At 48.0% G+C, this 234871-nt stretch overlaps 2 protein-coding genes, 3 long non-coding RNA genes and 1 other non-coding gene across 8 annotated transcripts; 2 read left to right on the top strand and 4 right to left on the bottom strand.

Annotated features, from left to right (window-relative positions):
• Positions 1–3838: 3838 nt before the first annotated feature.
• CRTAM (cytotoxic and regulatory T cell molecule) lies at positions 3839–31479 on the bottom strand. The gene is made up of 10 exons (XM_047072203.1): positions 31373–31479; positions 23360–23506; positions 20215–20367; positions 17815–17958; positions 16723–16884; positions 12357–12437; positions 10295–10378; positions 8639–8785; positions 6331–6417; positions 3839–4656 (listed from the first exon to the last, which is right to left on the bottom strand). Exons 1-10 carry the CDS (start codon positions 31437–31439, stop codon positions 4526–4528), a joined length of 1203 nt encoding a protein of 400 aa, XP_046928159.1. The 5' UTR covers positions 31440–31479; the 3' UTR covers positions 3839–4525.
• LOC124506533 (U6 spliceosomal RNA) lies at positions 21983–22091 on the top strand. Its single transcript, XR_006960792.1, has one exon. It is a non-coding gene; the product is annotated as a U6 spliceosomal RNA (small nuclear RNA).
• A 10045-nt stretch (positions 31480–41524) lies between the features above and the next one.
• On the bottom strand, positions 41525–181740 carry UBASH3B (ubiquitin associated and SH3 domain containing B). 2 transcript variants are annotated; one of them, XM_047071215.1, is made up of 14 exons: positions 181251–181740; positions 78747–78800; positions 77770–77956; positions 76268–76466; positions 72739–72908; positions 66750–66958; positions 62538–62670; positions 61227–61347; positions 60469–60591; positions 59160–59252; positions 57412–57556; positions 49749–49855; positions 47967–48076; positions 41525–46248 (listed from the first exon to the last, which is right to left on the bottom strand). In XM_047071215.1, the coding sequence occupies exons 1-14, from the start codon at positions 181409–181411 to the stop codon at positions 46111–46113; spliced, it is 1950 nt and encodes a 649-aa protein (XP_046927171.1). In that variant the 5' UTR covers positions 181412–181740; the 3' UTR covers positions 41525–46110. The 2 variants fall into 2 exon arrangements, with proteins under 2 accessions (XP_046927171.1, XP_046927172.1); XM_047071216.1 differs by having other exon boundaries at positions 78743–78800; positions 181251–181387.
• Positions 96960–100226, bottom strand: LOC124505309 (uncharacterized). The gene is made up of 3 exons (XR_006960612.1): positions 99799–100226; positions 99036–99187; positions 96960–97768 (listed from the first exon to the last, which is right to left on the bottom strand). It is a non-coding gene; the product is annotated as an uncharacterized LOC124505309 (long non-coding RNA).
• Positions 104034–106968, top strand: LOC124505308 (uncharacterized). Of its 2 annotated transcripts, none has more exons than XR_006960610.1 (3): positions 104034–104104; positions 104567–106773; positions 106875–106968. It is a non-coding gene; the product is annotated as an uncharacterized LOC124505308 (long non-coding RNA). The 2 variants fall into 2 exon arrangements; XR_006960611.1 differs by lacking the exon at positions 104034–104104 and having other exon boundaries at positions 104133–104786; positions 106681–106773.
• A 2674-nt stretch (positions 181741–184414) lies between the features above and the next one.
• LOC124505310 (uncharacterized) lies at positions 184415–193005 on the bottom strand. The gene is made up of 3 exons (XR_006960613.1): positions 192610–193005; positions 189436–189954; positions 184415–185413 (listed from the first exon to the last, which is right to left on the bottom strand). It is a non-coding gene; the product is annotated as an uncharacterized LOC124505310 (long non-coding RNA).
• Between the last annotated feature and the right edge of the window lie 41866 nt (positions 193006–234871).

Here is a 234871-nt window from a genome sequence, read left to right as displayed (position 1 = left end):
ATCAGTTGTGTGGTCTTTGATGACCGCGGAAACCTTTCTGGGCCTCAGAAAGCTATTCTGAGGCCTCGTCTATCGTACAAAAGAAAGCTCTAGATCAGTGTTTTCCCAAATCGTGTTACTTACACTAACGTTTCGAAAAACAGTTGTTTTGTACATCAAAAGATGCTCCATTTTGGAGCTGAAAGTAATTTAAAATCCAGTTCACCTTGGGGCGCCTGGGAGGCTCAGTCGGTTGAGCGGCCGACTTCGGCTCAGGTCATGATCTCGAGGTCTGTGAGTTCGAGTCCCGCGTCGGGCTCTGTGCTGGCAGCTCAGAGCCTGGAGCCTGTTTCGGATTCTGTGTCTCCCTCTCTCTGACCCTCCGCCATTCATGTTCTGTCTCTCTCTGTCTCAAATAAACGTTAAAAAAAATCTTTTTTTTAAATAAAAAAAAAATCCAGTTCACCTGGTTAAAATAACACTATGGGGCTTTCTATCTCGAGAAGTTCTGAAATATTTAGCAGCTAAACAAAATCATCAAAGAGTCCCTGTCATTTTGTTCCTTTTCTAAATTGGCATCCTCACCACGTTGGCTCAGATTCCTTGATGGGCTCACAATGGCCGTAGCCATTCCAAGCATCACTCACAGTTAAGACAACGTTTGGGGGTGAAGAAGATCCTTTCATTCTGAGCATCTCTTTTTATCATTAAGAAACAGCTTTCCCAGAAGCCCGCTAGGAGCTTCCAGATAAGTCCCAATGGCCAGCCTTGTTTTATGTATCCAAGTAGAAACTGACCACCAACAAGGGGAATGGGACCGTGACTGGTTCGGACCAATCATAAATTTCTCTTTTTGGCTGGGGGTGAGTTTCACCTACCCCAAAGCACAGGACTACATAATAATGTGGGGTAGGTACTGGAACAAAATCACAGATCCGTTAGTAAGGAGGAAGACTTTGGCAAAAGGTCACTGGATGGGCAACCATCATGAATTGCTCTAGATGGTTAAGTTTGAGCTTTGCTGGGTTAAATAAAACTTAAGAGATTCCTTTATGAGAAGGCTTGTCAGAGCCTTTGCTATGCTAATAGGCATCACCTCTGTGGGGGAGTTAAAGTGTTTGGCTTTTTTTTTTTTTTAAGTTTGAGAGAAAGAGAGTGTGCGCACATGTGTGTGAGCGGGAGAGGGGCAGAGAGAGAGAGAGAGAGAGAGAATTCCAAGCAGGCTTCACACTGTCAATGCAGAGCCCAACGTGGCTTGCAAGCTTTGAGATCATGACCTGAGCTGAAACCAAGAGTCAGGTGCTTAACCAACTGAGCCACCCCAGCGCCCCGTGTTCAGCATTTTTCAAACTTATTTGAGCCCAGAAATCTTTAATTTTCCTGTCTTCCCTCTGCTATTTGCCAAATCTGAATTAAGAAACTTCCCTTGAGCTAGGCAGTGTACAGATTGGATGCTCTTTGTCCACAGAATGTGTTTGGCCTTTGTGTTGGGGTGTAGCTGTACATCTAGGACTAGATGTCTCATAAGGTCCCTCTGCTTCCAGAATATAATGTTTTGAAATATTATTCCTAGTTCAGCTTTAATGATAGTACATCTTCTTTAGCTATGCTTTGGAAAATTCTGGTTTATGCTACAACAGGGCACCTTCCCCTACTGGCATCACTCAGGGAGCTTTAAAAACTTGCAAATCCCGGGGTGCCTGGGTGGCTCAGTCGGTTGAACATCCGACTTCAGCTCAGGTCACGATCTCACGGTTCGTGAGTTCGAGCCCCGCGTCGGGCTCTGTGCTGACAGCTCAGAGCCTGGAGCCTGCTGCAGATTCTGTGTCTCCCTCTTTCTCTGACCCTCCCCTGCTCATGCTCTCTCTCTGTCTCAAAAATAAATAAATGTTAAAAAAAAAATAAAAAAGAAACCAAAACTTGCAAATCCCAAAGCTCTGTCTTTGGGATTGCCGTGACCAGTCTTTGAGGACAAACCTGGGAGTCCCTGTTTTACGAAATCCTCTCAGGTGATTCTGACGATTGGCGAAGTCTGCTTACCTCTGCTCTGCATGGTGCTGTAATGTTGGCACCTTAGTTTGGTCTCTTGCTTCAAAGGCACCAGGGCAATAGAAACAGTCCCAGCCACCTTAGCACCAAGAGGGAATCCAGATCATGGAGGAGTTGAAGGGGTGGGTCCGGGGTTTCTGGGGGTTGCTCATGGCCACTGCGGGTCTCCCAGCGTGCTCACAGGCAGCAGGCGTGACCTTTCCACCAGTTGTCTTCAATTTGGTCTTGGAACTGGCGTGGGCAGCTGTAAATAAATGCCCTTTGGCTTTTGCTGCCCACTCTTAAAAAACAAAACTGTGTGTAAGTGGACCTGGGAAGTTCAAACCAATGTTGTTCAAGGGTCAACTGTATGCATACTTTCTCATATATTTCCTAGCTCTGTCTACTGAGATGACTTGAGAACGATGATAGCCCCAAAGCAATGAGTACACCTTGCCCCTATGTTTTGGCTTCTACATATCCCTTTCCACTGAAAGGAACCAGGGATCCTTGGAGAAATGTCTCCTTACAGGGCTGAGGCAGGAAAAGTTTAAGATGAGCGTGGAATATTTTGTACCAGAAAGGAAGAAAGTGCTCACAGGCTGAGGATGAGAAGGACACAAAAGCCTGTTTTCACAATTTGATCACCCAGTTAGCAAGACATTAATTTGAGGGTAACATTATAACCCAGTGAATGAGAGACTAGTAACAGATTGTGACTCCTTGGATAACAGGAAACTGTGAGTCCATACAGATATAAATAAATGAGTGGCTTGGAAGGGGATGAGGAATAGGTATCTACATATTTTTAAAGCATCTCTGCACAAAATATTAGTTTACATGGGAGGAAAGAGTAACTTTGCAGTGGGGAGGTCTGGCTGACACCGCCTTAATCAAGTGATCAAAGTAAACATCATCAATAAAGGGGTGAATAAAATGCAGCAAGAGAAACAAAACCTCACTTCTGTGACAGTCCTGTCAGAGTTTCATAACCTGAAGCTAATCACGAAAAAAACAATCAGACAAAGGCAAACTGAGGGATAGTTTGCAAAATAAACTAGCCCACAATCTTCGAAAGTATCTCAAAACATCACGAACGTGAAGGAAAGATTGAGGAACTGTTCTAAACTTGAACGAGACTAAAATGAAACAAGTGGTTCTCAACTGGATCCTCTGGACAATTGGAGAGACTTGAGTCTGAAGACTGTTAGTAGAAATCCATCAGTGTTAATTTTGTGATTTTTGTCAGTTACCTTGTAGTTACAGGGGAACTGTCCTTGCTTATAAGATATATACACGCAAGTGTTTGGGGTGTGGTAGGCAGCATGTCAACTGACTCTCTCAAATGGTTCAGAAAGAAAAATGCTGTTTTATTTTTACACCTTTCAGTAATTTTATCATTCTTAAAAATTTTTTGGGGGGGGCTCCTGTACGGTTCAGTCAGAGGGCATGCACCTCTTAATCTCGAGGTCATGGATTTGAGCCCCACGTTGGGTGAACAGATTACTTAATTTTTCTTTTTTATCAAGAAAAAAAACCCCACAGCTGTACCTGGTTCTGTAACAAATTATAAACTCATAATATGAGTGTGTGTGATAGGGTGGGGAGATATTATTTTAGAATTAGTTTATTCAGGTCCAAATAATGAGAAATGTCATAAGTGAATGCTTATTCAGCGTTTGCTATATCTTAAATAAACTGATGGGGGGGTGGGGAAGACATGTCCCTTTCCCATGGTAAAATAAAAGGAGGAAATACAACTTGGACCACAACCACTAGAAAAACATTCAGCTTTTTATTAAATAATTTTTTAAAGCATTAATTAGGTCATAGTAAGTTAAATTCGTTGTTGTTGTTGTTGTTGTTGTTGTTGTTGTTTTGGTACATGTTTTTGTAATGAAATGTCCTGGTGAAAACTTGGCCAGATCCGCTCTTGTGATTTAGCAAGAAAACCTTCGAAAATCGAATCTTTGGGCCCGCCTTGAACTAAAGCTACATCTTCTTAAAGCCCTTCTTGAAAGTAAGCTCCTAGGATTGGAGACCTTCTTTAGGTCCTTTCCATCCCAAAGTTTGTATTTGGCGATCAGAAGGAAAGATTTATAAAAAAAAAAAAAAAAAAAAATTTTTTTTAAAGTAGTTCTGCTCAAGCCCAGCATCTAAAAACTCCTTTTCCCTTCATGGTAAGATGCTAGCTGGCCCAATCAACCCTGATCTCCAAGACTTAAGAGTCTCCTCCTTCTCTGAAGTAGTGTCAGGCATGATAGGTTTTTTCTCTTCTTTTTTCTTTGCTTTTCCTCTTCTCTTTTTTTTTGTTTTTAAACTATGAAGCTTTGTGTCCATGGTCTGGTCCTCATTTCGCAGCCCTGAATCCAGGGCAGTGTGCCACGGGAGGCTACCATGTTACATTGCACTCAAAGTATATTTTTTCTTGTGACCATAATTATGCTCCTTCCCATAGGCTGCTCCACTGTGAGGCCTGCAGCTGCACCGAAATCGATATTTGCTGTTGCAAAGAACGTTACACGATGCTCTCTGGTATATGAGCGGGCTCTCCTTTGAATTTCGAACTCCGTGAATCGTCCTTCCGCTTTGTTTTTGCTTCAGAGTACAACCGTGTGATGTAGTTCATGTAGCTCTTCGAGTGGAAAGCTGAAAGAAAAGCAGGTCGAAGATGAAAATTCCTTTTGAACAACAGTGCACCCGTTCGTTTGGGACACGTTGACTGCACGTGGTCTTGTTAGGTCCATAGGTTAATGTCTTAAACATCAAATCAGAAATCGATGGATGCATATCCTATAAATGGTCTGAATGCATTGCCAGAGTCTGATTTTTAAAAAGTCTTACGTAAACAATACGCTAACCAACCTGAAATAAAATATGTAGACATTTCTGCTGTAAAACCCAACAAATAAAAACGCACGTTGCATTTGGCAAATTTTATACTGAAAGTCACAGGGCTTACGGGAAACAGGACCACTCAAAGCCCTGTACACAGAGGCTGGAGACAGCTCCAGAGGATGCTTTTTAAGTGAGCAAAAACAGTGAAGTTGAAATGTCAGGTCTGAGGGAGCCAAGGGAAGGAGGATGGACGTAGAGGTTGGAGCCCAGGGGGAAGTAGCACCTCCCACCTCTGTGGCAAGCCCCTGGGATTGGACCTTTCTGGGGAGGGAGCCCTGAGTGAAAGTACTCATTTTCTTAAGTTGAGATGCAAAAGGCTTTCCTGAGCTCAGGGCATTTTTTTCTCCTGCTAAAAGTTACAATTCAACACCCACTGTTCTAGTGCCCCTCACTTGGGAAAACTGGCATAGGAAACAATCCAACTTACGCCTCATACTGACGTTATTCTCCTGCTTGCAGGTCGAGTACACAGACATTGACGTTATAGAAACACATGCGATACAACAGACTTTCTGCACCTTACACACACTTCCCCTCACACCCCCAGTTCTCACAGTCTGCCCTCTTGTTCCCCTCTCCCAGCCAGTCAGTGATTCTTCCCACCTCACACCCTACTGGGTCAAAGCAAAAAAAGGGCAGAGGTGTTGTGAAAGACCAGCTTCCTACAAAAACCTCAATAAAACCATTAGAAACTAGCAGCAAAGCTCTTCTGCATGTCTTGCAACTCTTGGCAGGGGGAGGAAGTTAATTTGCATGGAGGAAACAAAACGGTTGGAAGGTATAAGATTCTTTACCGTAGCGCTGGTTGCTGTCTACTGGATTTTTGTCACACACACACACACACACACACACACACACACACACACACACAATCTCCTTTTAGACCCTTCCTTTCACTCTTTGGAAACATATTTTGCTTGGGAAACTGCAATGGAGTGCTCCAAAGGCCCCCAAACATTTCTGCTTGAATCAGTTAAGCCTTGTGTTCATTTATTCAACACACATTTGTCAAACACTCCATTCGCATCAGGCCCTGTGTTAGAATCTGAGGACACACTGAGATCAACCCAGCTGTTCACCACCCAAAGGAGTACTGTGGTGGCTAAATCAACACATCAAAAATGACCAGTTGGTGCGGGAAGTGCTGGACTGTTAAGGTGTCTGTGAGATACCCCTCAGCACAAGAGGGACATACAGTCTACGGGTGTGTCTGGGTGTGACAGTTAGGACACAGAGGTGGCTTCCCAAAGGAACTTAATGGTCTCTACTTTTCATTTTGGAAGATGCACTTATGTGCTACACAAGACGATTTAGGTGATTGACTTTCTAGTGGTAAAAATCAGACTTGGCGTTTCACCCTCCTCCTTCAAGACAACAAATTAATGAAGCTCATTTTTCAAGTTTTAGGTCATGTAGGTGACTCACTTTGGTCCTTTTTCTCTTGGGATGATGTTTCTTCATTATTTGACCTCGATTTGTAACTTTCCAGCGTGTGTTCTGAAATTTCATTCTCTGCAAGAAAAGAAAACTGTGTTGTTAGTTTCTGATGTCACACATCACCTATGTGTAGAAATGTATTTTGAATAAGATGATCCTTCTGTCTACACAATAGTGGATTTACCCCTGCCCCTCCCATACATCATGCCCTCGTTCATTTAGAGAATTGTTTTTGTTCTTTGCTATGATTCCTGCAGGCACTGTGCTAGGCAGTGTAAGAGTTGTGGAAATCAAATGACCACAGATTAGAATCAAGTATTGTTCTTTCAGATGGAACGATTCCAGGAGGCCTTAACGAACCATGGGGGTGAAGCATTAACGGGGGGACTTTGCAACCATACGATAACATTTGCCTGTTGCGCAGGTACAGCCGAAAAGCCAGACTTTGTCTCTAGGTCTAATTATGATGAACGTTGGTCCAGCTGAATATATAGAGAGAGTGACATCAAACCGGAAGTTGTACTTTTAAGAGGGTAAGAGAGGTAGTGTATTTTGCCTTGGGACATAATGAGTTCTCTGCTACTGGGGATGTTGGAGCCATATGTCGCTAAATGATCCTGGGCCAGCAACGCCGTAATGCAAGTCATGTGTAATTTTATAAATTTTCTAATGGCCATGTTGAAAAAGCAAAAAGAAGTAGGTAAAATGAATAATTATTAACAATTTATATTTTATTTACCTAGTAGATCTAATATGTTATTATTAGACATGTATTTGTGTGTGTGTTGAGTTTTCTTTTTTTTTTTTTAACTTTCTTTTAATGTTTATTTATTTTTGAGAGAGAGAGAGAGACAGAGTGTGAGCAGGCAAGGGGTAGAGAGAAAGGGATACATAGAATCTGAAGCAGGCTCCAGGCTCTGAGCTGTCAGCACAGAGCCCGACACGGGGCTCAAACTCACGAACTGTCAGATCATGACCTGAGCCAAAGTCGGACGCTTAACCAACTGAGCCACCCACCCAGGCGCCCCTGTGTTGGGTTTTCAAAGTGGGGTGTATATTTTATCCTTGCAGCACATCTCGAAAGCAACTGGCAACATTTGAAGTGCTCAATAGCTATGTTGTGTCTACTCTGTTGGGCAACACAGGTCTAAATAATCACTCAGAATTAAAGAGGGGATATCACCCTGGTACACATTTATAGAAGGAATTGAGTAGATAGTTACTCTGGATAACTTCTGAAGTCCTTCCAGCCCTGATATGTGTTGAATCTATGCATTTCAATAGGCTGAATTATATATATATTACATGCTGGCTGAATTATATATATATTACATATATACATAATATATATAATAATCTTTATGTAATACTATTATATATGATACTATTATACTATTCTATATGATACTTTTATAATATTGTATGAACTATTATAGTATATATAATACTATTATAATAGCATATATAATACTATTATAATGTTATATATATATATTTTTTCCCCCCATTGATAACTTTTAAACCAGAATGCTTAGCAAAAATTACTAACATATTATGGTTGAGGGAGGCTGACTGCATTATTTCAAAGTAAGAACACAACTGGGACACCTGGGTGGCTCAGTCCGTTAAGCATCTGACTTTGGCTCAGGTCATGATCTCGCGGTTCGTGGGTTTCGAGCCCCGCATCGAGCTCTGTGCTGACAGCTCGGGGCCGGAGCCTGCTTCGGATTCCGTGTCTCCCTCTCTCTCTGCCCCCGCCCCTCTTGCGTGCATGCTCCCTCACGCACTCTCTCTTTCTCTCAAAAATAAACAAGCATTAAAAAAAATTTTTTTTTGAAACAAAAACAAAGTGAGAGCACAACCAAGACAGTATACATTCAACCTTTGATTGACCGTCCCTAGAATATGAACTCCTTGAGAGCAGGGGTCTTGTTGACAGAGGTATCCCCAGTGCCTGGAACCGCGCCTGGCGCATGATAGGTACTCCATGAATAGAGTGCATGAATGAATGCGTTTTCCGCCTGGCATCCTTTTGCGAATGGCAGCTTTTATAATTTAATGTCAATCCCCGGAGCTACTCTATTTTCTCTTGGATATACGCTCTTTGATTAGAGCCCCTGGAGATTGCACATCCTGTGTTTACTACGAAACAGACCATGGCGTATTTGCGTGACAACACTTCCCAAACAGATGGCTGAAGTATCTAACAGAAAAGCTTTAAGTTGGCAGAATTTCCTTTTGGCTAGCCAACCGTTTCTGCATCTTGCAGCCCCCCACAAGCTCCCTCGCCGCTCACCTTTTTTCCATATCACGTGTGCTTTCCGAAGCTTCATTATGAAGAGCTGGACGATGATGAAGAGTATGAAGATGAGAAAGGAGACCAGGGTGAGCAGCAGAATGCCATTTTTCCTCCTTATCACCCCCACATACTGAAGATTTGTTTCTGTAAGGCAAATGAGAGGAATTCAGCTCAAGGTCGGTTTGCTTCCGTCCCTGAGGAATTTGCAGGCTGCTTCCCAAATGTCAGATAGGCGGATAGGCCACTCAGACAAAAAGACGGAGGACTTTAACCTGAAGAGAAAGAGATTCATATTATTTATTCTCCAGAAACAAGCCAACAGGCGGACAAACAAGGCCATTCTGTGAGGTGACTGGAAAAACGCTCTCCTGTGCCGTAGGTAGTGAAGCTGTGATTTTTCATTTCTAGAGAACGCAGGCAAGAATATTGACTTAGATTAGAGTCGGGGATTTAAGTGAGCTGTAAGAAATGAGTTTTTTTAGCAACATGTGGTTAAGCAGCAAGAGAGGTCGTTAAGGAGTGTGAAAAGCTATGCAAATGCAGCGAACGTTCATGAATGTTGGCTTGGTTAAAGGTGGTCCTCCATGAAGGCATTTGGAGATCAACGAGGTGAGGTCTTGAAGATCTTTCTAAACCTCACACTCAGATTCGGCTGGCTCTGATTTTGCCCAAATGTCCTGCCCCCTCTAACAACAAGCAGTTAAGGAGCACCAGCTACGTGTGGAGCTGCTTGGAGCTCATTAGACACAATCTCTGTGCTTTAGGGCATAGTTCTCTCTCTGTAGAAACAAATTAATAAAACAGAAGTCAGAGTGCGCTTTATGGGAGGTTTGAGGGTCCTGTTCTGCCCCGTAGACTGTGGGAGCCGCAGAGGTCTTGTGAACACAGGTGTGAAGCATGCAGAGGGGTGTTTCGATAATAGAGTCTTAAAAATGATCACAACTCCAGCGAGTCACAAGACTTTGTGCAGGAGACGATGAGAGTCTGGACCAGGGAGGTGGCAGTGATAGACAAAAATCTGGAAGGAAAGACTCAAAAATCCTTGGAGACGGACTGATTTTGTGTGTGTGTGTGTGTGTGTGTGTGTGTGTGTGTGTGTACACACGCAGGAGTGAAGGATGACACCAAGGTGTGGGGCTTGTGTGATGGTTTGGACAAGGTGATTTTATGGGAAAAGATGCTGTTCGGTTTTTAGTGATGTTGAGTTTGAAGAGATGGCAGAAAATCCAGCCAAGGGATATGTAGGAGGTGGAATGCAATAGGGATTCATTCTCCAGAGAATGTTCTGGAAGCATAGGTATGGAAACCTTCTGCGTAGTGGCAATAGGAACAATCCTGGGGAGGGGTAAACCCTTTAAGAATTAAGGGAGGAATCAAGAATAGAGAAGTAAAGTCAGAAGTATATCCACATATAAGAAGCCAGAGGAGGAAGGGAGGTTAGCTCATGGACACAGAGAAGGACTGATTAGCAAAGAGTGACAGGACCAGGCAGAGTATGTCAGGGAAGCCAGGGAGACCCTAAGTCAAGGAACAAGGGAGGGATTAACCAATAAAAAGGTCAAGGAAAGTAGGGACAGAAAAAGGCCATTGGATTTATTGGTTCAGAGGTTAAAATGTCAAGTGTTTATTCTAAATGCTGTAGGGGACACTTACCAGTGGTTAAGTCAGGATCTTGAGCGGTTTGGTTTTTCTCTTCCTTGTCAATCTCTGTTGTATTAGAATCTTCCACTACTGCAACTAAGTTAAAAGAAGTTAAGACATGATATATACATCTGACTCTCTGTGAATAGCGTGTATATACACATACTAATCCCCAAACAGCAAAGCATCTTTGGGAACCAAATTAAGTAGTCCGACTTAAAAACAAACAAACAAAACAAACAAAACACAAGACTATTTCTGAACTACTGACGTTTCCCAAAAATAGTTGCAAATGGCCAGGCTCATTTTGCCTTATTTTTTAAAGATACATGTTTACCGAACACTGTGCTAAGCCTGAAACTGAGCATTTGGTATGTTTCTCACAGCAGCTCTGAACAGAGGCTTAGAGAAGCTAAGTAAATTGTCACGCAGCAAAGAAGTGACAGAGCCTATCCCGAAACTCAGAATGCAAAATTTAAACCGTTCTTTTATACTTCCCACCTGAACCAGGCCTGTGAGCGAGAAGGTCTTTAGAAAGGTGCAAGATAACAACAGAACACTGAAGGGTGACATCCCGAGCTTTATGGAAGGATAAGCTAGCAGCCTGGAAAGCAATGATTTTTATGTTGAAAAATAGGCTCCCTTGTCATTCAAACCTGTACTGGCCTCTCCCCCTTAGAAGCAGGGTGTTCTGTGATGGTTTTGCTAGGTGAGAGAAGTCATAGAAATAAGAGATCTCTTCTGATTTTGTTGCTCGTCCTGCCTATTCCCACCTTCCCGCCTCCCCCTCCCAACCTAGTCTCTTGCTTTTTTAGCCCATTGCACAGCGCCACTGTGTGGATCCCACGGGAAATGAGACCACCCATTCTACTGAAAATGGCTATTATTAACTGTAATACAATCATAGGAATTGAAAGCTGAAAGGAAATTTAGAAACCATATTAAATCTTCGGTTCTATATGAAAAAGCAGAGCAGAAAATTGGGTTGTTTAGTAACTCCGTAAGCCAATTTAAAGACAAGTCGATTCTAAACACGTTTAAAAAAATTGGATTATTAAAGCAAGTGATGTGACTGCTCCACTTCAGGTTATTTTCAATTTCCATCGCCCTTCAAAAAACCGTACGGTACATATTGCTTCTATCGGTGTTTAGAAACCCCAAACATTGACTTTTTAAATATTATTCCAGATAAAAGTTGTAGAAAAATACAATCTGATACTCAACCATGAACATACATGCTAATGATACGAAAACATTTATCCCATCAAATGAAATTATTAGAGACACACTATTTGAAATAGGAAGAGGACACGTAGGAATTTCTGCCCTTTCTGGCTGAGGCTGTTTTGCTCAAAACATCATAACAAATGAATGTATTCATACACGTATATATTCGCACTGCGTTTTCTGAGTACCTCCTAGTGCCAGATACTACGCTAGTAAAATACAAAGATAAACACGTGATTATTCCCCACAGTTAACCCCCCAATGGGTTCACTGCCTAAAAAATTGGTTATAATTCATTCAGGCTTTTTAAATTCTGCGTTTAGGGTTCAATCCTGTCATCAAAAACTATCTGAGTTCTTGGCAACCAAGTAACTGAGGTGTTTTCAAAGGTGATTTTGTTCTTCTGTGACGAAGAGCAGCAAATCTCCAGATCCTGTTCCTTTGCCCTTTGCTGAAATCAAGTCTTTATTTTGTGTTTAATCTGTTCTGGATGAGAAAACAATGAAACGAGTCTCTCCATAAATGAATACAACCTTGCCCTTTACCATAGAGGAAATTCAAAGGTCACTATTGCGTGTGTGTGTGTGTGTGTGTGTGTGTGTGTGTGTGTGTGTGTGTGTTTATCAAGCAACATAGCACTGAATTTACAAGGCATTAGTGACCCTAACACCCCCCCCCCACTAAGGGAACATTCTACCACAAAGCTGGAACCAGCAGAGGGGGTCCTGCATAGTCTTATTAAAATTTTTTAAAAATCTGAAAATTGAGAATTGGAAAAGTGACCTTCCCGAGGAGGCATGATTTTTTTTTTTTTTTTGGTCTTAAGTTTTAATGGGTTGACACTTACCAGTGCTAGTGGGCTGCTGAGGGTCTGCAGACGATGGAGAGTTTTTCTCCAGGGCATCTGAAGCTGTCTCTCGATCAGTAACTAGGAAAGGGGAAAAACAGAATTCTGCAACCACGGAGAGCAGTTTTACCCACATTGTGCTCAGTACAGTAGGTTGGAGAATGTATTTGGCTGCTACCTGCTCGTGGAGGTTTTTGCAGAAACCTCAGCGCTACGTATTCTGCAGCTCTTGCTCTGGTTTTTGAATCTGTATCCTGCTGGCTGCCCATCTGCTAAGCTGCCTGGCTTAGAAGTGCAGCGTGCTGGACTTGGAGTGGTACATTTGGCAATAATAGGCAGAGGGTATTTGCTGTCTTTCTCTCTCTTTCCATCTACCTGCCTGCCCCTCTGTCTGTCTGTCTATGCATTCACCTATCTCCCTCCTTATTTATTAGTTAGGTGGCCTTGGAGTCAGTCACGGAGTGGGTCGAATTCCAATGCTGTTGACTTGGCTTGTGCTGAGTGAGTTTGAGCAAGATGCCTAATCTCCTGAACGCTCAATTTTTTCTTACCTGTAAAATGGAAATGCTAAGCTTTGCCCTTGGGAGGTTTTCTTGTGTCCGTGTACGTGTACGTGAGAATTAATGAGTTCATTCATACAACACGTTCAGCCCAATGCTTTGCTGTTTATAAAACATAATGCTTACAGTATAACATAAAACAATGTTTAGGGATGTCTCCAGACATTCAGTGTAGCGCGGATTTGACCCCTGAGCAGTCCTGCAACCAGTGGGTGTATAGGAAAGGTGCCTGAAATTTTATAAATAGGGATACGTGACGGGTAGGTCATGTCTTTTTGGAATCTGTGAGTGCTTCTCAGCTTTTTATTTAATGGCTTTGAACGTTTCTTTTCTTAAACATGTAAAACTTTTGGAAACGATACAAATGCCAGAGTTGAATGAGAGAGCTCTGAGAAGAGGAAGAACCACCACTAAGGAAACAATAGAGAAACAGTAATTTAGACTGTCAGGCTAAGATGAACTCTGTGACCACAAAGATGTCAGGGAACATTGAAAAGACAGCTGCTAGCAATGAAAGGAGAGAAAAAGCTTGAAAGCTAGTAGGATGGCAATCCTGGAGGCAAATTATAAGACGAGTATATGGGAAATATTGGGGGCACATAGAAAAATTATCAAGAATGATCAAGATCTTCTGGAATAAGGTGTATGATACTGTGTGGATTCAGGTAATTATATATTTTTGTACAGAACAGGAGATATACACACACCCATGAGTTTGTATTTACTTTGATTTGTTCTCCCAGTCAACAAGCTAGTGAGTAGATTCAGTTAGACCAAATGTTATTTTGATTAAATGGGTACTGGTGCTTTATGATTTCTGTCCCTGCTTGGTTAGAATGTTATAGACTTGTGCTGTTCAATACAGCACACACGGGCTACACTATTTAAGTTTAAATTAATAAAAGTTGATATTAAAAATTTACTCAGTTGCCCCGGCCACATTTCCGTTTTGAAAAACCTGTATCCACCCCTGTGAGCTTGACAGCTTCTAAATACTAAGACTCCGATGAAATCAGTGACGATATTAATGAATGGGATTTTGATGCCGAAATGTGTCAACATTTGAAAGTTCTGTATAAATCAATATGTTGATATTTTCCAAATGACCAAGGCACGATGCTACAAATCATGCCTGGCTAAAAGATTTATCCAAAGTGCAAATCCGTTCAAAGAATTTAATGTAACAAGGGCATGAAAAGTTCATTGATAGGGTTCCAGAGTCCACATAGCAATGAACCTTTAAGAAGTCACCTCTTGTTGAGTTTTAGTATAGTATCAAAGAAGAATATGCACAATTATCTGAAAAGTTATTAATATCATCTTCCCTTTCCCAACTACATATTTGTGGGAGGCTGTATTTTTGTATATATTTCAAGCAAAACAACATACCGCAAGAGAATAAATGCTGAAATTATGAGAACCTAATTCTATGAAAGCAGATACCAAAGAGATTTTCAAGATGAAAAACAATGGCATTTTCCTCGCTAACATTTTGGCGTTGCAAAATACAGGGTTGTTTTTTTTTTTTTTTATACAAGTGTGTCATTTCTATGTATATGTAGTGGATTCATTTTTTAAATAAGTCAACTTTTTTTAGTTTTAATTTCTAATGCGTAAGTATGGACAGGTGCGATTCACATAAGTAAAAATTCTTTGGGGTCCTCAAATATTTGTAGGAGTGTCGAGGGTTCCTGCAATCGGTGAGTGTGAGAACTGTCGCTCAAGTTTTTTGTTTTTATCTCACCTCCAGATAAGTAACAGGAAATCAAGATTCCCCATTGGGAATACTAAAAAGATGAAGTAAATCATTGTGAAGGTGGCCTGATCTATTCCTGTCCTGTTTTCCTTCTCCAAGCATTGCGTTGTGAGTTTTTCAAAGGAAGACGTTACTCATTCCAGTACCTGCCCCCTCTCTAGATATGGTGCTTGCCTGATGTTCATTTTCTCAAGTCCTACCATGCAGTGTGGGGATGAAGGGGGTCAGAATCCTTACTTGTAAAATTATTTTATCTTATTTTATTAAAAAATGTTTTTTTAATGTTTATTTTTGAGAGAGAGAGAGAGCGAGAGAGAGAGAGAGCGCACAAGCAGGAAAGGGGCAGAGAGAGAGAGGGAGACACAGAATCCAAAGCAGACTCCAGGCTCTGAACTGTCAGCACAGAGCCTGACGCAGGACTCGAACACACAGATTGCAAGATCGTGACCTGAGCTGAAGTCCGAGGCTTAACGGACTGAGCCACCCAGACGTCCCCTTGTAAGTGTGTTTTAAAGCATTCACACTAATCCACCTTGTAAAACTCATGGGATGAACAAAATGGGTGTAGTATCTGTACGTCCAAGTATCTGTAGCTTGCCACAGGGGAAAGTCATAAACACATGGAAGCCACCAACTGCTGATACTGGAATTACTCTTTGAATACTTAATGAAAATCTGGCAGTGGGGGCTAAACAGTCGACAGTTAGGTCATAAATAAAAGTCAAGTCGTATCCCATTACTGTTAGAAGCATTGGATGGCTAGGATTTTGAGTCGTAGAGAACTACGGCCATAATGGAAGAGAAAGAAACTGTGATTTCCCCTCAAGAGTAAATTTTTGTAGGTGGCCCGAACAATAGCTGAAGAAGTCAACATAGATTTTTTTTTCGACATGGTTGGTTCTCTTATTTAAGACTCTGAATGACTTTCAGAAGCAGCCCCCAATCCCCCCCCCCCCCCCCGCGCATGCGCTGTGCTCCACTGGAGGGGGAGGAGTCATCAGGAGGTAGGAATGTTTGCGTCAGATTATAGTACCCAGCCGTGTCTGCGGGGGCTTAAGTCTTCTAAATGCAGCTTCCTCAAGACTTGCTACTTTTGGTTTGACGAGAAAGTGACTGGTGGAAAACTTGTGGTAGTGAGGGGGGGACCTGTTAGCCACAGCAGCGGCACCCCCGCCCCCCACGGGGCAGCATGGCAGTTTTCCCACCATGGTGTTCTCCTTCACCAGCGCCTTTCATTAGCAGTAATTTCCCAAAGAGCTTTTTCAGCAAACGTGTCCTCATCCAACAGCTTCCTCCTTCCCTAGTGTGAGTGGATCCTTGTACTTCAGAAATTCTTCTGACACTGAGAGGTACTTTATGCAATAATGAAGGTCAGAGTCTTGTGATTCATGCTACCTCTTACTAGATACTTCTTGACTCAAAAATTTTCTAGAGGTTTGAAATCACTTTTTTTTTTTTTTTTTTTTTTTTTGCATTTAATGAAGGAATCATTCTGGAAAAATGGAGGCGACTCCTCTTCACAGTTACGATGTGACGTTTCGTTTGTTATTTGTTCTGCTCGGAATGTTAACCTGGTTGAACTAAAATCCGCAGAACGGTCATAACAAAAGAAATCTAAAGAGTAACCATGACTTAGTTTGACTGAGTGTTTTATACTAACGTAAAATGGTATGGACAAGTTTAGATTTATTTCAACGGCAATTATCTCCTTTTGGGTATGATTCAGATAACCTCTTCAAAATCATGAGTGCAATCAAACGATTCAAGGCCAAGTTATGTCAGCGGTCATTATCAAAAAGCAGGCATGATGCTGTTTGCATATGGCGCTCTGCTAGGCTTTCTGCACAACTGGGGTTCCCAGCGTTGGGACGGTCGCATTCTGACGCCCAGCTGGAGAAATTGCAGTCATTAAGGGAATCTGCTGTTAAGGAGAGCTTTGTTGACTGCGATCTCACTCTGAAGGACTTTTCCCATTCCATTTAATTTTGTTCAATAGTGTACTATGAAGGTAAATTGAAAATGATTAAAAGCAATCATTCATCCCTCTTACCCATATCTTCAAATCGGAATGGTGCCACCAGCTTTCTTCCTTGTAGACCTTTGTGTCGGATAATGCAGTCCACTGTTGAGTTTTTGCTGTACGTGTGGACTCTGAAGATGCTGCTACTGTTACATTTCTTCCCATCGGTTTCAAACTCATGGTGGGTTTCACCTATGGAGCGAGTTAAAGAGGTGTTTGAAGTTGTGGCTACTTAATACCATTGGGTGGTTTGGTTCCCTCAGAGACCAATGGCCTTGACCTCTTGGCAAAGCTGCTAGACTTCTAACCTCATTCTGACTTCAGCCAACTCCCTTGTACCTACGTGGCCCTAGTCGCAGAGGGGAGCAGGTGAATAACAGTGAATAGGTTTCTGTAAACACATCACTACTGGGGGAAAAAAAATCCAAAGCTTATCGTGGTCACAACAAGGGCAGCCCGATGTTGTCAAACACAAAGACCCACGACTTTACTCAGTTTGGACGAATGAGGCAAATTAATGGAGAGGTCTTGGAATGATGTAGAATTGGCATTGGGATGAATCTCTCTATGATTAAGTAAAATTGAATGTAACCTGTGTTACAACGTACACAAACCGTAAACAGGTCCCAAGTGTGACAGTTTGTTATCCTGCTTAGTCAATTGAACGCTGCTTCAATCTAATCAAAGTTCAGATTCTTTGGTACCATATGATATTTTTATCTGTCACTGAGGGTACTGCGCTTTATAAGTGTTCCAATATACAAGCATTGTGGCAAATGTATTTTCAATTTTGTGTCTGCTACACAAGTCATGCTGAGGTAATAGCTGTTTTCCTGCTTTATGAAATTCTGTTGAATTTTAAGAAGCCATAATAAAGACTCTATTTTAGGTTTCTACTTTGTTTTAAGCACAAACAGGCAATCATATTATTTGTGATAGGTTTTCAAGATGAAGGCATAGTATCGATTGGTTATAAAGATAATTTGGAAAAGAACTGATGGATTAATGAATGTTGTTTTCTGGCACTTGGTGCCACCAGAGGGCGCCAGAGGATTTAAAACTTCCTTGGAAATGTAAGTAGGAAGGAAAACAAAGGAGGAAAGAACCATCTCCCCTACTTACCGTAGAGCTCTATGTCATTCCCTAAAATCCAAGTTATCTGCGGAGGGGGCTTACTTCTCACGGTGGAGCATTTAAGCGTAACGTGTTCTTTTCCATTTTGCATTCTGGTAACTGAAGCTTCCAGGATTGGTGTGGAAGGAGTTGCTGGAAGAAAATTGTTTTTTTTCATGCTTAATTAGCTGGTCTACGTATCCCAGTAAAGCACGGAGTCTGATCATCTGTAGGGATGATTGTAGCGTATGGTCTCAATAATGGGATTTTTTTTTTTTTTTTTTTTTGCTCGACCTTTTCCAGAATACTGTTAAAGGGCTTTTATGTACTTGTAACGCTACCTTGGCTGTAGTCACATTGTTTGTTACCCAGTGTATGATTAGTCCCTGAAAATCCCCAATGTTTCAACAGCAATTTTTGCCTTTGACAAATGACTGTATTTGATTAGTGACATGAAAGGAGTTGGTTTATGGCTGTTTCCGTTCTAAACTTTCATGAGTGTATGATTCACGCCAAGGTAAGTTAGTTCCGTCCCCTCCTTACATCAAAAGGTGCATTTCTTTCTTTCTTTCTTTCTTTCTTTCTTTCTTTCTTTCTTTCTTTCTTTCTTTCTTTTTTTTAAATTTTTTTTTTAACATTTATTTATTTTTGAGACAGAGAGAGACAGAGCATGAACGGGGCAGGGTCAGAGAGAGGGAGACACAGAATCTGAAACAGGCTCCAGGCTCTGAGCAGTCAGCACAGAGCCCGACGAGGGGCTCGAACTCACGGACTGCGAGATCGTGACCTGAGCTGAAGTCGGCCGCTTAACCGACTGAGCCACCCAGGCGCCCCAAAAGGTGCATTTCTTTTATAAAGGACCCATTTGTCCTCTTTCTTCCTACTCCTGTCTTGGGAATGGAATTCACCCTTGAACAGTGTGGGCATTAGGGGCACTGACACCTCCCTCAACAACTGTGCAGTCAAAAATCTCTGTATAACTTTTGACTCCCCCCAAACTTAACTAAAAGCCTGCTGTTGATGGGAAGCCTTACTGATAACATGAACAACTGGTTAGCACGTTTTTGTATGTTCTATGTATTTTATAGTGTATTCTTACAGTAAAATAAGCTGGAGAAAAGAAACTGTGAAGAAAATCATAAGGAAGAGAAAATACATTTATAGGACTGGACTGTATTTATTGACAAAAATCCACGCGTAAGTGGACCGGCACAATTCAAGCCTGTGTGGTCCAAGGGGCAAGTGTGATTTTTAGTTAGGCTAACTTCTTCCTCTTTCCCGTTCTACTTCACACTTTGGTCCAGAACCCTACTCTTTCGCATTTATTTGCTGATTTGTCTGCCATCGAAACATGGTAAAGTCAGCCCCGAGCATGCAGCATTGGATGCCGGCAGTACACATATGAAAAAATTAGCTATTTGAGGAGCTCATAGTCCGGTGATAGACTCAGCCCCTAAACTGTCGGTTGAAAGATCATGTGTTAAGTGCAGCGAGAGAGGTACGCGTGGAGAGTTCTAAGACCCCAGAAGAGCACACAATCAGCGTGAGCCAGAGTGCCACGAGGGGTGGCCAGTAAGGTGGGTGAGTCACATTGGTTCTTAAAACCCGAAGGGAGCCATTCCTTCCCAGATACTTCGTTACCCCGCAGGCACCACGCTGTATTAATTCAACCGAAGTCTAAGAATTAAGAAATCCACTTGTGGGATATGTGGAATTATGCCACTTAGAGATCGACAGAAAGCAGTGTTTCGAATTGATCTGTTCCATCACAAAAATCGGAAGAGTAAAGACAGTAAGACTCAGGCTGAACACAGCTGACCGTCCACAGAACTGGGCAGGTCCTGGGCGATCTGGACGCTGTTACTTCCTATCCTCGTCTCCCAACCCACCTCTCACTGGCAGAGAGGGACTGGTTTGGGCAGAGGATGCGAGCCGTTGCCCAGTGCAGTCACCTCTGAATTCATCCCATCTTCGGCTATGCAGTCGTAAGGTTCTACTTTTTTTTTTTTTTTTTTTTTTTTTACACACTGCTTTGCCTGTCTAAACTAGCGTGCCAACTCCTGGCGGGCACGGATTGTGTCTAATCCCTCGTTGATTCCCAGGAGCTTAGTACAGTGCCTGGCACACAGTCGTGGCTCATCAAATATTAATTCTCCTTCCTTTTAATTTCCCCAGAGAGGAAACTTCGCTGAATTCAGAGACACGTTTCACAAAGTCACATTTTAATCTAGAGCTCGCCGGTCAACATGTTCCTTTCTGCTTCCTTTCGACAAAGGATGGCAGAGGTCCCCTGGGAAATGCCTTGCTACAGGCGCTGTTTCTAAACTCAGATGTTAAGCGTAAGCATGATGTGTCCTGTTCAGAGGCCCGTCGCTCCCCTGCTGGGTGTGCTGGCTGTCAACCACCTACCTGTCACGATCACTTTTACTTCCTTTGTTCTCACGGAGCTGCCGTATCGTAAACACTTGTACACACCTTCATCTTGCTGGCTGACGTTAAGCACGCGGATGGAGAGCTGATGGGCGGAGTGATGCAGAAGCTGGTATTTGGGATTTTTTAAAGCTGGACCAGAAGGCAAAGGAACTGTTAGGAAGCAAACTAGCAGATGAATACAGACTCTCTGCCCATTGGTTCTTCACAGGAAGGGCTTTTGAATTGCACACGTGGACGGAGCAAATGTCACATCTTTGATTGAGCTGCCTTCCAAGTTTCTGGTGTTACCAGCTCGATGCCTCTCAACAGCTCCACGTTCGTTTAGGAAACAAAATATTTTGCTACTGGGATCTGTGAGATAAACCGGTCGCTTTATTTGCACGTGTATGAAATTAACTGACATTAACCCTGTGCTGGTGAAGGGTTCAGGCTGCAGGAGGATTACATCCCCCCCTCCCCCCCCTTTTTTTTTTTACATTATGAAAAATGCCCCAAAGTAATTCCCTCCTTGAAATCTGATTGATTTGAGGCTGTCTTGTCACAAAGGATGTGAAGAATGGAAGATCAGTGCACGGCTAGTCATTACGCCAGTTGGCTGCTTTTTCTCTTTATGTCTTTTAAGGGCTTTATTTTTGAGTAATCTCTACACACAACGTGGGGCTCGAGCTCATAACCCGGGATCGAGAGCTGCATGCTTCATCAACTGGGCCAGCCAGGCGCCCCTTTTGTTTTTAATTTTTTAGAAGTTGGTTATTATTTGAAGCTTCCTAAAGATTTTAGCAAGTGGTTTTTGTTTTTATTTTTGTTCTGTTTGGTTTGATTCTATGTTGACCTGGGATGTCTATCTCAGACCATAGGTCCCTTAGCAAATCAGAGGCTCCTGAAATGAGTGGTCTTGTCTTCCTTCCCTTCCTTTTCCTTCTTCTCCACCGCCTCCCCCCCCCCTTACTCTCCCTGCTTTCTTTCTAGATTTGTAACACAAACAAACCTAAAATAGTTGTGTTTTGAATGGCTGCCCAAGGAAGGTTGTCTCGCATCTGAAATAATGGTTGTATGTCCTGGGACACTGCTGTGACCCGGGCTAGAACCCCTGAATTCTCAGCCTCAGCACTGTTGACTTCTGAGTCCATAATTCCTTGTTGTGGGGGCCCTCCTGTACATTATAAGATGTTTAGCAACAACCCGGGCCTTTCTACTCACTAGATGCCAGTGCCCCTGCCTGTCCCCAATTACAACAACCAGAATTCTTTCCAGACATTGCCCTATGTCCCCTGGAAGGCAAGAATGACCCCCCAGTTGAGCATCACCGAGTTCAATCAAGGTACTCTGCTAGAAACTTGGGAGTGCCCATCTTATCCTGGTTTGCCAAAAACCAAGCCAAAACCAGAGAAAGCGTGATTTAATGGCAATTATCTCTACCCAAAGTTTTTCTCTCAAAACTTTTAACAACCAATATCTACTTTATTGGAATCTACTATTGATAGTTGATTTAGTTTGAAATATGTGGTTATTTTACATTGAACATAGCAACATTTAAAGATTTTTTTTAATGTTTATTTTTGAGAGAGAGAGAGGGAGGAGACCGCATGAGTGGGGAAGGGGCAGAGAGAGAGGGAGACACAGAATCCGAACCAGGCTCCAGGCTCTGAGCTGTCAGCACAGAGCCCGACGCGGGGCTCAAACTCCTGTACTGTGAGGTCATGATCTGAGCCAAAGTCCGATGCTTAACCAACTGAGCCACGCAGGCGCCCCGAACACAGCGATATTTAAAAAATGTTTCATAGCTACAGAGAAGAATAGCATGGCCCCTGTGCAAGGATGACCTGCAAATTCGTGAAGCGTTCCATATTTTTCTGGGTGTTGTATGGAAACCAATTTGACAATAAATTTCATATTTAAAAAAATTTTTTTAAAAATGTTTCATAGCATATTAAGTTTTTTAGGGGCTCTGCTTTTACAAGGCAGAATGCAATTTGCTGTTTTGGAGACTTTTCCAAGTATTTGGCAGCTGAGAATATTAAATGGAGACATGCAGTGGTCTCATTATCTAGGGGAGGGTTTAGTAAAATTATGCCCAAAGAGATGAACTAAATAGACTTTTAAGAACACCTTTCCTTGGGGCACCTGGGTGGCTCGGTTTGTGAAGCCTCTGACTCTTGATTTCAGCTCAAGTCATGATCTCACAGTTGGTGAGTTCGAGCCCCGAGTGGGGCTCTGCGCTGACAGTGTGGAGCCTGCTTGGGATTCTCTCTCTCCCTCTCTCTCTCTCTCTGCCCCTCCCCTGCTTGCTGGCTTTCTCTCTCTCTCTCTCTCTCTCTCTCAAAATGAAAAAATAAACGTAAAAAAATCCCTTTCCTTAAGAAAAAACAACATTGTGACTGTGTGGTGATGGATGTTAATTAGATTTACTGTGGCAATTGCTCCGAAATATATACATAATACTAGATCATTGTACACATCAATACAGGGTGACATGTCCACTATATCTCAATAAAACTGGGCGGGGGAGGGGGTTGCGGGGAAGAATCCCCTTCCATCTCAGGCATCCAGGGCTCATTGTGTGCTTGTGAAAAGGAGGAATGACTGTCCTCCTTTCCGAAGCGGCATGTCCTGTCAGTTGCTCGGCGACCTTGCTTTTGTGCTGAGGCCAGCAGAAGAGGAGATATTGGGAAGGGAGTTTTGTGATGTGACTTTGAGCTGCTCAGATGGAAAACGAAGCAGCTGGCTCCAGACGGGGGGCGGCGGTGTTAGCTGCCGGGGGACAAAGGGCCTCTAGTCAGTCTCCTGCCTGCCTGTCATGGCGCTGCTGAGAGTGAAAAAGCGAGGTGGGGGTAAGGTGCGGGCATGGAAACGTGCTTTGTAATTTGAGCCCCCTTTACCAATCATTCTGGGGGGGTTTCCATTTCAGACTTCCTGTCAAAAAAAGCAGCCGTGTGTAAAATGATAGGCTGCTGGGTGTGATCCCCGCGTAATCGTAGGTGGGCCAAGCCCGTCGTTGGGGTGACTCATGCTGGTTTCTATCCCACACCAGCTTGTCTGTCTGGAAAATCCCTCAGGTTGCGATCTGGTGGCGATTGTTTTTTGTTTGTTTGTTTGTTTGTTTTTTGTTTTTTTCACTTACCAGGATGCTCATTGAAAAAAATGGTGAACCCTGATGGGGCCAGCCACTGCAGGGATGTGGTCTTCCCGTGAGAAACGACACACTTGAGAGTGAGCGTCTGGCCTTCCTCCACGGTGACTGTTTCTGTGTGGTTGGTCAGAAAGGCTTCTGCAGAGGAAGAGAAGTGGAGACAGTCAGGCTGGCAATGGGGCAAGGCGCTCCCAAGCTGAGGCAGGGTCAACGCAACCTCCTCCTCAGCACAACCTCCTTCGTTCATTCAGTCATTCGTTAACGTACTTCTTTTTTTTTTTTCAATAAACATTTTGAAAATTTTTTATTTATTTATTTTGAGAGAGAGAGAGCAAGCGGGGTTGGGGCAGAGAGCGAGAATCCCAAGCAGGCTCCACGCTGTCTGCGCAGAGCCCGATGTGGGGCTCGATCTCACAGACCGTGAGATCGTGATCTGAGCCGAAATCAAGAGTCGGTCGCTCAACCAACTGAGCCACCCGGGCCCCTCTCATTACATACTTCTTATAGAAACAAAACGTAAGTCAGTACAAAGGAGACAGCACTGTAGGTAGCGACAGTAGGATGTCTCCTGAAGGGGTGCGATTCTGATAGGAAATAAAGGAAAACGTTGAACAACATCTATCGGGCGCCTGCTCTCTCGTAGCCCAGAAACTCAGCCAGGCCACGTCAAACCTATATTTAATTTAACTTTCGAAATAATCCTATAAAGAGCGCGTTACTTCGCTGGCTCTACAGATGAGGGAGTAGAGGCTGATGGTCACACAGGTCCTGGAGCTGGGATCTGGACCCATGTCTGTGGTCTTCCAAGTCCACGGTCATGTAACTAGGTCAGACTGTCTCAATGATGAGACCAGAAAACTCAGCCTCTCTGGCCTCCGTTTATGAAGCAAGCTCCTTCTGGCTTGAAGTATAAGCAGCGTGTCTGGAATTCTAAGCGGCGCTCTTGTGAATTAGGGAGCTGCCCTTCACAGGAGCAGGGAGGCCCCACCTGCAAAAGAGCTGCTGTGCCAGAGGAATGATGTTCTAAGATCTCTTCCAATTTAATTTTCCACAGCAGCACTTTCTCCAGGCAAACACGAGAGACTAGTTTCCCGAATCACAGCCCCCAGAGAATGGTAAACAATTGGTCGTAAACAGCTGCAAATGTATCTTCCCAAAAAAGGAAGTTGATAAAAAAAAATTATAATAATAAATTGGATTTACTGCTGATTTGGCTGCCATCCGTTCTTCAAGTTTTAAATTAAAAAAAAATTTTTTTTTTTTGTTTTTAAGGAGAAGACAATTGTTATCAATGAAAGTACAAAACACTTCCGTAAACAGAAGAATACCGTGGGGTTATAAATTATGAATAGCAAATGTAATGAGTTTTACTCCATCATCTGAAACCTTAAAAAAAAAAAAGAGGGAAAGGAAAAAAGGAGTTTATTTCCTTGTGATAAATTTCAAGTATTAGGAAAAGTGCTTTGGAGAGCCCTGGGAATTAATTGGTGCAGACTTTTTAGTTTGTTCCATTTCTAGGTCATTAATTTCCATCTGGCCCCTGGCAATAATAACCCAGAATTGTTGTATTGCATTTGTATTGACTTCCATGGGAAAAAAGTTTGCTTGCGTTCTAATGGAAAAATACCCATATCATCAGTCAATACTATAATGAACAATGAAGAGTCAATAAAAAGATACTGTGTTTTCCTAAGAGCGTTGAAGCATAAGCCCTGAATTCTGCTTAGGTTGGGTCATTTGGAAATATTTTCATCTATAAAATCAACCCATGATTGAGTAATAGGGATAATATTAGTAGAGATGCTTTGAAATGACAATGGAACTAAGTAAGGTGAAGCAACTTCTGAGCCAAGAAATTGAATCTGAAACTGTCTACCTTCTATCGCTCCCATAATCATTCCATTATGATTCTCGCTTTACTTTCTAGTTCTTGTGTTAGCCTGCTTCCCACAGGTTGAAGTTTCTAGAGGGCAGTGACTATGTCATATTTCTCTAAAATTCATTCCTTACAGAAGCTATCACAGTGTGAGCTTGAAAAGTAATGGTTTAATGCCAGCTTTCATGATGGCACCATAATGCCGGCGATGGGCAGATGTCTTTGGTCTCCTGTTGTTAGTAAGAATACTGAGAGACAGGAGGGAAGGCACTACGTTGAATCAACGATAGAATAAAAGACCGCTGTTAAGCAACATGCCCTGATTTCATCCTTCAGGCCAGAAATTGATACTTGGAAGTTTTGCCCAAGTTCTTACCTTTCGGTAAAGTGATGGTCTAGACAGGAAGCCTGTATTTGGGGAAATAGAAGCAGTGATATGTATCGGCAGCCTGTTTGTGAATGAATGGCTTCCATTTTAAAGATATCTTTTTCTCGAGATGCATGCTTTTGAGTGAAATTGCGTTATTTGATAATTACAATGTAAAAAATTATAATGAGGGGCGCCTGGGTAGCTCAATCAGTTAAGCGTCCGACTCTTGGTTTCAGCTCAGGTCATGATCTCACGGTTCGTGGGTTCAATCCCCGCGTTGGGCTCCACGCTGTCATCCCTGCTTGGGATTCTCTCTCTCTCTCTCTCTCCTCTCTCCTCTCTCCTCTCTCCTCTCTCCTCTCTCTCTGCCCCTCACCCCCACCCCACATACTCTCTCTCTCTCTAAATAAATAAATACATTAAAAAAATTGTAATGAAATACAGTACGACTTCTTAGCATATGCTATAAAGAATTGTATCTCCTAAGATCGGTTTACTCCTGTTGAGAATGTAATATCGGCCAACTGACCTACCACAACTATAAATGCCTGGGTTTCAGATGGAAAGGGCTGCGTTGGAGACATAGGCTGTTTTTGTGACTCTGCTCCAAGCCTTGCCTTTAGCTTGACCAGCTCATTTCTCTTGCAGTGTTACCATGTGGGACCCCTTGTTTGGTTTTGAGACAGGAAGTCTTTGTAGAAAGGAAGAATGGCTCCAGTGAGAAGCCACAGGCCCACACTGCTTCAGCTGCGGTGCTTAAAAATACTGTTCACTGTGTCAAGGGCCCGCTGAAGGGTAGAAGAGGAAGACACCTGTACCTGACTTTGCATGGGACGCCTTCTAAGGGAAAGTTCCCCAGGATTCTCTCATTGCCACTGCACGCTGAGGGGGAACTCTTCTTTTACATTTTCTTTTTCATCTAAGTTTTGGAGTCCAACTTTCACCTTCTTTGTCAGAGGGATGGGGTGTGGGTTACCTTCTTTGTTCACCACTTCCTCCCCTGTAGGCTCTAAACATGTCTATGCTTGTGCACCCTTCCTTGGCCTTTCTTATGTAGATCCGGAGGGCTGCGTCCCCTTCCTAGTGCTCCCCAGCTGGGCCTCAGGGTTCCAGTCTGCAGGTTAGCGCGCGACACGGCTCCACAGATACCGGGGAGCAAAGCTTGGCAGTGAATGGCTGTGGAGTTTCTCCTGGGAGGTCACCGCTTACTGTTAGTAGGTCGTGTCTACTGAGTGGATTATTGACTTCTGACCAGATCCATCCATCCATGTAAGGCCACGTGTTACGAGGCTGCTAGTTGACTCTGGGCTCATAGATCGGGACTGGTTTGCATATGGAAGTAGAACCTGTGACCTTCACCATCGTCTCCACCCCCAACCTCACGAACTAATTGTCCTATCAGTGGAATGGCCACACGCCAAAGCCTATGTGACCGGCCCTCAGGCAAAAGGGCGAGCATCAGTGACCACCACCTACGCAGGCATCCACGGAGAAGACCTGTGCAGTGCCTAAGATTCCTTGATGTCCCCCCGAGATTTTGGGAGTTGCCATGTCTGCTCTCCCCTTTACTAGGGGCTATCATGTAGATGGAAGAACGAATAAGATGTTCTTTCTTGTTCTTACCTTAGTAGCCCAGTTATTGTGTGCGGCACATTTTAAAACTCCAGAACCGAGCACGTCTGTCCTGCAGGGACCCAGACTCATCACGCCCCACTGGAAATCATCATCTCTCGCGTCCCCCTATGCTCCAGACGCGTCTTACACAGATACGCCACCTGCTCTGTCCCAGCGCTTGCTTGTGTTAACTAATGTCGTCGCCAGCCACTGCCAGGTTCAGGGTCAAGAAGATACTTTACCTTCATGCTGTTCTGTCATCCTGGATACATTTCTTATCCCCTCCAGGACTCAACTCAGATTATCCGGCTTTTGTCGAACCTGCCTAATTAGTCTTTAGCCTCCTCCTTCCTCACAATGACCTGCCCTCTCCTCCAAGACCCTCAAAGGTTCTGAATGGCCTCCTGTTATAGCACTTGGCACATTCCTTTATAGTTATTTAGTTACAAGTATGTCTCTGTGTGTAGATTACAGACTTCTCGTGAAAAGGTTGTTTGCCATTCATTCATTTTACAGTCCCAGGGCCTTACACAAAGTAAGATTTTAAGTATTAGCTGAGTCAGTGGCTAAAAAGATGAAGAAATGTATATATTCATGACTAAACACTATAATAGGATATAAGCTCAGCTCTGTTATTGTTATGTTGCATAGAAAAGCTTGAGTTAAATTAACACCAGAGACACAGAATGAATTGTCTCAAATCAGAGCCCTATTTACATGACTATTATGCGGTAGTAGACACAAAAGTGCTTCAGTTTAGATCGTTATGAAAAATGCTTACTATCATTTTTTTGAGATAGAATCAACAGAGAAAGTTACGAGGGTGACAATGAATCTGGCTCGGCCCAAATTAAATTATTTCCAATATGGCTTTCTTTTCTTTTTTTTTTAAACGTTTATTTATTATTGAGAGACAGACACAGAGCATGAGCAGGAGAGGGGTAGAGACAGGGGGAGACACAGAATCCGAAACAGGCTCCACGCTCTGAGCTGTCAGCACAGAGCCCAACGCGGGGCTCGAACTCACAAACTGCAAGATCATGACCTGAGCCGAAGTCGGTCACTCAACCGGCTGAGCCACAGGCGCCCCTCCAATATGGCTTTCAAGAAGACCTCTCAAAGTATCAACACACTTGGGAATTACCAACAGGCGTATCAACAGAACCTTATATTTGCAACTGTTCTTTGTTTCCTATATCCTACCCTCCACTAAAGACCAGAATAGCGGGAGTCTCATCATCCACAGTGTAGGTGAATGGGATGAATTTTGAAAAATCGTTCGTTCTTGAACTGCGTTTTGCCCATCCTAAAGGCTCTTTATGTGAGTGGTAGCCTTGAGAAGAGGGAGGCTCTGAGATTATGGGACTTTTCTTGTCTATAATTCTTGGCGGCCTTAGTTAGAAGTTGCCCTGGTGGAAGCAGGTGCAGTGATCTTCCCATAGTTCATAGCTAAAAACAGCCTGCAGTGTCCAGTGTTGCCAGAATTGATGATTTGCTGCCTTTTTTTTTGCCAACAGGAAAGCAACACGACCAGCCCCTTTCCTATTTGGGACTCTGATGGGCCTGAGCCAGGTGAGGTCAGAGGGGACAGTTTGTGCTTAATACCATTAAGTCTAGATGCCTTCTGGGTGGCCCTTTGGGTGAGTTTCCAGGTTGGGATTTTTCAATTACACATCTTCCAAACTGTATAGATCAGTGCCTATCAAACTTTTGATCTACATTAGGAAGCACTTTCTATCACAGCCTGGTAGAAAGACACACACACACACACACACACACACACACACACACACACACTAAATGTTTCATTAGATAATACATAAGTGCTGTGTAAGCTGATTGACTCCCTGTGAAAACTTAGGTAGGTTATCTAACTTCTTTTAAACTCTCTATTCTCATGTAAATTAGGGATATTAAATGTTTGTTTTTGGGAGAAGGGAAGTAGGGGAGGGGCAGAGAAAGGGGAACAGAGGATCTAAAGCAGGCTCTGCGCTGACAGGCCGAGGGCAGCGAGCGTGATGTGGGGCTCGAACTCATGAACTGCAAGATCATGACCTGAGCCGAAGTCAGAGGCTCAACAGACTAAGCCACCCAGGTGCCCCAGGGATATTAATACCTCAGTATCTTTGCTAGGATTAGATGTAACTGATAAAAGTGCCCAACACTGTATACAATGAATAGCTTTTTCTACCGTCTTTATAAATAGTATTTGAATAATTTACATTCTAAAAAAGTTGTCTCAGGTTTACCTTAAGACGTGATTATTACTGCCTTTAAAAACTTTTTTTGGGGGCGCCTGGGTGGCTCAGTCGGTTAAGCGGCCGACTTCAGCTCAGGTCACGATCTCGCGGTCCATGAGTTCGAGCCCCACGTCGGGCTCTGGGCTGATGGCTCAGAGCCTGGAGCCTGCTTCCGATTCTGTGTCTCCCTCTCTCTCTGCCCCTCCCCCGTTCATGCTCTGTCTCTCTCTGTCCCAAAAATAAATAAACATTAAAAAAAAAATTAAAATAAAAAAAATAAAAAAAAATAAAAAATAAAAACTTTTTTTGTATGGTACTTTTCTGAGGCAATAACTTGAATCCTCAAAAAATTAAGGTCTCTTAAAGGCTTCAAACTTTGGAATAATTGAAAAAACATTCTAATTTTATCTATCTAAATGTACTTCTCCTGAATGTATGAGCTGTTCTTTAAGCCATTTATTGAAGAAACTAATATTATTACCAATATTGAATTCATATTATGTGCCTCAGGGTAGAGGGACCAAAAAAGAAAGCACTTCATTTAATTGTATAAAGTAGGAAATTGAAGGACTATGTAAAATGGGAAATCGAGTTTTTTAAAATAATGTCATTCAGATGCAGTTGTATCGTGAATGTAGATTTAGGACAGGTGCATTACCTGAAATATAACTACAGTTCAGCTCAACATTTGCGAACAAACACAGCCAGCAATACACTTCTGCATAGCTTCTTTTGCAAGAATTTGGTCCAACTTGCAATCAGAGATTTAAAGACACCTATATCCTGCCTCCCGTTTGAGCAGGCTAAAAAGGTAGCAATATGTTTAATTTTCATATTGCTACATTAGAATTAAGTAAGCATCAAAAATCAAAATGGGAAATTATAATAAAATGTAGACCATAATAGGGGCACCTGGGTGGCTCAATCGGTTAAGTGCCCGACTTCCGCTCAGGTCATGATCTCGCCGTCAGTGAGTTCCAACCCTGTGTCAGGCTTTGTACTGACAGCTCGGAGCCTGGAGCCTGCTTCGAATTCTGTGTCTCCCTCTCTCTCTGCCCCTCCCCCACTCATGCTCTGTCTCTCTCAAAAATAAAAACATAAAAAAATTAAAAGGTAAAGTATAACTGACTCCAAAAATAAGCAGGAACTTTTCATGAGGCTCATTAATATCTCGGAACTAATTAAGAGTTGTATAGCTAGCCTTTGGCATTTTCAAAGTGCTTTCACATTTGAAATTTGATCCTTGTAAAAATGTGAGTTGGTTGGCCCAGCATTTTTAATCATTCTTCGTTTCAAGATACAGAAATTGAATTTTCTTTTATTAAATGTTTATTTATTTTTGAGAGAGAGCGCGCGAGCATGGGAGGGGCAGAGAGGGAGGGAGACACAGAATCCGAAGCAGGCTCCAGGCTCTGAGCTGTCAGCACAGAGCGCCACGCGGGACTTGAACCCACGGACCGCGAGATCATGACGAGCCAAAGTCAGACACTTAGCGGACTGAGCCTCCCAGGCGCCCCCAGAAATTGAGTTTTTAGAGAAATTATCTGGCTAAGGCTTATTCAGTGAGGAAGTTTTTAAAATCCAAAACTGATGCCCTTTCAACTGGCCGACCCTTACAACACAGAGCCTAAGGAGCCTGTTTGTTACATTTTGCCGTAACACAGATCCCACAGAGACACATGCTACAGTGACCCTTTTCCATCCCGGTTAGCAACTGAACAACAGGTGAAATAAAGCAGTAACATCCCTCCCTGTGAGATCTTGGTGTACCTTGGAAAGCATTAACATATTTACCTGGGTTGCCTTCTGTGGTAGGTCCGCTGTGAACGCAGCTGACTGATGGGTAGATTTGGTAACATACCAGGTCAACTGAGTGGCATAAAAAATGAGCTCTAAGGGCTTACCTTGTAAGGGGAAGCAAGCCAGCAAGCTGCAAAGTCTCCACCACATACTGTGCCGTGCTGTTGTCATACTTCGTCAACTTCCTCTAGATTCTGAAATAAATGGAGCAGAGTGGTTTCTTTTGAAGGGGGAGAGGCAGGAGCTTTGTGACCTCACGTGTCTCACCGCCCCCATCGGCTCTGGAAGCCCCCTCTTAGTTCGCTGCCCCCAAAATACCTCCAGGTGGAACATTTAGGGGGCCACATGTGTCATCGCGATCGCGGAGAGGTGTGAGTGATGTGTTGGTGGCACAGATCACTCTGCCACACGTGGGAAGTACTGGTAAATCTACTAGTTGTGAGGCTTTTTGGGGGAGGAGGGGTGGGAGAGAGATTAAAATTTCCCCATGTAGTGACGTAATCTTATTTTTACTTTTCTAGTGTATTGACGGTGATAGACGATTTATTTTATTTGTTTTTATTTATTTATTTTAATTTACATCCAAGTGAGTTAGCATCTAGTGCAACAGTGATTTCAGGAGTAGATTCCTTAATGCCCCTCCCCCCTTTAGCCCATCCCCCCCTCCCACCACCCCTCCAGGAACCCTCTGTCTGTTCTCCATGCTGAGCCTTTGTGAATATTTTGTTTCTAATTCTGACAATAATGTATAATGGTTTTCAGGGGCTAGAATTCAGTCACGTTATTTGATCATTTAAAAAATCTTCATCCATCCATCCATCCATCTCTGCATCTATCCAGCCATCTATCTAGTATGTATTGTTCCAAGATATCACATATAAAAGATAAATTCCTTGCTTTCAAGGAGAATATGATCTCGTAGGGGGTGACAACTGGCAAATGAACTATTTTGGTATTGAACTGTCATTAATTGGGCAAATTGAGATACGTTATTTCATTTTTTCCAGGACACACAGCAAAGTGCTTATGGTCAGACATATGGTTCGAAAATAGTCTAGTCTGCAATGTTTGACAAATTATAAAGGAAATAATATTTTCTGGTTTTAATTAAAATGAGTCTTGATGGGATGCCTGGCTGGTTCAGTTGACAGAATATGCGACTCTTGATCTTGGGGTCATGAGTTCAAGCCCCACGTTGGGTGTAGAAATTACTTTAAAAAATAATAAAATTTAAAACCAACAAACTTGAGTGCTGCTATTCTGTAAATGTGTTGATACTTTGGGGAGGGAAAATTCTATCCACCGAAAATGTTTTTCTTTTTTTTTTTTTTTTTTCAACGTTTATTTATTTTTGGGACAGAGAGAGACAGAGCATGAACGGGGGAGGGGCAGAGAGAGGGAGACACAGAATCGGAAACAGGCTCCAGGCTCTGAGCCATCAGCCCAGAGCCCGACGCGGGGCTCGAACTCGTGGACCGCGAGATCGTGACCTGGCTGAAGTCGGACGCTTAACCGACTGCGCCACCCAGGCGCCCCCGAAAATGTTTTTCAAATATTTAACCTATTTTAACGGGTAGAAACAGATTGAAAAGAGGAGAGAAAATTGAATTTTCTTGTAGGGCGTAACATGATATAATGGGATGTTTCTCGAATTGCATGATGATAAAAATGCCTTGGGCCTCTAGCCAAAAAAGGCAGTTTGCTAGGGTCAGCCCCAGACCGATTAAGTCAGATTCTCACTTGAATCAGGAGCTACCTGTGTGTTTAACAAGCTCTCCAGGGTATCGTAAGTCAAGTTTGAGCAACACTGACAGTGTTCTGGAACAGAAATCAAGACATGTGGGAGCTAGCCTTCACCCTGCTACTAGCCGGTGTGGCTAGGGTCCTAGACGATTCTCCATAAATTGCTTGTTGACTATATTGACATATATTGACTTGCTTATGGAAGCAGGGAATGGATAGGTTGCATTGTACCATTTTTTATTTTATTCTTTTTTAAAATTTTATAGGGAGTACGAGCGGTGGAGAGGAGCAGAGGGAAAGTTGGCAGGCTCTGTGCTCAGCACAGAACCCAGTGCAGGGCTCGATCGCACGACCCTGGGATCACGACCTGAGCTGAAATCAAGAGTTGGACGCTCAACGGACTGAGCCACCCCGGTGCCCCTTATTATACCGTTTTTAAAATAGAGAATTAAGGAGTTTGCTAGACGGGACAGTCAGTGGCAGAGCTGAGAAGACAAACCAAGACTTAAGTCTTTGGTCTGATTTTTATTTTTTTCCCACATGAAATTCTCTCCAGCTACTTCCAGTTTTTGTATTTAAGGCTGTGTGGTGTCTGAGCATCTGATTTTCCTGTTGCTGCCATGCCCTTGCTTTAGGGTGATGCCTTATTTTTATACCCTGTCTCCTACCCCCTTAAGAAAGCCCAAGGAAGATGTGTAAGGCTCTCTGTGGGCCTCCCATGGGAGGTGTGAATTGCTTATGGTTAGTTTCTCACATTTTCACCTGGAAGAGTGCTGTTCCTTACAGGATTTTCTAACCCTTCCTGTCAAAGCACAGAGGGAAAGAAGTTTACTTCCCGTCTCGTGTCACATGGGCCATCATGGAACCAGCATCATGTTTGGACCTAGATACTGATTGTCCAGACCACGAACACATCGTCTAACATGAATGTGTGAGGAGGGCCAAAACCACTTTTACAGGAAACAGAAGTAAAAATGTCATCCTGGGACGTTTCATTTTAAGCCAGTGGAAAAAAAAAATCATGGTCCAGCTCTGAATTAAATTCAGGTAGAATTAATCACTCTGAAGGGTCACTCTGCTCTCTTTCCCAGGGGTGGTTTTCTGTAGTTTTCTCTGTTGGGTAAAAATGTATGGAAACATGGGTGAAAACAGAATGAACATAGGACTCAGGTGACCAGAGAATAAAATATCCTGACATTGAAACTAAAATTACAGTGTAGTCCAAAATATACTCATGCACTGCATTGAAGGCCATTCACACCCTGGCCCCAATCTACCTTTCAACCCCCTTTTCTACCCTGGCCCAAAATATACTCCTAGAAAATTCTTGCTGTATTTCAGGCACACAATACATTTTTTTGTAGTCGTAGTCTTTTTTATTTTTTTATAATGTTTTTGAGGATACTAGCTTTTTTTATTTATTTATTTATTTATTTATTTATTTAGAGAGAGAAAACACCAGTGGGGGAGGGGCAGAGAGAAGGAGACAGAGGACCAGAAGTAGGCTGACAGTGGAGAGCCTGATGTGGGGCTCGAAGTCCCAAACTGTGAGATCATGCCCTGAGCTGAGGTCAGACGCTTAACCAACGGAGTCACCCAGATGCCCCTTTGTAGTCGTAGTCTTACTGGGTCAGAGTTCATACTGCCCTCTCTGCCAAAAATCGCCTTTGTTCTCTGGGGAGATTCTGGTTATCTTCCGAGGCTCAGATCAAATCAGGGAGGAGTAGTGATAGCGATTAAGAACATGGATTCTGGAGCCAAAGCCTCAGTTTCCTCACCTGTGAAATGGGTATAATGACAGCACCCACTCATATGGTTGCTGTAAGAATTAAATTAATGTATGTAGTGCCTGGCACATACTTAGCCATTATCCTCGGTACTCCTAGAAAGAAGTCACCTCTCCGCTTTTCTTTGCCCCATAAGAGCTTTTCTTTTTCTTTGTTCTTATACTGGTTTTTATCGTGACTTGCATTATGTGTCTTTGAATACGCCTCTGTCTCCTTTGGTGGACTCCAAGCTTCCCGAAAACAGGGTTTGTTTCTCTCTACCTTGGTGTCCCTGAGGCCTGCTGGCACGGGTCCTTTCCCAGCAAAAAATGTTTTTAAAAATAGCCTTCTTGGGGCACCTGGGTGGCTCGGTTGGTTAAGCATCCGACTCTCGATTTCAGCTCAGGTCGTGATCTCACGATTCGTGGGATCGATCCCATGTTGGGCTCTGCACTGACCATGGAGCCTGCTTGAGAGTCTCTCTCCCCCTCTCTGCCCCTCCCCCACCCATGCCCTCTTTCTCTCTCAAAAAATAACCAATAAAAATAATAAAAATAGTTTTGAGGTGTAATTGACATAAGGAACAGTATGTATTTGAGGTGTACAATTTGATAAATGTTCACGTGTGTATATGCCCGGTCAAGATAGCGAACATCCCCATTACACCTACAAGTTTCCTCCTGCGTGTTGTAACCCGCTCCCCTGTCCCCCCCCCCATCACCTCCCACCTTGAAGCCGCCACAGATCTGCTTTCTGTCTCCATCAATTAGTTTTAATTTTCTAGAAGTTACATAAATGAAATCATACAGTGTGCACTTCCTTTTATCTTCTTTTGCTCGGCATATTTTGAGGTTCATCTGTGATGTTAGTGTGTGTTGAGGGTTCATTCATTCTAGGGCTGAGAAGTGGCTCATTCTATAAATGTACCATGGTTTGTTTCCCTGTTCACCTGTAGCTAGATTTCAGGGTTGTTTGCCATAGTAGAGGGTTTTTTTTTTGTTTTTATTTTTAAATTATTTTAAAGTTTATTTATCTTGAGAGAAGGGAGAGAACAAGCAGAGAAGGGGCAGAGAGAGAGAGGGAGACAGAGAATCCCTAGCAGCCTCCGTACCGCCAGCACAGAGCCCAATTTGGGGCTCAAACTCACGAACCGCGACATCATGACCAAGCCGAAGCCAGGAGTTGGATGCTTGACCGACTGAGCCCCCCCAGGTGCCCCTATCATGGTGTAGTTTTTAAATAATTATTTAGAGTCACCCCAGAACTGATTCAATGTAATAGACAAAGAGAACCTAGTATATTCCCATATTTGCTTTTCACGATCTCATTCCGACCAAAAAGTTCAAGTTAGTTAAATTAAGTGCTGGTCCTCAGTTGGCACTTGGGGTGTATACTCTGACGTGCCCCCCAGATTCTCCCTTGATCCCCCAGCAGCTGAAGGGATGGGACACGCCAGCTGGGTCTGGGAATTGCTCTCGGTGGGATAGACCCATCTCACCCAACATCCTCCCTCCAGCACGGGGCACTCAGGAAGGGACTTAGCGGTTCTGTCCTCTTTGTCCCAAGACGGAGCCGCTCCGAAGGGAAACATTCTAGCTCCCGACCTGTCTTCAGGATCCGGATCTGGAGAGGCCTTTGTCGTCCCTGTGTTTCACTCCAGTATCTTGCTTTGCTCCATCTTGCTTCCTTCACAAGTGTCCTCCCCAAAAGCATCTCCCATAAACCTGTGCGCACAAATCTCCTTCTCAACACCTGACCTGGGGAACCTGACCCCACGACAGCACTTGAAATAAATTGTCAAATGAGGGAGCGAATGAAAGGATAGACTCTCCATCTGAGATGTTCTTTTTGCTCTCAAACCTCAAAGGATGTTTGACTTCTCATTCTTCTGGAGCATTAAGGGAGACCCCGCTTTATTTTTTTTAATGTTTGTTTATTTTTGAGAGAGCAGGGGAGGGGCAGAGAGAGGGGGACAGAGGATCCAAAGTGGGCTCTGTACTGACGGGCTGACAGCAGCGAGCCTGATGCGGGGCTCGAACTCACCATCCGTGAGATGATGACCTAAGCTGAAGTTGGATGCTCAACCGACGGAGCCACCTGGGCGCCCCTAGGAGACCTTGCTTTAAATTGCACTGTGGGCGATGATGAGTGTATCTTTTTCACCCACCGGTGTGACATCTAACTTGTCACAGACCTTGACACACGTCACCATAGTCCAGCAGTCTGAGGTTTAAAATGGTCCGTGGGGGCAGTGCCGGAAGGCAGGCCGGTGACCCTGAGTGACACACAGTTGTGGTTTGCTCGGTTCTTTCCACCCCCTCGCCACCCCCACTTCACCCTGCAGCCCACAGGGGGTTCAGCAGAAGGTGGCTCTGGTGGCTGCTTAGCCGGGTGGAAGGAAAAGACGAGGTTGGAGTGCGGTGGTCATGGGGTGACCTGTTATCTGTACTCTGATGGGACAGGGTCTGCTGGCCACCTTGCGTGTGGGAGGCCTTGCAACTGACAGCCAGCGGGTCATTTTGATCTTCATTTAATGAAATCCTCCTACTGTGTTCCAGCACTAATAGGAAGTCACATTTCAGGGGGTGGGGGCGTGGGGACAGATTTTAGAGAAACAGACATCTTCTCTTTCCTGCCATCGCCTTGGTCAACGTCGGTTGTCAGAGGGAGGGGGAAAAAAAAAACTGAAAAGGGAGACATTGATGAAGTGCGTGAAAGGTGGCCTGCTTAAAGGGTCAGAAGCGAGACGGGATTTCCCCACGTGTAGAAGCCACCGGGCTTTTTGTTGCAATTAACAGAGGGCCTAAACTTTCTTGACATTTCACAGCTGCTGGGAGGAACCCATGGCCTTTCCCAAGGTCAAGGCCAGAAGTGGCCTCACCTGCGTTTCCCAGCAGATGCCTTGGGTGGGTAGTTCACACCTAAGTGGGGAGTCTACAGCTCTGTTGTAGACACGCAGGGTAGCTGCGGAGTTTCTCGAGTTGGGCAGCAGCCGTTGTAGTTGAGAGAAGGCTTTCATAGCAGCAGCAGAGCTTAGTGGGATGGGGTGGGGGTGGGGTAGGAGGCAGGCGGACAGACCTGGACTGTCACCTGGGCCCCGTCACTAGTGGCTTTGGAGCCCTGAATAACGTACTTGCTTCTTGGCATCAGTTTCCTCATCTGTAAAATGGGGAGAATTATAGCATAAGGTGACTGTGTGGTATGACTCAGAGACGGTATCCCAAGTGCCTAGCACAGAGGCCCATAAAAGATCTTCCATCGGTCTGGAGACTGCAGGGGGCTGGGGCTATATTCCATGCCCCCAGGAACCACCGGAGGTTAGATGCAGCTGCAAAAGGAGGGAGTCTGCCAAGCCTTTGTTCTAAAGACTTCTGCCTAGAATTGAATCACGTGGATCATTTCTGGAAACACACACACAAAACCCAAGTAAGAGTTGATTTCACAAGGAAACTGTGGTTTGGGGGAATGCACCACCGAACAGCCGGTGTGCCAGCTTTGGGCCTCAGCTCACATCTCTCTCCCGGGACAAAGGAGTTCCCTGGGGGTCCTTGGTCCCACAAATGAGGGGATTGAATGAGAGCAGTGGTTCCCAAACGGTACTTCGAAGAAACTGCGTATCTGCTAGGTGCCTCCGGGCCGGGCAATATGTTCCTTAAAGTTTCTTTACAAAAACGTTTTAAGCGATTAGTCCAGGCTTCGGAACCAGGTTGACTTGGCTCGAATGTCAGCTCTAACGTGTACTAGCCATGGGACTTTGGGTGAGTTACCGCACCTACGACTCCGTTTCCTCCTCTGTAAACTGGAAATAACAGAAGATTGAAGAACGCTTATGTCTGGTCAGTACTTAGAAAAGTGTTAGGTACACATAACCACTCAACAAATGCTATCATTTTGCCAGCCTCTGAACACCACTAATCCATTAATTTGTTATGCCCGGTAAACTAGTTTCTGGGCTGGATTCCTTGGGCTTCGAATCAAACCCGAAGATTTCACCGTGGTCTACGACAGGGGTTGGCGAACTTTTCCTATAAAGCACCGAGCAGCCTTAGGCTGTAAGCGAATGAGCATTGGCTGTGTGCCAATAAACTTTATTGATAGGCCCTGGAATTTGGATTTTATGTAATTAGCATGGGTCATGAAATAATATTTCTCTTTTGATTTTTTTTTAAGTTTATTTCTTTTGAGAGAGAGAGAGAGAGAGAGAGAGAATCCCAAGCAGGCTGCATGCTGTTAGCAGAGCCCAGTATGGGGCTCGATCTCTCGAACCATGAGATCATGACCTGAGCCTAAATGAAGAGTTGGACGCTTACCTGACTGAGCCGCCCCCCCCCCAAGGGGCCTCTCATTTGATGCTTTTTAACCACTTAAACTTATAAAAACATTCTTGTTTCTCCCTACTTTCTGCCACGCTTACTAAGTTTTAAAGCTCTCTGACCCCTTGTGTTCTCACCCAGCTAACTCCTTTTCACTTGGGGGCATCTGCGATCCCTCTGCCTTCCTGGAGCCTCCTCAGTTAGCTCTTGACCCTGACCAGCTTCTACTCAGCCTTAGCCGGGAGTTTCATTGCCAGCTTGCTGGGGGACCCCATACGTGACCTTATGTGACGTATGCCTTGCCCCGCATCCCTCCCGGAGTTACTGTCGTATAACGCAGTTTTCCTCTTAGACAACATCGATCAACGTCTGTAATTATCTTGTTTATGTATTCATGGTCTCTCTGCTCCATAAGAGCAGGGATCTTGCTGTATTTGCTACTGTAGCACCAGCCGGCCACCCTGCGAAGAACGTAGCATCTAATCAATATGGTGGAACGATGAATGAACCTCTGGCCCCAGTGTCTTCGTTTCTTTCACACAGTGAGTTAATAATGCCTGATTTCCTTACCTTGTAAAATTATGAGGCTCCAATGCCAACGTGTTTGTTTTTAAGACTATAAAGGGTGACACAAAAAAGGAAGGTGGTAAACCATTAAGGCAGCCTCTTCGTCAAACTCCGGAATTCAACCAACACACCCCCTTGCACCATTCTGACCGCAGAAGCCAATTTACGGGGATAACAGTAACGTGAGACTGGTATGCATGAGGCTACTTATAGTCCTTGCCCCTGATATTTTCCACAGATATGAAAACGGCTACATGTGTGATTTTACTCTTGGCTTTAGCAAAAGCAATTGTTTATTTATTAGCAAGTAGTGTCTTCTTCTTAGCATGTCCTATTAGGCTTTTAATTTACTTACCTAATTTTTTTAATGTTTATTTTTGAAAGAGAGTGAGTGTGAATGGGGGAGGAGGAGAGAGACAGAGAGAGAGAGAGAATCTGAAATAGGATCCAGGCCCTGAGCTGTCAGCACAGATCCCGATGCAGGGCTCGAACTCGTGGACTGTGAGATCATGACCTAAGCCCAAGTCAGATGCTTAACCGACTGAGCCCCCCAGGCGCCCCTAGGCTTTTCATACTCATTATCCCATTTCATACAACCATGCCGTAAAAACTTATGTGCCCATTTCGCAGGGGCAAACAGTCCAAGGGATCTAGCAAGCAGCTAAGCCAGGATAGCAATAACCCAGCTCTGACCCCAGAATGAGGGCTTCCTCTGTGGTACAGCATGTCGTTCTTCTCCAGTGATAGGCTGTGTTGATTCTCCTTCTCAATGTACGACTGGCACCCGGTGATCTACCTAAGCCTGTTTCTTTTCATGGTCAGGAGCAAGCCATCTGGGTTTTACAGGTTGATTTCTGGCAAAATGAAGTATTCTGTTTCTTCAGGAGGAAGACTGTTTTTTAGTCTTTAAAGAAAAAAAAAAGACATTTCGTTGATTGCAGCTTAAATCCAGAGCATACGGATTCATTCTCTCTGGATGTGCAGGCAGCCTTTCCTTCCATCACAAGAGGACAAAATGAGTTAGGGCGTCTGTCAAGCAGAGAGTGACCGAGGACGAGCCACAAGGCTAAACACACCCGGTCTTTTGTCCGATAGCAGCAGGAGCTGCTGTTTCCTCGGGCAGTAAACCGTGTCAGGGGAGTGGCTGGCTGTGTCCGTGAAAATCTGTGTTTGCGTCGGAGTATAAATTGGTACACGTGGCTTGTTCTGCATCAGCTTAATATATCCGTACCTCAAAAATGGGCTCTATTACGGCTTTGGGGAGTGTGGAACCTAGCTTGAGCTGGATTTTCCCTCTGTCTTACCAAATTCCTTTTTTATGTTTATTTATTTTGTGTGTGTGTGTGTGTGTGTGTGAGAGAGAGAGAGAGAGAGAGAGAGAGGGAGAGAGAGAATCCCAAGGAGGCTCCACGCTATCAATGCAGAGCCTGACACAGGGCTTGAACTCCTGAACTATGAGATCATGACCTGGGATGAAATCAAGAGTCGGATGCTTAACTGACTGAGCCACTCAGGCGCCCCTCATTTACCCAAATTCTTAGTCTGTGGATCATTCCTGGAGCACTTACGTCCTCAAAGTGAGCAGGGGTGAGGGGTGAAGGCTCACCTGTGGGCAGTGGGAGCATTTTGGAGCTTGTTTTCTCACTCCTGGGTGTCCCCTCTCCAGCCTGGGTGACTCGGAGAGCAGCCTCACCAGAGGGGACAAGAGAGACCCACAGTGCTGCTCGAGCGTCATCCCTCCATTTCCATCAGCAGCAAACGCCCCTCTGGCCCTCTGAGTGAGGGACCACACTCTTAATGGACATTGATGAAATAGGAATGACCACAGCAGCATCGAAAGACATGAAGGAAGAGAGACCACTCAGAATTTAATAGGAGATGGCTCTGGATTGACTGAGGACACAGCTCCTCTTTATTAAATCATCTATGAACCACTTCAACGGAGATGCTCGTGGAATGGAATGATCTAATTACACAGTATCCAGAGGAAGAACACACAGCCAGGAGAGCACGGAGGCCACAGGTCGTTTACAAGGAACTTGGCGATACAATTTGGTGCGGGTTTCCTTTTTTATAATTACAGACCTTTTTCTTCAAATAAATACACCCGGATCACATTGAATAAAAACCAAACCAAACCCCCAGAAACCAAAAAAAAAAAACAAAAACAAAAACAAAAAAACCGCACACGATACAATAGCCTTATAAATGAGAATGAAACGGATACACCTCCAGAAACAGCAGGTTGAGAATGGTCTATGCAGAACCAGAATGCTTTGGGATGGTGTTCCCATCTTGAGTGACAATCAGAGAAAAGAACCAGCACACATTTCCCATTATACGATTGTATCCTGTACAAAGTCTAAGAATAGTTCAAGACAGCTATAAAATTCTGATTTTTGTGGGGGCCGTGGCAGCTAAGTGGTTTTGTGTAACACATTTCTAAGAGCTGATTGTGTATTAAGTCTGACTACTTACTATTATTTTAAGCTTACATAGACTGAACACAACATTATATGTATTTAAAGATCACGTTATTTCCTCTGTGTTTCACAGCAGTTCTTTCCTTCCCTTGAATTTTCTTTCTAGCTAGTTACCTTTCCTAGGAAAAGTCATAATGGTGAAGTGTTAAAGAGAAGTAAACCCAATTTGAATCCTACGTTGAAACAGGAAAAGCATCTGCCATCACCGAACAAGATATCCGCCCCCCGCCATCACCTTTGTAAAGTGAATATTAACCTACGTAGATGTTAAATAGCTCTTTTCCCTACCCTCCAAGGCCAGGCTCATCATCCCTCCTGGCAAGGCACCCGGACTAAGCTAGCACCTCTCAGTTCTCATACGTGCAGGACTACAATTTAAATGCAAATAACCCTGTGCCTCATTATCTGAGAAGTTCGTGCAGACACAGTACAGTTGTGACTTTGCCTGTGAAAATAAAAGGAGGTTCATCTGTATTCGAACACACACATTACTTAGAGTAGATTCCAAAGAGCAATTCATCACTGATCTCAAATTAAACACTGGAGTTGCGGAGTGCCTAGGTTACGGAGGAATGCCTTCCTTTTTGCTACACAGGAGACGCTTTCCTACAAAGGCAAGGAGATAGGAACTTCTCTGACCATCGCTCTTCAGTGAGTACCCAGTGACACTGGGTAACTGGCCTTTAATAGGAACACAGCTAGTTGAGTGGAAAAGATACATTTATGGTAACGCTAAGCACAGCTGGATGACGATGTATATGCCTCCAAATACCACTGACGGGAAAATGACCACATCAGCTTGAAATGCGGGAAAATTATCCACAGTGATTTAGCAAACTGACCTCACTCCAGAAGATAGTATTTTTTGTTTTTTTATGTTTATTTTTTGCAAAATCATCTTCTAAATATAAGGTTATTCTAAAATAATTCTTTGGTTAAAGTATACTTCAAATAAAAAGTAGAAACTCCTCCAAGCCTTCCACTACAGGGTGAAAAATACCCCCCTCTTTTAGCCATCAGATGGCCATTTAATCAGCCATTCAGATTCTATGAATCTAAATGTAATGGAAAACACTGTATTCTAACTCCACACTGGGGTAAAGCTCCTAGCTACCGACGCAGCGATGGAGAAGAGGGCCTGGGAAAGTAAGACTCCCAGCTTGTGCATTAAAATGTGCCAATTATTCTAGTCCACAAGGAATAGACGTGGCATGTTAAAATCACCGAAACCCAAGTCCCATCTATGAATAATCCTGGGGCATTAGCCGGTTGATGTGGCACAGTAGGGCAAGCAGCAAACTGTTGCAGAGTTTCAGTCCCAGATTAAATCCTTCAGTTAATTTCATCTCTGTTCATTTCAGGTAACTTTCTACATTAAAAAAAAAAAATCCTCTCTACCAGAAACATTTGATTCTTCCTCTCTTGCATGTCCGTCCTTCCTTCCTTCCTTCCTTCCTTCCTTCCTTCCTTCCTTCCTTCTCTCTCCTCCCTTCCAGGTTTTGTTCTTAATAAATATCAGCCTCAGATCCAAAAGAACCACGCTGAACTTCAGGTTGTAATATCAACCTAGGATTTGTGGATGAAAATGAAATCATGTAATATACTTGTGCATTCCTCTTACTACACATAGATTCAACATGATTTTCAGAGAACTTCTCAGTTGGGAGTCCGAGTTTAGTTTTTTAAACAGGTATATGTGAAAAGAGAATTTAATAGGAATTCCAACCATTCAGACCATTTTGATAAGCAATCTAGAGGATTCAAGCAGAGGAATAAACTCTCTAATTCAGGGTTTTCCACCTAAATTATTCAGTAAGTGATTTCAGATCTGTGCCTCCTGCCCACGTAGATGACAGCCTAAGACTCCGTCCATATTGTGCTAAGGACAATAGATTGTTGCCCAGCTAACCTGGCCTGTCAGGTCATCTAGGACCAAGGCAGCCAAGAGCGAGGGAGGGCATGGCCTATTCTAAACTTTGTTCAGTTCAAGTACAGACCCTGCCGAGAACACACCGCTAAAGCTTTCAAGGAAATCGGACGTGAAGTGTTCAAGCATTATTCTGAGCGTTGGAAGTCCATGAAAATTTGTGGAGAATCTAATAAATGTGACAGATCTGGTTAAACAGTGGATTCATTTCATGACAGATAAAAGAACGAACAGCAGTGATGTTACATCGGCTGTAACGTGATTTTTCTCTTAAAGCCTTTTAAGAGAAAGGAGTATTTCCCCCATTATAAGGTTAAAACTTTTCTATTACTCAATGGTATCCGCCCAGAGTACTTTTATACCCAGTAGCGGGATCAGTGTTTGTGCAGTGCTGGAAGAAATCAAGATTGTTTCTTAAAACGTAGAATTCATGACCTATGTGTCCAAGTGACTTAAAAAGAAAGAAAAACCAACTGTAAGCCTCTTGCTGATTAACATACATAGCCAGCATCCTTTTACTTCTTTTTAGGAATCCTCAAATGCCAGTTTCAAACAGGAGCATAGATCTATTTTTACATACTGGGTTTTACGTCTATTTGGGTTTTGAAGCTTATTCAAGTGCTACAACGTCTATTGATTTGTTTTGCACTAATGTTTCCTTTAAACGTCTGGGACTTTTGCACACATATTCTATCTAGTGAACTACACTGTACCAGACCATTGTCTGTTGCCAACAGTCAGCTAGTCACACAATTAAATACACATTGATAACTGACGTTTTGGTTTGATTGTCATTTATTTTTCTTTTAAATAGACTCCCTCTGAATTTGGGAAGCAAGGTATGAGGAGAAACCACAGGATATGGCTCTCCCACCTTTTCTTAAGTAGCCCTACCTACATATTTTAAGTTATAGAAAAACACACAAACGAATAAAAACGACAGCACAAACAGCGATCGTGACTGTCATCCTTTAAATTAGTTCCCTGACTTCAATATACTTCCCTGGTATAACCGACCCATTGGTGGATGTTCTGCTATGTTTGACAGGTACCCTAAGTGTACAATGACCTGACCCTTGGAATGGTTTGTAAAGATGTCCATATTGCACAAGAATGAGCTGCTTGCTGACTCAAATAATGTATCAAATGTACATGCTTTCAAATCGTCGACATCCTTAACCAGTTACCACAGTCTAGACTCTATGGGCAAAGACAAGCAAATCATGGCCGTTTGGAAGTGCTGTGACATGGAAAATTCCAGGTGACTTTATATTTTGCAAGTTCTTTGCTCCTACAGCTGAATACTTCACACGTTTACCTTCCTCCTGAGTCTCCAAAAGTGCTTTGTCTCCCATTTCACAGACAGAAGCAAGGGGGAAGGGCTGTAGCAAAAAGCCGTAGCCAGCTGTTCTAGAGACAATGTGGTGGTACCGGGGTGGATGTGAGTCCTCAAGCAGGCGTCTTGAGCCAGCAGCACTGGTGGGTGGGTCACGTTGAGGGTAGAATTTGATGGGGAATCTAAGAATAACTCTGCAGGGGCATGTTTTCTAAGAACGGTCAAAGAATTCTTCAGCTTGGCTTTGCCTAACTGGAACATGGAGTTAAAAAGAAAATCCCATCACCAAAATGGCAGCTCAGTGTCCCTCCAGTTGGATTCTGGACTTACTCCCTCATCCTGAACCTTTCCTTAGTGCGAGCTGACCGCTCCCTTTGGGAGCGCTCTAACTCCTTGGCCATGCGTAGAAGGAAGGAAGAAACCCATCCTTTGCCGTAGCAGCTGCCTCGATTTGTGAAGACAATTCTCGAAAGCCTGGTTAGCTAGGTAAGCATCCAGAGAGAATGAATTTTATCCCTGAATCAAGTCTTTTTCTCCTTCACACAGTCTCATCATGAGAGCTTTAAAGCGTGAAAGGAAATATGCTAAATTATTCTGAGCTGTCCACTGAGAAGGTGGTGCAGACTTTCCCACTGTTACTAAACACACAGAAAGACCCTTCTCCCAAAGGCTTGCTGAAGCCTTTCCATCTCATTCACTGGTGTGGCTTATTCCTGTAGCAAGGTCTCTCTCCAGTTAAAGCCCCCAGTTGGTCCATGGGTAAGAGGAAGGATAGGCGGGTCTGTCAGCTGCCATATTCCAGTTTCTCCCAGTTCTTCACAGGAACAAAACCCCAGGTATGGGATCTGAAGTCAGAGTAGTAAAGATAGGGAAGAATAGAAAACAGAGGTTTAATGCTTTAACTTTTACCTAGACACAAAGATCTTCAGGTGGCCCATGAGAATAAAGAGTATTCACTGGGGCGCCTGGGTGGTTCAGTCCGTTAAGCATCTGACTTCGGCTCAGGTCATGATCTCACAGTCCGTGAGCTCGAGCCCTGCATTGGGCTCTGTGCCGACAGCTCAGAGCCTGGAGCCTGCTTCGGATTCTGTGTCTTCCCCTCTCTTTGACCCTCCCCCCGTTCATGTTCTGTCGCTGTCTCAAAAATAAGCAAACATTAAAAAAATATATATTCACAGGCATTAATAGGGGCTCGGTAGACCTGCGTCTCTTCGAAGAGTCAATAAAGACAAATGAGATGGACAAAGCTGACAAATTAGAGGGAAGAGTATTTACACTGCAAGGGGATTCATCGGAAGGCTTTATTAAATGGTGAGCTCCCTAGTGTAATTAAGTAATTGTTTATAGATTGCTTCTTGATTGTGTGGGAGGAAAGAGGGCAATAATGCAGAAAGCTGAGGTGCTCAGAGTTGATTCTTAATTGCAAATCAAGCTAAAAATGCAGCTTGGACATTTCAGAAATAATATTTGGGCAATGAGAGAGTGGATGCTATTTTTAAAAATATTTCACCCAGTTTTGTCCTTTTTTTTTTTTTTTTTTTTTTTTGGCATGGGCACCTATAACATTCAAAGCGGGAGCTGTGCCATTCCTAAATTCAGCTCGAAACGTATTTTTGCGTGTCACCAGAGCTGCAGTTACACACAAAAGCAAAAATCTCTGCCCTCAAGCAGCTTACGGAGTCACGGGGAGACGTGGACGCATAAATAAGCTTTTAAAAACGGAGAAGAAGAATCGCAATTGAGTTTGGGTCAGGTTCTCCGGGGGCAGATACAGGAAGCACGTAAGTCAGCCTGGAGGGAAGCGTGTGGGAGGGCGACTGACAGGAAAGCCTCTTGCACAGGCATGAGAAGGAAGAAGCCAGATGTGTTGGTCAGTCTCATGGGTTTTGTCTTGTGGCCTTGTTCCTGGTTTGCCCAACAGCCCGATCGTTTAAAAAAAAAAAAAAAAAAAAATTTTTTTTTTTTTTTTTTTAACATTTATTTATTTTTGAGAGACAGAGCACAAGTAGGGGACGGGCAGAGAGAGGAGACACAGAATCCGAAGCAGGCTCCAGGCTCCGAGCTGACAGCACAGAGCCCGACGTGGGGCTCGAACTCACGGACCGTGAGATCATGACCTGAGCCGAAGTCAGACGCTTAACCGACCGAGCCACCCAGGCGCCCCCAGCCTGATCGTTTTAAATCACTGCTTGCTTTGGCCTACCTGCCAGGCCCTCTCTTCTGGCTGAGGCTTCAGATGGTCCGTGTTGGTCCACTCCCCCCTCTTCATCCAATCCATGGCCCCCCGAGGGAAATCCAGACAGTCTGCTGGTAATTCTTAGCTCCTTTCTAAATGTGCACTCTTAGCAACTAAAACCAGCTCAAACACATCTCTCTTCCACAAGGCCTCATAAAGTGCCTTACACAGAGCACCACTCAGGACATCTTGGTCGAGTGAATCAATATGTGCGTATTCCCGGCTCAGGATAAACTCGTGCTGCAAACAACTTAGCTACCGGCCAGTCATCGAACTGCTCTGAGACTACTTGGCACCACAGGCCTCCGAAATGTAAGTGTGAATTACCTTTCGGACCATTTGTACAAAGTCCTTGGAGTTCTGGGGTGACAGACCCTGGAGCTGGCAGGTACATGCTTCAAGGGAAGACGCGTGAGCCACAATCAGGATGTTATTTCCTGGAGAAGAGGAAAAAAAAAAAAAAGGCAAGGGACTGGGAAGACCATTCCTATAAAGACCTATGTTAACTCCATAAATACTGGAAGACGAATGTTCCAGGGAGGGACAAACATTCTCAAGAATGAGACAATTTGGCTACGCGATTGTTAAGGCAGCCTAACATCATTAAAAAACAAACAAACCAACCCTTTTAATCTTAAAATAACTGTAGATGCACAGGAGGTTATAATTATGTATATATACAATATATAAATATTTACAATATATTAAGTTATATAATGTATATACATATATATGATTATATATGTATGACCTCTATACTGTGTAACGTGTACATACACAAACATATATTGTGTGTGTGTATCGTATATATACTGTATACTAAACTGTATACTATATACACACACACATACGCACACCAAGGAGGTCCCATATTCCGGTCATCCAGCCTCCTCCAGTGGGAACATCTTGCCTAGCTATGGTACCCTAGCTCAATCAGGACGTGGATGCTGATACAACCTACTCGGTTTATTTCGGTTCCACCAGGTTTAACCAACGATCTCCTGTGTAACTCTTCGTAACCTCCACAATCAAGGTACAAATTATCCTGTGTCTGTAGGGCTCTCTGCCACTTCTAATAACAATTCTCAATGTCACCACTATAGAATTGGGTGAGCACTTCATACCTTGTGGCTGATAGAATATGCTGATGAGTATCTTTACAGTGGGTGCATAGGAGTAGTAATGAAGTGAGTGGTTTATCAATGTTTAAAAAATTTTTATTTTTGAGAGACAGAGGGAGACACACACACAGAACCTGAAGCAGGCTCCAGGCTCTGAGCTGTCAGCACAGAGCCCGACACTGGGCTCGAGCTCATGAACCGTGAAATCATGACCTGAGCCGAAGTCAGACGCTTAACCGACTGAGCCACCCAGGCGCCCCGAAGATAAGTAACTTAAAAAGGAATGGTAATGCGCAGACGCTTTTGTAATCCTTTTTTATCTAAAAATTTAGAGTGAATTGTCTTATGTATCGCTTAATATTTGAGTTCAGTGTTTATAAGACTCAATAGGGAACATACTGGAATCTTCCAGAACACTACTTTTGGTCAGTGCTAGCAGTGACCGTGTATTGGCGAAGGTGTGTTTGTGTGTGGGTACCTGTGCCCCTGGATCAACTTATAGGCAAAATAGTGTTATGCAGAATTGTAAACTATTTCATACAGTAACTAAGTCTGGTGTATTCCTATGGAATATCTGCCATTTTAGCTACTCAAGAGAGAATATTAAAATTTAACGTGAAAGTATCTACATGAAAGTCTAGAACTACTTTTCTTTCTTATTAAGCAAGTTAGAATATCTTGAATAGCTTATTAACCAGGATGGAGAAATGATCACATATTTAACATTTGTTTATTTATTTGAGAGAGAGCACAAGTGGGGAAGGGGGAGAGGGAGGGAGGGAGGGAGGGAGAGAGAGAGAGAGAGAGAGAATCTCAAGCAGGCTCTGCACTGTCAGCACAGAGCCCGACGCGCAGGGCCTGAACTCACAAAACCGTGAGATCGTGACCTGAGCTGAAATCAAGAGTTGGACGCTTAACCAGCTGAGCCACTCAGGCGCCCCTAAATGATCACATTTTTAAATATGGAGTCCAAAATAATACCACCTACCTTTACTTTTACATTCACTTATTATTTCTTTTGTTACTTGGAAACTTCTACTAATATAAGTGTCATAGGATTCTGAAACCACTAATTTGCCGACTGGAATGTGAGGTCTGTAATAGAAAAATGAACAAAGGCAATGAAAACATTTTGATCCCAAGACAAAGCAACTGATATTATTCTAAACTTTTTCTTTCAAGACCTTTCTGGAGTTCCATGTTTCTGTTCACCCATTTCCCTAGAAAGGATGGACGTATAGGGAAGAGTATTTCCACTACATGGAAGTGGGGTCCAAACGTACACAATGCACAGAAATAAAGGCTGTGCATGTGTGGTGTTAGAGTGACCGGCTGCAAAATGAAACATTTTTCATTTGCAGATATCACTTGCAGGATAATTCATAAGCAGTTTGACTAATCTTACCATCAGTGCTAGGTCACATTGCTAACGGGAAGCAGAGGTTAGATTGATTTCTTTCTTTCTTTCCTTCCTCCCCTTTCTTTTCTTTCTCTCCTTCCTTCCTTCCCTTCCCTTTCCTTCCAACATGTTAACTGTTCTTTTCTTTTTCTTTCATGTTTTATTTATTTATTTTCTGAGAGAGAAAGAGAATGAGCAGGGGCGGGGCGGAGAGAGGACAGAGACAGAGAATCCCAAGCTGGTTCTTGGCTGTTAGTGCAGAGCCTGAGGCGGGGCTCGACCTCACCAACTGTGAGGTCATTACCTGAGCGGAAAACCCAGAGTCGGATGCTTAACCGACCGAGCCACCCAGGCGCCCCCCTCTCTTTCTCTCTTTAGATCACCGGAGATTTCCTAAGCCTCTCTTCTGTAGCCTTACCCATGAGAAGCTGTAAGGATAGGTTTTATTTATTTTTACATTGTTTCCAGCTTTATTGGGATAGAATTGACACTTACCGTCATGAAAGTTTAAGGTGTAAAAGTGTTGATCGGATACCCTTACATACTACAAGACGATTTCCACCGTAGTGTTGCCTAGCACTTTCGTCACGTCACATAATCAGTTTCCTTTTTGTGGTGAGAACATTTATGTTCGACCATCTTGGCAACTTTCAAGTATGTAATACAATATTATCAACTACAATCCCCACAGTGTGCATTAGATCCCCAGAACTTATCAACTAGAAGTTTGTACACTTTGGCCGACATCTCCCCATCCCTGCCCCCGCTCCCGTTTCTACCACATTCTTACTCCTGTTTCTTGGAGTTTGGCTTTTTAGATTCCATAAACGAGTGATATCATGCGCAGATACCTCTTTGAGATCCTGTATTCATTTCCTTTGAATATTTGCCCAGAAGTGGGATTGCAGGATCCTACGGGAGTTCTATCTTTAATTTTTTAAGGAATCTCCATATTGTTTCCCATAGTGGCTACGCTGACCTACATGTTCACCAACACTCAACTGCTCTTTTCTTTTTGATGACAGCCATTCTGACAGGTGTGAGGTGGTATCTCATTGTGGTTTTAAATTGCATTTCCCTACTGGAGAGTGTGATGCTAAGTGAAATAAGTCATACAGAGAAGGACAGATTCCATATGTTTTCACTCCTATGTGGATCCTGAGAAACTTAACAGAAGACCATGGGGGAGGGGAGGAAAAAAAATGGTTAGAGAGGGAGGGAGCCAAAACATAAGAGACTCCTAAAAACTGAGAACAAACTGAGGGTTTATGGGGGGTGGGAGGGAGGGGTGGGTGGGTGATGGGTATTGAGGGCACCTGTTGGGATGAGCACTGGGTGTTGTATGGAAACCAATTGGACAATAAGTTTCATAATAAAAATTGCATTTCCCTGACCACATGATATTGAGCATCTTTTCATGTACTTGTTAGCCATTTGTATGTCATTTTTGGAAAAATATTGGTGAAGTTCTGCCCATTTTTAATCAGATTTTTTTTTTTGGTACCAGTTCTTCATATGTTTTAGATATTAACCCCTTATCAGAGGTAGGATTTGTACATATGCTCTCCTATTGTGCAGGTTGCTTTTTCATTTTTTAAATTCTTTTGCTTTGCAGGAGCTTCTTAGTTTGATGTAGTCTCACTTATAAATTTTGGCGACTGTTACTTGTGCTTTTCGTGTCCCATCCAAAAAATTGTTGCCAAGAGCAATGTCAAGGAGCTTTTTCCCTATGTTTCCTTCTGGAGGTTTTATGGTTTCAGTCGTTACGTTTTAAGTCTTTAATCCATTTTGAGTTAATTTTTGTGACTGCTGTGTCTGCAGGCTGTTATACTATTTTCCCAACACCATTTATTGAAGAGACTATCCTTTCCTCACTGAGTATCCTCGGCTTCTTTATCAAATGTTAGTTGAATGTATTGGAGGGTTTATTTCTAGGCTATCAATTCTTTTCCATTGGTCTGTGCCTATTTTCATGCCAGTACCATACTGTTTGGATTACTATAGCTTTGTAGTATAATTTGAAGTCAGGAAGTGTGATGCTTCCAGGTTTGCTGTTTTTTGTTGGGTTTACTTTGGCTATTTACGATCTTTTGTGGTCTCATACAAATTTTAGGATTGTTTTTTCGATTTCTGTGGAAAACACCGTTGGGATTTTGATAGGGATTGCATTTAATCTATAGATGGCTTTGGGTAGAATGGACATTTTAATATTATTAATTCTTCTGGTCCATGAATATGGGATATCTTTCTATTTGTGTCCTCAGTTTCTTTCATTAGTCTTGCAGATTTCGGTATACAGATCTTTCACCTCTTTCGTTGAATTGATTTCTAAGTATTTTATTGTGTTTGATGCTATTGTGAATGGGATTGCTTTATTTCTCCTTTAGGTGTGTTGTTGTTAGTGCATAGAAACACAAATGATTTCTGTACGTTGATTTTGTATCCTGCAACTTTACTGAGTTTGTTGACTAGCTCTGACAGCCTTATGGTAGTCTTTAGGATTTTCTATATATAAAATCATATGATCTGCAAACAAAGACATGGATGCCTTTTATTTCTTTTTCTTACCTGATTGCTTTGGATAGGCTTTTTCAGTACTTTGTTGAATATGAGTGGTAAGAATTGGCCTTGTTCTGACGTTAGAGGAAAAGCTTTCAGTCTTTTGCCATTGAGTTTGATGTTAGCTGCAGGCTGGTTGTATATGGCCTTTATTATGTGGAGGTGTATTCCTTCTACACCCAATTTGTTGAGCATTTTTATTATGAAGGGATGGTATATTTTGTTAAATGATTTTTCTTCCTGAGGTGAACATACAATTTTACCTTTCATTCTATGTAGTGTATCCTATATTGATTTTTGTATGTTGGACCATCCTAGCATCTGAGGGATAAATCCCACTTGGTAATGCTGGCCTTGTAAAATGAGCTGGGGAGTTGAAAGGATAGGTTTTGCAAGCAGCTATTAGGTCCATTGGGTCTGTGAGCTTATAAAATCTTCACCAGTCTTTTCTTTCTTATTTTGAACACAGACTGTCCACCTGGAACTGGGAAAAGCTCGGGGAACACAGAGACAAAGAGAAACCGAGTTTCTGTGCTTGAGGAGCCCTCAGTGTGTGGTCGGGGTGAACCGGCTGTCGATGTAAATGGTAATTATGACGCATTGTACGAAGCCATATAAGGGGATGATCAATGCAGGGCCCTCCCATCTTGGTGACCCTGCATGTCTTCAATCCCGGCCACTTCTGCCGCTCCCCTCTCCGTTTACTACTTAGGGTTGCTAGCCTAGGAGATGTGTATCTTGTTTTTGAGTACAACTGTGTCATATTTTCTGTCTTATTTTGTCTTTCACTGTTGGTGTTTAGTGGAGGGTTGATGGAGGTGGTAGTGAGTTATCAAAGTGAATTTGCGTGGCATCTTGATCAGAATACATTACTGCTACCACTGCAAAGGTTTACTAAAATACTCCCACGTGTCAGGCTCTGTACAAAGTGCCTTACTTGCATTCATTGAGTATAGCCCTCCCAGCGACCCTTTGGCAAATCCCGTTCATGGTTGACAAGACAGGCTCAGAAAGTTTAGAGATGAGTTGCCTATACTTAACATCGTTAGCAACTCTTAGGACCTGGATTTGAACCTGGGTCTGAGATTAATACTGGTAAACTTATCCTCCATTTTGGATGGCTTCTGAAAGTGCCTCCCTTCCCTCACCCCCCGAAGGTTGCCCTTCTGTGCACTTGGGTTTACTGTCCAGAGAGGAAGGATGCTATTCCATTTGAAGGAAACCTGCCCGCATCGAAATCCCATTCCCTCAGCAGGCATACTTCTCCTAGGAAACAACCTTCTGTGTCTCACCATACCCTGGGGATAGGGGGAGACATGAATCACCACTTTTAGGGACGCACCCCATTGTTCTGAGCAAGCTCTTTCTTCCATCATCACCTCTCATCTAGTTCCGTGGTCTTCCGGGAGCCCCAGACAGTGACAAAAGGCCACTTTGTGTGGTCTAGGAAGTCCTTTCTTTCCATGGTGAGATCACATTGTAATGTGGGAGATTTGTGGAAGTAAAGAGCAGGTAGATGCTGGGATCGAGTTCCTCCTGGCTAATTGCCGCCTTTGTCTGTTCTTGCCTTGAAGTTGAACCCATGAAAGGCTTACCACGTTTGAACTAGTTCTGATGGGGGTAGGACAGAGTCCACGCTTCCTCACCCCTGTCTACAAGCACGCGCCATGCCTCCAGCCACAACCGCAGGACTCATGGACTCCACTCAGAGTCAGGTAGGCCTCCAACCACCAGCTAGACCTGGAACCCAGGGAACCGGGTACTCGGGTAGCCTTCCTGGAATAGTATTCTTCCCAGTACGCACTCTGTTCCACACTTTGATCTAGGCTATAGGGTGGACTTCTGCCTTGAGCCCCACACCAAAGTATGATTCGTTGCCCCTCTAACACTCCAGACTCATGCCCCATCCACACCTAGTCAGAGCCCTATTCTGAAGCCCTACCCAACTGGTGTATATTTTATTTTTTCTGCCTTGGTCCTTCTGGCCCAGCTCCCTAAGACTGGGGCTGCTTTTCACACCCAGCCCCCAGGCTCAGTCTTGGTGCCTGTGGATGATGCTTGGATATTAGTCACCAGGCTGGTTTTCCTTAACCTGTTTCTGTCCCACCTCCCTCCTGTTCCAGAGTGACGGGGCTCTTTCTCTTTCACTGGTGCCTTCTTGACTGATAATACCCTATCCATCCTTGCCCCTCTGCCCACCACATTTATTCAATCATTTAGGCATCACTATGTGCTTTAAAAGGCCTGCTCGCTTGGCATAATTAATTTCAGAGGGAATTTAGAGGCCATGCCTCTCACTTGCTTTACTGTTGACTTTTACAGAGTTAGAGGCTTCATCTCTTTCTCTCCCCCCTCATATACAAAAATGATCGGATGGAATTCTGATTTTCTGTAGGGGAAAAGAAAATCTGGAATAAGGATCACGTCCTGGCCCCCAAGGTGGTGTGTGGGTCTGCGTGTGCATTGCAAGGCTCAGACAGGGTGATTCTGGAAACTCTGTAAAATCAGCTTGGGAGGAACTGCAGGATGCATTTAAGGGGAAACCCAAGACATAGACTTGCCCCAGGATGGCCTGGGAGGTGCTGCGTGGTGAGTGAGGAAAATCATTTCACCAATGTTGGCAATCACTCACCCTCTTTCCAGCCCGGAGGGATGAGGGCTGTTGGACAACAATTTATTGCATTTCCCCCAAAGGACAGAAAAACAGTTGCCACAGGGTAGATAGGACAAACTGTGAAGTACAGTTCAGCCTTGAGCAATACAGGTTTGAACTGCATGCGTTCACTCATACGCATGGAATTTTTTTTTTTTTAAGTAAATACAGTACTGTCCCTTTATTTTCTTTGATTTTCTTAACATTGTCTTTTGTCTTCCTTAGAACATACAAAATATGTGTTAATTAACTATTTATGTTACCAGTAAGGCTTCCAGTCAACAGTACGGTGTGAGTAGTTGAGTTTTGGGGAGATCAAAAGTTCTACGTGGATTTGACTGTGTGGGGGTCAGCTCCCCCACCCCCTGTGTTGTTTCAGGGTCAACTGCCTATTGGTAGGGGATCTGATGGATTTCATTGTATTTTTGAGGAATGCTAATTCCTTTAAGCAAGTAGCACTTATTAATTAACTTAGGGGGTAACCTGAAGTTTCATTTACAGAAGAGGAAAATGAATATGGAAAAAAGGCATTTTCTCCTATCTTGGCCAGAAGCTCACATTGCTTCATTTGTGGTTGGGGTAGGTATTTGAAATGAAATGTCAAGGGACACCACAAGGAGGACATTTCTGCTTCAGTTGGTCACTTGCTTCCAATTCTGCCTTACGAAACATGAACTTAATTCCCCACCACGATGATCGTGAATATCCCTTTCTCAGGGACATTTTACAAAATGCCTGAGTGGCGTTTTGATAGTTAATTGTTTACATGTGGATTATTCGTTTGTGATCAATCTGCAAACATTTCTTTTTACTCCCCGCACAGACTGGTCTAATGGCAAGAAGCAACGAACTAGGAATGGGGAAGACGGTAAAGCAGGTTATACAGTTCCTGACATGCAGAAAATGATCAATAGAGGTTAGTTGTTGTAATCATTGTTAGGTGTGGCCACTTAAACATATGACTTTAGGCAAGCTGCTGGGACTCTCTTATAGATTAGAGTGGCTTGCCTACACTCTGGGGTTCCAGCAATAGTAAATGAAGATAAAGACAATTAGAAAATGCTTTGAAAGAGGACAATCCAAGGCAAGACCTTGTGATTTCCCTTATCACCCAACAAGCTTCTGGAACCACATCATCACTAGCCGGTGCATAATCCTGGAGTGCAAAGTGGTTTTATTATTCCCTGAAAGAGATATAATAAAGTCAGGAAAGTCCAATGTGTGGGGCTTTCCTGAATATAAGGGAACTATATATATATACATATATGTATATATTATATATCATATATATGTATATATATGTGTATATATACATATATATGATATATATGGATATATACACCATACATATGTATCTATATATATATATATATATATACACACATATATATACATATATACATATATATGTATATATATGGTGTATATAGATACATATATATGATATGAATATCATATATATGTATATATACAGCATATATATGTATCTATATATACACACATATATATACATATATACATATATATGTATATACATATATATGTATATATGGTGTATATATATAGATACATATATATGATATGAACAACATATATATATATGTTATATGTATAACCTTAAATATAAAGGGATGCTGGCTTTCTCCAGTTGTGGTTTTTCAAAATCAGAACTTGACTTCCACCAATATGGACAACTGCCGACAGGCTACATCTAGTCCTTCCTCTTCGTGGTTAGCCTGGCGTAGAAAAGTGCTTCCGCGGGGCGCCTGGGTGGCGCAGTCGGTTGAGCGTCCGACTTCAGCCAGGTCACGATCTCGCGGTCCGTGAGTTCGAGCCCCACGTCAGGCTCTGGGCTGATGGCTCAGAGCCTGGAGCCTGTTTCCGACTCTGTGTCTCCCTCTCTCTCTGCCCCTCCCCCGTTCATGCTCTGTCTCTCTCTGTCCCACAAATAAATAAACGTTGAAAAAAAAATTAAAAAAAAAAAAAAAAAAGAAAAGTGCTTCCGCATCGACTCTGGGAAGTAGCAGCGCGGAGGGTTACCTGTAGGTTGTATCAACACTCAGGTTGGCTGCAGCTAACTCTGATGGAGGTATCCACGCAGGTAAGGTGTTCCCAGCAACCCATTTTGTCCACTCAAATAAGCCAGGCTCTACACGGATCTTCAAGTGATTTTCTTGTTGTAAACCTTAGAGGTAAAATAAAATGAAGATGAAGGCAATACCACTGTGTTCTCAGTGGAGAAGTAAATCAGAGGCCAAGTTGTTATAAAACTTCGGGTAAATCTGTTCTCTTTTACCCGTTGCTCTACACGGCTATAAGAAGGTGGAAAGCATGTGGGTTTGGACAAGGGTTTTTAATTTCCATGTGTGACAGACATTCGAGTTTAATACTCTGGCCACACCAACAGGATGTATGCTGGCTTTAAGTGGTCTCTGACTTAAGGAAAAGAACACAAGTCCTTCCCCCATATAATGTATACACTTCTGTGACTACAATTCCTTTTTCTAAGGTAAGTCCCAAGGTTGCCTTACTAAGGAACTTAAGGGGTGCCTGGGTGGCTCATGGCTTGAGCATCCGACTCTTGATTTTGGCTCAGGTCATGATTCCAGGGTTGTGGGATCGAGCCCTGTGACTAGCCTGCTTAAGATTCTCTCCTTCTCTCTCCCCGACTCTCTCTCTCTCAAAAACAAACAAACAAAATTTCAGAAAGTCTCTTAGCAACCACTACTCTACAATAGCTTACACTGTATTTGAATATCATGTAAGTTACTCATTTTCTCTACCAGAAAATCCAATGTTGAATATTTGCAAGTGCCAGTGCACAAGTCTTGTGTTTTTTCAAAGGGTAATTACCCACAGAGTGGGACTGGTCCCTTTTCAACATTCTTTGTATTGCCTTTTGCCCAGTTTTTCCGTGCAAATTTAGTACATACGGTATTTTAATACACACATGCATTCTGGTTTACTTAAGGAAGTCTCAAAGATAGTGTAAATTCTTCATTGGCTTGGCTATTTCTGGCTCTTTTGTTTTTTTGGTATAAGTGAGTAGTTCCCCTCTGTTTCTACTACTCTTCCTTCCCGTGAAATGAGAATGGAGATCCCTGTAACTCAAGCACCCCGAGATTTTCGGGTGAAAGTTGTGTATCTTTAGTTAATTGGATGACTTTAAAAGTACCATTGCTATAAAGAAACAAGGATGATTAAGATTTGTAGACACTTAGGAGCATCGTTGCTACTATAAACGAGAAGCAACCAGAGCGGAGTGGGAGGAAATGATTTCACTGTTTCACTGCAAAAAAGGGATCACTCTGTAGGCTCCAAATTATTGCTAGACAATGATATTCTACAAGGCTACCGTTCATCCAAGAGGGCTTTGCATTTTCAAGAGAAAAATTGTTTATCCTTTCATCTTATTTAGGCCACCAGAGTATGATTTGGGGACTCTTTGCAAAGACCTCTTCCATAGGAATCCTGGCTAAAAATTCCAAAAATTTTTAAGTTTTTCTTTTCTTTGAGAGGAAAAGTACAAGTGAGAGAGAGGCAGGGAGCGAGAGGCACCGAATCCGAAGCAGGCTCTGAGCTGTCCGCACAGGGCTCGAACCCACAAACTGGGAGATCATGGCCTGAGCCAAAGTCAGATGCTTAACCGACTGAGCCACCCAGGCGCCCCTAAAAATTCCCAATGTGAAGCTCTCAATTGGCTCATGTCCCATGAGTCCAGGGTAATTTGGGTGTGGGGCTGCCTAGAGGCAGAAGGGTGGAGTTAGTCGACCTTTGTCGAGTCTAACCTTTCAAGATGTTGTACGCAGTCTGAACACAACGCAGAGATGGGGAGCAGTAGACGTGGTCGATAATGGTGTTGCTCTCTAGTAAGGCTTCACCTGCAAAGGAAGGCAGACCGTTTGGTGGATTCACTCAGCCTCAGCTGGACCTCCGTGTGGGAGGGGGTGGCGGGCAGAGCCTGCGAACCCCTTTTTCAGCGGGGGCTCACACAGAGCCGGCAGTATCAGCCTCGTTTCTGGCCCATCCCCTCATCTGTGTTCCCATGAAAGAGCCCCAGTGGAAGACCCCCCGCCTCGTCTTTTTCTCTGCTTCTCTCTGGTGCTAACGAGCAGCAACTTACCCATCTAGGAGAGACCCCGAAACCTGACCGTGCTCTGATTTGCCACTTGTGATGTAAGCGAGATGGCTTCTATTGTGACCGTTAGGTCTTGTTTCACACTTATCCCGTGCTGAACAAGATCTTAACCTGTCATCGTCTTATTAGAGAACAGAGGTAGATCCCAACACCTGCTGCTTCCACACTTCCTCACAGAATACGCTTCTTTTCTCTACTGGATAAAGTCTAGATGCCTTAATATGGGGGGCAAGGTCTTCCGTAAACTTGTCTTTATCCGCGTCACCAACCTTCTCTCCTGTGTGGCTCACAAGCCATGTTCTAGAAAACGAGAGCTTTTTCCTAAGTATTTTCGATATTATTTCTCACCTCTCGGGAACACACTTCCCACCTTCCCGCTCTTTCTCTACCCAGCTGACTTCCCTTCTCTTTGTGTGTGTGTGTTTTAATGCTCCCATATTACTCTGTACGCAGTTCTATTCCTGACGATACCAGACTGTACAAGTTTGTTCCCCTGAGGGCGGGGACTCTGCTTGCGTCCCCGGCACCTAGCAAAGGACCTCGCCCCAAGTGATCAGTGAATATGTTAAATGATTGAACAGGACAAGGCTGCTGTCTCTGCCTGGCAGGTATGGAACAGACCTGCAAAGAACGGACCGTCTTCAAAGGATCAGTTGGCCTGTCTACATCCAGCCACTCCAGGATTCTCCTCCCCTGCGCAGTAGATGCTGACCTTGCCCCATCACTGGGCCACACAGCCCTCAAGGGGTCACACCTGCTTCACTTTGGTAAACCGGCCTAGCGCCCAGCACAGTGTCCTGAACTTAATGGTTATGTAATAAATCCCTTCTGAATTGGAGAAATACACTACTTGTAGGAAAGTTGGAGGAAGCCCTGGGAAGTGTCCTGGCCTGCCCACTGGAACCAGTCTTTGGAAGGAGCAGCCAGGAGAGGCTGTGCAATCACCCCAGGACACTCACCCACCAGTCTTGCTTGCATACATCCAAACACGGTGATCGGAGCATCTTTCTCATAGTCCCGGAAACCACCACTCCGCTGAGGTAAGCTATGAGGCATGTTCAGGTTGGTGCGTATGTAGCGGCCTGGAAAGAAAAGAAAAAAATCAGACAAAAGACGACTTTCTGTTTTCCTCAGGACTTCTGTTGCTGATCCCGACAGCCCTCCACTTCCATTCCTTGTTTGGCCAAAGACACCGAATTGAACTTTCTAGAAACTGTTGAGGCTGACGCTTTTTCTGTGGTAGAGTCTTGGAATCCACCCCTCCGTTCTACTGACAGAAAACTACCTCTTGCCACGTCTGTGTGAAAGTAACAACCATACACTGTAAGGCAGGAGAATTCTGTGCTACGCCGGCCTCTTTCTCTTAGACACGTCACTCAAAGGGAACTGGAACCAAAATGAGCCAGGGTGATTTAATGGAGGGAATTCTGGCCACAGAATCAGGACACCTGTCTCTGCCTCCGCCAAATGACCACGGGCGAGACATTTGTTTCTTTGGTCCTTGGTGTCCCAGTTTATGGAATAGGGGACAAGAACACTTACCTCTTCGCTAACACTCAAGACGATCGGGAAGGACTTAGATTGTAACACATTCTAGGCATTTCCTATATAGCACGGGAACCAGGAAGGACTCCCGTCTAGACGAATGTAGCTTGACTGTGCCCCCTAGAGGCCATAAAGGGTACGCCGATGCTAAGCAGGCCAACGCAGCACTCACCTTTGGCATCAAAGCACTGGGATAGCCAGTACTTCCCAAACACAACATCCATCCTCTCACCGTGCCGACACACAAAGAGGCATCTCTTCTGAGGGCCAGGCTGGCTATTGACCCTCAGGGGCTGCAGAGCAAGAAAGGCCATTAGTAGGTAACACAGTGGGGGCAGGAAGACACCTCCTACAGACCTCACAAGTTAGTTTGAGGCTCAGATGAGATGAATGGCACGCGTTCTGCAAAATCAGAAGGGCTGTGAAAATTGCCTCACCGTTGCGGTTGCCGTGTGGGACTAGCATTTGGCCGGTAGGGGAACGGGCAGACCGCTTGGGCTACCGCTCAGAGGTACACCCAGCCAGTACGTGCCTCTAGTCATCTAGCCCCCCTCTACAGGGATACTTCATCAACTTCAGAGGGCGAGGACTGTTAATCACAACAGTGCCTGCCTCCCCTCTAACACATGGTGGGTAGACCGAATGGACGGTCTCCTCCAGCAACGAGGTTCTTCTCTGGCTATTCTAATCGTACTTTTGTCTCTCTCGTCTGGCCACACGCGCGTTGGTGTTCCCGCAAATGGTTCAGGGAGGTCAGCGGTGACGAAATAGGCCAGTCTAGTCAAAGGCGTGTCCAAATGACCTTGGGTTCTGGGAGGGCTGGGTGGATCCTTCCACATGTTTCTATATTCCTTCCTTCTGATGGCCAGCTATTCCCCGTTTGCTTCGTGTGGTCACCTTCACGTGGGCTGGTACTTTACACGTGCTGCCCGTTAGTTGCCCCGACAGGGTTAATAGGCGGGATAATGGCATGATCTTTCCTGTTTCTTCTGCTCGTCCCTAATTCAGGCCCTGGGCTCCAGCCAATGTGATCTAGTCTCTTGATCCTCCACTTGCCTTTGCCTCTCTTGTTCCAAACGATCCCCACCCCTACGTTCTCCATTTTGCAACATGTCTGGCATCTGTTGAGCACTCAGACATACATACAGGTGCCAGGCACTGTGCCGAGGGCCTTATTTTGTTTTTAATCTCACGATGGCCTATGAAACAGAACTATTACGACTTTACAGGTAACATGTCCTTCCCTCTGTAGAACCTCTTCCTCTGCCAGCCTAGACCCAGATGCCAGTAGGTGCGATCAGTACCACCCACCCGACTCTCCCTGGCCTTAAATTCTGTGCGTCTTTTGTAAAATTGTGCGTCGTCGCCCCCAAGAGACCTAGGACCCTTGGGGGCACCAAGGGCAAGCCCTCACACTCCGCAAAGACGTGCTCAGTGAATCCTGAAGTAGAGTCGAGGATGCGGCCCCGATGGTCAGCCTTACCTGCGTGGGTTGGCAGATGATAGTCAGGGGAGCCGTCTCCCCCGGGCCCTGGTCCTCATACTGCCGTCTGTCCACCACACCATCGCCAAATGAGAGGGCGTTCGAAGACGCCGTGTTCAAGATGGAGTGAGAACTGTAGGGGAAGATGAGGACGCCGTTAACTGTTTGGGCCAGGAGTCATTAGCACGTCACCCTTGGGCTCAAGGGGAGCGTGGGAATTCGCGGGAAACACGCCCAGGGCGACGGGTGGGAAAGCCGAGGAGGCGACACCCCCTTTCGGGAGGGGAACAGCTTCTTCTCTACTTAGGTCTTGCAGTGGCTAAACTAGGGGAAGATGGATTTCTGTACTTGGAACAGATGTGTTCATCTCTCTGGGTAGGGATGGGGCCCTGATTTCGTGCCAATCAGGATGCCACCGCCGCGGCTGGCGCCGAAGGCATGTTAAAGAATAATGAGTTTTCAATTTTGTGCCATTGTTTCCAGCTATTTTTCTGGCTCCAAAGAAGAAAACAATTCCCGTTGCCTTTAATCTTTTTCCATGGCGATTTCCATCCGAACTGACAAACGAGAGGGAGGATTTGTACTGTCTCCACCAATGTGCCTGTGGGTCTTAACTGAGGAGGAAACCCGATGGCCATCATCCTCTCTTCCACCTTCTTCGGTGGCCCCACCCCTCTCCCCAACTCAGTAACACCTCCGACACGATGATTAAACACAGAATTCTTTCGGAGGAAGCCGTTCTCGCCAGATGGATGGAGCCGGGGGCCCAAGAGCTCTCATCTCTGGGTTTTACACCGTAGCTACAGAAGCCCCAAAGAGGCCTCGCTGACAGCGAGGCAGCAGATTGTGCCGTGTTTGAGTTACTGTGATTAGTAAGTCCTCCAAAAGGCTTTACCTAATAAACACTGCAATTCAACTACGGTCGCAAGGCGAATCCAGTGAACATCTCTTTCTGCCTCACTGAGCGGTGTTCAAGGGAGAGCATTTGCATTTGAGATTTCTCGCTTCTTTGCAGCTAGGGTAGCCGTATGTTTCAATCTGCTCAAACCCGAGTCCTGGTCTGTACCTGTTGACCTACTCTGTTCGGGAATATTTCATTTTAACACAGCAGTATTCTTCGAATTTCATTTTGGAAAAGCCCTTTTTATAGTCAGCGATGCAACAAAGCTAACTGGCTGTTAGGAAAACAGTTGTTTTTTTTTTTAAGGCTCTTAAGAATTTTAGGATCCCCTTCCAGTCTCTTTTTTTTTTTGACTGTAAATAGACTCCTCCTACTGACAAAGGCTTCAGAAGCCTCACACCCTGCAAAAGTGGCCTTTCAGCCCTAGTGCATATCAGAATCGCCAGGAGAGCTTTAAAAAAAAATACACGGCTGGGCCCGACTTGTCACAGATTGTGATTCAGCAGATCTGGGCGCGGAGGGGGTTGGGGGTGGGGGACGGGGGGGGTGGCGGGAAGCTGTCATCTAACAAAGCTGCATCAGCAAGTGTGATGTGCAGCCTGAGAGACCAACTGGAAAAATTAAGCAACTGTAGACCAAGAAAATCTAGTGCCATTCACAGTCGGAGAGACAGGCTGTTCTCCTTTGCAAACATCACAGTTAAAGAAAATTTGGTTTCGCTGTCTGATTCATCAAAGCTTCGGGGCCTGAAGTGTCTGGATAGACAGAATCGGCTTGACGTCCTGCTTGTACACGTCCCTTAATTTCTTTATTACAGCTGTGAAGACACTGGCAGAGTCCCTCCTCTCTCTCTCTCTCTCTCTCCTCTTCAGCTCGGTTGGCAAGGAAAATGCCAACCTTCTTCTCAACTGTCACTGTAATCAAAGGACCGGGCTCACTTTGAGACAGTCTGGTGCTGTCACTTCCATTAAGACAACAGTCAGATGCTTTGTGCTGAGAGATTGCGTAGGGAGGAAGCTGGGCCTGATACCCAGGACATCTTCTCAAGGACCAGGGCCGGGTGCTGGCACTTTCCCAGACACAGCAGTCCTGTGCGTAAGCCCGGAAGGACCGGCCAGCCCCCACCCATAATTCAAAGGACACAGTGGGGCTTCACCAACTGACAAGTATTGAGAGACACTCAGAACCAGGCGAGATGCCCTAATCAGGGTGGCAGGAAAAGATTTCCTCAGGGGCCACCCGGGTGGCTCGGTCGAGCGGCGGACTTCCGCTCGGGTCATGATCTCGCGGTTTGGGAGTTCGAGCCCCACATCGGGCTCGCTGTCAGCGCAGAGCCCGCTTCAGAGCCTCTGTCTTCCTCTCTCTCTCTCTCTCTGCCCCTCTCCTACTCACACTCTCTCTCAAAAATAAATGTTAAAAAATAGATAAAAAATACTTTCTTATGAGTGACTTCAAACTGAGAAGAACCGGGCAGAAAGGGCGATGAAAGGTCACTCCTTGTGGCCTGAGTCCCCTCTGCGACCTGCCATCGGGTCAGCCAGGTCACTGAAGGAGCATCTCCTGTGGCTGTACCTCCTCAAGGCTAACTTTAGTTGGGGGAGAGAGAAGATCCGTCTTATCAGGAGCCTCCTTACATCATTTCTGCTTCTGGAGTTAAATAGGAAAGTACAGTTCTTCTATAGGATCACCTCGGGAAGAGACATTTGATTGGACAAGCATGCAAGAGAGGACTGGAAAACACGAGGTAGAAAAATCAGAAAGCTAACAGCTTTTTAGGTTCAGTGCTATTACGGGTGTGGCACTTATCCGTGTAAAGCTAAGTCCTTCACTGTGGTCTTTATAACGCTCCTGTGAGGTAAATGCAATTATCCTCCCCACCTTATAGAGTAACAGACGGGGGCTCAGAGAGGTGATGTAACTTGGCCAAGGTCACACAGCTTTTAAGTGGGAGTGTTAAGATTTGAACCCAAGACTAGCGGCCTAAAAACTCAAATTCTTGATTACGGGGTCCTAACAGCTAACACTAGCCTTTCCCCACTCTCAGCAGCACTGGCTGCGGAAGCTGACCGTTTCAGATACGGTTCCAGGGCAGTATCATCGGTAGGGACCTCTCCAGAGAATAGGAGGTGGCACGCAAACGTCCTGTGGTCCGTGGACCCGTGTTTCCGCCTGAGCTCTAATTTGGACAGCAGTGGGTCTGGAAACAGTACTCTGGAATGGGTCAGCAGGCCTTCTCCCAACTACTCTGCTCCAACTTCTAGCCCGACTTTTTTTTTTTTTAAAACAAAAGGTCTGAGAGCTGTGCATCATATCATTTTAGTGTTCAGTGTATCCACAGATAATATGCTTCACTCGTTTTTCTAAGGGATAAAACGGTGACTTTGGAAACACAACGTAGATGTTCAGAAGCCTTTCTGAGAACGCAAATGTTTGGGGAACACGAGGCAGCTTTGACCTTCCGACTGTGCCCCGAAAAGCTGGATGTTCATGGGCGGGGGGGTGGCGGGGGGTGGACCAAAAGGAAGCGGAAGGAATTGCTGGGTAGGGGGTTGTTAAGGAGGAAGGTGTTCTCTCCCATCTTTGGGTTTGTGGTTTGCCTGCTTGCTGCTGAGTGGGGGGAGAGAACCTTTTCTTTTCTCCCTCCGGGCAACGCACTCCCTGAAAGTGCCCCTCTCGCCTTCTCTTCCACGGCGGTAATAACAATGTTAGACGCACCACGCAGCTGGTGCTCAGAGCTTCCGGCTCTCAGCCACGTTGGCACAGAACAAGAGAGAGGAAAAACAAATCAGCATGCGCACCCTGGCGAGACGCCTGCATGTGCTAGGGAAGGGCTGGCTGGCTTTGAGCGTCTCCGATTAAGAAAGAGAAGGTGCCTCCTGTGCCCGTTTCATCTGCCGAGGCAAAGCTGGCCCTACAGCACGGTCCACGCTGACCGTGCGACCAGTTTGGGGGCAAACCAGTCGTGAGGGATGGGTGGAAAGTTCCCACTCTAGAGGACACTGGGGGCACCGCGTGTCTTTTTACGGTTCTGGCAGTTGCCCATTTCTTTAGACGGTCTCTCTCTAGGTGCTCATGCGCCACGTCGGAGGACTCGCTCAAGGCCACCTAGCAAGCGAGGGGCAGTTAGGTCTCCTGACCCTTGCAAAGCCTTCCACTGCCGGTCTGGCTGGCTTATTGGGAACCTGCCCAGCGGTTCTGGGGAGTCAGAACCAACAGCTTTCCTCCCATCTCCTAAGCCCGTTTCCCCACCACCTGCCCACAGCCCGTGGTGATCTCCCAAAGCAGCAGGTGAAGGACGTGAGTCTGCTTACCCGTGAAATATCCAGGTGCTGCATTCGTCGGCCTTGGTGATGTAATTCTCCGGCAACAGTCCGGAGCAGCCCGTGGTTAAGGACGTGCCGTAGATCCAGCCCTCGCTGGTGCTGGTCTGCTCCATCGGAGACATGAAGACGAAATCCCCAGGGACCAGCTCTAGCTCGTCGTCATTCTGTGGGGTGTACGGGTAGATCACCTGGAGCGTCTGAGAGAGGAGGAGAGGGAGGAGTGAGGCCCAGTCTGAGCGCCCCCGGGGCACGTCTGCGTGTCCCGCTTCCAGATGCGGACGTTGCAGGCGTCCCTGGGGTCTGCAGGCTCTGAGTAGATTTGCACTCCGATCCGAAAGCATGTCTCCCCCCCCCCCCCCCAGGGTATTGTAGATGTGTGCCTGGTCCTGCTGGATGGTTCCAGACTTCCCTTCAGGCAGGCCTTTCTTCCTTTCAGGATGCAAGATAGTTTTCTGAAATTTATCTGAAAGCCCATAGGCGCGCTATTAAGCTGCTATACAAATGGGGTTGGACCTATCTCCCCTTCTCCATCTGCGGTAGGCACCCTAATAGACACCTGAAACCCCACTCGTGGAAAGCCAGTCTTCCGTATGGGGGTTACAGACGGTCTGGGTGCAGACACTCTCCTGTAGGAAGGCTTTGGGACCGACGCATTTCCCCTTATAAGTCACTCTGGGGCTTAAACAAGGCAGTCTCTGCCTTCAAGGAGCTTTCTTTAAACCTACATTAAAAAAAAATTTTTTTTTAATGTCTATTTTTGAGGGGGAGGGGAAGGGGCAGAGAGGCAGAGGGAGACACAGACTCCTAAAGCAGGCTCCAGGCTCCCAGCAGTCGGCACAGAGCCCGACGCGGGGCTCGAACTCCCAAACCCTGAGATCATGACCTGAGCCGAAGTCCGATGCTTAACCAACTGAGCCACCCAGGTGCCCCTAAACCCACGTTTTCGACAAAGACCTTGAAAGAAAAATATCTTTCACAGCCATCAGCGTATACAGTACGTCTGTGTAACCAGCTTTCACCGGCAACCAGATGGAAACCACGTGTCTCTTCTCTGGGCTCATAAAGGGCCTTCAGAGCCAACCAGAGGCCATACTGCTTGGCTGACGCACTTGATGTTTTGCGTCCTTTCCCGGTAGACACAAACAGCATGGGCACGAAGATATTTTGGAAAAACATCTTCCTGATTTCTCATTAACAGCAAGGGTCCTCGATTGTAAGGAAGACATTTCTCTCCTATTTATCTCACATGGGACACTGAGATGGAGATCCTTTAACAGACTTTCCCGAAGTTCCAAAGTCATTACTGGCAGGCTAACCATTCTGCTTCCACCTTCAGGCTGTTAACTTGGGCCTCAGTTTTCTCATCGGTAACCTAATGCCTGGATTATAACAGTTAATGAGACCATCTAAGGAAACTCTTTAGGACGGAGCCTGTATCCAGAAGGCGCATCATTATGTCTATTGAACCAGGACACCTGATCTCCCTTCTCGCCTGACCCCCCCCCCCCCCCCCCGGACTGTGTGCTCGTGAGCTAATCAGCTGTGTGTCTGCCAAGGTGACACATCGGAACATGTTTCATGGAACTTCCTTCTGGAAGTCTCTAAGGAAAGGCACTGGCAAAAAGGTGATTTTTTTTTTCCTCAGAGAATGCAAATAAAAATGCACAGGACTCCGTGGTACCACTGGATTCTGATTTTCCTTTCGCTCGGGGCCCCCGTTTCTTTCCCTATTTCTTTTCCAGTATCTTTCAGCTCCAGATCGTTGCCCCTGGTGGCCTCCCGCTCCTTCCCCTGTCCTCTGCCACGTTCGTGCTCAAACCACCATTTCCAAACTAGCCAGGGAGGTAGTTTCTGCTTCGTTGTGAAAACAGCTTGCGGAAAGAAAAGAAAAACTCTCTTAAGCTAGGTATGCGATGATCCACCAAAAGGAACACTCCTTTTCCCGGAACAGGGTGGAGAGAGGCACCGAGTCATGGGGGAACAAGTCGAAACTTCTGTCTCTTAGATCCTCAAGCATAGCACAGTTTTGACTAATTAATTATGCCTTTGGCCCAGAAGTGTCTTTCCTTCGAGAAACTCAAAGTGACTTCAGAACACTCGTTCCCCCTATCACTTGGCGGGGGCAGGGTGAGTATTCTGTCTCCAGGTTACCTCCAAGGAAATCGAGGCACAGCAAAGGAGCATAGGAGACCATGTGTCCTAGGACCTTGTGTCCTAGACCTTGTGTCCTAGGGTAGTTAGGCAACAAGGAGCTTCGATTTATTGAATAAGCAATACGATAATTAAGATATTGCAGCAAATCTAAAATTATAACTCGTGCCCATGTCCCCACAGCCCATTCAAAAGCTCGTGCAAAAAGCCTACGTTTGAGAGATACCAGGAGACATGCCTAGTTTTGCACTACATTATACTCTTTTTCAAGTTTTTTTTTAAGCTTCTTTGTTTTGAGAGAGACACAGCACGAGCGGGGGAGGAGCAGAGGGAATCCCAGGCAGGCTCTGTGCCATCAGCGCAGAGCCTGACGCAGGGCTCGAACCCACGAACCGTGAGATTAAGACCTGAGCCGAAGCCAAGAGTTGGACGCTTAACCCAACAAGCCACCCAGGCGCCCCTATACTCTTTTATGTTTACCACTGACCTGCAAGAGTTGTGGGGTCTATCTCGAGTTTGTTCCTCCCCTCGTGCAGGGCAGCTGCAACCCTACGTGGGGTAGGAGCCTAACATCCTTGCCTTCGAAGCTCTTTATGCTCCTAGCACAGCAGGAGCTGCAACACTTCTGTCTTGCACCCACCCGGGGCTACATATTACGGCCCTTCTATCATCTTCTTTTGTAGCCTGCACGACAGCAGCAGTCCAGCAAAATACTATTGCCGTTGTCCGCAGGAGACAACGTAGGACGGGAGCGTTCTAAATTTTTTTTTTTTTTTTTCAACGTTTATTTATTTTTGGGACAGAGAGAGACAGAGCATGAACGGGGGAGGGGCAGAGAGAGAGGGAGACACAGAATCGGAAACAGGCTCCAGGTTCTGAGCCATCAGCCCAGAGCCCGACGCGGGGCTCGAACTCACGGACCGCGAGATCGTGACCTGGCTGAAGTCGGACGCTTAACCGACTGCGCCACCCAGGCGCCCCGGACGGGAGTGTTCTAGAAGCTGTGAAAGTGAACCTAACAACTGCTGAAGGGATGGAGCCAGGGTCTGGAGCCACGTGTGCTTTTTTGTCCTTCCTCAGATTTCTGTCGCTCGGCATATAAACCGGGCACGGCCCAACGCAGTCCCTAACACGGAAAACTACGCGAAGCACAGGCAGGCATTTGCAGGTCGGAATCAAAGGGAGAACCAGCAGAGGGAGGAGACCTAGGAGTTCTCCCAAGCATGGCTTGCTGCGTGCTCTTGTCCAAACCACTTTCCTTCTCTAGACCTCTGTTGCCTCAGTGGAACCGTGAACGGTCCTGGGGACAGAAGGCAGGCAAGAAAAGGTATGCAGGGGGGGGCTCAGGGAAAGCCAAATGACCTCAGAGAGAGAGAGAGAGAAAGAGCTGTATCAGAAGGAACAGTAATAAATGAGCTTTTACAAATCAGAGATAAAAGCGGCCAAGTTATTTTTAGAAAATAATTCGTGTGGGCGCTTGCTGCCTCTTTCCCTCCGTGCCAAGTGCGCAGAATGTGGGTCAGGCAGAAAAGCAATTACCCTTTGATTTAACTGGAGGGCAGTGTTGATTAGAAGATATTCCTGGTAAAATTCCATTGCCACCTTCCCTCTCTGAGAAAGGTGACTTCTCACAGCCCATCTGCATGCAACCCTTGACTTCCTTTTTCTTTGTCCTTGTGAGGAGTCCGGTCAGCCACACCTCTCTCGTTATATTTAGGGCTCATCCTGAGCAATTCCAGGAGATGTCAGAATTCTTAAGCAAGATCAAGCCCCGTCTCCTTGGTGTGTCTTTCCAGAAACTTCCATCAAATGACTTGGAAGGAGGGCAGGACATTCTTGTCAGCGGGGCCAGACAAAGCTGCATGTCCCTGATGCTCGCAGGCCCCGTGCCCTGGCCCGGACCTCTGGTTCATGGGTCAGCTCTTCTCAACATTCCAAGACAGTGGTGAGATCAGCTGGTCTAGACCCTGAGATTTCATTCAACTGTGTTTCATATTTTACAAGAGGGTAGGAGGATGGTTCAGTCAGCTGAGCGGCCGACTCTTGATTTTGGCTCAGGTCATGATTTCACGGTCGTGGGATTGAGCCCCACGTTGGGCTTCTCTCTCCCTCTGCCCCCACCCCCACCCCTGCTCACACATGTGCGCTCTCTTTCAAAACAAATAAACTTAAAAAAGCCAACAGAGATATTAAGAGGCTAGATAACCTGCCAAAAATATCAGCCCTTTTACTGTTGAGAAACTGGAAGCAAATTTGATTTCATAAATGTATTTACACTAGATGACAAGTTTCTCATTAAACTGTGTGGTCTTTTTTTTTTTTTTTTTTTCCAGATGGGCTGCTTGTTTTTATTGGTCAGAATCCCTGGGTTCTGGCTTCAGCTCTGGTCCTAAATTGCTAATTAGCTATGGACCAGCCACTTGCCACTCTCTTTGTCTCAGCTTTTCCTTAAAACAAAGGGCAATATTACTCTTCAGAGTAGCATAGGCTTGTCTTGGAAATCACTATCGATTCCCTCAAAAGGGAAATTATGCCTAGGATTATGCCAACCTTCCCACGTGCACTGGGAATCAGTGGTCCCACTCAGGCCTCCCAGGGGATGCACGTAATTGTCACAACATGTCGCCTCTGTTTTTTATTTCATGTATCTGCTCTCTCTCCCCTGCTGGACTCAAACTCCTTGAGGACAGGACCACATTTAAAAATTCTAGTATATTTCTGGGAATGCAAGCTGGTGCAGCCACTCTGGAAAACAGTATGGAGGTTCCTCAAAAAAACTAAAAATATAACTACCCTACGACCCAGCAATTGCACTACTAGGCATTTATCCAAGGGATACAGGTGTGCTGTTTCGAAGGGACACATGCACCCCCATGTTTATAGCAGCACTATCAACAATAGCCAAAGTATGGAAAGAGCCCAAATGTCCGTCGATGGATGAATGGATAAAGAAGATGTGGGATATATACACAATGGAGTATTACTCGGCAATCCAAAAGAATGAAATCTTGCCATTTGCAACTACGTGGATGGAACTGGAGGGTATTATGCTAAATGAAATTAGAGAAAGACAAAAATCCTATGACTTCACTCATATGAGGACTTTAAGAGACAAAACAGATGAACATAAGGGAAGGGAAACTAACGTAATAGAAAAACAGGGAGGGGGACAAAACAGAAGAGACTCATAAATATGGAGAACAAACTGAGGGTTACGGGAGGGGTTGTGGGAGGGGAGATGGGCTAAAAGGGTAAGAGGCACTAAGGAATCTACTCCTGAAATCACTGTTGCACTGTATGCTAATTTGGATGTAAATTAAAAAAAATAAAATTAATAAAAAATAAAATTCTAGTATGTTCCATGGTAACTTACATAGATACTTAGCAAGTATCTGTTAATTATGTGTTCAGATATATATATATATATATATTTGTATTTCTGTGTCCTCCTTACCTAAGATCTGGATGAGGTCTTCTATTAACTCCATGAATTTATAGAATTAAAATCTTTTCCAACATACTTTTCTACTCTCCCTTTTCACTTCTGTATCATTCCAGTAAGGTTGGCAGGGCAGACAGGACAACGGGGCTATTACACAGATGAGTCACTTGTGTGACTGCAAGTTCACACAACTTGAGGAGGAGGGCTGCAAGTTCAGAACTTCCCAAGGAAGCAGGCCGAGCCCGGAGGAAATTGTGGTCCGGTGCTCACTCCACTGCTTTCCTTTGGTCCCCATCTCCCTGTAGCAGGGAGCTGCCCGTGCTCCCGGTTCTGGCCGCACCCCCTGTGCCTCCGGTAGGGTCAGGAGCCACAGTGAGACATTACCTCATGGTTGGCAAACCGGATATCTCGCGAGAATATGGTAGCCACCCAGTCACAGCCGAGTTTGACATCGATGTTCTGGGCTAGTTTCTCCAGGGTGGGTAAGTGGCTAGCTTGGAAGTGGTAAGCCAGGGTTACGTGCAGCTGCTTCTTGTGAGGTTCCACGTGTACTTCTGGAAACAAAGGAAGGGAACCGTTATTGGAACGTGGTCAGCAGAGCAACGGTGGAGGCTCCAGGAAGAACACGGAAGGATTGCCCCCATAAACCCCGCCTCCCAAATGACAAAGGAGGGCGTCCTGTGGCCGGACAAGAGCTGCTGCTGTCCTTCACAGCAGCGGAATAAGGGGACAGGCAGGTGCAACAGATCGCGAACAGCCTACAGTTCGAGAGGGAAAGGGTCACACCTGGCTCCCGACAAGGGAAGCGGAGAGGTCATTGGGTCGGCTTTGCCTCCTAGTAACACACGGAGGATCACCAGCCCGAGGAGACCGTGACCTCAAAGGATGAGCTAATTCACGCCAAAGCAGAGATCCTGCGACGGCGTGCGGGCCAGGGCCGGATCACCGTCGTTTTGAAATCGCATCTCTTGGCTTCTGGGCGGCTCCGACAGAGGAGCCAGGGGAAAAGATGGAATATTTTCAAGGTCCAAGACAGGGTTTTCCAGGGTTTAAAACAGAATGATTCTCTGTTGTGGGGGCTGCCCCGTGCACTGTGGGGTCTGTGGCCACATCCCTGGCCCCTACCCACTAGATTCCGGTAGTACAACCTCAGAAGTTAGTTGTGGCAACCAAAAACGACTCCAGACACGGCCACGTGTGCCCCGGGGGATAAAATCTCCCCGACTGAAGCCACTGCTTTAAAGTATACAACGGACTGGTGGGGTGCCTGGGTGACGCGGTTAAACGTCCGACTCTCGATTTCGGCTCAGGTCGTCATCTCACGGTTCGTGAGTTCTAGCCCTGCATCGGGCTCTGTGCGGATAGCGTGGAGCCTGCTTGGGATTCTGTCTCTCCTCTTCTCTGCCCCTCCCCTGCTTGTGCTTTCTCTCTCTCTCAAAATACATAAGTAAACTTAAAAAAAAAAATATACAGACTGTGCTTCTAAGACACTGTAAGAAACAAAACAAAACGGTGAATTATGTTTCTCTTTTGTACATCTTTACATGGGGGAGATCCATCTACTGTCCAAGCTAGAACAGCGCAGAAGATACAACCAAAGGGAAGGTAGGGAATTTGCAAAGGTAGGGAATTAAGGGGCTTGTTCATGTCCCAGGGAGACAGATGTAGCAGTTGGATATTTTTCTGTTACACTACATCGTATTTTTTTTTTGGTGTAAGCCCCATGAGGCAAGGTTTTCTGTGTCCTGTGCTCAGCACGTGATATAGGCTTTTAGTATTCGGTCAATGATCGAACATACATGCATGGTGAATCTCCTTAAGCCACCCAGGACGGAGGAGGACAAGAAATCTACTTGCTGACGGACTCTGGGTCTGCAGAAAAGTCTAGAATATCGAGGCATAGGTTCTAGGGCCAAGACAGGATGGCCAACCATCCACATAAGGAGGCAAGAAGCTGGACCAGCTACCCAGGGCAGCGCCACCCGGTTCTCCCGGTCACCACCAGGGGGCCGCACAGGGGCAGAGATCGAGCGGCCAAGTTCTTAGAGAGCGTGGCCACAGATACTGGAGAAGAGCTGGCCCTCCCCTTGCCTACAAGGAAAGCAAGCAAGGGCCTCGCAGCCTCTCACTCATTATGCGCCTTAAGAGTCTGGCACAGTCCTGGCTGAGACCCGCTTTACACATTTGTGAAGGATTTGAGTTTTGTGGCCACACCACCAGTTTTGGGTCTTGTGGGAGTTTTAGTGGTTTTGGTAATAGCTACTGTGGGATGAAAAAGAGTCATTTTCCTGAAGTGGAGGGATAGGAACAGGAAACAATTTGCCTCTCTATTATGTCATTTCTCTGAAATATTAAGCCATGAAATGGCAGGCCCCAGTGAAGTCAGAAAGCAGAGCCTGGTCCCGGGAGAAGAAGGGGTGCCTGGGGAGGGGCTCTAAGGAGCCCCCCTCCCTAAGTAGAAGAGGTATCTTAAGGGTCAGAGCTCCTCTGAGAGGGGAGACCTCCCTGCAATCCTGCTCGGTGACGCTGAGCCTTCGCTACACTCTTTCTAGAATCCTGAGCCCTAACGGGGGCTTTTCTGGTAAAGAAAACTAAGCAAAATGGCAGGTGAGTTATAGGTCAGAGGTTCGGAGACCAAGGGGCAAAGCAGGGGTTTTACTCAGGTCTCTCCCGTCTCCATCCCTCCTTGAAAGGGGCAGGGTGCGGGGGGTGCTGGCCAACTCTGGGCCTCCTCCAGTTTGCATGCGATGCTCAGATTCAGCTGTACCGCTCACGCCCAGCTCTGCTCTGCTGGGGGCGGGGGGCGGGGGGGGGTCCACACAGGCCTCTGCACACACTTTGTTCCTTCCTGCCTGCAGGGCCCTTTCTCCACTGTAGGGATCCACATCGCCCAGCCCAGCATGCATTTCCTTTTTTGCGAAGGGGGAGCCACTGCATCCTATGATGGCCTTTCTCTTCTCAGAGCTCTCTCTGAGCACAGGTACTTGAACCTGTATCTCGGGCCTGGAGAAACCACTTGTTACGTTGCTTTCTTCACAGATGAACGCATCGCGGTCCCTAAGAAATACCCACTGATGGTGATTTCTCAAGGGAGCCAGCAGAAACTGCCCCCTGCCAACTCTTCCCCCCGCGACCCCACTGTCTGTCTGTCCCACTGCAGGTAAGGCTCACCTTGACCTAAGTGAGCTTGTCTGTACCTATAGGCAGACCGGAAAGCTCTGGCAACTTCTCCCACTTGTCCCCTCTCCGTGCTTCCTGCCTCTAAGTCAACACATATGCTGAGCATCTTTTAAGCTAATTCCTTTGGTGGGAAATCTCAGCTGGCTTGAACTAAGACCGGCCGTGGAAAGAGCAAGAAACAGTTTGAAGGGGTGACATTTCTGGACAGACTGTTGAAGCTTCGGGACCCCTCTAATGGGTTTCGGGGAGTTGCGGGACACGGGCCCGGTGGATCTATTTTCTGACACTAAGTGGCTCCACTCTATTCTCTGTGCTGTGCTACCCCGCCCAGCACAGCCCTGGGTCCTCACGGAGTGAGCTGTGAGACCCCGACAGAGGCCTTCATGGCAGGGAGGCTGGCAGGGAAGGAAGGCTCGTTAACTCTGAACTAGAGAGAGACAGTGGTGCTACAGAGGATGCGCTTACGGCTTCAGTGTGCAGCAGTGAGTTGTGAGCCTTCAACTTGGCTGTTGAGGGTCGACGCTGGACATTCTCCCAGGAGGCTTAGCAGAACAGTAGTTTGCTATTTTTAAGAGGGAGCCCACAGGTGCTGCAGGAAAGGGCTGTGCTCCGCGCATCCCTGCAGGGCCCTCCACCTGCCGGCCCCAGCCCAGCCGTCCATAACTTCCGATCCCTTTCCTTCCCCATTTTTGATGAACGGGACCCACGCCTGGCCTGGCAGCTGTCAGCTCACCGGTTTTGGACGCAGCCTCCGCGGCAAAGTCCGCGGCAAACTTCTTGAGGACCTCCGCGCTGTCTTCCTTCACGAAGAGGCCAATGAAGTTAGAGGAGGTATAGAGCTCCAGGGGCAGCGGGGCCGAGAACTTGCACTTCCAGCGACTGACCGTGGTCTGGAGGGCTTCCCCCAGGGCGTCCACCTTGCTGTCCTCACACTGGCAGGGGAAAACAAAACGCTCCATTCAGAGGGGGGCGGAGGTCTACCGCTACTGAACATTTGACATCCTCTGCCCGGGGCTGGAGGCCGAGGACGCCATCCCTAAACCCTCGCTTCTGTCTGTGAGGACGGAGGAGAACTGCAGGCTCCCAGTTATCCGGACGTGGGCCGTCTAACTGGTAAATTCAGCTGGGGCCATGGGACCGACGCTTGCCTCCCGCCCTGCCCTGCTGTGCCCCTGGGCGCAGCCTGGTCCAGCCGGAAGGAAGAATGGGGGAATGTGCCCAGAGAAAACGGCATCTCAGGGTAAAGGATGTGCTTTCCCCTGCTCTCACATCATCTGTGACTTTTCTGTTCTCCTTGGATGATCAGAAGTTGACTCGGCTGCCAGTCTCCCGCTAGGTCAGAGAGCTGTGATATCATCTCCCCACCCTCTTGGAGCACTGGGGGAAAAATGAGTGTCTCTAACGTTCGGAATGCTTTTGAGAAAGATCCTGGAATGACTGGGAGGAAGTGATAATCATTATAATTCTCAGAGGGAACGGTAAGAAAGAAGGTGTGAGGAACACGGTTTTGTTTTGTTTTGTTTGTCTTAAAGAGGCAGAGGCAATCTGGAAAAAAAATACTTCAAAATAGTTTTTGAAAATGTTGTCTAAAAGTGCTACCATTCTGCCTCATCTCGAATACACCTGGATAAGCCAATTCTGCTCTATCTCCACAGGGAACTAAAGTAGATGAAAAGTATTTATATTTATTACACGGAGGGGGATTTAATTTAGTCATTAAGTAAGCTCTGTGATAGCTAGGATTATGGAGGTTAGGTAACTATGGCGGGTCACAGGTATCTTTGCTGTCTCTAGAAAGATCTGGTGAGACAAAACTCGTGGCCAGAGGGTCTATGAGGCTAAAGTCCCCTCCCGTGTCTGTAGAGCACATTTCTTGTTCCTAGCTCCCTAATTTCTACTCTTACCCGTGGACCAGGGTGGAAATGCTTTAGTTTCGGTGTTGGGGCCGCCCGTCCAGGTCCTGACTCAGTGGGTCAGGCTTGTCCCTAGAGTCCCGAGGAACAGCAATCATCATGATGGTGCATCCGACCCGGGGTGCTCCTGGGCCCCGGCAGATGGGACCTTACTCATTCCTTAACGGTCCATCCAAGCCCAGGAGCCCGTGACTCTTTCGGCCAGCTCCCCGAGGCTGCTGACTCTGACTCCAGGTCCCAAGGCGCTGGCTGGGGTGTGGCAGCCAGGCTCCCCGGGCAGGGGCTGAGGGGCTGGGGGGCCGGGGCAGGGTCTGCGGCTCACCATGAAGAACTGGCAGAGGGTGATGTGGGGGAAGATGTTGTGGGCTTTGTTCTTCCCGCAGATCTGCTTCGACTGTTGCCAAAAGTCGGAGAGCTTCTGTGCTAAGGGGCCGGTGGGTCGGAGGTAGAGGACGTACTCCCGGGGCAGGGGGTCATCCAGGAAGGGGTCGCCGACGTGGGAGAACAACCTGCCAGAGAGGAGGGAGCCAAGCAGGACCCGCTTGAGAACAATGGAAGGGAAGGAAGACCCGAAAGGGACAGATCCACCCTCCAAAGGCTCCATACCCCAGGCACTGTAAGGGGATGGGTTTTCGTTTTTGTGCTTTAAAAATCCATCCTGGGGCACCTGGGTGGCTCAGTCGGTTAAGCCTCCGACTTCGGCTCAGGTCGTGATCTCACAGCTCATGAGTTCAAGCCCTGCATCGGGCCCTGTGCTGACAGCTCAGAGCCTGGAGCCCGCTTCGGATTCTGTGTCTCCCTCTCTCTCTGCCCCTCCCCCACTCATGCTCTGTCTCTGTCTCTCTCTCTCTCTCTCTCAAACATTAAAAAAAAAAAAAATCCATGCCTACGATTAAACCCACATGCCTCCAGACAGGAGCATAGGGACCTGCCCTGGGCAGTGATGTCCCGCAAGGTGTTTTTGTTTTGTTTTGTTTTGTTGAAATCGATTCACCCAGCACCCACGCACCTAAGGTGTATCTTTGAGTGAAGTCGGGGGACAGATACCGTGCTAGGGGCTGTATCTTGGAAATGCTTTGAATTTCTTTAAACAGCTTTAAGGAGAAGCACACCCTGGAACCAAGACCCAGGAGGCCATGAGCTTGATAACCCTGTCGCATGTCACATGGCTTGTCACACGGTCTTTTGCCCCCCACCCCCCACCCAGTCCGTTAGAGAAAGGCTGCACATCCCTGCTCAACCACGTGCACTTAGAGTTAATTATATGCTATTTTCTCTATTTATTTATTTCATACCAACCAGTCACATGCTGCCTGAACACTTCTCCCTCCTGTGGATGCCAAGGCTTTTTGTCTGGAAGAAGAAATCAAATTTCTATTGTTAGTATTTTTAGCCTCCTATCAGCCTTTCTCACTGCTGTGGCGACAGTGTGAAGGAGACGACATCAGAGCCTCCTCAATGGCGTGTGGGGGTGGGGGTGAGACCAGACACCTGCAGCAAGGGCGCCCCCTCCCCCCAAGGGTCCTAGCGAGGCATATGGAAATTAGGACTTGTAATTAATTTCCATGTAATTAGCACTGGATTTGCATGCGGCCCGACAGCCATGCAGTCTATTTTCAGCAGTTTCCACATTAGAATTTTATTTTTGCTTCCCTAAAGGTTGCCTGTCTTGGTCCGTCCTCCTTCCTTTTCACCCACTCTCATTGACCCAGATCCCCGGCCGAGCAGTTTTGTGTTTGCAGCCCCTTGGCAAACAAAGCGTGTTAGAAGCTGATGCCCACAAGGATGTTTGCTTTGGTCCAGTTCAGTGACCCCTCCCACCCATCTCCAGCCACCACCCACAGCCTCAGGCTAGATCTGTAATCTCCCCGCTATTTTAGACGCCTCTGGGGACAAAAGACAGGTGAAGAGTGTGGCCCGGAGCTCTGCCTCCATCACTCCCCCTGCTGGAGTCAAAACTCTATTACTGGACGGGGCGGTGTCACAGGAAGGTGACCGCGGTGAGGCCCTTGGGCACAAGCACGCGAGTAAGAGTGTCTCAAATCTCAGGTCTCTGAGAGCCAGCCACTTCTGGCTTTGTCACCAGCTTTGCCGTGCATCCATTCGTTCCGCATTCATGCTTCCGTGTGCTCGAGAAATACTTCCTGAAGTGCAACTATTTTGTCAGCACTGTGCTAAGCTCCAGGAATACGGTGACAAACAAGACTTCTACGGTCCCCACCCTCATGGAGATTTGGGTGGAGCGGGCATGAAAACCTTGATAATTAACACAGATAATAAAACACAGATAATAAAAACACAGATAATTACACTGGTGGTGAGTGCAATGAAGGGAAAGCATGGGGAGCCATAAGAACATAGGATGGGAACACCGAACTTGGGCTGGTCAAGGGGTCAGGGAAGGCTTCACTGAGGAGGTGACATTTTGAGTGGGATCCAAATAGTGTAGACTCCCCTGGGCAGGGGTGGGTGGGTGGGGAGGTTGTGGTGACGGCCACTTAGCATATCTGCTCCATAGGTGTGCACCTAACTAAGGGGCCTTGAACTCTCATCTGACCCCACGGAGTTGATCAATAAATGGCCGTTCCCATCCCTTGTAGTCTACAGATCCCGGTTCTTTGGAAAAGGGAGCGGAAGGGAATTTTAGCTTTAGTTGATACTCTCCAAACACCCTTCTTCCAACTGGCCACTAAAGCCAGCTTCTCTGTCCATCTCCTGGGCCCTCTGTGAAGCAACCAGAAGGGCTGGTGCTGTGAATCACAGGGGTCAGCCTGGAAGGACCTTCAGATCATCTGTGAGTGAGCCCAACTTCTTCACTTTACCCCGGGGGATCTCAGGTGAGGGCTCAAAGCAGCCTGTCCCTACCATTGGCTCTGTAGCTCGGTTCCACAGCCCAAAGATCAATTTAATACCTTCTCCCGTATGAAATGCTGAGCATAAACACCATATGATCAGGATTAAGACATCTACACAGCTAAGTAGAACAGCATTACAGAAGCAAGCCAGACAGACCCCTCTGAACCCCTCAGAACAAAAGCTGGTACAGAAAAGGCTGGAAACACAGGGACCACCTCCCTCCCCCCCCCCCCACACACACACTTGCCCCAGACCTTAAGGTGCTTAATTGCTGCCATGTTGCCCACTTATTAGAGGCACACATCGTATGCTTTTTTTTTTTTTTGGATGCAGAACCCACATACCCACGAAAGAATGCAAATCATGGTCTTTTAGGTTAGAATCTCTGAGGAATTAAATTCACCAAAAAAAGACCCATTGTTTCAAAAAACCGGGGAAGGAAAAACTCATTTGTGATACAATGTCCTATTTATATAAAGGATCCAATTTCTTTCTTTCTTTCTTTCTTTCTTTCTTTCTTTCTTCTTTTCTTTTCTTTTTTTTTTTACAGGCCCTTCCCCCAGTGAAATATATCTGACTGAAATTTAATTCATTTTTCCTTAAGCACCAGGAGTATCATCTGGAAATGAGAGATCTAATTAAGTTATGGTCCCCATAACTCAAAAGACAGGTTTTGGAGAGGGCTCAAAGATATAATTGAGAAAGATAATGAAAGGTTTGGGTGACAAGGCTCTGATGAAAGGTTAAGAAAACCCAAATCTTTCTGAAGAAGACAGGTCTGAGAAATCTTCAATTTTATGGAAGCTTCTTGTATCTGATGTACCTTCTCTAGCAAGGGCCAAAGTAAAATAAGCTTTGGGGCACCTGGGTGGCTCAGTCGGTTAAGCGGCCGACTTCGGCTCAGGTCATGATCTCACGGTCCGTGAGTTCAAGCCCCGCGTCGGGCTCTGTGCTGACAGCTCGGAGCCTGGAGCCTGTTTCAGATTCTGTGTCTCCCTCTCTCTGACCCTCCCCCGTTCATGCTCTGTCTCTCTCTGTCTCAAAAATAAATAAACGTTAAAAAAAAAATAAAAAAAAATAATAAGCTTTGGCTAGAGCACAAAGGGCTCACGTTAGACACCAGAAAGAACTTTCTGGGGGGCGCCTGGGTGGCTCAGTTGGTTAAGCATCTGACTTCGGCTCAGGTCATGATCTTGCTGTTCATGAGTTCGAGCCGCGTGCCTGTGCTGACAGTTCAGAGCCTGGAGCCTGCCTCAGATTCTGTGTCTCCCTCTCTCTCTCTGGCCCTCCCTCGCTTGCACTGTCTCTCTCTCTCTCAAAAATAAATAAACATTAAAAAGAAAAACTTTCTGGAAGGAAGGTGTTGTGAAAGTGAGGTGCTCTGTTTTTTTTGTTGTTGGTGTGGGGGGAGGGTAGAGAAAGTTTCTAGAAAGCCATTACTGATCTGAAACAGAGGAATGGATTCTCTGGGCAGCGGGAGTAAAAGCACCACTTCCCTAGGGTCACAAGCCACAGGCAGGGCTCTGCTGCTCCTTCACGCACTACCAGGCTGACAATGGTTTGGGTTGTGTTCCCAGAACTCTGCCCACAGAACAGACGGAACATGGGCAGTGGCACAGCACATCTCCCCGCTCCACCCTGCTGTACAAAGACTGTTGCTATAGAGCTCCCACCTCCACGGCCCATCGATGGGGCCAATGCCAAGAACAGTGGGGTGTGCGGGGTGGACCCCAAACACCAGGCTGAGCCTGTACAGCTGCTCCGCTCGGAGTGACTCAGAAGTTGGCAGACTGTTGGAGACCCTGGGCAGATCAAGGCGGAGTATCCCTTTAAACTCAAAGGCGAGTGGTCTAGCCATTGGATTATAGCAGCCGATTATTCAGATGGGATCTTTGTGGTTGGACTTGGTGGGACACGGGAAATGCTGCAGCTCTGTTACGTGAGAACACAAATGTCACCTCTGATCCTGGTCCTAACCTTGCCCATTATGTCTAGGGTTCATTCGTAGCAGAAGGTGGGGGGGGGGGAGAAGAAACCCAAAACCAACCAAACAAACAAAAAAACCAACGCAAACTCTGATGACCTACTCATGGTGGTTTGAAAGAACAGCACCAATCAGATCAAAGCAATGGCTCACCGACAGATCAGGCAAGCGTCTGTGAGGACATCAGCCCACATGGGAGGAACCAGCAGCCCCCACTGATGGCCTTGCTTCGCTCTCGCTGGGATCCCTCCCACTGTCTGCCCTCAGCTCTCCTGAATTTTAGGTTCCAGGTTGGTCTGGCCCCAGGGCCACCGCTCGACCCCACCACCACGGTCATGGAGAGGCCCTCAAGTCTTAAAAGGGCTTGGGAAGGAAATATTCCTTTCTGGTTTGCCTAAGACAAAGTGGCATTCTTCCCTCTGCGTCTTCCTCCCTTCCTTTCTTTCCTCTCGCCTTCGCTTCCTCCCCAGGAACTCTTACCAGGAAACCAAGCGAAAACCCAAAACCCAAACCAAAAGTTTAGCTCAGAAAGCTACACTCTAATGGAGTTTGGCCCGGGTCCTTTTGGGAGACCATCGCCTCTGGGTCCTGTGGTTGGGTTCAGGCCTGCCTGTGTGGATTCAGGCCGGCCCCGTGTCCCATTGCGGCATGATTCCTGCTCCCTCTCAGAACCACAGGTTTTGAGCTGGACTGGAATGTCCTGTTTAAGGGCCACCTTCGGCCGAACACCAGCCGTATGTCAGGCGCTGGGCATACAGAGAAGAGGAAAGGGAGTTTCTGGGGCTGGCGTTCTTAAACTGTAGGCCAAGCGACCCTAGGCAGTATAGTACAGATAAGTCTGTGCATGGTGAGCGCGAACAATTTCTGTTACGTTCCATGAGGACAGCTAGACCAAGAATCCTCAGCAGACACCAGGTCTCGCTGTGGGAACCACATTCATAAAGCTTCTTCTGTTAGCTTGTGATTCCATATCTCTTTCTGTTCGTAAGCCAGACACTTCTTTTAGGCTACCCAGTGAGTTCCGATTCCCTACGGAGTACCGTCAGCTCCCAAATCACTCAATACTGGGATCAATAAATAGTCAAGGCATCCCTGGCTCAGGTAGACAGGTTGGCTCAGACTCCCAGGTTCTCCAGGGTCATTCATCTTTTACGTGCCTTCAGAAGAGTTCTTCCCCTATTTTTCTGCACCTGACAAAACTCAGATATCTGACACCGGAATCTTTTAAAACACAAGAAGCAACACACGTACTACTAGAAAAGGAAGGACATTCCCTCAAAGTAGTAAGAGCTTGATCCAATCAAGCCGAGCTTTCCAATTACTTGAAGTTGTTCTGTCCTTGGCTTTGGATTGCTGGTCAGCACATCTTGCGGCCTCCAGATCGTGTACGCTCTTGCTTTGGTTCCCTGTGACCGAAAACTTCGTTATGTAGGAAAAGAGAAGACAGGAGGCCAAGCCTGTAATCCTGCAAGTAGATGAAACTCCCCATGTGACGAAAATTCTATCATTCCTTCATGTAGCTAAGATCATCTCAAATATTAGCAATATTTAGTGCTCACTGTAGGATTAAAAAAAAAAATGTTCTCAACCTCCAGGATACCAGTTGTTACATTTTCCACATCTAATACTTTGAATTCAATTAAAGGATGACCTAATTAACCAGATACCTTATTCTCTTTCCTCAGAATTAGCTTAATGATCTGTGCTAGACTGGGGAGCGAGCAAACTTAGAGGGAACTCAACTTCTGTTTTTCCTGGTTGGAAAGTCCAGCCCTATCAAGGGGCCACTGGTTCCACTAAACAACGTTGAGGGATTCTTTTCAGGTGTATCTGAAAAACGGACATTGTTTTGTAGTGTGGTTTTAGGGAGAAATATCAGAGGCTTTTAGGGTGCTGGGTGGAGAACTGCCAGCTTAATGCGGACCTTCTTCGGACCTTCTTCATCAGAGAATTGGAGGCGGCTTAACGACTTGCCTGAGGCTGACAGCTATGCTGAGAATAGAGGCAAGCAGGTGACTCTGCACCCACAGGTTGCTCCGGCAGGAGGAAAACAGTCAACACAGTCAATAACGATTGGAGGTCTTCCTTGCACCGAGAGCTTCACAGACTTTAAACGCTCAGGAAAAATGGTGAAAGCTATATTGTCAAGAAGCCTCCTCTCTGGACCTGGGCAGCTCTCACCTGATATGGGTCAGCTGTCCGGTCATTTCTGTGGTTGTCCCAATCCAGGGGCTGCTCCCACAGGCTGTGGCTGAGCTCTGAATCAGTGAAAGAAGTATACTGAACCGTTGACGCCCTGAGCCTAGAGCCCTGGGAAGCATTTCTGCTAACTGCCCCCAAGCTTCCTCTTCTCTGGAAACCCAGGGTGAAGTGGCCCCTACCCCTCTGGTTGGGAATGGCCGTGGACACCTGCTCCTGCCTCCTGGGTGCCTCCCTGCTCCTGCCTACCAGAATGGGGTTTCTTGGTAGAAGAGGGAGGTGGAAATGTTGAGAATATTAGCACCCGTCTGCCTGTGCAGCACCTCTGCTCAATCAGCACAGTCCTCCCTCTTATCCTCCACATAAAAGTGACTAAAACCAAACCTATCCTCTGAAGGAGCAAGTCTAGACATGAAGAAAGCTTTTAGGACTAAAAAAAAAAAAAATCAAAAAATGAAAAAAAAAAAAAAACCCCACAAAACCCCTACTAATCTCTAAAGGAGAAGTTCTCCCTACCTTATTATCTTTTTTCTATGCATCAGAAATGACTTGTTTCTTGGGCTTTTGCTTAATACCCACTTCCTCTCGGATTCCGACTTTCTCCTCTGGTGAAGGTTTGCTTCCACCTCCAACTATGATCAGCCTGCTCTGCCTTCTCTTCTGTTAGGTTGGGTAGGGTTGTTTCAGCAATGAGGCATCGCCCACGTGCAGAGCAGAAAGGTGTGAGGACGGGATGGACACAGAATATGGGGCAGACATGAGTCCAGACACTCTAGGGGCCAAGGGTGGGAGACGCTTCCAGAGCAACCAACTTGATCCCCTGAACGTCTCATCCATCGCTGCCCATTAGTCGATACTTCATTTTCAGACATAATTACCCTCTCAGCTACCAGTGGCCGATAAGACCCATACAAATTTGGTCCCGACTTTAACTGATGGTCAGAAGGCAAATGAATGTTGGGGAGCATTTGAGTAGCATCTAAGAACCACACAAGCCAAAGCAGAAATGGTTATTTTAGCCAAAACTTCTTGGCGGATGTAAAATCAAGGAGGGGCCAAATGCTGTTGCCCCAGTGGGTCCTTGCAGGAGCTGGGACGCGGGCACAGGTTCTCAGGTGCTTTTTCCCCAGAGGAAGTTGTTTCCCAGCTCGATGCTTTAGTTTTTCATCTTCAAAGAGAAAGTGATGAATGCCCACCCAGGGAGTTTGAGAAAGAAAGGTGTGACATCTGTGAAGTCTTACGAGGTCCTCAGAAGCCACCATAAGCACTAAACCATGATTCTGTGGTTACAAAGGATCTAGAAACTGGCTGGTCCATTCTTCCTTACGGCCAGACAAGGCTGTACTTCCTTCGAGGTTGCACCTTTGAAGGAATCTTTCTCGTTCTCACAGATCTTCAGGGGAATCCGCCATGTCTCTTGATTATAGAAATAATGGCCCTTGTGCTCAGAAAGTTCTTCCGTGTGTTCAGACTCTTTCCAACTGTGCCCAAACTCGTGCCACCTTTCCTGTAGCTGGTAGGGTCGATCACTCTTTCCTACATAACAAAATAATGTATTCTGTCACTTTGGCCCAAGGAATCCCAGCTACTGTTTGTCACCAAAGGCCAGTAAGAGAGGCTTGCAAGAGGCTGGGCAGTTCAGTTTCACAACCTCACCTCCGAAGTCTCTTGACTCCTCCCTGTGAAGCTGGAGAAGGCCAGTGGAGAGGCCTGTCAATAAACATAAACCATAATGGTCCTACCCATTTCCTTTGGAGGAAATGAACCTAATGGAGAAAGATATATTGATCATAAAGACCCAATCTCGGAATCTGTCTCCTGGCGGTGAACCCTTTCAGTTAGCTGGGCTAATGGCCTAGGCTTTCAGCTGCTGGGGCCTGTTTGAGAGCTGTACATCTAACAATCGATGGGATCTCAAGCCTGCCAGGGGGCCGGGGACGCGACCACCAAAAGGCTGGCCAACAGGAAGGAAAGTGCTGTGGGCTTTTTTATAAGGCTAATCAGAGAAGGGGAGCGGAGGGAATGCTGAGCTGTTTGGGAGCTTTAAGGAGGCCTTCCAGTTGAAGAAACCCAACCTGTGGTGACACCCCTCTTTCTCTTCTATCAACAAGACTCTATTTTCCAACCCAGAAAGAGCCCATTAAGCCGCTCTCCGCAGGGGGTGGTTAGCAGGGAAAATGCTGCTTAGGTTCCCTGATGTGTTTATGTGGCAGGGCCCCGCGGTCCAGATGGAGAGGCCTTGTTTTGTTCTTGTGTAAAGGGGGCTGAAGCCCTGGCCTCTCTGGAGTTTGTAATTGGGAAACCAGCCATTAGACCATGGGTGGTGACATAATAAAACACATTGCTTTCTGCCTCTGTTATAAGTCTCCCTAGGGTCCAGACAATAGCTTTCCTCCCCCCAAAATCAAAGACTTTTTGCACAGAGACACAAGTGGTATGCTTGTAGTATAAAACGAACTTTATAGTTCATTCTTGGGAGCTGACTAACTGTGGGACTATGGACAAGTTAATTATCTGAAGATTAATTTTCCCAGTCTCTTAGGTGGGGATAACAGCACCCACCTCGCAATGCAGAATGGCAATAAATATTGGTATCAGATCCTGTATCTGAAGAGTTCAGCACGACATCCGGCATCTACTAGGCACTCAAAAATAACACCTGCACATACACCTCTCCATGGTATCTAACGATCTTCGCAATTTTCCCAGAATAAGTGTAAGTTCCGCACTAATGGGAATATTTCAAGACGGGGCATCGGAAGACGCGGATTCGTTCTCTGCTAAAAACATCCTCAAACCATCTAGCATGGTGTCGAGGAGTGTACGGGATTTGGGGCAAAAGGAAAGCTTTCCAGACACGGCCACAAGAAAAGGCGCGGAGGGGAAATCGGCCAGTGATGTGGAACTATTGTCACGGGAAGTCTACAGGAGAAGGGGACACAACCCAGGAGGCAGGGGACTTTAGGTCAGCTCAGGAGAGAAGTTGGGAGTCCCTGAGAGGCTCTGAGCATGAGTGGGGGGGGCGCAGTTTTCACTCACTTATCCAAGGAGAGGAGTGGCAGACCTAGGGGGAGAGTGGGGGGTGGTCAATGATCATCATGCATTGGGGAGAGTCTGGCCAGGGTTCCCCCTTTTCCTCTAAGATCCTAAGTTACTGGTGCTCCCTGTGGGGCTGCAGAGACCCACTCCTCTCACTCTCTCTGCCCGTGGTACTTCCCAAGAGAATGGGATCAAAGTTTCAAAAGTTCAACGCACTGCACCTGCTGAACCATAGTTATTCCCCCAAGAAACAGGATCAGAAGTTGCCTCTGTTCTGCTCAAGGACACACAGCCAGCCAGGGACACACCGATCCCAGAGACAGACTGAATGTATCATGAATGTTACAGTAACACTTGGCCCCGCCCCCTGCCTATAATAGGTGCTCGGTAAACACGGCCGTGATTTCTATTTTTATGACCAGCTCCCTCTCCAGAACGTCACCATTTCTGCATGTTTTCATACGCGCTTCCTCCCCTAAGACATACCTGCGAATGGAGTGTGGGTTAGTGCCCTATCTAGCTGCTTGGCTCGGTTTCACATTTAAGGCGGCAAGTCTCTTGTGTTCAGTCCAGAAGGTTCTGTTTTTAGGTTACGGGTTCTATAGAAAACCACGGAAATCAGGCACCCCTGGAGGGGGAGTGTGTGTTGTGTAGAGTCTCTGAGTCCCTGCAGAGGAGAGTCCAGCCGGTTGAAAGCAAAGGTGTCCACTGGATAAAAGAGGGTGTGTCCCTGGGGGGCACTGGGGAAGGCAGGAGGTTAATCCAGAGCCATGGGCGGCCCCCGGACGCCTGTCAGGCTGGCAGCCCGGTGCAGAAGTGCTTGGAGACGTGCGGAAGGCAGGATGTGCCCAGGAAAAGGATGGCACTTACTGATAAAAATGATGGGTAGCCCCAACGCCATGGAAATAGAGAAGCTTTTAAGACTTTTATGTAATCATTCATGGATCCTCTAACAGCCCTGAGAAACAGGCCGATCGTCACTGGTTTTGTTTTTGTTTTTGTTTTTTTTAAGTTTATTTTTTGAGAGAGGGACAGAGAGAATCCCAAGCAGGCTCCATGCTGTTAGCAGAGAGCCCGACGTGGGGCTCGATCCCACGAACCGTGAGGTCATGACCTGAGCCGAAATCAAGGGTCGGACGTTCAACCGACTGAGCCACCCGGTGCCCCGTTATTTTCGTTCACAGAAGAGGAGAAGGAGACGACGGAGAGGTGAAAGGATGTGTTCAGCTCACACAGGAGCGTAGGGTGGAGCTGTGACTGAGACCCTGGCCTCCTCCTCCTAGTCTGGAGCTCGGAGGTCACCAGGACCTCAGGGGGTGAAGGAACAGGGCGGGTCTGCGCTCCAGCAATTGGCAAGTGGGATTTCAAACGCAGAGAGGGGGCAGCGCCTTCCCTCACTACCACCCCCCCCCATATCTGGGTGAAACACATGAAAATGAGGAGTCGTTTTGGGTTGCTGGGCTCATTTTTTCTCCTCCCGTTCCCACTACCTGTCTCCCTGAGCCCCTGGGATCAGCTAAACATACTTAAACACGGGTGGTTTTTAACGCTTCTGAAATGGTTTCAGCTCAAAGCTACATAAGAGGCTCTGACTCATCACTGGTGGGTCAGGGGAAAGCACACAGACCAGACCCAGCCATTGTCATTGTCACCGTTCTGTGCCTCTCCACACGAGTGGCGTACTAGCTAACAGGTACTGAGCATGTACGAGGAATCAGGCACTTTACTACACGTTGTAAATAGAAATGGTCTCCCTGGGTCCTTACTCAACCCTGTGAGGCTGGTGCCATCGTATCCCTCACTGAGCAGGTGGGGAAAGCGAGGCTTAGCGGGATTATGGAACTTGGTCCGGGTCCCTCTGCTGAAAAAAGGAAGGCGTGGCACTCAAGTGTGTGCTCAGCCACCGGGCCACTTGTCCCCATGAGCGGATGGATGTCGGCACCAGCAGTGGCCTCTGTTTCTGGATCACGGTGAGGGGAAACACAGTGACAGTCTTCCACGGAACTTTCTCTAAAACCCAACACCTGTAGGTTCACGCGTTTGCTCATTCAATGAAACATTCCTTCAACAAGCACGTACTGTGGCAAGCTCTGGCACTGGGTTCGGGGCTGTGAACATCAGAATAGGAAAACATGGCCCTTGCCCGTCAGGGAGCTTATCATAGGACCACTTCAGCAAATGGATGGAGGGGCGCCTGGGTGGCTGTCAGTTAAATGCTCGACTTCGGCTCAGGTCCTGATCTTGCGGTTTGTGGGTTCGAGCCCCGTGTCAGGTTCTGTGCTGACAGCTCAGCATCTGGAGGCTGCTTCGAATTCTGCCTCTCTCTCTCTCTCTGTGCCCCTCCCCGACTTGTAGGCTCCCTCTCTCCCTCAAAAATAAATACATAAATATTTTTTACAAACCCAAAGGGATGGGTATTTGGAAAGAGAAGGAAGCGAACATTAACGGAGTACCTATTATATGCTGTGCAATTTACAGGTTATCTTACTTAATCCTGAAGCCAGTTCGGCGAGGTGGATATTACTGCCTCCATTTTACACATGATGAAGCTATGGTGTAGAAAGATTAAGAACACTGTTGAAGGCCTACAGGTAGTGACAGTTCCGGGATCAAAACAGGTCTTATTTAATTTTTTATAAGAACATAATATTTAATTTCTTTCACAGACTGCTTCCTCGTGGGTACTTAGGCTAACACTAAGTGAATTGCTATATGCTAAACGTTCACATTTCTTGGAAGAAAGAAGCCATAAATGTTGTCAGTTAGTGGCAGAGGCAGGGCTGGGAATCGTCAGGAGAGAAGATCCAAAATATAGTTATCAAGAATAGGGACTCTGATTTTGATTATTTAATTTTTTCCCCCCAAATACCTTACCTGCATCCACAGGGTATGATACTGACACTTGTTTATGAAATAAATGATCATACCTATAATTACAATTGCCAGTTGGCACACATGCATCAGGGGCGACAGTCAGTTAAGCGTCCAACTTCGGCTCAGGTCATGATCTCACGGTCCGTGAGTTCGAGCCCCGTGTCGGGCTCCGGGCTGACAGCACGGAGCCTGGAGCCTGCTTCGGATTCTGTGTCTCCCTCTCGCTCTGCTCCCCTCCCCCGCTCACACTCTCTTTATCCTTCAAAAATAAATATCCTGTCTCTTTATCCTTCAAAAATAAACATCAGGAAAAAAACTGGGGTCCAATCCGTCTTATCAACTATTAAGTTATTTCATAGTGATGGCATCTAACCTTGTCCTGCAAGATGCCGATCAATAACTCGTTCACAGTTGCCCAGCACATGCGCTGCCCAACCTGAACTCCCCTCTGACTTCACTTGAGCTTTGTTTCCAACAAATTCCCATGAAGTGAGGTCAGAACAGGTGTTATTTTCAGACTCACGTGCCTGTCTGCACCCGGCCTACCCGCCCCTTGTCTCTCCCTCCACTGAACGGGGTCAGTTTCAAAAGGAGGGTATGTGGGGAAACAACAGTGAGTCCAGGATTTGAAGAATTCAGCTGAGGGTCTTCTACCAGGAGGACGGATCGTTACCACAGGATTCTTGGGTGCGCTTTGAAGGAGAACGTAAGGCAAAGGGTGACCGCGGAGTCTCACGGGGGCCCCAAGCGCGCGAGAGCGAGCGCCAGTCTCTCCCAGGTCGAATCCCATTCTGCCGACCGCTTGTTTCAAGAGATTTGTGGAGACCAAAACGCAAGCCAGCAAAAGAAGCGGGCAGTCCCGGGGCTCAGTGAATGAGGCGAGGACCAATACAGTTCTATACGCGACGTGAAGGCGCAAAGAGGGGAGTCAGGGTGCAGGGACTCAGAGCTCAGTGGATTGGCTGCTGTAGACACCTGCTGCCATCCGGGATCCAACAGAAACCATCCCTGTCCGATTTTTAAAGATCTTCCTCTCCGAGAACACGTATAAACGCCTCACTGTGCACACCAAGCCCTCCACGGACTCTGCCTCGCCCTCAAGCACTCGGTTCCCCGACTCTTGTCTCTTAAACCTTTCTCCTGTTTGTTCCTTTTCCTGCAAGGTCAACTCTACCATCAGGTACCTGGCTACTGCTTACTAATCCTTGACACTCCCCATTGGTTTTGTCTCCTGCAGGAAGCGGTCTTTGGCCTGGCCCCGAACGCCCCATACGTAACTATATCATGGCACCTTCCGCATTCTACTTAAGCGTCTGCGTTTCCCCACGAACTGTGAGCTACTTGAAGCAGAGACCATTTTTTATTTTCTTTGTAGCCCAACAGCGGTCGTAGTATTTGGCACAGAGTATATTTCAAATACATTTTGAAAAAAACGTATTTAGGGGCGCCTGGGTGGCGCAGTCGGTTAAGCGTCCGACTTCAGCCAGGTCACGATCTCGCGGTCCGTGAGTTCGAGCCCCGCGTCAGGCTCTGGGCTGATGGCTCAGAGCCTGGAGCCTGTTTCCGATTCTGTGTCTCCCTCTCTCTCTGCCCCTCCCCCGTTCATGCTCTGTCTCTCTCTGTCCCAAAAATAAATAAACGTTGAAAAAACGTATTTATTTTTGGGAGAACGAGAGAAGAGGGTGAGTCGGGGAGGGGCAGAGGATCCAAAGCGGGTTCCACAGTGCTAGCGATGAGCCCAATGTGGGGCTCGACCTCATAAACCAAGAGCATGACCTGAGCTGAAGTTGGACACTCAACCGACTGAGCCACCCAGGTACCCCTAAATGCTTTTTTTTTTTTTTTTAAGCAGGAACTTCATGAAGATGTTAAAGATATCGATATCCAGCGTGGTGGATGGGCTTTAAGCTGACACCCTAGCAATCACTACCTTCTGGTATTTGCTCCCTTGTATAACCCCCTCCCACAGCGTGCGGATGAGACCCAAGGCCTGCCCCTGTCCCAAAGAATATGACAAAGGTGCCGGGTGCCATTCCTCTGACCCCATGACGATGCACATGTAAGAATCCCCTTGGTTGCCTTGGGCTCCACGGTGAGGTCTGCCGCCCGGACACTCCCCCTCCTCACCCAGGTCCCACTTCCCTCCTTGACTTCCTCCCCCCAGGTTGCCCCGGGCCCTACCTCAGCCCTCCACACACTACGACCTTTGAGAACAGCTCAGAACCACCCTTGATGTGAAGGCAGGGGAGCGTGCCAAGAGCCACACACAGCCCCTTCCCTGGGTTCTAGGAATTAGACGCTGGAAATAAATGGTGTGCGCGGGGGGCGGGGGGGGGGCACGAGGAAGGAAAAGAAGGAGGTGCGGGAAAAGACTGTGTGTCTGTCACTGGCCTGGGCACCTTTGCTCATGTGACAATACCTTCTCCGGCTTCAGGGCAGGTCCTTGAGGTATTTTTTTTTTTTTTAACGTTTTATTTATTTTTGAGAGAGAGACAGAGCCCGACGCGGGGCTCGAACTCACGGACCGTGAGATCATGACCTGGATGCTCAACCGACCGAGCCACCCAGGCGCCCCGGAGGTATTTTTTAAAGCCAAGGAAGCTGAAGCTTGCGGAGGGAGGCAGGTATCATTAGGGCTTAAGCTTACGACCACACAAGAGTCCAATCTAGTCACTGGCTCCCGTATCTGAGACACCGTCCGGAGTGTCGGAAGCACCAAGTACGCCTGACTCATCTGTGGGTTAACTAACTGCATGGGTTTCGAGGCCGCAAGCGCTGACGAATCTTTCACATGGTTCATTCTTCCTGCCACCTTCAAATGTCAGCCCAGGCTGCAGTCAGCCTCGAGGCGTCTTACGCCAACACACGGTATTGCTCCGGCCCAAATGCCAGGCTCGATTCCTTCCGTCCTAACCAACCGATGCTTTTCCTTAACCAGCTCGCAGGAACACCTGTCTCCTGCGTCCGGCGCCCTCCGTGATGACAGGGAGAGGGGCACCGCAATGGCTGGTTACAGACGATTCCTCCAATTATCTCCAAACCCGGGAAACCGACAATCAAATGCAACCAGGGAGTAAAAAACCAAAAGCAGATTATCACGAAGTACCCACGTTCAGACCCGGGTTGTCGTTAAACCACAGATTTACAAAAGTGCTTTTTGGTGTGTTTTCTTTTTTCTAAATATAAATCCCGTCTTAGAATCGTAGTACCTTGAGCCTGAGTTGACAAAGGCTGAACTGACTATCCCCAGCTCAGAAGAGGACCCTGGGAGGGAGAGATCAGGAGCTCAGGGTGGAGAACTACTTTAGCATCATTCAGCTGCGGAGGGCACGCCCTTCTCGGAGGAATGACCCTTGTTGACATTGCAGGCTCTTCCGAAGCTGGCTGGCAAAACCCCCTAGGTGCCAGACCATCACCATGAGCGGCCACACTCTGTAACCCTAGTTGCTTCCCCCCGCCACCGACCCATAGCCCGATCCTCATTTGTCTTAAAAAAAAAAAAATTATAAAATGTTCAGACCCTTTCCACAGAAGGGTCAACTGCTACCTAAAGTCATCTGAGTCTTTTATTTATTTTTAAATTATGTTTTAAATGTTTATTTTTGAGAGAGAGAGAGAGAAAGCACAAGCAGGGGAGGGGCAGAGAGAGAGGAAGACACAGAATCCAAAGCAGACTCCAGGCTCTGAGCTGTCAGCACAGAGCCCGATGCGGGGCTCGAACTCAAAAACCGTAAGATCGTGACCTGAGCCGATGTCAGACGCCAAACCGACTGAGCCACCCAGGCTCCCGTATCTGAGTCTCGTGGACAAGGTGGAACTCAAGAAGCTAGGAGGGGAGAAGACGCTGCATTTTCCTTATGCTTAGGTATTAAACTGTATGCACAGCGTTAGAAAGAAGCCCCAAATGGAGTCCCTTTTGCTAATTCCCACCAAGGCTTTCTTGACAGTTCCAGCCTCTCCCAGGAAGGAAGTTTTAAACCAGTCTGGAATGCCCTGATCAGCACTACTGAGGTAATCAGCCCGATGAGACCCCCTTCTCCTAAGGGAAGGTGACTTGGCCTTGAACAATCCTTTCTTTTCTTTTGCTAATAAACCCAGGCCCGCGTCTGCCTAGAAACCCCTTTCAGTTTGTACAGCTCCTGGGTACTCCTCTCCACTGGCTGGATGGGACGCTGCCTGGTTCATGAATTGTTGAATAAATCTGATGAGATCTTTATTTTTTTTTTCATGTTGATTTAATTTTGAGAGAGAGAGAAAGAGAGAGAGAGAGAGAGAGAGAGAGCACGAGCAGGGGAGGGGCAGAGAGAGAAGGAGACAGAATCCGAAGCAGGCTCCAGGCCCCGAACTGTCAGCACAGAGCCCCACGCGGGGCTCGAACTCACAAATCGCGAGATCGTGACCTGAGCCGAAGTCACTCAGGCACCCCATGATTAGATCTTTAACTTCACTCAGTGGAATGTTGTTTTCCAACAATGGCGATGTGCAGTTTGGGGTGACAGCGGGTATTAACTTCATTAAATACGCTTAAGAGCTTTGGGGCTTTGCCGGAGATGTTCCCTGTTGGACTGGGAAGGGGGCGACATTGTGCCGTCTTAACTTCCCCATTTTTATAGAGCAGGGGACTGAGGCTTTGAGAAGAAACATGACTTCCTTAAGGTCATGGGGAGTTGGTGCAGAGCTTAACGTAGAGCCCAGGACTTACATACCCTTGTCATGTACCCCTCCCTCCACCACAACCTACATCTTCTTCCCCCCACTTCTGGATGGTGCAGCCCTCGGGCGGGGAAGGACGGAGGTCAGCTAAAATTAGGGTCCTAGCTCTGTCACCAGTGTGCCCCCGAGCAAGTCCCCTGACTCTCCAGAGACTGTGGAAAAATGCAAAGAGACTTAGATGGATGGGGGGGGCCCTTCCAGTTCTAACAGCCTGCGTGTGCTGTGGATACTCTTTTTCTAGCCACCGGGAGAGGAAGCTGGGCTCTGTGCTTAACCGTACCAGGCAGGGGCGCCTGGGTGGCTCAGTCGGTTAAGCGGCAGACTTCGGCCGGGGTCATGAGTTCGAGCCCTGCGTCAGGCTCTGAGCTCAGAGCCTGGACCCTGCCTCGGGTTCTGGGTCTCCCTCTCTCTCTCTCTGCCCCCGCCCTGCTTGCGTTCCCTCTCTCAAAAATAAAGAAGATTAAAAACAATTTTTGAAACCTCACCTTACCAGGCACCTTTAAAGGATAAAGGGGTAAAGCCGAGATGCCGGGTACAGGGCCGATGACGAGAGGTGGCCTGACCGTGAGGGGTGGCCTGCGAGGGAGGGAGGGTGCAGGTCCCGAGAGAGTCCTCGGTGGGAATGGACACCGAAACCGAAGCCGGAGTCGCACCTACAACAGCCAATGCGACTGTAAAGCAGCCACACAGCAGCCACCTTAAAGTGCTCTCCTCTCTTGAGGTGGCAGCCCCAAGCCCCACTCAGCTTTGTCCCACCCCGGAGGCACCATCTACTCTCCCCAAGCCCCTCAGGCTCGGTCTGACCCCTTCCGCTGCTTGCCCGTAGGCAACACTGGCCGGGTTCCCCTAATTCCTGTTCTGTGTTCAGCGGTTAAGACCCAAAGAGAATGATTCTTCAGGAAAGTGAGGTGCTATTTTTAGTTTATCAGCAAGGCAATTTCCTTAGGAAGAGAGGAAGCTTCTGGAGTGGCAGCGACATGCTCGAGGGACAGGCTCCACTATCCCCAGAGAAAGGCTTCTTCCCCTTGGACTTCGCTTTTCTCAGCAGTTGAGCGCACGGTTGGAATCCCCCCTCACTACCGTGTGTAAAACCGTCCCTCGAGAACGGGGGACATGCTCGCCACCAGCCACATGTTACATGCCACTAAAACTTCAGTTCCTGGCCACACTAGCCACGTTGCAAGTGCCCGTGGATGCCATGTTGGCAGTGCAGACGTGAACATTCTCACCATCACAGAACATTTGACTCCAGGATGTAAGCTCCGCCGAGGCCAGGGACTTGGCCTTGGTCATTTCCGGATCTTAAGTACCTAGGAAGTGCCGGGCACATAACTAGCACTCAACCTGTTGAATGCATACATTGAATTCATGGATAGGCAGGTTGGAAGAAGGTACCATTGGGCTAGGAATTCAAAATTACACAGCAGATTTCTAAGAAACTCTGCCTGCTCCCAGCGTTCCTTCTCTAAGAAGTTTCTGAGCACCCATCGGTGCTCCCCAAGGAAGGACAGGAACACCACCACCGCTAAGAGAAGACGCAGTCAAATGTAATAGAAGGGGCAGAGGATGGGGAAGGGCATCTAGTTCAGATGGCATTCAGAAGGGCGAGTGGGGGAGAGTCAACCCCCTTGAGTCTCAGTCTCTTCAGCTATAAAAGGGGACTAATAATACCGTCTCCAAGGATTTGTTTGTAGGAAGGAACGATAGAACAGAAAGTGCTAGGGGAACTGTAAAGAGTTGGATGTTTGTATTATTAACCTTGACCTCAAGTTGCCTTTGAGCCTCATTGCCACGGCCTTTAAGAGTATTTGCCTTCTCCAAATGCCACCCCCCACCCCCGCCCCGCCTTGGGATCATTACTTCAACCCAACTAGCTTTGTACGGTAGACTGTTTTTCCTTCAGTGGATTCCGTGGTCTAGTATACACATTTCAAATATCTTGTGTTTATAAGTAATAATTCATTCTTTTCCCCATTTGTTGTACTTTAGAGCTTGTTACAGTTTCAGGAACATAAAATTTTAGTTAGTTGAGGCTTGACTCTAGAGACCGGGCTTTTTTGGGTTGTAGCAATTGGTCCCACCCTGGATCAAAGCTCTAGGACCCCCATTCTTCATCTAGAAGCTTCTCACACTGGTCTAGGAGGAGGGATAGCAACGGTGGCCGTCATGTGGAGCTCAGTGACTGAAGACGGTATTCTAGGGAAAAGCGGAGCGCTGTCATTAGGCGAGATCATCCCAGACGACGATCCCAGGCCCCCAAGCCACTGCAGAAGGCCTGGGTGTGTGGCCCCGGATTTCATCCCCTTCATAATAAATACCACCTCCCCAGGGGAGAGCCGGGATTATAGCCAGGCAGCCACTGCCCGTGTGAGGCCCACGCCAGCACAACAATTCTGGCTGAGTATAAACAGAGGGCCCAATTAAAACACCTAATTACAGGGCAGGCTGGAACCAGGAGGGGGACTTTGTTGGTGGCCCTGAAGCCTGACGACAGACAGGCTCCCGGCATCTCCCCGGTCGGCCACAGCCTGAAACGAGCTTCCACGGGGACAGACGGACTGAAGGACAGAGAAGGCAGAGAAGGAGCTTCTTAGTTCCGAGGGCTGTGGAGAATATTCTGCCAAGGAGCATCTAGGCAGCTTCCTGGAAGACGCTCCTGAGTGCGAGAGAATTAGGATTTTACATTTTGGGGGACCCTGTTGCCTCATCTATAGAATGGAGTATCTAATTCACAGGATTACAAAGAAATAAATGCTGTCGGGAGTAACTTCGAAACTTTCTGCCCTTGGCTAAATGCTGCAATAGATTATATGCTTTCCCCCAAAGCGGGGGGATTGGGGGGCAGCAATGTTGTGAACAGCAGTGGCCCAAAACCTGGGCACAAAATACAATTCCCCCTCCAACCTGGGGGTGCTCGTCCCTCTTGCCAGGCACAGAAATTCGGCCGTTCAGTCAACTCTACCTCAATCGTGGCATACAGTCAGTGCTTAATGTATGTCTTTCTCAGCGCTACTCTATAAAATGGGTTTCTGCGCTTTCTTCCTAGGGTCTCAAAGCAGGTTTATACAGTTGTCTGTTAGTCCGACCTTCCTAAGAGGCTGACGAGAGGGACAGACATCTGTCTGTCTGATGGAGAATGGGGGCTCTGTGTCCAAGTGACACGCCCCAGCCCCCCTAGAGCTGGGACGGGGACCGTGAAAGACAAGCATCAGGATCACCTCCTCTTGGACTCGCCCTCAAGGCGCCGTCGAAAGTGAACACTCCGGAAACGGAGAACCGAGTAACAAGCCCCAGGTAGAATTCGGATGGAGCCTGGGTTCTAAGCTTCTCTGGAATCATCTCACGGGGCTCTTTTGGCTAGGATGCTGCTTCTGCGCTATCAAAGGACGGATGGGTTGGGTCCCTCGCTCCATGGAGGGTGATACCATCGGTCTCACATACCACTGGCTGAGGGCAGGTCTTTGGGGCCTTCGAGGTTTAGGTGAAAGCCACAGCAACAACGGCGTGTGGCTGTAACTGAGGGTCTGTTGTGCCTGGGACTGGAGAAAACACCTTGCCCCTGCCCACCAGCCTGAGCAGGAGGCCAGAAAGGGGGCCCTGCAAAGGAGCCCCATCTCCGCAGTGGGCATCCACCCTGGCAAGCGTGTTTCATCAGCAGACCGGCATTCTGACCGGGGGACGGGAGTCATACTAACAAACGCTGAGCCCCAGGTCATCGGAGGCTCTGGCTTTGAGCCCTGGCTCTGCTATTTAACCACGATTTGGGGGGAACCTCTTTGGGCCCTTCTATCTCATCCGTACAAGCAGAATGATAGCGAGGACTCCACGGAGCTCCTGTTACAGTGTAGAGACCGTGTGGCGGAGGGGTCAGACCCCTGGCCTCGAGAGACAGACTTGGATTTGAACCCTGGCCCGCCACTTACTCGTTAAACTTCACTGCAGAGGGCTAACCTCCAGTCTTCCTGCCTGGCACCAGGGGATGGTAGTAATACATCAGAGTTGTCTGGAGGCTTTCACGGACGGTGCCTGGTGCGCGGGGGGCACTCTGTAAAGTCTGGCCGTTAACGTTGCAGACCTAAGACGCAAAGCACAAATGCACATGCAAACGATCGTGGTTCTTTTCCAGGCTTTGGGCAAGCGTGGCCAACATGTGCAGCGCTTTGCGGAGCGTAAGTGCGTAATGAGTATCTGCTCCGCGGTAATTACGGCAGCCTTAGCAGCAGCTTTGCTCTGGAATTCGGCTCAGAGATAAGTATCGTTTGCAGTTAACTACATTCCAGGCTGCCAGCCCTACAAATTAGACCGACTAAAGATATGCCGTGCATGATCGGGCTGCAGCCCAGGGGAGGGTTTCTGGTGACAGAGAAAGCCACAAGGGATCCGACCTCGGGACTGTCGATGTGTCAGCAAAGACTATTCGTCCCACAGGGAGGAGAAACATACCGCCGTGTGGAGCTGGGGCGTGCGCTGTGCGGGGACCACTCTGGGACCAGGAGGACACGCGGCTGTCCCAGGCTGTCCGGCAGCAAAGAAAGCCGAGGGCAACCCCTCCCTGCTCTCTTCCCCGTGTCTCCATCCCTCAGTGCCAGCCAAGAACTTGGTAGGTGGCAAACGGGGTGCGCAAGTGACCCAGGGACCGGGGACCCGTGGCGTGGGGCTGCTGAGAAAGGGGCGGTAGCTCCTCACCTCCAGCCATCCTCCGACCTGCAGGATGGGAGTTCAGAGCTACGCACGGCCTTCCGGAACGAGGATTTCATCAGCTGCCAACCACTGCGTGTGAACGCTCTACCTGCTCTTACTTGCCACGTGCATTCCTTCAAGCACATTCTTCCCCCCATCTCCGCGATCTGGGGACTCACTGAGCAGATACCCTCTTCCCAGTTACCATGAAAGCCGTCAGGAAGTGCTTCTCATGAGTCACTCCTCGCACAAAGCTCTCTACCTTCCTGTGTTGTGCAGTCCTTACAACAAACAGCTCAGGACGATCATCCCTTAGACAAGTGAGGAAACAGACGCTCAGGGATGCTAGGGAGCTCGGCCAAGGCAATAGGATTTTATTTTATTTTTTAAAGCCTATTTATTTTTGAGAGAGAGAAAGAAAACACGAGTGGGGGAAGGGGAGAGACAAACAGGCAGACACGCAGACACACACACACACACACACACACACACAGAATCTGAAGCAGGCTCCAGGCTCTGAGGTGTCAGCACAGAGCCTGACACGGGGCTGGAATTCACGAACCGTGAGATCATGACCTGAGCCGAAGTCGGATGCTCAGCCGACCGAGCCACCCGGGTGCCCCTGTTGTTGTTTTTAAGTAAACCCCTATGCCCAACTCACGACCGGGGGGATCAAGAGTCCCATGCTCTACTGACTGAGCCAGCCAGGGGCTCCAGTAGGAGGCTTTTAAATTATAGAGTCGGGATTTGAACCCGGGCAGTTGGTCTGCGTCTCTGTCCGTTCCTGTGCTGTAAAGCCTAAGCCTGGCAGACTCCCTTTGTTCTTCCACATTGGGGAGTTCCAATGTTTTCATCACGTCTCTATAAAGAAACCTTTCTAACCTCTTGGTTGCCCCAGTGCCCTTCCCTGGACTTTCTCCAGCATTGGTTTTTATCTCTCAATGTGCAGGAGCCCAAACCACCCAGCTGCTGACCCTACTGTTTACACAGAGCTTGGCGATAGGTCATCTCACTTTGTTCTCCCAGCACTCCTGGCGGGGGCTCAGGCCAGCCAGGTCACAGAGCCAGGCTCAGCCCAGGACCCATGCCACCGGCACACCCTTTTCCCCTCCCAGCTAAGGCTGCTTCTAGGTGCCGGGCTCAGCACTGTCCCCCCAGGGTACCCTGCATGTCTAGAAGGAGAATAACATTCCCAAAACTTACTGGCTGAGGTCCCAGGCCAATTCCACCCCTGAAGTCACTCTGGGTCCATTCATTCCTTCATTCATTCATTCTATTCTCAGTGCATAAGCTCTCGCTTGGATGATTTTAGCCCCCCTCCCCCACCACAGAGGCCACAACAATCTTCCTAAAATATTAACCTGGATCATGCCATGGTCTTGCTGACCCTGAGCTCCCATTGGCTTTACCTACCTCTCCCGCTGTTACCCCCGCACCTGTTACCTTTCTACGACGCAGCCCTGCTTCAGCCACCGGAACCCCGTGGTTGCCCGAAATACCCTGAAGCCCTCTCTGTCGAACCTTTGTCCACTTGGCCTTCTCTAGTGGGACTGTCCATACCTCCTCTTTTCTGCCTAGTGAACTTAAAATTAATTGAATGGAGTGACTCCCAGGTCCCTGCTCTTTCTTGCCAATGCTAATCAGAGAGAGGCAGCATCTTGTACCTCAGATAAGCCCTGCCTAAATGCAGGGCCTTAAATTTGTTCGCACTGAAGAACGTCAAGTCCTATCTTAGGAGTTCCTCCAATGGTCTACCCCCCTGGCAGGGCACTTCCCCTCCAAAAGAGCTCTGAGTCATCTACAGATATGCAAGTTTCACTCTGAACTTCCTTTTCCAGATCATTCACAAATATGTTAAAGAAGCCCAGTCATGGGGATGAAAAGTACATCATAGGCAACAAAGTCGATAATGTTGTACGAACGTCGCGTATGGTGACAGACGGTAATTACTACATTTGTTGTGCCGAGCATAACGGACAGGGTTGTCCAATGATTACGTTGTACACCTGAAACTAAGATGGCCCTGGATGTCAACTCTATTTCAAGTTTTCAAAAAAGGATAATCTTGGGGCGCCTGGGCGGCTGGCTCAGTTGGTTGAGCGTCTGTCTGACCTCGGCTCAGATCACGATCTCACAGTTCGTGGGTTCGAGCCCCGGGTCGGGCTCTGTGCTGACACCTCAGAGCCTGTAGCCTGCTTCGGATTCTGTGTCTCCCTCTCTCTCTCTCTCTGCCCCTCCCCCGCTCATGCTCTGTCTCTCTCTGTCAAAAATAAATAAACATAAAAAAATTTTTTTTAAAAGGTGAGAGAGGGAACGTTCATTCATCCATTCATCTATCCCACATGTGTTAAGCATCTGAGAAGGACTGGGTTTTGTGCCAGGCTCTGGGAAATTCAGCGATAGAGAAGACATAATTCCTGGCCTCAAGGAGCTCAGGTGGGACTGAAGACAATCGCAGTGCTCAGTGATGCATCTACACGGTCATTTACAGATTAACTTTGCCCCCAGAGGGGGCAGGACTTGAACTGGGCCTTGACGGATGAGTGGAATCTGCCATCCAGACAAGAAGGGAGAAGGAACGGCAGACACAGTGTGGGAAAGAGGGAAGGGGCTTGGAGGTCCAAGGTGGCCAACAGTGGGCTAGGGGAGGGGGCACGGGAGGAGAGAGGCACCTTACCCTTGTTCACGTTCTCACATGTTTGTTTCCAAAAGACTGTGTCAATAATATTACCTTAGTGATAACATTCAATATGAAAAGGCATATGGACTATGGCCTTCCCTCTGCCAGTAGCCAGAAAAAGCTAGAGCCTCAATTAGAAAACTAATGAAAGAAAAGGAATTTATTCTGTCATCCTACGCTAACACCGCCATATTTCCATACATATTTGTGGGATCGCGATGGTATCCCCCAGCAACTGTAAGCTCCCCGAGAGCAGAGACTTTGTAATGATCTGCATTGACTCTCAAGAGCCTTGACTTCCTGGTACGTAGTAAGCACCCCATGAATACTTCCTGCTGGTTGCCAGGAACCAGCGTAGGTCCTTGGGGTAGAAAAAGAGACTTAGATGCACTGCCTGCCATCCAAGTGAAGGGCTGAGTCTGCTCTACTGTGTTCTAGTTCCTTAGGAAGCCAGTTTTGGACTGGTAAAGAAATTGTTTCTGTTTTACAGGTTGGGGAAAAAAAGACATTGGGGCGCTTGGGTGGCTCAGTCAGTTAAGCATCCGACTTCAGCTCAGGTCGTGATCTCACGGTTCGTGGGTTCGAACCCCACGTCGGGCTCTGTGCTGGCAGCTCGGAGCCTGGCGCCTGCTTCGGATTCTGTGTCTCCCTCTCTCTGCCCCTCCCCTGCTTGTGCTCTGTCTCTCTCTCTCTCTCAAAAATAAATAAAATGTTAAAAAAAATATTTAAAAAGCATGCCATATAAATAAATGAACAAATAAAAGGGAATAATGAAATAAGGTTGTTCTGAGACCTACAAAAGCTGAAAGAATTCATTGCCAGCATACCAGCAACTACAAGCAATGTTAAAGGTTGCAAAATAATTATTTTTTTTTTTGCAAAATAATACTTTAGGTTATGTATATAACTATTCTTATTGTCTCTTTAAATAATAGACTTTAAAAAATAATAATGTAGTTTGTACATCAAAGTAAAATGCAGGGGGGCGCCTGGGTGGCTCAGTCGGTTAGGCATCTGACTTTGGCCCAGGTCATGATCTCACGGTTCATGAGTTCGAGCCCCGCACTGGGCTCTGTGTTGACAGCTCGGAGCCTGGAGCGTGCTTCGGATTCTGTGTCTCCCTCTCTCTCTGCCCCTCCCTCGCTCAAGCTCTGTCTCTCTCTCTCTCTCTCCCTCTCTCAAAAAATAAATAAATGTAAAATAAAATAAAAAATAAAATAAAATAAAATAATAAAATAAAATAAATAAAAAGATCTTTCTACAAGCGGAGAGAGGAGTTCTCCAGTTGACAGGAAAGGCCCCAGCAGCCCTCCTGGGCAGGCTCACAGACACTGATCTCACAGCGTGCCTTCCTCTGGTTAGTCAGGCAGCCGGGTGTGCTGGGAGGGCAGGAGCACTAGCATCCCCTGTGGGGGCGAGCCCTCCGCCTCAGCTGCCTTCCCCAGGCGGTGCGACGCACCCATGCTCATACACACACACACACACACACACACACACACACACACACACGCAGCCTGAGCTGTTAAAGTGACAGCACTCACATTTTCCATTTATTGGTGATTTCAAAACAGGAAGCCTCGGTGGGGAGCGGGGAGGAGTCGGCGAAGGGAGAGCTGCTGCAAAGGGGCCCAGGTGCATAGGCGGGACTCAGGCGGGAGATGTCCCTGGCGTCGGTCTCCACGGACAGGAAAGGCCCCGGGCCCAGCCCAGCTCCTAAGCAGCATCGGTCTGGGGCCCGGCTGGGGCTGTTCAGCGGGCCAGGCAGCAACAAAGACGAATCTCTCCCTGGGGCAGGGGTTTTCTGTGAGGAAGAAGGGAGCGCCCTATGCCTTCCTGTCTGCCAACGCAGAGCCCCTTCTGAGGAAACCTCCTCGGGAGCCCTCCAGGACTGACTCCTGAGGGCCGCTGTCCCTGGCCCCTTAGGCCCTCTGTGACTTAACTCGGCCATGCCCCTTTGCAGTGGAATATTCTGTCTGATGCCCTGTCCCCACCCCACTCTAACATGCCATTCGCCAGGGTTTCTAGTCTCAGCTCCTTGCGGCACCTCGCGTTTTGCAAAGTTGTTTCATCACCAGCGTGTCCTTCTATCTTCAGGACAGCTCCCCGAGGTTGCAAACGGCATGCCCATTTTACAGAGGCGGAAGCTGGGAGCAAAGAGAGTAAGCCACGTGTGCCGGCGTTCCAGAAGCAGACCTTCTGATCTCAGACTCTTCCTTTTCAAGGAAGTCCCAACTCCTATCTCCTACCTGGCTCTGAACCCAAGGTGTGTCTAAGATGGCCAGGGACGTCGGAACAGCCAGGGAGAAGAGTGAAGGTAAGAAGGGCTGAAAGGCGAGAGGGCATAAAGCGCACCCACGGGCTGGCGTGGCGAACAACCAGGCACAGCCTGGGCCATGGGGGCACCAGCTTTACCCCGTCTGTCCTATGTCTATGTGCACATAGAGCAAACCACACACACACACACACACACACACACACACACACCCTAGCTGGCCTGGCACCAGGAAGGGGGTAGGTCCATTTCCACAGTTTAATTGCCTTGAGGAGCTTGGGGCTGATTTCCACAACTTACAGAGAAAGACGGAGAGGGAGCCACGGTAAGAGGACATTTCTAGGGGCGAATGACATTTCTGGAACTTTGCTTTCTCTGGCTCTCTGAGAGAAGGGGTTAAAAAATCATCATGTCCCTCAGCAGTGACCTTGCAGAGGAAGCTGCATGCTGTGTTTCTGCCAGAGGGTGCCCTGGAGGGCAGAGGAGGGGTGTCCACAGGCTGTGGCCAGCCCAGGACAATAAAATCTGGTGATAGCATGCCAGTGGCTGGAAGGAGACAGGAGGGGACAAAAAAAAAAAAAAGAGACCAGGCTGGATTTTTCCGCCAGGCTAGCGTTTCTGTCAGACCACAACCTCCTTTTCTTGGCGCCCTCCCCTTTCAGGTTTCACAGATTGAACAGCCGGGACCCATAAAAGGGGACATTGCGGGTCACAGGAAAAAGGATGGGTTAGACTCAGGGGAAGCCCTGGAATTTCCTTGCCTGGAGATCTTCAAGACTCAGATGAGAGTCTCCTGAACCCGGGAGGATTTCTTGCTCTTCTCCTTGGCCTCTCTCCCTTCCCTTGTCTGGAATGCTCTCCAAATCTCTTTCTCGAAGTCCCGTCCTTTTCTTAAAAGCCTCTCCTGACCCTTCCAGGCTTCAGGGCTCCCTGAGGCCAGAGACCATGACCCTAGAGCCTTGCTGACCGACAGTGAGAAAGCAGACGCCCGAGAGGACCCTGGGTCCCACCCAACTCTGAGGGTCTGTCATCACGGTCTTTGACGAGGGTGGGGAGAGCCTTCTCAAGGTTGTGCTCTCGTGTCTGACAGGAGAGGTTAAACTCCAGCTTGTGTGGGTGGCGAAAAGATCTGGGCCAGAGGGGAGGACGGTTGTCCTAGAAGAATTGGGTTGGGTCACACACCAAGGAATTGCTCAAGGCTGGTTTCGCCGGTCAGCAAAAGGGTCCAGGAAGCAGAACCCGTGGGAGGGAAAAGAAACTGGGCTGCTCGCTCCAAAAGCCTGGCCACCCAAGTTCAGCAAGTTCACGTTCCTGGGGCCTTGTGGGAGGGAAGGGGAACAGCTGGGCTCCTTGCTATAGGTCTGTGCTTTCCCAAGCAAAGCGTCACGGAGCCTCATCATCCAAAGAGATCAACACGCCTACTGGGAGACTAACGAAGATCTCAAATCTGGAGTATTCGATTACTAACGCAGGTCCTGGGCACTGGGAGGTTGAAAAACCACCATACGAACGGAGTTAGATCTGAAAGCAAGGGGCTTGATCTCTCACCACACACATCAGCTGAACTGTGCCGTGAACCTGATGTTTGTTTATTAGTAAACAACCAGCACCAGTGTGCTATTTTTGTGGTCGATTTCTTTGTTTGGGTTCATTTCCTTTTTGAAACATTTCATGAATATATTTGTACCACAATCAAATTCATGATTCTTAAAATTCACTAGGAGGCAAGACACAAAACAAAACAAAACAAAACTCAGAGCATGAAAATATTCTATGAAGGGAGAGTAAATGGAAAAGATTTTTTTTTTTTTTCTGTGCAAGTTTCTTGTAGAAATCTGAATCCCGTCACAACTTTTCATCCTTAAACTAACTGGAGGCTAAAGCCTATCTTTATTCCTTGATTTTTAATTGGAGAATCCATTTGATCATTTTTAAGGTAAAAACAGTAAACGACTTAGAAGTACTTTTCTACCTCGTTGGGGTTTACTTTGATGACTGAAAATCAAGGGTCTCAGGATGCTATTTGCAAGTAAGTAGGAATCAAAATTTCTAAGAACAACAAGCTTTTAAGTTAGGTCTCTTATCCCAAACCTCCTGTCTCATTTACACAATTATCTCCCACTAAAACAGGGCTTATGCTGAAAACATGCGTGGGGGCACCTGGATGGCTCAGTCGGTTAAGTATCGGACTCTTGATTTCAGCTCAGGTCGTGATCTCACGGTTCGTGGGTTCGAGCCCCGCATGAGGCTCTGTGCTGACAACGTGGAGCCTGCATGGGATTCTCTCTCTCTCTCTCTCTCTCTCTCTCTCTGGCCCTCCCCACTCGCTCTCAAAATAAATAAAAGTAAACTTAAACCAGTGGGTCTAAATAGGGTCCTATCTCACTTTAAAAGGAATGCAGTTACATTTTTATAAAAAAATAAACATGCAAAGATGAATCTACTAATGCCACATCTGGCCTCATCCCCCCAGAGGCATCACCCCCCACTCTGCCTTCCACTTTGCTACCCCACTGCCCGCAGGAGCCAGCGCCCAGCTCGCCTGCCACGATGCTTCAGAGTCCACAGACCCTCGAGTAGGATGGTCTGTGTTCAGATCCTTGCCGTGTCGTCGGGTGATTGCGGGCAAGTTACTCAAGCCCTCTAAGCATCGCTTAGCTCCCGTGTGAGATGGGGGCAGTCGTGGGACCTGCCTCTTAAGGTTGTTCTGGGACTCAAACGAACTAAAACAAAGCACTTAGCACCCTGCCTGGCCCATACTGGACTCTCAGTGAACATTTTGTGGGCATTCTCATCCTGGAACAACAAATGATTCACGCTTCTCGGGGCCAAACGTCCTCTTTCAAATTACATGCCGGTTCCTCAAGAAAACAGGTCAGGAAAGCCCGTCCCCTTTTTCTTCACCTGGGAAAATGAAGCTCCCACATCAGGAGTCCATTCAAATATCAGCTTTGCTAAAGTATTTTCTTTTTTTTTTTTTATAAAAATTTTTTTTTCAACGTTTATTTATTTTTGGGACAGAGAGAGACAGAGCATGAACGGGGGAGGGGCAGAGAGAGGGAGACACAGAATCGGAAACAGGCTCCAGGCTCCAGGCTCCGAGCCATCAGCCCAGAGCCCGACGCGGGGCTCGAACTCACGGACCACGAGATCGTGACCTGGCTGAAGTCGGACGCTTAACCGACTGCGCCACCCAGGCGCCCCTAAAGTATTTTCTTTAAAAAAGATTTTTTTTAATGTTTATTTTTGAGAGAGACAGACAGACTGTGAATAGAGGAGGGGCAGAGAAAGAGGGAGACACAGAATCCAAAGCAGGCTCCAGGCTCCGAGCTGTCAGCCCAGAGCCCGATGCAGGGCTTGAACTCATGAAGAGTGAGATCGTGACCCGAGCCAAAATCAGATGCTTAACCAAATGAGCCACCCAGGTGCCCCTGAAGTATTTTCTTGTAGCTGCTCATCCGCCACCCACTTTGAAGCTGGTCGGTAGCTCCTACTTAACTGAGCCATAATCGACTGAACCTATTATGTCTTTGGGTCTTGCTTTGCCGCAAAATCTGGGACCATTTAGAACGCAGAACTGAATGTTGTTCCTCTTTGCACTATGGATGCCAAGCGCCCAAGCAGACACTCAATAAATATTTATTGAATGAATAAAACAAAACGGAATCAAATGACATCTGCATGGATACCAGGATGTATAGAGCACATGGCTTTAGAGAAATGTAATCCATATTACATCTTTTCCAGAAACCAGTTATTTCGGGCTGGAAATGAATTTAACCAAACCAGATGTCGTGGAAGACGGGAGAAAAAGAGAAACTGGGAGAAAAATGAGGGGAATGGTTTCAGGGTTTTGCTCTCTTTCCAGGAAGGACGTGTTCTCCATCTTGTAGGTAAATGCCTTCGCAGCTTTATGGGAAAGGGCTACCCTTGAGCCACTGCCCAGCCCCAAACACAAGCATCCGTGCGTCGAGACACATTGGTACAAAGCCCATGAAACACATCAATCCTCCAAATCAGGGAGGGAGCGGGGGTGACACATTAGCCCTATTCTGGAAAGGAAGCTTTTTGGAAGACGAGATTGTTGTTTAATTTTAGTACAGTACAAAACTAGCTCTCCTGAAAATCAGGCGAGAGCAAGGCCTTCGGGTCCGCTACCAAGAGTGGGAGGGGAGGCAGGATGGGAATGGGAAGGACATTGACCGAAGAGTTCATTGTACGCTAACCACCATCCTGGATACTTGACATAAAATATAATGCGCCAAAGAACCTTAGAGGTAGACAGTACCACCCCCACTCTCTTGATGGGGAAACTGAGTCTCAGCGAGGTTAAATGACCGAGGCAAGGTCACACGCTCCCAAGTGGTTTTTTGCTCTGTCTTAAAACTCTTCCGTCGACAATCACAGTGGGGATAGCTTTTCCCTAAATCCTTCTCTGCTAGAGCCCATCCCTCCCTCCCTCTTCTGTTAATTTTCCGGAAACAAGGTGAGCTAAACGTATTCCTTTAAAACTGCCAGCGGTTCCCTTACATTCATAAAACAAAAACTCAAAGACTCCAACTCCATTCATGGTACATTCTTTATAGGCTCCGCTCCCCCCGTAACTCGTCCTGCCTCTTCGCAGCCATCACACTTGACCGTGGTCCCGTCATACTTCCCGCCAGCTTCTTTGGCTCATGCCTGTCCAGTGTCGTTCCCTTTATCCCCACGAAAACCAATGCATCTTCTGCTGCACCTTCCCCTTCTTCCTCCCTGCGAACTCCTCCTCACACCCCAATGATCCGCCCCCACCCTCTATCTCACTTTTCTTACTAGAAGCTACTGTAATCTCGCGCCTCACCACTAAAACCGGCTCTAGAAACAGTGTGAAAAAGAACGGCCCCTGTTTACTGAGCCTTTAGATGCTGATCTGAATACGGAACAATCACACCCAAGTGTAGGCGAGGCTCCGTGTAAAATTCAGTGACTTGTCTAAGGTCACTCAGTAAGTAGCAGTGAGAATCTGGGTCACTAGGGTCTGGTCCACCGGGCTTTTCGCATTTCAGTCTCTCGTGACTTCTCAAGAGCATTTCACGTCACTGACGCTCCCTTCACCGCTCTCTGTTTTTTACTGCCCTGACTCTACGCTTTTGGTTTTTCCTCGGATTTCCCTAGCTATACCTTCTCAGCTTCCTTTGTAAGCTCGACTCCTCTGCAGGCACTTTGGTTGCTGGCATTCCTCGAGAGACTCTGTGCGGTTTTCCTTTACACATTCTGTGCGTTCTCTGTAGGAGATCCGAGCCATTCGCTGGGCTAAAAGTCCCACCTCTCCATTCCAATGTTGCCCTAATCCCTAGGTACCATCCTTTTCTCTTTCTTAACCTTTGGGCTTCCATCACATGTCCTGGAATGTATAATCAGTACTTGAACATCTTGCTTGTACCGAAACCTCGTGTATTCAAACAGCAAACTCGCCTTGCCCCCTCCCAACCTGCTTCTTTCCAGATTCTTTTGGTTAATGCCACACCATCCACCCAACTTCCCAAGTTATAAGCTCCAGATCAACCTTGACTTCTCCGCCCTTGCTTCCTTCTCAGATGCAATTAATCGCTAAGTCCTGTCCAGGTCTGCCTCCGAAATCGCACACCTGTTCTCTCCAATCTGCTGTCCCCTCTCGGTGCTAACCCACCGTCACCCGTCTGACTACTGCAACGGTGTGTCTGTCCTAACAGATCTGTTCCTTCCAGCTTTGCCCTTTGCAATGTATTCTCCAGTTATGCAGTAATCTCACCACTCTTCTGCTTACAACCTCGATAGCTCCCTATACCCTTTGGGACAAATCTCCAGAACCTTAACCTGTGTGATCTATTCTGGCCCCTCCCGGCCTTCCTTCAGGCCACTCCCCCTGCTCTTATATGCCATTCACATTAGATTTCTTTCAGTTCCTTGAACATGCCTCATTTTCCCACCACTAAGCAAGCGGACACGTACTTCTCTCTTCGGGAACATTCCCCTACGCTGGTATCTCTACTCACCTGTCATGTCTCAGCTTAAACCTTCTGGGTTTGCTTTCCCTGATACCTCAGACTAATCTCTCCGTTGTTTATTCTCATGACAGCCTGTATTTCTCTTTTCCAGTATTCACCCTGCTTATAATTCCTTATTTAATGTTTTTTCTTCCTCCTTCTCATGGATATGTATTTGACTGCTCTTCTCAGTGCCTGAGACCTACATGGCATGTGATAGATGCTCAGTAAAAACGAACAGCCTGGCGCAAACCCCCGGTGTGAAATCCTCCCGAGTCCCCCCCCCTGGCTTCTTCTATGCCCTCATAGCCCTTTGGTTTTCACTCAGCCTTGGTTAATATTTACTGTTTTACGGGTCTTCCTCCTCCATGAGTTTATTATGAGCTTCTTGAGGAAGAAGACCAGCTCTTCATCCTTCACGGTGCCAACGATGTTTGTTGAATTGAAGAAGAAAGAGCTAAAAGCCTAAGCCCTGTACAAGTCCCCAGACAAAAAGGTCAGAAACGTGGAATGAGGTTGTGCTTTAGCGGATGTTAGCTTGGAACTGTCCACGTCAAACCCTGGCCATACCAGTGAGATAAACAGAAATTAGGAAACACTCACGGCTTCCCTCATCTTCCTCATGCCCAGTCCTCAAGCAGGAACCAAGGCATCCTGAGTGAGGCTGACTGCACTTCCTCTGCTCCATCCGCATGCTCCCCTGACTCGGGCCAGACTGTTTCTCACCTGTCGAGTCCACTCTGGTTTCCCCTAGCCTTTCCTCCCTCTTGTACACCATCCTCACTGCTGGCAGGGTCATTATTCTAGAACTTAGATTTGACCGTATTACCTCTGCTTAAGCCTTCGGACTCCCTGTTAACTGAAAGATATCATCTTTTCCACATGGCATCCGAGGTGCTCCATGGCGGTGCCCAAATCCACCCTTCTAGACTCAACCCTGCCATTTTCCTCCCAGGCCCCCTGCATCTCAACAACCCTGAACTCTCTCTCCCCCTCAATACGTTGTTTCCTTCCTTGTCTTTGCGCATGCTGGGCCCCTCTGCCCGGAAAACTGCTCCCCCTTCTCCCCACATACGTGTTCTCTACACACTTTTCTATATCCAGCCCAAATAGCTCTCTGTGCAACACAGTGGAGTTAATTGTTCCCACCAAGGCCTCATAGATCTGTTTGGGTGTCCATTAGGCTGTGTGTTCATTTACAGAACCCAAAGAACATAGGATGATGTCTTTTACTTCTTTGATCTCCAACACCTATCCTATACTGGGTGCTCAAGAAATGTTGAATAAATAAAGGAATAAAGTCTAGGTGTTTGTGAGTCAGGTTGGTGGAACAGGCCTTCCTATCTGTCTAGGCTTTTGTTTCTTCCCTTAACTACAAGACTGTGTATTTAGCCTTTCTTCATGACAAGCTGTTCTCGTTAGAGAAGAGTTATATTATTCTAGCTTTCAGTCACCCACTGGCTGATGGGTCATCCAATGGAAACTCTGTTGCCCGTCTACTATATGGATAAGAATTGCAAATGAAAGCAGCTTAGTGTGCTAAAAACAAGATCTTAAGTACATTCGAAGGGCAAATAAACAAATGGGGAATGTATGCCATTGGTATTATATGTGATGGCTTTAATGTCATTTTGCTGATAATTTATGCAGTTCCCCTTCTCTAGTCAACCCCTTAAGTGCAAATAATTGAGGGTTGTCAAAACATTTTCAATAACTCTGACCTTTGCACATATACGGTGAGTAAGAAGGTGTAGAAAAATTACTGGCCTTCAAAAAGGGGAAAGGTTCACTCCTGAATTGCTTAAGAAATGACAAAATGAGTTCATATAAAGCTTGATAGGGAACAGGAAGTTAAAAAAAAAAAAACTGTGATAAGGAAAGAGAAATGCTGACCCAGAAAAGATGATCTGAAAATGCAGAGGGAAACTTTTTTGACACAGATGTAATGTAAGATCATTGCTCTGAGGTGTTTTTTTTTTTTTTTTTTTTTTTTTTTTTTTTTTTTAAGATAGGGCTATAAAAGTGAGAATTGAACTCACGATTCTGTAAGACAAGCATGTCTGATGAGCGGGGGGAAATGGTTATTCACTCTACTGGAATTGCTTTAATGGAAACTTCTTGATGAGAGTTGTTTCTTAAAATACTCATCCAGTGATGAGGAGTTATTTCAAGATGTGAAGTCAAGGAGGTGGTTGCAGTGAGGTTCGTGTGTGAAGCACGCCATGTCTTCAGGATGTAGAGTGGAGCCAGATGCTGTTCCCACTGGCCTTTTTGGACAGCTGGTTCCCATCCCAGGGACATACTGGCAGCCATCAGCAACTAGTAAATCTACGAATGCCGCCCAAGCAAAAGGGCGGGGCGAGGCCTTGAGCTCCTTCCTTTCTCCTTGGTAATCCCCATCTGCCCAGCAGAGTCCTTCCCTCTGGCTCAGCCGTCCTAAACTCTTCTCCGTTCTCGCTCTCTACTACAACAGTAGACAAGGCCCCCAGTAGACCTCCGGGCCTCCAGCCCGCTTTCTGTGCTCATGAAAACCAACAGCTTTTGAAATGCAACTCTCAAGAGAGGAGAAATTAAATTTCAACTGTCCAATTCGGCTGTCCCTGTTCCGGTGCGTCATTCAAGACCCAGGTCAATGTCACCGCCTCTGATGCTTCTTCCAGTTCTCCCAGGCAGCAAGACAATACGTTTCTGTACATGCCTCCACTTTCATAGACTCCTATCGCTACTATGGTAATCTGGTTGCACACCTTGGGTGCCCTTAAAGTCAAAGACTCCAAGTCTCCATTCCCCCAAGCCTAGCACAAGGCTTCTCAGTATGTGCTTGTGGAATGAATGTCCATATGAATATACTTCCGAATGAAGAGCAACGGTGGGCAGATTTTGTCTGTTGACATCCTTTTGAAGACAAGAGCCAGGGGCGCCTGGGTGGCTCAGTCGGTTAAGCGGCCGACTTCGGCTCAGGTCATGATCTCGCGGTCCGTGAGTTCGAGCCCCGCGTCGGGCTCTGTGCGGACAGCTCAGAGCCTGGAGCCTGTTTCGGATTCTGTGTCTCCCTCTCTCTGACCCTCCCCCATTCATGCTCTGTCTCTCTCTGTCTCAAAAATAAATAAATGTTTAAAAAAAAAAAATAAATAAATAAAAAATAAAAAAAAAATGAAGACAAGAGCCAAACATGTTGAATGGCAGCCATTGCCCCTGTGAAACTTGAATTTGGGCCGAGGTTTGGTGCAAGGTGCCTGAGCCACATAAACAAGCAAACTGGAGGGCTGGGATTGGTTTCCAGTAACTTATCAGTGACATACTTGGGGATGTGAACACTCCCCTTTCCAAAGTCAATACCCAGTCCTTGCCAGACATCTTCTCCTGAAGCACTTATTAAACGGGGCGCCACGGAGCTCCAGAAATAAAGGAGCTTGAAGAAAGCACTTTGCGTTTATGATGGTTTGGATTAAAATTTAATTGGGTCTGAGACGGACTGAGTGGGAAGCTAAGGTGAGTTTCCTAGTGCAAAGGGGAGCTCATTTTCTGTTTGTGTGAGGTAACCTATGTGTTCACCCCACCCCTACACTCGCTCCCCATATCCACAGTCCTTTCTCAATTCCTATTTAGCACAAGGCTCTGGGTCTCTAAAGAGAGGAAGGCCAATTACATAACCCATGTGGGTGGGAGACATTGACCCTGATATGCCAAAGGCCTTTAAAACCTTCTGTTTGATATGATGTAGGTACAGTGGTGGGTACACCATAATAGGTCGGAAATTTCAATACTGTTCATTGGAAGAGATGGAAAGGTTTCACGGGCGGGAGAGAAGGAGGGAAGGTAGAATTCTAGCACTAATTTGAAGAGAAGGAGCCATTTGGGGAAACTAGAAGTTTAAAAATAGCTCACCTTTGGGGCACCTGGGTGGCTCAGTCAGTTAAGCGGCCGACTCTTGATCTCTGCTCAGGTCATGATCTCACAGTTTGTGAGATCAAGCCCTGTGTTGAGCTCTGTCCTGACAGCACGGAACCTGCTGGGGATTCGCTCTCTCTCTCTCTCTCTCTCTCTGCCCCTCCCCCACTTGCATGCAAGAGCTCTCTCTCAAAAAAAACCTAAAAAAAAATAGCTCAACTTTTTAGGTCTTATGGCTAATCCTTATCGAGTGGCATCCATAGGAATGAGCATAGGAATGGGCGTAGGAAATTTCAGGGGAAGACTTTTAGGATAAAGTTGTTGGCATACCCAGGCAACCCTCACTTTAAGGCTATTTTAAATGGGCTTGTCGGCTTATATAATTGAGGCTTGTTGGGAGCTGGAAGAGGGGTGGTGGGAAAACCATGATTTCATCTCCGTTATAAACACAGGAAATAAGTGTGCCATGAAAGGACTTCATAGGTTGTGTTTTACAAGCTGCGGGAAATGCCATGGAGAACCTAAGCCTACCTTATGGCGAGATGAAGTCCAGCCAGGAGCAAAATTCCTGAGTCTCAGTTAAGATATTGATACCTAAAATGTGAAGAGTAGAAAGGGAAGCCTGGGGAAGCCTGGCTGGCTCAGTGAGTAGAGCCTGTGATTCTTGATCTTGGGGCTGTGAGTTCGAGCCCCATGTTGGATATCGGAAAAAACAAAAAAAGGGAGGTCCAGATACCCCCTGTCTAAATGTTTCAAAGTAATAAATCAAGTGAACAAACTGGTCAATTAAATAGGTCTTACCCTCCTACTTGACAAATATCCCTTCATAACGGCCCGGTTAGATTTCTCAAGCTGCTTGGCGTTCTGTGCAGGAGATAGCAGCCAACAACTGTGGTGTGCCCCCATCCACATTACACTCTGCCCCTGGCTTCTTTGGGTACCAAGAGGGGCCCCACGTGCACGTGGAGTATGTCAAAGCTCTGTCTGTACCTCCATGAATAGCTGCACCTTGGTCATCCTCAGGGTTAGAAGTATCTGTCCTCAGGAGGCCAGACATGAGGAAGAAACCCAAGAAACGGGTTCTCAGTCATTTGGGTCTCCAATACCCCATATGTAGCATTTTTGTCGGGAGCGGCGAGGGGATACCTGGGAGGACACGGGCTCCAGGCAAGCAAATCTCCGTGAACCTAAGGAGTCTTCATCTATACTAAAGGGCATGGCCATAGGAAGCCCAGAATGGAGACTTCGGGTCAAGAGCAGGTCCAGGTACAAAAGCTTCATGAACGAGTCACGTGAGAGAGAACAAAGGGAAATGAACTAGGAAGAGTGACATCCCTACGTTGTACAGGCTGTGCGTGACTGCAGATCCTTCCGTAGAACTATCGGCGGGCAGAAGTAGCGACAGGGTCACGGTTGGGGGTGTGGGGGAGAGGAAAGGGCCAGATACGGACCGAGGGGCGAGTAAGGAATCAGATATATGTATCGCAACGCGCTGAAGAGATAAGTTCTGTGGCACAGCGTTGGTAATGCATCTCGTGACGGCTGAGCGAGAGAATCTGCCTCAGGATGGGCCTCTCTGGGGGAGTCTGAGGGGCCAGCCTGCGGCAGAAATGTAACCAGAGATGACACTTGTGTCCACCTGGCAGCCGCTTCCAGAGACAGGGGTGAGCTGGGCATCGGTGACATCACAAAGACAGATGTGCTCAAGAGGAAGCGTTCCAGTCCTTCTGGGTATCCTCTGAGATAAGTAACCAGGAACTCAGGCCAATTACTCGGGGGTCTCCGTACCCTCATCCCGATCCGGTCAGCCACGCAGTGCCAGCCTCCGTTCTGTCAGGAAGGGGGTTCGCTGTAAGTAGGGAGGGCAAGGGTAGACACCCAGGCCCTATTTTTAAAGAAGACTGTTTATTCTGGAATTTTCCAGACACATACAAAAGCAGAGGGTATTGTATGACAACCCCACCCCGACCCCTTCAACGATTAACCATGGTCAACGTTTTGTCAAACCGTTGGTCTATTCCCCGGCTTTCTCCCCCACTGGAATATTATTTTATTTTGTTCTACTTTAAATGTTTGCCCATCTATTTTTGAGAGAGAGAGAGAGAGAGAGAGAGAGAGCGCACAAGCAGGGGAGGGGCAGAGAGAGAGAGAGAGACGGAGACACAGAATCGGAAGCAGACTCCCAGCTCCACCCTGTCAGCACGGATCCCAACGTGGCGTTCAAACTCACAAACCGTGAGATCATGACCTGAGCTGAAGTCAGATACTTAACCGACTGAGCCACCCAGGGGCCACCCCCCGCCCCCCCACCAATATTTTAAAAACAACCCAGACACCAGTATGCATGGCTAATGACTGTTTTTTTCTTTAACACAATCACTGTGCTATTATCATACCTAACATTCACTATCATTCCCTAATATCACTGAATGTCAAATCCACATTTATGTTTCCCTAATCGCCTCCTAAATGTCTTTTTACATTTAGTTTGTTTGAATAGGAGTCAGACAAGGTCCTGGCCATATTTTAGCAGAATGGAAAGCCCCACTTTTTTTTTTTTTTTTTTTTTAGTGTTTATTTATTTTTGAGAGAAGAGCGTGAACGAGTGGGGGGCAGAAAGAGAGGGAGACACAGAATCTGAAGCAGGCCCCAGGCTCCGAACTGTCAGCACAGAGCCCGACATGGGGCTTGAACCCACGAACCGTGAGATCAAGACCTGAGCCCAAGTCAGAGGCTTAACCGACTGAGCCAGCCAGGCGCCCCGGAAAGCCCTTCTCTGTGGTTTTATGAACTAGAATCTCTCATACACCTTATCCCGAAAACCATTCAGCACCTCAGCTGAACAGAGCCGTAAGGTCAAAACTGATGAGCCTTCATCTTGAGAGTTCTGGACTCTCCAGAAAGATGTCCCCAGTGGGCGCTCGCAGGCAGCTGAGCCCTGGCTGCCTTTGAACAGCTCACTCTGCAGTCCGAGTGTGAGAACCACTGTCCGAAGCTTCCGAGCACTTGCAGGATTTGGGGCACGGAGCATCAGCAGACGTTCGGTGAGAGTGTGCTCCCGCGTGCTCTGGTACCGCCTTCCGCTTTTCAGGATTTGCTCTTTCTAGTTAAAGGGCAAAAGCAAGCCACATGGGGTGCCCCAAAGAGCCAAAAACAAGGGCTGTGGACAATTCTCTCTGTGCTTCGCCTGACTGTGTGGCCATGAACGCAAGCCTCTCACCCATCAGTCTCTTCATTTCTGAAATGAGAGGGAGGGACCCTGAAATCCCGAAGACCCTCCAGCTCTATCATCCTGCAATCCTCAACTCAGAAGGCACCAAGCGGCCTCTAGATTTCTGGCACTGAGATAGACGGGAGGAGTAGGCAGATGCCTCTTCTCTTGGACCATCAACTCTTTATGGGCAGGGGCTGTGTCGTATTCTGGCATTACCGGATTCCAGCAAAGTGCCACGCACGTAGTCAGCACTCAATCGATGATGTCGTTGAGTGGGAAACAATCCAACGACCAATTACTGAATATTCACGATGAGCCAGACGCTGCGCGGGGCTAGGGTTCACAAATATCTCCCCGGAGAGGCTACTGTTTCGAGGGGGAGCCGTTCAGTGGAGAAGGAGAGTTATCTAACTAACGGAAGGGGTTGTGGGCCGGAAGGGCTCAGACCCAGAATATACACATCGCGCCGGTCGCCCCCATATACGGGTTTCCTGCTCCTCACGCTGAACGAACCCCACCGAATCCAACAGGAGCACAGTAGAGAGTGGTCCCAGCAAAAAGGAAGCGCAGAAAGCCGTCCGTGCCAATTGACGGAGGGGAACACCTGCCAAGCAGCACCCAGAGCCCTTTTAAGGGTCGGTCTTCCCAAAGGGAGGCCCACAGGAACGATGCAGATCGCTAAACACTCCATCAGTGAACCCAAGGATTCGCGCGTCCTCCTGAAAACTGAGGACAGATTCACACAGGACAACTGTGTAGTTCCCGTTCGCCACGAGCGAAAACTACCAGGCAGGAGTGGGTCCCGACTGCGAGGTGAGGGCTGGGAGCCCTTGGCACAGGGAACGGGCCTCGCTGGGAGAGGAGGGTGAAGAAGAGACTATTCCAAGTCCCTCCGGGTCCTTATGTAGGACAAGGATTTCTTGAATTCACAAAGCTGGCGCTTGGCAAGGTTTGAACTCATGATCCAGCAGTAAGGTCCTCAAAACCAGGTCCACACGTCTGGGAGACAGCGGCTTTATGTGCTACCTAAGCACCAACATGAACCTACTGCCTAGAAAAGACCTCCAGGAAGCTTTCCAGTAAAACAAAACCCAAGTCCCTTTCAAAACATTGACCAGGCTCTGTGGATTCCAGGCAGTGGCATCACCGACCTTTCTCGCCTGGTCCGCATCCCAGGGGCCTCTCCTCACACCGTCCAGCCAGCACGCCGTGCAGAACGGTTAACTCCTGACGTTGGGACCGGCAGTCCCCGACGGTGTCACTAAAGTGTGATTTTAGAACCAAAGAGATCTTCAGAGATCATCTAATCTAGCCCCTCCGCCATTGCACAGACAACTTCCTTCCTGAGTCTCTCCCGCAACCCTAGAGGACGCGGGAAGTTCTCTCTACAGGAAGCAAAGGTGCCCTGTCTTTCTGGCCGGGAACAGCTTGCCCTTCTAGCCAGTTAACAGCCAACTCTGGCTCACCGCTGCCCTGTGATTGGGACTCTGGAAGTTTCTGTGCACCTCAGCACACACAGTGGGAAAAATAAAGGACTTTGCCAACAGATACCACGAAAACCACTCGACTCTGGACGCGGGCAGGCGGGAGGACCCAGCAGGTTGGAGCTTAAAATCAGATACACACGGCCCCAGCAGAGACTACGGCTGCCAATTGAGACTCAGAAGTTTGGCAAGGAAAAGCTGGAGGGGAGGAAATAAATAAATAAATAAACTAACAACTTGTTAACAATTTGCAGTCAACATTAAAAAAAAAAAAAAAGGATCCTGGGATTGGAGAACAAGAGGAAATATTTCACTGAGAAATCAAAACAGAACCAGAGAATCCCTTCCACCAGAAAGCTCAAAGCTGTTTATGAATGTGAAATTAATTATGACTTTCCCCCATGGGAGCCAGGGCGGACAGAATATGGCCCCTATTTTACGTAGCAGGGAGACAAAGTCACAGCACAGCCTCCGCTCCCCTTTGTTCTGTTCTAGAAGGAATAGCCGGACGAGTCCGAAATTCCTTAACAAGTACAATTTTTGTGTTTCAAAGAGGTCGCTCATATTCTCCCTGGAGCGGATACATAGTCTAAAGAAGAAAGGGGGGTACAGGAAGAATCTAAGCTCGTATTTGCATAGATAAATGCCAGAAGGGTACCCAAGAAAATGAGTAAGGGTGGTTTCTCGTGGGGGCGCCTGGCTGGCGCGGTCGGTTACGTGTCTGACTCCTGGTTTGGGCTCAGGTCGTGATCTCACAGCTCGTGGGTTCCAGCCCCACACTGGGCTCCACGCTGTTAGCACAGAGCCTGCTTGGAATTCTCGCTCGCTCCTTCCCCTGTTCCCTCCCTCTCTCGAAATAAATACACAAACTTAAAAAAAAGAAAGAGCGGTTTCTTGAGGCAGGGCTGGGGACAAAAGGATGGACGGGCACAGGGGCAAGCCTGGCAACGCGTAACTTCTTCGGTCACTTTGCTTTTTGAATGACGAGGACACTCCCTTCGTTAAATAATAAAGTTAAGTGCAAATGTATTTGACACAGAGAGAAAACCAGCGATGCACGGACAGACCCCCAGCTTTCCTTTTGAGTAGGCTACATTTTGGGGGGCTGGAGTATATAGTACATGGCTCCTACGTTACCTAAAGATGAAGTAGGGAGAGGGGCAGTATGTCCTGCTCGAGGTCACCCGGAAGGCCACGGGAGATGGCCACTCTCCACAGCCTTGCCTGCCGGCCACAGTGGGCATTGGGCGCTCTCCGAAATGGTGGCTGCCCAACACCCACGTTTAACAAGGGTGAGAAACTCAGGTCATTCAGCGGCTTTGCTTTCCTTTCTTATTGTTCTGTACTCCTCATGGCAACCAGAATGATTTTATTAATTTTTTTTTTTTTTTCAACGTTTATTTTTGGGACAGAGAGAGACAGAGCATGAACGGGGGAGGGGCAGAGAGAGAGAGAGACACAGAATCGGAAACAGGCTCCAGGCTCTGAGCCATCAGCCCAGAGCCTGACGCGGGGCTCGAACTCACGGACCGCGAGATCGTGACCTGGCTGAAGTCGGACGCTTAACCGACTGCGCCACCCAGGCGCCCCCAGAATGATTTTATTAAAAGGCACACCTGAGGGGCGCCTGGGTGGCTCAGTCGGTTGGGCTCAGGTCACGATCTCGCGGTCCGTGGGTTCGAGCCCCGCGTCGGGCTCTGTGCTGACAGCTCGGAGCCTGGAGCCTGCTTGGGGTTCTGGGTGTCTCTCTCTCTGTCCCTCCCCTGCTCCCGCTCTGCCTCCACCTGTAATGCCTTGCCCCTTTCTTCTACCTGGAGGATTCCTGCTCATGCTTTAAAATCAAATGCCATCGCCTCTAGCTCGGGCTTAGCCCCAGCCCCTTCATGGCACACGGTTCTCCGGACGTCCCGTTACCGCACTTCCCACCCGCCTGGGCGACTTTACGTGGCAATAATCCATTTCTGTCTGCCTCCCAGTGAACTGTGAAATCCTACGAGGCGGCGCCCACGGCTGTCCTTTGTGCCACAGTGGTGGCCCCAGAATGTGATGTCTGCTGCGCAGCAGAGACCCTAGCAGCCCCTTTCGCGCGCCTGCCTCCATGCTAAGTACTCCGCGATGCTCACCATTATAACCCGAGGCAGTGGGTACCAGCGTCAGCGCGACCCTACAGATGCAGAAACCGAGGCACGGCCACATTAAAAAGTTACGAGGCCAGTAGGTGGCACAGCCAGATTTTGAGTCCAGGAAATCTGCCTCGAGGGCCCTAATTTTAACCAGGATGCCATAATGCCTCTAAGTAAATAAATGAATAAAGTAACTGGAAGTCACTGGACTCCTCCTAAGGCCAAGGTCCTCTGGGTTTCAACTTCTGAATTCCCAAGAACAGCAGCCACACTGGGGATCGGGGCGAGGAGGGCACCTGCGAAGTCAACCCAGCCTTTCGGCTGCAGGGGCTCAAAATGGTACAGGCCCGGCCGGAACCAAAGAGCCCAGCGCTCTGGTTACTTATCCAAGCTGACATGTCCTCACCCACCAGAACCAGAAAATCCACTCAGAGTTTCCCATACCCACCCCCAGGGCCACCCTGCATCCTTCCCATTATAAGGAAACTTGAGATTCTGAGGTTTCTTCCTGATGAGCTAGCTCCAAACACAATGCACATGGAAAAAGAGGCAAGATTTACCACCAACTCTCCACGCCAGTGGTCAGTGGTTTCTGCCTATGCACTTCAGGATTCTTTCTTGGAACTGGGCTGACGGATCTGTGTGGGCACGAAGGCCTGTCTGGGGCCCCCACCCCACTCAGCTGCTGATGGTGCGGCGCCTTCAGGGTGAGGCTGGCCTGTCTACCTTCGTTGCCTCACAGCCCAGATAACCAATATGGTCGGAAGCCCCAAAATGCTGCCTCAAGGGCCTGTACTCTCACTCTCTTCTCCAAACCTGCTCAGAGCTGCCCTCGGGGAAGAAGAGTTGGATCTGGTGAGTAAGACTGCTGGTAAGCAGTCAGAATATGAGGAGAAACCAACACCCCCAGGGTAACAGAGAGATGGGAGAACGAGTCTCCAGGGGGCGAGCACAGAGGAAGGTCGGACTCCAGCTTGGGGACAAAGGCCGTGGGCTGGACCCCACCATTCCCTAACTGAGAGCCTCGCGGTTAGTTATTTACCGTATTTGAGCCACATCTGCAAAAGAGGTTAACAGCTTCCTCATGTGTTGTGAGGAACAAACGAAATATTATATACAAAAGGCCTTTGTAATCTAAACAGTGGTTTCCAAGCCTCATTAATTGTCAGGATTGCCAAGGATTTTTTTTTTTTCCTCTTAAATTACAGATTTCTGGATCCTTCTCAAACCTACTGAGTTACATTCTCCAGAGGAAGCGTCCAGGAATCTGTATTTTCAAAGGACCCCCCCGCCCCTCCGCCCCGGATGCTTCTGAAGCACAACCACAATTATACAGCACCGTACAAAGGTTGGTGTTGCTGCGATTCTGTGGAGAGAGAGCAGGTCTGAGTACTATGCTAAGAGGGAACCCTCTAGAGCTGCCTGACTTCCAAGTGGAGGATTTCTAAGGGGTGTCACTTCACGACGGAGGTCCAGGGAAGAAGTCCAATGAATTTAGGGAATCCGTGAACTTGGGGAGTACAGCTCTCCATGGATGTATAGATGGTTCCTTCTGCCTTCAAACGTTCTCCTGGCAAGAGAACAGCCCCCTAAATACGCAGAGACACGCAGACAGTGCCCCTCTGTCTCAGAACCTGCAGAAGCTATAAGTTCCAGAGGGATACCCACAGTAGAAGCCCACCGTCAAGTGTTTGAGGCTATCCAGGAGTACAAGGGAGAACCAGGCGGGCACCTGTCCCTACTGAGGGGAGCGCCCGATGCCGAAGCGGAAGTCCTGCGTAGCCAGGAAGCGAGAGCAGAAGCCCTGGGACCTGGAGCCCGCCGGGCCCCCCACCAGGACCAGCGATGAGCAAACCACTACCCTCTCTTGTGCCTCCGGCTTTCATCTGTGAAGCGTGGACACAACTTGTCCGCTACAGGAAGCTTCCGTGAGCATCAAACGAAATAACGGATGTGAAGGGTCGCGGAGCATTACGAAAAGCCGTGCAAATGCAACGCAACGTTTCTGTTCTTCCAAAGGAGCAGGACTACCACACCCTCCCACAAACACGAAACTTTCTCCAAAGAACCAGAAGTCTGTGCAACCGATTCGTCCGATACCAAGTAGCCTCTGTGAGTCTCGTGCTTTGCCTCCCCGAGGAAAAGAAGCCTCACTCCCCTAAGAGACCGCCCCAAAGAAGCGCGTGGCTTGCTTCTGGATCTCCCCCACCGCGGGACCCCAGTGCAGGTGGAGTGCGCTAACCGACGTGGGAGGGGAGGGGTGCTGCAACCTCAAAGAGGTTATGTTAGGTGACTTCGAAAAGAAGGGTTAAAAGTGAAAAAGATCCTGGAAGGCTTTTCAAAACCACTAAGTAACAAATGTAGCTCCCACCTCCCACCCACGCACCACTGGAAATAACTTTAAATAATGCATCTGAGAATGTCTGCAGAACAGGCAGTCTGGATTAAGGCCTTTTGAAGGGATGGCGTTCCAACAAGGATCCTTCCAGGCGCATCATCTTGAGAACCACTGAATTCTCAGGCAAGTTCACCCTGACAAGCATCTTTAGGCAAGCCTGGCGACAGAGCTGAGATCTTGGCATGCTGACTCCCCCCGACGTGGAAAAAGACTTTATGGCCAAAAAGGCCCGGGAGCCCTCCCGGCCACCGCGTTACCCCAACTCTTACCCCAACAGTGTTGTGTGGAAGGCTCGCCTACTCCGTGTGACCAGAATTCCATCAAGAGCCTGGCCGGTCGCTGGGATGTTGTAGAAACGCGGCCATCGCCATTTACTCTCTTTAACAAGCATCGATCGAACCCCTACCTTGCGCCGGGCGCTGTTCTGGCCCTTGGGGATGCAGCGGGGAACAAAACATACACAAATCTTCGCCCTCGTGCAGCCTGTGTTGTTGGACAGAGGGCGGACAAGAAATATGTAGATATACGCCCGTGCCTTCCAGCAAGTATTTTGGACAGGAGTAAGGAGGGAAGGGTGGGAGGGACTCCGTGTTCTACGCAGGGTGGTCAAAGATCACGGGGGAATCCGGGAGGGAGCGAAGCATGCGGCCATCTGCGGGAAGAGCCTTCCTGGCAGAGATCGGCGGGCACGAAATGCTCCCGCCAGTGGCACACGGAATGCACTCCAGCAACAAGCAGCAGGACCTGAGGCTTCCGTTGAATGAGCAAGGAAGGTGACGGGAGAGAAGATTCACAGGTAGCAAGGGAACACCCTCGGTAAGGACTTGCAGCCTTCAGATTTTTACCTTGACCATGATGGAGAAAACATGGGGGGCATTTGGGGCGGTGGAGTAGTACAATCTCTCCTACGCTTTAGAAGGATCTCGGTGACCGAGGTGCCTATTTGCACCCTAAGGAGATGCTGAGCATGGAGGCTGGAAAACACGAGAGGGGCCTGGGCTGGGGACGGAATGGAGGGGCTGTCAGCCCATGGCTGGTATTCGAAGCCAGGAGTCTGGATGAGACAGAAGAGAAGAGGTGCGTGTCTCGGCCGGGGGGCCCTCCAACTCTCACAGCGAGCGGACAGGAACCTGCACAGGGGTCAGGGCAGAAGCAGCCAATGGGGTAGGGACACTCAGAACTGACTCCCGGCCACCCCGGGTCTGCCGCAAGCATCTCTCTCTCAAAATAAATAAAGATGAAAAAAAAAGTTTTTTTCATGTTTATTTATTGTTGAGAGACAGACCATGAGCGGGGGAGGGGCAGAGAGAGAGCAAGACACAGAATCCGAAGCAGGCTCCAGGCTCCGAGCTGTCAGCACAGAGCCCGACGTGGGGCTCAGACTCACGAACCACAAGATCGTGACCTGAGCCGAAGTCGGACGCTCCACCGACGGAGCCACCCAGGTGCCCCAGAAGTTTAATTCTTCTTCAAGACTCCGTTCTTAATGCTTTAGGTTTTGCAAGAAGAGAAACAGCTAGAATGATCTCTCCAGCTGCTAACGCTGTCACTGCCTTTGCTTACAGGCTCCCTGGCTCATACGATGGGATAGATGCTGGGTTCTGATGAGCTAATGCATGCTACAAGTCTTTTGCTCTCAGAGACTTACTTGGAGGAGGTGGAGGGAGAAGGAAGTCCTTTTAAGACGTTTAAAGACTTTTAAATCCTTTTTAATCCTTTTAAGCCCTTTTAAAGACTTCCAGGTGAGGGGCGCCTGGGTGGCTCAGTCGGTGAAGTGTCTGACTTGGGCTCAGGTGATGATCTCACATCACAGCCCGTGGGTTTGAGCCCCGTGTCAGGATCTGTGCTGATAGCTCAGAGCCTGGAGCTTGCTTCGGATTCTGGGTCTCTCTCTCTCTCTCTCTCTCTGCCCCTCCCCTGTGTCTCTGTGTCTCTCTCAAAAATAAACATTAAAAAAATTAAAAAAAAAAAAAAGACTTTCAGGTCCTTGAAAGCTTCCTCGGTGGTTTCTTTTCTGCCACCAACGTCACTAAAGTGACTCTCAGATTCCCACATACTCCAGAAAGTTTCCCGGGTCAATTTAGCACAGACACAGGATCGTGGACATTAGTGCGCATCTAAACCAAGCCCCTGAGGAGGACAACGAAGCTCAGAGAGAGGACTGACTTTCTGTCCCTCCCCATGATTAGCTGTGTGGTCTCGGGCAGTTACTTTCAACCTCAGTGCGCTAGTTAAGGCATCTGTAAAATGGGCAATTACAAGGACACCCGCCCTCTTGGGTTCCGATGAGAATTAAGATCGTCGTTACGTGCACGATTCTTAGAACGGTGGCTCGCACGTGCTACGTGCTCAACAGTGTCATTCTTAATTTCTATCGCACAAGTCCCTCAGAGGGTTTGTGTTGGAGGAGCAGGGTCATAAGGCAGTCCGACCTGACACAAACCCTGACACGGAACCTTATCCTTCCCTCCACAAAAGGCCCAACTACCGTGAGTGAGCTTTTAATCTCTGCCCCTCTGCGATCGCTTTATCCACTCTAACCGAAAAGATTTTCTTTATCCCACACTATGAATTAAAAAGGACTATTATCGGGGCGCCCGGGTGGCTCAGTCGGTTGAGCGTCCGACTTCGGCTCAGGTCATGATCTCACGGTCCGTGAGTTCGAGCCCCGCGTCGGGCTCTGGACTGACGGCTCGGAGCCTGGAGCCTGCTTCGGATTCTGCGTCTCCCTCTGTCTGACCCTCCCCCGTTCATGCTCTGTCTCTCTCTGTCTCAAAAATAAGTAAACATTAAAAAAAAAAATTAAAAAATAAAATAAATAAAAAGGACTATTATCAAGGGTCTGAGGACCGTTTTGCTATTTGCTTTTACATAGATCATACTCAAGCCTCACACAGTCCCCTGAGGCAGCTCAACTACCCCATTTCACAGGTCAGGAGGGTTCAATCTCGTGCCCAAGGTCACAGGGCTGTAGGTGGCAGAGTCGGGAGTCAAACAAGTCCCTGGGACCCCAGAGCCTCTCTCCTTCCACAAGCCCGCCCAGCACCGAATGGCGACACCAGGTACAAAGGGGTCAGTGATCCGCCCACAATGTGAAGCTCAGGCCTTGTTAGGTTGTTTTGAAACAAGGAAAGCCGGTCCGCCTGACTAGATTCTGTTTTTTATTTATTTTTAAAAGGCTGTGAGCTTTGTATTTATTTTTTTAATGTCTTATTGATTTTTAAGAGAAAGAGAGACAGAGAGCGAGCACGTGAGCAGGGGAGGGGCAGAGAGAGGGAGGGAGAGAGAGGATCTGAAGCGGGCTCTGCACCGAGAGCCCGACGCAGGACTCGAACCCACGCACTGCAAGACCGTAACCCGAGCCAACGTCAGACACTTAACCGACGGAAGCACCCAGGAGCCCCCTGCGCTGCGTTTTAAAGCCCTGACTAGGCAGGTACGTATGCGTCTCCTGTCTCAGAGAGGTCTGAGACCCAGGTGAGAAACCCGCTTGCAGCTGTATTCATTCTCACCGCACAGCTCACAGGGAGGGGCTGGGCTGTCGAGGGTAGGAGGGGAAGGGAACAGGAAATCATTTGCTGGTGGTTGACCAGGCCCCCTGTGACTTCTCTGAGTTACAGAAGTGCCACCAACAGTCACAGCAGCTCCTGAGAACCACGAGCATCTTGGGGTCAGCCAGAAGGCACCTGTGGTGACAGCACGGGGTGTGGCAGTGGAAAGTAACACAATCTCCAAGGGCCCGTTTCCCACTTTGTGAACACCAGAGTACTAGAAATGCTAATTTTAACCGCCATGCCCCCAGCCCCCTCCGAGGGCGACCGACATTTACAGAAGCGTCTTTGCTATTTGTAGGGTTTCTCCCTCTACTGATCTGGAGCTACACCCATGCCCGATGCACGTGGTGGAGGCCACAGGGTCCAGATGGCCTGGGTGGGGGTGAGGCCACCCCATCCCCACCCCATCTCCGCTGCTGCCGAGATATCTCGCCCCCTGCTAGATTCTGATGGGATTATCTCGTTGGGCTTCAGCGTCCAATCACTTCTCTAGGGGTGAAGGGGGGAGGGGGGGGACCCGACAGTCCCACTGTCAGCCAGCCTCGGGTATGGCAGCTCCAGGGCCAGACAATGAGGGTCCGGAAGGTAGGCCTTCCCAGGAAGCGGAAGAGACAAGTTCCACGTCTCTAGGCCTCCCCTGTCTTACGCTAAGACTCCAGGGAGTCTGGCTGTTATTTGCAGATCGTTCTGGGACCCGGGGGACAGGGGTGTCTGCCATATGGAGGCAGGCCATAGGGGAACTCCAGGAGATGGGGCTGGTCCCAAGAAGAGCCCTGATCCTGAGCCGCTGGTGAAGGTTGCACAGTTTGGGACGCGGAGCCTCAGCTGTGCTATGGGAAAATGAGGCAGGAGGGGGACGGAAGGAGAGGAAGCTGTAATGGCCAGGACCCCACCACCACACGGCATTTCTGCGTCTACAGAGGGCCACTGTGACAGCAACAGGAGACCCCACCTCCGGGTCCCCTCTGCACGGTCCCCACGCCGCTAACCCCCATGCGGAGAAGTGAGGGAGTACCGGCGTGGAGAACAGGGAAAGAAGCCTTTGCCATCTCCCCCACCCTTGGAACATTTTCAAAAGAGAGGAAAATGGAGTTCTGACTACAGTTCAAGGGGCTGAACTCCACGACCCCTAGTCTTCGAGGGAGGGGCGCCGTCTCTGTCGCAGATGGTCCCGCGGCTGGGGGGGTGGGGAGCCACCCTCTCTTTGTGGTTTGCAGAACCTGGCAATGGCTAAGAAGCCATATGTTGTGTTCTGAGACTCCAGCATAAACTTCTGCTGGATGTTTGGATTTGGGTTGTTTAATTATTCCCTGTTTGGGGAGAGAGAGGAAAAAAAAGGGGGGTGTGTCCATGTGTGCGCTTCGAAGGGGGTGGGGACGAGGAGGGACAGCCGTTGCCGTGACGGGCTTTCTGAGCAGGGTTTCGCCAGCAAGGTCCGCGGTGTCCTCTAGGGAGCCGATGGGGTAAACGGCCCTGAAGATAATAGTTCAGCTGATACGACACCAGTCACGGGGGGTCTACTGAACCACAAGCTGTCTGGGGGATCGCTGCCGAGCTTAATAAAGCAGCCCGTGTGCCTGCTTCATTCTTAACAGACACTGACAGGAGCGCTCCGGTCGGTCCCAGAGATGGCAGCGAGGCAAAGTCTTTCCAGATGAAAAAAAAAAAAAAAAAAAATCACACCCCCAACTGCCAATCAGTGATGAGAAATACCATTTCTTGAATGTTAACTGATCTCCCAAGCACCACTTTCAATCGTCAGAATTCTGTCATAGAGCTGCTATTATTCTACATACCCACTTTCCAGATGAGCAAAGGAGAAGGTAAGTCATCTGTACGAGGTTATGCCCGCGGCGTGTGGGATCTGCGCTCGAACTCAGGTTTGCCTGCTACCTCTGCTCTTGGCTACTATCCTACCCTGCCGTCCCATCACCAGCTGGCAATTTCCATGCTGGACTCCGGCAGCTGGCACAGCCTCACTTGTGACCCAAGGCTAGAGGTAGGAAGCACACTTATGAAGGGTTTAAGCTTAATTCCTACCGGCCATTAAGATCTCCAGTGTTAGGGGCGCCTGGGTGGCTCAGCTGGTCAAGCGTCCAACTCTTGATCTTGGCTCAGGTCATGATCTCATGGTTCACGAGTTTGAGACCCGCGTTGTGCTCTGCACTGACAGTGCGGAGCCTGCTTGGGATTCTCTCTCTCTCTCCCTCTCCCTCTGCCCCTCCCCTACTTGTGCACTCTCTCTCTTTCAAAATAAATAAACATATATATATATATATATATATATATATATATATATATATATTTAAGAAAGTCTGGGGAATAATAAAGTTTAAGAAAGAAAAAGATCTCTGGTTTTACTGATGAGGAAATAGAGCGTCACAAGTAATTTGTTCAAAGGCACACAACAAAGCCACAGCCCAGCCAGGAATCAGCAATTCAATCAGGAGTTCGATCCTATGTTTTCTCCATTTTATCGCCCGGTCTCTGGACCAGGTGCCTGGAGGAAGAGGTCTGCCTCTCTATCGCTTCACACAGTAAAGCCAAGGTAGGAAAGGAAGCTCAGATTTTCTTAAATGTTGCATAAATATGTTTAGCTGGGATCTTGGAAAAGATTTGAACCTGAAGCCCGCTGGGTTGCAACTTCAGGGAGGCAGATTTGCGAAGAACTTCCTAATCATCAAACGTGTCGACGAAAGAATGGGTTGCCTTGTGGGGTGGACAGCTCCACAATGATGGAGAAGTTCAAGCACAATCTTGGTGAACCCCTGGTGATCCTGGAGAGGAAATCTAGTGACCAACTGGTATTTTAGCTGTCCAGTATTTGACCACCAGTCTTAGGGAGCATCCCACATAAGTGAGAGGGGAGCCCCAGTAGGGAAGCCAATGGGGCAGGTGTTCTCTCCTTCAGCTTCCCGCCAGAAAATACCCAGGTGTATGACCTAGACTTAGCCACTCAACTGCTCCCATCAAGGCCTTGGAACCTTAAAAGAGTGACCCAAAATGCAGGGGTGGTGGCCACAATCCTTGGTTCCTATTTTCAGAGCCTGGCTATCCAACTTTCAGGTCAGATACATGAGTTACCTAAAATCTTCTAGGTTAGCCAGATGTGGTTTCTGACATGGGATATGAGCATCTAATGCAAAACTAGATTTAGATCAGGTCACCACGCTGGCCACACAGGTCCGGTGCAACTCAGTAAAAATACAGATTCCAAGTTCCCAGGTTCAATAGAACCCACTCAATCAGAAGCTTCAGAGGTGTACTGGAAAAATCTACTTATTTTAAAGCTCCCCAGATGATTCTGACATGTAGCCAGATTTAGAAGAGGCTGGAATAAATAATCTCTATAGTTCCCAAACGAAAGTACTAGGATTCTTGAAAAACTCTTACCAAGAACTTGGGCACGACTCTCAGAACAATGAAAGGGGTCTATTCAGTGGATTCTTGAACAATGCAAGGGTTAGGGGCACTGACCCCTGCACAGAAATCTCACATGTAACTTTTGACTATCCACAAGCTTAACTACTAATAACCTACTGTGGACTGGAAGTCTTACTAATAACAGACACATATTGTGTCTATGCGTTATGATTAACCCATATTTTGTATGTTATATGTGTTCCTTTCTGCATTAAAAAAATTTTTTTAATGTTTATTGATTTTTGAGAAAGAGAGATATAGAGTGAGAGAGCGAGAGAGAGACAGAGACAGAGAGTGAGCAGGGAAGGGCAAAGAGAGAGGGAGACACAGAATCTGAGGCAGGCCCCAGGCTCTGAGCTGTCAGCACAGAGCCTGATGCGGGGCTCGAACTCACGAACTGTTAGATCATGACCTGAGCCGAAGTCACGGGCTCAACCAACTGAGCCACCCAGGTGCCCCCTCCATTCTGCAGTCTTACAATAAAGCTAAAGAAAACATTCACAAGATACACTTACAATGCTGTACTGTAAACAATCTGTGTATAAGCGGACCCACCCAGTTCAAAGCTGCATTGTTCAAGGGTCAACTGTAGTCACATTTGCTAACAAGAAGGATATCTCCCTGGATCATAACCTTCACTCCCCAGAGGCTAAAGCTCAGAGATCCCTTCCATTTCCACAGGACATTCCTTTCCAAAGGCTTTCACATCTACAGATCTTTACCACTGCCTACCATTGTCCTATCCCTTCCTCAGGAGGATAAGATCTGTGTGTTTGTGCACATGTGTTCGATCCTACCATGTCAGGCCAGCACAAGCCCTTTTACTTCGCAGACCATGGCCTCCCTTCCTCATGGGGTGCTGCTTTAAGATTTACCTTCTGTGCACCCCAAGGAAAACCCCAGCCCCATTCTGAGCCTTAACTTTCCTGCCTGAAGTGAGGAACCCCAACACCAAGCTACTCTGTCTTGGTCCCACCGCCTAAGAAGGACAAAGCAAGGCTGAGAGGTTGGCACATCGTCACCCCCGGCTTCTGGTTACGAAGGCTCAGAAAGTTGGCATTTTAGAGCAGGAAGACGAACATCCAACTTCCTGCGGCTCACCATTGCTCATTCATCCTGAAGCAACATCCCCATTTCTCCTGGAAACAACTGCTTTTCAGAAGCTGTGCTTGAGGCTATTGATACTTTACATATTTCATGGGCTTCTTGTGTGTGTGTGTGTGTGTGTGTGTGTGTTTATTTTTTAACACCATAGGTAGGAAAGGATGTGCAAAGCACATAGCCCCCTCCCTTTGCATCCCAGCACTTAGATTTAGACAAGGTACTTTCTGGCACCTTCTGGAAATTCTGTAGCCTCCCTTGGTAGCCTTCCTGGTACTCAACAAGGCTAGAGAATGCAAGAGACTTGGGCCAAGTGGATCCCGGCAGTGAGAAACCATCACTCGGGGGCAGGATGGAAGGAGGTGTGGGAGCCTCTGGGTCCATTCAGCCTGCTGAGAAAGCCCATCTCGTGTGACCACCCCCCCCCCTTCTCTGGAGGATGCTTCCAGGTCCACCGTGGGCATGTATCTGCCAAGGCGGCCCCTCAGGAAAGTCAACCAACCTCCTACTTCCTCACCCTAGAGCTTGAGATCAGCCACCATCCTCAACAGGACCTTGAGGACAACTTGGCCATCTGGTTTCTGTACAAGCTGCATCCATACAGTGCACATAAATTTATCTTCCAGAGCCTTCCAAATGTACACAGCTGAATTCTACTGCTGACTTTGGCACTTGCTCCTGGTATCTGAGAAGAACAGATTCAATTAAAAAGGAAGTAACAGATGCTGCAAATCACTCCCTCATTTTGAGAGAAGGCTTTTTTCTTTTTTTCTTTTGCAAATGGCCCGAATTACTTGATGATGAACAGCAATGCAGCAAAAAAAAAAAAAAAAAAAAAAAAAAAGCTGGCATGACAACTTCCAGCTTGGCTTCAAGCCAAGGGGAAGCTGTGGGTTCTTCCTCCTAGGTGGTCTTCATGCCCTGGCACATTCTTTTGTCTGGCCTGGGTATTGTGCAGAGAACTTGGCCGAAGGTAGGGAACGGACAAGATGAACTCAGCGCGCCTTCTTAGCCTTGGGATTCTTTGCTCTTACCCCCTTGTTCTCACAGTGTCCTCGCGAGGGCTATGTGTGGACATCAGAGACAGAATTAGTATCCCTATTTTAGAGGTGGGAGAAGAAAGGCCCCAGGAAAGGAAGGTATTTCCCCAAACGTAAACACAGGAAACCAGTGCTGTCAGGCAGGAAACCTCGGTCCTTTTCCCACGTGCATCTATGCTCAGTACACAGAGTGATGTAGTAATGAGGCCGAGGCCAGACTGAAGTGCCCCAGAGCTAGCTCAAGAGAATCACACATGTAGGTATTCCCGTGTCCTCACAAGCCACTTGACGGTTGGTTGCCAATGCTCAGCCTTCCCCGCCTGCCATTCAGACCTGCTCAGCAATTGCACGTCCTGGCCTGAGCTCAGCTCCTGGCTGCCTGCGACTCCGGAGGCCATCTTGTCATCGATGACTTGCGATAGAACCCCCGCCCCAGCCGGAGACTCAGGTGAGGAAAAAGAAAGGAGTTGGATTTTTTGCTTGGAATCCTGTTGCCTCTCCTCTTTTTTCCCCCCTAAGTCCTGGAACACTAAAAAGATTAAGAATCCCAGGGTTTAGACAGAAGATGGGGTGCCCCCCACCAAGAAAAAAAAAAAAAAGACCTCTGCTGAAGAGAGTTTGGGAGCCTGGAACAGCAAAGCTGAGAAGCTTCCTTGCCAGAGATTTTGAAGAGGAAGGATGGGGCTCCCTTTGGGGGAATTGGCTGAGGGGATCCTGCCTGGATCTAGAGGCACAAAGTCAGGAGTGCTCACGCTTTTTTCCCCGTGAATCTTGCCTCCGACAGTCCTCAAGCGACAGGGCTCCCACAATTCCTAACCCCAGGATTTTACCGGTGACCTTATTGTCTGAGACGAGAGTCAACGGCCTGTCAATGAAAGGCGTGATTTGAAAATTAGGATTGTTCCAGAAGACTCAAGATATGCTTAGCTATTCCCGTGACCTCTCCACCACCTCCCCTCCCCACCTCCCAAGGCCTGCGCCTTGGGCTTCCTTTCCCTGTGGAACAAGAACACAAAAACTCTAGGTAGGCGGTGGGCAGCATGGGCAATAACGGCCTCATCTCCACAACTACCAGGACGCTCCCAAACTTGCTCTGCCTCATGGTCCTGAGCCTTCTCTAAAGTACATCTATTTGTGTCTTCTAACTTGACTTCCGTTGGGCTCATCGCCCTTCGTGGTGGGGAGCTGGAAGGCCAGGCCTTCCATCATCTTAAATCCATGGCTGAGAATACACTTTCAATCCCAGGAGAAAGAACGAATGAACGAACGAATGAATGAACCCAAACAAAAAAATGGCTTAGAGCCCTAGCTTCTGAGACGCTGATAATCTCTTCCCGGTCTCTAGGAGAATGAACCAGGTGGGGACTTTACAAAGGTGGGGACTTTACAAAGGGGACTTTACAACACCCTTAGACTAGACAAGGCCACCGAAGGTATCAGGTCCTGATGATTTGAAACGTTTCTGCTGATCACAGGCCCACACCTGGAAAGAGTTAACCATCAGCTGCCGGGGATATTTTCCTGGTCTTTAACAAGGGGATCAAAGTAGCAGGACACATGTGCATTGAATCTCTAATTTTTCCAACACCCACACATGTTCCCCTTCTGATTTACTGAAGTTCATGCTCACTTATCAGGCCATACACTTGGTGGCTTCCACTGGGGCCGACCCACAAGTGACGAAATCGCAGGTCTTCCCCAAATCCTTCACTCCGGAAATCCCTCCTGCGATGAGGCTACTTTTTACAAAGTCGACATAAAAGGTGGGGATGGGGACAGGCGGGTGAAATTTCAAGTGTGAATGAGTTTCTCACGGTTAAGCTGGCTGGCTCTTGGGGAGACATGAGAATGCCCCCCGAATTAAGGAAGGTGACGTGTTGAACACTTACACCCCAGACACCAAGCTGGATGCATCACCTACCTGTTCTCCTTTCCTACCCAACAACTACGACAGAGGGATTATTCACATTCTGCTCATTCAGGCCCAGAGTGGGGCCTTGTCCCACGTCCCATGGCTCCTGGAACATAAAGCCAGGACTCAAACAAACACCAAACTTGGAGATGTTCTGATTCTAAAACTGGTGTCAGCCTTCTGAGAGACACAAGTGAATAACTTTGACAATAAAATGGACAACAAAATTTGTTGGAAGAATGAACATATAGGTTACCAAACATCAGAGTAAAATGAACTGTGAAATGATTTAGGGAAACACCCCAGAGAAGGGTCCTGCGTCTCACATCTGAGGCCCTCCCTCCTTTGTAGGAGGAGGAAGGTGAGAACCTTGGAGATAATTTCTCTGGATCCTTTTCCTTGATAGAGAATACGGATCCAGAGACAGATCTAGAGCCCAGGTTTCCAGATCCCTGGCTCAGTGCTTCTCGACTAGTATTATTTTAAGCCAGGAGAAGAGATGGCCAAAGAGGGAATCCATTATGGTAGTTCTACATCGTAAGGATTATTATGTAGGAGTTTAGCTGTTTATTTCCACCGAGGGAGACAAAGGGGACCATAAGCTTTAACTGCAGCCTGAGATTCAGGGTTCCTCTTCACTCAACAAAAATATATTGATCAAGCATTGTGCTTAGACATTATAAAAACTAAAAAAATAAAATAAAATAAAATAAAAACAAAAATAAAAAGATAAACTAGCAGGGACCACACAGCTTGGTGAGAAAGAGGTTCATTCAAATAATGATCTTTTATCATGGTAAGGTTATACCAAGGTATGGACAAGGTGCTTAGACAGCCCCGAGGAGGAAGATGCAAATGAGCTCTCTTGCAAAAGACGGTTTCAGAGAGAAGGAAGAGAGGACATCAAGCGGAGAAGGCACGGGCTAGCAAAAGCCTCTACTCCGCATCAGGGGCAAGCAAGTTCTTAGAAAAGCCTACATGGGGCACCTGGGTGGCTCAGTCGGTGAAGCGTCTGACTTCAGCTCAGGTCATGATCTCACGGTTTGTGAGTTCAAGCCCCGCGTCAGGCTCTGTGCTGACAGCTCAGAGCCTGGAGCCTGCTTAGGATTCTGTGTGTGTCTCTCTCTGCCCCTCCCCTGCTCACGCTCTGTCTCTCTCTCTCTCTCTCTCTCAAAAATAAATAAACAATTAAAAAAAAAAGCTTACAAAGGAGAGTCTTCTCTTAGGTTAGGAGGAGAAAAGTCTCATCTGCCTGCTGGCTTACAAGAATGTGGGTAGATCAGTTGGTCCCAGATATTTGCACGGAGAGCAGGGGCCAGTGGGATGGAGGTGATTATTACGGAATTAACTTTTAATTTTCTCCATTAAGATCTTATTCTAAAATCCCCAGCTCCAACTATCACCATTAGTTCATGAAAGAAGGGACTTGTCTTTTAACTTTCAATTTTTATTTTGGGGAAAGAGAGAGACAGAGACAGAGACAGAGCGCAAGTTGGGGAGGGGCAGAGACAGAAGGAGACACAGGCCCCAGGCTCTGAGCTGTCAGCACAGACGTGGGGCTTGAACTCGTGAACTGCGGGATCACGACCTGAGCCAAAGTCGGACGCTTAACCGACTAAGCCACCCAGGCCCCCCAAGGACGTTGTAATACCAAAACAATAGGAAGGGTACCACCACAAAGGGCTCTTCTACCTGAGGAAGGTCATCTGGAAACTTTCCACCAGTATTCTTGTTTGTTATTTCACTCTGTACTAATGACAAGGCTGACTGGGGACCAAAATCGTGACGGAAGGATATCACCCGTCAGCCCTGCTACAGGGAGACAGCTTTAAAGGGAGAGGCAACCCATATTCTTTTACCTGGAATGGTGCAAACTCCTGCTTGGCATACTTAAGACAATCGACAGGTATGTGCAGCTGAAATGCTCCATCATTTAGTCCCTTTTTCGGTACATGAACCAAGCCGTTAAGTTAGATTTGTGTACATATGTGACTTCTCGGTACTCCCTCCGGCCAAGGGCTTCTAGAACCATCCCATCCACAGAGTGCTGCTGAAAGAACTCCACTCCTTTAAATTCCAGCATCAGGAGAGCAACGAGCCTTCTGAAGGCTGTCCCCAAAACAGCCCCTCCCCACCCAACGCACTCAAGAGGACCAGTAATTCCCAAGGGAATCTTGTATCCAGGGTACCGGAGTGAAATGCACAACGTACACTCTATCTTAACGACCCAAGTTGTTGGCAGCAAAGCCACTTGTCCGGACCCTTATGGGGGGAACTTTCCCACAGGCGGCCAGATGTGCAAACAAGACCTTTGAATGCCTTTGTGTGCTCAGACTACAGAAGTGACCAGAAGGGTGTAGCCGAGGAGAGGGTTCTCAGACCTATTTTTTCCAACGTTGCTCGGGAGGGGAGCAAACAGCCCCCTTCCAAACAGCCCACACTTCCTAAAGTCCCCTAGCCCTAGATCTGAATCTGGGGGGGGGGGTGTGGCATTGATAACTAGAGCTTCGACAAATAAGGAGGCACGTTTTCATCTTCTTCCTTCACGACCAATATTTGGCCTCCTCAGGAATGGCCATCAGGACATTCGGTGGCCTGATATGCAGACCCGGTCGGGCCAAATGTGTGCCCTCGGGCCTCGGCTTGACATTGTGGAGTTGAATGCCATCCCCGGGATCACAGGATTGCAGCTAGTTGACTGCTTCTCTCACAAAAGAGGGATATCAGCCTCTTAGGACCGGGGCTGAGCAAGGGGAGTACAACGTCCTGTGACATCGAGTGGTAAGGATGGGAAGGTCAGAAGGAAGCCCATGGCAGTTGCTTTCTTTCTCACCTCACCCGCCCACAGGGCCGCTCAGCCTCCCCCATCAACTAACCACATGAGGTAGCTGGGGAAAGGGGATGCCCCACCGGGTTGGTGAGGTTCAAGGTCATTGGTGAAGAAGGCCACGGGCCACCAGCACATTCCGGATGTTAGGTCTTTGGAAAACAGCCTATCTTCATTAGGACTGGAAAGCAGGCCTTGCTTCTACATTTTCCATGAGGAATCACTGTGGCCTATAAAGGGAAGGGAGGTCACTGCCCCCCGCCTCCCCACCACAGTGGACTGTGGGCTTTTGGATGGTCAGTGGTGAAGGGAATTTTAGGCTGTGCCAGCTGCAACCTCAAAGCCACTCCCCTTTGAGATTCACGAATTTGGTGGGCAGCTAGCTGGGCAGTCTGTGTCCATGGGAACAGTTGCTCTCCCCGCAGGGCCAGGGGGCTGGGACCTGGCCAAAACATATCATTTTGGCCAGGGTAGTACCTGTTCCCTCCCACTAGTTCAGTCACTAGGTTTCGAGCCCTCACACAAATTCTTCTTGCACCATAGATTTTTCATCTGGGTGACTTTTTCCCCCTTCCTTCTAACCCTCCAAATAAAGACAACATAAGAGGCCTGATTATTTCTACCCGCTGCCATCTCTAAAAAGTGTAGCCCTAAAGAAACCCTGCAATAAAGTTCTCTATTTAAAAACAGACAGGGGCACCTGGGTGGCTCCGTTGGTTAAGCGACCCGACTCTTGATATCGGCTCAGGTCGTGATCTCAAGGTTGTGAGATTGAGCCCCACGTCGGGCTCTGCACTCAGCGTGAAGCCTGCTTGAGATTTTCTCCTCCTCTCTCTGCTCCTCCCCTGCTTGTTCTCCCTCCCTCTCTCTCTCAAAATAAATAAACTTTAAAAAAAAAGAATTAAAAATAAACAAACAATGTAAACAGTTGTTTTCAGAGACATCAATCCATAATCCCTCTGGAGAAAGTGGCCTCTTAAATCAGGAATCGGGCAATTTTCTTATGATCAGCTGCAACCAAATCCTCCCCATCCCCTGTGCCGGGTCCCTGTGGAAACTGTTCTCGTACTCGCTGGCCTGTCTGACCTTTCACAAGGTGACCCTCCACCAAGGTCAAGAACAGCAGTGGTTTTCAAAGCTGAAAACCATGAACTTCTTCCAGCCACCTTCTCAAAGGAAGACACTGGGAGATTGTGATTCAGAGGCTCCATATTTGGCCAGATGAGAATGTGCAACTCTCAGGTTTCAAGCTCCCCAAGCCAAAGACTCAGCCCCCGTGTAAAATGTCAACGGGCTCTGGTCTCTCTTGAGTTCACACCATAGCCTATGAACCACTTGGTGCTGTTGGCAAAACACTGCTCTGGTCGCTCTGGGGCCTGTCAGCCGCAGGCCCCTTGAGCACGGCAGGCTGGTTTTGGAGTCCAAGTGAGTCATTCTTGAGGTCACGACTGTTGGCCTGTAGGGGACAGTGGCCCCCGAACCAAGAGATCTTCTTGTCCAACAAGACAGGAACAACCACTCTGAAGCCAGTAGGGCTCACACCAAGGATGCCAGGTCTCTAGAGAGCACCTGTCAGGGCCCGTGCCATTGCCAATGTCTCTCCTATCCTAGGAAAATGAGCTTTTCTGTCAACCCCCAAACCAGTCCAGGTCAGGGTCCAAGTCCTCATTCTCTTAGAACCTCAGTCAGTCATTTCCTGTGTCCTGGGAGGCAGGACGCTTGCCCTCACAAAACGAGGGGCTCAAAGGACAATAAAACAAAACTTTATATTTATGCCAAAACTCCTGGACTCTCACATGTCCCCACTTATTCTCCAGGCCTAAAAGTCTCTATTCAGACAGCATTTAACCTTCTTTTTGAGATCAATCAACCGGCCAAGTTTCAAAACTTCATCTATGACTCTCAGCCGGGCAGATTTGTCTGCATTTTTCAAGAGGATAAGCATCATTTGACTGATAGTGGTTCTGAAAAGTAGAAAGAAGGAATTTCAAAGGAGGAGGTGGCGTATCTGCAACCGATCCAGTTCCACAGCTTATAGGTGGGCACCTGCTCCGGGCCACACTCAGGAAAAGGAGGATGAAGAAGATATTTCAGTAATGAACCAGACACAGCACCCATCTCCAGGGAGTGTGGGATGTTTTTAAAGAATGAGCGAATAAATGAACAGATGAATGACGAATGAATGCAAAATCAGGATTAACGGTAAGTTTTACAGCAATTCCCCACCTTCATTTAATTGCATCAAGACGGTCCAGCGAGGGGGGCGCCTGGGTGGCTCAGTCGGTTGGGCGTCCGACTTTGGTCATGATCTCGCGGTTCGTGGGTTCAAGCCCCGTGTCGGGCTCTGTGCTACCAGCTCAGAGCCTGGAATCTGCTTGAGTTTCTGTGTCTCCCTCTCTCTCTGCCCCTTTCCCTCCCCTGCTCGCGTTTTCTCTCTCTCTCTCTCTCTCTCTCTCTCTCACACACACACACACACACACACACACACACACACACTATAAGGCGAATATACATCTTTCCAGAGTTAAAATCTGATGGCTCATTCTTCCTGCTTAATGTTTTATCTCTTCCCCAAAACCCCAAACACATCTTTGGTTTCTAGAATCTTTTGCAATTCGGGTTTCTCTGAAGTCTCTAATCTGAATGATGAAGGCAAGGAGCCTTCATGCCTTTTGGAGGTCAAGTCCTAGATTTTATTTTCTGTGATGATATTCTCTGCCTTCCCTTACATACTTCCAACAGATCTTTATTTTCGACTCTTACATCCCTCTCCATGCTGAGGTCGTTAGTGTTTTGGATGACACGTTGCCTTGAACACAAATGTGTCAGACTTGGATTCATTATTAAGGCGAGTCATTCCATTTTCTAAGGAACAAGTACCACTTCTCGCACCGGTGTTTGCTGATGCCTCTGTTCAGACAGTTGAGTAGTTGCCAGCTACGTGTTAGAACAAGGGGAGACACTGCTTCTGCCCTCACGGAGACTGTAGTCTCCCCTGGCATCAAGGTTAAAAATGGGAAGCTGTCGGGGCGCCTGGGTGGCTCAGTTGGTTAAGCATCCAACTTGAGCTCAGGGCTCGTGAGTTCGAGCCCCACATCCGGCTCTGTGCTGACAGCTTGGGGGCTGAAGCCTGCTTCAGATTCTGTCTCTCTCTCTCTCTGCCCCTCCCCTGCTCATGCTCTGTCTCTCTCTCTCTCTCAAAAATAAATAAACATTAAAAAAAATTAAAAAAAAAAAAAAAGGAAGCCGCTGAGTGGCAGCACAGGGCCTCGTAAGGGAGGCCAACATATGCCCTGGGGGTTCGAAACATATACCATTTCGGGGGAGACGGTTCGCTGTGGGCAAAAGCTGCCAGGGAAGGTTTTGAGATGGGGGCGGGGACACCTCCAGGGGAAAGTCAAAAGGAAAGAACTGGTCCTATTCTCCGCCCTCCATCCCTTCTACCCTGAACACACCTTAGTTTCTCATGAGAAGCACCGGGCTGGAGAGCGGGTGCCAAAGGGCCATGGATGCACCATATAGGTGCACCCCCGTGCCTTTGCATAAACCTCTCCCCTCCGCGTGGCTCAGGGTCTCGAGATGAGCGTCAAAAGGAAGAACACGCTTCTCGTGCAAAGCCCACAGATGTCGGAAACTGTGAGCGTTACCCAAAAAGCAGCTCGCAAAGGCTCCCATCCCCATCAGGCGACCGGCGGAACTTGCCAAGACTTCATTTTGTTATTTCCACGCTATAGAATTCCTCCCACTGCCTTTTACACTGGAACAGTTTTACTTTTTGCACCTCGTGTTCGTTACTCTGGGGGCGACTTCAGGCCACGGCACACAATAAGAAGACCAAAGAACGTTTCCCAGTCTTTCTGTTTCCTTGCAATCCCCCGACAACCCGATTTGCGAATGCCCTCGGACAAAGAAGCCAAGAAATTCAAAGCAGATGGGGCTGAATCACACGACCTTGCAAATTAGTACAGGCCCCTGGGCCGGACAGGATTAGAATGTTGGGGGCTGGGAATTAATTGTTAATATAAAACAGAAATAATCAGCCACGGCCCGAATGTGCCTTTTTGTGATGCAACAAGATGGGTCTGTTTTAAAATGCGGACACGGCGTCTTCCGAGCTCTGAGCGCAAACAGACTGAGACCCGAATCTCCCCGGGCTTACCCCCACGGCACAAAGTTCATCATCCGGGGGCAAGCGTGCCCTTAACCGCAGGCGAGGTTTTCCCTCCCGGGTCGGCAATATGCTTCCAGACTACCTCCCGAACTGCCAACGTCAAGACCAGAAGTAAAACACGAGGGCGGGTGAGATGAACCCATTGAAAAAAAAACCTCTAAGTTGAAAAAAAAAATCAAATGAGAAAAAATGCTAAGTGGGCGCTCGCTCAAGTGGAAAAGTTTAACAGAAAATCCTCAAGTTGGTGAAGCGTTGACAGAAAAAAAAGGCACTCACCACCTGCAGCTCTGGTCAGGGCCCCCACCGAGGAGGAGACGACGTTCTCGGTCTGACGTCAGCCACCCAGCAGTGGGGACGTCACACTTCGTTCCAAGTCTTGAGGACTCGGGCCTCAAACCAGGTCTGTGGAGAAGAACTTCTGGGTCTGCCACCGAATCGGCCGGGACTGACCTCTTCCTCACGCAAGAGGCAGGGCTGCTCCCTGAGGGGGACGATGGCTTCTCGAGCTTCTTCTCCTGGCCTTCCGGGCTCCCTCTCATCCCCACACCTGGCTCCTCGCACCACACACCTGCCCACCAAACGGGGCCAGGTGAATAGAGGTCCTGATTGGCTCCACCCCCGGCCTGTGGGTACCACTGTCGATTCCCTGACCGAGTTTTCGAAGGAAATCACACCATTCCCAGAGAACTTCAGCGATCACAGAACACTGAAAGATCTCGCGCCATAATCCTGGCTAGTCACTTACAGATCGTTCCCATAATCCTGGCTAGTCACTTACAGATCGTTCCCGGAAGAGATCTAGCGCAGAGAGACCGAAGGACGTGCTAAGCCCACACGGTGAGGGCCGGGCCGGGCCAAGGTTCGACCCCAAGTCTGTGGCCCCACGTGCGTGCTCTTTGGAGGTGTGAGTTCTTCGAGATCGGGAGGTCGTATTGTTTCCCCCCTTAGATGCTGGAGGCGGGCTCTCAGGCTACGTCTGATGCGTGGCAAAGTGGAAAGAGTACGTGCCCTGGAGAGAAAGCGGGGGTCCTGATCCTGGCTCTGCCGCTGGCTGGGAAACGTTAGCTGGGAGACGTTGAGCAAATTACCTACCACTGTGAGCTCCTCGGTCTTCCCCTCCGTTAAGTGGGATGAAAACCCAGCTCACGGTGCTGTGAGGATTACCGGAAATAACTTCTGTAGAGCAGGCACCTGATAGATAACCAGTTCCCTTCCCAGCAATCCCTTCACCTCCCTCGCCCAGGACCAAGAGACCGCGAACCAATCCCGGTACGTGGTGTGCATTTATACACGCAACTCTGGGTTAAGATGAACGTCAATGACAGCACGGGAGCGAGGAGATTTCCAAAGGGGTGGGGTATTCCCAAAGGCCAGGTGTAACAGAGCAGATGATGGAGGACTGTGGGAGCTCTACGGGCGGGAGGTCAACTTTACGTTCTGGCCTATGCAGCAGCATGGGAGCCTCCACAACATGGCGCCCATGGTGCCCCAGGGCTTCGTGTCTGGTATCCTCAAGGCTGGTGCCTTCCTAGCACTGACTCTGGGCTGGTGCATCCATTTGTCTCTATGTTAGCTCTATGCTATCCTGTCTTCTGTAGTCTCATCCTGCGCTGCAAGGTAGGGAGAAAATGTACAAATCAAATAGTCAGATGGGGTTACTTGGGAACAACTTTTGTCAGAGCCTAGGTGAGGGGCATGGAACATCCTGGAAGGTGGAGAGCAACAAGAGGTTAAAAAAAAAAAAAGAAAGAAAGAAATTAATGGCTGGTGTGAACTGCAGCAAAAGCTCTCATGACTCCCGGGGCACGGGTCGGGGGAGGGGAGGTCATCTGCAATGCCAACAACTTCTCATCTGGCGGGACACAGGGGAATCCCAACCCTCAGAGATGAGGTCTGCCAGGTGGGCTGGGAAGAGGGTCGGGATCATGTGGAGGAGACCGAGCTCCGCCGTTGCTGTGAGACCATAGCCGTGGCTCGACCACTCTGGTTTCCTCATCAGTAGCATGTGGGGGGTTGGATTGGGCTGGCTTTGGAATCAGACAAAACCCCGGAGTTCCAATTCAGGCTCCAACCGCTTGCTTGTTACGTACCTTTGGGCAAGTTTCTTTGTGTCTAGGCTCTGGTGCTCTCATTTGTCAGATAGGGATGAGAGACCATGTCTCCAGAAGCTGGTGGAGGCTGGAGGATTAAGGGAGGAGGTATTTAAATATATACCCTCTTGCACAGTGACAGGTCCACGAAGCTCACAGAATGGGAGCTGCTTGCCCAGTAACTACTAGTCTCTTAATTCTACTTCTAAGTTGCTGTAAACTCCTCTACCGATGGTGCAATACGTTGAGTCAATTCCCAATGATCTTCCATGGCTACCCTGCCCTCCCTCGTCCTCAATTATCAAGGCACTGAAGTGCTCTATGCTGTGGCCACAAATGGATGGTTCAATTTGGACAAGAAAATGGCAACAAGTGTGGGGCAGCATCGTGGCGGAAAAAGGACCCACAACCGGGAGGCGGCGGACAGGGGTTTGATTTCTACCCAACTCGGTGACGAGCTCTACCACAAAGGACCGTGGTTAAAATTTTCTTCATATTTCTGTGCTTCATCTCCTAGGCGGGAATAATCCTGTGTAAAAGTGCTTTGTGGACTGAGAAGTGCAATTGACATACTAGTGGTCAGTTGCATGCAATGATTCCTGATGATCGATTTGAAAAACTATCTGAGTTTGACATTGAAGCTTAAATGTTTTGAGAGCTGTAGCCTAGTGCCCCTTAGCAGTCCAACGGCACTTCGCGCAAACCCTAATCTCCAAAATGGAATGACTATTGTGTAGATGGTGGAGGTATTCCCCAAAAGAGCTGAGTTGGGTTTTTCTTTGCCATCCACACATCTCTCCAGTGACCTGCTGGAATTACCAATTACTGGTGGCCTGATCTGTACTTGAAAAACAATACGATCAACCACGCTCTTATTTTAACAGCTAGCACAGGGCAGGGCAGGAGGAACCCCCACCCACGCTTGTTCTCAACACACATCGTGTTGCAACTGATGTGAAAACAAGATAAGCAGAACCGTCTGTCTGTCAACAGACACGGGCCTTCCCTAGTGCCGGGCTGCTTTCTGCGCATTCTGCACAGATGAGAGCCAGAGGCCATGTGGTCACCTACAGTGTTGCCCTGATACAGCTGTGGGGTGAACCATGGCCCAAGAAAAGGGGGCAGCAGTCCAGACGCATAGGCAGCGCACTCGTTTTTTGCCTTTAGCTGTGTTTTTTAAATTTTTTAAATGTTTATTTATTTTTAGAGAGAGACAGAGTGCAAGTGGGGGAGGGGCAGAGAGAGAGAGAAAGAGAGAGAGAGAGAGAGAGAGAGGGAGAGAATCTGAAGCAGGCTCCCAGTCTCCGAGCTGTCAGCACAGAGCCCGATGCGGGGCTCGAACCCACGAACGGTGAGATCATGACCTGAGCCGAAGTCGGATGCTTAACTGACTGAGCCACCCAGGCGCCCCACCCCCCCCACCTTGAGCTGTCTATTTTAAAGTATATGTGGCATAATGCCCTGCAGAAATCATCATTAAGGTTAAAATCCTACCTGCTTAAAACTGAGGAATTAAAAACTGTTTGCTCATCAGCATAAGCTCAACGTGTCTGTTCATTAACTTCCCCAAAGCTCTATACTATGGGAAGCTTTAAGCGATGTCTTTGAAGACTTCATTGTATTCGTTTTTTTATATACACAGCGAAGCATTTTTTATAGGTTCCGAACGGTCGGTCGTGTAATTAACTTTATTTCAGTTACAGAGACTGAACCTTGCTACCTTTCCTTTTTCTTTCTCCCCTCGGCTTGAAAGCTTCTTTGTAAGCCCCGTTTGATGTGGCTGGGATGCGGGTACCGATGAACTGGGGCTAAAGTGCTACAAGGCAGTTTTTTTTCTGTCTTTCCTGAGCATCATGGGACCTCCAGGGAGAGAGACACAGTGCAGAGAGGGGTCCAAACAACACACCCAAGGGCGGAGAGGACCATAATGCATAAAACATGACATGCATAAACGCTTATGAGTAGTGAAAAAAAAGATCTTTTTAAAAGAACAAGAAAGAAACCACAAGGTCTCTTCGAGCTACTGAAATGGCAACAGCATCACTTATCAGCACCCACCATCTCTGGGTGTCCTCTCTCTGAGAACAATGGAGTGCCTACCATAGGATCCAAGGAGACAGTCCCCACGTGTCATCACCACAGGTAGAGAAGACTCGACACGTTTGCACAGGACGACCGGGGTGCACGTGCTCTCTGGCCTGCTGGCCCTAGGTTCAGGAACCCCCTATCCCTCCGCAGGCTCCTGGCAGAGAGTATCAGAGCTTCCAGCTCCTTCCAAGCATCTACGCAACTGAGAGATGACCTGAGTGGAAGGAATGAATGCAACTTTTCTGTTTTAGTGCAGACTAGGTGTGAATGGCATGCCTTGGGATACCCCAAATTGAGCCCATGCAAAGGGCCAAGCTCTATGCCAGGAGTTGGGACCTCGAAACCAACATGGCACACTTAGCTTTGACATCCAAGAAAATTTTCACGGCTCTTCCTTCCCCGTGCTTACAATGGCTTCTGCCAGGCTTCTGCCATTTCCGTATCAGCGTGTTAGTTTTTGCCAGATCTGCATCGGCACTCTACTGTAGTAAGGTATTTTTCTCTCAAATAACTCATTTACTGGGGCGCCTGGGTGGCTCAGTCGGTTAAGCGTCTGACTTCGACTCGGGTCATGGTCTCACAGTTCATGAGTTCGAGCCCCGTGTCGGGCTCTGTGCTGACAGCTCAGAGCCTGGAGCCGGCTTCGGATTCTGGGTCTCCCTCTCTCTCTCTCTCTCTGCCCCTTCCCCGCTCACACTCTGTCTCTCTGTCCCTCCCTCTCTCTCTCTCACAAAAATAAACATTAAAAAAAAATTAATAAAATAACTCATTTACTTCAACTCAACCACATCTTAAAGAAAATTCCATATGACCTCCATGAATAGAAAACAAGCACCACTCGCCATAAACAGAAAATATCCAGTAACTAAAAAAAAAAAAAAAGCAAAAACCCCAGAAACCAGGAAACACAGTAATTTTACAAAATTCCAGTTGCACACTCTGGGCTGACAGTGCTCTGAGCCTCAGGCCCGGAGCTCCCTGTGAGAAAGACGAACAAGTTATTAGATTGACCTGTTCTGAGCAGTGACCCTCCCCCCCGCACCCCGCCACCAGCCTTGTAATCAGAATCCAAAAAGGAATCATTGTTCACCGTGTGATTCGTTGCTTCTTCATGTTATGTCTGCATATCACCCAAATCAGACCCCGTGGTCCACACACGCCATCTGTGTTTCCTAATCTACTTTGGGACTGGGTGTCGGCCGTTGCACCCGCAGGGCCCAGGGCGCTGTGCAGGGAACACTGTGGGCATTGCACACATATTTCTGAAATGAATCAGCGCGTGCATTTTAGCTTCCTTTATTCCCGCCATACCTATTGGCTTATTTTGCCCCCAAGTGACCCGCACCCACTCACAAACCTCCATGTCCTTTTCCATTTTGTGCCCTTTATGGAATGTTTTTCCTTCTCCCCCACTCTCCACCAACTGATTAACTCTCTACTCTTCCAGTCTTCGGCTGTCTCATCACCCCTTCCTGGCTTTTCCTTACCACTTTGGGTTGAGGATAGAAATCTTTTCCTCAGGGGCGCCTGGGTGGCTCAGTCGGTTAAGCGTCCGACTTCGGCGCGGGTCATGATCTCGTGGATCGCGGGTTCGAGCCCCGCGTCGGGCTCTGTGCTGACAGCTCAGAGCCTGGAGCCTGCTTCAGATTCTGTGTCTCTCTCTCTCTCTCTCTGCCCCTCCCCAGCTCACGTACGCATCCTCTGTCTCTCTCAAAAATAAATAAACATTAAAGAAATTTTTTTTCAGTATGCCCACTCTAGGGGTCCCTTGCTTATTGGGATTATCACATGATAATCACCAAATGCTTATCTTTCTCTTCCTATCAGTCTCTAAACCGCCTGAGGGGAGGAAATGTCTTCTATCTCTGGTGTTGAAGCATCTCGGACTATTTCCCCATAAGCTCTGCACCAATCTCTGCCCTCCCCTTCTCTGAGGCTCTTGCAGACTACGTCTTTGCCTAGAATGTCTTCAACAATACGCACACTTCCATGTTCCTGCTCTCAGGAGCCCCGTTCCCCAAGCCAGCTGTGACATCCCTTTGCCCCTTGTCCCCACAGTCCCCCCCCTTACATCCCTTTTACTGTAGGATTCACCCCCAGTCAGTGCAATTCTGTTTCCGTACTATTTGCCACGCTGTGTCAGCTTCTTGTTTTTGTGTCCCCAAGGCCTAGAGAGTGCCTGGCATACAGCCAGTAATCACTAAATAGCTTTTGAAGGTATGAAATATCTAGTAGGAAAATAGTTTTCTATTCACCTCTCTCCTCTCATCAGTTCTAAAACTCCCGAAAGTCACAGTCAGTAAGAGCATAACAATACTAAATTTATTGCTGACATTATAGAGTGCTTCCTATTTGCCACGTGCTTTATTAGCAGTCTCTCCCTTAATTATCCCCATAACCTTGCGAGGGGCGTACGTCTGTTGATGCAAATTTGCAGGTGAGGAGGAACTCTGGGGTTAGGGAGATTAAGTCACTTGACCCTGGTCACCTAAGTGACAGCGCCAAGGAATGGACCCAGGCCGGAAAAACTCCAGCATCTTAACTACCAGCCTGGCCCAGTCTAGGACCTGACTCTGTCTGACCTACTGCCCTCCTTCAAGGTCGGGAGCCAAATCCTGAGCAGACAGACCTGAGCCTGCTGTGGGTAGCTCTGAGTGTGCCCTTTGCGAGTACAATCGGGGTGACCTGGCAGGCCCTGCCCACGGCACATGGCTTTGCCACAAAACGGCCACCAGGCTTCCGCAGCAGAAGGCCCCTCAGGGCGGCCTTTTCATCGATTCCAAAGGTGTCTCTTTTCTTCATTTGTAAAGTAACCCACAAGTTGACATTTAGGGATTCTCTTGCAAATGGCAAGGGCTACAGCAAGGAGCGAGCGAGGCACTCTGGCGTCTTTGAAATAACGCTGAAAACACTCTTTAAATAAAGATGTTTAAACTTCAGCTTGACGGAGGGGCGAGGTGGGAAGTCCAGCCGTACCCCAGGGGGAGGAAGAGTCTTAGTCCTGTTTTTAACAACTGCGTTCTCTGAGCAAGAGAGAGAGGCTGGTCTTTCTTCACCCACGGTCCTGTGTCAAGAACGTGTGAGGTAACAAAGGCTGGTTTCCTCCGGTTTGAGAAATGCTGCTTGGCTGCACACGTTTTCTTGTCCAGAACACGGTGACTTTATCTCACAAAAACTAGCTTCAAACATGGTACGAAATTTGGCGGGGCGGGGGGGTGGGGGGGAGAGAAAAAAATTAGAGCCACCTCATAAAAGCTCTTTCCTGCTTCTTGATGACGTTAACAGATTCCCTGTAGGAAAGGTCCGGCCCAGGCACCGGGCAGAATACACAGCCATGTGGTTTTGTTTTTCCAGTGATGAGCCTCTCAGGAGAAACACTTGTTTTGGAAAGAGAGGCATATGTATATCTGGACAACAAGTTAACCGTGACCTCGGATCCTGGGTTCCTTTTCTCTTGCTGGAAATAAGCACGGTCCGGGGGCGGGGGGGCGGGGGGGGATTCCTGCCGGGGGGGGGGAGGGCTCCGGAAGACCTGGGGTCTGGTTCTGGCTTTGCCACTCATTTGTTTTATGACCTTGAACAAATCACTTAAGCGCTCTGGGCTGCAGCCTTTCCCAGAAGTGAAGGGATCAGGCCCAATTATCAAGAAGTTTCCTTTCGACTCTGGAACTCTAGGCTATTATGTAGTATATCATACACAGCAAGACGACACGTGTGGCCCACTCTAACGGGTCACGCCCTCAGGCGAATCCTCTCGCAGTAGCCGCAACGGATATGCTGGGGAGCTAGCATCCCACCCTCAGCCACCCTTCCTTGCACTTAAGGCACAAAGACGGGAAGGAAGGGGACGAGGATGAGTTCCCGGGGGAGGCAAGGCTCGACGCGGCTCTCACTGGCGTGTATTTAAACCTAAGCAGCTGCCGGGCCACGCAAACTGTCGGCAGATCAGGAGTCTGGGTCTCAGCCAAGGACGCGGGGGCAGTGGCCGTCCGACTGCCATGACCCCATGTGCGGGTCGACGGCCGCCCTACCTGATGGGCTCAAGCGATAGGTGCCAACGGCTTCCTGTTTTACGTGTTCTTCTTCCCGCTGACCTCTAGAGAGCTAACGCAATTAAACCACAGAGCCCTCATAAACCTTGAGAGTGTCCTTCTGCCTTTTTAGCACTTGAGAAAATAATCAGATGTAAAGTAAGCTAGCAATGAGAACTGTCATTTGTGGAGAGCTAACTGTGTGCGAGGCACCATGCTAAGTACTTGTGTGTATTATTCTACACGACAGTGCTGTGAAATGGACATTATTACCTCCGTTTTACGGAAGATGCGACCGAGGCCCTTAATCTCACTCTGCGATTCAGGACGCACAAATTTGCGTGGGTTTCAAGGGGCTGTCGGAAGGAATAAAGGTGGCATGCAACCAAATGGCCCAGGTTTCCAAAAACAGGGCACCGGTTCCAGAGTAGTTGCCTCTAATGGCATACTAGAAACACACGAGAAATCGCATTAGAATAATTAGCGGCACAGAAAAATATCCACAACAAATCGCTAGGTAAGAATCCCCACAATTTATAGGTAATTATATATAATATGCGTGATATGGTATTTTTCTATATTTCCCCAAATGTACGCAATATGCGTATATTAATTTTTAAATTGGCCGGGGGGGAGGGGGCTTCTTCAAGGCCCATCAGATATAAGCAAGAGCCCATCCCCATCCCACTTAGTGTCCGGATCCTAGACAAGGTGTTTTAGACAAAGGTCATCGCCCCAATCAGACGGAAGAGGTCCCCTCAGCTACTCGTCTTATTCCTGAGGCATAGAGCGCCTGAGTGAGGGACTGAGAAGGGAGTTTAAGGCAGATGAACAGTCCTCTCTCTACGGGTGTGGCTCCTGATGTACCAGTTGGCCCCGATCACTATGCCCCAAAGGAGTCCAGCAGAGAATCCACAATGAAGCCACCTAATAAAACAAAACGAAATTCATGACCACTGTCTCTGCCCGGTGGTTTTTATTGCGATCATCATCAGTAAGGGTAGCAGCAGGAGTTACTTAAGTTGAGGCCTCAGTGTCTGGATAGGGAGATGAGACAGGGCACAGCTGGCTTCACGACTTGGAAAATTCTCTCAGCTTGGAGTCCTGGGAACACCAGGAAAGCGGTCACGGAAGTGCGGCAAGACTCTGGGGTGTGGGGGAAAGAACGTGGGCCTTGGCTTCTGGCCGCCACGAGTTGGAATCTCGATCCCATTTACCAGCCGAGGGATACTGGGCAAATCGTTAACCTTCTCATCTGTCAAGTGGGTTTCAAGGGGCCGTCGAAAGGGATAAAGGTAGCATGGGCAAAACACAGCATTAGCAGGGGACACACAACTGGGGCCTGATGTCTCTCTCCCAGCCCTTTCCTCATGCGTCCTTTTCCCAGAACACACCTGTTCTCCACCATTGTCAAGTTCTAAAATCTTCCCCCCTTGGCGGGAGCGTAGCAAGACCCCCCTAACTTGACACCTGGTGTTACGAGGGGTCCAGCTCAAGTAGGAGGTTGGGTCAAAGGGCCAAGGCATTCAATCGGCCACCACTGCCCCGTGGGATTGAGGCAGGGTCCCACAGGTGGCAAAATGCCATTTGATGCATTCCTGGAGATCCCCTGCCCTTATCATATTTGTTAGACCCTCCAAAAGCATCTAAGGTGATGCTATCAAAACCATCTACCGTTTGTGTGGCTTACGGTAAACTTACAACTTTTCATACTCATTGTACCTCGCCTCCCTGGAGGTATAGAAAAATAGGAAAGAGCTTTGTTTCAGCACAAAAGAGAGCTCACTCAGAGACTGGTTGATTTGTCTGAGATCAGCTGGCAGGCGAGAGTGGAGGTGGGGGAGGAAGGAAGGGGATTTAAGGGAAAGGAGGAAGTCAGTGGCTGGGCTGGTTATTCCAATGGGGACGGCGAGAGGAGACAGAATATTCTGTTCTCTGCTCTCCCCCTCAAGTTCACCACCCCGAGCTCTATTCATGTGCCCAGATGGCCTTTCCTTCAAGGTCACATTCTTTCCCTGCACATCACGGCCAAGGGCCCACTCGCCCTACACAGATCCAGCCTCCAAATATGGTTTCGAGTCGTTCGCCTAACCTTTAGGACCATTTCAACCTTTCTTACAAAGCAGTCCACGGCAGCCCTAGGCTCAAGCTAAAAGCGACAGCTGCCGCCAGTCCTGAGCCCCGACGCAGGGCCCCGGCCTTCCTCACAGAACCGGACGTGACTCCCGCTGTTTCTGCACCAGGCCGCGGGTGGGCCAGTCTTCGACCTACTCTCCCTCCGTGGGCTCTCCCCTCTGCCTTGACCTGACTCAGCCCTCATGGAGAAAAAAAAGTCTGCTTCTCCCGGATCCATTCAGGCGTCACCTGGCAGGCCTTTCTGCTGGGCACTTAACCAGGCCCAGACATCGTGCTCCCCTCAAAACTCCAAGCCGCTTAAGGCTGAAGATGGGTTCAGATTTAATCCCAGAGGGCTTTTCTGAGTGGCCTGGGATGAAACCTGCTTCTGTCGGCCTTTATTCTCCACCAGCAGAGAAAGGAGACGCGCCTGAGGGTCTGGAGGCAGCGTCGCACCGGGGCGAGCGCACCAGCTTGGGCGCCGGGCAGGCCTGGCTTCAGCTGCCAGCTTTCAATAAATCCGTTTCCTCCTACACGCCGGAGCACTCACAGGAGGAAACGTGCAGCGGCAAAGACCACCCCGGGGGTAGAAGAGGAGGGAGCGGACAAAGACAGACACATTGGCGAGCTGTACGATATTCTGGAACACGCGCTCTGGCAAAGTCTTCCGGCAAACAGTAGGATCAGGGTGATGAGGGGGACGGTCAAGGTCTTTGCTCTCAGGAAGCTGCATCCTGGCGGAAGAGTAGGCAGGGAAGAAGCAAGCAAGGAAACAAGATCAGTAGGAGTCATCCTCCCGCCGTGGCGCACAAGTGGGCTTTCAGCCTTGTCCATTTCCTTGTTCTGAGGCTGCAGGAACACTGGCCGCACACTCAGCGTGAATCCCTCCCCTCGCCGGGACGGGAGGAGCGGTTTCAGAGCTGGGGCACGGGAACGTGTCTTTACATCCTGGGCAAGGTCACAGCACGATGAGATGTCGATGAGCCGGGAAAGTTAAGGCGTGAGCGATCCAGACGAATGATTTTCCGGGCAAATGAGGATTGCTGGCCTCTGCGTGGAATCCTTGTCGAAATCTTTAAAAAAGGAACACGAGGCCTGCATCACTTGCCTTCCTGTCCATTTTGCCACACGCAGGAGACGGCGCCCAATGTTTTCAGTTCTCAACTGGTTCGTATCTTGGGGCATCTGGGTGGCTCAGTCAGTGACGCACGCGTCTGACTCGTGGTTTCAGTTCAGGCCACGATCTTGCGGTTGGGGGGTTCGAGCCCCACGTTGGCCTCTGCGCTGACAGCACAGAGCCTGCTGGGAATTCTCTCTCTCTCTCTCTCTCTCTCTCTCTGTCTCCCTCTCTGCCCCTCCCCTGCTCGTGCTCGCTCTCTCTCTCAAAAATAAATAAATAAACTTCAAAAAAAAAGAAAATTGTTCATATCTCCTCCTTTTTAATAGGTCGCCTCCTTGGGGAAGCTTTGCATCACTCAGTGAGACCAATAGCCACCTTCTCCACAGCTCCGGTGTCTGCAACTCTGCACGGCACTTACGTGATATACCATCATCCCTGACTTTGTCCCTCACTAAGGGCAAAGAATCCCCGGCCAGGGCTCTGCTCCATTTGATTTTGAGTCCCCAACGCCTACAGCAGGGACCCAGTAAATGTTTATTCACCAGATCGCTTCTCGTCGGTCAATCTTGTTCGTAGACGCGCTGGCCATGAACACGGACCGCAGGACGCCCTTTGTCGGTTGGTTTAACGATCCAAACGTCCCCGTCTTACCTTATTCTTCGGTGACTTTCCCCTTTCTCCTGGAAGGACTTGTGCTGTATCTGGTGTCTTCCCAAGAGCTCCTGGTCAGGTGAGGTTTTGAGCCCAATGAAATCTACATGAAAACCTGATAATTCCCTTAGCATGATGAGCACTGAGTAATGTACAGAAGTATTGAATCACTATACTGTACGCCCAAAATTAACAATAACTGTAGGCTAATTATACTGAAATTTAATACAATTGGGGCGCCTGGGTGGCTCAGTCGGTTAAGCGTCCGACTTCGGCTCAGGTCATGATCTCACGGTCCGTGGGTTCGAGCCCCGCGTCGGGCTCTGTGCTGACCGCTCAGAGCCTGGAGCCTGTTTCAGATTCTGTGTCTCCCTCTCTCTCTGCCCCTCCCCCGTTCGTGCTCTGTCTCTCTCTGTCTCAAAAATAAATAAATGTTAAAAAAATTTTTTTAAAACAATCAATAGTTTCCACTTGATCTAACCACCGATTTGTAAGAACTACCAGGGAAAAGATGTTCCATTGACATCCTGGGCCTGCCGTCAGCATAATCCAAACTATGGGAAGGTACAGACACGCGACCTAGTTTTGTCAACCAAAACATTACAAGTGAAAAGTAAGAGAAGGGCAAGAAGAGAGAGAAGCCGTACTGAAAGACACATCTGTCATTTTAAGTATGGGCGTTATTTGAATCCGGGTTCACTCACAAAACAATTACTTAAAAAAAGCAAAACAACTATAAGTCAACAGAAGATATGTGATCGCTGATGACATGTTTGATATTACATCATTCTTTATTTTTCAGGTGTGATAATGACCCTGTGGTTATATTTTAAAAAGAGCTGTAACCTTAAAGAGATACATACAGGAATATTTACAGATGAAATGACATGATGTCTAGGATTTAACGTAAAGAACTGGAGAACGGTAAAGACACGGGCATAGAAGCGTGTGGTAGAGGACGTTCAGACCAAGCAGGAAGTGCTCAATTTCATTGTACTATTCTCACCACTCTTGTAAAAGTTGGAAATTTTCCATTAAATTAAAAAAAAATTTTTTTAAGTGTTTATTTTTGAGAGAGAGAGAGAGAGAGAGAGAGAGAGAGAGAGAGAGAGACAGCGAGCAGGGGAGGGGAGAGAGAGAGCGGGAGACACAGAATTTGAAGCAGGCTCCAGGCTCCAAGCTGTCAGCACAGAGCCCCGTGCAGGGCTCGAACCCACGAACCGTGAGATCGTGACCCGAGCTGAAGGCGGTCAGGACCGAGCCGCTCAGACGCCCCTCCATTAAATTTCTTAAAAAATCGCTTTGAACACTACCAGAGGACTCTGATGAATTCTACGGAGCAGGTTGCCATGACAATGCTGCACAGGGTACCAGCCCTTCCTGGCAGGTGGGGCAGGCTGTAGGCAGTCAGAGCTGGGCTCTTCCTCTCGCCCTGCCAGGAGAGAATGAGGAGAGCCAGCCCCCGGAGACCTGATTACCGTCTTCCTCAGAGAAGCTCCTGGTTAGACAGAGATGTGTATCTCGGCTTCTGGGAGCCAATGGAGGGAAGAAGTATTTCTTCTAATATGGTAAAATAAGCTCTCAGGAAAGGCAGGCTGAAAAGAATACGGAATCTGGAGTCAGAAGTCTGGGGTTCCCTCCTTGCCCCACAACCGGGGCCAGTTAACGTCTCAGCGCCTCCGTGTTCTCATCTATAAAATGGGAATACGGCTACCATCCGTATCAGAGAACTGGTGTGTGTCGATAAGATGAGACCTCATTCGGGGAGGCGAGAGGCAGCATGGTGCGGTGGGTCAGGCGCTTGGGTCCGAACCGTGGCTCCGTTGTACCATCCACACAGTCAAGTACTCAATACGTGAAAACTGTTACAATTAATTATTTACGGAAAAGCAATTTGTTCAAGGCTTCAAAGTGAGTCAGCAGGGTACTACTCAGGAGGAGAATCCGCACTCGGCTGTCCTCCGACTACCCTTTGAGCCTCTCTTATGGCTCGATGTGGGCAGCTGATTCACAACCGGTCGCTTTTTCGACAGCGCAGGCAAGACGGAGACGGGAAGATGGGCCATTCCTGTTCCGACAGCTGGGCCACCCCGGGTGGCAGTGATGAATCAGCCTTGCTCCCGGCCTTGCATACTCAGCCCACAAGGCTTCCCAAGCAGAAGAGAGCATCAGGGATGCCCTGACCTAGCGGAGGTTGTGTGATGGCAACCGATGACGGCCTGTCTCTCTGTGCCCTCGTCCCCCACAGCACTCAGCAACCTCCCAGGCTCCTCCCAGCTTCTGAGTACAAGCATATTTTTTTTTCCAACTGCCGGGATCAAGCTGGCAAGAGCGACACACGTGTGTGCACGTGTGCACACGCGTGTGCATGCGTTACGTGTTAAACCTGGGCCCATTACCCCAGTGGGACGGTGCACTGTGTCTGTACCAGAGCAGAACAAGAGGAAACAGGACACCCAAACAATGGGCGACAAGAGCCTCACTTTCCTGGGCCCTGCTCTGTGTAGAGGTGTCCCCAGAGGACCTCCCTGCACACGTGGCTTCAGAGTAGAGGATTCAGCTGGAGTTTCCCAGGACCTGTGTTCCGAATCTCACCAGTATCTATCTGTATCCAAACACAAAGCCCAAGACGTACCAGGAGGCAAAAACTCCACTCCCTTTGTGAGTGACTGTTTGTTCGACTGGGGAGTCTGGCTGGGAAAAGAGAAGGGTAACAGCTGAGGGTGTGGTTACGGACGTGGAATGTATTGCTGGTTTTTAAAAAAATTTTTTTTAATGTTTATTTTTGACAGAAAGAGAGAGACAGAGCATGAGCGGGGAAGGGGCAGAGAGAGAGAGGGAGACACAGAATCCGAAACAGGCTCCAGGCTCCGAGCTGTCAGCGCAGAGCCCGATGCGGGGCTCGAACTCACGGACCGCGAGATCATGACCTGAGCCGAAGTCAGACACTCAACCGACTGAGCCACCCAGGCGCCCCATGGTTTGTTTGTTTTTTTTTTAATTTTACAATGTCTTGGATTTTACTATAAGAATCTTTAGGCTTGCTCCCGTCTTGTATAAGAAGACAAGTGGAACACTTGATTCGTGCATTCTATTATGCTTTTAAATAACTATTCTAATGAACGACCCATTAATTACCATGAATGAACAAGATTGAAATGAAAGCAAATAGGTATACATGAAATAATCTCTAGCCAAACTTCATTTCTTATGGAGTAGCACCTAATCTAACTTTTATTTTGCTAAATTGAAAAAAAAAAAAAAAAAAGAGCTTCGCTGTCTTATTTTGGGTGTGGAAAAGCCTTGGGTCTTGCTTTGCAGAATACATTTTCCTGGGACAGGCTGCTCATAGCATTTGGCTTTGACAAAGCAGCTTTGACATTTAAAAAGCCCTTAACTAACTGCTTGCAATTTATCAGGAAGAAAAAGGTGATTCGCCTCTTAAGCATTGTTTATTCTGCTTATGGTATGGAAAAAAAAAAAGAGAGAGAGAGAAGGCTCTAGATCCCCTTTCAAATCGGTTATACACGGAGCAGGGAATGAGCATTTGCTTGGAAGCAAGCAAGCCTGTTTTCGAGTCTTAACCAGTAAGTTGCTGTATTACGTTGAGAAAGTCATTTTCCCACTTAGGTCTCCATTTCCTTGTCTGAAAAGAAGCGTTTGGAATGTCATTCCCAGCTCACCGGGTTTTCACAATAAAGCATGAGGTTCAGGAGGTATCATGTGAAAGCTGAGGGTCCAAATCCTATAGATCGGGGGTCAGCCAACTACAGCTCACGGTCAAATCCAGCCTGCCACCTACTTTTATATACAACCCACAAGCGAAGAATGAGTCTTACATTTTTAAATGGTTGGGAAAGAAAACAAAAACTCGAAAGAAGAATATTGGGTGACAGGTGAAAGTAACATGAAATTCAAGTTTCAGTAGCCATACATAAACTTTTATCAGAACACAGCCAAGCTCATTTGTTTACATATCATCTGTCTGCTTCTGTGTGACGACGGCCAAGTTAAGTAGTTGCCACAGAGACCATGTGGTCTGTTGAACCTAAAATATTTATTCTCTGATTCTTCATCAAGTTTGCTGACCCTTGCTATAGGTCAGTAGGTCTCCAGCTTTAACGTACATACGATGACCTAGGGATCTTATTAAAACATAGCTTCTGGGGCGCCTGGGTGGTTCAGTCAGTTAAGCGTCCGACTTCAGCTCAGGTCATGATCTCGCGGTCCGTGAGTTCGAGCCCCACATCAGGCTCTGTGCAGACAGCTCAGAGCCTGGAGTCCGCTTTGGATTCTGGGTCTCCCTCTCTCTCTGCCCCTCCCCAGCTCACACTCTGTCCCTCTCTCAAAAAGTAAACCGGAAAAAAATAAGTAAATAAAAAATAAAACGTAGCTTCTAATTTTTAGTAGGTGTGGGGCGGAGCTCAGGCGCTGCATTTCTTTTTTTTTTTTTTTTTCAACGTTTATTTATTTTTGGGACAGAGAGAGACAGAGCATAAACGGGGGAGGGGCAGAGAGAGAGGGAGACACAGTATCAGAAACAGGCTCCAGGCTCTGAGCCATCAGCCCAGAGCCCGACGCGGGGCTCGAACTCACGGACCGCGAGATCGTGACCTGGCTGAAGTCGGACGCTTAACCGACTGCGCCACCCAGGCGCCCCTCAGGCGCTGCATTTCTAACAAGCCCCAGGGCGCTGCCAGAGCTTGGACTGGGGACCATACTTTGAGTGGCAAGGCGAGGCTCTATCAGAAAAATCTGGTTATGCCATGAACGTGCTCAATGTCCTTTGATGCCTTTCCAGAACCTTCAAAATAAACTTGGACTTCTTACTCCTATGTGATTCTTGCCAGTCTGTCCGGTTTCGTTGCCCCCCCCCCACCCGCCATGCATCTCATGCATATACCTGAAAACACACTCCCAAGTGTGCACACTCCCACGTGTGCCTTCTGCTCCCTGATGCACTGGGCTTGCTCATCCATGTGCTGATGCACACACTGGTCTCTTCGTCGGGAGCATTCTCTCCTCTCCCCACCCTTCCCCCCCTGCCCCAGACACAACCAATTGTCCAGCTTCTTGTCCTTCACGTTTCAACTCAAGTTTTGAAAGGAGCCTTTCCAGATTCCCTGAGGCTGAGTTGAGTGGCCCCTTTAGTGAGGTCCCTTAGTATTTCACGGCCCTCGTCACAGCCTGAAATCACACGCCCCATGACCTGTGTCCTTAAAGCAGACGTCACTTCACTTATTCCTGCATGCAGGGGTATAACGTACGTTATTTGGAATGGGACAAATGAAATGCCCAGGGTCACCTAGCAAATCAAGTGAAGAGCTGGGACCACAGCCTACACGTTTGGGTTCCGGGCGTGTGTTTTCTTTTCCCCTGAGCCACACCTCAGAAATGGATATGCTCTGTTGTGACCGATGGGGGAATTTGTTTTATAGCATTCCTAACAGAAATAAAGCCTGCGCTCTGAAACCCTTAGAGTGTTTGGGGAGGGCAGCCTCTTCCCGTGGCTGGCCACTCTGTAGGGTACCGAGAACTTCCGAGCCCAGGGAGCAGCTCCTGAAGACCTATCTCTGGAACTCTGGGCAGCAGGTCCTGGCAACAGCACCAGCAGGCTCGGCACCCAGAGCAGGGTGTCCATCGTCCCGGGGCGGGAGGGGGGCCAGGACTTATGCAAAGTGCTCAAAGGGCTCAGTGAGAAGGCCTGGGAAACAGATACCTGAGGCTTCAGGCATGTCCCTTCTTACTTCTTGTGGCTTCTACTTGCCGGTCGGTTACCTGGACCCAGAGGAATGTGGATCAGCCAGCCAGACATAGGCTGACGGCAGCCACAGTGGAAAGAAGGGTGGGGACCCCTGTCAGCCAGCTGCTCAAGAGGCCTGGGGAAGGAGGGGTGGGCGGTGGGAAGGGGCAGTGTGTGGAGCGCGCCCCAGCCTGGGTATGACCCCACTTGCTGAATGTGGCATCTTCCCCACCCCTCCTCCACCTGGCCTAAAATTCCCATCCTTAAATTCACAGGGCTATTCTCTCCAGACGGTCATGGAGGGTTGCTGTGGACTGAACTGAACGGTGTCCCCCCAGAATGCATATGTTGAAGTCCAACCCCCTCACGTGATGCTATTTGAAAATGGGGACTTTGCGAGGCAACTGGGGTTAGATAAGAGCACGAGGGTGGAACACAGATCGGCTAGGATTCGTGTCCTTATAAGAACGACTCACCTAAGAAAGGCCATGTGAAGACACAGTGAGAAGGGAGTGGTGTGCAAACCGGGAGGAGGGCCCTCATCGGACCCCCTCACCCTCCCAGATCTTGATCTTGGACCTCCAGCCTCCACAACTGTGAGAAAATAACTGACTGTGGTTGAATCTGCCCAATCTGTGGCACTTTGTCAGGGCAGCCCGAGCTGACTATGACCGCAGCCTTCCTTCATGGGTAATTTGATCAATTTCAGTTTCCTCCAACGAACCGTTATTAAGCTCATGAAGGCAGCAGGGGCCAGTGCAGCTTGGCTTGCCATCGTCTCCCCAGCACACAGTAGGGGGACACAGAAATAATAAATGTTAATAAAGGAATGAACGTATGGAGTGTTTGCTAGGGACTGGGCACCGCGCAAAGTGCTAGGGAAACAGGAGAAACTAAGACACCATCACTCCAAGGAGACACGGTCTAGTCTACGAGATGGATGTAAACCAACCCTGATGATGTGATGGGCCAAGTGCCCCAACAGAGGCATCTAATGTGCCGGGGTAACACGCAGGTGTGCATGCGCACACATAGGTACGTGCCAGAGGCGCGAGTGTGCGCTCTGCTTCAAGATGGGAGTGGACAGAGCTGGACGCAGATGTGGGAAATGAGTAATGCGATCCGAGAAATTTTCTCAAAGGGCAGCATATTTGAAAAGGGCATAGATGATTTCACTCGAGAGAAAAGTGCACCCAGGAAAAAAGGCACTTGTTGATTCACTGATTCACTAACGAACTTGAGCCCGCGCGGGGGGGTGTTAAAATTGTGGGAAACTAAGCAAAGCTAGCTGAGTGCGACAAAGGGTACTAGGGCGGAGGGGAAGGAGAGGAAGAGGGGGCTGGAAAGACAGGCAGCAAGAAGCCTCACTGATACCTGATACCTGGGAAACACACACACACACACACACACACACACACACACACACACACACACACAGAAGGGAGCTAAGGGAGGAGAAACGAGACATTTCAGCAGCAGAGGAATGTTGGACTGTGGGTATCTTGAAACATTCAAATGAAATCTTCAAATGGTCTTCAGGGGGAGGCAGAAAGGGAAAGGCTCCAAAGACAGACTAATGTGGGGATGTTGGAGTAGTCACTTACAAGCTGGAAAAAGCCTTTAATTGCTGTGCCTGGCTTTTCGCATTTGTAAAATGGAAACACTACCTACTAATCCCCTCAAGATGGAGAAGAGAGTAAAACACACACACACACACACACACACACACACGTAGTAGGATCACAACAAATGTAAGATCTTACTAGCTAACTGTCTCTAATTAAGAACCTCCAAAAAAGCTCCCAACACGCTGAAGTTTCAAGGTGCTTCTCTGAAAGCTTGGAGGAAACCCAGCTGCCTCGAAGCACGTCATACCTTCTTGTTTGGTGATTATCCACCGCTTCTATATCTGTCTGTCCCTTTCCTAATCTCCGCGATTCACAGGGGCCAGGAATGCATCCTGTTTGTCTGGGGCCCGTGGACCTACATGGTCCTCGGCTCGTCAGAGGCGCTCCTTGAAACTTTGGATAATTAATTGCACAGATGGGCAAAGCAGACGTAAACCGTCTTACCCAAAGCATGTTCTAGAACTTTGACCTCACAGCCCATTGACTTCTTGAGACGACACGGTTGCAGACCAAACAGAGCAAAGACTCTGATCTCATCCGGGGACAGACGCATTCCTCTCCGAATTCCCACCAAATGGGAACGGCCACCCAACACTGAGCAGCCCATGTCACCTCCCTCTCAGAAGCGGCATCCACACTTTCGCAAGGAGAAGCAGACGCAACACTCAAAACAACTCTTAAAACACCTTCCTGCAATGTGGGCTATAAACACAGGAAACAGCAGCTGGCTGAGCCACCAGTAACGTTTATTTGCCAGTCAGGGTGCTAGAGCTCCGTGTGTGAGTTTAAAGCCGTCATCCAGGACCCAAAATAAGCGAGTAAAGCAGAAATTGAGGCACCCTGACTATAGGTCTAATGGTAAGGGCTTTGGAGTCAGAAACGCTAGGGTTAGAAGCCCAGCTCTCTGCCCCTTACTCAATGCATGTTAAATAACCTTTTGAGCCTCCATTTGCTCATTTGCAAATGGGTCTATTAATACGAACTGCAGAGGTGTTCACTGAGGAGTAACTGACACAGTGTTTGGAAGGGGCTGAGGCTGGCGACTGGCACACAAAAGATGATTATGAATGGTCTTTACCATCATGCTCCTTGGTATCTGCCCGAAGGAGCCGAAAATTTATGCTACACAAAAGCCTGCCCGTGGAAGATCACAGCAGCTTTATTCAGAACTGCCAAAACTTGGAAGGTACCCAGATGTCCTTTATCAGGTGAATGGACGAATAAACTGGTGATCCAGATCATGGGATATTATTCAGGGCTAGAACGCAGTGAGCTAGCAAGCCGTGAAGACATGGCCGGACACTAAATGTACATTATGAAGTGCAAGGAGTCCATCTGTGAAGACTCCGTACTGTATGGTTCCAACTGTGTGACGTATTAGAAAAGGCAAAACCATGGAGTGGTTGCAGGAGGGGCAATGCTAGGAGTTGGAGGGGTTAGCGGGGTGCAGGGAGAGGATGAACAACTAACAGGTAGAGCACAGAGAGCCTCTGGAGAGCACTGCAAATACTCTGTATGATACTTTATTTTTTTTTTAACGTTTCTTTATTTTTGAGACAGAGATAGAGCACGAACGGGGGAGGGGCAGAGAGAGAGGGAGACACAGAATCGGAAACAGGCGCCAGGCTCTGAGCTGTCAGCACAGAGCCCGACGCGGGGCTTGAACTCACAAACCACGAGATCATGACCTGAGCTGAAGTCGGACGCTCAACCGACTGAGCCACCCAGGCGCCCCTCTGTATGATACTTTAATGACAGATACGTGTCGTTCTACATTTATCCAAATCCGTAATAAATATAACGACAGTGAACCCTAAGGTAAACTACAGGCTTTGGGTTGACTGTCATGTGTCAATGTAGATTCATCACATGTAACACACATACCACTCGGGTGAGCCAATACTGATGATGGGAGAGGATGTGCGTGGGGGGGGGGTGGGCAGGGACAAATGGGAAATCTCTATACCTTCCACCCCGTTTTGCTATGAACCCAAAACGGCTTGAAAAGATAGTCTTTAAAAATGACACCTATCTCCAGCGGCTCAGAGGACCTACTATAAATTCACCCGACAACGTCCAGATCTTTGAAAGCACCACGGACCCCGAGGCAGAGCTATTCGCTAGCCCCTGTGCTGTTCCATATCACCTTCCTCCTCTCTCTGTTTCTGGGCATGGGGTAGAGTGCAATGAACGTTGAACGTATCTGATCACTTCTTGGTCCTCCCTATTCGACCGGGAGCACCAAGACGGCAGGGGCCGTTCCTGAAGCATGTTTTTCCCTTTTGCTCCTAGCAGGATGCAAGCCTGATAATTGCATGTTGAAACAAACAAACACACAAAACAGCCCCATGAACAGGAAATTGGAGCAGAGGAGAAAGCGGCGCCCTGGACCCGGACATAGAGCTCTACAATGGTACTCCCGATGTTCTGGAATGAGTCCAGCAGCGAGCTGAGAAAGGCTGAAGAAACATGGTAATACTTCCTCCTTCATGGTGATCTTCTTCTTTTTCTTTTAAAGAAGAAAACTCCCTCTGTAAAAAAAAGGCGATTCCAGAGCAAAGAAAACCAAACAAGGAAAGAACGTTCGATTCTTTAGCCAAAAGCGTTGCAATATACATTCTCTCCGTCATCAAAAACTGCAGTGACAACAGAAAGAACATCAGCCCTTCTGGAATTTTTCTATCGCAAGGAGTTCAAGGCTGATTTAAGCCTATTTCTTTTACTTTCTTAAAAACATTTTGTATTTTATTAAATTTTTTTGATGTTTATTTTTGAGAGAGAGAGACAGCACGTGAGCAGGGGAAAGGGCAGAAAGAGAGAAGGAGATACAGAATCCAAAGTAGGCTCCAGGCTCTGAGCTGTCAGCACAGAGCCCGACGCAGGGCTCGAACTCACAAACCATGAGATCAAGACCTGAGTCCAAGTCAGATGCTTAAGGGACTGAGCCACCCAGGTGCCCCAAGGCTGTTTCTTTCCTAGCTGAAAATTCCAGCCTCCTAAGTCTGTAAAAAACTCAAAGCCATCTTCCTTCCCGTTCTGTCCGACTTACAAGTTCTTTCTCTTCCTAGTGTTAGGGCTGCTTCTCTGCCCTGGCGTGGTTACGTTGAACTTGTACATCTGCTCTGCATCTTGCTCACTGCTGCTTCTCGGAGCCTCTGCCCATTCCCTCTGTCCCAAGGGGATCACATGCCCAGAGCCGAGAGACATGAGTGAATATGTGCCCAGCAAGGGAGCGCTCAATGCTCACTCCTTCTGAGGTCCTTGCCCAACTCCCTGAGCTCAGCACCACAACGTCCCTTCAGCCCGGGGGGTGTGGATAATCCATTCCTAACCAACCCTGGGCGGGGCTGCTCCAGAAGGTGACAACTTCCAAAAAGAAAGGGGATGTTCAGAGAATCCCAGAGACTTGGCATGGAGACACTTTAAAGACAGGGGGCTCGGAGGTCATGTCCACATCCCACTAGCTCTTCCTACCTCTTGGCTGTTGAGTATCTCAGGGAGTCAGTAAGCTTCCTCCGTGGGCTCTCTATCTGTATGCTCGCAGTTCTGGGACTGCCTCGTTGTACCCTTTACTAGCTTTGTGTGCATTTCACTTTCGTAGGCTTCTTCTCTCCGCTCCCCCCCCCCCCATATTTTAAATAGGGGAAATGATCTGTTGCGCTGTCAGAGCTGTGGAGAGAATCACGCATGTGAGGGCACCTACCCAGAAGGATACCTTCAGATTTCATATCCTTCCCCACAGACCTCAGTCCCAGGCTGGATCCCCACCGGGACTTCAGACGTGTTCTCCACCCCGGAACACCTGAGTCCTTCTGAGGAGGCTGATAAGAAAGCTCAGTCACTCATAACCGGAGAGAGAAAACACGACCTCCAGGGGCAGAACACATCAGGGTTGGGCCATCGGTTTCCAAACTGTGTTTCTGGTGACCTGGAAACTGCCCACCCCCAGCAACAGAACCTCCCAGCGAGGTCCACAAAATAAGCAGCCTCTTTTCCTATGTCAGCACTCTAGCCAGCTATCAGAGGAGAGAACCTTCCTCTGTCTCTTATCACATGATATTGCAGTCATCTGCTTGAGTCTTTCTTGCCCAAGACCTTGAGGGCTCCCTGCGCTCAGAGACAGGGTCTTCCTCGTATTTCTACGTCTAGCGCGCAGCACAAGTCCCGGCTGCCTGGCACAAAGTCGTTGCTCGGCACATTTTTTGTTGAATCAACAGGATCTTCTTCCTGTCCTGCCTCAACATCTCCCATATATCCCTGTAAATCACGTTTAGCCCCACACTACCTGTCTCCCAGGTCGACTCGGAAACGCACTGGTCAGATCCCCACCATGCGAGAGATGGACGGGAGAAATTAAAAAGAGATTCAAATGAGACTCGCCCCCTTATCTTCCACATCTTTCGGAGCCAGCTGCCGAGGGAACAGCAACCCTCCTTGTTGCTGCAAGGTCCCCTGAGAGTCCTTCCATTTGAAAGCCTTCACCAATCGCGCATGATCAGGCCATCTTGTTCGAGTGGTTTCCCTGGCGTCCCTCCTCCCCCGCTGGCCCGCCTCAGGGCTGGCAGCCGCAGGCCATAATAACAACACAAACACACTTGTCACCCCCCCACCCCCCGCCACGGTTTGGTGGATGAAGTGACACCCAGGGGTCCGTGGCGTCTGAAGCAACCAGACGGCAAAGGGGCATGTATGGCCGCGGTCCGTTCAGCCTCACAGTTGAGAGCCTGCGACCTTACGTTTGGAGGAAGAGAAGAACTTCCAACGTTCTCCTCAATCCTGACGCGCGAAGGTGCCGAAGGTCTGAGCGAGGTCCGAGGTCCCTACGGGGCTCATCGTGATGATGTGTTGATTTTGAAGACCTACCTAAAAGCGGACTCCCCCGGGGGCCCCTGTCATCATCACCACACCTCTGACGTGCCAAGGGGTCTTCCTGATAAGGAGAGCCACTCTGTGTACTTGTGAGCGGGCCGAAGGCAGCAGTGGTGTGGTCAGGGCCCAGCACTGAGAAGAACCACTCCACGTGCCTCGACCAGCATAGCATCCCCCCCCTCATCGCCCTGCCCCCAGCCCCCGCAATGTGTATCCGATCAACCCAATGCTACTGAAATTAGCCCTAGGCCCCAGGCCTTAAAGACGTTGGGAAGCGAACTTAGAAACTCACCGGAGATTTACAGTGGCTCATTAACTTATACCCAGAGTCCCCTCCTGTGCCCCACGCGATGCTGTGATTCCAGAGCTACTGATCTGAACCACCACATCTACCATTTACTGGTGAGTCAGGCTCTGCACCATTTCGTGTGTATTCGCTCATTCAAACGAGGACCAGGCAAACCATTAGGTTCTCTGCCCGAAGAGCCCCTCATGGAGGCCACGGCAACAGCATCCTTCCTGTTTCTACTGTGGAGGCCGGAGAAGTGGCCGGCAGGGAACGTGGTGCTCTGTAAATTCTTCAGTACAATCCGGTGCCTGTCTTCTCAAAGTCCGGAGCTGAGATGGGTAGTGCACACACACACACACACACACACACACACACACACATACACACACACCCTTTCAGAAAGAGTGATAATGTCACTGTAACTCTGTACAACATCAGTAGACAGCCAACCACATTGCAATTATTTGAGCGCAGTAACAGATTAAACCAGTGACCCCAGTTCTGTGTAATCTAAGGCCATCACATCATCTCTCCGGACCTCAAGTTTGCTTCCTTCTACTCGTCACACTTTGCGAAGCACAGCCACACATCAACACGGTGGGTGTGGGTTAGGAACTCAGACCTGGGAGTCCGGCTGCCTGGAGTTTGCATCTTGGATCTACCACTTACTAGCTGTGTGGTCTTGGGCCACTTACAAATTGCTGGGCCTCAGTTTTCTCATCTATAAAATGGGGATAATAACAGTTCCTATCTCAGAAGGCTGGTATGTGGAATAAACAAAACAATGTACACGTAAAGTTTTAAAATACTGCCTGGCACACAGTAGGCACTCAGCGAAGGTTAGCGAGGAGCATTCAAGGCTCCCGTTGGAATGACGAGGGTTGACAAGACGGCAGATGGGTTAGCAACCGGAAAGGCAAATGAGGAGCGCCTGCTAGACCCCCATTCTGTGCCAAACATCACGAACTAAGAGGACAGGCAGACCAAGTGTGTAACACTTGGCAACCACATGCCGTGGTAGACAAGACAATGGTCCCCAAAGACGCCCATGTCCTAATCCTCTGAACCTATGAATATGTTCCCTTACCAGGCAAAAGGGACTTTGCAGATGTGCCTAAGTTAAGCATCTTGAGCTGGAGCGATGCGGTCCTTAGGTCTTTCTAGAGGGAGGCAGGAGAGGAAGAGACAGAGGGAAGCAGAAGTGGGTGTGGTCATTCTGTTGATGGAAGAAGGGGCCATGAGCCAGGGAATGCAGGCAGGCTCTGGAAGCTGGAAAAGTCAAGGGAACCAGTTCCCTCTGAGAGGGACAGCACAGCGCCGTGGACATCTTGGTGTTAGCCCATAATACCCATTTTGGACCTCTGCTCTCCTGACTGTAAGAGAATGAATTCGTGTTGTTTTAAGTCCCCCCATCTGCGACAGAAGCAATGGGAAATTATACGACACGTGGCTTTGGTCACATGTACTGTGTTTCACAAAACGTCTTGTTCCCAAAAGCCCCTTGGCTAACTCATTATGACTCACATCCCTACTTCCCAAAAGGGGGTGCAGTGAAAATTTAAGCATCCAGAAGGAAGCGTTGACTTTGACGGAACTGGCCTCTCGTGTGGCTGCTCGCGTTCCTTGCTCAGAGTTTGCCTCTCTGAAACATCGGAGCTTGCTTAGGGAAGACTAGAACAGCCTACCAGACGTCACACAAAACCAACAGTTCACAGACTTTCTGGAAGAGCCTCAAAGTCCCAGGACCCAACCACTGATAGGTACTATCGCATCATGTGTGCATGGCTTTTTGTCATTTTTCATCACATTTTCATTACATATGTATAACTGTGTATACACATTGCCTCATTTTGATTCATCCAACCTATCAAAATACTTGATCAAAACCACATCCTCAGGGACACCTGGGTGGCTCAGTCTGCGAAGTGTCCGACTTCAGCTCAGGTCACGATCTCACAGTCCATGAGTTCGAGCCCCGCCATGAGCTCTGTGCTGACAGCTCGGAGCCTGGAGCCTGCTTGGGATTCTGTGTCTCCCTCGCTCTCTGCCCCTTCCCCACTCGCACTCTGTCTCTCAAAAATGAATAAATGTAAAAAAAAAAAAAATTAAAAAAGTAAACACACATCTTCAGAAAGTGACAGATCCAGAATCTGAAGCTAGTCTTTTTGTCTCTAAAGCCGGCCTTCCTTCCCCCCAGAGCGGAAGGCAGTATTTGTTCTTACCCTCCAGGATGGGTGGCCGAGACACCTAAGGGTCCCAGAGGTGACCATTCCAACTGGCCAGAGACAAATGAGCTCCCTCTTCCAGAGGCCGAGATGTAAGCACATGGCAGGCAGAAGGAGGGGAGCAAAGGGAAAGAAAGGGCAGAGAACCTGTATGCAAGGGCTGATCAAGGGACTAGCCCAGTCCATTCCTCCAGGAAATGGAGGCGAAAAGCCTTGTTAGAAATCTCCCTCTTGGAGGCAGAGCCTGGACTCAGGGAAGTCGCCTGATGTATATAAAAAAGAAACTGTTCTGGCCTGGGAGTCAGGAGGCCTAAGGTCCACTTCTGTCATAGACCAGCTGTCGGTCTTGAAAAAGTCACTTCATTTGTTTGTCTCATTTTACTTTTACGTAAAAAGAGGAAGTTGGGCTGGAGAAGGTTCACCGGCAATTCTCACTACACATTGAACTTCTTCACCCCAAAGCAAACCCTACCATCCATCATATGGGACTCTCCGGCCAGGAGCAAGAGATTATCATCACGAGGTTAAATACTAGGCACAGTCTGGGAGGTCAAAACTAACGAACGTCTCTTGAACACCTGTGTCGACCTACACCTTCTGTTATCTGTAGCTTTCACAAAGTATTGTGTTCACGACGCTGTTCATTTTCACATTCTTTGGCGACCCATGAAGAACCACCGCTCGCCAAACCACCGAAACTTAAAACTATATATTCTGTTCTCTACATCGTCCATGCCTACCGACTCTGAGAAATTCAACGTAAAACCTACCATGTAAACTATAACTTCCTTTTCTTTGGAGTAAAAGCACTCTCTCCAACCTTGATTCAGGTGCCCCCATTTCAAGATCTTCTCTTGGTTCCCTCTCCCTCTTCTTTCCTCCAGCATTTCCTTCCTGAGCACCCAATAAAGCCGTCATCCGTTCAGGGGCCACACATCCCCGCTCGTCTCCGGGTGGTAGGGGAGGGCAGGCAGACCCATGTGTGCGAGCCAGCTTGCAATGACTTAGGAGACTGGACAACACCTTCTCTTGGGGACACGGAGGCTGCTCCAGTCCCTGACCACCGGCCACCTCATGAGCCTTGATGTCTTACAGACGGAGCACAGATCCCCAGCCTTCCTCGAAGAGCTATTTCTGATGCAGAGATGGTAGTAACAGGTGCTTACTGGAGAGAGGAAATTACAGAAAATGAGCTGAGCGCATGGCAGGCTGAGATCTCACCATCCGGAGACCAAAGAGAGGAGGAACTGAGAAGGTTTCTCACTGCTTTCGCCACAGTCCTTAGGGCATTGGCGGGCATGCAGTAACCACCGGGAAAGACTGAAATGAATGAAGGGTCACTCCAGCAAGGAGAATCAGGTGACCTTGGCCTGGTTTCCAGTGAGGACAGGTGAGTTCAGATATGGATGGGTGGAGGCAGGGTTCTGAGATATGGATGGGGGAGCAGGTGAAATCTCTAGTGGTGAGGGAATCCAAAGGGGCGATGATTCTTACACCAGAGATTCCAGATAATCTGTCCATTCACGGTTAGATCCCAGTCAGCGGCCTCAATTCCAGAAAGAAGACTCCAGCCGTCCGAGGAAAGAGTTCTCAGAGAGCAGGGCGGCATCCCAGGGGTCTGATCCTCAGGAAGTCTGGGGATGCTGGAGAGGATTGCCAGCAACCCCACAGAGAGGCTTTGGAATCTTCGTCTGGGAACACCTCCTCCACAACCAACAACTTTACTCACTTTGGAAGTGCAGAGGGAATGGAACATTTTGTGGACCTCAATCTTTTTCATGAAAGTCTCTTCTCCCCTGTCCTCTTCCAGGACACCTGTCATTTCGTTCTTTTCCTGCCTCTTGAACCATTCCTCTTAGCCTCCTTCACCTTCTTTCTTCCCTACCCACCAGCTGGTCCCCGCAATTCTATCCTTGGGGGTTGGCTCCTTTCCTTTTCTTTGCTCTCTGCGTGTTCTTTACAGCTGCCTTCTGCTCCCATCAGTTCCCAGCCCGACCTCCCCTCGGAACTCCAGATCCCTCTTTCCTGATCTATGTGTTCACAGCACCTCTAACGTGTCCCAGAGTACATCATCGCATCCTCTGGGTCACCCAACCTTCTGTGTGTCCTAACTTGGTTGGTAATGTTTCCACCTTTCCAATTTGCCAAGCTCAAAATCTTCGGCTACCTTTCCGCTGCCCCTCCTCCTCGCATCCAATGGATCATAAATCCTGTCGATTCCATTTCAGAAATATCTCTAGAATCTGGCTCTTGTAATCTCAATCCGAGTCCTATGAATCGTCCACTGGGACCATTGCAGGCACCTTCCAACTGGATTGCATATGTAGTGCTGCTCTGCTCTGTTCCATTCTTTCCACCGCCTTCTCGCTTTAAGACTTTATTTCCCACAACCTCCAGAAAACAATCCGGCCCCAGCGCATTTTTCCACCTCACCTCTCACTACTTCTCTGTCTCCTTCCCACCAATCCCAGCCCCGGGGTGCCTTGCTCTGAAGTCAAGCTGTTCCCTCTGACTGAAACGCGTCCTCTCCTCATGCCCAGAAAAATCTCTACTCATTGTTTAAGGTCTGCCTTAATGATCACCTCCTCTGCTTTCCTCAAAACCTTCTTCAGTTACACTAATTGTTTTTTTCTGTGGTCCCACAGGGCTTATTTCAAATCTCAACCACAGCACTAATCATATTGCTATATCACAATTAGTGTTTCCACGTCTTTCTCTCTCGAGGAAGGTTGAGCTCTTGGAGAAGAAAGACAACCGTCACATCCCTAACAAGTTCCTGGCATACAGGAAGGAGGCACTCGGTAAATGTCAGTGGAAGAGTGAATGAAATAACATCCAACCTCAGCTCAGGCCCAGCTATGGGCCAGCCGTGTCTCTTGGTAGCCAAAATGTCTCCTTCTCTTTCCAAGGTAGATAGTAACAGCGGGGGAGAAGGCGGGAGAGTCATGAGCAGAGTGAGTCAAGAAACTCAAGTTTAAATTAAAATCTTATCTTCCCTTGTGGTACAATATGAAATCATTCAAACGGTCTACTCATCTTCCCAAACTCCCCCCCTCTCACACTGAAGGGTGCTGCGGCCATTCTGTTCACACCTTGAGTTTACCTCAGGTCTTCCTGTCTGGTTACAGCACCCTCTTCCTCTCACATACACACTGCATCTATCTCTTGCAGCACATGGACCACATTTTATCATAATTTTCTATCTTCCGCACTAGACTGCCAGTTCCTTGAGGGCAGAGATTATATATAATGATCCTCTGTACTCCCAACTCCTGTTATCACAGGTTATCATAGTTGCCCACAAATACGTAATAAAGTGCATATACATTTAAAAAACAAAATTGGCACTGGGGCGCCCGGGTGGCTCAGTCAGTCAAGCCTCCGACTTCGGCTCAGGTCACGATCACACGGTTTGGGGGTTCGAGCCCCGCATCGGGCTCTCTGCTGTCAGCACAAAGCCCGCTTCGGATCCTCTGTGCGTCTCTCTCTGCTCCTCCCCCACCTCTCAAAAAGAAAATAAACATTTTTTTTTAAATTTAAAAAAAAACTAAAAAAAAAAAAATTCTTTTTGACGGGCATTACGAAACACTTGATGGAGATAACACCTGCAATGTTACGCTGTTTTTTTGTTTGTTTTTTTTAAGTTTTGTTGAAGTAGAGTTGACACACAATGTTGTATTAATTTCGGGTGTACAGCAAAGGGATTTGGCAAGACGATATGTAATGCTGTGCTCACAGCAAGTGTGGCTACCGTCAGTCACCAGAAAGCTCTATTACGGTACCACTGACGTACTCCCTACGCTGGGCCCTTCATTCCTGTGACTTATTCATTCCACACCTGGACGCCTAGATCTCCCCCTCCCCTTCACCCATGTTGCCCACTCCCCCACCTTCGGCAACCATCAGTTTCGTCTCTGTATTTGGGGGCCTGTTTCTGCCTTTTGTTGGTTTGATTCATTCGTTTTGTTTTTTAGATTCCACCTATATGTAAAACCGTATGGTATTTGTCCGGGCTTTCCTTTCCCCTGTCTTGTTCTTCAAGATTTCATTCGTTAAGAGGCCGGGTAAAGTAGGCATCGTGCCCCTCTCTTCCCTGCTTGCCTCGCAGAGAGTAAAGTTCAATAAGCCTGGAGGGAGAAGGGACCAGAAAAGAAAAGAGAGAGGAGAGAAGAAGGGAGGCCAGGAGGGCAGGGAAGGGACAGGCCAGGGAAGAGACGCCGGACGTATTTGTGATTGAACTAGTTCTCCAGGGTGGGTGCGATCTGCTTAGGCAGAGAGCAAAGAAATGACGGGTCCCCGCAGTCGATTCAAGGACAGGATGGTTACGGTCCGACGCACGAGACACCACTGGTTCAGAATTCCGGCTGCTCCGTACGGTTCTGAGTGTGTTTGTCTGTGTTTAAATAGACTGGATACACGAGCAGCCATTGGAGGCACATTTCTTCCCTGCCCTGTAAGCGTTTCCTACCCGAGATAAGAGACCGAACATTTGGAGAGGGAAGGCTCACTATAAATATTTTGGAACGAGGCACGGCCAACACGGAAGCGGGATTCTAAACAAGCCGGCTACCTGATTCCGAGAGAAGGTTTATCCAACAAAACGCAAAGAGAAGTCTGAACCGTTCGGCTGCCTCTGGCCATCTGTGCTGTCCGCGTCCCCTTGGCATTTTCCGGGCTGCTGTGAGCTGCTCTGGTGGTGTTCCTTTCAGCTTCCCGCTGTGGGTGGCGACGGCCCTCGTCCCTGGCGGGGTTCATTGCCGCGGCTGCTTTATGTACAAGAGCGTTCACGCTTCCACTGGGGCAGCCGAACACAACGGGAACTGTTGTTACACCAACAGCTGGTGACTTCCAGAAGGGGAGATGCCCCTTTGATTAAAAAGGTGCCCGTGGGCAATTTGTTTCCCCCAGGGGCTGGGCTCCAGGCACCAACCTCCTCTCTCAGTTAACCAGCACTTTCCTTGTGTTTTTGCAAGAGAGCACATCATGTGCCAATTTGAAAATTACACTATTGTGTACTACTTAAATGACACCCCCCTCCCCGCTCGTTGTAATTACCTCCTATCATTCTTTCTTCCCGTTTGTTTACTCTCCAGAATTTCAGTTGTCAGTCCTGAACCGTTTTCTCTGAAGGGAGAAGAGAAGAATTTGACGGCAAAGCACCGGAAAAAATAAAACAGACACGGAGAAGCCAAATACTCTGGAACAGACAAGCACACAAGAGGCGGTGAAAACATCCTCGTGCTGCCCAGAGACACCTGTCCGTGTCACCCTCGCGTCACCAGAACGCCTCAGGTGTGGTTGACTTCGACCCCTTTTGCAGTTGGCAAGTCTGAGGCCCGGAGAAGGAAAAGGCTGGGTGTGAAGCCACATGGCGAAAAAATGAGAGCGGAGCGAGAGTGCAAAGCCAGGGTCTGACAGAAAGGTAAACTGAATTTGCTTTATGCGACCACTGGGCTACCAGTGGGGTGTGAGCGGAGTACAGAGCCTTCAGACTATCACCCAGGCCCAGAAGGATGCACAGGGGGGCCACTGTGGAGGATGGCAGTCAGCTAGAGAGAGTTCCAGGCTGCCTCTGACAGCCGACTTCAGAGGGCCAGGTGGTGAAACTTGGCATTCATCTTCCCCTCCTGAGAACCGCACGGAGTTTACCAGGATGCTGCGCACATAGTAAGAGCTCAGGCGATTTCTGGATGTTCGTCTGAGGCATTTGTTAATAGGCCTCCTCCCCATAAACAGTAGATGGCAAGGAACACACCTGCAAAGTCGCCAGGAAAATGGGGGGGCTGTTGGCCAGAGGGACCAACAAGACAGGAGCCCTCCTATCACATGACCCTGAGCACCTGACAGAAGGTCTGCCACACCTATGCACCCACCCTCCAGGGACGTTGTCCCATAAGCCTCTGGGTGACACCCAGTGCCCCCTGGGAAATTCCTCCAATGAAGAAGACAAGAGCTGTCGGTCCCGGTGGGGACCACAAGTGTCTCGCTCTCCAGAGGCCACCCAGTTCCGCCGGGACTGTGCCCATCACAGTGCAGAGAAACCGTTCTTGAATTAGCTTTTCTCTGCCCCTCTCTCCAGGGCTACAGTCTGATTCCATTTGAGACGAATCAGAAGCCAACCATATGGCACTCCTACAAATCCCCAACCCGGGCCATTTATGATAGCCAGCAGCTCGGGCAGCACTGGCTCGGCTCCAGATCTGCTTCTGCTCCGCCTGGCACCCCTCAGGGCGCTCTACGGACAGAGGTGCAGGGAGAACAGAACCCGAGTACCGAGGAATGGCATAGGCTCTACCCCTGACTCACTTCTTTAGGCCCACGGCTCAGTGAGGCGCGAGGAGATGAAACGCGGTGGCCACAAAGGAGCCGTGCAGGATAAGGTCACCGCTGGAGTGGCCGTGACGCCTGTGTCTGCACCCAAGGCTCACTGAGTGCCACATGCGCCGGGACTGTTGGCACGGAATGGCACCCTCAGCCTTTCCAACAGCCCTTCAAGGTATGTGTGTTATTGTCAACATTTTACAGACGAGGAGACGGAAGCATTGCACGCTGGACGGCCGGCCCCCAGGTCTCCCGGCTGTCTGAACGGCCACGGTTGACACGTCGGTGTATGAGGCAGATGATGATGGGGTCTGTCCAGTTCCCGGCTGCCCAAGTAGAGGGGCGCCCTGTCACAAGCACACACGCGTCGGGTGCCTGCTGGGATCAGGGGGACGCCGACACCTCCACCATCACTGTCACCGGCCAGAGTGGAGATGGCAGGGGACCCAGGACTCCCTAGGTTTATTGCTTCTCTGAAAAGGCAAGCCTTTAGCTCTGAGAACTAATTAGCGCCCACCGCGTGAAAAGCAGCCAGAGTTTGAGGCAGAGGAGGGCAGGGGGCAGGTGGTGACAAAAACCAGGGGACAGTCCCAAAGCATGGTGCTCTTTGCTCTTTGTGGCACTGAATCTCCTGAACCTCAGTCTTCTCATGAAACCATCCAATGTCTGAGACTTGAGAGTGATTACGTATATAAAGCTGCCCGGTCATCCCTAAGGTGGTCGAAAAATCTAAGGTCATATTATTAGGGCATCACGGAACTTCCACAGAAAGTGGAACCCAAGGGGTTATACTTACGTTAGCAGCAAATTCAAAGACCTCAAGACCTACCAGCGACAACAGGAGATGAACTACTGATTCACGCAACATCACGGAAGAATCTCAAAAATATGAGGCTGAAGGGAAGAAGCCAGGCAGGCATAAGAGTATACACACTGGAGGATTCTATGCAGGTCTAGAAGATGCAAGCCAATCTGCAGTGACAGAAAGCAGACCAGTTCCCCAGGGATAGGGTGGAGAAGAAACTGACTGGAAAGAGGCGCAAGGGAACTTTCAGGAGTGACAGGCAAGTGCTGTGTCTTACGGCGGTGATTCCACGGGGGTGTTCATATGTCAAAGCTGATCAATCCTTCGACAGATTTCATTTCAGGTACATAAATTTTACCTCAATAAAATTAAAAATAAAAATGCGTGTTGAAGTCCCCTCCCTTTGGGGCCACCTGAGTGGCTCGGTCGGTGAAGCGTTCGACTCTTGATCGCAGGGTGGTTGAGTTCGAGCCCCGCGTCGGGCTCTGTGCTGACAGCTCAGAGCCTGGAGCCTGCTTCGGATTGCGTCTCCCTCTCTCTGCCCCTCCCCCGCTCGTACTCTGTTCTCTCTCTCAAAAGTAAATAAATAAATAAATAAATAAATAAAATAAAACGAGCCTTTAATCGTGTGCTTTACCTCACAAGACTGCCATGCTAATCAAGAGGGCAATTTGGTGCCCGTGAGAGTAATTTTTTCAACTGCAAAATAACACACAGACGTAGAGGAGTGTCGGATGAATGCGCGGTCTAGCCGGGTAGCTTCGAGAATTCTTTGCCTCGCCCACCTATAAGAAAGATCCTCTCACCCCCAGGTGGGTCGGGGTTTGTCTTCTCTCTCTCCCCAAGGTCCCTGCCCAGAAGTGGCCACAACTCAGGGATGCTGAGTTAACCAAGCACTTTCAGAGGATCTAAGGTCAACCACCAGGTAAGCTAGAGAAGGCCGGAGAAGCTGGATACTTTAATTCATGGGCTCTGCAAGGTGCCTCTCAGTTGCACGCACAGCCAGCTCTGAGGGTGTTTTCTCTTTGCGCAGCGAGGCATAGCGAATGCAGCTTACCGTCCCAAGGAAAGTTCCTTCTTCTACCGTCCTGCTCTTCAACTAGGCATCGTTCAAATATGCTTCATAGGAAAAAAGGTCGACCTAACGGCACATGACCATCTTCGCTGGAGACCTCAACCAGCAAGCACCTTACCTCCGTTTCTTCCAACCCAACACAACAATACCATAATCCTATCTGTCTGGCGTCCACATTATATTTTTAAGTAATTCGAGATCCTTTCCTGCCCGTGACTCGTTTTGTCTTCACAAAGCCCCGTGAGTTACACAGGCTAGGTGTTGCTGTGCCCGGAAGCTGATCGGGATATTGAGGAAAATGGAAAACCTAGAAGCTTTCTGTGTCAGAAGCGGGACCTGCACATGGGCCCCGGATCCCCTGCCCACCCCGCCCCACCCCACCCCACCCCATCCTTTTGCAAGACTGTATCTTTCCATCCTTAGCAAACATTAGAGTCATTTGCTAGAGACAGACTTCTAGCCACCGGCAGCCTCAAACAAACCCAACCAAAACAAAACAAAAGGTCAGCGTTGGATCAGCAAAGACTCCTCAAACTCAATGGTTTGGTGAAGCTCCCACAGTTGGCCTCAAGCTGCAGAAGAGATAAGAGATAAGAGCCCCACCCCCCCCACCAACCACAGAGGCCAGGAGCGGATGGTATGAAATCAAGTAGCAAAGCAACAAACCCCATCAGAGCGCCTGTCCCGCTGCCTTCTCTCCTGACCCCTAGGCACCCTCCTCCTTGGCTCGGCAGGCTCTTCTCTTTCCTTCCCACTAAACCTGCTCTAGCCTTGACCAAGCTGGACCTTTATTTTTAGAACTTCTGGAACAGAAACTTTTAGAAGAGCTAATAGGCATAGAAAGGAAAAGGAAAAAGAAAAAGGAAAAGAAAAAAAAAAAAAGGAAGGGATTGGCCATTCTGGCCCCTTAAAGTCTTCCTTCCTGAGGCCTTCCTAACACCTCCTTACGTTGTGCACTCCCTCCCTCCCTCTCTCTCTCTCTCTCTCTCTCTCTCTCCCTCTCTCTCTCTCTCTCTCTCACACACACACACGCACGCACACACGCGCACACACGTACAGACACCGGAAAAATTGCTACTTCTTAATCCTCCATTTGGCAGGTCTTTCTACAGCAGTGTTGATGGACCGAAGGTAATAGGGTGGGATGGAAAAATCCTAGCGCAGCTCCAGGGAAGTGATGAGCTAGAAGGAACATACCCTGAGGTCACCCTGCTGGCTCAGCACTCCTCTCCCTTGTAGGCACCTAATAAGCATGCGCTAATAAGCATGTTCCCCCCAGAGGGAGCCAGTGAGGCCCTGAGGAGTTAAGTGACTTACCCAAGACCACAGCACAGGCTGGAATAGGACCTGGGCCTTGATGCCTGAGCTCTCTGCCCACCCACCCAGAGCTCCGTGGAAGGTCCCTTTCTGCTGCTGCAAGACAGCAGACCCAGGGACACCCACAGGGAAACCAGAGCCGTTTCTCTGGGCCACCACCATTCTCTCCAAAGGGCCACATTCCAGACACTGGTCTCATCCCTTCCTGAGGCATCACAGCCAAGTCTCCCAGAGCCCAGGAAACCATCACTGCTCCCTCCTGCCTGCGATGTCATCGTGCTGCTGCCTCCAGCCTTAAGGCCCGAGAAGGAGGCTTCTCAGAAGCTAAGCCCGATGCCCCAGCTCTCTTTCTTCTTGGCCTGGCAGCCCAGGGAGAGTAAAACCAGGTCAGGTGACAGCCATGGGCTCTGCCCCCACCCCACCCCCCAGGCAGGGAATCCGATGGGGAGACAGAATGGCAAAGCCAACCTCCTTCCAGCCCAGGCTGCCTCATGAGGACCCACTTGGCCCCCCTTTCAGCAAAGAGAGGCAGGCAGTGCTAGTCATAATAATAATAATAGCTGTGATCGGCTGAAGAATGGCTCCCCAAAAGACAGACAAGTCTGTATCCCGGGAACTGTAAGCATTGCCTGATGGTAAAAATTAAAAAAAAAAAAAAAAAAGCTTTTGCGGATGTGATTAAGGATCCTGAGATGGGAAGGCTATCCTGAATTACCTGGAGGGGCCCTAAAAGCAATCACAAGGTCCTTATAGGAAAGGGGCAGAGGGAGACTCGAGCCACAAAGAACGGCAATGTGGCCGCGCAGGCAGAGATGAGAGTGATGCACCCACAAGCCAAAACCTGCCAGCAGCCACAAAGGCTTGGGTGAGGCAAGGGATGGATTCTCCCCTGGAACCTTCCAGAGGAGGCACGGCCCTGCTGATACTTTGATTGCAGCCAGTGACACAGATTTAGGGCTTCTCGCCTCCAGAACTAGGAGAAAATCAATTTCCGTTGGCTCCAGCCTGCGAATTTGTGGTTATTTGTTATAGCAGCCACAGAAACTAATACCGGAGCTGACATTTAATAATTACCCACTAGGCTCCAGGGCACTGCCCTAAGCGTTTTACCCGCATTAAGGCATTACATACTGGCTCTGGATGTGAGGTCAAGCAGACATACTCCGGGTTTGCAGGCCAGCTTTACTGCTTAGTGTTGTGACTTTAAGCAAGCTACGTAACTTCTGTAAACCTGTCTCTGAATGCGCAAAACAGGGGTACGAATTACCTTTCTCATCGCGTTGCTGGAAGGATACGTGGTTACTTAAAGTAAAGTGCTTAGAACAGTACACAGTAAGTACTCAATAAATGCTAGCTATTAGGAGATCTCAGGAATTCGGCCAGCCACAATTAGACCATCATCCTCATCTGTCAGGACATGGGCAAGGCCTCCTGGACCCAGTGCAGGAGAAAAGACGCCGCTGGCAAGTGGGTTTGAAGAGCCAACAGGACAGTCTGAGTGCAGTTAAGCATTTCTTGCCTTAATTAAGCAATTTAGGTCCTTACTGCTGGCCTCGCTTCCAAAAAGGCAGATGCCCAAGACGGCGCTCATCGTGCAGCATTGCCCAGCTGATTTTCCAGCCCCTACCTCCCTTGCTTAAGGAGAGGGAGGCACACACCTCACCCATAGTAAGGACCTAAGTGGCAACACAACATCCACGCCTGACGCAGCCCTGCAGAACCCACCACACTTTCTCCCTGTAACGCTGGCATCGGGAAGCGGAGTCCCACTGCTTTGGAAGTCAACCCCGGGCAAACACCTGAGTCCACCTCCTGAGTTTCCAAGGCCACTCCAACCAGTCCCAGCGGGGCGGGGCGGAACGATAAAACCAGGGGTCTGCTTGGGTTAGGAGATTGCAGCCAAGTTAGTAAAGAACAGAGGAAGCAAGATCCGCCCAGGGGCTGGGGAAGGGTAACCTAGACTTACCAACCGAAGAAAAGGGGGGAGAAAATTTTTTTGTCCTTAACTTGGCCCTTTCCGATAAAGTTTGCCCAACTCTCCCGATTAGGTGATGTCATTCAAAGAAGCAGCGCCTCCACAGGATGGCAGGCCTTGTGTCCCCACCTAAGAAATCTGCCCTCCAGAAATTAACCAAGGGAGAAGGGGCCTGGCCCGGCCACCCGGCCTTGGCTTCCTCCTAGGCAGGGTTCCAGCCCCACGGTCTTAGTCGACAGGCTTAAGGCCCCTGCTGCTGCTGCTGCTGCCGCCTCGTGCAAGCAAGCGGCCGGGCCTCTTCCCGGCGGACTGCAGGAACAGCCACCTGCGCTCCCTCGGCCCTTCCCTACCCCACCCTCCAAGGGGAAGCAGGATGAGGGAGGACAGCTCCCCTCCTTACTCTCAGGCACCCACAGATTTCCGCGCTGCCGTCACCACTGACGAGAACCCAGGTCCCCAGGAGGAATCGCTTCTCCTTCCTATTCCATCCTCCCTATCAATGAACACGCAGCGACACCCACGTCCCCGCTCCTCCTACTCCGCAGGGAGACCGACCCGGGGAGCGACATCCGGAGCTGGAAGGCACCGCAGTAAGAGCGCCGGCCCCTCCGCCCCGCCGGTGCCTTCGCCTTTTCCCAGCCACCGGGGAGGATCCTAAGCCAGCCCAGCGCTCGGGATGGGATCCTCGGCGGGGCCCCGCCTCCCCGGGGGCCCGGCGCTGCAGACCTCGGGGAGCCCGCCACGGACGGGCTCATCCCACCGCGGGGGCCGGCCGCAGGGCACGGCACCTGGGACGCGACCCCGTAGGCGTGCCTCACCTTGGGCGCCGCAAGCAGGCGCCCCCGCCCGCTCCCGCGCCGGGAGGGGCCGAGTCCCGGGCCGCCCGCGCGCCCGTGCTGCCCCAGCAGGTGGTGGGCAGCGGGGGAGCGCGCCGCCCGTCCGGCAGGCGCGGGGAGGCGAGCCGGAGCGAAGCCGAGGGCCGGCCGCGTGGGGCGCGAGGGGCGCGAGCCCCGCCACTTACGCGCGGGCTCTGGGGAAGCCCATGGAGAGCAGCACGTCCAGCGCCGATCCATGCTTGATGGTGCCCGGGCGCTGCTGGCGGCTCCTCCGCGGGGTGACTTTGCTGTACAGCTCCTCTCTCGCAGCCATGCCGAGCGGGCCGGGGTGGCCGTACTGAGCCATGGCTCAGCGGCCAGCCATCGCCGGGGAAGGCGCCCGAGCCCGAGCGTCCGGGAGGGAGCAGGGGAGGGGGCTCGGGGACCCGGCGCCGGGCGGGAGGCGGCGGCGGCGGCGGCGGAGGCGGCGCTCGGAGCTTCCCCAGAGTCGAGACTGACGCTTCCTGGTGAGGCCACCGGAGCCGGAGCGGCCCGCGGGCTGCTGGGGCCGGACCAGCCGTCAGCTGCTCGGGCCCCTGGGTGCCCCCCAGCGCGGCGCCCGCAGCAGCCCTCTCTCCTCCGCCCCCTTCCTTCTCCGCTCCCGGCAGTCCGGGAATTTGCAATGAGTAATTTTTGAATGGATCAAAAAGGAAAAAGGAGCCCGGTGGGCCGGCCCTGCCTTGCCAGCACCGGGGCCCCGCCCCTCTCTTAAAGCCACAGCGCCGCCCGAGGCTGCTCCGGGCCGGGCGCGGGCTGCCGCGTCCGGGTGCGGCCAAGGCGGCGGATTCGAACCAAAGAGGGCCGCCCGTGTGCGTGGGTTCCGGGGAGTCGCTCCCCAGGCCCCAGTCTTCTCCATGACTTGCACGTAGAGCCAGCTGGGCCTCCAGATACCAGCTCGGGCCGTGTCAACTTTCATGTGGTTCCTGCGGTTGTAGATGGGTTAATAATGGAAATTGGGCCAACTGATGGATGGTATTAATGAACCAGAAGGCCAAGCCCTGTAGGCCCAGATAAAAGGTTTTGCTTCCGAAAGACCCTACAAAATCCAGAGGATTGTCGTGGCCACTGGCGACCAAGTTCCCAGCAGGTGGCCAAGTGGCCACCCTGAAGACCTACCGCGCTCTCCAGGACTGAAATAGTGACTTCAGGGACCTCAGGCTCTCGGGCCTGGGAGGGGAGAGGGAGAGGGAGAGGGAGAGGACTGAGTGGGAAGCAGAAGAGAAAGGGGAAGATGAAAGGAGGAAGGAGAAGGACAGGGAAAGTGGGAAGTGGAGGGGGAGGTGGAGGGAGAAGGAACAGAGAAAGAACACTTTCTAATTATAAAAGGTGTTCAGGCTGGAAATGGGTGGGTTTTCGTTAGGGAATGAGCACCCTGTCAATGAAAGGATTCAAGGAAAGAGTAGCTGATCATTGCTCAGTGGTGACATGTAAGTGAATGTGTATCATAGGTTGGATAAAACTACTCTGACCTCAAAGAAGGTGGGAGTCTTCTTTAAAAATAAATTTATTTATCGGGGCGCCTGGGTGGCGCAGTCGGTTAAGCGTCCGACTTCAGCCAGGTCACGATCTCGCGGTCCGTGAGTTCGAGCCCCGCGTCAGGCTCTGGGCTGATGGCTCGGAGCCTGGAGCCTGTTTCCGATTCTGTGTCTCCCTCTCTCTCTGCCCCTCCCCCGTTCGTGCTCTGTCTCTCTCTGTCCCCCCAAAAAAAATAAATAAACGTTGAAAAAAAAATTAAAAAAAAAAATAAATAAATAAAAATAAATTTATTTATTTATTTATTTAGAGAGAGAGAGAGAGAGAGAGAGAAAGGGCACAAGTGAGCGAGTGGCAGACAGACAGAGAATCCCACCAGGGGCAGAGAGAGAGGGAGAGAGACAAGCAGGGCTCACCCAATGTGGGACTCCAACTCACAAACCATGAGATCATGACCTGAGCCAAAAGTCAGATGCTTAAACGACTGAGCCCCCCAGGCGCCCAAAGGTGGGAGTCCTAACCATACCCACCCCACCCCATCCCCCACACCCTGAACTTGGCTTGGGGGTTAAAGCTCTTTCATTTGGAGACAAACTTATCGTCCTCCGTCAAGGACAAGAGCCCCACTTGATTTCATGGAAAAGGCACAGAGTAAAACCCTAGCTGCTCTTTTTTTGCGCAATAATAATGAACCTAACATTTATTGGACTATTTTATGTCAGTCATTGTGCTACGCATATGAAATGAATTGACTCTTTGAATGTTTATGACCCTATGGGGTGTGTACAATGGTTATCCCAGTTTACAGATGACAAAACTCAGCTCAGCAAAGTTGAGGAAGATCATAGTGCTGGTAAGGGCATAATGAAAGCTTTTATCCACTGTGGCGGCTGGATAAATTGCTTCTGCCCTCCACAGCCCCCTGCCCTTATCTGTGTGCATCCTAGTAACCTAGCCTTACATGCATGAGGGTTCTCCAAAAATATCAGCTCCTTTCCCTGCCTGGAGTGTGTGTGTGTGGGGGGGGGGGGGGTGGTGACCAGCGCTCGCGAAACTGTTTTTTGCTGCTGCTTTATAAGACGTCTAAAGGTTTCAGCAGGGGAAATGACACAGCTTAATTCTCTTGGGCCAGAACTGCTTTTCTAAAGAATGTCCAGTGGTGCTAGAAGTGGGGAGATAAAGACTACCGGGGCTCCGTCAACAATGTGCGTAATTCTGCCTTCTGCCTGTGTAAGGGGTGCGGGAGAGTTCATACTTCCCAGGGTGAGAGCTTCTGCCAGAGCAGAGGAAGTGTCCCAAAGCCTTGCAGAGCACTTGCTCAGAGCACGGAGCAAAAAGACAGGACTGGGCTGAGAAAATCATACCTAATAGACCAGCCTCCTGGTGGTGGGGGTGGGGGAGGGATCAGTAAAGGATGCTGGACCTTACCCAATATTCTGAATTTCTTCCAAATACCTGGGCTGAGAGTCAAATGACCTGTAGGCTAGTCAAGAGATAACAATGTCTGTGGAAGCATTTTGTAAACCAGAAGCATAACAAACAAATAATATACAATATTACAAATATATACAAATATTACAATACAAATAGTAACTCAAATGTATTGAGAACTTACTATCTGCCAGTGTTCTTCTTCCTTTCTTTTTTTTTTTTTTTTTAAATTTTTTTTCAACGTTTATTTATTTTTGGGACAGAGAGAGACAGAGCATGAACAGGGGAGGGGCAGAGAGAGAGGGAGACACAGAATCGGAAACAGGCTCCAGGCTCTGAGCCATCAGCCCAGAGCCCGACGCGGGGCTCGAACTCACAGACCGCGAGATCGTGACCTGGCTGAAGTCGGACGCTTAGCCGACTGCGCCACCCAGGCGCCCCATCTTCTTCCTTTCTTACATATACAACTTACTCATTTAATCCCTTGACGAGACATTGAAATAGGAACTGCCATATTATCACTGGCCACTTTACACATGAAGATGTGGAAGCAGACAGAGGTCAAGTATCTTGTCCAAGGTCACATGGCTAATAAATGGTAGAGCCAGGATTTGAACTCTGAAAACTCGTCCAAACGACCCCTTACTGCCGTCGTTATGATGATGAAGAGACGTCAACCATTGAAATAACCGCATTACCTTTCTGACTCGTCCAATGCCCCCTGGCACAAAATTGCTGGGTCTCTGTTTCTCCAGCAAAATTGAATTGTCTTGCTCCCTGCCTGTAGGCAGACTGTGCGAGGAAATGTTGGGTATAAACATAGTTGTAGGTAGCCTGGAAAAATCACTATGGAAAACCAGACTCCTTAGATGGGAACTGTTTTGTCTGGAGCACTTTGACAGAAATCCCAGACTCGTTTCCTCGCCCTTCTTCAGCACGGTTCCAGCGCTCCTTATATTTAGGACTGATGTCATTTGTCTGCACAGGACAGAGGGCTGGCAATGAGGGTGCATCGTGTTTCGATTGTGTTAACTTTGAAAAGCTAGGGGAAGCTTTATATGTGTCCATATCATTATATTAACTGTACTCCCAAGTTCAGAAGCCCGTCTTATGTCTTTTTCTTCTTCTCTCTGTCCTTGAGGAACGGTCAAGTGACTGCAGACTGTTTCCAGTCCCGAGGGTTGGAAATGTTGCTTTGGCAACTGAAGGCAGTTTTTGAATCACTGGGAATGATTTTAGCCACCAGACTTCAAGGGGATTCCTCTTGGCCAGAAGACTTTGAAACTGTGTGGTAAGGAAAGAAAGGAGAGGACGGGTGGGCTCCAGAGCTGGGAATCAGGATGCCGAGGTGTTGGCTGTGACTTTGATATGTTCTCTGCCCGTCTCGGGGCTTCAGCTTCCTCACCTGCCAAATAAGCGTGTTGGCTTAGGTTGGGGATCCCTTGGACTTTGCCCAGGGACCCTCAGGGACCCTTTAGGGACAGGGGTTGTTGGGGTTGTGTGGGTGAAGCATGACATCCTCTTCTCAGAGTGGGTACACTTTGTCAGCTTTGGATCACGGGCATTTCATGTAAGGTTTTCCGAGGGAAGATCGTGGAGAGGATCAAAAAACATCTTGAAAACCACTAAACTAGCTGATATTTAATGCCCAGTCTAGTTCAGAGAGACCATAACTTCCCCGTAAAAGGCAAAATACAGAGGCATGGAGTGGAATTGTTACAAGGGGAGGAGGTTACTGGGAAGAGGGGTGGGCTGGGAGAATGTTCCACACAAGTAGCATGTTAGAGAAACAGACTTTCCCACTAGGAGAAATGCTAATTATGTGACGGGACAGAATGCTACCATGTGAATCACACACATTGCATTATAAATGTATCAAACCAATATGTTCTTTACCTTAAATTTACACTGCGTTGTGTGTTGATTACACCTCCATGAAAGAAAAGAAAAACTAAAATTAAAAAAGTCATGTCACGGGGCGTCTGGGTGGCTCAGTAGGTTAAGGCGTCCGACTCTTGATCTTGGTGCAGGTCATGATCTCACAGTTTCGTGAGTTCAAGCCCCACGTTGGGCTCTGTGCTGACCCTGTGGAGCCTGCTTGGGATTTTCTCTCTCCCTTTCTCCCTGCCCCTGCCCTACTGTGCTCTCTAAATAAATAAATAAATAGGTCCTGTCGGTCCTACCCTGTCCCGAGGCACAATAACAGATGTAAAGACTTAGAGATTGGTGACTATTTCACAGTATTATATTTGTCCTTAGGACTTAGTTCAGGCACATTCAAAGTCTATGGTAGTATTTCTACAATTCCTGCTGGGTTGTTTAATCTTCAAAGCCATACATACACACAGTAGGAAAAACTAAGGCAGAAACACAATTTGGAACATCATGCCCACTGACGAAAAGCTTCTATTTTTCTCACACATTGAAAAATTAAGATCCCTCCCTCCACTGCAAAAGGAAGAAAGAGAGAGGGGGGAGTCTAATTTCTTTTTTCTTTTTGCCCACTTCTGAACAAAGCTGCCAGCGTGCCCTTCTGGAATCCTCCTAGGAGACACTCCATGGTCCGTGTTTCCTCCTCGCAAAGGCCTCATCCCAAATGTCACTGCCCCAGGGTTTGTGAAAAAAAGGCTTTCCCTCTTCTCGTACAACTTCCTTTTTGTAAAAGCAGCAAAAGGGGAAATCTTATTTCTAAGAAATAGAATAAAGCTAAATAGCTATAAAAACCTAGGTAAGAGGCCAAAAGAAAAAAAAAACAAAAACCAAACCCCAAAAACCCAGCTTCCCCTTGATTTAAAAGAGTGGGGAGGCGCTTGACTGGCTGAGTCAGTCGAACATGCCACTGGGATCTCAGAGTTGTGGGTTCGAGCCCCATGTCGGGGGCTCGGGGTACTTAAAAATAACATTTTACAAAAATAAATAAGAGAGTGGAAACAATAGTCATGGACCAAGATACTTGGAAAAGTAGTGTTTAACCATTAAAAAATTCAGTGAGCGTAGGTTGCAAGATAAAATTTTTGAGTATTTGTTTGTAAAAATGTAAACTTGCTTTAAAAGTCTATAAAAGAGGGGCGCCTGGGTTGCTCAGTCGGTTGAGCGTCTGACTTCAGCTCAGGTCATGATCTCACGGTATGTGAGTTCGAGCCCCGTGTCAGGCTCTGTGCTGACAGCTCAGAGCCTGAAGCCTGCTTCTGATTCTGTATCTCTCTCTCTGCCCCTTCCCTGCTCATGCTCTGTCTCTCTCTGTCTCAGAAATAAATAAAAACATTTAAAAAAAATCAATCAACCAATAAAAGTCTATAAAAGACATTTTCATGAATCTTTGTGGGACTGTGTTTATGGCTTTCGATATATTTTTCCAGTTCATGCATAATATATATTTTTATGTTTATTGATTTATTTTGAGAGAAAGAGAGAGCGAGAAAGCTCATGGAAGAGGGGCAGAGAGAGGGAGAGAGAGAATCCCAAACAGGCTCCACACTGTCAGTGCAAGGCCGGACGCAGGGCTTGATCCCACAGACCATGAGATCCCACAGACCTGAGCCGAAATCCAGAGTCAGAGGCTTAACCCAGAGCCCCTAGCGTACTGTTAAGTAGAAACAACAGGCCTCAAATGGAGTCACTTTTGCCAAACCCCACCAAGATTTAATACCTAACCCAATAGCAATTTCAGTGTCTCTGAAGAGTGGAATTTTAAAGCAATCAGTCGGGAATATGCTGATCAGCACTAGTGAGGTGATCTGCCTAAGACCGCTCGCGCTTGCTGCCTTCCCCCTAAGGGAAGATGACCTGGCCTTGAATTTTCTTTTCTTTTCTTTTGCTAATTAACCCCCGGGTCCCATCCAGGTTCTCCCTATAAAATCCTTCCATTTTGCACAGCTCCTGGGTGCTCCTCTCTCCTTGCCAGATGGCATCCTGCCTGGTTCCTAAATTGTTAAATAAAGCCGATTCGATCTTCACATTTACTCAGTTGAATTTTGTTCTTTTAGTGGTACAGTATAAACATACATGACTTGTGACCTATACACGTAGGGAAAATTTTGTTACGCCAAGCAAGCCGTAGGTAGGGTCACACCCTGGCCAGCAAGATTTCTTACATCTTCATTCTGGGAATGAAAATATTAAAAGTTCCACTTCCTGCCAACCCCCCGCCCCCCACCCCCACCCCGCCTGCCCCATCTCTCCCCAAACCACCCTAGAAGGGGGTTAGTTACACCTTAGGACAAGTCCCATTCTAGGATAGGGTTATAGGCTTGGAAAAGTAGGAAAATTAATTTACCTCCCTTTCCTCATCTTTAGGATGGAAACAGCAATACTTCCCTCATAGGGTTTTTGTGACAATTAAGTGAATCAAGAGGATGAAAGGACTGGGGTGCCTGGCTGGCTGGCTCAGTGGGTGGGGCATGCGACTCTTGGTCTCAGTTTGTGGGTTTGAGCCCTGCACTGGGTGTGGAGATCGCTTAAAAGTAAAATCTTAAAAAAAAAAAAAAAAAAAAGAGGGGTGCCTGGGTGGCTTGGTCGGTTAAGCGTCTGACTTCGGCTCAGGTCATGATCTCGCAGTTCATGGGTTCGAGCCCCACATCGGGCTCTGTGCTGACAGCTCAGAGCCTGGAGCCTGTTTCAGATTCTGTGTCTCCCTCTCTCTCTGCCCCTCCCCCGTTCATGCTCTGTCTCTCTCTGTCTCAAAAATAAATAAACGTTAAAAAAAATTGAAAGAAAGAAAGAAAGAAGAAAGAAAGAAAGAAAGAAAGAAAGAAAAGAAAAGAAAAGTACCAAGCAAGGTGCCACATGCTAAGGGCTTAATGTTGTTGAGGCCTTAATAAAACTGTTTTTTTTCCCCTGTGTTCTACCCACCTTCCCATTCTCATGACGTGTAGTTTCTGCATTTAATGCATTTAATCAATTTTTAGGTCTGCAGGATTATTTATTTATTTGAGAGAGAGAGAGTGTGTGTGCGAGCAGGGGAGGGGGCAGAGCGAGACAGAAATCTTTTTTTTTTTTAATGTTTATTTTTGAGAGAGAGAGAGAGAGAGAGAGCGAGCAGGGGAGGGACAGAGGAGAAAGACACAGAATCTGAAGCAGGCTCCAGGCTCTGAACTGTCAGCACAGAGCCTGATGCGGGGCTCGAACCCACAAACCATGAGATCATGACCTGAACCGCAGTCGAGATCCTGACCTGAGTCAAAGTCAGCCTCTTAACCGACTGAGCCACCCAGGCGCCCCTGGAGAAAATCTTAAGCAGACTCCACACTCAGAGTGGAACCCGACTAGGGACTCAATCCCATGACCCTGGGAACATGACCTGAGCCTAAATCAAGAGTTAGGTCCAGATGCCTCAATTTTAGCCATTTAGCTGGTCTCTGTTATCAGTTCGTTTTTATTTTTTTCAGTCCTCTGTCTTTATTAAAGAGAATGAGAAAGAGACTATACCTGGCAACCGAGGAGTGAAGTACTGGGCAGAAACGTGGGCTCAGGCTGAAGCCTGGGGACTGATGCCCCCCTCCCCGGGAGGGGCCAAGGAGACCACCAGTTCCTGGCAGCAACCGAAGAGATTCAGGAGGATGAGCTTTCAGGCCCCGGGGCAGTCAGCTGGTGCTGCAGGGGGCGAAGGGTAAGTTGGGCCGGTTGGTTTGATTGGCCTGGCATTTCCCTGAGGCCACGCCGCCTGGTCTCCTAGTGCCTCCACTGGTCCTCATCCGGTGGTTCCGTGCCTTCCAGGCCCGCCTCACCGACCTCGCCAGCATCAGGTGACTCACCGTGGTCATTCACGCCGTCCGTGTCCCGCTTGCTCTCAGTTTCTTGCTCTCAAGAAACCCACGGTGCCTCAGTTGCAAGGGGGAACAGCGAGGGAAGCAAAGTGGCCGAGGCTCCTAGACCGAGGTTACGGGTCAGGTGAATCCAGCTTTCAGATGGATTTGGGCTTGATTTTTATTCGGTTTGCAATACGATCTGGGGATGGGGTGGAGTAGAAGGTAGCAGGGAATTAGCTCTTCCCTGCGGGTAGCAGCCGGGTTGGAATCCCGGCTCCAGCACTTACCAGCTGTTTGACCTTGGCCAAGTCACTCAACCTTTCTGAGCCTCAGTTTCCTCATCACGCCTGGAGGCAGCAAACGGCTATCAGTTCATTTCTAATAGTTTAGTAATCACCCACAAACCCTTCACCTAAAGCACAAGTTAGGACCTTGATAATGACCCCCGTCTTACCAGATGACCACTCCTTCTTCCAACAAGCCCGTCCCCCCCCCAGCCCATGCCCCAGGCTCTTTGCCCTGTGTTTTTTCGTCATTTCCTTGTTTTCCTTCTCATTTAACCTCATTGAACCTATACGTGTGCCTGGAAATATATACTTAAAATGTTTTAGATGTTTTAATATCACAAAAAGGTATCACGCCATTTGAAATCTTTTGGAGCGCGCTGTCTTTTGTTCCGTAGCATATGCCTAAGGCTCAGCCGCCCTGGCGAATGTCGGGTAGTTCATCGGTTTGACTGCTGTGTAATTGTCCACTCTCCTGTCCGCTCATGTTTGGATTATTTACGAGCCTTTGCTTTTATGACTCAGCCACTATGAACATCGTTTACATGCCTCCAGCTGTATGTGTAGGGGGGTTACTCTTGGGTATGTCCCTAGAAGAATTGCCGGGTCATCTTCAACTTAGAAGGTACCGCCAGGATGTTTCCCAGAGGAGGTAGGAGACAGGGAAACTGAAGGTCTCCACGAAACTCTGCTTTCTGCTCCTTTTCCTGTGTCTCGTCTTGCTAGGACCTGCACCCCCACCCCCACGCCGCACACGTGTCATACATACTGCACACAGTACAGGTGCTCCGTGTGAGGGACGAGGAGTGAATGATTTCTCTAGAAGAGATAACATCTGAGGAAGGACCAGGTCAGAAGGACCTGTCGTATGTGTACTCCAGACCACCTGCACGGCACAGCTCCATGCCGAGACCCCCCCCCCCCCGGCTCAAGCAGTGACACCTGGGCCCTCATCTTTGATCTATCTGGCCCCTGGATGCCCGAGAGGACATGTACACCAGACTGCCGTCCTCGATAAAACCCCCAGACTCCAGACATAGACGAGAGTCCCTCCTTTCCTTTCTGAGTCTCCCAGACGCTCTGTCTGTACCTGCACTCTCTCTGCACCATCAGTAAACTCTGCTTTCACCTCCTGCTGGCTTGTGTTGATCTCTATCCTGCCGGCAGCCAGGGACCCTCTTGGCTGGCTCCGTGGGACCCCCTTTAGGTCCTTCAACCTGGCCCGCTAGCATGTTACACCAACTTCTATTCCCACCGGCAGCAGATAAGAGATCTCTTTGAGGGGCGCCTGGGTGGCTCAGTCTGTTAAGCATCCGACTCTTGGTTTCAGCTCAGGTCCTGATCTCTTGGTTCGTGGGTTCAAGCCCCACATCTGGTCTGCGCCGACAGTGCGGAGCCTGCTTGGGATTCTCTCTCTCCCCCTCTCTCTGTCCCTCCCCTGCTCGTGCTCTCTCTCTCTCTCAAAATAAATAAATAAACTAAAAAAAAAAATAAACAAAAAGGAGAGATCTTTTTGCATTGTAGCTGCCTATAGCTGTGCAATTATTATGTATTCTAGATATTCTACAAGCTACTCGAGGATAAGGTAATGTTGTTAGGGAGATCAAGAGTATGGGGTTTACGTTTGACTTCTAGTTTCTTCCTTATTAGCCATGTGACCTTGAACAAATTCATTCATTCAACAATTATCCACTGAACATCTACTATGTGCTGAAGACACAGAAATAAACAAGATAAAGTCCTGGTTCCCAAGGAGCCTACATTCCAGGGGGCGGGGGGAGGGGGGGATAGTAAATGAGTAGATGTGCTAAAGAGTGACTGAGTGGGGAGCTATTTTAGCCCAAGTAGGTAGGGAAGGTCACCTATGTGAAGGTGACCTCACAGCTCAGATCTCAATGACAGGAAGGAAGCAGCCCAACGAAGATGTGGACGGAGGGAGTTGGAGGCAGAAGGCACAGCAAATGCCGAGGCTCTCAGGGGACCATGCTCAGAGGAACATAAGGAAAGGTAGGAAGGTGAAAGCACAGTGGTGTGGAGAGTTAAGACAGGCAGGGGGTGTGACAGGGCCAGCTCCGGTAGCTGGGCACAGCCCATTGTCGAATCCTTGGGAGTTAGACCATTGGCAGCTGGAAGTCGGCCGTGGTGGGTGTATTTCCAGTACTACCCGGCAAGCGCTTCCTGGGGGCCTCCCCACTGGCCCTGAGCGTGAGTAGTTACCGAACGGATGCAGTTAAGAAGTGAGACGGAGTCGTAACCTCTCAGAACCTAACCTCAAGGGCTTGCCTTGAGAATGAAATGAGTTGGTATACGGAAAGCCCAGGGCACATGCCGAGCGCTGTTTAAAGAGACTTACCTGCAGAGTGGGAGAGAGCCAAAGCATAAGAGACTCTTAAAAACTGAGAACAAACTGAGGGTTGATGGGGGGGTGGGAGGGAGGGGAGGGGAGGGGAGGTGATGGGCATTGCAGAGGGCATCTTTTGGGATGAGCACTGGGTGTTGTATGGAAACCAATTTGACAATAAATTTCATATATTAAATAAATAAATAAATAAATAAATACAGAGACTTACCTGCTTCTGACAATTTCCACGCTCCTTCCCCAGCCTCTCTGCCCTCCAACACTCTGTTCATGATGATCCTTGGAGGACAAAGAACAAACATGTTGAGTGCTTGCTTTAAGCTAAGACTTTCACCTATTATTACTTCAGACCATCAGCAACACTGACAGGCAGACATCTATCTGTATGGGCAATTGACTGATCACCCTCTTACGGCTCAGGGAGGTCATGTAACTTGCCCAAGGTCACATAGCCCCTAAGTGTTGGAACCGGCAGACATCTGAATCTTGCTCTAGGATCTGCTACAATTACCCTTAAGTGGTTGATATCAATTAAAATCGTAATTGAAACTAGAGAGATAATAGATTTGTAGTCAATAGATCATGTATCTCCATGAACCCCGTGACTGATGGAACCTACGGGTCCAGGCTGTTTGGTGAAGATTTGTAAGTAAAAGGGGATATGGCAAATCTGCTATCGAAGTAACCTTTACACCAAGTCGTCAAGTGACTAACCAGTAAGTGACAAAATCCTTCCTTCCTCCTTCTTTCTTCCCTTCTACGGTAATTAGATACCTACTCTATCTAGACATTGGGTTCCAAGAGACTGATGGCTTCAAGGTACTCCACGTTTAGAGGGAGACAGGCATCCCCAGCCCATGCCCACACAGGATGATTGAGAGACATATGGCCTTTGTATGTGGTATTTTCGCTGCTGGGGAATATCCTTCCTTCTCGTCTCTTTGTCCCCAGCCCCACCCTCCTCCTACTACCCCAGTCCTTACTTAGTTAACTTCTTCTTCTTCTTCTTCTTCTTCTTCTTCTTCTTCTTCTTCTTTTTTATACCTACTCATTTTTGAAAGAGAGAGAGAGAGAGCATGCAAAGGCCATTTGAAGCTGTGCATGGGAGAAGTACGGGGTTTTGGGGGGATGAAGGAGATTCAGAGACTGGTGCAGGGTTAGAGAATGTACGTGACTGCAGAACCAGACAATTTCATGGGTGGGATTTCCCTAACTGGTGTCTTCCCAGCGTTGACCCCCTGTTGAGAAATCCATCATTGTCTGCTGATTAGGTTAGCAGTCCAAAGCCACTTAGTCCAAGCTGCTATGGTCTGAATGTCCCCCATCAAATTAGTATGTTGAAATCCTAAGCCCCAACGTGATGGTATTAGGAAGTGGGGCCTCTGGGGGTGATTAGGTCAAGAGGGTGGAGCCTCCATGAATGGGATTAACCCCAGAAAGCTCCCTCTCTGTGAGGACACAGAGAGAAGTCCGCAACCCCAAAGAGGGCCCTTACCACACCATGGGGGCACTCTGACCTCAGACTTTCAGCCTCCAGAACTGTAAGAAATAAGTTACTGTCGTGTATAAACCACCCAATCTGTGGTATTATGTTATAGCAGCCGAACAGGCTAAGACACAAGGACAAATCAAAGCTAAATTTCAAAATATTGAAGGTTTCATTCCTTTCATTCATTCCTTAAGGTTCAGCTGAGGTCTTGACGTTTTCCCAAGCCCTAGCTGCTAAGAGCACTCAGAACACTCTTTAAACCTTAAGATCTCACGGATAATTTACAATATACTGCCTTTCGTTTTTTTTTTTACTTCTTCATTCTCTCTTTTAAATGTAAATGCTTCTTAGAAAAATTATAGGAGCAATACAATCAGGTATTTTTATCATACAGTTCATGCCAAAGAAATAAAGAAGAAAAAGCAATCACTTCCGTGGAAGTGATCTGCGGAAATATTCTAACACGTTTTCTACTGTTTTGAGTACACTTGATAATCAGTGCTCTGGCCTACTTAAATTATTTCTACATGACTTCAGAGGAGGGATCACACACTATCACTATATCACCTTTTACCTTTCACGGGAGCCCCTTAAATGTTCGTTCATGATGGAGACGATCCTCAATGGATTATGGGCTCCCAGCTAGTTGGGACCACAGGGCATGTGACGGAGGAGCGTGGTGATGTAGGTTTGCTTGAAAGCTTGTGGGTAGTATGAAAAGTCCAGAAGAGAAGATGACCAAGCCAGCCTTGTCATCTTCAAAAATACAGGACCGTCTTCACACGCGCGTGGTTCTCTAGAGCGGAGACCCCCAGTGTCGTCTAATATCCCAGAGGGATGCTGGATCCCCCTCTGGTGTGGGTGGCCAGACTACCACTGGAAAAATACCAAAACAAGCACCAGGTCGTCCTTTCTCTCTCCTCCCTCTGGGTCTTACAAAAGACTCGGCAAAATTGACGCTTGATCTCGGTAGGGATCTAATTGTTAGTTTCCTGTGGCTGCTGTGACACGTGATCACAAATTGGATGGTTTAGAACAAGAAATCTATTCTCTCTCAGTTCTGGAGACCAGAGCCCTAAATCAAGGCCCCTCGGCTGAAATCAAGCTGTCAGCAGGGCTGAGCTTCCTCTGGAGGTTCGAGGGGGAAAATCCCCTTCCTGCCTCTTCTGGTTTCTGGTGGCGCTGGCATTGGCTTGTGGCCCCGTCATTCCATTCTTTTTTTTTTTTTTTTTTTTTTTATTTTTGGGACAGAGAGAGACAGAGCATGAACGGGGGAGGGGCAGAGAGAGAGGGAGACACAGAATCGGAAACAGGCTCCAGGCTCCGAGCCATCAGCCCAGAGCCTGACGCGGGGCTCGAACTCACGGACCGCGAGATCGTGACCTGGCTGAAGTCGGGCGCTTAACCGACTGCGCCACCCAGGCGCCCCCATCATTCCATTCTTTAAGGCAGCATCTTCAAATCTCTCTCCGCTCTGTCTTCATATCAGCTTCTACCCGTGTGGCTGGCTGAACTCTTTTTGCCTCTTCCTGATAAGAACCCTTGAGATTGCATGTAGGGCCCACCCAGATAATCCAGGATACTTTCTCTCTCTCAAAACCCTTAATTTCATTACATCTGCAAAACCTCTATTTTCCATATATATATATATTTTTTTTTTTTTGAGAGAGAGAGAGAGAGAGAGAGAGAGAGAGGACACGAGTGAGGGGCAGAGAGAGAGAAAGGGAGAGAGAGAGAGAGAGAGAAGTGGGGCTCACATGAAGTGGGGATTGAGCCCACCCAAAGCAAGGCTAGAGGTCACCGATGTGGGACTCGAATTCATGAACCATGAGATCAGATCATAACCTGAGCCGAAGTCAGATGCTTAATGACCGAGCCACACAGATGCCCTAACCCTATTTTCTTTATAAAGAAACATTTACACTTCCCAGAGATTGGGACCTGAGACCTGTTTGGGGGGGGGGGGGCGGGCATTATTTAGCCAACTGTACTAGTATTCCTCGGAGCGGTTAGTTTTGAGGCTGAATGGACTTCATGGTTCAGAAGAAGCTTCTTCAACCTCATGATCTGGGTTAAGGGGTGGAGATAGATTGTGGAGAGGGGCAGGAAATGAGTAAGCAACTCATACTTTCCCAGTCCTTTTAGAAAAAGCCACTTGCTTCAATTTATTCTGTTCTCTCTGCCTGGAACCCTTCCTTCCCTTGACCTCCTCTAAGAGGCCTTGCCCGACCTCACCTCCCTTCCTTGCCCATACCGCATGGAGGAAATCTACAACCCCCTTGTCCTCCGTGCCCCCTTTATTATTGCGCAAGCACAACGAAAGGCATGTCATATACTTAATGCTTCCCTCCAGAGTAGAATGTAAGCTCCATAAAACTCCATGTGTCTTACCCAGAGCTGTACCCTCAGTAGGTGCTTAATAAATGTCTGCTGAGCTGACTTGAATTGTATTCCAACTGAGATGAGAGGCATCCTGATAGCACATGTGCAATTGCATTGTCTCGCTTCTCTGACTTTGGAACTGAGGCCAAGAGACTCTCTCTTCCACTCCACAGCCCTACCCTGGCTGGCCTGGCTCAGAGCCCTGGTCAAAATCTGCCTCCCCCTGCCTCAGTTTCCTTGGTGAGTAGACAGATCTTCATCCCTAGTTCAGCTCACTGCTACCGAGAGTGCTGTGAGTAGACCAGAAGTCCGTCTCCTTAAAGCAGCCTTTGTGGAAAGGTCTAAGGGGCACACACCGGCAGTGGTGCACCTGTGACAGGAAGCTGGTAGAGGCCATAGAAGGGAAAATGACCCTCCTTGAATGGGCTGGCCCGCACCAGGAAGAGAGATGATATTTAAGCAAATCTCCGATGTTCGGTGGGAAGAATGGCTTGGGAAACACGTGTCTCTAAATGACAGTGACTCTGTGCTTTCAGGCCCTGACTTCTATTTTAATCGTTGTCCTCCCACCAGGCTTAAGGATGGGTGCTCTCCGTGCCCAATGTCCAGCGGGAGCATGAACGAAACCTCCAGATCACTCCTAGAAGTTTCTTTACGGCCTGTTCTCTGCTCCTTAGTTGGAAGCTCCTGTAAAGGGAAGTCAAGAGAGGAGGAAAAATCTAAGTCCAAATCAGTCCCTTAGTTAGAGACTTTAATTAAAGAGCTGGGGACTGAGTTTGTTCTTGAACTTCAATTATCTATGCTGCTTCTACCTACCCAAAATGTCTCACTCTTGTTCCCACTTAGTGATTACATAGCTCTTTACAATTTTCTAGCACTTTCATGCATGGTGTCTTGTTTCATTATTATCCCTCTAAGACAACAAAATGCTATGAAGAAGTTACACTGAATACATTTTTCTTACGGACAAACAAAAAACAAAAAACCAAGACCAAAGCTCAGAAAAATTATGTGATATACCCACGGTAATACAGTGATGCAGGAGAGCAAATCAGTATTTAAACTCAGGTTTTTCAGAAATGGAAGCCGTTCTAGTAATGTTCTTCTCTCTTTCTTGGCTGGGTCCAAAAATGTCTTATGACTTGGTATTTTCACAGGGTTCTGGCAAGTTCCTTAAAGCGGTGTATGCAAATATCTCTGGTGAGGCCAGGTGAAGGCTTGGATCACCCCTCAGCTTTTGAAAGGTGTCAAAATGGAAATTCTCTCGGGAAGAAGGGTTAATGGGCCTCTGGAGTCATGCTGTATTGCTGTTAGCTCTGCTAATGTCTGGGTAATACCAGGCATGGGTAGAAGAGGCCTAGAAATGATTGATTTCAAATTGCAACCCAAAAGTGCAGGTAAGAGCACATGCTGTGCATGGACTTTGATTGCTAAGTACCACTGCCCACCTAAAGGAACCAGGGCTCCATGGAGAGATGTTAATTCCGGGTCAGAGGCAGACGGAGGACAGCATCTTGTGCCACAAAGTAGGGGACTGCCCCAAGATCGATGGGATTATTGAACAGGAATTTGGAGCCAGTTTGAAGGAACTCTCACAGCCAAATCCAATTTGATCATCCCTCTTCCTGCCCCCAAATGATGATATTGGATTATAGGAAGCTATAGAATGAAAAAAATCCATGCATCCATAGTGATATTTTAAAAGATAAAGAAAGATATCCCTATCAAAATAACACCAGCATTCTTCACAGAGCGAGAACAAACAATCCTAAAATTTGCATGGAACCAGAAAAGACCCTGAAGAGCCAAAGCAATCTTGAAAAAGAAAACCAAAGCTGGAGGCATCACAATCCCGGACTTCAAGATGTATTACAAAGCTGTAATCATCAAGACAGTATGGTACTGGCACAAAAACAGACACTCAGATCAATGGAACAGAACAGAGAACCCAGAAATGGACCCACAGATGTATGGCCAAAGCAGGAAAGAATATCCAATGGAATCAAGACAGTCTCTTCAGCAAATGGTGCTGGGAAAACTGGACGGCGACATGCAGAAGAATGAACCTGGACCACTTTCTTACACCAGACACAAAAAGAAACTCAAAGTGGATGAAAGACCTAAACATAAGACAGGAAGCCATCAAAATCCTCGAGGAGAAAGCAGGCAAACACCTCTTTGATGTTGGCCACAGCAACTTCTTGCTCAACACATCTCTGGACGCAAGGGAAACAAAAGCAAAAGCGAACTACTGGGACCTCATCAAAATAAAAAGCTTCTGCACAGCGGAGGAGACAATCAGCAAAACTGAAAGGCAACCGACAGAATGGGAGAAGATGTTTGCAAACGGCATATCAGATAAAGGGTTAGCATCCAAAATCTGTAAAGAACTTATCAAACTCAACACCCAGAAAACAAATCATCCAGTGAAGAAATGGGCAAAAGACACGAATAGACACTTCTGCAAAGAAGACATCCGGATGGCAAACAGGCACATGAAAAAATGCTCAACGTCACTCATCAGCAGGGAGATACAGGTCTTCCTAAGCAGCAAGAGTCCAAAGCCTCAGGACCATTCTTGCTGCTTGGCTTCTTGTTCATGGACTTTTCCTCCTTCACGTCACAATTCAGGCTTCTCACAAATCCACAGATTTGGCTAGTCATCACTAGTTAAGAGCATCAACATGGTTGGCCTTTGAAATCTAACTAAAGTGGTTTTTCTTTTTTTTAAAAAAAGTTTTTTAAACGTTTATTTATTTTTGAGACAGAGAGAGACAGAGCATGAACAGGGGAGGGGCAGAGAGAGAGGGAGACACAGAATCTGAAACAGGCTCCAGGCTCTGAGCTGTCAGCACAGAGCCCGATGCGGGGCTCCAACTCACGGACCGTGAGATCGTGACCTGAGCCAAAGTCGGATGCTTAACCGACTGAGCCACCCAGGCGCCCCTAAAGTGGTTTTTCTTCAGGATGCTCACAGACAAAGCAAATTTTTCTGTAAGTGAGGGCTCTTGAGACCATCCCCAGGGAAGTGCTATTCCCTGAAATGGGGTTGCCTCACTCCCACATTGGCCTTATTAAACACCACCCAACTCTCTCTCATTAAAGCTAGTGCTTTGGAACTTTTCTCTAGGGAAAAGAATGTTCTAGATATTTGTAATTCTATTTTTGGTCCCCTCTATTTTCAGGAACGTCACCATCCCTCACCTCCTGTGACTAATACATGTTGTCTGTATCTCAGAGCCGATCCACTTCCCCATTTAGAAAGTAGCTGCTGGTGAAGTCACCAACAAGTGCTTCTCTGAGCACATGTGGCAAAAGTTCTGGGAGACTGAGTGATAACTTGACGGGATTGCTGAATGGCCACTCGGCAAAGTGGGGCTAGTGTTGGGGCTTGCTTCTCTATTGGTCTGTTTTGAGCAATAATCACTCATTCACTTGTTTAGGATGAGTAAGAGTCCATGATGGATGAATAACAACTTGTTGATTTCACTTCCTGTGAGCGTCTTCTGCATAGAGGTCTGACTGGTAGAGGGACGCATCCCAGAAATGGTGTGGGCAAACAGAGCATAGACAGGCAAAGTGGGTAGCTTCCCAAGATGTACTGCTATTCTGGGGCAGTGTTCCTTCCTGTATGTTTGTTTGCAATATCAATTTTGCTCTTTATTTTATAGTCATATCTCCTTTATGGGCTGGGAAAATCTCTATAACAAAGGGTAGTGGAAGGAGACTAAAGTTTACTCATCACCGACTGCACACCAGGTTGATGACATGGGCTGGTTAATTTCATCCTTACACATCCCTGTAAATAAGGTTTTCCTGTCTTCATTTTACGGACGAGAACAGTAAACGCAGAGAGTTAGGGGATTAAACCTAAAACACACGGTGAGAAAGACCAGATGCTCAAATTCATGCTCTGTCTGCCGTCGCCAGTAACTTACGGTCAACTGTAGCAGTTGCCTGACAGGTAATGGCCCGCAGATTTTGAATTGCTAATTTCCTTTCATCCCCAAACGCACTTCTGAGCCATCTTCTCCTCGTGACCAGTCAACATTTACTCTTGGTGAAATGATCTTCCGTAAAATCTATAGGGAAGAAGAGGCATTTTCAAGCCAGATATTAATGAGGCCCATGTTGCTGCTTGCCTCCATTACTCTGAAAAATGCACTTGAATCGCTCCATTATTGTACCCATCAACGAAATCACCAATTTCAGTAATTCTCCATCCTCCTGAAGTCGGTAGATATTAAGATGTCCCCAGTTTTCTTAAGAAATGTGGTGGAAGTGGGGCGCCTGGGTGGCTCAGAGCGTCCAACTTCGTCTCAGGTCATGATCGTGCGGTTCGTGGGTTCGAGCCCCGCGTCGGGCTCTGTGCTGACAGCTCAGAGCCTGGAGCCTGTTTCGGATGCTGTGTCTCCCTCTCTCTCTTCCCCTCCCCTGCTCATGCTCTGCCTCTCACTCTCTCTCTCAAAAATAAATAAACATCGGGGCGCCTGGGTGGCGCAGTCGGTTAAGCGTCCGACTTCAGCCAGGTCACGATCTCGCGGTCCGTGAGTTCGAGCCCCGCGTCGGGCTCTGGGCTGATGGCTCGGAGCCTGGAGCCTGTTTCCGATGCTGTGTCTCCCTCTCTCTCTGCCCCTCCCCCGTTCATGCTGTCTCTCTCTGTCCCAAAAATAAAAAATAAACGTTGAAAAAAAAAAATTTAAAAAAAAAAATAAACATTAAAAAAAATTTTTTTAAATAAAAAACCAGAAAAATGTAGACGTTACACATTAGTTCTGAGAATAACAATAACAACGAACACCCCTATGCTAAAAACAACCATTGGGCACGTTCGGGAGACAACACGGAATTTAAAAGTGTGACCTTTGCAATCAAACATCTGAACTTTTTCTTCATAAGTAGGCTTGCCACCCGGCACAGAGCCCAGTGCGGGGCCTGCCCTCGGGACCCTGACATCAAGACCTGGGCCGAAATCAAGAGTCAGATGTTTATTTATTTATTTATTTTTTTAAAAAAAAATTTTTTTTTTTCAATGTTTATTTTTGGGACAGAGAGAGACAGAGCATGAACGGGGGAGGGGCAGAGAGAGAGGGAGACACAGAATCGGAAACAGGCTCCAGGCTCTGAGCCATCAGCCCAGAGCCTGACGCGGGGCTCAAACTCACGGACCGCGAGATCGTGACCTGGCTGAAGTCGGACGCCTAACCGACTGCGCCACCCAGGCGCCCCAAGAGTCAGATGTTTAACTGAGCCACTCTTCTATTTAGAGTAACCGTGCTATTCCCGTTTCAGCTCGGAAAGTAACCTCAACTCCACGAACTCCAGTTTTGCGTGAGCAAGACAGAGACCAAAGTGTACTAGCTTCGTGAGTCTCTCGCGATTATTTTATTCCGAGGTGAAGGTCAATGGCTCACGGGCTTACAAACAACACAGATGCTGTCAAACAGCAGTGGGGACGGGGTGAAGAACGTACACAGGCGAGTGGGGAAGAGAGTGAGGTAGGAGAGGACACTGGCGGGGTGGACGGGGAAGGCCTGGGAGTTCTGACCTGAATATGCAGCAGGAGGTAGATATGCCGGAGAGGGGCAGGGGTGCCCGGCTTCCATGGAGAGGCGCTGAGCCCAAGTTCCCGTGCTGTGACTTCTCGCTCGTTCGCCATTCATTCGTCGTTCATCGTAGGCAAGTCCGGATCTCGCGGTCCTGGTCTGCAAAAAGGAACCAACGAGAAACTACCTCGAGGGCTGTGAAGGTTAACGTCAGGCGGCGTGTCGAGGTGCATCGCAGACTGGAACATCCCATAAAAGGGGAGTCAACACAACACTCCTCCTGTACTGACAAAAATACCGTGACTTTCATGTATTTACTCACTGGTGTTTTGCTTTTTTTTTTTTTTTTAATGTTTATGTATTTCTTTTGAGAGGGAGGGTGGAGAGGTGCAGAGAGAGGGAGAGAGAGAATCCTGGCACTGACAGGGCCACGCCTGACATGGGGCTCGATCCCACAGACTGGGAGGTCACCACCTGAGCCCAAAGCAAGCGTTGGATGTTTAAACAGTTCTTGCATTAATTACACCCCCAGAGCCTTGGGAAGCCTGCTGCCCTTGCTGCCATCTGACGGGTGAGGACATCGGGAATCACCTTTACGACACGCCTGGAACGACTGTTTACGCGTGAGGCAATTGCCTGTCTCCGCTGCTGGAGGGGAGCCCCTCAAGGGCAAGGATTTGGGCTGTGGATGTTCGCGGAGGCTCTTTTATCCTCTAAGCCGCTCCTCGTTGCTGAGGCCCCTACAAACTCTCAGGAGACGAGAGCACACACCGTAAAAATGAAGGCCAGGCGGACACAGCCAGGCCGCGTTCTTCCCCAAGAAACGTACAGTGGGAAAGATGCGTTGCTAGGCCCCAGGGCAAGGTATACAGCCACCTGTTCACGGGGTGACCGAATTTTCTGGACCCGACATCAACTGACAAGAAGACACGATACATCAAGCCAGACTACCTCTGACGGGCGTATGGTTGGCAGATGGTTGCTGTAGACAGAGGAGTCGTGGCTTTGCCACGGGATCGGGTCCAGCTCACTTGCTGCCTTCTGGGAATGCCGGGATTAGATGGGAGGAAGGACAGGAAGAGAGGAAACGAGACAAACAGGTTCGGGCAAACACAGAGTCGGGGGCCCATCCACCTGCAAATTCCCCAGTTTTCCTGCGCTTACTCTTACTGGTTAGAACCCCGGGGAGGATGGTTCTCGGTGGATTACTCATCCCGGAAGGAAAGCTGGTGCCCATCTGGCAGGAATGGTCTCTAAGAAATGAAAATAAGGAAGTTTCTCGAAACGAGTGGCGGCTTCAAATCTCCCGGGCCCATCAGAGGGGACAGAAGTTAGTTCCGGAAGCCCCCGAATTGTTGTCTCTTGCTGGTAGTCGGAGGGGGTTGAGAAGCCTGGCTGTGTTCAGAAGGCAGGGATGGAGGGAGCCTGTAGGGAGGAGAGAAGGAAGGAGGGAGACACAGCGGCCCTGGCTCCTTCAACTGCTTCCTTTTGTTCTGGTGGCTCTTGCACTCCTAGAATCTGCGGTAGGATGTGAAGTGCAGCCGTGGGGGGTGGCGTGGCCCAGTGGACACTCTGGAGAGACATAGCTAGCGGAGGACGGGAGGAGGGTGGGGAAGAGCCCAGGGGGTGGTGGCTGAAGACAATTCTCCTCCCCCCCTCCCCCGCATCCGGTCTGCTTATTTGTCTCCAAGTCCAAGGGTTTCAGATCAGTGCCTACGGTTTGGTGTCCTGGGGCTGAGTCACTGGGTTTAACGTGCGGTTTGGGTTCTCTGCTTTCATGCAGGGTGGCCTTGGATAAGTCACATAGCCCCTGGGCCTCAGATCCTTCCCCTGCGAAGTGGAGACGATACCATTTAGAGCATAAAGTTGTTGAAAATAAATGAAATGTCTTGAGGGGCCCCTTGGGGGCTCATTCGGCTAAGCATCTGACTTCGGCTCAGGTCGTGATCTCAGGGCTCGTGGGTTCGAACCCCGCGTCGGGCTCTGTGCTCACAGCTCAGAGCCTGGAGCCGGCATCCCATTCTGTGTCGCCCTCTCTCTCTGCCCCTCCCCTGCTCATGCGCTCTCTGTCTCTCTCTCTCAAAAATAAATAAACATTAACAAAGTTTTGAAAATAAATGAAATGCCTTGCAAACCGAAACGCACATGCATGTAAGCTACTCTTGGGGTTTTCTAGAAATGGCTAGAAGGCATGATGGTGCAAGAGGGCTCCAGAAGGGCAGCCTCTGGTGCAACAAACACACTGAGTACGCGTCGTTAGCCCCTCTGCTGTTCACCGGCATTTTCCAGCCATTTCCCTTTTATGGGCATCAGGTTCTCCACCGGGGGTCCGCCTGTGCCAGCTGTCGGCCTGCGGTCCCACTCATGTCCCTACTCGTCCCTGCAAGCCCCCTTCTCCCACCCTCTCCTTACCTGGCTGCAGAAATACCGGGAAGAAAATGCAATGACTGCTCTTTGATGGCATCCTTCAAGAGGGGCTGAATGGAGAGAAGGAAGGCACGAAGGAAGGCGGGGTGGTTCCCCACTTATTTATGCCACCCACAGCCTCTGCTCTGCCCGCCCCAGTAAATATCATCCCCAGCGCCTCCTCGGATCACGCCTCGCCCGGTGGCTCCTCGTCCCTCATAGCACCTGAGCTATACAACCACAGAGAAGATCAAAAGGGAGAAGCGATGGCCACTGCGTGAGCGTTTGAACCCCATGGGGCAGTTTGTAGTCATTCTGCATTCGTGATGTCACATGAGACCCCAGCAAGCCTCCTGCTATTGTCACCCCCATTGGATAGGTGGGGGACTGTGGTCCAATGAGGTGAACGGATTGACCTACAGGCACGCAGCCTGTAAGTGCCAGGACTGGGGCTCACCCCCGGGGACCCCTAACTTTTCCCCTCTTCTATGCCTGTCTTAGGAGTGGAGTGGTAAGTGTTGAGGGGATGGGGGGGGGTGGACAGAAGGGGACAATTCCCTGATGAAACTTGCACCTTAACAGAACTGGAATAAGAATGATATACAATATAGTGGGAGAGTTCTACACGAACCACCCCTCCACCAACGTCCAACCCAAGCGCCGTCTCGTTTCTCAAGAGAATCCAGAGTCACACGTTTGGAAGCATCATAAGCAGTTCTCAGTGCCTCTTGAGCGTAAGGAGATGTCTACAAACTATCTTAAGGGAACGAAGGTGTCCAGCTTTCACACTTGGCCCGTCCAGAGTGTGAGGTGTGCCGAGGCACGTGGGTCCTGAATGTGCTAGCTCCTTCCCTTCTCCCAGAGGGAAGGACGGAATTGGAAAATGTCACCAGGTGACTTAGAATCCAATAGAGCAAACGTGAGCTCAGCCCTCCGCCTAGGAGTCCACTTAAAATGGGGTTTTTGCACCTGTACTAAGGCAACCGGAATGTGACCCGGATCTGAGCAAGAGCATCGAACATTAGTAATGTTAAAAGGGCTGTTATGTCAATTAAATTGGGAATGGACTTGTAAATAATAGTGTACTAATTCAGGGTGGTCAGAGAGGGTACGCAAAAGGGAGCCCAAACGGCAAAAATTAGCGTCCCCTGAGCCCTCTTTGGAAGCCAGGACATCTAGATCTCTAAGACAAATACTTTACTCACCTGGATCTCTGGCTTAGCCCCTTTCAGCTGCTGACAGACACCATAGACTAGGGGGCTTAGACACATCAGAAATGTATTTCTCACAGTTCTGGAGGCCGGGATGTCCAAGATCAAGGTGAGAGCGTATTCAGTGTCTGATGAGAGCCCGCTTCCTGGTTCCTACATGGCTATTTTCTCGCTGTGCCCTCATACAGCAGAAGAGGTGAGGGAGCTTTCTGGGTCTCTTGTAAAAGGTCACTAATCCCAGGGGAGCCTGGGCAGCTCATTCGGTTGAGCATCTGACTTCAGTTCAGGTCACGGATCTCGCGGTTCCTGAGTTCGCGCCCCGCGTCGGGCTCTGTGCTGACAGCTCAGAGCCTGGAGCCTGCTTCCGATTCTGTGTCTCCCTCTCTTTCTCTCCCCCTTCCCTGCTCTCTCTCTCTCTCAAAAATAAAAACATTAAATTTTTTTTTCAAAAATAAACAAATAAATAAATAAATGGGCACTAATCCCATTCATGAGGGCTTCGTCCTTATGATCTAATCGCCCCCAAAGGCCCCACCCCCAGATCCCATCACAGTGAGAATTAGGTTTCAACATGTGAATTGGGGGAGGAGGTGAAGTACAGATATTCAGTTTATAACTATCTCCAAACCTATTCTTTTTTTTTTAATGTTTATTTATTATTGAGACACACACACACACACACACACACACACAGAGCATGAGCAAGGGAGGGGCAGAGAGAGAGGGAGACACAGAATCCGAGGCAGGCTCCAGGCTCCCAGCTGTCAGCACAGAGCCCGACGCGGGGCTCGAACTCACAAACTGCGAGATCATGACCTGAGCCAAAGTCGGACGCTCAACCGACTGAGCCACCCAGGCGCCCCTCTCACTCTGAAATCTTAACAGGGGATGTACTCCTGTCCTTCCCAAACTAAAAGACCCTTTATTTTTATTTATTTTTAATTCTATTTTATTTTAGAGAAAGGGAGCACACATGAGTAGAGAGATGGGCAGAGAGAGAGAGAGAGAGAGAGAGAGAGAGAGAATCTCAAGCAGGTTCCATGCTCAGCGCAGAGCCTGACGCAGGGCTCGATCCCATGACTCTGGGATCGGGACCTGAGCCCAAATCGAGAGTAGGACACTCAACCGACTGAGTCACCAAGGTGCCCCTAACCACCCTTTAAAAGGTTCTTTACTGCCTTCAGGATGAAGTCAAATTCCTTTGCATGATATTCAAGGCCCACCTCACCGTGGCCTGTGTTTTCCTCCACGACATGTCGTGCGGCCATTGCCACCAACACACGTGCTCTTTGCCCCAATTCAACACAACGGTGAGTGAAGCGATGACCCTGCTTTGCAGATGCGCACTGGTGCTCTGGAAGGAAGGCTGGCAGACAGGCGATTATGGCGCGGACAGATGAGTGCTCTTATGCGAAGGGCTGGGTTTTAAGGGGAACCTACAGGAAGGACACTTGGGCCAGATTTAGGAGCTCAGGGAGGACTTCCCAGAGGGAGTGATATCTAAGTCTATTGCTAGGTGATGATAATAGATCAAGAGGGTAAGGAAGAGTGTCTCGAGCAAGCAGAACGAGATGCGTACATGCAGGAGGCAAGCAAGGTCAGAGAGTTCCGGAACCAAAGCAAGAAGGGGTGGTTGGCGGGATGGTTGGAGATGGGGCTGGAGGTGGCCGGGGGGCCAGAGAGTGCTAAGGCCTTCTAAGCCCTGCCAAGGAACCAGACCATGCCCTGAAGCCTGTGGGACACAAGGGAAGGGTTGATTGATTGATTGATTTTTAAAGTTTATTTTGAAAAAAAAAAAAAAAAAAGTTAGAGAGGGAGGGAGCCAAACCATAAGAGACTCTTAAAAACTGAGACTAAACTGAGGGTTTATGGAGGGAGGGGAAAGTGGGTGATGGGCATTGAGGAGGGCACCTGTTGGGATGAGCACTGGGTGTTGTATGGAAACCATTTTGACAATCAATTTCATATTAAAAAAAAAATAAAGTTTATTTTGAGAGAGACAGAGAGAGAGAGAGAGAGAGGGAGAGAATCCCATGCAGGCTCCACGCCGTCAGCACAGAGCCTGACGTGGGGCTCAAACTCACGAACCATGAGATCATGACCTGAGCTGAAATCAAGAGTCAGACACTCAACCGACTGAGCCACCCAGGCGCTGCCCCCCCCCCCCGCCCCACCCCAGTGAAGGGTTTTAAGCTTAACCTGAAGTGAACAAGGAATTGAAGAGAGAGATTCGGGGGAGGGAGAGAGAGGGAGGTTTTGAGAAGAGATCTCGCTGCTCAGTCAGTAAAAAATCGTTAAAAGAACCATGCTGGTCAGTCAATCAACAATCACACAAAGCTCTATGTTAAACCAAGTAGGGAATACCCAGAAAAGAACAGCCAAATCTTTCCCTTAAGCATCTCATGGTCTAGAAAGAGAGGTAAGATAAAAATGAAAACAAAACAAAACCAAAAACAGAACAAACAAAACCCACAACCAGGCAGAAGAGTGAAACCGATAACAGAGGTAAAATCCAATGTTCGCTGAATTCAAGAAAGAGAGCAAATCCTCCTTCTACTTGTGCTCTGTCTCTTTCTCTCAAAAATAAATAAATGTAAAAAAAAATTTCAAAAAAAAGGAGGGGGGGGCGCCTGGGTGGCTCAGTCGGTGAAGCGTCCGACTTCGGCTTGGGTCATGATCTCCCGGTTCCTGAGTTCGAGCCCCACATCGGGCTCTGTGCTGACAGCTCGGAGCCTGGAGCCTGCTGGGGAGTCTGTGTCTCCTTCTATCTCTGTCCCTCCCCCACTTGTGCTCTGTCTCTCAAAAATAAATAAATGTAAAAAAAAAATTAAAAAAAAGAAAGAGAGTAAATGGATTTAGTTGGAACATTATTAAAGGTCTCATGAGGATTGTTGAAGCTGCGTTGAAGGGCAGGAGGGATTTCAGTCCGCAGCGATGGGGAGTGCTAGGAGCTGAGTGTCCAGGCTGACCAAAAGGCCACCGGAGTGGGAAGTAGGGGGAGGGAGCAGGGGGTAGCCGCCTCAGACTATTTCCCTCCCTGATGGGGAGTGGAATAGCGAAAGATAAGCCTGGTGGATTGAAGCCTGAGGACTAAGGGTCCCAAATGCCAGGCCATGGAATTTGGACTTAACTGAGGAAATAATGGAGAGGGCTAAAAGTTTTTAAGATCCAAAGAATCATGTTAAGAACTTGAAGATTAATTGGCGGGGGCATCTGCATTCCAGTCGGCTGGGGGCTGTAGATGTTGTCTCTGTGCTCTGAAAATTCCACAGTAATTTTCAAAGTTTGTATTTTATCCTAATGAGAATCTTTTTTAAAAATGTTTATTTAGAAGAGAGTGGGAGGGAAGTGACAGAGAGGGGGAGACAGAGAATCCCAAGCTGTTGGCGCAGAGCCCAGCATGGGCCTCGAACTCACACACCGTGAGATCATGACCTGAGCCGAAATCAAGAGTGGGATGCTCAACCGACCGAGCCACCCAGGGTCCCCGATATCCTAATGAGAATCAAGGTATCGTAGTATTCTGGAGTATTTGAATGACTGCACCGTAGAACAGAATTCTGCCACTCAAGTTCAATGTCCATGCCTTCTCAGGAAGTGTTGCCTGAACATCTACTATGTAGCAGGCATTGTTCTAAGCAGAGGGTATGTAACCGTAGACAAAACTAAGGTCTTCCTCTGCAAATTTGAACACTAACTGGATATTTATCAATATTAAGAAATTATTGGGGTTTTCTTAAGGCATAATAATGGTAGGTGGTTATGTTTTAAAATATTTAAACACTAAATTTATATTAATTTATATTAAATTATATATTTATATTAAATATATATTTAATTTATATTAAATACTAAAATATTTATATATGAATTTACCTGGTGTCTAGAAATAGCCTCAAAAGTATCCAGTGGGGGGGTGGGTCAGGGTGGGGGAAAGTGAGTGAGGATACACACAGAATAAGATTGTCCAGGATTTGATGGTTGTGGTGGTTGGGCAAAGGGTGCAAAGAGACTTGTTATGATATTCTCCTTACTTTTGTGTATGCTTAATATTTTTCCCAGAAGGAAGGAAAGGAAAGGAAAGGAAAGGAAAGGAAAGGAAAGGAAAGGAAAAGAAAGAAAAGAAAAAAGGAAAACAGAAAAGAGAAACAGAAAAGAAAGGAAAAGAAAAACAGAAAAGAAAAAAGAAAAGAAAAACAAAAGAAAAGAAAAACAGAAAAAAATAGAAAAGAAAGGAAAAGAAAAACAGAAAAGAAAAACAAAACAAAAACAGAAAAGAAAAGAAAAAAGAAAAGAAAAACAAAAGAAAAGAAAAACAGAAAAGAAAAACAGAAAAGAAAGGAAAAGAAAAGAAAACAGAAAAGAAAAGAAAAAAAGAAAAGAAAAACAAAAGAAAACAGAAAAAAACAGAAAAGAAAGGAAAAGAAAAACAGAAAAGAAAAACAGAAAAGAAAAGAAAAAAGAAAAGAAAAACAAAAGAAAAGAAAAACAGAAAAGACAGGACAAGACAAAGAAAAGACAAGACAAGACGTCTGCCCTTATGGAGTTTACTGTCTAGTGTATGAACCTGTGGTCATGATGGCGTTGATGCCAATTTAAGGCAAGTGAAGCAGGTTACATAAAGGGGAGCGAGGAGACATTCACCTGGCACAGGGAAGTGCGGGCATCCTGGATTCTAAAGAACTAGCTGGATACCCGGAGCCTCTTGAAAGTAGAAGTTTCCTGAACATTCTTTTTGTCTACATTTTCACTTGCAACTATGCATTAGCAACTAAAGAAGAAAGCATTAAGATTTTCATTTTTGAATTATCGGGTACACTATTAAAAAATCATCCGGTGACAGTTTCAGAAGTGATTATTCTTTTAATATTTTTTTTAAGTTTATTTTTTTATTTTGAGAGACAGAGAGAGGGAGGGAGGGAGGGAGAGCACAAGCAGAAGAGAGAGAATCCTAAGCAGGCTCTGTGATGTCAGCACAGAGCCTGATGTGGGGACTCAAACTCATGAACCTGGAGACCATGACCTGAGCTGAGATCAAGAGTCTGATGCTTCACCGACCGAGCTGCCCAGGCACCCCCAAGAAGTGATTATTCTTTTTTTTTTTTTAATTTTTTTTAACGTTTTTTAATTTATTTTTGAGACAGAGAGAGACAGAGCATGAACGGGGGAGGGGCAGAGAGAGAGGGAGACACAGAATCAAAAGCAGGCTCCAGGCTCTGAGCCATCAGCCCAGAGCCCGACGCGGGGCTCGAACTCACGGACCGCGAGATCGTGACCTGAGCTGAAGTCGGACGCTTAACCGACTGAGCCACCCAGGAGCCCCAAGAAGTGATTATTCTTTTTTTTTTTTTTTTAATTTTTTTTTTTTCTTTCAACGTTTATTTATTTTGGGGACAGAGAGAGACAGAGCATGAACGGGGGAGGGGCAGAGAGAGAGGGAGACACAGAATCAGAAACAGGCTCCAGGCTCCGAGCCATCAGCCCAGAGCCCGACGCGGGGCTCGAACTCACGGACCGCGAGATCGTGACCTGGCCGAAGTCGGACGCTTAACCGACTGCGCCACCCAGGCGCCCCAAGAAGTGATTATTCTTAAACAATGTGACAGTAACTCAAAGTTACTTTCAGTAAAACAATACACTGCATTAAAATGAATGTTTCATTAGTTTTGCATGTCTACTTAATTTAAGGTAAAATGTCTTAATTTTACTGTATACGAACTACAGGTAAAAATATTCACAATTAATATTATGTTGGCATCTATTTAAATTGAAATAAATATATTTAAATAATAAATACATTAAATGTATTTACATTATGTATGTATTTACATTACATTATGTAAATGTATTGTTACATTTATGTAACAATAAATACATAAATAAATACATTAAGTCATAATAAGAATGAATTACATCAACACTGAAAGACCATAGGATTGTCCTCCCTCTGATGCAAAGTCAGCATCGTTTCAGGGATATAGAGAGATTGATCATAATGTTACAAAAACCCAAGTGAGGACATTGAATAGGTTGTTGGTGATGCAGTTGCAAATGAGGAATGAAATTCCAGAGCTAGTTTGGAGGTAAATCTACACCTTGTAGAGGATCAGAAATGCCTTCGATACAGGGAGTGAATGAAAAATGTTTGAGTCTCAAAGACAAAGACAGTGCCATTCTCAGAAACCGGATCCTCGAGAAGAGAAACTTAATTGGGGGCAGGAGGAGAGGGGTTTGTGAAATTAGTTTTGGATGTGTTGCATCTGAAAAGCCAGCGTGGTACCAAGCTGGAAAGACAAAGTGGAGCTTGAAAGGCATTGATCCCTCTCTTCAGAACTAGAAGACACATCACCCGCACTTGATTACGTTTGGGACCAGGTGTCTCTGCACTCCTCACGCCGCAGATCGGGCTGAGTGTGAACCCCGCAAGCAAGGCTGGTTCCCAGTCAGCCCAAACAAAGCCCTAAACTGGAAGGCTAGGGGGCCAGCAGAAGCCTGTGGTTAGGACCACGTGTGGGGTGGGGCAGAACACCCCAGGGCTCCCCCTTACCCTGCTCCAAGCCAGAGGGAGTCGCTGGCATTGACTTTCAGCCATCCGTTCTGTGAGTTGTCACTTGAAGGCAATTGTATCTACCTCCTGTTTTTGGTTCAGATCACAAATGGTAAACAACCAAAAAAAAAAAAAATTTTTTTTCCGGTTTGGAAATCAAAGACCATCTGTTTCTCATTCTATTTTCCCTCTCCTCTGGCTTTCTTTCATTCTCCCCCTCTCCCTCTCCCTCTCCCCCACCCTAAGAACACACAGCTCAGCTGGGAGCATGGTGACCTTATTTGACTATCTTTGCTTTAATGAGAATGTCGGGTTTGTCACTGGGCTTAACACTAGAACATGCCGTGTTCCCACTCCAAATAGGTGTCTCAGATTGTTTACTTACAAATCGTCTTTTGCATGAAAATGAAGTTTCTCTATTTAATCTAAGGAATAAATACATCTAAACAAAGTAAAATAACAATAAACTCAGGTCTGATGAAACCAAGGGTCGTTTTGGTGAAGGCAATGGTCACATTCCTTAATGTCTGGTTAACAGACTCCTTTATAGTTTACCCAAGGATGATAGTTGACTTTCAAATCAGTTAAGGATAAAAATGAAATCTTGAACTGGGCAAATTGGCGACCACTGTATCGCCTGAATTGCTTCTCTCCTGGGATTCGAGAGTGGGCGGGCGGTTTTCAGCCGGCTCTATTTTCCTGTAGCCTGGTGTTACAGGTCCCTCTTGTGTTGGTTATTAACATTGTCTTGTTTCCATCGCTAGAACCATGAGAACACAATGAATGTGCCACTCGGTTCATCAGCTTATCGCATCCCATGTCCTCCCCGTCATCACCACCATCATTTCTATCACCACCACCAGCATCAGCGGTCATCACCGTCCGCATAACGGGAACACAGCGCAGGGCAGCTCTAAACCGTGTGCTTTGGAACCAGACAGATCTGAATTTGAATTCCTTCCTCCCCGCTTGGGCGAGTGGCTTCCGCTCTTAGTTGTCAGTTTCTGCGTTAAGTGGAGGTCGTGATGACGCGCACATCACTGCTTTCAGGAGCAACGAGGATAAAGTGTGTAAGGTGTCTGACGTCCAGGCTCAAAAAACATTACTCCCTTTCTCATTCATTTCTCCTTTCCCTAAGGAAGATGGACATTCTCGCCAGGAAATAGCTGTGACATAACTGAGACAGATCGGATGTAATGGGAACTAATCAAAGGATTGAGTCATCTTTAAGTTGCCTACACAACAAAGCAACCAAACTTAAAAAATGAAAGCTTCGGGGCGCCTGGGTGGCTCAGTCGGCTGAGCATCTGACTTCGGCGCAGGTCATGATCTCGCGGTCTGTGAGTTCAAGGCCCACGTCGGGCTCTGTGCTGACAGCTCAGAGCCTGGAGCCTGTTTCAGATTCTGTGTCTCCCTCTCTCTCTGCCCCTCCCCTGCTCATGCTCTGTCTCTCACTGTCTCAAAAATAAATTTAAAAAAATTAAAAAATGAAAGCTTTGTCCATGATGTTGTTCTCATTCACTGTTATATCCAGAAGGGGACCCTTTGCTCACTTCCTGGTTTCCCAACCCCCTGCCTTCACTGTCACTACTCGTTCAGGCAGAAGGACTTACCGTTTTTCCTGCCTGTTTCTTCTGTCCTATAGCCTTGCTCGCAGCAAGGCCTCGCGTCAGAATACAAACACATTGTCTTGAGATTAGTCAGGAGAGCTGTGTGTACAAAATATTCACCAAGGCATTACTGCTTATACATAATTACGCTCCTGCTCAAATAAAGGATTTCTCCTTCTTCCGAATGCGTGCAGAACTCATGCAAATAACTCAGCCCTCAGCATACACCATTTTGTTGTTTTATACTGTTTGCTTTAATGTATGCATCTCTAGGATCCTTGGGGCTGTCTCAGTTCCTCCCTGAATTTCTACAGACAAGCATGGGCTTCACCTCAAAGTCAGCTCTGATAAATATTTATAGAATTAAATCGAATTACGTATCTTGTTTGCCCAAGGATACTGCAAATATTTCAAAAGCAAATATTTCAACTATTATTCTCTGCTTCTTTGTACCCCCTTTCCTCTCCTCTTACCCCACCAGGATACTCAAAAAATAAGCTATAAAAATGATCAATATTATTTGGTCATATTTATGATAAGTGATAGGACAAGCTGAAGCCCAATGCTGCAAGGAACCTTCACAAACATCCAGTTCCGGGCCTGAATTCTGTGACGACAGTCCTGCCAAAGGTCATCTTTTTTTTTTTTTTTTTTTTTTTTGCCAGGGCAACTCTGGTGCTTGGGAATGTCAGAAAGTTTTCTCTCTGTTGAGCTACACTTTGTCTCCCTTTACCTTTCATCTTGGATCTAAAATCCAGCCATTGGAAGAAACCAGAACACTCTCTTCTTTTTTTTTTTTTTTAATTTTTTTTTTCAACATTTATTTATTTTTGGGACAGAGAGAGACAGAGCATGAACGGGGGAGGGGCAGAGAGAGAGGGAGACACAGAATCGGAAACAGGCTCCAGGCTCTGAGCCATCAGCCCAGAGCCCGACGAGGGGCTCGAACTCACGGACCGCGAGATCGTGACCTGGCTGAAGTCGGACGCTTAACCGACTGCGCCACCCAGGCGCCCCAACACTCTCTTCTTAAATGTTTATTTCTCTTCGAGAGACAGAGAGAGAAATAGTGCGGGGTGGAGGGGCAGAGAGGGGACAGAGGATCCGAAGCGGGCTCTGTACTGACAGCAGAGAGCCCGATGTGAGGCTCGAATCCACGAACCACGAGATCATGACCTGAGCCGAAGTGGGACGCTCGACCGACCGAGCCACCCAGGTGCCCCGAAAGCAAAACACTTCTAAGCCCACTTGCCACATGACACCCCATCACAGATTCAAAGATAGCTCTTGAATCTGTTTTTCTACGATGAAAACTTCAGTCCGTTACGTGACTTAATTTCTCTGGTCTCTAGTTCTCTCTCTCTGATTTTTCACTCGGTGCTTCATTTGGACTAATTACAATTAGCATTATCTTTAATTGAGAACTTACTCTGTGTCAGGCATTGCGAGGAATTGCTTGTGAATGTCGTCTCTTGTAATTCTCCCAAACTCATGAGATGGGTGGTGTTACCACAGGTAAGCACACTGAGGCTTACTGGGGATAAGCAACTTGCCCCAACAGTAGGCGGCAGAGCTGGGTTTGAATCTAGAAATGCCTGGTTCCCAGGTCCACAGGTCCACAGCCACTTGTACTATACTATGCTGCCTCCCCAAGTGAATTGGTTCAGTCTGCTCAGCCCTGAGTTCATTTTTCATCTGGACTGGATTTTTTGTGTGTGTGCCTATTTTCCCCAAATTCCATTTCTTCTCTTATTTCTACTGTGAAAGAAATCTACCTCCCTCGCAGTGTTGATTTTTTTTCCCCCTCTAGATGTTCTTCTTGATCCTTCCAGGTTTTAAAAAAAATTTTTTTTTAATGTTTTTATTTATTTTTGAGACAGAGAGAGACAGAGCATGAGCAGGGGAGGGGCAGAGAGAGAGAGAATCGGAAGCAGGCTCCAGGCTCTGAGCTGTCAGCACAGAACCCGACACGGGGCTCGAACTCACGGACTGTGAGATCACGACCTGAGCCGAAGTTGGCCGCCCAACCGACTGAGCCACCCGGGCGCCCCGATCTTTCCAGTTTAAGGCCATTTCCTTTTTTGCTCTCCTTCTTAAATTAAAAAAAAAAAAAAATCCTGTTTTTAGGATTGCATGGTGACATGTCTAAAGTATCAAGGTCATGTCCAGACACATGACCTGTTACCGTCACTGTCACATGGCATACCAGGCATAAACATGTCTACACGGTAACTGCCATGCTTTCTTGTCCACACAGCCCGCACCTAAGATTGGTTGGGCTGATGTTCCGGTTGCCCCGGCAACATGGCCGAAGAAACAGAAAAAGTGAGAAGGTGTTTGCCAGGCTAGGGGAGTCTGCCGGGACACTACTCACGAGTTCCTGGAAGAAGTACAGATCCCAGGTCCTGGTGGCCAAATGCTGGGGGGGAAACTATGTTGTGGTGAACGAGGCAAAAACCAAACTAAACCAAGGCGATGCCAAAGCCGTATGTGATGCCAAGGGTTATTACCCAATGATGAGGTGAGAAAATGAGACTCAAGCTCTAAATTCAGGAAGGTTGGGAATGGGATATACAGTGGGGAAGGGTGAGAGGTTCAGAGAAGAGACTATGGACAGGGAGAGGGGCCCCTTTCTGGGACAGAGGGGGACTCAGAGTCAGATCTGATTATCTAAAGGCATTGGGTATGTCCCAATAGACATGGGGGAACCGACGCTGTTTTCTGTTTACTGGTTTGACCTGTTTTTAGTCATAGACCTTTTTTTCTTTCTTCCAGGGCTATCCTGAAATGCCTACTCCAGGAGTTCATGTTTGCAACCAACTGGTTCATCGGGCAGAAAGGGTACTTACGTGTTGCCAGGATGGAGGCTGAACACTGTGACCTCTCCCCTGGGAGGGATGGTAGGTTATAAAGTTCATCCCTGGGTCACCAGCTCTGAAACATGGGGAAGTAGTAAGGCTTACTTTTTCTTGCTTTTTTTTTTTTTTTAAGTTTATTTATTTATTTTGAGAGAGACAGAGATAGCACAAACAGGGGAGGTGCAGCGAGAGGGGGAGAGAGGGGGAAGCCCAAGCAGGCTCCTCGATGCCAGTGTAGGGCCAGACGCAGGGCTCAAACTTCCCAAACTGTGAGATCATGACCTGAGTCGACACCAAGAGTCAGACACTTAATTGACTGAGCCACCCAGGGGCCCTGTCTCTTGCTATCTAAAATCGTGACATCTTGGACCCACACCTGCATATTTTAAGTGACACATATGTGCCAAACGTTCAGATTTAACGGAGAATTTGAGATGAGGTATAGGAAAAGAGTGAGGTGGGGGAGGGAGAGAGGAAGATTAAAAAAGATTTTTTTTTTTAATGTTTATTTATTTTTGAAGGAGAGAGAGAGAGACAGAGTGTGAGCAGGGGTGGGACAGAGAGAGAGGGAGACGCAGAATCCAAAGCAGGTTCCAGGCTCTGAGCCATCAGCACAGAGCCTGATGCAGGGCTTGAACTCACAAGCTACGAGATCATGACCTGAGCCGAAGTCGGACACTTGACCGACTGTCACCCAGGAGCCCCAAGAAAGATTTTTTTCTTTTTAATGTTTATTTTTGAGAGAGAAACTGTAAGCAGGGGAGTGGCAGGGGTGGGTACACAGAGGATCTGAAGTGGGTCCTGCGCTGACAGCAGAGAGCCTGACGTGGGGCTCGAACTCACAAACTGTGAGATCGTGACCTGAGCCGAAGTCGGTCCCTTAACCAAATGAGCAACTGAGCCAGGCAGGCGCCCCGAGAAAGATTTTCTGATTCATCAAATTACCAAATAAGTATAATATTTTTAACATGGCAAAATATACATAATGTGAAAGTTACATGACATAAAAATTTGGGAAGTTTTTAACCATTTTAAAGTGTACCGTTCAGGGGCACCTGGGTGGTTCAGTTGGTTGAGCTTCTGACTCTTGGTTCCGGTTCAGGTCATGATCTTGAGGCTTCCTGAGTTCAAGCCCCACATCCGGCTCTGTGGTGACAGCCCGGAGTCTGCTTGGGATTCTCTCTCTCACCCTCCCTCTCTGCCCCTCCCTCGCTTGCACTCTGTGTCTCTCAAAATAAATAAACTTGAGAAAAAAATAAAGCCTACAGTTCAGCGACATAAAATAGTCACATCGTTGTGTAACAACCACTACCCCCACCTTTAGTTTGTTTTCATCTTCCCAAGTGGGACCTCTGTACCCGTTAATGTAAATAATAACTCCCCCCGCCCCAGCCCCTGGCTGTTCTACTTTCTATCTCTCTGAGTTTGACGTTCTCTGTACCGCATATGAACAGACCATACAGTATTTGTCTTTTTGTGACTGGCTTATTTCACTTAGCGTAATGTCCTCAAGGTTCATCCATGGTATAGCAGGTGTCAGGATTTCCTTCCTTTTAAATTTTTTTTTTTCAACGTTTATTTATTTTTGGGACAGAGAGAGACAGAGCATGAATGGGGGAGGGGGCAGAGAGAGAGGGAGACACAGAATCGGAAACAGGCTCCAGGCTCTGAGCCATCAGCCCAGAGCCTGACGCGGGGCTCGAACTCACGGACCGCGAGATCGTGACCTGGCTGAAGTCGGACACTTAACCGGCTGCGCCACCCACGCGCCCCAGGATTTCCTTCCTTTTAAAGGAAGATACGCACGTACCCCTTTCCATTTGTGCATTCACCCACACCTTTCGGAGGCTTTTTTGAGGTTCGGCGTGGGCCCTGCGTCCCTAGGGGCTGGCTCACGTTCCTGGAGGAGCAGGTCTCTGCCTTCCTGCGCACACTGCCGCCAATCTGTTGGAGGCAGGAATCAAAAAGAACAGTCTGTTTGCCAAGGGAATGTGTCTGTGCAGAAACATAGAACTCCCCACAACTGCCGCACTGAGAGAAAATCCCAGCAGCTGCCAACCCACCAAGCCTGCTCACAGCTTTCCCCCTGCACTCCCTTCCGCTGCCGATAACAGCCCTATGGTTATTCCAAATCACAGTTAAACGATTATTCGGGAAAAGAAGAGCACGGGCCTGGAACCGCCATCAGATCTAAGAGCTCATTTGTGCTTGGCCAGGAGATGCAAAGTACTGGCTCCAGTGACCTCAGGGAGTTGAAAGCCACGGGGTGAAATTTTCATGATGTTTACGTTTTCTAAGAGGTTTTATCCAGGACTTGTAACTGAGGAAACCGGCCACAAGTATAAACCCAGATACATTAACATTCAATGCTAAGGAAAACTGATGAAGCCCAGAGCAAATATTTATTGTATATCTATTATATTCCGAGGACTGTGCTAGATGACGTAGGAAAGTTAGAGCTGCTTTTATGGGGACCCGATTTTTCTTTTTAGCCTCTACTGAGTTCAAAAAAACGAATACTGGTGTTTCATTTGGGTTTTTGACGGATCCTGGTGCTGTGATCTGTTATTGCACTCAGGATTAGAACCAGTTGATGTGTATGGGGCTTAATTTTTTTTTTTAAATAAATGTATTTATGTGTTTATTTACTTACTCATACGCATTCATCAAACATATTTGGTCTCCGTTTGCATTTTTTTTATTGTGGCAAGAATATTGAGCATGAGATCTACCCTCTTACATTTTTAAACATATTGTACGGTGTCATTAACTGTAGGTACAATGCCGTACAGCAATCTCTAGAATGTATCCATCTTGCATGATTGAAACTATAGCCACTGGACAGAGACTCCCCGTTTCCCACTCTCCCTGGTCCCTGCAACCACCATTCTACTCCTTGTTTCTATGGATTTGACTATATTTATTTATTTATGAAAGAGAGAGAGAGAGAGAGAGAGAGAGAGAGAGAGAGAGAGCGCACCTAAGTGGGGCAGGGGCAGAGAGAGAGAGAGGGAGAGAGAGAATCCTAAGCAGGCTCTATGCTGTCAGCCCAGAGCCCGATGCGGGGCTCAAGCTCACAAACCATGAGATAATGACCTGGGCCAAAATCAAGGGTCAGATGCTTAACTGACTCAGCCACCCAGGCACCCCTGGGTTTGACTATTTTCGATACTTCACATAAGTGGAATCATGTAGTATTTGTCCTTCTGTGTCTAGTCTATTTCACTTACATGTCCTTTAGGGTCCTTCATGTTGTTGCATATGGCAGGATTCTATCTAATATCTAACTCTCTGTCTATGTATGTATCTGTCTATGTATGTATCTATGTATGTATGTATCTGTCTATCTATCTACCTACCTACCTATCCATCCATCCATCCATCCATCCACCATCTTAAAAGTTTTTAATTCCAGTTTAACATACAGTGTCATATTAGTTTCAGGTGTACAATATAGTGACTCACCACTCCCATATATCATCTGGTGCTCATCACAACAGATGCCCTCCTTACTCCCCATCTCCCCACTCACCTCCTCGCTGGTAACCATCAGATTATTCTCTATAACTAAGAGTCCGTTTCTTGGTTTGTGTCTCTCTCATTTTTCCCCTTTGCTTGTTTGTTTCATTTCTTAAATTCCACGTATGAGTGAAATCATATGGTATTTGTCCTTCTCTGACTTTATTTCGCTTAGCATGATACCGTCCAGCTCCATCCACGTTGATACAAATGGCCGAGATTTCATTCTTTCTTATGGCTGAATAATATTCCGTTGTTTATATATACCACATCTTCGTTTTCCATTCATCAATCGATGCACACTTAGGCTGCTTCTGTATCTTGGCAATTATAAATAATGCTGCTATTAACATAGGGGCGCATATATCCCTTTGGAATTAGTGTTCTTGTATTCTTTGGGTAAATATCCAGTAATGCCATTGCCGGATTGCAGGCTAGTTCTGTTTTTCACTTGTTGAGGCAGGATTTATAAAAGCCACTGTCCTAAGATCCATTAGGGGAGGCCTACTTCATTCCAGAGGAGGAGCTCTCACTTCTCGCTCCTTCCTTAGTCCTGTGATCTTTCTGTCACTCTGTGCTTTAGCCAGATGGGCAGAAAAGCTGGAGTCGGCCCAGTGTTGCGTATTCTAGGGAAAGGAAGAGCTTGGGTGCTATGGTTGGCAGTGCATATTGGTGCTTGGTTCATTTTCGATCTTTCCACCAGTGAGAATTGCTGTAGCCCATGGCTTCACTGGTTGACCAGTTACATAAGAGCCTTCCTTGAAGACAAACGTTAGATTTTTCCTGAAGACGGTACCATCCAAACCCACACGGGGAAAAATATTTCCCCCCGGTAGGCAAGGCTCTGCGTTTGTCCTTCTGTTCTTAAACGCTCGTCCCTGTTACAATACCAAAAACATTCGGATTTTTTTTCTGCTTCAGTGGACAGGCCTGGCAACGTCACAGAAGGAAGGATGACACTAGCTTTTAATGGTTCTCTGTCTCTATTTCTCAGGGAACGGCCCTTAAAAGTGCTCTAGCTTCAGAGCCTCACTTGGATGGAGGTGAGTGGCCATGGAGGGTGCTGCCATTCCTCTCCCTTCTCCATGTTTCAGGAAGAGGTAGAAACGGGGCAATGAAGCAGGGTCTCCTCAGACAAGTTTTTATTCGGGATTCCCTTTGGGAAGTGTTTTGAGAGAAGCTGGGCTTTAGAAAAAGCCGGAACAGCGTCCAGCTTCCCGCAGCAAGAATAAATGGTCTCGGATATGGACACGGAGGGACGTGGCTGGAGAACTAGGGGTTGATATCTAGGGGCTGGTCTACATGAGGGGCTGAGGAGCCCCCTGAGGAAGGACTTACCCCAAGGGAGAAGGGCGGCAGGCTGGCAGACAGAAGTCAACACTATGTCCGCCGGGGTGGAGAGGAGAGGGTGCCACTCAAAGTGTCCTCTCCCTGCCCTTGGATTCCATATCCATGAAGAGAGGGCAGGGGAGGACAGGGCCTGCAGAATAACAGTTTTATCAAACACTCTGAAAATATCCACGGCATAAGTGTCTTGGAGCCCTTGCAAAGACACTAACCAGGTGAGCAAAGTTTTCTCGTCCTGTCGTGGCATTGACGAACGTGGCCTTCAGACGTGGTTCTGAACGGAGGTTCTTCGTTCAGAACCTTCCGCCAACTGTCAAGCCAGTGGTCGTTCCATCACCCCATGCCGCCTCTTAAAACCACCCTTAAACCTCAGGTCCTTTTTATTTTCCTCATCGGGGGGACATGTGTGGAAGGGGAAGGCTTTTCTTCCTTAAGCCCTTTGTCCTCCTGCCATACATGCTCCCAGGCTCTTCCCTTTGCGGCCTGGACAGTAGTCTTGTGGTAGTCATGCGTAGGCCCCTGGAGATCTTTACAGAGCAGCATGACTTCCCCGGGGCTGCGGCTGCTCAATCTTGAAATCCCATCACCACATCCATGTAGGGACTGCTCCTGCCAGTGACGAGTGGCAGGGCTACTAAGGCAGATCTCTTCCTGAAAGGCCTAGAATTCTTGCATCTTCTGACTTTGGCTCAAGGCCTCCCAGTTGGTCTTCTTGAAACATCCATTAACCGCGTGGCAATTTAGGGGGCGCCTGGGTGGCTCCGTAGGCTAAGCGCCCGACTTGGGCTCAGGTCGCGATCTCGTAGTTCGTGGGTTCAAGCCCCATGTCGGGCTCCGTGCTGACAGCCCTGAACCCGCTTCCGATCCTCTGTCTCCCTCTCTTTCTGGCCCTACCCCACTTGCCCTCGTGCTCTCTCTCAAAAATAAATAAATAAGCATTTATGTAAAAAAAAAAACTACACGACTGCCTAACAATTTAGGATGCTTCTACCCAACCTTTTCTCCCACTCTCTTCCTTCAATCATGGTCTGACAGTGTTCCCCAGCCTCCTCCGGCTCCAACCCTATTTCCATCACGAGTTTGGACTAACACAGTTCTATTCTACCTGGACCTGAGATCATTAGCTTAGGTCAGCTGTGATTCTCGAACCATAGACTGAATCTCCATTGTTCCTCTCTCTGGACCCGAGGCCTCCGATGACAAATAATCTCTTGGGGAGAGGACACAACCTCTACCGATAGCGATTCTTACCTTGTAGGTGCGTCAGGAGTGTATGTTGAGATGGTAATTTCATTTTTGTCAGAAATGTTGACTGTCTTCATTCTAAGCAGGGAGACAGGCTCTCCATACTCGTCTGCCTGAAGAGAGGTGGGTGTTGTAGAATCGGCTTTTAGAGGCTGCTTGAGAACATCCTCTCATCCTGTCCTTTGGGAAAATCTCAACCCATTATGCTAGGCGTCTCTGGGGGAGAGAAGCAATATTTTGGAGAAGGGAGAGCAGGAAAGAGATTTCTCAAGCTCAAGGAGGGAAAGCGGTCCATGGGTTTTGCTAGAGTGGGGACATGAGATTTGGCTTATTTAGGGGGCAGCTGTAAAGAACTCAGAGTGGAGTAGGGATGGCTCTGTGAGCTCTGAGAGGCGCTAGGGTTCCAAGATGGTCCTAGTGAGTGGGGGAGGGAAAGAGAGAGAGGGAGACACAGAATCCCAAGCAGGCTCCAGGCTCCGAGCGGTCAGCACAGAGCCCGACGCGGGGCTCGAACCCACGAACCGCGAGATCATGACGTGAGCTGAAGTCGGACGCTTAACCGACTGAGCCACCCAGACGCCCCCTACACCTTTTTTGACATAAACAGTTGCATAGTCTTTTTTCTGTACTTTTCCCCCTTAATATTACATCTTCAAACTCTCTCCATGGCCATGCTATAGGCCCACCTTATTCTTTTAAAAAGTTAGATAGTATTTTATTATATTGCTGTATCAGGTTGTATATGTGTTTCCAGATTTTTACACTAACTAAAGATTCTGCAGTTAATATTCTTCTACCCACATATCTGGGCACACATATATCTGAGGCGTCAATCCTAGAATTGAAATTGCTAGATCAGGGATATATGTCTTTTAAATTTTGATAGATATTGCTAATTTCTTTCCAAACAAACTATATCAAATTACACCCTCAGCAACAATGTGGAAATGCTCATACCTTTGCCAATAGATGTTAGCCAGTTTTTTAAAAATCTTTGCCAATCTGAAAAATAAAACATGAAATCTCATAGCTTTCCTTTGATTTATTTGAAAAGGCAATAATAACAATACAAACAACAGGTAGCAGTTAAATAAGCACTTTCTGAATACTTTGTATACATGTAAACATCTTTTTAAATACTTAAAAGGCATTTGTATTTATTTTTCGAATCGTATTCTTGTCGTCTGTCCATTTTCTATTAAGGAAATTGGACTTTGTATGGAATGTGAATTGAAAATACTTTTCCCCCAGCTGTCATTTGTTTTTCAACTTTATGGCACTTTTAAAATGTAGATTTTACATTTATCTATTACTTTAAAATGTTTTACTTTAAAAAAGGCAAGGACTGCTGGTTTCTGGTTCTGCATGTGCAATCAACAACTTTTCTGGGATCTGTAAGAGAGCTGAGGACACAGGGCAAACCACAACCCCCAAGTTGGTAGAGACGGTCGGACGAATACAAAGAGTCACAGCTTCCCAGGGTGGAGACTCGTGAGTGGAAACCATCTTGGAAACCAGTGCGGGGGTAAGAGAACCTGAGCTGTTATCGACAAATCGTTGGAGGTTCTGTGTGGGCAAGTCTGAGAATGAAAACTTCAGGGAGACCCAGTCATAGGGGGACCCCCACAATATCGTGAGATTTTCCTCCAAGAGCTTGACCAGGTTCCTGCAGTAAATTTTGGAGAAAAATCCTTAAGCGTTCTTGCAGGGAGAGGGGAAAAGAACTATTCTGAGGGGCGCCTGGGTGGCTCAGTCGGTTGAGCTTCCGACTTCGGCTCAGGTCATGATCTCGCGGTCTGTGAGTTCGAGCCCCGCGTCGGGCTCTGTGCTGACAGCTCAGAGCCTGGAGCCTGCTTTGGATTCTGTGTCTCCCTCTCTCTTGGACCCTCCCCCGTTCATGCTCTGTTTCTGTCTCAAAAATAAATAAACATTAAAAAAAAAAAAGAACTATTTTGAAATAACCCAGAGCCTTATGCTCTTTTTAACAATGCCTGCCCTCAGGGGAAACTGGTTAATGAGAGCCTAACTGACCTGGGGGAGAGAAATGTCCAACTCTAGCCCACTCCGGCCATCCTCTCTCCATTAAGGGAGGAGAAGGAAAACCTTAGAAACACTCGTGAAGCTCACATCCAGGGGTGCAGGCTTGCTTAAAGACTGGACCTAATCATAGGACTATAGAATGCCCCCCCCCCCACACACCTCAGCAACCACATTACTAAAGGCCGATCGTGACCAACTATCAAGAAAAAAAAAATTACCAGACAAACCAAAAGGCAAAACCCACAATTTTAACAGACAGAACAAGCATCAGAACCAGGTATGGCAGGGAGGTTGGAATTATCGGACTGGGAATTTAAAACAAAAATGATTAATATGTTAAAGTCTTTAAAATATACCACGCTAACACTAAGAAAGTAAGAGGGGTGCCTGGGTGGCTCAGTCGGTTGAACGTCTAATTTCAGCTCAGGTCATGATATCGTAGTCAGTGGGTTCGAGCCCCGCATCGGGCTCTGTGCTGACAGCTTGGAGCCTGGAGCCTGCTTCAGATTCTGTGTCTCCCCGTCTCTCTACCCCTCCCCAACTCAGGCTCTGTCTCTCTCTCTCAAAAATGAATAAACGTTAAAAAAAAAAATTTTTTTTTAAAGAAAGTAAGGGTGGCTCTATTTCAGACAGAGCAACTTCAAAATAAGGAAAGTTATCAGGGATTTTAAAAAAGGCATTACATAATGATAAAGGGGTCACATCTTAAAAAAATTTTTTTTAATGTTTATTTTTGAGAGAGAGAGCGCACATGAGCATGCTTGAGAGGGGAGGGGCAGGGAGAAAGGGGGGCAGAGGGTCTGAACCACGCTCTGTGCTGACATCAGACAGCCCAATGTGGGGCTTGAACTCATGAACTGCAAGATCATGACCTGAGCCGAAGTTGGACCGTAACCGACTGAGCCATCCAGACTCCCCAAGGCATCAGATCTTTACTGTGTATGTGCCTAGTGACAGAGCATCAAACTACATGAAGCAAAAACTGATAGAAGGAATAGACGAATTCACTGTCACAGTGACTCATGGGACTTCACGTGGGATGACACAGGGGACTTCAACACCCCCCCCTCTCAGAAGTGGACAGACCCAGCAGGCAGAAGACAACTCAGGACAGAGTTGAAATCAACAATATGGTCAATCATCTGGATACAATTGACGTTTGTAGACTACTTCATCCAACAACAGCGAATCACATTCTTCTCAAGCTCGCATGTGACATTCACCGAGATAGAACACGTTCCGGGCCATGAAACAGAACTTAACAAATTTAAAACAATAGAAATCATGCAGCGTCTGCTCTCAGACCATAATGGGTTTAAACCCATTATGTCAGTACCAGAAAGACAACTAGAAAAATCTCAAAATATGAGAACATCATACAACACCCTTCTAAATAATACATGGGTCAAAGAAGAACTTTCCAAAGAAATTGAAATAGATGTTTACATCAAAATTTGTGAGACGCAACAAAAGCAGTGCTTATAGGGAAATGTACAGCGTTAACCACATTTATTAGAAGAGAAGATCTCAAATCAGTAAGTTTGCACCTTGGGAAACTGGACAAGGAAGAGCAAATGAAATCCAAAGTAGGCAGAAGAAAAGAAATGATAAGAACTAAAGCAAAAGTTGGGGCGCCTGGGTGGCGCAGTCGGTTGAGCGTCCGACTTCAGCCAGGTCACGATCTCGCGGTCCATGAGTTCGAGCCCCGCGTCAGGCTCTGGGCTGATGGCTCAGAGCCTGGAGCCTGTTTCCAATTCTGTGTCTCCCTCTCTCTCTGCCCCTCCCCCGTTCATGCTCTGTCTCTCTCTGTCCCAAAAATTAATAAACGTTGAAAAAAAAAATTAAAAAAAAAAAAAAAGAACTAAAGCAAAAGTTAATGAAATTGCAAACAGGAAATCAGTAGAGAAAATCAATGACACTAAAAACTGGTCCCTTGAAAATATCAATAAAATCAACAAGCCCCTAGCCAGACTGTCTAAGAAAGAAAGAGAACATAGATTACTGAGGTTAGGAATGACAGAGGAGACAGCACTACAGAGACCACGGACACTAAAAGGATGATAAAGGAATGCTGTGAACAACCGCATGCCCGCAAATTTGAAAATCTAGATGAAATGGACCAATTCTTCGAAAGACACAGGTACCAAAACCCACAGAAGAAGAGACAGACGAACTGAATAGGCCCATATCCATTCAAGAAATTGAGCCAATAATTAATAATCTCCCCAAACAGTACGCACCAGGTTCAGACAGGTTCACTCATGAGTTCTTCCACACATTTAAGGAAGAAATTACACCAAGTCTCCAGTTTCTTTCTGAGGATAGAAGCTGAACTCTTCTCACCCGAATACCAAACCGGACAAAGACTTCAGAAGAAAACTACAGACCGGTATCTCTCATGAACACAGTTGTAAAAATCCTCCGTAAAATATTAGCAAGTCAAAACCTACAATGTGTAAAAAAGATTATACACCGAGACCAGATGGGGTTTATCCCAGGTATGCAAAGCTGGCACAATATTAAAAAATCAGTTAATGTACTCCATCACATCCACAGGCTCAAAAAGAAAAAACACACGATCATATCAATAGATACAGAAAAAAGCATTTGACAAAACCCAAGACCCATTCATGATAAAAGCTGTCAGGAAACGAGGAATAGAGGGGGACTTCCTCAACTCGATAAAGAATATCTAAAGAATATCTAGCCACGTGGGTGGCTTGGTCGGTTCAGTGGCCGACTCTCGATTTCGGCTCAGGTCACGATCTCGCTGTTCCTGAGCTCTGTGCTGACAGCGCGGAGCCTGCTTGGGATTCTGTCTTCCTCTCTCTCTGCTTTCCCTCCCCTGCTCGCTCTCTATCGCCGTCTCCAAAAATAAATAAAAAATAAACTTCAAAAAAAAAAAAAGAATATCTGCAAAAAACTATAGCTATCATACTTCACAGTAAGAAACCTGGAGCTTTCCCATGAAGGTCAAGTACAAGGCAAGGAGGTCCCCTCTCGCTACTTCCTGTTCTCATCCTGCAGACTATCTCACAACCCAGGACCTGCAGGGACGCCCAGGGAGCAGGCGACAGGAAGCACACAGTGTTTTTACATTTATTTTGCCATAAAGCTTCCCTCTGGTCCCCGCCAAGAGTGACTCACATGTTCTGTAGCAGTTGTACTCAGAGTGTATTTTGTAGGTTTTTTGGGAATGTCATTTCTCAAGTAAATCATTTTTCTTGCGTGTCACACAATCATCTGCCCGTCATGGGTTGGAATTTTTTTTTTAAATGTCACTCAACACAGTTTGAGGGACACTGCTCTGTAGTGCGCCCTGTGAAAGGCTACTTGTGTACGGCACCCACCTTTGGCATTTCCTCTGATGCCTCTACTGCAACTTAAATTCCTTTTTTGTAAAACTGTGGGAGAGTTAACCCCCCACGGGGTGATCTCCGACCAATGGGAGACCAGAGTTTGGTGGAAGCTGGGCAGACTGGTTCCCTCACTGTCTTCTCTAGACAGCCTTCCTGGACGCCTGCCGCATGCCAAGTAAACACCCCCTCAGAGATCTGCTCTGCCTCTTTGTGGTGGCCATGAACAGTGGCCAGCATGCTGATACATTGCCTTAAACCTTTCCTGGTCTCATTTTCCTTTTACCACAATTTTCCTGCCCTATATTTGTGTCTCACAAAGCATCAGGCTCTGGTTTCTAGAAGACCCCTCACTAAACACTGCTATGGATAGGTCATAGTGACCAAGCAGCTTTCAGAATGATTTTCTCATATGTAAATAAACCTAGAGAGAGAGGACCCTATATCTGTATAAGTTATTTTTTTTTTTAGAGAGAGAGAGAGAGAGAGAGAGCGAGCACCAGGTGGGGAGAGGGGCAGAGGGCAAGAGAGAATCTTAAGCAGGCTCCACACTCAGCATGGAGCCCGACGTGGGGCTTGATCTCATGACCATGAGATCATGACCTGAGCCGAAATCAAGAGTCAATGCTTAACCAACTGAGCCACCCAGGTGCCCCATCTTTTTTTTGGTTGTTTTTAAGTTTAGTGCAGGGCTTGAAGTCACGACCCCGAGATCAAGACCTGAGCTGATTCCAAGAGTCAGACACTTAACCAACTGAGCCACCCAGGTGCCCCAAGACCATAGATCTTTCTACATACATCCTTATATAAGCGTATGTAAAGATATATATCTTGAGAATATATAATCCGAATTCTAAGCACCATGGTAGGACTTTTGAGGACTGTTGACCCTCATTCATTCATTCGTCATGTTTTGAGGGCCTGCCATACGCTGGGTTTGACAGAAGCTGAATGAATGAAACCGAATGAAACCTGACCCATGTGCTCAAGGAGACCATCTTTCAGGATGCAGGCAAGCCCAAGGCAGAAACACTGCCGGGAAGTAAGTGTGGTACAAAGACACACGTGTGTGACGGGGCAACCGACGGGCTCCAGACTCCACAGGATGGGATGATGGTCAGAGGGCACCCCTCGGAGCTGCATTGTAAATGATTTCAAGTAAGCGGTGGGGTGCGGGGTGCCACGGGAGATGGGCGCACTCCAGGCAAAGGGGCATCCGGGTACAGAAGTGCGGGAAGTGGGCCAGGCCCTGGCACATTCAGGCGGGCACCCGAGAGTCATTTGGTGCGACTGGCGCTCAGGTACGAGGTGGCGAGGGGCAGAGGCGTGGAGGGCTGAGGCTGAATGAAATCCAGCCAGCCAGCCAGCCGGCGTGCAGGTCAAGAAAGGCCCCGAGAGCCTGCCCGGGAAGCCTGAAAATTTCTTCTGAAGGTGACGGGGACAACGGATGGATATCAAGGTAGGGCTGGTGTCAAGAGTTTTAAAATGCGTCTTCAAAGTCTATGACACTGTTGTGACTTTGCAAAATTAGTATTCGTTACGTGGAGTCCCGGGGTCTTGGATGGCGTGCTGCAGTTTGAAAACAGACCACGAGGGAACCTGAGATATTTATCACTCACAGGTCCTGGAAAAAGCACGCAGCTCGCCTGGAGGGAGGTCGAGGCAGCGTGTAGGCAGAGAGGACAGCAGGACCCGGAAGCGTGCCTTTGTTAAGATCTGTGAAGGGAGTGCTTTGGGGTTCCCGAGCTACAGTCGGATTGGTCAGTTCAAAAAAGGTGGGCCGTTGGTAAGTTTCAGGGCCACCCGAGGGGAAGGCCCTGGGAGTCTGGGGGGACTTGCTCACCAGGGCCGCTGGGCGGCTCACGTCAGAAACTCGCACTTTGGGGGCGCCTGGGTAGCTCTTGATTTTGGTTGGCTGGGGTCATGATCTCGCGTTTCAGGAGATCGAACCCCGCGTTGAGCTCTGTGCTGAATGCGGTGAGCCCGCTTGGGAGTCTGTCTCCCTCTTTCTCTCTGCCCATTCCCCACTCATTCCCTCTCTCTCTTTCAAAATAAATCAACTTAAAAAAAAGAAAAACAACGATACCACCTCCACCTGCTCGTATTCCTGAGGGCTGCTATCTAGGACATCCGCTTGCGTGAGGGACTAGTGTCAAAGGCCCCACAGGCCACTGGGCCAAACAAAACGGATGCTGAGGCGGCACCATCACTGAGGACTTCAGCTCAACTCTTTTTTTTTTTTAATGTTTATTTTTTGAGAGACAGAGAAAGAGAGACAGAGCATGAGCAGGGGAGGGGCAGAGAGAGAGGGAGACACAGAATCCGAAGCAGGCTCCAGGCTCTCAGCTGTCAGCACAGGGCCCGAGCGGGGCTCGAGCTCACGAGCTGTGAGACCATGACCCGAGTCGAAGTCAGACGCTCAACCGACCGAGCCACCCAGACGCCCCGGCACAGCTCAACTCTTGACAGATGCTCGTCGTTGCAAAACATGAAGTGTAATTCTCCTCCTCGTGAACGTGGACCCAGCTTAGTGACTCACTTGTATTGAAGAGAAAGCGGTGGAAATGACACCAAATGACTTTTGAGGCTCGGTTGGAAGAGACAAGACTGTTTCCAACAGCTCTCTCCCAGGCTCTTGACTTTGGAGCCCCGCACTGCCCCGCAGCTGGCACCCGGGAGGGCCCACAAGCAGAGACCGTGCGAAAACGGAGAGGGCTGCTCAGGGAGCCCCAGCTGCTGGGATCTTCCCAGTCAGGGGAGTCAGCAAGGCTTCAGGTGATGTCCTGGCCCCAGCTGTGGTCCGACTGCAACCCTGGCGGGACCCCGGTGACATCCGTGGCGCTGAATCCAGTCCAACTCCAGGACCATGAGCGATAATAATCACGGGTCATCGCTACCATTTTTAGCCACTCTGTTATGTTGTTTACTGCCTGGGAGAGAGGCAGAGAAGAGGACAGCCATATGGGAGAGAAATGCTGAGCCAAGAGATGCCAGAAACGACCTGTGGGGGCTCCTGGGAGTCCTCCCAAGACTGCAGGAATGCCTGCTCTGTGCTGTATCTACGGGGTCACTGAAAATCTATTTTGACCCAAGAAAAATCAGCCACTGGCAGCCCCAGGGTCCAAATCAGCTTGGCAAGTCGGGATGGATTGTAGTTTTGTGACTGCCCCCCACCCCCTGCTCTCCTGGAACCTCCAGTTTAGAAATTGGGTCTCGTCCTGATAGCTCAGGGCTTGTCCGCATTGCTGAAAATGGGGAATTATCCCCGATCGGCAGGTGCCTTGGCCCAGGCTTTTTGTGTGTGTCTCTCTCAGCCTCCCTCTTTCCCTCTGGCCGTGGGTGCCTTTTATAGAAGCTGTAGCCCCAGGTGGTGGCCACAGCTTCTCCAGCTGCCCTTTCCTGCTAGTGAGCCTGACTCTGGCCCCCTCCCCTGCTGTTTTCCCACAGGGCTTGGACACCCTCTGTCCCTTCCCAAACTAGGAACAGTACTGGTCTTGTGCACAGTAGCACTCAGTAAATATTCATTAAATAAATAAATCATGTTTTTGATAGCAGTTATGTCTGTTTTGGCCCTAAGAATAATTTTGTTGTTGTTGTGCCCGACTCGTGGTTTTGGCTCCGGTCATGATCTCATGGTTCCTGAGATCGAGCCCCGCGTCAGGCTCTGAGCTGACGGCTTGAAGCCTGCTTAGGATTCTCTATCCCGCACTCTCTGCCCCTCCCCCATTCACACGGTCACTCTCTCTCTCCCCCCTCAAAATAAATAAACACTTTAAAAAAAAGAATAGTTTTCTGTTGTTGAGCTTGGAAAACAAAAGGACATTTGAAGATGCACACATCTTGACAACAGGTTGAATTCTATCCACTGAAGTACAATCGCTTATTCTTTGCTGACACTTGATAAGTTAACTGTTACTTAACAGTTAAGGGGAGGGGATGATGAGCTTACCGTAGTAAGACGAGGACACCGAGACTCAGGAAAACTTCTCGTGATGCATTAGTCTGATTGAAATGCATACTGAAAGTTGTAAGATCATATGAGTTGTAAAGAAACATAGATCGGGGGCGTCTGGGTGGCTCAGTTGCTTAAGCATCCGACTCTTGGTTTCGGCTCAGGTCATGATCTCACGGTTCGTGAGTTTGAGCCCTGAGTCCCGCTCTGTGCTGACAGCACAGAGTCTGCTCGGGATTCTCTCTCTCTCTCTCTCTCTCTCTCTCTCTCTCTCTCTCTGCCCCTCCCCTGCTTGTTCTCTCTCTCTCTCAAAAAAAAAAAAAAAAAAGGAAAACAAAAAGAAACAGATCATTTAGAACAAACTATGACTAATGGGTACTTACCTGGCCATTTGAGTACTTTTGGTGATGGAGAGCTAATTATCCTCTAAGTTAACTCATAAACATTAGGAACATTTTGGGGGCTGGGCAAAAAGAAACCACCCCAAAAATATGTCCACCCATTGGCTTGCAAATAAATCCACTTCTATGTGATGTCAGATATATGCCCTTGAGTTTTCCATTTTGGGTGAAATGCCCCCAGTTTCTTTGGCAGTATTGAGTAATGATTTAGATCAGGGTGTCTGCAATGAGGCTTAGGGCCAATAATTTATTTAGCCCGGCGGCTGGCAATCTTCTCCTAAGAAGGGTCAGAGTAGTAACCACTTTAGACTCTGCGGGCCGTACAATCTCTGTTGCAATGACTTAGTCCTGCAATTGTAGCATGAAAGGAGCCACAGGCAACACGGCTGTGTTCCAATAAAACTTTATTAACAAGAACAGGGGCAGGCTGCGATTTGGGCAGTAGTGTATTGATTTAGCCTGATTTAGCCATTTCTCTCATGTTTTCTAGGCCCTCCTACGTTTGATCAACTCCCTTGTGCCTCTACCCGCTCTTAAAATGTGGCCTCCGGATTTAAGGAGGACGCTCGCGAGGAGGGTGGTCCACACATAGTCCAACGGGCTTCTTGCTTTTCCTGTGAACATCGATACAGGAAGATAGCACCGCGCTGTGGGTTAATGCACAAATACCACCTCCGCCACGTGCTAGCTGTGTGCCCTTGAGCTGTTCTTCATCTTGTTCTGCACCTTGGCTTCTGCATCCTTAAAATCAAGAGTCCTACCTACCCTGCAGAATCGCTCTGAAGAACTGGAATAAAGCCCGTAATGTCCATAGCATAGTGCCGGGCGCTTAGAAAGCAGCTATACGTATTAGCTGTGATCAAGGCTGGTGCGCCGTTAAATTCTGTTGTGACTGAGCGTTCCCAGCCCAGACTGAAGGAAGGAGCAGGAAAATTCCACTCTGTTTAAAATTAGGTTACGGCAGTCAGCTTCTGCCCCGTTCACTCCGCTGCTCATTCCACCCTCTGCGCTGCCACCTGTTACCCAATTAACACCCTATTATGCTGAACACCTGTGCGGAAGCCATTAGGGGGCTCCTTTCCAGCACTCTCCCTGCCACCTCGCTAACCCAGACCCCCTGCATCCACCATCAGGGCTCATAGCTGTTTGCTTGCAGGAAGGCTTTCGGGCTTGCCGAGCTTTCCCCGGGACAAGAAATTAATGTGGTAATTAATGCAAATATCTTTGCAGTAGCTACTCTCGCGGGTCCTAATCAGAAGAGATGAGCTTCAACATTTCCTTAACTTTGAAAATCCGTGTGTGTGTGTGTGTGTGTGTGTGTGTGATTGGGAGTGGGCAGGGCAGGAGCACGTTGGGTGAGGGAAGGAGACAAGGAGAGGAGCCAGTAAGAAACATAGAAAGGACAAGGAGAGGGCGGAGGGAGGAAACCAGCTCCGTAATCTGTACCAGGCAGTGAAAAGCTCAGTGATACCAGCTTTTGAAATCCCTCCCTCATCCCCCCCCCACCGCCCCGTAAGGTCACACCGTTCCCATAACATGGGGTAACCAGCTACTTCCTAAGGAACGCCCACATACCTCCTACAGTGCTGGATACTCTATAGTGGAGGTACTTGTCTTTGTTGACCCACATCTGTATACTGTTGGTGTCCAAGACTTGCACGGGCTCCCCCACTTGGCCGGTGTGCTGGCCAAAGTTTGCCGAACAAGATGCACTCGTATGGTCGTTGTGGAACCTCATGGGTGGAGGGGAGCTCAGAGAAGGGCTTCTTAAGTAGAGTGTGCATGCATGCGACTCACCTGGGGCCCTCGTTAAAAGGTAGATTCTGATTCAGTGCCTCCGGGCTGGTAACTGGTAGCGAGCTCCTGGGTGATATCCATGCTGTTGGGCTACACCTGGAGGGCGAGATTATAGGCCATCCTGAGTCAGTCTGAAGGATTGCTGCTTCCGGTTTCACAAGCCCGTAAAGACTAGTATCAGTAGGCCCAGGGCTTGTATGTGTGTTGAGCACTGAGTCCTGAGTCCAACTTCGAACCTTCCCCACTGGTCTATGGTCACTGACTCTGACTATGAACCGGTTTTTGATCTTTGTCTCATCTCAGTGAGTCTACTTTATATCCGACAAATCTGAAACCCCACGTTGAGGGGTAGCTAAGTTTCCTTCGGGCGGTAACGGCAATTGTTCTGAATTGAAATTGAACAGGAAATGAAGTCAAAAGACCGGAATTGAGTCAACAGAGACTCTGATATTAACTAGCAAAGCTAGACCCTTCCTGGACCTCAATTTTATCATCTGTAAAATAGGACAACATACTACATCACCTATCTTGAAGGCTTACAGACAAAGAGAACAATCCCTAAAACCATGAATGGAGATACTACATGGGAGAGAGCCCTACAAATAGTGTTATTTTGAGGCAAAATGCATGGATGCCTCATGTCTGCAGAATTAAACCAGAGAACAAGAATTCACGTAGTGCTCTTTGCAAGTCAAGAATGAGGACAGAGTCTGGGCATCCCGTACAAGTCCAGAAGATTTATGCCAACCAAGATCTAACTATCTCTG

The sequence above is a fragment of the Lynx rufus genome, unplaced genomic scaffold (assembly GCF_022079265.1).
Source record: "Lynx rufus isolate CCGP_SWC_20201006 ecotype Redwood Valley unplaced genomic scaffold, mLynRuf1.p SCAF_9, whole genome shotgun sequence".
Classification (NCBI taxonomy): domain Eukaryota; kingdom Metazoa; phylum Chordata; class Mammalia; order Carnivora; family Felidae; genus Lynx; species Lynx rufus.
The sequence above is the reverse complement of the archived record's forward strand: the minus strand, read 5'-3'. Positions and strand labels throughout refer to the sequence as shown.

Excerpts from the sequence above, each read along its gene's own strand:
- CRTAM (XM_047072203.1), bottom strand. The coding sequence starts at position 31,439 with ATGACAACAGCACGGCACAGTATGTGGTGGAGACTTTGCAGCTTGCTG. Across the intron at positions 10,379-12,356 it reads TCAGCAGCCCACTAGCACTG|TTGCAGTAGTGGAAGATTCT; the intron begins GTAAGTGTCAAC and ends CTTTTAACTTAG. Across the intron at positions 6,418-8,638 it reads ACACGTGATATGGAAAAAAG|AGAATGAAATTTCAGAACAC; the intron begins GTGAGCGGCGAG and ends CTTTTCTTGCAG.
- UBASH3B (XM_047071215.1), bottom strand. The coding sequence starts at position 181,411 with ATGGCTCAGTACGGCCACCCCGGCCCGCTCGGCATGGCTGCGAGAGAG. Across the intron at positions 60,592-61,226 it reads CCAGTGCTTTGATGCCAAAG|GCCGCTACATACGCACCAAC; the intron begins GTGAGTGCTGCG and ends TTTTCTTTCCAG. Across the intron at positions 49,856-57,411 it reads AGTGTTGATACAACCTACAG|ACCTCACATTCCAGTCGGCA; the intron begins GTAACCCTCCGC and ends TTTCTATTACAG.